Source organism: Heterodontus francisci, chromosome 2, assembly GCF_036365525.1.
Source record: "Heterodontus francisci isolate sHetFra1 chromosome 2, sHetFra1.hap1, whole genome shotgun sequence".
NCBI lineage: Eukaryota > Metazoa > Chordata > Chondrichthyes > Heterodontiformes > Heterodontidae > Heterodontus > Heterodontus francisci.
This window is the reverse complement of record NC_090372.1, coordinates 3,921,494-4,209,851: the sequence shown is the minus strand read 5'-3', so window position 1 is coordinate 4,209,851 and position 288,358 is coordinate 3,921,494. Positions and strand designations below refer to the sequence as shown.

At 42.4% G+C, this 288,358-nt stretch overlaps 1 protein-coding gene across 3 annotated transcripts; it reads left to right on the top strand.

The window, feature by feature from the left end:
* Window positions 1–71,751: 71,751 nt before the first annotated feature.
* On the top strand, window positions 71,752–271,522 carry LOC137381317 (cadherin-12-like). Of its 3 annotated transcripts, none has more exons than XM_068053715.1 (12): window positions 71,752–71,835; window positions 99,753–100,174; window positions 116,724–117,018; window positions 125,778–125,897; window positions 129,456–129,623; window positions 170,027–170,214; window positions 176,994–177,247; window positions 197,116–197,252; window positions 250,645–250,766; window positions 258,920–259,037; window positions 266,585–266,836; window positions 270,566–271,522. In XM_068053715.1, exons 2-12 carry the CDS (start codon window positions 99,941–99,943, stop codon window positions 271,072–271,074), a joined length of 2,397 nt encoding a protein of 798 aa, XP_067909816.1. In that variant the 5' UTR covers window positions 71,752–71,835; window positions 99,753–99,940; the 3' UTR covers window positions 271,075–271,522. The 3 variants fall into 3 exon arrangements, with proteins under 3 accessions (XP_067909816.1, XP_067909807.1, XP_067909825.1); XM_068053706.1 differs by lacking the exon at window positions 71,752–71,835 and adding an exon at window positions 94,008–94,327; XM_068053724.1 differs by lacking the exons at window positions 71,752–71,835; window positions 99,753–100,174 and adding an exon at window positions 113,396–113,681.
* Window positions 271,523–288,358: the final 16,836 nt, after the last annotated feature.

Sequence of the window (288,358 nt, the reverse complement as noted above, 5' to 3'; positions counted from 1 at the left end):
CCGTGAATTTCCACTTGATTCCAGACTCGTGCTGGCACATTCTGGGCTGTAAAAATGTACATAATTTAACTCCACAGCACCTTAAGAGACAGAGTATATTTTCGCAAAGTTATTTTTTCATAAATGTATAATATTCACAGGAGCTGTTAACATATCCCCACTGTAAGCATGAATGATTGAATATTGCATCAGCTAAGTTTACAATTATCAGAATAGCTGTAATTCAGCAGTTGCCAGTGCTGAATCCTCTGTTTGATGATTTGAATTTCCAGCTGCTGCTGCCAAAATAAGATGGGAAAGAATGAGATGCACATGGATGTGTGACTAAAGGCAAGGCTGGATGGGAAAGATTTATAAAAAACACAAGCACCAGTCAAGAACAGAAAACTTGTTACTCTTCCTTTAAATGATGGCATGCGAACTCACGGATAAAATATGGTGCATTTTGGTTTAGACCTCTGGCCTTTCTCCTGCCGCATTTCCGACATTACAACAGTGTGATGGAAATCACACCTGCCAAATGGAAATATATTAATTTCATCATATGGGACACTGCTTGAAACGTTTTTACTGGACATTGCAAATAACTTGTTTAAAAAAGCAGAGCTGAGCGGCTGAAAACATGGTTGCACATTTGCATTCTGAGAGGACAGGGGCTGGCTGAGATTCATGAATGGAGAGACAATAGGGGTGCTCCTTGATTCAATTTGCAAGATTTGTCTGAGCAATAGTGGTGATTAACATCTTTTGACTGTGTAAGAGCCAAAACTTCACCTCTCACCGAGTGTATCTGGAAAACTTTTAAATCAACAACCCTCCAAGAAGCTGCTGTCACATGACCTATCTGCTGGCCAGACTGTGGCTTTTTGAATTGAGTCTCGCAGAAAGGAAATAGTCTGCAACTGGACTGGCAGAAGAAAAGTCTCTGTCTCTGTCTCTCTCTATCCAGTAAAATCCTATGGAACCCACAAAGGCAGCTTAAACTTCAAGACTACAGATAAAACATCTTTTTGGTGCACCTGTCCCCAACGAGAACTCCAAGCCCTTCACCTCAATCAAGGACACTACTGCAAGGACACTAAGAAACGTAACTGTATTCCATTTATTACAAATTCTACTTCAACTCCCCCCCCCGCCCCACCCACCACAATTCTTTCTTCCCCTCTGTATCTATGGGCTGAATTTTACACCGTCCCAGCAGGTCGGATGGTGGTGTGGGGGAGAATGGGGGCGGTGTAAAATTGAGCGGGAGGCTCCAGGAGGCCTACCTGCCCCGGTCCCACCTCTAGTCAACTTTACGGCAGCTGGGCAGAGGGGGAGGGGGTGAAATGGTCTTCCGGCCTGAGGCCAATCAAGGCCCTTAAGGGCCCTCACCCGCCTGCACGGATATTTTACCCGTGGCAAGTGGGTGTGCTGGGGACGTGAAAGGCCACCCAGCGATAGCTGCCAGCCTTTCCGCGCGCCAAGGAAGGGGAGCCATGGCAGTCGGGCACAGAGTGCCCGATTGAGGGCTGTTCCCCACCTCCCAACCCACCCCCGGGCTCCAAGACACCACCCCCTCCCCCCAAATGACCACTCTAGCCTCACCAGAGCATGACCAATCTCACTGGTGAGGCATGCCTAACTTACCCTCCCTCCTGGCTCCATGGCGTCGGCTGGGCTGCAGTCCCAGCTGTGGCCACCACTCCCGGTGGTGCTGCTAGGACTAAGAGCTGCCAGCCCAATGATTGGCCGGCAGCTCACTGAGGTGGAACTTCCTCTCTCAAGCGGGTGGAAGTCCCGCCTCGGGACAGTTAAAGCCCATAAAATGCGGGATGGATCCCCGGGCTAGGCGGAAGCGGGTTCACCACCAACTTTTACGTTGGTGGAGAATTCCCGTCCGCCTAAGGTAAAATCCAGCCCTATTTGTGTGTGTGTGTCTCTCGTATGCATGTGAGCGTGGTTGCGTCGCATATTTTGGTAACCGGGTTAGAGTGATAAGGCTAATAAACTTACGTCATTCTCGTTTGAACATGAGAAAATCTGTCCTATTGGTTCTTTTGCAATTGTAAAGAGAGTGCAGTGAGCAAGGGCTCACTGAGATGGTAAACTAAAATCATTATGTTTTCAAAAATAAACCCTGTTACGGCAAATCAGAGAAGGGGCAAGAGAGGAGCCTGAGATCCCTTCCTCACCCAGTCGTAACAACAGTAAGTACACTTCACAAAGTGCTTCATTTGAGACATCCAGTGGTTGTGAAAAGTGCTTTATCAATGCAAGCCCGCTTTCCTTTCTGGTTTACCAACCAACTTGAGGTGAACGGAGTTGGAAATATTCTCCAGGACACACTATACCTCATCACTGCCTCTGCCTCTGAATCTAGAGGGCAATCCTGGCAGCACAATGTTTAATAATCTCCATTTGGGGGAAGCAGATCATATCCATATTTCACTAACATAATGAATGGGAAAGGTAAATCATCAGTGTCATAAACATCACCATCATTATCACATAAACGTTGGCTCAGCATATACCAAAAAAACTACCTTAAAGGTCCTGCATAATTGATTTATTTCAGATACTCACAAGCCCTAAATAAGTGAATATTTTTTGTTCAAATTAATTACCTAAAATTATTGTGAGAGCTTATTTAGCTCCTGTTATTATATTTGTGTGTCAGTTCCTTGCAACAAATGCCGAGGAGTAACAATGGCAGCAGAGCAAATGAAGCCAGAGAGAATTATAATTCTGAATATAACTAATCACATGGTGACACTGGAAGCTTTACTTATTTCGTGGCTCAGCTTAAACAAGCTACTGAGTGGAGTAAGAAACTGCATCACAGACAAAATTGTCGGGATTTTAACTGTAAGTGAATGAGTTTTGAGTGAGTTAAAGTCAGACCCTTGTCAGGCAAACCCCCCACCTGCCAAGACTGAGGCACACATAATTTCACCACATGAACATTAAAACTTAAAATTGCAAGCCCCTGACTGTAACAATGGGGACCCAGTCATTGCTTCCCTAATACACAGAAGAAGTGATCAGACCAGTTTTGGCTACATGATTGACTGACAGTTGGAGGCTTTGAATTTGAACTTTCAACAGAAGAGTTGAACTCAGAAAGCTCCTGGCTCTTGGTTTGAGAACATCTCTCTCTTGTCTGCTCTCATCTCACTCACACCAGCATCGGACACCTTGTAAAAACACATGAACCTCAAAGAGAGAAAAGTCTCCTACATGAACAAGGTTTAAGAAGAACACTGTCCCCAACGAACAGTAAGACTACCTTCAATCAAGTGAGCTTGAAACACAGTAAACAAGAAACTCTTCTGATATTGCCTCAAACCCCTCTCCACTATATTTTCCTCTCCTCTTTTCTGTCTCTACTTGCATGTGTGTGTTGCATGTGCATGTAAGCATGGGCGCATCGTATATCCGTAGGCATTAACCATATTAGAGTTTAAGTCTAAGTTTTAATAAATTTCACTTTTCTCCTTGAAACCTGAGAAAACCTGATGTGTTGGTTTCTTTGCCTTATAATTGGAAAGCTGTTAACAAGGATTCACAAAAGGGGGAGCTCAAAACACAGTGTGTTTAAAAATAAAACCCTGTTACAGTAAGACCAGGTGAAGATAGTAACAGACCCCGAGACACCTTTCGAACCTGGTTGTAACACCCTAAAGAGTAGTTCCCTTTTGGCTCATTTTCGTAAAGCAAAATAGATAATACACAATTTCAATTTTTATTACAGAGTTTAACAAGACTTAGTCACTAAGTTTACGAAAAATTCAGTAGTCAAATACGTGCAACCTTGGCTAAGGCCATCCTATACCCAGAATCAAGAAGCAATTAGCTCCTTCGATCTCTGTAGTTTCCCCTAAGCACATCTGCATTCTTCTTCCTTGTCTCTACTGTCAGCTAGCTATCTACGTAGGACCAAAGAGTCTCCTTTAATCTACTGTCACTGCTTGTTTCTTGGTTTCCCTCTGTTGTTGAATGTGCCAATCCAATCTGTCTCTGGTTTTGTGTTCTCTTGTAATTGGTGACACAGCTATGCGCATCCAATGAGTTCAATACTTTCTTTCGATACTTTCTTTCAATACTTAACATCCTTTAAGTCTATTCCTTTCTTCAACACATTTTTCCTTATCAGTCTATCTTGCTGGTTCAGCACTTCACACCTTTGCAGCATCATTGTCTTTAACACATTACATAGTTTATTCCTTTGCTTTTCTGTCTGATATTAAGCTTCCTCAGGATATCTCAAAGATAAGGTTACTGTTGAATTTACAAACAATGTCTCTTGCTCAACATGGGTGAGTACAACATGGTCAAGTGATGCACCAACACACCGTCTGTCAAGACAGTCAACACGCCTATTTGCCTCTCTGTAACACCACCTGACTCAGCTCATCTGTTGCCGAAACTTTCATCCATGTCTTCGTCACCTCCAGACTTGAATATTCCAATGCACTCTTGACTGGCCTCCCGCATTCTACCCTCCGTAAACTTGAGTTCATCCAAAACTCTGGTGCCCTTGACCTTACTCACGCAAGTCCAATTCACCTACGACTGCTGTGCTCACTGATCTGCATTGGCTCCCAGTGAATCAACATCTTGATTTAAAAATGTCATTCTTGTTTTCAAATCCCTCCATTGCCTTGGCCCTCCCTATCTCTGTAATCTCCTCCGGCCCTACAACCGGCACAGTGGCGCAGTGGTTAGCACTGCAGCCTTACAGCTCCAGGGACCCGGGTTCGATTCTGGGTACTGCCTGTGTGGAGTTTGCAAGTTCTCCCTGTGTCTGCGTGGGTTTTCCCCGGGTGCTCCGGTTTCCTCCCACAAGCCAAAAGACTTGCAGGTTGGTAGGTAAATTGGCCATTATAAATTGTCACTAGTATAGGTAGGTGGTAGGGAAATATAGGGACAGGTGGGGATGTTTGGTAGGAATATGGGATTAGTGTAGGATTAGTATAAATGGGTGGTTGATGGTCGGCACAGACTCGGTGGGCCGAAGGGCCTGTTTCAGTGCTGTATCTCTAATCTAAAAACCCTCTCCTCTAATTCTGGTCTCTTGTGCACCCCCAATTTTAATTGCCACCATTAACGGCCATGTCTCAGCTGCCAGTGCTCTAAGCTCTAGAAGTCCCTCTCTAAACATCTCCGCCTCTCAACCTCCCTTTCCTTCTTTAAGACACTCCTTGAAACCTACCTCTTTGAACAAGCTTTTGACCATCTGTCCCAATATTACCTTATGTGGCTTGGTGTAAAATGTTGCTTTATAATGCTCCTGTGAAGTGCCTTGGGATGTTTTATTACATTAAAGGTGCTATATAAATACAAGTTGTTGTTGCTGGTTATTTTTGATCATGGTTTTATTTCATTCATTAAAGACTAATTTATGCCCTGAACTCAAACAGTTGCTTTTAGCCAATACAAACTACACTTCAGTACTGGGATCAGTGCAGATTGCCAATTGAAAAGCGTAGGATCTTGCACAGCGTGCAAATAAGATTGGGCTGGGTGAACTCAAGCAATCAGCATGAATTGAGGTCTCTAAAGCAAGTGAAGTTCTTCAGCATTTTGTTTGACGGTGATATTTAATAGCTTTTAATAAGGCTTGTTGTGGTGAGAGATTTACCATTCTCTTTGGCCTCCTTGTCTTGAGACACAATGGGTAAGCTCCTGGTGGTGGTCAGTGGTTTGTGAAGCAGCGTCTGGAGTAGCTATAAAGGCCAATTCTAGAGTGACAGACTCTTCCACAGGTGCTGCAGATAAAATTGGTTGTCGGGGCTGTTACACAGTTGGCTCTCCCCTTGCGCTTCTGTCTTTTTTCCTGCCAACTGCTAAGTCTCTTCGACTCGCCACACTTCAGCCCTGCCTTTATGGCTGCCTGCCGGCTCTGGCGATTACGGGCAACTGACTCCCACGACTTGTGGTCAATGTCACAGGGCTTCATGTCGCATTTGCAGAAGTCTTTAAAGTGGAGACAAGGACGGCCGATGGGTCTGATAACAGTGACGAGCTCGCTGTATAATGTGTCTTTGGGGATCCTGCCATCTTCCATGCAGCTCACATGGCCAAGCCATCTCAAGCGCCGCTGGCTCAGTAGTGTGTATATGCTGGAGATGTTGGCCGCCTCGAGGACTTCTGTGTTGGAGATACGGTCCTGCCACCTGATGCCAAGGATTCTCCGGAGGCAGCGAAGATGGAATGAATTGAGACGTCACTCTTGGCTGACATACGTTGTCCAGGCTTCGCTGCCGTAGAGCAAGGTACTGAGGACACAGGCTTGATACACTCGGACTTTTGTATTCCGTGTCAGTGCGTCATTTTCCCACACTCTCTTGGCCAGTCTGGACATAGCAGTGGAAGCCTTTCCCATGCGCTTGTTGATTTCTGCATCGAGAGACAGGTTACTGGTGATAGTTGAGCCTAGGTAGGTGAACTCTTGAACCACTTCCAGAGCGTGGTCGCCGATATTGACGGATTGAGCATTTCTGACATCCTGTCCCATGATGTTCATTTTCTTGAGGCTGATGGTTAGGCCAAATTCGTTGCAGGCAGCCGCAACCCTGTTGATGAGTCTCTGCAGACACTCTTCAGTGTGAGATGTTAATGCAGCATCGTCAGCAAAGAGGACCATTACAGACTGGCAATATAATGGAAATACCATTGGCGGTGGAGCACACAGTACTGTTGCCATTAACAACTATTTCTAGAAAGCACTTAAGAAACCCAAAACCAATTGAAACTTGAGGCGCTTTGGTTTAGTTTAGTTTAGTTTAGAGATACAGCACTGAAACAGGCCCTTCGGCCCACCGAGTCTGTGCCGACCATCAACCACCCATTTATACTAATCCTACACTAATCCCATGTTCCCTACCACATCCCCACCTGTCCCTATATTTCCTAACCACCTACCTATACTAGGGGCAATTTATAATGGCCAATTTACCTATCAACCTGCAAGTCTTTTGGCTTGGTATTATAAATTAAACCAGTTAAGCTTCATTTACTTATGTAAATTAGCATAAATTAAAATAATAATATCCTCAACTGATTTGTCATTATATTGTGAGCAACCCGTGATGTACTGTTGTATGGAAATTAAAAGCACACACAGCTGGGCTTTGCTCCAGAGCCCATTGAGCTGTGAACCTAGCATTCACATGTACCACCAGATAAATATTCCTAATATTAGTTAATTAACACACAGCACATTTAAACATTCATTTAGAAAGAATTACCCACTCATCTCATCAAATAACTGTGCTTGAAATTTTACACTTTGGTATCATTGACTTTGAATACTAAATAATGGGTGGCACAGTGGTTAGCACTGCAGCCTCACAGCTCCAGTGACCCAGGTTCAGTTCTGGGTGCTGTCTGTGTAGAGTTTGCAAGTTCTCCCTGTGACTGTGTGGGTTTCTGCCGGGTGCTCTGGTTTCCTCCCACAGCCAAAGACTTGCAGGTTGATAGGTAAATTGGCCATTGTAAATTGCCCCTAGTGTAGATAGGTGATAGGAGAATTGTAGGGGACATGGGATTAATGTCGGATTAGTATATAGTTGATGGTTGACACAGACTCAGTGGGCCAAAGGGGCCTGTTTCAGTGCTGCATCACTCTATGACTCTAATGTCCTTCTTGAGTGACTGTAGTATCCTTCACTGTTGCACAGCCACACTCATTACTCAGTACAGACCAAGATCAGGCTTCCTAACTTGGATAGCTTGGTCCAAGAATTGCACTGCACTCAACTGCAAAGATATTAAGTGAATATTATTTTGACAACTTTAATCCATTAAGTCAGTAGCATTTCAGAGAATTATGTAAGAATTTACAGCACAGAAACAGTCCATTCGGCCCAACAAATGTATGTCAGCATTTGTGCTCCATTCAATCCTTCCTCACCTAACTCCATCAGCATAATTCTCTATTTAATTCTCCCTCATATGCATCTAGCTTCCCCTTAAATGCATCTATACGATTTGCCTCAACTACTCCCTGTGGCAGTGAGTTCCACATTCACATCACTCTGGGTGAAGACGTTTCTCCTGAATTCAATTTGATTTCTTAGTGATGATCTTTCATTGATGGCCTCTAATTTTGCTCTTCCCCACAAGTAGAAACACTCCCTCTGTGTGTACTCTGCCAAAATCTTTCATAATTTTAAAGACTGCTATTAGGTCACCCCTCAGCCTTTTATTTCAAGAGAAAAGAGGTCCAGCCTGCTCATCCTTTCCTGATAAGTCTAACCTCATAGTTCTGGTATTATCCTTGAAAGTTTTTTTGCACCCTCTCCAGTGCCTCCATATCCTTTTTTAAAATATGACAACCATAACCATACACAGTTAAGGAAAAAGACCAGCTCTGTCTACATTACTTAGCAGAAAAAGCCTACTCCTGTCAACTATATATAAATTACTTGTGAAGCTCAGTCCCAAGCACCATGATCTCCTGACTAAAGCTGAAAGGTTTGATGTAGAGTGACTGCAAAAAGAGGAAATGGAACAAAATCAAGAAATTAAGAAGGACAATGCTTTATTTGAAAAAAAAAAAGAACATTTAGCTTTCAAATATAATTCATAGAGCTGGATGCACTGAGTGGGCGCATCAGTTTTAGGTTCAGAAACATGCCTAACACAGACACTATTATGTTCCGAAGAAGTGTCACTGACCCGAAACGTTAACTCTTCTTCTCTTTCCACAGATGCTGCCAGACCTGCTGAGTGATTCCAGCATTTCTTGTTTTTGTGTCACTATTATGTCACAATCGGCCTAAGCTACTATAATTCACTTTGCTCAGAGCAGCTGAAATATTCTCCCCCTGCTTAGTGAAAATAGTAATAAGATATATTATTTACTAATCTATATCTTTCAATTAGTTATGCCTGTTAAATAGATGGAAAGGAGATATGACTGATAATTAAAATGGGCAGAAAAAAGAAAGACTTGCATTTCTAGAGCACTTTTCACAACCACTGGACGTCTCATAGGGCTTTACAGACAATGAAGTACTTTTGAAGTGTAGTCACTGTTGTAACGTAGAAAACTCAGAAGCCAATTTGCACACAGCAAGATCCCACAAACAGCAATGTGATACTGACCAGACAATCTGTCAGTTTGTGATGTTGATTGAAGAATAGATATTGGTCAGGACAATATTTCTTCTTCAAAATTATGCCACGGGAACTTTTGCATCCCAAGCAGGCAGATGAGGCCTCTGTTTAACCTCTCATCTCAAAGATAGCACCTCTAACAGTGCAGCACTCCCTCAGTGCTCACTGGAGTGCCAGCCTTGATTTTTGTGCTCAAATACTGAAGTTGTACTTGAACACAAAACCTTGCAATTCAGAGACAATAGTGCTATCACATGAGCCACAGCTGACCCTATGCATTATGTCAGGTGGCTCATTTAACAAGTCACACAATTCTTTGGTCAGGTTCTGTTCTGGCATCAGAAGTGTCCACCAGTTTGCTGTCGATAATAGGCCCAATTACATCATTTTCACGCTCAGACAACTTGCACTTACTCATCTATTTGTCCTAATAAAATGGGTGTCCAGTGGTGCTAAAGTGTACTACTTGTCTTTTGCAAGGAGAATGGAACATAAAAGTAGTGAAGTTTAACTGCAGTTGTATAGGGCCATGGTGAGACCACATCTGGAGTACTGTGTACAGTTTTGGTCTCCTTATTTGAAAAAGGATATAATTGCATTGGAGGCAGTTCAGAGAAGGTTCACTTGACTCATTCCTGGGATGAAGGACTTAGCATATGAAGGAAGGTTGAACAGGTTGGGCCTTTACCAAATGGAGTTTAGCAGCATGAGAGGTGATCTTATTGAATCATACAAGATACTGAGGGGACCTGATAAGGTGGATACCGGGAAGATGTTTCCTCTTGTGGGGAAGACTAGAATGAGGGGTCACAGTTTAAGAATAAGAGGTCTCCCTTTTAAGACAGAGATTAGGAGAAATTTTTATCTCTCAGAGAGTCGTTAGTCTGTGGATGTCTCTTCCCCAGAAAACAGTGGAGGCCAGCTCTTGAACTTATTCAAGGCTTGTAATGAGTGCTTTTTGTTGTCTGATGCAACATAAGTGAGATGTATGGAGTCCAGTTGGTTGAAGATCTCAAACAGGTTTATTACAGCTAAATATTATATACAGTACAGGGATAACTATTTACAGGACCTGCCTCTAGGTTTTACAGTTACAGAGTGACTCAGGCTTGCAGTCACATGACTGCATCCTGGTACTTACGACTTGCCGTAGCTGCACTACATTGTTAATATGCCACTGCAAGTGATGGGTGACCCATTGCATGCAGATAACTTGTCAGTTGTCAATTGTATCATTGATTTCCAGTGACTCCGGTATATATCCTTCAGGATTTGGACTGGTAGGATATTTGTACTAGCGGTGGTGTCAATATTAACCCTGAGTGTATGTCTGCCAGCTTTCTTTGGGCACATGATGTTTATAGTGGCGAAAGCTTCCAGTTGTTTGACTGCATCAACATAATGTGTCAGGTATACAATGTGGAACGCTTGCTTGTCTCCTTGCTGAGAATTACTTCTCTCTGAGTCTTGTCTCAGGTCTGTTTCATCATGGATTTTGTGTATCGGCTTGCATTTATGCCGGTCTTTGGAGCTCTCTTTGCTGCTGTTGCTCTGTGTCTGCGCCCTACTGTGACTCTGGCTGTGCCTTCAGAGCCAGATTTCATGCTAGGCAGGCCAGTATCCTTTTGCACCACATGCCTTGCACAGGTCTTGAAATGCAGAACATCGTCGTGGTGAGTTGGACCAACCACACATACCACACAGCTTGCTTTCTCTTTTCGTTATGGTTATGGTACCGATATTGTTGGTTGCACCTAGTGCTTGCAGGTGCTGTTGTCCAGCTACAATGGCTTCATATTTCCTGCCATCTTCCAGCAGTGCATCAATGTTGTGACCTTTCTTTTTCCCCAAGAGGTCCTTCTGAAATGCTTCAATGGCTGTTGATGCAATCACTAGCTCCATTATACGGTCTGACAGCTCAGCTTATGAAAAATCACATTTGTTGCCCTTGCTACCGCATCTATTGACAAACTGGTCTATTGGTTCCTGTGGCTGTTGCCTGCAGGATATCAATTCCAGGCGGTGAATTCTAAACTTCACTTTTAATTTGAGCTGATCTTGTAGCACTTTCCATATCTTTGTGAGATCTTTCTGGTCCTCTTTGGAGAAGCCGGAGATATTGGTTCTGTGCAGTACCTCATTTCCAACTGTTATTAGTATTTTTACAGCCTGTTTTTCTGTTCGGCAATAACTTGGTCTCTAAAGCATAACTGCATTCTCTGTTTGAAAAGTTAGAACTCAGATAGGATATCCATGGCCTTCCAGTTCACGCTGGGAAATTTGGTATCCATATTTCTGTTGTTCCTTTGCTTTAAAGCTTGTTTTAAAACTTTTTCTATGACTCTGTACTGCTTTCACTTAAAAAAAAAATCTCTCTTGGCTGCTTTGATTGATCAGAGCAGGTGTTTAGCAGTGTTTGTCTGTTTATCTAGCTTCCAGCACTCTAGTGTGACTGTTTACACAGTTGTGCAATAGACATTTTAAGTATTTTTTTCTTTCTGCTAGAGTTTGCTTATACAACCATTCAATAGGCAATTCTTCACACTTGAGTGGTTTTATGGGTTTTTAAAACTTTAGCTGCGAGCTGCATGAATGGAGGTTTCCCGTGCTTTTTGCTGTTGGATGCCTCCTGTAATGGCACCGACTTCGATCAGCCTGGGAGGGCAGCCTTTGAAAACAATCATTCAGCCTGATATAAGGATTGGTTTTCCTTGTTTTTTTCTTTTACTAAGCCTTTAAAAAAAATCGACTTTGCAAGCGCCTCAAAGCTTTTTTTCAAAGGGGATTCCTGGACCATTGGGATACTGACTCACCCGATCGTAGTGATTGATTTGCAGCCTGTCATTCAGCGTTCCATCTTCCACAGCTGGAGGTAAATGTTTTCTTTCTTTCCCTGCTTGGGCCGGTATTTTTTTCTAACTTTCTCTCTTTTAGCTGTAGGTAGGTAGTTTTTAAAGCTGTTTTCCCTGTGGTCTTCAATCTTAGATTCTGTCTTCTCACCACAGCTGCCACCATATAATGAGTTATTTTTATGTTGTTTGATGCATCATAAATGAGATGCATGGAGTCCAGTTGTTGAAGATCACAAACAGGTTTATTACAGCTAAGTATTATATACAGTACAGAGTTAACTAGTTACAGGGCCTGCTTCTAGGTGTTACAGTTACGGAGTGACTGAGGCTTGTAGTCACATGACTGCATCCTGGTATTTAGCTCATTAGCATATTAAGATCTTAAAGGGACATCACTTTTAAAGGCAATCATACAACAATTGAATTTATTCAAGGCTGAGTTAGGTAGATTTTGGATAGATAAATGAGTTAAGGGTTATGCGGGGCTGACAGGAAAGTGGAGTTGAGACCACAATCAGATTACCCATGATTTTATCAAATGGTGGAGCAGGTTTGATTGGCCGAATGGCCTACTCCTGTTTCTAGATTCCTATGTTCCTATGATGTATTGGTTTTAAGGAATTTTAAGGATTTGCAACATTATTTTGACAGTATTTCTGAGTGTTTCTTCATGCTTTTAATGATTTGTTTCCTGTTTTCACTTGGTTGATCAGGAGGCTTTGAATTTATGAAATATCAGAAGAAGAACTTGTATCTATAAAGGGACTTGACAATCTTGGGATGTATCAAAAGCACTTTACTGCCAGGGTGTTATGTTACTCCATCACTTGAACCAGATTGAATTTCGTGCCTCCATATTTATTGTGGCAGAGATTTGCTGTAAATATTTGTTGCCTTAGCAGCTTTGTAAAGTTTAGTAACATAGAATTTTTATTCATTCTTGGGATATGGCCCTCACTGGCAAGATCAGCATATATTGCCCATCCCTAGTTGCCTTGTGCGTTCTTCTTGAACTGCTGCAGGCCACGTGGTGAAGGTACTCCTACAGTCCTGTTAGGTAGGGAGCTCTGGGATTTGGCACATCCATGCTGAAAGAATGGGGATGTATGTAGATCTCAGGATGGTGTGTGACTTGGAGGGGAACTTGGGGATAATGAAGTTGTTGTGTGTTTGCTGCCCTTATCCTTCGAGATGGTGGAGATCATGGGTTTGGAAGCAATGCTCCCTCTAAGCTGCATGTGTGCACAGCCGCGCAGCAATGGTGAAGATACCGCGCAGGCCGCTCACAAGCTTTCCCCTTTAAGATGTCACACATGCACAGTGCACAAAAAAATAAAGCATCACACATTGAAATAAACAGGCTACGCCCAACAAAGAAAATTCAGAGGGATCATTGTTTGGAAGGTGCTGTCAGAGAAGCCTTGGTGAGTAGCTGCAGTGCATCTTGAATATGGTACACACTGCTGCCATTATGCATCAGTGGTGGAGGGAGTGAACGTTTAAGATACTGGATGGGGTGCCAATCAAGTGTCTGCTTTGTCCTGGATAGTGTCGAGCTTCCTGAGTGTTGTTAGAGCTGCTCCCATCCAGGCAAGTGGAGAGTATTCCGTCACACTCCTGACTTGTGCCTGGTAGATGATGGACAGGCTTTGGGGTGTCGGGAGGTGAATTTCTCACCACAGAATTCCCAGACTCTGTCCTGCTGTTGTAGCCATTGTGCATATGTTCAGTTTCTGGTCAATGATAACCCCCAGGATGTTGATGATGAGAGATTCAGCAATATTAATGCCATCGAAAATCAAGATGCAATCCTATAGGGCCAAATTTTAAAGTTCTACCCATTGATTCCAAAATCTTTGTCCTCATTTACAAATCCTTGCATGGCCTCACCTCCACCCTCCATCTATAAAACTTTCTCCAAACCTACTATTCAGCACACATCCCCCACTCTTCTAACTCTGGTCTTCCTCTTCCTCTGTTCAGTGCTGAAACACGTAACCCTTCACATCCCCGCCCTCAAGAAGTTTTTTGCTAAATCTGCACATATCAACCTCCATTTTCACATCCCTCCTCAAAACCTAGATCTTCAATCTCTCCTCCAGTCATCTTCTCTACCTCTTCTCAGGTCCTGCATGGTGTCGATATTTACATCTCTTATTCCCGACCTTTGTGAAACAGCTGAGCTGTTTTACTATATTCAAGCTACTATACTAATGCAATTGTTGCCGACAATAAATATTAAAAGTCAGCATTCAGTGGCAATACACCACAGGAAACAACATGAATTTGCCTCTGGTCAATTGAATGCATCACAACGTGTGTAATGCTTGAGAAATATGGTGAAGTACATAGAATACAGTACAAGCAAAGATCAAAAATAAAGCTGAAATTGCATTAATTGAGACATTTCACCACATTTCCAAGTGACTGATTACATGAAAATGCCAATCCTATCCTTCCAGTCAAGGGATGGTGACAGGAGTACCTACAAGGAGAAAGAGAATAAAAATGTGTCTAGTTATTCTGTAGGTAAATATGCCAGGTTATTACCCAGAGACCAGGAAGACACAAGATTTGTCTGACTTCACAGTGCTAGTGGGAAGTTCTGACAAAGGTGCATAATGGGTGTGGGAGCATAGAGATTATGTTACTGTGCTAGTAATCCAGAGGCCTGGACCAATAATTGGGAAATGTGAGTTCAAATCCCACCATAGTTGTTTGCAAATTGAATGCAATTAATTAAATAAATTTGGAATTAAAAACCATGGCAGTAATGGTGACCATGAAACTACTGGATTGTTGTAAAAATCCTGTCTACTAATACCCCTTTAAGGAAGGAAATACTGCTGTCCTTATATGGTCTGTCCTATATGGGACTCAGACCCACATCAATGTGGTTGACTCTTAACTGCCCTCTGAAATGGCCTAGCAAGTCACTAAAATAGCTCGCCATTACCATCTCAAGGGCAATTAGAGATGGGCAATAAATGCTGGCCTTGCCAGTGATGCCCACATCCTGTGAATTAATAAATTAAGTTTGAGTGTGCTCAAAATTTCTATAGCTCTCTGGTGAATAAGGATGCCTGCTAAGTATTCGAAATCAGAAATGCACTCATGTTTAATCTCTTGTCTTCATCGAGCTACCTGATCTTGATTAAGATTGCAATGGGGATTGTAATTGGACTAAATATCTCTGGGCTAAAGAGGGAAAAGTTAACCAATGTTTCCAATTGATATCGATTACATGCTAATGGAAAGACCACATGTGGTTGCTAAGTGGGGTCAGGGTTGAGCTTAGCTGAGATATCCTCAATGAAAAAAAGAATTGTCTTTCTGTAGCACCTTTCATAATCTCAGGTGATCCCAAACTGCTTTACAGCCAATGATGAACTTTTGAAGTATAGGGTCTGATTTTAACACACTCAAAAGCTCCCGGTGGTGCTGCGGATACTACTGAGCTGCCAGCCCTCTGATTGGCTGGCAGCTCTTGGAGGCATGATCCCCATCCTTAAAGGGACAGGGATCCCGGCGCCAGGCTGTTAATTGCCCGAGCGCCATTAAATAGAGACGGGGGGCTCCGAAAGGCTATGACGGTGTTTCCACCGCCTCTTCTGCCTGGCACTGGGAGCCCAGCCGGTTCCACTAAATCCAGCCCCAAGTGTGCACAGCAAGCTTCCACAAGCAGCAATGAGATAATGAATCTGTTTTAATAATGCTGGTGGAGGGATCAATATTGGCCAGGGCACTGGGGAGAACTCCCCTGCTCTTCTTTGAAGTGGAACCACAGAATCTTTTCTGTCCACCTAGGAGTGCAGATGCAGATGGTTGGTGAGTGGCAGGACTGGGGGGGAGAATGCCTCAGTTTAATGTCTCATCAGAAAAGGGGGAGAAAATTGGCAAAAGAGCAAGCTCAGTCTTTCCATCTTTCCATTACATGGATGTCCTTGAACAGAAAGATAAGAACATAAATAATAGGAGCAGGAGTCGGCCATTTGGCCCCTTGAGCCTGGTCTGCCATTCAATAAGATCATGGCTGATCTGATCATTATTCTCTGTGTCCTTGTCCTATCAGCACTTTCTCTTTTGTTATCTCTTGCCCCAACCCCGCTTTACTTGCTTAAAACCTTTTTACGTTTCTAATACTTGTCAGTTCTGATGAAGGGTCACTGACCTGAAACGTTAACTCTGCTTCTGTCTGCACAGATGCTGCCAGACCTGCTGAGTATTTCCAGCATTTCTTGTTTTTTTTTCAGATTTCCAGCTTCTGCAGTATTTTGCTTTTATTTTAGCGAAAGGTAATGTTTGGGCTTATATCAGGAAATTCTTCCTGACACAAAAGGATGATCAACATGTGGAATAAACATCCTCATTCAGTACTGAAGGAAAAGGTCTTGGAGTTTTTTAAGGAACAGTTGGATGCCGCAATGGAGGGGGTCATTAGGATCTTTCCTGATGGTTGAATTAAGAATGGTCCAAGTGATCCTCGACAATGTTTGTGGCAAGGGTTGAAAATGATGGACAAGAAGATTGTTCGACCAGATAGTGTAGGTTTAGAGAGAGACCCCTCCCTATTTCTGGAATAACTTTACACAAACTGAGGACTGAGCAAGAGAATGGGGCTAATTGGACAGCTGTTTCAAAGAGTCAGAAGAGGCACAATGGATCAAGTGGCCTCCTTCTGTGATTCTATGATTCTATTGCCAGTGCATATCAACTAATGGGGCTCATACAGCCTGCTGCCTCACTCTGTCCAGACTACAATAGGTGGAAAGAGGTGAGTGGCACATCCATGATTTTCTGACTGTATGTGAGACCCTGACACCATTGTAGGTCTTTGTAAAATTTACCATTGGAGAATAAATACAGGAAGAGACTGATACAAGCAGTGGTATGACAGTCAAGGTTTGGACAAGTATGTCAATGTGCTCAAGATAAAGTCGAGAGTGGTATGATGACTCCTGTGCAAGAGATAGGATACCAGAAGCACAAAGCCAGCCTTTTGGGAGGATTGACTTGCAGTCAATGGTCATAGCCAGTGTGAATTGGAACAGTGTATAAATAGCTAGAAAAAAAAACTAAAAAGCAAGAGATCAAGGTTTCCTTGGGAAACCTACTTGTGTCACATGTGAAGCTGAACAGGAAAGATCTAGCAGCAGAAAAATAAATGAGATTGCAGTCATATAAAGGGAAGTTTTAATCAATGGCGGAGCTCAGTTGAAGTCTGTCAAAGATTGAATTAATCGCTTGCATTTTGCTTCATCATTTTCTATGTACCATAATTAGGCGTCATAGGTATCACTGGCAAATTTGAATACCATTATTCTTGTACTTACCCTCAAAATCATGCTTATATATGAAAAAAAAGTTAGCAAACATGTAGTACAGTCATATGACACTTCTTTCTCTGCTATTTTAATCTATTAATGTACTTCCACTATTATCATCAACAATACTTTCTACTATCATGCATTAGTCTAGTAAAGTGTTAGTAATATGCTGAGCAAAGCCCATGTATTCAAGATGTTGTGATTCTGTGAATGACAAGACTTCACTCGAGTGAAATAGCAGGCATTTAAATGGTTTAAAAACTTGGGACAATGCCAGGCAGTAAGCTTTAACCATTCATTTTTAGGTAAACGTCATCCAATGCCCTAAGGAACACTATATGCTTTCCAGAACACATGTTAGTGGTGTAAATGCATCCTAAATTAACCATTAAGATCAGTGAATATTGCATCAACACAATTTATCTAGCTGATTATATTGTGAGAGGGCAGCTTCATCAAGCAACATGTTGCGGACATGAGGCTAACCAAAGTGTAATTTAAAATTAAAGCAAAGCTCATCTGGATGTAACTAAAAAGGATATAGGATCAAACAGTATCTTGTGTCGTCTCAGAACAGTCCAAAAATGGTGTCTAATTGTCACACTAGCTTATGTGAAGTCAAATAATCAGAGAAGCAGTTGTTTAGAAGGCAGCTTGTTAGCACTTACTTTTCCACAGTAGATCCTATGATGTAAATATACGTTTGAAAGAGTGCTGTCATTACTGGATTACCAGAGAGTGCAGTTAATTAATAAAAGTCGGTAGCTGCACCTCTGGGTAGCCTTTTACAAAGTACAAATGACAGAACTCTTTCCAGCTGTTCTGTACAAGTCTGAAGAATGGAATAGAATGAATGAAAATCCAGCAGCGAGTAGCACTCTATCAGTGCCTTTCATTTCTATTGTCTGTTGAATCAGTGAATTGGGCAAAATTGGCATAAAGGCTGAGAGAAGCCTAACACAGTAAATCTCCTCAAGGGTTTGGTGGCAATTTGTATAAAATCAGTTATTTTTTTTCCCCTCTGCAATATTTACAATATGGATGATTTTGAAGCTCAAAAGACCTTCTCAACAGCAAGCTGTCTGTTACATTAGAAGTCCTACGGGTATAGCATTTCAAAACAAGAGATATAAAAATAACACCATTTCTGGTATCATGGTCAATCATGCATGTCTCTCAATGTTGATACAAAGGCTACACTCACATAATAACAAGACCTTTGCTAGAAAAAGTTCAACTACAAGATAGCAAACCAATGAGCCAAGTTTTTTTTAAATTTGCAAGCAAATTTCTAGAGCAAATAGGTAAGATAAATGTATGGTTAAATTACATAATGAGTCAATATCTTATATTGATTCATCCTTAATAAGTCTGATACTACGATTTTCAAAAAAGATTGATCTATATTCATCTATATATTCCCTGAACTTCATCCATTGTGGTGAGCTATAATGGCAAAGCATTCACAATTGCAGACAGAGGCAGACAGGGCAATTATTATAGTCTTTTCAAACATCAGTAAAACTAATTTTAAATTATTCACAGTAATAAAGAGTAATAGTGTTAGTTAAACATAGTTTAACAGAAAAATAATTAATGGAAACTGTGATCTTATTACCAATGTGTGCTGTCAATCTGGTGTATAAAGGCATAAAGTAAGCCTTTCATAGCCAATCTACTCTATCACAGACATTGTTACTCTGTTGAATTTAAGCCACAGTGCAAGACTTGAGCACATAATCTAGGCTGACAGTTCAGTTCAGTACTGAGGAAGTGCTGCATTGCTGGAGGTGCCCTCCTTTGGTTGAAATGTTAAACAAAGGTTCCATCTACCTGGTGATTTGAAGAGTGGTGAGGGGTAAAGATCACATAGCAGTATGTGTTCCAGATACAATTAAGTGTGCACCCTTGCCTTGAGGGAGTGAAGGTGGAGTAGGTGGTGCAGAAATATTGTGGTGAATGAAAGGCCAAAGACTAATCTGATGGGAGTTTGAAAATTCATTTGTTATAAGTAAACTTTTTACAAGGATTGATGCAGAAGGATGGGAGGTTGGGAGGAGGTAAGGAGATTCAGGTGGGGAAGGATATAAGCGAGTGGTTGGAGATGGGCTTTACCTAAGAACATAAGAAATAGGAGCAGGAATAGGCCATTCGGCCCCTTAAACCTGCTCCACCATTCAATACAATCATGGCTAATCTTCTGCCTCAAGTACATTTACCTGCCCCATCCCCATATCTCTTAATTCCCCTAGTGCGCAAAAGTCTATTGATCTTTGACTTGAATATACTCAACAACTGAGCATCCACAGCCCTCTGTGGTGGTGAATTCCAAAGATTCACAACCCTCCCAGTGAAGAAATTTCTCTTCATTTCAGCGCTAAATGGCTGACCCCCTTACCTTGAGACTGTCACCCCATGTTCTAGACTCACCGACCAAGGAAAAGAGCCTCTCAGCATTAACCCTGTCTAGTCTTTTAGGAATTTTTATACATTTCAGTGAGATCACCTCTCATTCTTCTAAACTCCAGGCCCTTCTAGTCAATCTTTCATCGTATGATAACCCACTCATCCCTGCAATCAATCTAGTGAACCTTTGTGGCACTCCCTCCAAGGTAAATATATCATTCCTTATGTAGAGAGCCGAAAGCTGTACAATATTCCAAATCTCACCAAAACCCTATGTAATTGCAGCAAGACTTTCTTATACTCCAATCCCTTACAATAAAGGCTAACAATATGAAGATTGTGTGAATATAGAGACAAGGGAGATGGCATGGTGGGATCGGTTTAGGGTGGAGAGGAGGACAGTGTTACGACCTGGTGAGAAAGGTGTCTCGGGTTCACTTTCAGCCTTCACCTGGTCTGACCGTAACAGGGTTTAATTTTAAACACACCGTGTTTTTAGCTCCCCCTTGGTGAATCCTTGTTCACCGCTTTCCAATTATAAGGCAAAGAAACCAGCACAAACAGGCTTTCTTAGGTTTAAGGAAGAAAAGTTGAAATTTATTAAACTTAAACTCAAACTCTAATTCGGTTGATGCCTACGGATACACGACACGCCCATATTAGCATGCTTACGTGATACACACAAGCAAATAGACATAAAAGAGCGGAAGGAAAATAAAGTGGAAAAGTTTGAGGCAATCTCTGAAGAGGATCTTTTGTTACTGTGCTTCGAACTCGCTGTAGAGTCCTTGATTGTAGGTAGATCTTGCTTTTCTTTGGGGCCCAGTATTCTTCTTAAACCTTGTTCATTGTAGGAGACTTTTCTCTCTTGGGGTTCATGTGTCCCCAGCGGGTTTTGGAGTTCAGTGAGAAAGAGATGGGAGCAGACAGACAGGAGAGGCTGTTGCGAGCCAGCCAGGAGAGGTGTTTTCAATCCTGGGGCAAACAGCTTTCTCCCCAAACTGTACAAATTCAAAAAACTCAGGTTGCCCAGCAGGTTAGTCATGTGACTAGCTGGTTTGACCATGTCCGTTTGAGTATTCGGCCATCTTAGTAGTCAACCTGGAATGTGAGCTCCCCCACCTTCAACGTCTGGTGATCAAAAGTCCATTGCGGGTTGAATGTGTCAGGGAATGGTCCTTTGACCTTCCAATCACCGTCTGGAAGTGACAAAGATGATTGATGAAGGAAGGGCAGTAGATGTTATCTATATGGACTTCAGTAAAGCCTTTGACAAGGTCCCTCAAGGCAGACTGGTGCAAAAGCTGAAGTCACACGGGATCAGAAGTGAGCTGGCAAGATGGATACAGAACTGGTTCTGTCATAGAAGACAGAGGGTAGCAGTAGAAGGGTGCTTTTCTGAATGGAGGGATGTGACTAGTGGTGTTCCGCAGGGATCAGTGCTGGGACCTTTGCTCTTTGTAGAATATATAAATGATTTGGAGGAAAATGTAGCTGGTCTGATTAGTAAGTTTGCGGACGACACAAAGGTTGGTGGAGTTGCGGATAGTGATGAGGATTGTCAGAGGATACAGCAGGATATAGATCGGTTGGAGACTTGGGCGGAAAAATGGCAGATGGAGTTTAATCCGAACAAATGTGAGGTAATGCATTTTGGAAGATCAGGTGGGAAGTATACAGTAAATGGCAGAACCCTTAGGAGTATTGACAGGCAGAGAGATCTGGGCGTACAGGTCCACAGGTCACTGAAAGTGGCAACGCAGGTGGATAAGGTAGTCAAGAAGGCATATGGCATGCTTGCCTTCATCGGTCGGGGCATAGAGTATAAAAATTGGCATGTCATGCTGCAGCTGTACAGAACTTTAGTCAGGCCACACTTAGAATATTGCGTGCAATTCTGGTCGCCACACTACCAGAAGGATGTGGAGGCTTTGGAGAGGGTACAGAAGCGGTTTACCAGGATGTTGCCTGGTCTGGAGGGCATTAGCTATGAGGAGAGGTTGGATAAACTCAGATTGTTTTCACTGGAACGACGGAGGTGGAAGGGTGACATGATAGAGGTTTACAAAGTTATGAGTGGCATGGACAGAGTGGATAGTCAGAAGCTTTTTCCCAGGGTGGAAGAGTCAGTTACTAGGGGACATAGGTTTAAGAAGGTGAGAGGGGCAAAGTTTAGAGGGGATGTGCGAGGCAAGTTCTTTACACAGAAGGTGGTGAGTGCCTGAAACTTGCTGCCAGGGGAGGTGGTGGAAGCAGGTACGATAGCGACGTTTAAGAGGCATCTTGACAAATACATAAATAGGATGGGAATAGAGGGATACGGTCCCCGGAAGTGCAGAAGGTGTTAGTTTAGACAGACATCAAGATTGGCGCAGGCTTGGAGGGCCGAATGGCCTGTTCCTGTGCTGTACTGTTCTTTGTTCTTGTTAATATGCAAATGCTTTTCCAGCCACGGCTGATCTGTTTAACAAGTCCTTTCTTCACTCCAGTAACAGTTTAAAATCAATGTTCAGGACAAAATGAATGTGCCTCATTCTTGGCAGGTGGGGGCCTAGCATGAAATGGCGAGAACCTTGAGATGGATTTTAAAGGATTTTAAATTTTTGAGAGGAGGGGAAGGGAGGGGATCGGGGTGGGGGAGGGGGGCATGGTAAAGCGCCAGGCATCAGCAGCTCACAACTGTCTTGTGGAGCCAAGAGGAACTCTCCAGTTTGTCCCAACCACTTGGTACCTTTAATTTAACCACATAAGAAACAGGAGCAGGAGTAGGCCATTCAGCCCCTTGAGCCTGTTCCACCATTCAATGAGAGCATGATTGAGCTCCTATTTCAACTCCAGTTTCTGCAATATCCCCGTATCCCTTGATTCCCTTAATTTAAGTTGCAAGAAAATATTACAATAATGAAATTATGCAATGGAGAAAAATATCAAAGTAGCAAATTGTAATGAAAATTTGAACTCTTGGAGTCTGATCAGCCGGAATACTGATCTCAGAATTTTTGAGTTCCCAACCATCAGATGTGGTTTGAAGTAGCATATTTTAAGTGTCTGCCTGAACTATCGCATGTGATATTTGCTTAATAAAAAAATGAACTCTTGACTTCAATGTTTCAACAATCTTATTTTTGACGAAAAGATTAAAACATTCTCTAATAATCTGATTAACCAATTATCAGCCTAGAGATGCAAAACGTTAGTAGTTAACAACCTCGACAAACACTAAAGCATCCACTATTCAAGGCTTGCAAATTCAGCAGAAGTTATCTTTTATTGAGCAAGTCTCCCTCTGCAGGTTTAATGCATAATTGCAGCAATCATGGTCCATCCTGACTCCTTGGGTGGTTGGCTGCCAAAGGCACTGATTTCTGCTCTGTGCTGTTTCCAAAGGTTTAATGGGTAATGGTACAAATCCCTGATGTGCTGAGTCTGGCTCAGCAGCATTAGTAAAGTTTCACATGCTGCTTTGCTTGTGGGAATCTCTCTTGGGCAGTGTAGCTACAAGGAAGTCAGTCCTTTCATTTGCAGCAAATTCACTTGCAAAGTTAACCATCACTTGTTGATCCAGAGTAAATCATCTGTTGCTGAGCTGAAGTTAACCATTCCTGCCTAATATATGTTTAAGTCAGTTCACGGGCTCCAGGCTGCCTGTTACCTTTGTTGTTTGGTGAGTCCTCGTTCCATATGTACACACAGAGTATGTATGAAAGGTTGCAACCACTGTTTCACTATCTGAACAGGTTACTCCACAACTTCTGGCTCCACTTCAGCCCCACGCTCCTGATCTTTGACCACCCGGTTGGTGTAGAGGGGAGTGGGGAAGTTGGAGAATCTCCTTGTGGATCTGCTCCTAGATCTGCCAAGTGGACATTAAACAGAATATTCTGGTTACCTGCCTTTCTTCCACAGTTATGTCTGTGCTTAGATATCTCTGGAGATGGAGCAGCTGGTGTCCATTTGAAGCCTTCTATGACTGGTGGGCACCTGGGATGCTCATGGATACAGGAAACAAAATCATAATTTATAAGTTTTTTGTTAGTTTTATTATAATTTAGAACTTATTTATTTGTGCTTTTCTGAAAAGGGTGCACTTATGGTTTAAATGATTCTGATTGATGATTTAATCATCCTAATTGACAACCAAAATGTGTAGAACCAGAATTAACCTCACTATTGACCAGCGTTGCTGGAATATGCATCAAACTGTTTTAAATCTATTAGTATTCCAATACAAGTTCCCATTTTGCTATGCTCCCTACTGCAACCAATAGGATCAATAGGGTCAATTTACTGAGACATTCCTCTTCTGTTGTTGCTGTCTCTTGGTGCCTCCTCTAATACACTTAATTTGAACTAGTTTGAATCAAAGATTGCAAAGTTTAAATTTATTAGATTCCACATTCTTGAAAACACGATAGTGATGAATCCACTTCAGTGAGATTTGAAAACAGAGGTTGGACATGAAACAATTAACATTCTTGCTAACAAATGCTTTTAATGCTCAGTTTGCAATACTACACTTGGTGTATCTATGTAATAGACAAAAATAGAAACATCATAGAACATATTTCACTCCTTTTACTGATGGTAATGGAAATTTCAAAGTAAGAATCCAGCTGTCCACTCTTTTTCTTCACAACTTTTCATGAATATTTACAAAGGAAATATGTCCCATGTACCTGGGCGGGAAACTGGTTGAAGCCAGAAGCACCAAACAGGCTGATATTAAATTGGCAGCTTGTTGTACATCACAAGCAATGGAAAAGGAAACTAGGGCAGTGTAAAAGAGACTGTCAATCCCCTCTGCACATTTTGCGTTATTGGTGTAGGGGTTAATTTCAGCTTCATTTATGATTACTTTCCTAAGAGTGTAAATCTGTTGGAGAAATTGAAATCCCAGGCATCTTTCCATTCTTCAGCTTTCTTCTGCTAGGGCCATCTTTTTTTTTTAATTTCCAAAATATACTTTATTCATAAAAATCTGTAAAAATTACATGCCCAAACAGTTTAAAACAGCATCAAGTCAAAAAATACGAACAGTGCAAGGATGATCAGTTTCCTTCAATACAATCATGAGTTGTCTCACAACCCTTCCATTTCATTGTCATGCCATATACATTTTTACATTTACAGCACACAAAATTTCTCCGATACAGTTCGAGGAGTTTCCCATGGATCCAGCCCCTCAGTTCAGCTTGGTGGGGGGAGCTTACACTGTGGTCTTTCCCCATTGAGCCTTTGCTGCGGCTGCCCCAAGCTTTAGTGCGTCCCTCAGCACGTAGTCCTGGACCTTGGAATGTGCCAGTCTGCAACATTCGGTCGTGGACAACTCTTTGCGCTGGAAGACCAGCAAGTTTCGGGCAGACCAAAGGGCGTCTTTCATCGAATTGATAGTCCTCCAGCAGCAGTTGATGTCTGCTAGGGCCATCTAGTACACTCACCATGACTTGGCCCCTCACTGACTTTCAATGACTTGCAACACCTCAAATTTAAACAACTTGTGTTTAAATGCTTCCATTATATCACCACTCCCAATCTTTGTAGCCTCTTCCAGGATTAAAAGTTCTTTGTCCCAATCTCTGTTATTCTAATTCCTCCCTCAGCTACACCCCACCATTGGCAGTGGTGCCTTCAGCTGCCTTGGCTCCACACTTTAAAATTCCCTCTCTAAATCCCTCTATCTCTCCAATACCCTTTGTTCCTTGAAAGACACCTTTTAAAACCGATCACATTGATCAAGCTTCTGGTCACCCCTGCTAACATCTTAGATTCAGTGCCTAAGTTCTTTCCTTACACCTGTGTCTTATACCTTGGTGCATTTTTCTATATTAAAAGTGCTATCTTAATGCAAACTGTTGTTATTAAATGAGTCAGTGAAAGAAATAACTTGCATTAATACAGTGCCTTATCATACCTTCAACCATAAGGACAGCAGAAGCTCAAGAAGATGGCTCGCTACCACCTTCTCAAGGATAATTAAAGTTGGGCAATAAATGCTGGCCTTGCCAGTGATGCCAACAGCCCGTGAATGAATAAAAATAAAGCAACACATACTTTGAATCCAATGAATTGCTTCTGAAATGTTGTTATGTAGAAGAATATGGCAGTAAATTTCAGCCTTTGCAGATTTTGGTTTTTTAACTTGTATTGCTGACTGTAAGTATTCCAGTTGTTGAATTCAGCAAGGTAAAATAAATCTGTGAAGAGTAACGGTAAGAGTAAACAAAATGAAGTCACATCATTAGATAAAGCCTATTGCATCTTATTTGAGCTAGCAATCAGTTATATGTTTTTCTGAGTCTGGCATTTGAAGATCAGCTGATTCAAATGTCAAAATGATATCTCTAAACAGAGAATGCTGGAAATACTCAGCAGGTCAGACAGCATCAGTGGAGACAGAAATAGAGTTAACGTTTCAGATCAATGAGTTTTCATCAGAAATCTGATTGATCTTTGCTTCGGGGGGTACTTTTTCAGTGGCTTTGGATTCTGTCTAAACTAATCATGGACACAGCCATTGGTAATGCACACATGAAAACATTCACCACTACCAATTAGAAACTCTCTTTTACAGTGGAATCATTGCATTCTAGTTCTTTAGCCGTTGCTAATACTGCAGACTACTGTGATCTTAATGAAATGAGAAATGACTGCTGTGAGACGTAATAATTACTGCGTTAACAGCATATCTCTTCAGGAGCTTTCATTCACCTCTTCATCTCTTTGTTCACCAACCCAGTGACAGGGAATTCAGATGTTAATTAAACCATATGGTGGCTGTTGCTGTAGCTTGGTAAGGATTGCTCCAAACCTCTATCCCATCCATTCCTAAGAGCTACCTCATTAACCATGTTGTGGACCTGCAAATCAGTCAGATATTCAGATACCAGGAATGAATTTAAAAGGATTGTTATCTGCATGTTTGCTGAATAATTCTTTTTTTTAGGTCAAGTTTTTGAGAGCGTTAACATTCTGGTTCTCAACTTTATAGTTTTTTTGATCAAGTGGTGCGTTTCTCGAGTAAAGAGTTCTCTTGGGATCTGACTTGGGCTTTTTCCTCTGTGGGCTATATTTCAGAAAATTCAATTACTTATGGAGGCTTTGTAATTACTGCTATAAGTCATGGGAATCCTGAGTGCAGCTTCTGTCGCATGCATCCATGGTAAAATGTAACAAATATTGATCTCTTACAAAACACCAAACCAATGATTTTAATGTCTACACTTAATTTTACTTTAGTAAAATACATTAATGGATCTATTAAAGTTCCCCAAAGAACTTTGTTAGAACACATAATCAGCATTGTAACTATATGCTGTACTGGATAAGATAGTATTAACAAGTTATTAGTTACATTACTGTAATATTGGACCATAATTTGCTGCCGCAGGGCATTTAACAGTGTCTGTCAATAATTAGAATTTCGCACATTTAGATTTTTTACATTTTTACTGACAAGTTGCTGAAGTGGTGAGCTGATAACAATGCAATGAGGGAAATGGGGCACCTGGGACCTGAGTGCACAACTGGGTATCTCCTGAACCAATCAAATTGAAGAATTGTGGATTTAACAGTGCCATGACTAAGAAGGAAGACAAACAGCCATGGCAAAGCCCACTTCCCTCACAAATGGCTTCCCGACCGCTGCCACACCCTCCCCCGCACCCCCCCACGCCCCGCCCCAGCTGAGTAAGTCAGTTTGTTAAAAATTCTGTCCCAAGAGAGAGAAAGAAAGATTGGATTAAGAGAGAGAAAATACAGACAGAACATTTAAATAAAAGTTTAAATTTAAAATTTTACAATTTTTGAAACTCCAACAACAATTAAAACCTGAAGGAATGAGACTCCTCCCTAGTAATAGGTAATTTTCAGTGTGTGAGAGGTTTACTGGCAGTTATTAAAAATTATCACATCATTAAAAGAGGATTTAGACTGAAATGTACAAATCCTAACTTTCTGTGCTGAGTTTAGTTTGTCTCTACCATGTAAATACAGCAATTTCATGCCTTTAAATCACAAGGCCCACAGCAAGATGTCACTTTTGCGAAGCAACTTTTGGAATTCTACTCCTTGCCTGAAGTTGCTGTAACATTTGAGCATAAATAATGGTGATCACTATTAGCCTCCCCATTACATTAAGAGCAAATTATGGACCAATGGAGTTATATAACTGAAATTCAGTTAATTTTAAATTTGAGACTGTATTTGGTCATTTCTTATAAGTTGATTTGTTGGGATACGGACTGGACATTTACAATAAATTTGCATTCAGGATTATGCAATTTGTGTCTTTCTGCATTTCTTATTTGAAAGATCGCTGCATGTGGCCAGAAACAACATTTTATATAGGGATTACAAGATTCATAAAATAAGCATTTATCACTGTTATTCTTTATATGTTGACAGAATTACAAGCAGGTCTTTTGACAAATACAATCAATCTTCAAATCTTCTCGCAGTTGCCTTAAGTTCTAAAAATTGAGAGACTGTTGTTATTATCTTTCTGCTACTAAACGTGGCTAATATTAATGGATTATAAGAAATAGCTGATTTGATACGGCAATTGATTGTTGATTATTAAGCAATTGCGACTGAGGAATTGTTCAACAGAATTTACTTCTAAAAAAAGCCAGTCCAAGAATATTTAACTTAAAATCGATATTAAATAGGAATTAATTCAGAGACTCATGTCAACTGTAAAGATTCGGCAGATCCAATTTCTGCTATTGGTTCTGCATTGTTTTCCAGCTACAACTTGTATTTATATAGCATCTTTAACATAATAAAACACCCCAAGGCACTTCACAGGAGCATTATAAAATAAATTTTGCCACCAAGCCATGCAGCAAGATATTAGGGCAGGTGACCAAAAGCTTGGTCAAAGAGGCAGGTTTTAAGGAACATCTTAAAGGAGGAGAGAGGGGTAGAGAGATGAAGAGGATTAGGGAGGGAATTCCAGAGCTTAGGGCCCAAGCAGCTGAAGGTATGGCAACCAATGATGGAAAGATTAAAATCGGGGAGGCTCAAGAGGTCAGAATTGGAGGAACTTAGCTATTTCAGAGGGTTGTGGGGCTGGAGGAGATTACTGAGATAGGGAGGGCTGAGGCCATGGAGGGATTTGGAAACAAGGATGATAATTTTAAAATCATAGTATTACTTGACCAGGCACCAATGTAAGTCAGCGAGTGCAAGGGTGAACGGGACTTGGTGCGAGTCAGGACATGGGCAGTAGAGATTTGGATGATCTCAAGTTTATGGAGGGTAGAATGTGGGAGGCCAGCCAGAATTGTGTTGGAATAGTGAAGACTAGAGGTAACAAAGGCATGAATGAGAGTTTCAGCAACAGATGAACAGAGGCAAGGGCAGAGTCAGGCAATGTTACGGAGGTGGAAATAGGTGGTCTTAGTGATGGTACAGATATGTGGCCAGAAGCTGTTCTTGGGTTCAAATATGACATAAGGCTGTGAATGTCTGATTCAGATTCAGATAGGGAGAGGGATGGAGTCATTGGCTAGGGAACTGAGTTTGTGGTGGGGACAAATGGCTTTGGTCTTCCCAATATTTAGTTAGAGTAAATTACTGGCCATCCAGTACTGGATGTTGGACAAGTAGTCTGACAGTTTAGAGACAGTAGAGGGGTTGAGAGAGGTAGTGGTGGGGTAGAGCTGGGCGTCATCAATGTACGTGTGAAAACTGCTCATATGTTTTTGGACGATGCCACTGAGGGGCAGCATGTAGATGAGAAATAGGAAGGGGCCAAGGGATAGATCTTTCAGCAACACCAGGGATAATGGTGTGTGAGTGGGAAGAGAAGCCTTTGCAGGAGATCGTCTAGCTACAATGAAATAAATAATAATGGAGCCAGGCGATTGCAGAACCACCCCGCTACACAATGGTGGAAAGTCATTGGCGGAGAATGGTGTGGTTTATTGTGTAAAAGGCTGTAAACAGGTCGAGAAAAATGAGCAGAGAAAGTTTACCTATGTCACAGTCACATAGGATGTCACTTTTGATTTTGATAGGAGTCATTTCAGTACAGTGGTAGAGATGAAATCTGATGGAATAAAAGTGATCTGTATATTTAGGAACAATTCAATTAGATCATGGCTGATCTGTATTGTAATTCCATCTTTTCACCTTGGTTCCAAAACCTTTAATACCCTTTGCCTAAAAGTATTGCAGTTTTAAATTGACTCCCGACCTCAACACATTTTTAGGGGAGAGAGTTCCAGAATTCCACTACCCTTTGTGTGAAGAAGTGCTTCCTGACATCACTCCTGAAAGGCCTAGCTCTAATTTTAAGGTTATGCCGCTTTATTCTGGACAGTGAGTATACACAAACATTCTGCTTTCTGGCATCCACGTGTTGGTTAAACTCTCATGCCAACAGAGATTCAACCAATCTGGTGGCTCATTGTTAGCATTAACATAAAGTTTCCAAACTTCCTTGATCACCTGGAAACTTTCAAAACTTTGCCTTGCATTGGTTCATGTATATTTCAGCCAGTGTGAAGCCAATACACAACCGTACTATGCTCACTTTAACTCACAGTATCAGTGCCCAATCATTACATTTTCTGGTGCCAGAATCATTTTTCCCAGCAACTTTATAAATTATAATTTTGATTGAAGATTGGGGATTCTGGTAGTGTTGTGGAAATATTAAATCACCTCAGTCATTTTTTCAAACAAAAGTACTGCTGAAATTAAAACAGAAAGCATCTTTAGTTGATTAGGTCAGATTCGGACATAAAATTTCTAAATTTTGAGTGATTTTTAAGTTCAACATGTGTTTAAGGGCCCTTGATGCAACGACACATCTCGGTACAACAATCCATTAGTCGTTAATTGACCTTTTCAGAAAACTATAACAGTTTTCATCAAATTCTCTGAGATTTCCAGAAGGCATAGTGGCATCTAATTAAAATGAAGCAAGATCTGCATCTAACATCTTTACAATTCATCAGTTAAACTACTGTTTCAGGAAAGCAATATTTAATCACATGGTATCCCATTAAACATTCAAAGTCTAATCTAATCAAAAAGCTACGAGTCTTTTGAATATTGAAAAACACAAATTAATGTGTAGCATGCTGAGACAGATGAAATGGTTAAAAGGTTCAACAAGATACTTAAGCATTTGTTTGCTGATGATGTCAACCAGCAGAGAGGAAATAAAACACTATTCGTGGTCTAGTATGGCTGCTTTATAATTGAAGTGCTCGTTACCAAATGTGCTCCATTATTCTCAGTCCACGAACTTGCACTCCATCTGGGAGCAGATATTTGTTGTGTTGTCAAATGGATATACCTAATGCTATGCCTCGTACTTCAGTAGGATACACTTAGACACTGAAAAATATTTTAGATCTAACCTCACCAGTACATTGGAGCAGAGTAATAAACCACAACTAAAGGGGAAAATGTATTCTGATATAAGAGGTGCTTTCAGATGTATAAAGTTGGCTTTCTGTTGATGGGGCATAAAATCAATGTAATATAGGCTTGCTCATTCACTCACATGCTGCTTTGAACGGAACACGATAATGTCCTTTTATGAATCACGTGCACACATATTGCCAAAGGTAATTAGACCATTTTAATGATATCTATCGGCATTACTTTTAACTGTAGTGGTGTCAATCAGTGAGTTGATTGTGGCATAAAATCTACAGCTGTCGACAATAAAGTAAGTCAATATTGTATGCAGTTGATGGTAAATCTTACTTCAGTGCCTATTGTCAAGACAACATAGCACAGAAGGGCTTTTGTAATCGAGTCTTGGTTCTGCTGATATTGCTCATGATTTGCCACAAGGAATCTTGGAATGAATTGCAGGCTCCTTCATGTAAAAGACTTTACCAGTGCGGCTTGGAAGTAGAGGTCAGTCAAGCATAACCTACCTTGTAATGGATCCAACATATCTCTGTTCACACAAATGTCATCCACTACCAGGGGAATGACAGACAATAGACTATTAGTTTTGGTGAAAAAGCAGGACAAACATTCACTAATGCAATAAAACACAATTGATTTGTTTATCTATTGTTTATGAGATGATTTACTGAACATTCTGATATGAAAACTAAATGCATCATATTTATGTCTATCTTGAATATCCTGCTCCTTCAGGCATAACCACAGAGCAGCTAAAATGAAACCACACACTACTGTATATCCTGAAGATAGAGCGTACATGCAACACAGAGGAAAATGGAGATTGTTGAGTCTAGTTTATAGCTTTTTGCCCCAGCACTGAACCTGTGTATGATGTGGACAGGCACAAAAATGGAATTAACTGATGAGTCACAAGTGGAATCATATCTTTCAAATGTTTTTATGCTTTTTCCAAATGTTTTCATCTCAAATGTACACTGCATGAATTAAAAGAACCACATCAAGGTGATTTAAGGCAATTGATATCAGATTCACACCCTGTGAAAAATAAAAGCAAAATACTGCAGATGATGGAAATCTGAAATAAAAACAGAAAGTGGTGGAAATACTTGGCAGGTCTGACAGCATTTGTGGAGAGAGAAATAGAGTTAATGCTTCAGGTTGATGACCCTTCATTTCGATCAGAACTCATCGACCTGAAACGTTGGGCTGAATTTTGAAAGCCCGCCCCCAATGACGTAGAGGGAAAATTTATATTTATAACTTTAATAATAGATCGAAGCCCTTCTCCCCCCCACCCCGGTCCAGAAATTACCATTTAATGTCTTTTCCACACAGAAAATCTTTTCTTCCCATCATCAACTTGGCCCCTCGAACCTTGTTACCTTTGCCCTTCAACCCCTTCCCACCATCCCCTTGGAAAATAGCAGGAGTTATCCCCGCTCCCTCCCCATCCCTGAAAATTTCACTCCTGTCCTCTCCCCACCAGTGTTAGACCTCGGATCTCCGAAGGCATAAGACTTCCAGCCACTGGCCGGAATATCAGCATGGGTCGGCTGTTGTTGAAAGGTGGGTTATTATGCATTCATTAAAATGTTTTGACATATACAGATTAGGTTTTGGTTGCTGAATGGCGAGGGGGCCGCTCTGAGGCCCCGCCGCTACCGGTAAAATGGGGTGAGGCCTTCCCGGCGTCAGGGAGCGTGGCGGGCCTCTCCTGCAAGGATTTTCCGGGCCCCCCTGCCATGACCCCCGCCTCGGGGGCCTTATCAAATTCAGCCAGTTAACTCTGTTTCTCTCTCCAAAGTTGCTGCCAGACCTGCAGAGTATTTCCAGCATTTTCTGTTTTTATTCCTGAGAAATATAAGGCAGTTTAAATTTGCAGTTAGAAGGAAAATTCTAACCATGAGATGGGGCTGGCACAGTTAATAATACTGGACAATGAGAGAAATGAACGTTTCAAACATAGAAGCGACAGAGACAGTTCAGAAATTAAATAGATTAGGAACACAAAGGAAAAAACATAAGATAATAAAATTATTGGACCTTCATGCCTCCTTCTAATTCCAGGCAGTTATTGTGAGTAATGCACTTTCTTTTTTGATCTGTAGTTTGGAAGTCAAAATGGTGCAGACTTTTCACCATGCCCCTCAGTATAGTTGAAATCACTATAAACTTACACACTTGGAGATTAATGCTAGTCATTTTAGCTGACAAATGCTTAATGCATTTCTCTACCATTTGTCTGGCAGTTATTTCAGCAGAGGCAATCACCATTTTAAAACAGCCAGTGGACAGAAGAATGCTACGCAGGCACTTTGCACACATGTCTCCTGGTTTCTAGGTTATATATCAGTCCCAGTGATGTGAAGCTGTTGGTCGAGTGCAAGCATTATTATTTGTGGTGAAAATTAAAAGACACAGACTTTGGTTCATAAAATCAGAAGACTCAGCTCAGTTTCACCAGTAATCCATTGCTAGCAGTAATTGCAGCTGCTAATAAAATATCACAAACTGTATCGTAAGATCTACAAACTGGGTTTGTGGCAAAGCATTTCCTCAGCCATATTCCCTTTGACAACAGCTTCCCTTGACTGTGAGATGAGATTTTATGGCATTTGCCATTTGTTCTTCTATAACAATCTTAAAGGATCAGAAGAAATCTTTCTAAAGTTGTTTTGAATTGCCTTGCATCCACTTTTACCACCTCAGCCATGTCTCCATGCAAAGGATCAATGATTAACCTAATGATGGCTACCTGCTAGGAATCAGGCTTACTTCATTAACGTATGATTAAGATAGGGAGTCAAGATTACTCAAGAATAAACGGCCCACTGATGTCAAAAAATAAGATGCCCATGAGTTGAAAGGGCTGTGAATTACTTTCATTACATTGGTTTATTTTTCAGTGCTCACTGCTAATTATTATTCTGATCTAGGAACACAACTACTCAAAGCAAATTCAATTTCAATGTGAGGCAGCAATCTGTTGCTTCAATTACTCAGTACATGAATGCACAGTACAGTGTGATGCTGAATTACAGAGCTGACGAAGTCACTGGTTTAATCTATGGGCTGTACCAAGTTAACTAAACTGGGTAAAATGCACCACCTGAAGCTGGGGAGGGAGAAAAATAAATGGTCAGCATTCCTACCCTTATTCAATGTTCAGTGACGTCAGCTGGAAAGCAAACATCTGGAAATGTCAGCTGAAGCTAAGATTAGATTTGGCTATAATGGCTTCCTTCCTCAATGGTTGGATAGACCACTTTCTAGAATTGCACATGAAGAATCACCATTGATGAGTTAGCAGTGAGAGGTCGATAGGTGCCTCTGAACCTGTTGGTGCCTATAGAAGTGGGGGTGCCTCTGAACCTGTTGGTGCCTATAGAAGTGGGGGTGCCTCTGAACCTGTTGGTGCACATAGACCTGTTGCTGCCTATAGAATTTCTGATGTCGATTGACCTGTTGGTACCTATTGAACTATTGGTGCTTGTTAACCTGCTTTTCCTTATAGAACTGCTGTTGCCTATAGATCTGCACAGTTTCATGTACCAGGATCTTCATGCAAGGAAGAGCGACAACTGAAACTTTTTTCTAAAATTCCAGTGATGCTTCTAAACCTAAGCACTATGAAATCGCACAATAAAATAAAAATCAGCAGGAAATAACCAACTGTAAAGAAGATACTAATTGCTCCACATGTTAAAACAGCATTTTAATGATTTCATTGTGTGGAGAGTGAATCTCTTGATTCTCACATTGACATTCAAAATCTGCTCATGACTGATTGAGCCATTCTACTAATAGAGGTCCTTCATGTCAATGGTTGAGAGGCAGGCAGGCAGCTGTCACAATTTTGAGAAACTATCAGTGGGCTGGCATTATCAGTCCCTGACTGTAATTGAAGAAATGGAAATGCCACATTGACAAGCAAGATCTTCCCGTTATCCCATTGTTCCTACGGAGAATAGCTTTCAAGTAAATATTTGGACACATTGACAGCCATATTGAGATGTACAGCTGTGCTATTAGTAATGTAGACATATAGAATAACCCCATTCAGTGGGTTGTGCGTTTCCCAATATCACAAGTTGGAGTATGTTCCTGTATTTTCCTCTCAAGTGAGTTATTCCACTATTTTATTTATGGCACAGATTTGTGTAGCTCATTTATATAGAAATGAATGATTTTGGTCAGAGATAGATGCATAATGTCCAAATGTTTCGAAGTAAGCACTTGAAAAAAAACTGACATTGTCAACTACATCTGTTACCCACAGCTTGTGTGTCATTATCAGTGCTAGTTTCAAGTGATGAAGTAAGCATTACAATGAGCCTTGATAGACCATGGTGCCAGAAATGATTTAAAATCCTGAGACAGGGGCACTAATATTGTAATAATAAATTGACAGCGTAATGTTGGTTGGCTTTGCTTACTATCAATAAATATAGCTTTAGATTTGTCACTGTCAGCTACAGTGGATTTCCCCAGTATTGTGGGAACAGTTTTGCCAATAGCATCCCTCATGTCCCAGTATGTGGAGTGAGCATAAGAGAATTTTCATATTAGACTATTTAACTTTTAAAAAACAAACACAGATACAAAAGTAAGAGCTAAGAAATAAATTGATGTCTGATAAATATTGAGATTAAGACCCTGATTTTCTGAGCTGCACTTCCAGTGACGTTACAACACTGGAGTGAGGTCCAGATTTCTTTCTCTATAGAATGGAATTTGTTGTGTTATTTTCCAGCTGCAGCAGATGATTTGGGATTCTAGTCTGTAGCCCTTCACCAGGAGTGTTATTAAGTAATAGTCTACTCTTTGAATCGATCCTTCAGCAACTAAAGCACACTGGTCAAAGTCACCAATCACATTCTGTGTGTTTGCTACCACAGTACGTTATCTCCCCTCGTCCACCTTGGCCTCTCTGTGGTCTTAACTCCACCTTCCTCCATCGTTTCTGCTTTGAGGTTCATCTCCATGGCAGTGATCTTTTAGAGTTTCATTCCTGTCTCTGCTAAAGTAGCAAGCATATTTCCTGCAATGGCTTCACTTATAATAGTCACATGATCATCCTTGGCACATCCCAAGCTCCTTTCCTTGGCCCCTCCAATCCTTAATCTACATTCTACGTGAGATGTCCTTCCATATGTCTTACAAAAACACGCCTCAGCTCCATTATTGTTGCTGTGCAGAGTAATTGCTTTTCTAGCACTAGTGGATGGGCCAGAACTTCCTCCAGCTACACAAGCAATACCAGAACCCTCCTGGTGAATTTTCAGCAGAAAAGTTGCACCTTCATCATTTGTTCCATCCCCTTCCTCAGATACTTCCAGAGGTGGAACTCAATGGTACGCAATCTTAGTGTTCTGATTAACCATTAGATCAACTTAGCTCCAAACTTCACATCCAGCCCATGTCTCAGATTGCTGGCTTATCTGAAACACTGCTTGCCTCTGTCCTTACCTCAGTTCTATCACTGCTGAAATCTTTATCTGTATCTTTGCACCTTTAATGCCTCCCTTGTCCCAATGCTTATCATTAATCATATTAATTATGTGATTCATACAAACATATGTGATATGACATATAACCTAAGCACAAGTTTCAACTTCATCAGCCACATCCTTACTCATACAAGATCCCATTCACTAGAGTCATAGAGTCATAGAGTTATATAGCACAGAAACAGGCCCTTCAGCCCATTCTGTCTGTGCTGGCCATCAAGCACCTAACTATTCTAATCCTATTTTCCATTTATATACAGCAAAACAGCAGTGGTCCTAGCACTGACCCTTGGGACACCATTGTCTACCATCCTCCAGTCTGAAAAACAACCATTTACGTAGACTCACTGTTTTCTGTCCTTACGACAATTTTTTATCCAATTTGACACTGATCCTCCTATTCCATGAGCCTCATTGTTGTTAACAAGCCTTTTATGTGGCACTTTATCCAAGGCTTTCTTAAAACCCATATAAACAACATCCACTGCATTCCCTTCATCAACCTTCTCTATTACTTCATCAAAAAAATCAATTGGATTTGTCAAGCAGGCTCTCCTTAATTAACTCAAACCTCTCCAAGTGTCTGTTGATTTCTTCCCTGATTATTGTTTCTAAAACCTTACCCACCACTGATGTTAAACTAACTGTCCTTTAGTTGCTCGGAATCTCCTTACACCCTTTCTTGAATAAGAGTGTCAGATTTGACACTCTCAAATCCTCTGGCACCTCCCCCATATCCAAGGAAGATTGGAAGATTACAGCAAGCCCTTCCACTATCTACATTTCCCACTTCCTTTAGCAACCTGGGATGCAAGCCATCCAGACAAGGTGACTTATTTACCCCAAGTAGAACCAACCTTTTTAGTACTTCCCCCTCTCAATTTTTACCCTATCCATTGCCTCTACCCGCTCCTCTTCTACCAATATTTTGTCAGATTCCACTTCCTTAGTAAATACAGATACAAAGTACTCACTAAGTATATTAACCTTGCATTGTGCCTCTGAGCATATATTACCCTCTCCTAATAGGCCCCACTCCACCTCTTACTACCCGATCACTATCTATACACCAGATATATGGGTTTGCTTTTATGTTAACTGCCATTCTATTCTCATATTCTCTCTTTGCCAGTCTTATTTCCCTCTTCACCTCCCCTCTCAACTTATTGTGTATAGTCTCGTTCTGACTAAAAGAATTCATCTGACGTGCATCATACACCCTCTTTTTTGTTTCATCATCATCTCTACCTCCCTCATCATCCAAGGAGCCCTCTTTTGGTTCCCTTACCTTTTGCCCTTGTTGGAATGGTCCTAACTTGTACCTGAAGCATCTCTGCCTTAAAGATAACCCATTGTTCTGATACAACTCTTCCTGATAGTCTTTAATTCCATTTTACCCTGACTAGAACCCTTCTCATCGCATTGAAATTAGCCCTTTTCCAATCTAGATGTTCGATGTTATTCCGTTCCTTGCTTTTCTGCATTACTAGTCTAAACCTCTTGATACGATGATCACTCTTACCCAAGTGCTCCCCAAAGACACTTGGTCCACTTGGCCCACCTCATTTCACAGCACCAGATCCAGCAATGCTTCCTTTCTAGTTGTGCTGAGAACATACTGATCAAGGAAGTTCTCCTAATCTCCCAAAGAAAACCTCACATGTCAGAAATTCCTCACCCTCCTTTCCCTTTACTCTAGAATTACCTCAATCGCTATTGGGGTAATTAAAGTCGCTTAATATCCCCACTCTACAGTTTGTGCTCCTTTCTGTGATTTCCCTGCAGATTTGCTCCTCTATCTCTCTCTCACTATTTGGAGGCTTATAGAATACCCCTAGAAGCATGATCATACCATTTTTGCTTCTCAGTTGGAACAAAATGGATTCTCTCCTTCGCCCCCTCAAGGACATCCTCTCTTTCCAACACGATTATGTCTTCCTTAATCAGTACTGCCACCCCACCTCTCTTTTTCCCTCTCTATCTTTTCCGAACACATTATATCCTTGTATATTAAGTGTCCAGTCCTTGCCATTTTTAAGCCACGTTTCCATTATTGCCACTACATCATATTATCATTGTGCTATTTCAGCTTGTAGCTCACCAACATTATTCACCACATTTTGTGCATTTACGTACATGCATTGTAATCCTGTCTTTGCATTCCTCTTAGTCCTTCTCAGTCCACTCCCATCTAATATGGAACTACTCCCTTCTCTAGTACTGTCTAACACTCTCACATTATGCACCTTATTCCTCTTTTCTACTTTTATATGCTGGTGTCCATCCCATTGCCAATTTTTAAACCCTGACAACCACACTAGTGAACCTCCCCGCAAGGATATTGGTCTCAGTCCTGTTGAGGTGCAACCAGTGCCTTTTGAATAGGTGCCTTCTGCCCCAGAGCTGGTCCTAATGCCCCAACAATCTGAAGCCCTCCCTCCTGCACCATGCTTCAAGCCATGAATTGATCCTCCCTATCTTCCTATTTCTACTCTTGCTCGCACGTGGCACTGGGAGTAATCCTGAGATTACTACCTTTGAGGTCCTACTCTTAAATTTCCTTCCAGTTCCTGAAAATTTGACCATAAGAGCTCAATACCTGCACTATGTCATTGGTACCAGTGTGTACCTGCGTAATATCCTGCACTCTCTCTCTGATGTTCTTTACCCTGGCACCAGAGAGGCAACACACCATTCACGATGATGGTTACAGAAATGTCTGTCAGTGTCTCTAACTATGTAATCTCCTATAACAACTGCATTTCAACACTTTGCTGCTCCCTCCTGTACAGTCCCATGCCCATTGGTGCCATGGTTTGGACTGCACTCCTTCAAGGTATCGTTACTCCCAGCAGTCTCCAAAGCTGAGTGCTGGTTTGAGAGTGGCACACACCCTGAAGACTCCTGCACTTCCAGCCTCTTCCTACTTTTAAAAAAACGGAATTGTAGATTTCCTCTGTGAGGCCAGGAGGAACAGTGGTGAATGAAGCCTTGGGTTTCCCTTGCCCTGGGCTACCCCTCCCCCATTTTGGACAGAAGTCTCCCCACTCTCCCTGATCGTCTTCAGAGGCCCCTCCTCCCTCAACTAACAGCCACAGACTGTACCCATGCTCCCAACCCTCTCAAACCAACTCCCTCCCTCCCCCAGGAGTCTGGAAACATCTATTCAAATGCTGTTCCGATTGGCAGAGCCTCCACATCCCAGGAGGCCATGGGTTCAGCATCCGTTTTCGGGATTGCACGTCCCATTTCCCATCCCCACATTAAAATCAGGGCCAGTGTTCAGTAGCACCCTTTTTGAAGCACCTCAGGACATTTTGCTATATAAAAGCTGTTACATAAATGTAAATTCTAATCATACAATAAAAACAATGATTATACTTTCTTGGATATGTGAGAATAACATAATTCAGGTTTACTGGTTGAAGCAGAAACTATGTCACCATTTAATATTAAGTTGAATAGGTGGATGAAGGAAAAAAGGTTGAAGGGATATCGGAACAAGTTGGGTAAATGTGATTAGAAACAACCGCTTGCATGTCCGGTAAATATTGACTGACTGGTTGGGACAAATATTTTGGTTCCATGTTGTAACTTTAACATATTTCTGTTGTCCAATCAAAACTAAACATTGCTATTTTCCATCCTGTTAATTAAATTAAATCTGTGGTTAGGAATCGGAGAGAAAAAAAGACGTAATTATTTTTACAGGAGTTGTTTGCCTTTCAGATTAGATCAAGGAAAATAATTCGACGTAAACTGGTATGTAACTGAATCCTATCTAAATACCTTCCTCAAAATAATTTTCCTGGAAAGTACTGTTGTCGTCAATATGAGCAGTCGAATGTTTAATGGCTTCACGTGCCATTCCTCTTTCTGCTATTTTAGTGGAGGCATTAACTCGTTTAAAATAAACAGGTTAATGTCTGTGTTAAAACAGTGGACAAAAGAATGGCATTCAAGCACGTTAATTTCTCATCTGTTAATATTACCAACAGTTCACTTCTAAGCTTTAGAGTTCTCTCTTGTGGAGGTTAATCTCCATTGCACAAGAACCTGGTGCAGTGGTTTGGTTTTACTGTGCGCTCTCATTTTACTTTCATCTATTTTTAAATAAAAATTTTATGACTTTAAAAAAAAGTAGCATAAATGCAATTTAAAATATTATATAAATGCAAAAAGCACTCTCTGAAACAAATCAGAATGTCACAAATTTAAACATTGGCAAGGTATATGAATTCATAGATAGCTTTTTCAAAGCACCAGCACAGTGGGCCAAATGTCTTCCTTCTGTGCAGTAAAATGCTATGATTCATCATAGTTAAGTTATAGACAGTAGGGAGTAATTCTGGATCCATAATTTAATCGAGGAGGCTCTGATTATATCATAGCTCATAGGCTGAACTCAAGATTTTAAACCAATCATGTAAAACCGAGATTAGATTAGAGTCTTAAAACATTCCCAGCTACCCAATAATAATCCGAATGATATACAGAATGTTTTACTGTGCCGGGAAGTGGTGGACACGTCTCCTGTTGTCAGTTGCTTCTCTGCAGCACACTAATAGCTAAAGTTACTTTCTCTTCATTGAACTACTGCTGATAAAAAGAGGATTGACAGAAGCAGAAGTATACTTTTGTATAGATTTAGCTGCTGTGGTCTTTGATAAACTGGCAGCTGCTGGTGGTAAAGTGTGATGTTCACAGAAGGGTGTGAAAGTTGCCTGTGATGTCATTCCAGCATGTTATCTAAATTGACTCCTGGAAAACTGTGTGTCCAGAATGTGTTACAGCAAAATAAGAAATTGCTGGTAAACCTTCTTAGATGGCAGTTGCGGAGCTAGCAGCAGATTTTGTTGAATAAATTGAGCTTGACTTATCTTTTAACTATCTTCATTGAACAACTGTGTGTGTAGCGTAATATCAGTGGTCAGAGAAATGGCTTTTCTTTGCTTTTCCAGTCTGTAAGTATATATACTTTATTTGTCTATTTAATTATTATGACGCTGCAAGGCAGAATTTTTATTTACTTCTCGTTTGCTCTTTCGATGTTTTCTATTCTCACAGTCTCCAATAAATTTTTAAGACCACAAAGTGGGTGCAGTATGCCTGTTTGCAGCTGCACTGAAAGCTTTATTAATACATAAATTCTTTGGTGTATCTCTGAACCAAGAAAGATTCAAATCCCGAGCACAGCTATAATCACAGCCAATGGCTCCAAAATCTTGCTAGTTATATCACAGTATATCAGGAGCGTGCAATGTATTAAGACAAATCCTTTATGATTAGTGCTCACTTTAACTAAACATCTTCTCTGCACACCCGCTGCGACATTTGCAAAGCCATCAGCCTGGAACAGACAGGATTCCCAAATGACCCAGCCTTTCCACAGAAATATCCACAATGACCAGAAAGCTTTCTGCACTAGGGACGTTTTTTTAATTTATTAATCAGGTCAATGAACATTCCACAGCTCAGGGGAACAAACAGGAGCGCTTCGGAGCAGTCATCGGTTTCTGAGTGTGCTAAATGTACATGCAAACATCTGAATGAACATGGTGCATGCAATCTGCCGTGAGATCTCAAAGGAATTTGCTTCTGTTTTTCTACTTTAAACACAGTGAAGTTTATGTGAAGACCAGAGCCGATAGTGAGCGATTCGACTGACATAAACACTACTGATTGTATTCGAGTGTGTAGCTCCATCAAGAGAGAGTTTCAATTAAGGTAAGTGCCTCTCATCTGGACGCCTGCATTTCAGAGGTTCAGTGTAAAAGTCCTGTTAGACAATAAAGGCTTGAATTGACATTTTACTCTGTTGTATTTCACCCTGATGTTTTGCATTTGTTCTGCAGTGGCCCACCACTATTTTGTCCTTGTAAATCAGATACTGTGTAAAGGTATATAGAGGAGGTGATCATTTTCTGCTTTAGTGAACAGGGTATCATTTGATGTTCTGTAGAGAAACAAAGCAATAATGTTTCTTCTGTTGACCAAACAATTTATCCACTTCTGTGTGGCTGCTGGTTTCTATGTGCTCTTTGAACACAGCAGTCTGTCAGTACATGGCTGTTGTTTCCTGTTGAATAAGGGTTAGCACTTAGAAAACAGTTAAAGAAATATTTGCATACAGTCCTATGTGTCATAATTAGGATTATGTTATACGTCTGTTTATACCTGACCTGCAAAGATTTTGCGTCACACTACTGGTACATATCTATGTAAACTGGTGTGACAAAAGCATGGCACTGCATTGCCATTAATATGGATGGTTCACAACTTGCTGATATGTTTGCCTTTTTAAAGTGACAATTTTGAAATTAAAACTTTCACAAAAACTTTTAGCTTTTTTTTATTAGTCTTTACAAAAAATAAAGAGGTTGTACTGCCTTAGTGATCTTTGATTTGATGGTCTGTTCAACCTTTCTCAGGTTGGCTGTATCACCACTCAGATATTTTATCTCTGGTGAATTATTTTGGCTAATTCTCAGAGTGTGTATAACCGCTAAGAAAATAGCCATAAGCAATAAGGAACAATTTGGAAGGGATTTGAAAGGCTGTTACTCAATTGAGGAGTTCAAATGATCTAACAAAAGTTTTTTCAGACTTCTAAATAGGGAGTTTGAGTTATAGCATTTAGTAACTTTAATTAGGTTGTTTCAGCTTCCCAAATCAGCTGCATGTTATTTTATCCCCTCCATAATACTGATGATTTCCTGTGACTTTTATTGATGTGTATTAAAGTAGAATGGGAAAAATCCACCAAACCTAAGGAATAATCTTGAAATAAACCCACCTGTGAATTAAAAAAACAGAAAATATCTAATATATTATTTAGTTGTAGAATGCCAATTTGGCCCACAAAGAGTTAAACAGTAGGCCAGCACAATTATAGATCAACCAGCTTTTTTTTTGTTAAAGAATAAAAAATGATCCTTACTTGCAGCCCTTCCATTTGATGGTCTTGTAGCCGACAAAAACATTTATTATAACATATACACACCGTTGAAATAAGCAGGTGCCACCAGCCTCTGTGCTCACCCAGGTGCAATGGCAGATGTGCCAGTGAACCTACTTAACGTCTGGTGCCACGTGAGTAGGATAATTCTGTAAGGGAAGATAATACAGCTGGCTTACTTCCGAGATGATGGCACTGGTATGGGGTAAGCAGCACTCCATTGCTTTTCAGTGATTGTCCTTCCTAAGGTGAGCTTACATTCTAAAAAATTTAAAAGACAATGTTAACAGATGAATTGCTAATATAGAAATTCTGCTGGTAACAGCTCAATCTTGACAGGATAGCCCCTTTGACTCTCTCTCCCAAGTACTTTTTATTATTTATAATTCAGCAAACTCTCACTTTAACAATGTTTGGGACACAGCCAAGTACTGCATTATGACAAAGGAAGCATTGTAAGTGATTTATCATTAAATTCCTTCCCTTTACAGTACAAATCACTATTCCCACCTAGACAAAAGCAAAAGTTTCATATATAGTCTGATATATTCTCTCCAATCAAAGTGGCGAACTTGTTGTTGCTTTTCCCCTATGAAGGCTGCTCTTGGTTTTTATTTTTTTTTAAATGAAGCCTTTGGACATCACAGAGACATAAAGAGACAGAATGTTGTGCTTCTTGCTGCCATTCTCACCTTTACTGCCCTGCAACTCCCATTTCTTAACAAAGCAATAAAGCCTAAAAAAAAAATCACAGTCCAAATCTTGAACTTGTTTTGTGGATAGTTTTCTCACAGGACAGTAATCCACAGACAATGAAAAAGCCAAAAATCAAAACAGACCCATCTGTAATTTTTCCAGCTGTGTTTAAGCCAATGAGGATGGATACAATCTACAGAACAGTAACCTTAAACTCAATATTCAATGAGATGTTCATTTGAGACTGATAGACCAGTCAAACTACTGTTTGTAGAGGAAAATACTTCAGAGGATTATATGGGGACAATCAATGCCTACCTACAGCGTGCAGGGGCTGTTAAACAGTGCTCAGCAACCACTCAGATCAAATTTTAAAAAAAAAATGTTACTCTAGAAATCAGACAGAAACTGTTAGGAATACATAGCAGTTCAGTCAGCATCTATGAGAGAAAAGACAAGTTAATATTTTGTTCTATGCCCAATATTAACATGCTTTAGAAGCAACTGATAATGCCTTAGAAAACAACTGGACATTTTTCAGTCAGCAACTAAAGGAGTAGATTGAATTGTAGAATCATACAATGGTTACAGCACAGAAGGAGGCCATTTGGCCTGTCTTGTCTGTGCTGGTTCTCTGCAAGTGCAACTCACCTAGTTCCACTTCCCCAGCCTTTCTCCATAGCCCTACAAATCTTTTCTCTTCAGATAATTATCTAATTCTCTTTTGAAAGCCTTGATTGAAACTGTCTCCACACACTCACAGGCAGTGCATTCAGATCCTAACCACTTGCTGCAAAAAAAGGTTTTTCCTCATGTCACCATTGCTTCTTTTGCCAATCACCTTAAGTTGGTGTCCTAAGGAAGTGCAAAGTGATTCATTTCGGTAGGAAGAATGAGGAGAGGCAATATAAAATAAAGCATATGATTCTAAAGGGGGTGCAGGAGCAGAGGAACCTGGGGGTATATGTGCACAAATTATTGAAGGTGGTTGTCATGCAGGCCCTGACCTGCCAAGCATGAGGCATATTAATTTTGCCACATGGACATTAAATTTCAAACTGTTGTTGAAGTGAAGAAAGGACTTGCTTTAAGAAATTGTCAGATCTTAGCTGGAAAGGCATTTGCATATTAGCAGACAGTGCTTGGAAAGACAAAGGACCATTCCCTGACATATTCAACCCACAGTGGGACTTTTGATCACCAGACGTTGAAGGTGGGGGAGCTCGCATTCCAGGTTGACTGTTAAGATGGCCGAATACACAAATGGACATGGTCAAACCAGCTAGTCACATGACTAACCTGCTGGGCAACCTGAGTTTTTTGAATTTGTACAAACAGTTTGGGCAGAAAGCAGAATGCTCCTGGACTGAGAAGATCTCTCCTGTCTGGCTCACCACAGCCTCTCCTGTCTGACTGAAGACACAATGAACCCCCAAGAGAGAAATGTCTCCTACAGCGAACAAGGTTTAAGAAGAATACTGGGCCCCAATGAAAAGCAAGACCAGCTACAATCAAAGCCTCTACAGTGAGCTCGAAGAACCATAACAAAAGCTCTTCAGATATTGCCTCAAACTTTCCCACTTTATTTTTCTGCCTCTATTTGCATGTATGTATCACGTATGCATGCTAGCATGGGTGCGTCGTGTATCCCTGGGCGTCAACCAAATTAGAGTTTAAGTTCAAGTTTAATAAATTTCAACTTTTCTTCTTTAAACCTAAGAAAGCCTGTTTGTACTGGTTTCTATGTCTTATAATTAGAAAGCAGTGAACAAGGATTCACCAAGGGGGAGATAAAAACACGGTGTGTTTAAAATTAAACCCTGTTATGGGAGGACCAGGTAAAGGCTGAAAGGGACCCCTAGACACCTTTCTCACCTGGTTGTAACAGTGGCAATGGGAACAGTTTCTCCCTGTCTCACTCTGTCCAGACACCTCATGATTTTGAACACTTCTATCAGATCTCTTCTCTAAGGAGAACAGCCCTCCAATCTATCCACATAACTGAAGTTTCACATCCCTGAAACCATTCTTGTATATCTTTTCTGCACCTTATCTAAGGCTTCACATGCTTCCTAAAGTGTGGTGCCCAGAACTGGGCACAATACTCCAGTTGAGGCCGAACTAGTGTTTTATAAAGGTTCATCTTAACTTCCTTGCTTTTGTACTCTATGCCCCTATTTATAAAGCCAGGATCCCGGATGCTTTATTAACCACTTTCTCAACCTGCCCTGCCACCTTCAATGATTTGTGCACATATCTAAACCCCATAGTCTAAAAACCCCCAGGTCCCTCTGCTGCTGCAGCCCGTTTAGAATTGTACCCCTTCTTTTTATATTGCCTTTCCTCATTCTTTCTACAAAAATGTATCACTTCAATTCTCTGCATTAAATTTCATCTGTCACTTGTTCACCTATTCCACCAGCCTGTCTATGTCCTCTTGAATTAATTGCTATCCTCCTCACAGTTCATTATACAAGCTTTGTGCCATCTGCAGATTTTGAAATTGTGCCCTGCACACCCAAGACTAGGTTGTTAATACATATCAAGAAAAGCAGTGGTCCTAACACCAACTCCTGGGGAACTCTGTTCTATACCTTCCTCCAGTCTAAAAAACAACCGTTAACCTCTACGCTCTGCTGTCTCTCAGCCAACTTCGTATCCATGCTGCTACTGTCCATTTTATTCCATGGGCTTCAGCTTTGCTGACAAGCCTGTTATGTGTTACTTTATCAAACGCCTTTTGGAAGTCCATGTACACCACATCAACCACATTACCCTTATCAACCCTCTCTGTTACCTCATCAGAAAACTCAATCAAATTAGTTACATGATTTGCCCTCAACAAATCTGTGCTGGCTTTCCTTAACTAATCCACATTTGTCCAAGTGGCTGCTAATTCTGTCCCGAATCATCAATTTAAAGCTTTCCCAACAGCAAGCTTAAACTGACCTGTCGTTGCGGGGTTTAGCTTTAAATGCTCTTTTGAACAATTGTGTAACTTTTGTAATTTTCCAGTCCTCTGGCACCACCCCGGTACCTATGGAGGATTGGAAGATTATGGATAGTGCCTCCGCAATTTTCTCCTTTATTTCTCTGAGTATCGTCGAATGCATCAATCCAGTCCTGGTGACTTATCAACTTTAAATACAGTCAGTTTAATACCTCCTCTTTATCATTTCTTAGCCCATCAAGTGTCTCAACTCCCTCCTCTTTCACTATAACTTGAGCAGCATCTTCTTCCTTGGTAAGTATTCATTTAGAACCTCAACTTTGCCCTCTTCTTCCATGTGTAAATCACTGTTTTGGTATCTAATCGGCCCCACTCCTCATTTATCACCCTTTTACTATTTATATGCCTATAGAAGACTTTACGATTCCCTTTTATGTTGGCTGCCAGTCTCTTCTCATACTCTCACTTTGCTTCTCTTATTTCCTTTTTCACTTCCTCTCTGAACTTTCTATATTCAGCCTGGCTCGCAATTGTATTATCCACCTGACATCTGTCATAGTCACACTTTTTCTGCTTCATCTTACTTTCGATATCTTCCATCATCCTGGGAGATCTGGATTTGCTTGTCCTACTTTTCCCCTTGTGGGAATGTACTTCAACTGTACCTGAAGTATCTCCTCTTTAAAGGCAGCCCATTTTTCTGCTACAGCTTTGCCAATCTTTGGCCAGAGTTTAAATTGTGGCAGTGGCCCTGCCCATCGGCTAAGAAGTCAGGTGACAGTCCGCCTCTGCCAGGCCTGGAAGCCACGCTGAAACTTTGCATGGCCCAGGCCCTTAATTGACCTCAATCAGGAAGTCCCACCTCCAACAGCTGCCAGCTAATCAGAGGGCTCGCAGATCTTCTATCCCAGCAGCTCCAGCAGGAGCAGTGGCCACTGCTGGGACTGCACCAAACAAGAAGAGGAGATAAACGTTTCCCTTCCAAAAGTTAAGTGGAGTTTGGGTCTCACCGGGGACAATCGGCAAGGCCCTGGCAAAAATGTTGGGAGTCGGCGAGCAGGGCGTGGGGTAGTTTTTGAGAGGGTGGCCCATGCTGCTGGGGGCCCTCTGTGGGACAGAGGGTGCCTGATCAGGAAGGCCCTTCCCTCAGCCAGCAAGGAGGCTGCCAGGTTGTACTGGGCAGCCTCCTCAGGTGCTGAAGTGCCCATCTGTCACTGGTAAGATACTAGCAGTGGTGGGAGGAGGCCCTTAAGTGGCAATTAATTGGCCACTAGAGGGCCTCAATTGGCCTGGAGTAGGCAGGCTGTTTGCTACTTCCCCGACCACTGTAAAATAGCAGTGGGGGCTGGTAGGCGACAAGCACGGCACTCCCTGCCTCCCGCTTGATTTTACGCCTCCCTCACCTCCCAGCCCACTCCCAAGGGCTGGGCATAAAATTTTGGCACCAGATTCCAATTTACCTAGGCCAGATCCATTCTCACCCAATTCGAGGTAGCCTTCCCCAATTAATTATTGTTATGACCAGGTGAAAAAGAGGTCTAGGGGTTCCCTTTCAGCCTTCACCTGGTTTTACAGTAACAGGGTTTTGTTTTTAAACACACTGTGTTTTAGTTCCCCTTGGTGAATCCTTGTTCACCACTTTCCAATTATAAGGCAAAGAAATGAGCACAAACAGGCTTTCTTAGGTTTAAAGAAGAAAAGTGAAATTTATTAAAACTTAAACTTAAACTCTAATTCAGTTAACACCTACAGATGCACACCACGCCCCATGCTAGCATGCATAAGCGATATGCACATGCAAATAGAGACAGAAAAGAGCAGAAGAAAAATAGAGAGGTTTGAGGCAATCTTCGAAGAGGGTTTTTTGTTACTGTGCTTCGAGCTCACTGCAGTCCTTGCTTGTAGGTAGATCTTGCTTTTCGTTGGGGCCCAGTATTCTTCTTAAAGCTTGTTCACCATAGGAGACTTTTCTCTTTTGGGGTTCATATGTCTTCAATGGATTCCAAAGCTGGTAAGAGAGATGAGAGCAGACAGGAGAGGCTCTTTTCAATCCAGGAGCAAACAGCTTTCTGCCTGTTTAAAACTCTATGGAAAGTTCAGATTCAAAAAACTCCAACAGCCAGTTAGTCATGTGACTAAACTGGTCTGACCACGTCTGTTTGTGTATTCGGTCATCTTAGCAGTTAACCTGGAATGCGAGCTCCTCCATCTTCAACGTCTGGTAATCAAAAGTCCATTGTGGATTAAATTGGAGCAGGGAATGGTCCTTTGTCCCCTTTAAGCACTGTCTGTAAATATGCAAATGTCCTTCTGGTCAAGGGTCTGGTGTTGCTTTCTTTTAAAAAGCAAGCTCTTTCTTTACTCCAATAACAATTTAAAAATCAATGTTCATGTGGCGACATTAATGTGCCTCATTCTTGGCAGGTGGGGCCCTGCATGACATTATTTTTACTCTGGGTTGCTCCTTGTCTTTTTCCATAGCCAACCTAAACTTTATGATATTATGATCACTGTTCCCTAAATGTTCCCCTACTGAGACTTGATTCATTTGACCTACCATTTCCCCAGAACCAGATCCAGCAATGCCACCTTCCTCATTGGGCCAGAAACATACTGTTTTAGAAAATTCTCCCACACTCTTTCCCCTCTCTGCCCTTTGCACTATTACTATCCCAGTCTATTTTAGGATAATTAAAGCTCTCCATTGTAACTGCACTATAATTCTCCCTAATTTCCTTGCAAATGTGTTCCTCTGTATCTTTTCCACTTATTGTAATGGTACCTCTATTGTTTCTTAGCTCTAACCAAATAGATTTGTTCCTTGACCATTCTAGGACATCCTCTTTCTCCAGCATTTCAATGTTCTCTTTAATCAATACTGCTACCCCTCCTTTCTTTCCTTCCTTATCTTTCCTGAACTCCTTTTATCCAGGAATATTTAGTGCCCAGTGTTGCTCTTTTTTGAGCCAGTTCTCCATTATCTCCACATCATATTTCTACATGGCTATCTGCGCCTGCAGCTCATCAATCTTATTTATCACACTTCACATGTTTACATACATGCACAGTAAACCTAATTTAAACCTCATTACATTCCCTCTTACTCTGTCCCCACCTAATACCTTACTATTTCCTACTCCAGTGCTATCTGTCTCCCAATTTTTTGTGCACCTTGTTTTTTACTCTCTAATATTACCTCCTGGTTTCCAAATCCCTTCCAAGTTAGTTTAAACCCTCCCCAATAGCACTAGCAAATCGCCCTGCAGGGACATTGGTTCCTGCTCTGTTCAGATCCAACCTGTACAGATGCTATCTATCCTAGTCCTAGGAATCTAAAGCCCTCCCTCCTGCACCATCTCTCCAGGCACACATTTATCCGCTTGTTCCCCCTATTTCTATATTCATTAGCACATGATACTGGGAGCAGTCTGGAGATTACTACTTTTGAGGTTCTTGCTAGTTCCTTTTCTAGCTCCCTAAAATCTGCCTGCAGGGCCTCATCCCTCTTTCTACCTATGTCATTGGTACCAATATTTACAATAACCACTGGCTGTTCAACCTCATAGTGCTCTGCAGCCACTTAGTGACAACTTTGATGCTAGCACCAGGAAGGCAACATACCATCCTGAATTCACATTTGCGGCCACAGAAACACCTGTCTGCTCTCCTAACTATTGAATCCCCTATCACTATTGCATTCTCAATCTTCCGCCTATGCCCCTGTGCAGCTGAGCCAGTGAAATATTTAATATTTTCAAAAAGGTATTTTATAAGTTTCTCAAGTAAAGCTTATAAGGAGAGCTAAGACCCATGGAAATAATGATAGATTTACCAGCTGAATTGTAAATTGATTTTAAGGGCTAGAATTTGATGATCAATACATATTCTACAGGCTAGGGTTAGGTGTAAACTAAGACCTACAGAGCTCTGTCTAGGAGCATTGCTGTTTACTTTATTTGGGAGTGATTTAGAGGGAAATATTCCTGATCGCCTGACCTTGTGTGGCCAGGTGATGACTATAAAGGAGGTTGTTAGAATTTTATAGGGTTCTGAACTAATTAAGTGTGTAGGTTAAGGAATAGCAGATGGATTTTAATGTCAATAGTGTTCCATAATGCATATTGGACTAGAAAACATGGAATGTATGCACTTGCTGAGAGGGTTTCCATTAGCAAAGGTGCAAAATGAAAGGTATTGATTGTGATGGCTGATCAATCACAGCATGTTTCCATGTGTTACTAACAAGACTAATCAAGTATGAGGAGGGATCTCAAGGAGTTTTGATTGCAAATCAAAACAAGTCATTCTAATTTCTTACAGATCTTTGTAGAAGTTATATTTGGGATACTTTGTGCCGATTTGGCTGCCCTACTATCCAAAGGAATATTGATGAAGGAGTTGAGAGCAAAATAAACAGGGAGAGATGAGAGTTTACTGCCCCAGGTTTTGCAGATAAACTTACAGAACTAAACTGTTTGATTGGAGAAAAGAGAACCAAAAAGGTTCGTAATTCAGATCCTTAAAATGCTGAGAGCTACAGACTGTATAGACATAACATGGCGACTTAACCCTTAGAGTCCAGCAGCTGTAGTGAATTCTATCCAATTCTTTGCATGTTTCATATCACATACTAGGTGGAGGTTTTTTTCGGGTGCAAGGAGAGGGTATAGAGGAGGAGGGGACAGAGGGGAGAGAACACAGAGGTTTGGAAGGGGAAGAAGGGAATGGGGAGGGTGTGCAGAGGGAAGGAGAGGGTGTTGAGGTGGGGCAGGGGGACAGAGGGGGAGAGGAGTATGGGGAGAGGAGAGAGTGGAAGGGGGAGGGGAGAATGGGGAAGGGAATGGAGAAGGAGAAGGGGTGGGGTGAAGGGATGGCAGGGTGAGGGAGTGGGGAGAGGGAGGAGCTGGAGGCTTCCACTGTCCAGCTGCTTGAACACCACTGGGGGAAAAGATCTGCTTTTCTAACCAATGCTCCTTGCAAACTACGCATGGTTGTACAGAAACACGGAAGGTACCGTGCGGGCTGCTCACTGGTTGTTCCATGAGTGTGGCCATACATAAAAGATTTAAAGGTATCATGTATTCAAATGAACAGGTCATGCAAAACAATAAAAAAATCAGAGGGGACACAACTTATAACCCTGACAAATAGTAAATAATTCAGTAAGATTGCTATTCAGATGTCAGATGTAGCTTTATCAATAAAGTATTTATATAGTTATATTAAAAGACAGAGGCGCAAGGGGAGAGCCAACTGTGCAACAGCCCCAACAAACAAATTTCTCTGCAGCACCTGTGGAAGAGCCTGTCACTCCAGAATTGGCCTTTATAGCCACTGCAGGCGCTGCTTCACAAACCACTGACCACCTCCAGGCGCGTATCCATTGTCTCTCGAGATAAGGAGGCCCAAAAGAAAGAATTTATATAGTACTATTAAAATATACTCCTTACAAAATTCCTGGCTTACTGCTTATTTCTCTTTCCCTTCCCAGTTTGCTTTTTTTAGAATCATCACAGCACAGAAGGAGACCATTCAGCCCATGTTGTGCATGCCTGCTCTTTGAGAGAGCTTTGTAACTAGTTCGACTTCCCAACTATTTCCCCATAGCTCTGTAAATATATTCATTATTTTAACTTTAATTAATTTGACCTGGTGATATCTACTTGAACTCTAGTTTTACATTTTTCTTACTCAATTTGCTTTTAAATGAATATCTTGCTTTTTCCCCCCCTATATCCGCATCAACTCACGTTGTGTTCTGAAGTGCTGTCATATTTAGTCCCGAATTATCTCAAAACCTATCTGAGGACTGATTTTTAAGCTAATGTGTTGAGTGAATATCACAGTTCAACAATAGTTATGTTACTGGAGCAAACAATTGAAATGCTGATATTTCTTAAAGTATTGTGAGCGACAAAAGAAAAAAAAAAGAAAAAAAACTTACATTTCTATAGCGTCTTTCACAACCTCAGAATCATCCAAAATACTTTAAAGCCAATGATGTACAAACAAGAAGTACTCAGTAAATTACCTCATTTTTGACTAAATGGAGGGGATACTATTTTGGGGTAGGCACCATAAAGGTTAACTGTTGGCATAGAACAAAAGAACCCACGGTCAAAATTAAGGCTGGGAGTTTGCGATGATTATGGTGAAAGTGTCAGCATTTTCTGTCATTATTCTGCTGAAACTGATAGGGACTTCTGGCATCCGCACATGCAAAATTAAACACAGAAATCATAAGTTGCTGTCAGTGATCCTCAGAGGGTGCGCTGTTGAAGTCCCCCCAGACTGCAATCAATTAAAAATCATTGAACCGATCTCTGTTAATCATGCTGTAAAAATCCTTGTGAAAGTTACACCTTGTTGAATGAGGTGTAACTGAGGTTTTAACAGTGCACTAAGTTCATAATCACTGCTCAACACTCTCACTGACCCTGAAAACTATTTTTATATTTGTAATGTCAAATGTCTCCATTATGATAAAAAAAAATTCACATTTTAAAAATATATATTTTTAAATTTGTTTATGATATTTGAGCTTTTACCTTAATCTCATGTATAGCCCAATCATTTATTTCATCATCTGTAAAACATTAATTAAAAGTGAAAAATTTAGAGATTTTAACTTCCTGGTTTGCTGTCTGTGAGAATACTTCAATGTGATTGGCTACTTTCCTTGTTTGCTGACACCACTGTTTCTGGATGCCTGGAGATCCCCTTGACTTTGAGTCAAATTTGAAAATGGACATTGGGAAAGGAGACATCTACTCCATAGAAATGGCTAGATCTTTGCGGGCAGCTTTCTTTGAGGTCCATAGAGAGCACTGATAACAAAAATGAATACTTGTGGAACACAATGGTTTCTGCACTCCTGGGATAAAGGAATGGTCATCTGTCAAAAGTAAGAAGTCGAGTGGAGAGTTCAGAGACAATATATATTCTGGTATTTCACGAGATTAGGGATGAATTATGCAGAGTTTTCTCTCAGATGAATAAGTGAAGCAAAAACTATGGTAGAGTAAGTTATATATGGTTTGTCGAAGGAAGAGAAAGATTGGCTTGTTAGACCCAATATTGCTTTTGTTCCAATTTCTTTTTAAATTCAGATATATTTTAATTATTTTGTTCTTTGGCCTCCTTGTCTCGAGAGACAATGGGTAAGCGCCTAGAGGCGGTCAGTGGTTTGTGGAGCAGTGCCTGGAGTGGCTATAAAGGCCAATTCTAGAGTGACAGACTCTTCCACAGGCGCTGCAGATAAAATTGGTTGTCGGGGCTGTTACACAGTTGGCTCTCTCTTTGCGCTTCTGTCTTTTTTCTTGCCAACTGCTAAGTCTCTTCGACTCGCCACTCTTTAGCCCCGCCTTTATGGTTGCCCACCAGCTCTGGCGATCGCTGGCAACTGACTCCCACGACTTGTGGTCAATGTCACAGGACTTCATGTCGCGTTTACAAACGTCTTTAAAGCGGAGACATGGACGGCCGGTGGGTCTGATACCAGTGACGAGCTCGCTGTACAATGTGTCCTTGGGGATCCTGCCATCTTCCATGTGGCTCACATGGCCAAGGCCATATATTGAGTATCTTAATTTAGATATATTGGAGTAATTTATCAAATACGTCGGGCAGAACACATTTTGAGATTTATTGCTGATCAGTGGGTGTTACGCGGCAACTTGTTTTAACTCTTGCCCTAAATTCCTAGGTTTAGGGAGGGCATTTGGAAGTTCGAAAGATGTTTTTAATGAGATTTCAGCTCTTCCTTTTGAGCACTTGTAATAACCATCTAGTTCCCTGGGATTCCTTGTGGACTTCGAGTATTTATTGATGCTGTTGCCTGTTTCTGCCAATTGGAAAATACAAGTTAGTGTTCCGAGTCTTGCAACTAAAATCATTTCAGTCTCCAGGCATATCAAGGCTGTTCCACTAAAAGTGACTCTTGTGTCTTGACTGATTTTTCCATTTTATAAGTAAATATTCTAGCTGCATTTTGTGTCTAATAAGAAGAAAGATGCCAGTGCTCAGGCCTGAGACTTTGCTTTCACCCACCTATCGTTCCATTTGCTCTTCTTGTACCATCCTCATTGAGATACCTCTCAACTCATTATGAAGCTAGGCTAAATATGCTTTTACCTGTGACAGTGAAGAAAAAATGTTCGGGGTGAAACTGGCCCTTGTTGTGACCATTTTCCAACCAGAAAAAGGGGAATAGTGGTTCAATCCTGTGTGAAAACAGTGTCACAAAGACATCGGACATTGTAGAGGGGAATCTGGCATCAACCTAAAGCAGGCGTAAGCCCCTTGAATTTTAAATAAGGAAGCTCATATTCGCTTTAGGATCCCTTTCCTAAATTGGTCAAAAACAAAGCAAACTACGGGATGCGTCTGTAACTCACCAAATTGATCAGGCCTGACGCCTACTTATTCTTGGCCTTGGGATCGTTCCTTGGGCCACAAACAAATTTCTACAAATGTTGTGTTGCCCATATTGCTTCACTGCCTGTGGCTAAGACAACGACTGAGTCCCCTTTCAACCAACCTGGTGAAAACCATCAAAGGGAAGAAAATTAAGGGAGAATATGTCTTGCTAATTACCCTTGGAAAGAAATTCATTAAATTTAATATCAACCACACAAGAGCACTGCTAAATGTGAAATGGAATAAAAACCACACTGCTACCATTTCTGCTTTGGTAACCTATTGATAGACATCAGCTTGTAATACGATAGTAAGCACCATTTGTTGCAGGGTACTTTCAGGTTGAATGTCACAGTCAGCTTTATTACCCTTCCATCTGTGTTGGACTTTCTTCATCTCAGAACTGTGCTCACTGTAGGATAATAAACAGAGGGAAAATTCAAAATTCTTTTAGAATAATAAGCAGCTAGCAGGAAATAAATTTTCTTATTCAATATTAGATATTCCGATATTTAGAAATTATTCCATCTTAATTCTTGTGGTTTCACAATGTTATCAGAATCCTCTGGTTGAACTGATGGTTTGTTCTTTTGCTGTTCCATATTGTACTATTTCTTTATGAGTGTTATCTATCTAATCAGAGCCAGAGTATCACTTACAATGGTTTTTCTTCCTGCTCCTACATCAAGTAACACCTTGATTTCAAAATTTTCATTCTCGTTTTCAAATCCCTCGATGGCCCTCTCTATCTCTGCAATCTCCTCCAGCCAATCTCCTCAACCTTCTGAGATATCTGCATTCTTCTAATTCTGACTTCTTGTACACTCTGATTTTAATTGATCTACCATTAATCACTGTGTGTTCAGCTACCTAGGTCCTAAGCTCTGCAATTCCCTCCCTAAGCCTCTCCAACTCCTTATCTCTCTTTCCTCCTTTAAGACACTCCCTAAAACCAACCTCTTTGACCAACCATCTGCCCTAATATTGCTTAATATGCCTCAGTGTCTAATGTTGCTTTACAATTCTCCTGTTAAGTGCCTTGGGACATTTTATTATGTTAAAGGTGCTATATAAATATAAGATATTATTCTTAGAATATATCACCCATAGAAAGGTGGCTTTGCATCCCACCATTCAGAGAGCTGCCATCATCGCCAGATGATAACTAACTTCAAGACTGAGAAACTTTAACAGTTCAATCACAATCCAAGCAATCTTAACTCCATGTTAAGAGATATCAGCACCTTTTAATAGAAAAATAGCAACACAATGCACAAAAGATCACTACATCCTTCTTCATACACGTATCTCACACTAATAGTGACACCATTCACAGAGGGACAATATTATCCTTCTGTGTTGTCATCACTACTGTCCTGAGCATGGCAATGACTAATGGTTTCAGCTGTAGCCATCATACTGGAGATAAATGTACCTACATTTAACTCCAAAATGCGGCTGATCAGATCTACAAGTCGGGAGTGGGCTGCTGGTGCTGGAGTTAGTTAAATTCTGGCAGTCTAGAGTTGCAGTGTTTGCCAACTCTGGGGACCTGCATTGTTGTGAGCCAACAGACAGAATATTTAGACAAGTGAGCAGGTGCACGTAATTCTGCCAAGGGTACAATGACACACACAAACAGGAGCCTAATGTGCCACAAAACAGTCAATCATTGTGCATGGAGGTTCCTGATTTCTGACACATACTTAAAATATCAGCCAGGAGTTGCAATGCTCTTGGGAACACAGCAATCAAGGCTATTAATTGCTGAATAGCTCTAATTACATTTAGCAAAGTAGATTTTCCTCTGCTTTGTGTTTAGGGAATCCATGTTCTCCAGGTGCAAGGACAAAGGAAAAAGGAGCAAAGGTCTGTTCTGTCAGGTTACTGTTCTAAGGTTCGCATGTAGAATGCAACTATGTCTGTAGTAGGTGAAGGTCTAGTCTATAGTTATTGTATTAAGAGGGGATCGGGTGGTGTTCCCAGCCTCATTCCTCATTTTCTCTCACAAAGCTCACTTGATAGCCCAGCACTGAGCTACCTAATGAAATCTGGTGCTATGACCTGGTCGTGGATCTCCCCTGACTGAACAGTCGGAGAGATTCTGGGGTATGGCAAAGGCATGTCAATTGTTGCTCTTTTGAAAATCACTCCCACAGAATGTTTGCAATGCAGCTGCATCAACAGGGGGAAGGCCTTAATGTTAAATACCTAACTTACCTGCTCTCATATCTGTGCCTGCCCTGAAGATGCAAGGCCTGATGGGGCAGCAGGGATAGGGGAGGGGAGGGGTGGCTATGCCAGGTGATCCCCAGAATATGAATCTGACTTATGGGTGAGGAATGTGTGCAGCTGCCTCTCCCCGGGTGTGCTCTGCCTGTCGAGTGCCTGCTGTGAGTCCAGAGATGCAGATTGGCCCCGGTGATTTTATAGCTTCAACACCAATACTGACACGCACTTATATAACATTGAGATGCCAAGGCACTTCACAAGATTGTCATCAGACACAAATCAATATCGAGCCAAAAGAGGAGATTTTAGACGAGGCAACTAAAAGCTTGGTTAAAGAGGTGGATTGCAAAAGCACTTAAAGAAGGAGGGGGGAAATGGAGAGGTGGAGAGGTTTAGAGAGGTAATTCCATGAAGTTTATAAGGCTGTCAATGATGGGGTGAAGTGAGTGGTGATGTACAAAAGATGAGAATTGGAGGAACACCGAACTCTCAGAGGGTTGTATAATATTACTTGATCCGTTGGTGTGTGATTTATTGTAAGACTCACAGGACAACAAGTAATATCCAAAGAATGAGTGAGTTTTTATTATAACCTAACTATCATCATTCTGGGGGCTACCATTGACCAGAAACTGAACTGGACCAGCCACATAAATGCTATGGCTACAAGAACAGATCAGAGGCTAGGAATTCTGTGGCGAGTAACTCACCTCCTGACTCTCCAATGCCTGTCAAGTTAGGAATGTGATGGAATGCTCTCCACTTGCCTGGATGGGAGCAGCTCCAACAACACTCAAGAAGTTCAACACCATCCAGCACAAAGCAGCCCACTTGATCGGCACCCTTTCTACCACCTTTAACATTCACTCCCTCCACCACTGATGCACAGTGGCAACAGTGTGTACCATCTACAAGATACGCTGCAGCAACTCACCAAGGCTCCTTCAACAGCACCTTCCAAACCCACGACCTCCACCACCTAGAAGGACAAGGGCAGCAGGTGCATAGGAATACCATCACCTACAAGTACCCATCCAAGCCACACACCACCTGACTTGGAACTATATCGCCGTTCCTTCATTGTCGTTGGGTCAAGATCCTGAAACTCTCCTCCTAACAGTACTGTGGGTGTACCTACCCCACATGGACTGCAGCGGTTCAAGAAGGCAGCTCACCACCACCTTCTCAAGGGCAATTAGGCATGGGCAATAAATGCTGGCCTAGCCAGCGATGCACACATCCCCCAAAATGAATTTTAAAAATACATATACAGTTACTGCATGAGCACATCTAAACACATCTCAATCTGTCGGGCTACACCCATAACTCCCTGGTCACGTGTGATGCAACATCATTTCCTCCGGTGACCTTCATCACATCTTCTTAAGGTGGTCCTCTCTTCAGGTCATCCCACAACATCCCCCTTTATTCCAAAGATATAAACATATATGCAATAAAAAATGATGTGGTTCGGACTAACTATGTGATTAAAACAAAATCTTATTTGCAGGTAAGCAAGTTTAACACTTTCTAAAACGTAAAAGAGGTTTACTTACACATCCCGATCTTGTTATCATAAACCTCTTGATGGCTCCTCTGAGACTTTGGTGACTCAGAACTCTGATTAGCATGTTCTTCCTCTGTGCTTGTAGCCTCTGTACTTTCATCTTGAGACTTTGTCTATGAACAGGTCCGTGATGCCACAGGGTTGTCACATGTAATATGTTACAGCTCTCTGAGTTGACTTTGGTTCCATCTGAGAATCACACCATTGGGTGTCTGGGCCTTGAGCGATCTGGGCTGGTTGCATATCCTAGCAACCTCTGCAGGATACCAAGTTCCCGACGTATGATTGAGAACGCTGTCTGACTCGAAATCAAGTTAATTCTGGTCCCGCTTGCCTGTCATACAATGCCTTCATCGTCCCTTGTTTAGAAAGCTTAGAAAAATGATGACTGGCAACATCGCCAATCACTGGCAATCCCTCTGGCCTCCGGGTACTTGCTGCAATGAATCGAAGCCCAAGGAGAGACTCTCGGTCATATCACCCCTCTGTGTCAAAACTTCCAGTCTTTGTGTCTTTCTTTACATGGATCAACCCGATACACTCAGACTTGGGTATTTCCTACCATCTTCGGTGCGTTACTGAATCCATGTATTGCAACAATTCATAAATCTCAACATACTGGAAGTCCTGCGACAGCTGGTCCAGTTGTGTCTACAATATAAAACATTTGTGGTAGCCATTTGGAGCTTCCATAGCTGCAATGTAAGGTTATCGTTCCAATGCACTTGATTGGAGAACCATTGTAGGCAGTCAGCCTAGCCGTGGTGGGTCGTACCAGAGATTCCCATTTCTTTAGATGCATGTCCTTCAGTCTATGGATGGGCAGAATATTTGCACTTGCTCCGGTGTCAATTTTTACTCTGAGATTATGTTTGCCACTCTGCTGTGGATATATAATTCCGATTATGGCAAATGCCTCAGATTGCGTGATAGCATTGACATGTTGATCCAAATTAACTATGTGAAATGTTTGCTCGCTGTTCACACAAGTACATTATTCACCCATGTCCTCCTGGCAATCTGTCTTTCTGGAGACCTGATGTACCTGCTTGGGCTTTTGGTGTATGTTGGCATACCTTTTTTTGCGTTTGTCATCATGTCTTGCGGACGTTCTCTCTGCATGTGATCTGCTTCCATTCCTTTGTGCAGTATCTGAGCTCAGCCTTCTGCACTGCCTTGCCCAATGTCTTCGTATGCTACAAGCTTTGCACTGGTCTTGGCACGCCAGACAACTGTGATTAGGTGAGTCAGGCGACACTTGCCACAAGGGCTAGCAGACTTCTGAGTCTTTGTGATCATAACAATTGTCGTAGCCGCCCCCAATGCTTGTAACTCTTGGTGCCCAGTCATAATGGCTTCGAATTTCCTTCCATTATTAAGTAGTGCATCTATGGTGTGTGCTTTCTTCTTTTCTAGCAGGTCTTTTTGAAAGGCCTTTATTGGGGTAGGTGTGATTACTAGCTCTGTAACCTGTTCTGACAATTCAGTATCTGCAAACTCACATTCTTGAGCTTTGTCTCAGCACCTTGCAACAAACTGTCAAGGGACTCATCTTGCCTTTGCTGGTAGGTCTTAAATTCAAACCTATGTACTTGGAAATTTACCTTCACCTTCACTTGGTGGTCCAGGAATGTCCATAGCTTTCTAGGGTCCTTCTGATCCTCAGCTGACAACCCTGATGTATTGATCCATTGTAGGTCCTCGTTGCCCAGTGCCATCCTAATTTTGATAGCTTGTTTCTCTTTCTCGCTCATTTCTTGATCCAGGAAACACATTTTCATTCGCTGTGGAAACAATTTATATTCAGACACTAAGTCCGACACCTTCCAATCTGTAACTCGGTATCTGAAAGCCAATGTCTTAATGATCCTGCTTTTTTTTTCAATAAATATAATAAATATAAATACAGGTTTTCTTTTTCACAGGCACACTTTTTTCTTGTTTAAACTGATTAGTTTTCTGCAGACCTGCCCCTTTAAATTTAAGACACCACAGTTGCTTTCTGTTTGCACAGCTCAGTTTTTTTTTTACTGTGAGACAGCTTTTTTACACAGGCTTGTCTGTTTTTTTTAAAACTCTGAACTGTTTTTTTTTAAACTGAGCAGTTTTTTTGGAGGGTTGCAGTACCGGCAGCTGCCACAAACAGGCTTTCTCACTGTGCTGTGGCCCTCCAGTAGTGCTGTTGGGTTCTTCCCACTCCTTTTGGCTTAGGTCCCACCCATGAAGCAAATAAAAAGGAAAACAGTCACGGCTCCAGCTACTGCCCATCAAATTTTTCAACCCACTGCCAGATTAGTTGAAAGCTCCGATCTCCTAGCAAATTGCCTACTGTACTCACAGAGTATCAACACTTCCCTGGGTCCTGTTTGTAACCTAACCCATTGCGCTGTTGTGGGGCCTCCTGCCAGCTACTCTCCAGGATCTCCAGCCACTCCAGGTAGAGAACCTGCTGTTCCTTGTTCTCTCTTAAGTGCGTTCTTCAGAAAAAGCAAACCTTGCCACAATGTAATGTTTGGTGTTCTTCAGAAAAATAAATCCCAAACGTTGCCACCGTGTAATATTACTTGTTCCTTTGGTGTGTGATCTATTGTAAGGACTACAGTAATATCCAAAGAATAAGTGGGTTTTTATTATAATCTAACTATAAAATATGTAAATATATATATACATATACGAACAGTTACTGCATGAGCCTCATCGAAACACATCTCGCTCTTTCAGTCTACACCCACAATTCTTTGGTCGTGTGTGATGCGACATCACTTTCTCCAGTGACCTTCACTTACATCTTCTTAAGGTGGTTCTCTCCTAACGTCGTCCCACAGCATGTTGTAGAGCTGGAGAAGGCTACTGAGATAGGGAGGAGTGAGACCATGGAGGGATTTAAACACGAGGATAGGAATTTTAAATTTGAGGTGGTGGGGGAGAGGAAGTCAATGTAGTTCATTTAGGACAGCGGGTGATGGGGTAAGTGGGACTTGGTACAGGATAGGAGACTGCCTGCAGGGTTTTGGATGAGCTGAAGCTCATGAAAGGTACAGGATATGATTCTGATCAGAAGAGCATTGGAATAATCAAATCTGTAGATGGCAAAGGCGTGGGTGAGGATTTCAGCAGCAAATGAGCTGAGGCATGTGAAGTTACGTTGGTGGAATTAAGCAGTGATGGAGATATAATTAAGTGACTTCCACAGCTGATTACCTTCGGTCATGCTCAGAATTGTTGCTAATGGGCCAGATACTTTAGCAAACTCACCAAAAAGAAACCTTGATGACATTTACTCCTACATAACTTCAATCATCCTTACCATGGAGGATAAAGTAAGCTATACAACAAGATGATGAAACAATCACAAGGTAAATTTTCCTCTGTACATTTAAGGTAAAAGGGCCTTGGACAAGTGTCAAAATTGACTATTCAAGAGACTCTACCGCTGACCCTACTTTCTCCCAGAAATTCCGTATCCTCCCGCCCACCCCAACCTGGCACAAGTGACATATTTTAGGATTTACAGGATGCTGCCTTAAACATGTATTTAGATGAGCACTTGAAATGCCATAGCATACAAGTCTATGGGCCAATTGCTGGAAAATGGGATTAGAATTGATAGGTACTTGATGACTGGCATAAACACGATGGGCCGAAGGGCCTGTTTCTGAGCTGTATAACTCTATGACTCTATAACAAAGCCCAGTGGAACATGCCAGAGGATATCAGGCCCTTCCTCTACTCTTTTGGTGGGAAGCTGCCAGAAGTTGCTATGGATTTTTGGCTGCATATTGTTTGCTAAACTTATGATAACATTTTCATAAATTAACTGCTCTTTAATTGTAGCCATATAGGAAAATATATCTGCGAGACAATGTTTACAGGGAGACAATGACATGCCTTGCACCAACAGAGGAGAAGTTGCTCAGGAAGTTACAGCTCTTCAGGGAAGTTAATTACTGAAGCGAGTCAAATAGGAGCAAATGCCTTGAAAATGTCCCTTCTAACTAGAACTGCTGTCTGTGAAGGTGATTGAACCCTGGCATTTATTTTATCAATGGAGCATATTAATCACATGGAGAGGGAAAGTTATTGGTCAGCAGCAAAAGAAAAGTACCAATAATTGTGAGGTGCCCACTGTACAGTTCCAGAAACACTTCAGGCTCATTTTTATATCTGTGTAGATCACCAAGTGAAAAGAAAACTACAATATTGCTGGTCATCTCCAGGACTTGAGTAAGATTGACAAAGATCATTTGTAGTTTCAGTCACTAACTGATGCCAGACATCAATTATCAAGGTTTCTATTCAAAATTTGTCCAACCATCTATAGAACACAATTAAATATCGTGCATGTGAACACACAACACCTACAACATGTCCCTCCTTCATCCTCAGTAATTTCTGACTGTGGCCTTTAAATATGCTGACTAAGGACAAGGCTTCTTGTTGAAGACTAAAAGTGTGGTACATAACTCACTGCAGAATCTTAGATGTCAACAAAATGTAGATACATTGTGGCACACAAGACAGTGTGGCCCTGTCTTAAAGCAAATATTCAATTTCCTCAAGCAGAAATGTTGTTGATTTAATTTCTTGCGGTGTTCTGTCATGTGGCATACACTATCACTTAGAGGCATCTCCACATAATTAATAACGAGGGGTGCTCCCATACATCCATAACAGATACCAAAGTACCATTGCTCCAGCGGAATGGTAGAAGCATTGGCACAGGAGGTTGGGGTTGGGGCGATTTGTGGAATCTCTTGTATCAAGGAAAGAAACTCAATACACCAGTCTGATATAGTTTGTTCATTCATATGCAGTGCATCATCCTTTATAGAATTCATCTGCTCTGACATAGAGTATAATGCACAGAAACAGGCCATTTAGCCCAACAGGTGTTTATGCTCCACCCAATCCACCTCCCACCCTTCTTCATCCCACACCATCCACATATCCTTCTATTCCTTTCTCCCTCATGTGTTTATCCAGCTTCCCCTGAAATGCATCGATACTATTCACCTCAACCACTCCCTGTGGTAGCGAATTCCACATTCTCACCACTCTCTGAGGAAAGAGGTTTCTCCTGAATTCCCGAATGGATTTTAATGTTGGCTATCTTAGATGTCTAGCCCCAAGTTCTGTTCTCACCCACAAGTGGAAATATCTTCATCCAGCTGAAGCCAATAAGGTCTGTAATAGGTGGATAATTTGTTCCGTCACTTCCAAAGAAATCCAAATTGTCCCACTGACTTATCATCGGAACATAGAAGCAGGAGGAGGCCAATTAGCCCCTCGAGTGTGTTCCACCATTCAATGAGATTATAGCTCACCTGTGACCTAACTCCATAGACCCATCTTTGCCCCATGTCCCCTAATACCTTTGGATAATAAAAATCAATTAGTCTCGGATTTAAAATTAACAAGTGATCAAGCATCGATTGCCATTTATGGAAGAGAGTTCTAAACTTCTACTGTGCTTTCTGTGTAGAAGTGTTTCCTAACTTCATTCCTGAAGGTCTTTGTCTAATTTTTAGACTATCCCCCTAATCCTAGACTCCCCAACTAGTAGAAGTTGTTTCTCTCTACCTAACCAATCTGTTCCCTTCAAATCTTGAAAACTTCGATCAAATTACCTCTTAACCTTCTAAATTCAAAGCAATGCGACCCTAGGTTGTGTCATTGCTGCTGATAACTTAACCCTTGTAGTCCAGGTATCATTCTGGTAATCCAGGGTTGTTCAACATACGGCCCGCAGGCCAAAATCCAGCCCACTAAAGGTTTCGATTCAACCCGCCAATCCCTGTGTGACTGGCAGTGGATTTCTAAGGCGGGATGAGCACTGATTGGTGGTTCCTGGCGTAGGCGTGCTGGGATCGGCTGCCCTTGCCGTCTTTGGGGGATTCAGGGAGTGAGTGAGTGAAAGGAAATGGCTGCTGCAGGACAGAGGGAGAGGCCAAGGGGAGAGCAGGAAGTGGGCCAGCACATAGCCAGAGGTGCGGGATGGAGCGGCGATGAGGGAGCACAGAGAGAGTGAGGCAGCCCTTTAAACCAGCACTGACCCGAAGAGCAGAGAGAGAGAGAGACAGACAGAAAGGGGCTAGAGAGATAGACACAGAGAATGGAGAGAGAGTAGGGAGAAAGGCAGACACAGAAAGGGCGAATGAGAGGGGAGAGAACAAAATCACTCCTAACAGATGGACACCTATCCTGAATTCTCCGCATCATTACATCAAGTGTGTGGGCTGACATTGATTTTGCTTGCACAAGTAGTCAATGCCAGTCTACTCACTAAATCATAGTGTCATGCTTTCAAGAAGTGCGACAATAAAAAAAGACTAAAACTGACGAGTTATAAAAATTGACTTTGCCTTTTCAAGAAAATGGTCAAAGCTGAAAAAGATGGCCGCATACATATTTGAATATGGCCACACTTTCTTTTTAGTGAAAAGGATGCCTAACTCAGTTGAAAGGACAATTAAACACATGAAGTGACACTTTTGATTTTAATGGGTTCTTCTGAAATAAAGGAGATAGGAACACAGGAGCAGGAGTAGGCCATTCAGCTGATCGAGCCTGCTCTGCCATTCAATACAAGCATGGCTGATCTTCCATGTCAATGCCTTTTTCCCACACTATCCCAATATCCATTTATGTCATTGGTCTTTAGAAATCTGCCAATCTCTGCTTCAAACATACTCAATGACTGAACTTCCAAAGCCCTCTGGGGTAGAGAATTCCAAAGATTCACAACCCTCTGAGTAATTAAATTTCTCCTCATCTCGGTCCGAAGTTGGTATAAATTGAAAACATCATAACCGGATTATTCGCATCCTGAACCCATCAAGACACACTTCTAAATGAATGGGTTCTTCTGAAACAAAGAAGTGAGAAGTAGCCAAATCCTCGGATATCATTATTCACCACAGGGAGGGAGATCCATGTCTCCTATCAAAGACTAAGATGTAAAACTATTTTTGACCTTAAAGGTAGCAGTCCTCGAGGAGAGAGAGAGAGGCACCTAGAAAGAAGCATCACCAAACAGCTTTTCCAGCTCAGAGGCTGAGACAAAATCCAGCAAGCTAGAAGGGGTGTGCCCTGCTGTAGAATTCTACATCTACACTTACCCCGCAGTGAATTAGAAGTGATCCACTGTCTTCAGCTGAACTTTCAACTAAGAGAGAAACCTGCGAACACCTCAGGCTTGCAACCAACGAGACCTTGACCTCTGAGAGAATTCAATAGGTTTACCAATTGCCCCAAAATCTACCCCCCACTTACAATTGCTTACCCCTTTTCCTCTCTATCTGTGTGCGTGTGTGTCCGTACGTGAGCAAATGTGAGTGGATGCAGTTGCGACAATTTCAGGTTAAGGCATATTGATCAATAAATAATTAATTTTTTGTTTTAAACCTGCAAGAAAACCTGTCAATGTCTGTTTATTTGACAAATAAAACACAAGGGCATTAATCCCTAGTAACAAAACACATTTTCTGTGGTCAGGTTGGAGTTGAACAGTGGGAAGCGCCCAAACCCCTCACCACGTGACTGTAACAAATGTGACGAGTAAGTAAGTTAATAAATTAGTTTTCTCATTTAAAGCTTGTTCACAAAAGTGCACATTTTTTTGCTGTTTTGATTAATAGTAAGATAAATTTCTAACGCCTTTATCTTTCTGAAATTGTCTCACCGGCCCCCTATATAGGACAAAAATTGTAATGTGGCCCCTCACGCAAAAAAGTTGGACACCCGTGTGGCAAACTTACACTGCACTCTCTGTAAGATGTCTTTGTATTCACAAAAGCATTCTGGCAGGAGTAGCTAAATGGCCTATCCACTTCCTATGTTCCTATTATATGTATTTTTTGTGTACCATTTGAAGGATAAATATTTATATTGAGGCAAATTTTCCTGTTTTGCGCTTGTGCATTGATCATTTCCTGGGTGGAGTATATAGAGGAGAAAACATCTGTCAGTATCACATAACAGACTCCACCCAGCTTTCCATTGCTTCATTTAAATAGACAAAGAATAGAATGATTTCTGTTCTGGGAATCTAGTACTCCCTGCCTCATTTTACTCTGTATTCGAATGTACAACTGCCCTTTTATCTGCCATTGGTCAGCTTGCCATTTTCACTGCAACAAAATTATTAATTCTATGAGTGATCATAATGCTGTATCTATGCCTGGGCTCAAAGTTCTAATCAGATCATTGAGATTAGCAGATGGCATCATTTCTACAGGGTTCAAGAGGTTGATGGGCTATTTAGTAAGGTGCTAAAATATAATTATTACAGCTGAGCTTCGGGTGAATGGCTTAGGTTGCTGAATGCTTGGTATCACAGTGTTGTCGACACAAAACTACGGCATTCTTAAAGATTTGTAAATCAGGCAGCTGACACAAACAGTTCATTTGTTAAAAGCACTGATAGGTGACACCTGAGAACCTGCCCCTATGGAGAACTTAGATTCCATGGCATTATTATAGTAAGCATGTATCTGATGCCTGACAGTCTAGTAGTGAATGTACTTCTGGTTTCCAATGATTAATACGAACATATGAATTAGGAGCAGGAGTAGGCCACTCAGCCCCTCGAGCCTGCTCTGCCATTCAATAAGATCATGGTTGATCTGATTGTAACCTCAACTCCACGTTCCCACCTACCCCCGATAACCTTTCACCCCCTTGCCTTTCACGAATCTATCCACCTCTGCTTTAACAATATTTAAAGATTCTTCTTCCACCACCTTTTGAGGAAGAGAATTCCAAAGACTCACGATCCCCTGAGAGAAAATAATTCTCCTCATCTCTGTCTTAAATGGGCGACCCCTTATTTTTAAATAGTGACACCTAGTTCTAGATTCTCCCACAAGAGAAAACATCCTTTCCACATCCACCCTGTCAAGACCCCTCAGGATCTTATATGTTTCAATCAAGTCACCTCTTACTCTTCTAAACTCCAGCAGATACAAGCCTAGCCTGTCCAACCTTTCCTCATAAGACTCATTTCAGGTATAAGTCTAGTTAATAAAAACCAGAAATTCTGGAAATACTCAGCAGGTCTGGCAGCATCTGTGGAGAGAGAAACAGTTAACGTTTCAGGTCAGTGACCCTTCATCAGAACTCAGTCTAGGAAACCTTCTCTGAGGCGCTTTCAATGCATTTACATCCTTCCTTAAATAAGGAGACCAATACTGCACACAGTACTCACCAATGCCCTGTATAACTGAAGCATAACCCCCCTACTTTTGTATTCAATTCCCCTCGCGATAAACACTAACATTCTCTTAGCTTTCCTAATTACTTGCTGAACCTGCATACTAACTTTTTGAGATTCATGCACTAGGGCACCCAGATCCCTCTGCATCTCAGAGCTTTGCAATCTCTCACCATTTAGATAATATGCTTCTTGTTTATTCTTCCTGCCAAAATGGACAATTTCACATTTTCCCACATCATACTCCATTTGCCAGATCTTTGCCCACTTACTTAACCTATCTATATCCCTTTGTAGCCTCCTTATGTCCTCTTTACAACTTAATTTCCTACCTATCTTTGTGTCATCAGCAAATTTAGCAACCATACCTTCGGTCCCTTCATCCAAGTCATTTATATAAATTGTAAAAATTTGAGGTCCTAGCCCCAGCAGATCCCTGTGGCACACCACTCGTTACATCTTGCTAACCAGAAAATGACCCATTTCTGCCGACTCTCTGTTTCCTGTTAGCGAGCCAATCTTCTATCCATGCCAATATGTTACCCCCTACACCATGAGCTTTTATTTTCCACAATAACCTTTGATGTGGAAAATGTATCAAATGTCTTCTGGAAATCTAAGTACAGTACATCCACCAGTTCTCCTTTATCCACAACACATGTAACTCCCTCAAAGAACTCCAATAAATTGGTGAAACATGATTTCCCTTTCACAAAACCATGTTGACTCTGCCTGATTACTTTGAATTTTTCTAAGTGCCCTGCTATAACATCTTTAATTATAGCTTCTAACATGTTCCCTAAGAGAGAGGCTAAGCTTGCTGGCTTGTAGTTTCCTGTTTTCTGTCTCTTTCCTTTTTTGAATAAAGGAGTTACATTCGCTATTTTCCAATCTAATGGAACCTTCCCCAAATCTAGGAAATTTTGGAAAATTAAAACCAACGCATCAACTATCTCACTAGCCACTTCTTTTAGGACCCAAGGATGAAGTCTATCAGGACCTGGGGACTTGTTAGCCCGCAGCTCCAACAATTTGCTCAGTACCACTTCCCTGGTGATTGTAATTTTCTTGAGTTCCACCCTCTCTTCCATTTCCTGACTTACCGCTAATACTGGGATGTTACTTGTATCCTCTATGGTGAAGACCGATGCAAAATACCTGCTCACTTTGTCAACTCATCTTTTTAAAATATCTATAGAAACTCTTACTATCTGTCTTTAAATTTCTACCCAGCTTTCTCTCGTACTCTAATTTTTCTCTCCTTATCAATCGTTTAGTCATTCTTTGCTGTTTTTTTATATTCTGTCCAATCTTCTGACCTGCCATCCATCTTTGCACAATTATATGCATTTTCTTTAAGGTTGATACAATTTTTAACTTTTTTAGTTCAACACAGATAGTGAGTCCTCCCCTTGGAATTTTTCTTTCTCATTGGAATGTATCCATTCTGTATATTCTGAAATATCTCCTTAAATGTCTGCCACTGCATCTCTACTGACCTATCTCTTAAACTAATTTGCTAGTCTCATAAATGCCCTTATTTAAGTTTAAAATACTGGTCTTGGACCCAATCTTCTCTCCCTCAAAATGAATGTAAAATTCAATCATATTATGATCGCTGCTGCCTAGGGGCGCCTTCACTATGAGGTTATTTATTAATCCTATCTCATTGCACAATACCAGATCTAATAGAGCCTGCTCTCCGTTTGGCTCCAGAATGTTTTGCTCTGAGAAACTATCCCGTAAACATCTATGAACTCCTCATCGAGGCTACCTTTGCCCATCTGATTCTCCCTGTCTATATGTAGATTAAAATCCTCCATGATTATCGCCATACCTTTCTGACAAGCTCCCATTATTTCTTCCTTTATACTCTGTCCTACTGTGTGGTTACTGTTCGGGGGCCTGTACACCACTCTCATGAGTGACTTCTTGCCTTTATTATTTCTCATCTCTAACCAAAGCGCTTCTATATCCTGGTTTCCTGAACTTAGGTCATCCCTCTCTAATGTGCTCATACCATCATTAATTAACAGAGCAACCCTTAATTCTAATTTCAGGCAGTCAAATAATACACACACATATATATAACTAAATTGTGCAGCATCCTAAAATTCCCCACTCAGGCTGCATACATGTCGGCCCCTTTAAATTATCACATGCGTGCAGCCACACAAAAAAATGTAAGCAGCCTGTGCAATTAAACAAATCAGTCAAACACTACAAAATCAAATTAGAGGGTATGTTGGTTATAATGCTCGAGGAATCGGAAAAGCCTGCAGCCTGCACAGGGTGTGCAAAGCTTATTAAGCCTTATAACGAATGTAAAGTAGTGGACCTCTCTGTCATGTGACCTGTAGCATCTGACCAGCACTCCAGCTGTACAGTGCCCTTTTGGAACTGACACTGAAAGAAAAGCCACAGTTTTTTAAAATTGCCGTTTCCGCCTTGCAGCTCCTCCCACCCTTTCCCCTATGACAGTTCCTCCTGATTACCTGAGTCCCTCCCCACAGCAGACAAAATTCCTGGCTGCACTCCAAAGCCAACCAGCAACCCTTGACTGAACGGAGCTGACGATTGTCCTTTCTGTCCAGGATCACCCTAACGTAGTAGAAAACATTTAGCTGTGGAGAAAGAGGCATTACTTGAGCTCATCAAACTTGATCTGCATGGCCAAGCCCATCTAGAATATTCAGCCCTCAGAATTGAGAGTGTAGGAACTCTACCTGGTAAAATAAGAGAAGTGGGAGACCATGAGTGACTTAATAGGGACAAAGGTAGAATCAAGGAGCTGTTGAGCTATTCAATAGTGGCTGCAACAATTAAAGCTAGAGAACCAGAGGCCCTGCCCTGGTGGCAGTGGACACCCCCACGGCAACAGCACCGCTTGTGCAACACGACCACCTCCCCCCCCCACCTTGATCGCCAGGGCCTCCCTGCCTGACCCGAGCTTCCCTCAACCCAATTCACCAGCCTTCAAAGACACTCTGCCATTGAGGCACCCTGTCCCTGGAGCTGAAGCCTCAGCACTGTCCATCTCTGATTGGTCTAGCAGCTGTTGGGGGAGGTCCGCCTTCTTTAATTGGACAGCGGCCCTGGCGGTGGCCTCTTAATTGGCTGGTGCCGACAATATGCTGACCCAGGATTCCGCTGGTGACCAAAGTGTGGACACCTCCTGCTTTCAGCCCTGGCAGTGGGTCTTCCAGGTAAGCAGAAGAATTCAGCCCTTGGTGTTTGAGTTAGACGTGTATAGGTACACACATCACATGATGGCAGGGGCGAGGGGGTGGGGTGGTGGTTGGCCATGAGATGAGGTTAAATAAAGAAAAGGAGAGCAGAGAAGTTAGAAGAAAACAGGTAAGGGGAAATTAGGTGAAGGTGGGGATGAGGAGTCACTCAGTGCTTCGGCTAAGGGAAGAGAAAAGGGAGGAAATCTTGGAGAAAGGATCACCATTGAGATTGGGAGGAATAAAAGAAGAACTGGGAATGATATGAGACCATGAGGAAACTGTACCAAAAGTGTAAGGGGAGAGGCTGGTGCCAATACTGTTAGGGTGGGGAAATGTGATGGATGATATAGCCTGTTAAGGGCAGCTTGAATAAAGGAGGAAGATTCATCTCCTTTTGTCCAGGTTTCTCAGGTATACAAAGCCAATAAAATTGTCTGGGATAAGACCTCGCTGCTGTTGTGGGACGGCCTTAAGAGCGGACCACCTTAAGAACTGTAAGTGAAGATCATCAGAGGAAGTGATGTCGGGTCACACATGATCAGGGAATTGTGGGTGGACCCTGGCAGAGTGAGAGGTGTTCAAATCTAGCTTGTGCAGTAACTATTTGTATATATAAGATCCAGTTCAGTTATAATAAAACCCACATTTATTTTGCATATTACTTGTAGTCCTATGAGTCTTAGCAACAGATCATACACCAAAGGGGCATGTAATATTACAGCTACCAAAGGAGCAAACATTCTGGAGATTGATAACTAGCAAGCCACTGGATGAAATCCAGCTTGGGGAGAGGCAGGGGGAAGGGGGAGGGGAGGTGGTCAGAAAGGGGGGCAGTGGAAGACGGATGAGGTTGGACAAATTCACATATTGGGAATGAATGGTTGGAATGTTCAATGGGAGACAGAGTATAGAGCTGCTGTTGTGATTAAAACAGGGACTAGGTATACAGTTGATGCAGTGAACAATATCTTGGGTGGGACCGAAGGAAACCTTTGCAGACTTTAGCTCGAGACAGTGGCAGAAGCTGAGGTTATTTGAGGAACGTTTAGCCGAGAACATGTCTAGTAATGAATGTACAAGTAATTCTTGTCAGTCTAGTGGTCTGATATTTTAGTATTTTAGAACCAGCTTGAACATCTACATTCCCATTATAGAAAGGAAAGGTGTCTCGTGCTTAATGAGGCAGCATTGGAAGGGGTGGAATGTGTCTACATTTCAGTGTTCCAATGACGAGATATTAAAAATCTAAAGTGTTTTCTGCTGATACAATGTTTGTTTGAAGTTTCAAAGTTTGGACATTTCAAAATTGAGGAAAATACTGCACATGTTTCCCAAGTGCCTATTTGGTTTACTCTATTGCATTGTATCTATCATCCACACTTAGGCAAGAACCCACTGTGAAGCTTTGAAATGTAACTATAATATTGTGTTTCAATATCTTTAACAAGTAAAGTGTTACATTTCCTGGTATAGATTACTGAGCAGCATGTGGATATTATCAAAAGTCACAGGCTAAATATTTATACATCCCAATACCGCATTCACAATCATAGTGGTTGAGGAATGGAAAATATCACAGAAGAGGTGATTTTAGTCGAGTAAAATCTGTTAGGTGACCAATGATTATGAAAAAACAGTTTAATTTCAACATATTAAATAACTTTGAGAGGTAAGGAGTGAAATTCTGAGGGAGGATGGAGAGCAGGCAGACTGTCCACTCGGGGAGGGGGGGGGTGGCTGCTGAAAGTTTGGGGCAGAAACTGTATCTGTTGGGTTTCTGTTCTTTACGGAGTCTAGCCTGAATTCCGGTCAGGAGGAAGCGCAGAAGTCTTCTTCCCAACCCCCTCGAAACCCTATATATCGGGGCTGAATTTCTGGTCTAACCTAGGAATTCTGCCCAATTATTTATATATTGAGCCCATCAAAACTCTTGTTAGATGTACATTGCACCGTGGGCTCAGTGAAGGTCCCAAATTTACTCTGGAAAGAAATAGTGATCATAAACTAGGTTGGGATATCTCTCCAGTGAAAGCTATTTGTTGCTTGAGTAACATTTAAAGTGTTTATTGCAAACGTCACTTCCTGCCCCTGTCCCACCTTCTGTGACACTGATAGCCTTTTAATGGCAGATGGAGGTTCTGTTCCACAAGGTCATACAGGAAACATCATTGCCAGTTGAGGACCTCTCATAGGTAAATCCCAGCTGAGCTCATAGTCATAGAGTCATAGAGTTATACAGCACAGAAACAGGCCCTTCAGCCCATCGTGTCTGTGCTGGCCATCCAGCACCCACCTACTCTAATCCTATATTCCTGCACTTGGTCCATAGTATAAGGCTGTTTTGGTGGACTCCCAGCAGACTTAGGTTGAGTATCCTCCAAAATGGCTATGGGCAGCATTGAGAATGCAGCTTTGGTGTCAGTTGGCATTGTATGGACTTGAATGTATGTAAAATGATCAGTGCCATTTGGGTCCCTTGATACCTAGTCTAAGATATGTGCCTGAGTACCAGAACTGGCATCAGGAATAAAATGAAAGGGCAAAGAGTGCAGATGCTGGAAATCTGAAATAAAAACAGAGAGAAACAGTGTTAACATTTCAGGTCGATGACCTTTCATCGGAACTAGAAGAAGTTAGAGATATAACAGCTTTTAAGCAAATACAAAGGCAAGGAAAGGGTGAAGCGAAGGAAAGAACAAAAGGGAAGGTCTCCGATAGGGTGGAAGGCAGGAGCGATTATATGACTAAAGGGATGATGGTGAAAGGAAAAGGTGTATGGGAAAAGGACAAGAAAAGGAACAAAAGGTGGGTGGTAAGGAGATGTGAATGGGAATAGCGAAATCATCACCAACATGGGGCAGAGGTTATCATCTGAACTTCTTGTATCAGGAAGGCTGTAAAATGCTTAATTGAAAGATGAGGAGCTGTTCCTTGAGCTTCTGTTAAGCTTCATTGGAACAGTGTAGGAGGTCAAAGACAGAGAGGTCAGAGTAGAAATAGGGTGAAGACTTAACATGACAAGCAACCAGAAGATCAGGGTCATGCTTGTGAACTGAATGGTGGAGTTCCGCAAATCTGGGTTTTGTCTGTTCAATGTAGCGGAGACCACATAGTGAGCAGTGAATATTGCATACCAAATACATAGAAGTACACGTAAATCACTGTTTCACCTTGAAGGAGTGTTTTGGGCCTTGGAGAGTGAGAAGGGAGGAGGTAACAGGGCAGGTGTAGAATCTCCTGCGCTTGCATGGAAAGGTGCCATGTGAAGAGGAGGGGTGTTGGGGGTGATTGAGGAGTGGACCAGGGTATCGCAGAGGGAATGATCCCTTCAGCATGCTGAATGGGGAGAGGACAGGAAGTTGTGTTTGGTGGTGGCATCAGGCTGGAGATGGCAGAAATGACGGAGGATGATCTGTTGAATATGGAGGCTTGTGGAGTGAAAGGTGAGGACAAGGGGAAACCTATCATGGTTCTGGGAGGGAGGGGAAGGGGTGAGAGTGGAAATGCAGGAAATGGGGCGAACATGGTCAAGGGCCCTGTCAACCATGGTGGGGGGAATCCTTGGTTGAGGAAAAAGGGAGCATATTGGAAATTTTGGTATGGAAGATGGCATTGTCAGAGCAGATGCATCAGAGACAGAGAAACTGGGAGAATGGTGTGGTGTTCTGACAGAAAGCAGGGTGGAAAGATCTGTAATCAAGGTAGCTGTGCGAATCAGTGGGTTATTATGGAAATAAAATGTTTGCTATGGAGGAGCAGTACTATTAGTTTCATTCAAGTCTGATTTTAGCAGTCAGGGATGCAGTGTTAAGAACTCTCCCATGCCTTTGCAATATTCATATGTAGTTGTTTTCTGTCAAGGATCCTGTATTAAGAAAAGAGCTTTGTGCAAAAGAACTTGACCCATATGTATTTCTGCAGCCATTCACTGCAACACTTGTGATGGAATTTATTGCTAAATCAATTATTTTCGCTCATGAGATTGTGGTGGAAAATGGAAGGTTTTTGCTTTTCATCTGTTGCCAGCAGTCAGCAGCTGAAATGCGAGCTAGAATGCAGGCATGTTCAGTGCAAGTGATGCCACCGATACGCTGTAGACACAGAACAATTCCAGTTGTGTTAGAGATAGGAAGCATTGCGAGGAAATGCCTAGATGCACAATAATGCTAATTACAGCATCAATACATGACAATGCTAACTGTGGCCTGACAAATATCAGCTGTAACATTTTTACATGTACCATTGCCTGTGAGGGATCATTCCACAATTTAGCAATCTCAGTGGAGAGCAGTGCTGATCGGGAGTATCTTTGAAAATCTCAGACACAAACTGTGATTTTCTGTCCACTTCCTATCGGATTTTAAATTTTAATGAACAGAAAATAATGTGTTGCATACTCACTATTTACCATGGTCTGGTCTCAGGGAGTATCAGGTCAAAAAAGCAGCTCTATAAATCATGCCATCATGTATGTATTCTTTATTTGCATCACTGTAATTTTATCTAAAATAGCATGCACTCATGGGTAACGACTGTCGATTTATGCCTGGATTCAGACAGTGCCTTGTGGGAGGGGCAGGATTGAAATGGACAGGAATAATGTTGCTGTGTGTGGAATGCAACACGTCTGCAACCTCCTGCCATCCTCATTCAGTGACTGCACAAGTGACAGAAAGTAAGCATGCCCAGGCTAGTCCCACATCCCCCAAAATAGCGCAGCCTCCAGCCAGTCCCTGCTCACAAAAATTGAGGGTGATCATCAATTGCAAGAACCGTTTATGAAAACGTGGCAGTCATCCAACACCTATGTTAATATTATTGATGAGGCAGGTAGTAGAAGCACTGAATTAGACAATATTACATTGCAGCCTGCCAACAAGGGGTAATTTCAAACAGCATCAAGACACAGATCACTTGTGGAGAAATATATTTTCGTGGCACTACATATGCACTATGTGCAGAGAGTGTTTTATTTTTATTTTCTTATTTTTATGTATGCATTCATGGAATGTGGGCATCACTGGCGAGGTCCAGCATCTACTGCCCATCCCTAATTGCCCTTGAGAAGATGGCGGTGAGCTGCCATCTTGGACCACTGCAGTCCATATGGTGTAGGTACACCCACAGTTCTATTAGGGAGGGAGTTCCAGGATTTTAACCCAGTGATGTTGAAGGAATGGTGATATTTCCAAGTCAGGATGGTGCGTGACTTGGAAAGGAATTTACAGGTGATATTGTTCACATGCGTCTGCTGCCCTTGTTCCTCGATGTTGCAGATGGTAGAGGCCGCAGGTAAGGGTGGTGCTGGTGAAGGAGCCTTGGCGAGTTGCTGTATATTATAACATCTGATGAGAAAAATGCTAATCATCAGCAGTTGGGGTACAGTCGTCAGATCTGCAGGTGAGGGTACTTTTGTTGAGGGAATGGTGAAGATGCAGGGAGGGTGGCTAATGCAAGGGTGCTATGATATAATTATGTGAAGGACTTCTGAATCAGACCCTCATGAGATGCTCTGATGGCTGTAAATGGGCCACCCATGGCATCCTCAATCTCATGTGTCTTCACCATCAGAACACTGAGGGACCTCCTCCTGACAACTCCACATTGATTCTATGTTGCACACTGAATTTGAGTCGTGTACTGCAAACTACAATGATGCATTGGCTGGTCTACAGTATCAGAAGCCCCCAGACCTGGCAGGACACTTGAATCCCTAAAGTAGGTTACATGTTGTTGATTCATATATCTCATTATAGTTGTGCTCGGCAGGTGTACATGGATGCTGCACAGGGATCATAAACCAGGGCTGCACTGGTTAGATAACTGCTTTATTGACATGCAGACTGGCTGATGTTGCTCATGTCCTCTTTGACAGTCACATAAAAGCCCAAGGAAAAAGTGTTCAAGACCTTTACAACACCAAGCACTGCTATACTTGCCTTGGAGGCTTGCTGAAGTTCATCTTGCAGCATCTGACACAATTCTGCCACTTTTCTGTGGCAAAGTGTAGCCTCTATACATACCGTTGTTCTGACAAGTCACAAAATGTGTGCATTTATTAATAGACTGAGTTGGAAGGGAAGCCTGCATGGGAACAGTGAGTCTGGTATATGACGTTCTTTTACCAGTATCCTAGCTCTCTTTCTCCTCTCATTAAAGGAAATAGTGAGGGATTCCTGGAGAGACAAATATAGCCCATAGAGGAAACTTGTGGAAGTAAAGCCACCAAAATCCCTCCCACAAATCCCCTTCACACACAAAGTACAGAGCAGGAAGCAAAATTCATCAAGAACAAAATAGTAGGTTCAAATACAGCTGTTAATATCTTTTGAACATTTAAGCACTTATACAAATGTTGTGGATCAGCGAATCCAAGTTCTTGCTGAACTTGTATGGGCACCATGAGAAACAAATATGATCACATCACAGTTGATATCATAGTGGTATTACTTTCACGGAGTATTATTATTATTTTTACAAAAGTTCCATCTACATTGGGCACTCCCTCCTCCAGGCTCTGTTGGAATTATATAGTATTCGAAGTGGATGGTGATCAGTCAGGACTGATTTTCAATGCTATTTATAATTCATCTGCTCTCTCAGGTGGAGGTAAAACATCCTGTGGCATTATTCAAAGAATAGCAGAGGAGTTCTCCCCAGTATTCTGAACAATAATTGTTCTTAACTATCATCACCAAAAAAGAAGTTATCTGGTCATTGCTATTTGTGGGAGCTTGCTGTGCACAAATTGGCTGCAGCAACAACAAACTTCTGCATTACAACAGTGACTACATTTCAAAAGCCACTTCTTTGGCTGCAAGGTACTTTGAAAAGTCCTGAGGATAGGGAAGGTGCTATAGAAATGCAAGTCTTGCTTCCTTTCTTAATGCACACCATCCATGTCCATTTTCAGGGTGTAATGGATACTAACATTGATTCCACCTGCAGCCTCCCCCATCCCCGCCACTGGTACTGAGCTACAGCTGGAGCTTCCATAGCACCTAGAATACATACAAAAGCAAAATACTGCGGATGCTCGAAATCTGAAATAAAAACAGAAAATGCTGGAAATACTCAGCAGGTCCAGCAGCATCTGTGGAGAGCGAGACAGAAACAGAAAACGGTCATAACCTCACTGACAAAAGGTCATTGACCTGAAACATTAACTCTGCATCACATTCCACAGATGTTGCCTGACCTACAGAGTATTTCCAGCATTTTCCATTTACCTAGAATATATACATGGGTGCTTAAAGAAATGAAAAAAAAAAGTAACGTTGGAATTAAAAGGATTATTTATGTCTTTGTGCCCCTGTCTGCAGTGCATGCTCAAAATTTAGGCTTGCATTGTGTATGATTTTCAGACAAGACCTAAAGTTTGGACATGCACTCCTGATGGACAAGACTCCCCACTGACAGTGTAAAGTAAGGTGTAAAGTAAAAAAATAACTCCTTAAGTCCAAGTGAATTTCACTCTATTTTTATTTGGTAACATGAATATAAGTTTCCTCAACTGTTTTAGCACCAACCGAGTTAGCCAACAGGAGTTCAAGAATGGAGGGGTGTGATGATAGAGGCTCTCAGTTATCCATCAATCTCCATCAAATGCAGAGCCGCAGGGAGAAGGTCAGACGAGAAAGCAGGGAAGAGTTCCTTCACTCTCATATAAGGTAAAATCAAGGTTCCACCATTTAAGCTAAAAGACCTTAAGAAAGAGGTCCATACACTGAAGGGGTGCCTAGACCTGAGCTATTTCATACTGCAAGTTCAATAGAAAAAATGAAATCCAGTTGGTGAGGGGGTTTATGGAGAATTTAGTTTTCTTTTTCCTTCGAGAATAGTTTTAATTGCTAAATGACATTTAAATGAACATAAAAGGATCTCCTCCCTTCCAAAAGTCAAACTCTCCAATGACAGCACCAATCACATTTGAAATAAAGCCCCTTGGGAAGAAATTTCTGCCTGGGAGCAAGCATTAAAATGCACTCAAAAGGCACTTGAATTTCGATTGGTTACAATTCAAGTTTCTGCTAAAATTCCATAATCACAAATGGACAATCTTCCATGAGCCAATACAATCAGATTGAGGAATAGAATGAAATTGTTTCTATTTTTCCATTGAAACGTATTCCTTGATGTACTCAAGAGTGGTAACCAGGTGCAGTTTTATTAATGCAGCTGAAAATGGCTTTATAAGTAAAATGCGCATTTTTAATATGAGCGTCCAATCCACCATCTGTGAGTAACCTGATTTAAAATCACTGAAAATGACTTTAGAAATCTATACTGAACCATTTATTACTTTTATTGGTGTACATTAATCAGTTTCTTAGTAAATTAACTATTTTCTGGTATGAACATCTTATAAATGTGCTGACTTGTGCCTGAGCGCCAGATGCTTCCAACTCTGCCAGAGTAGGCGGGTTCATAGAGGTTTCTCACTTTAGCAGCCACCTGTGCCCTACTAACACCATGTCTTTAGCCACTGATTTCCACTCCCTGTCCCTGCCATTGCGAAGGGGCTGCAAATGGAGTCAATGCAAAGTTTCTCCTAGGGTATGGTAATGCTACCAACACAGAAGAGTAGAAATCTTAGCCCATTGTTCATCAATCTCCAAATCATAAAGAGACGATCATTTGTTCAGCTGGCTGACCTGCAATATGCCTCCTGTCATGTCGCTTACCGTGCCTGCCAGCAGGTTGCCAAAGCAGAAACCGAGGAAACTTTAATCCTGACAGCCCTCACACCTGGCTGACCTTGTTTGTGATGGGCAGTTCCATTTTGACATATTTCCATCCAAGCTATCGTGGCTTTGGATCAGAACACCAATGGATTGTCATAGCCACCTTGTGCATAATTGTATTTTACTTCTCTTTTTATCTGTGTGACTAAACACAATGCAAATCCTCTTTTCCGCCATAAAACCTAATGTGATCAACTTCAAAAGGTGTGTACAAGCCAGCAAAGTGATCTCAGAACAGTCCTGAAATTCAAGTTAATGCAGATTTAAACTGGCAGTTCTGCAACATCATTGTTGTATTTTGTGAGACCACAATACTGGCCTGGTTCTTCCTCTGAAGATCCCTACATAGAGCTAGTGTTACAATATATGTTAAGAACTGTGTCTGTAATTATTAAATAAGATGTAACGAGGCTCCTGTTCCAGCCAGGAGTGTTGCTGAGAATGGTGTTGTTACGGACAGGCGGAAAGGGGTCTGGGTAATTCCCACTATTCACCTCTCAGCTGAACACAATCCTGTTTTGTTCAAATGATGCTTTAGCCCCTGAGTCCCTTTAAGGTCAAATAAACAGACAAATGACAGGTTTTCTTGTATGTAAAAAAAGACATAATTTTAAACAAATCCCAAAATGATTGCAACCTCTCTCACATGACCATTCACCCACTCATACATACACAAGAACAGATATATTGAGGAAAAAGGATAAGAGGTAGTTTAAAGTCCCAAGTGTTCATGGTTTACAGAAGATTATTGAGTCTTCTCGGGAGGAAATTTTTTTTTTTAATGTTGCAGGCTTGATTATTCGCAGTTGTGAACTTGCAGAGGTATTGTAGAGCTCTAGTGGTTGTAAGACTGGTGGTGTGTAGTTTGTTACCTTCTCAGATGGTTAGTCTCAAAGTCACTTTGTGATGTCTCTGTTGTGGTGGCTGTGCTTGGTCAGCAGGGTTCTTGCTTTCTGGATCCTTCTCACTGGCTTTCTGTGATGTCATCTTGATCTCCTCCCTCCCTCTCCAGAGAGCTACCTTTCAAGGTAAAAATCTCTCACATTGGCTTCTGTTAGGAGACACATGGCCGCCTCCCTTGTTGTGACCACACAATGGGCCAAGTTATGATAACCACGCCTATCGTTTGATGTTTGAATGGGAATCATTCTGTTATGATGTTGCTGCTTCACACTTTATTCATCTTGGTTTAGCTATGAGCCAGACTGTCTCCAGAATCCTCTGTTAATCCATTCATGTCGCTCAGAATCATTAATATACAACAGCTCCTTTCAATTTCAAAGGGGTTCTCTCCAGGACTATTTCAGATGAGGTTGACAAGCCTCGTCCTTACAGACAAGTGTGTGTATTTCCAGTACAGGACATGTCACATGGCCGCTACTCCATTTTTACTGTGTATAAATGTCCATGTTCTTGTGATTTTGTTTAGCAATTGACTTTTTAAAATTCATTATTCTTCCATTTCCGTGTTTATTTCATCTTGGCCCCTTCTGTGCAAGACAGTGTGAAGAAGCAGTCAGGTTGTACTGTATGCTCAGAATGCTCTGGAGTTTGGAAAATCAAAAGAGAAAAAGGAGAAAGTTTTTTTTGCCTTTGCATAGTACATTTCACAACATCAGGATGCCCCCAAAGCGCTTTGCAAACAATGAAGTACTTCTTGAAGTGTAGTCACTGTTATAAGGTAGAAATATGGCAGCAATTTGCACCACAATCCCACAATCATCAATGAGAAGGTTGTGAATCTTTGGAATTTCCTACCCACATCATTGAGTATATTTAAAGCTGAGATTATACAGATTTTTGTTCTCTCAGAGAATCAAGGGATATGGGGAGAGGGTGGGAAAGTGGAATTGAAGCCCAAGATCAGCCATGATCGTATTGAATGGCGGAGGAGACTCAAGGGGCTGTATGGTCTACTCCTGCTCCTATTTCTTATGTTCTTATAATGACCAGATAATCTTCTTACAAGTAATGTTGGTTAAAGGATAAATATTGGACCCAGGACACCGCGGAGGACTCCCATGCTCTTTTTTCAAAATAGTGCCATGGGATCTTTTACGTTAACCTGAGAGGGCAGTCAGGGCCCTAGGTTTAATGTCTCATCCAAAATACTGGAACCTCTGACAGTGCAGCACTCCCTCAGTGCAGCACTCCCACTGGAATGACAGCCTAGATTCTGCTGATGTGCATATTTAAATATCTACACAAAGCTCTACTTAGTAACCTCTGCTGGTGACATTTCTAAAATTAGAACAGGCTGACAGGATAGTTAGCTTTTACTGTCATTAAACTATTTACACTTGGAAGAAGATGTAGTCTTGAGTACTTTTTGAACATTATTTTTTATTCAAAAAGCTAGCTATGCACTAGCTGCAGATACATTACAGCTCATCTGCAAACCTACTGCACTTCCTTCACTCGCAATTCCCTTACAAATTGCATGATTTGCAAAGGCTTTTTAATGCTGTGATTCGCCCAGGAAAGATAAAACTAGGTTTCCGTATATTTAAATTTCCCACATGAAATGAATGTATTAAAAAACCCTCTGAAAGTTTTAGGGATCCATGTTGATGATGTCAGACTGCCTCTGCCCGTCTTGTGACCAATCCCAAGGTGCCAGATTTTGAGGAAATGCACATTATCAGATTCCTTGATGGTTCAGTGAATAGCTGAGCCACACAGAGTTGAGGAGCATTAGGCTTGATCTGTGTCTTGTGTTAGCTGATGTCAGCTGGGTTGGTGTTCGGGAAGGCTGCAGTTTCTCTTGCCAATGCTAGGGACAGAAATGGGGTAAATCGGCTTCTGTTCACTGTTCAACAACTCTTGTTAAATATCTGTATGTGGCCATTGGGTGAAGTCAAATACCCTCCCCCTAAAGCAGGTTAAGTTGATGGCGCAAAATGGGCTTAAGCAAAGCGGCCGCTCTTTTTCTTTTTGAAAATCGGGCAGGCTGTAAAATAAAGTGATGATTCGCTATGTTCTGTTTCATCCCTACACTGTCAAGGCTGATTGATGGAGAATGGTGACAGAGTAAAGTCCTGGAAGGTATCACTGCTCATGTACACCAGCAAAGTGTCAGTGCTTCAGCAGCAAGGGGAAAAAATTAACAGAGAAAACAAATAACTGGACTTCAGATTGAGATTAATGTATTGGAAAAGATCAAGTTTCACAATGCCAATTAAGCACCACAATAAGGGAATACAATGATCATGGCTGGGCTTAGCTTTATAAAGAACTAACTGAAAAACATTGCAAGATTTTTAACGCTCAGGTTGGTTAATATTACAGCAGAAATGCTCAACAAGAATAGCGCCTTTAACGTAATAACACATCCCAAGGCACTTCACAGGGGTATTCTTAAACAAAATATGACTCCGACCCACATAAGGAGATATTAGGGCAGATGACCAAAAGCTTGGTCAAAGAGGTACGTTTTAAGGAGGATTTTAAAATTTTAAACCCTGTCTCAGAAAGGGGGAAACTATCTGACCCTATTCACGCTATCAAAACATGTCATCATTTTAAAAAATCCTTAAATAAATGTCCTTAGTTTTCTATGTTCCAGTAGAAATAGTCTCAGTGCAGGGTGAAATTCAACTTTGGAATGGACATCTGTTAGACACCCTGGTCGATTCTTCATTCAATTTACACACAAAGGGAAGTGGAAACCTAGAACCCACTCCTCTCAAAGGCTATGCATTCTGGCAGGGGTGGTCAACTGAAACTTTTCAAGACTGAGATTGCTAGATTTTGTTCGCAAAGGAATGTGGAGCAAAGTTGCGTAAATATTGAGGTACACATGATGTAATCGAATGGCAGGACAAACTCGAGGGGCCGATGTTCTTATCTGTCTGAAGTCATGTTTTCAAGGAGGTTCGGTCTGCTTATGGAAAATGTGTTTTCCTGCAATAATTTCTGAGCTCAAAGTATTGCCTACTTAATGGTGCATTGAGGTGAAGGACCAAGTAAGACTGGAGTTGACAAAGCCAAGTCAAATATTGATTCGAGAACAAAGGCAATCTCTGGAATCAAGGTTCTCCTCTGTTCACAGCCAATCCCCTCATTAGAGTCATAGAATCATCGCAGCACAGAAGGAGGCCATTCAGCCCATCGAGTCCATGCAGGCTCTCCACAGAGCTATTCAGTCAGTCACACTCCCCGGCTTGATCCCTGTAGCCCTGCAAGTCTATTTCTCTCAGGTGGCCATCCACCTGAAGTCATTGATCGTCCCCACTTCCACCACCCTTGTGGGTAGAGAGTTCCAGGTCATTACCACCCGCTGCGTAAAAAAGTGCTTCCTCATATTCCCCCTGCATATTTTGCCCAAAACATTCTAAATGTGTCCCCTAGTCCTTATACCATTTGTTAATGGAAACAGTTTTTCTTAGTCTGACGTATCTCAGCCTGTCATAATCTTGTACAATTCTATTAGATCTCCCCTCAATCTCCTTTGTTCTAAGGAGAACAAACCCAGCTTTTCCAACTTAACCTTGTAACTAAAATCCTCCATCCCTGGAACCATTCTGGTAAATTGCCTTTGCACCTTTTCAAGGACCCTCAAATACTTCCTGAATTGTGGTTACCAGAACTGGATGCAGTACTTCAGTTGAGGCCTAATCAGAGCTTTATAAAGGTTCAGCATAACATTCCTGCTTTTGTACTTTATGCCTCTATTTATGAAGCCCAAGATCTCACATGCTTCATTAACCATTCTCTCAATATGTCTTGCCATCTTCAAAGATCTATGGACATGCATCCCCAGGTCCCTCTGTTCCTGCACACTCTTTAGAACTGTGCCACTAAGTCTATATTTCCTCTCCCTATCCCTTCTCCCAAAATGCATCTCCTCAAGCTTGTCAGTATTAAATTCCATCTGCCACCTCTCTGCCCACTCTGCTTGCCTATCTATGTCCTGTTGCAGGTGGTTCATATCATCCTCACTGTTTGCCACACTTCCAAGTTTGTGTCATCGGCAAATTTTGAGATTCTACTCTGTATTCCAAGATGCAATTAATTTATATACAACAAAAAAAGCAGTGGTCCCAGCACTGACCCTTGGGGAATACCACTGTCTACCATCCTCCAGTCTGAAAAGCAACCATTTACTCTGACTCGCTGTTTTATGTCCTTAAGCCAATTTTTTTATCCAATTGGACACTGACTCTCCTAATCCATGAGCCTCAATTTTCTTAACCAGCCTTTTATGTGGCACCTTATTAAACGCTTTCTTAAAATCCATATAAACAACATCCACTGCATTCCCTTCATCAACCTTCTCTGTTACTTCATCAAAGAATTCAATTAGATTAGTCAAGCATCATCTCCCTTTTACAAATCTATGCTGGCTATCCACAGAGAGAGAGAGAGAAAACACAGTGGGAGCAGAGCTTTAAAAAGTGCACCAAAAGGAACAGAGTCGGAGACCACAGAGAGAGTATTTTAAGGGAGTAAAAACAGAGAGAAAAAAAACAAAGAGTGATGTCACAGGAAAACCGTAAGTTCATTGGTTGGTAAGTAACTGCGAGTTGAATTACCTATTCTAAGTTGATTTTAGATTAAAGGTAAATAGGAGAAATATTTTATAGATTAAAAACTAAAGACCAGTCAGAAATGTAAAAAAACAAATTAAAATCTAATTAAATAAAATAGAGATACAGGGCCAGGCGATGTGTTGTACTTGCATGATGTGGGAGCTGGTGGACCCCATTGTGGTTCCTAGTGAGCACATCTGTAGCAAGTGTTGGCTGCTCGAGGAACTCCGGCTCAGAGTTGATGAGCTGGAGTCTGAGCTTCGGACACTGCGATACGTCAGGGAGGGGGAGAGTTACCTGGACGCTGTGTTTCAGGAGGCAGTCACACCCCTTAGATTAACTACCTTGAATTCGGCCAGTGGTCAGGGACAGGAGGGTGTGACTATAAGCGAGGCAGGTAGAGGGATCCAGGAGGTAGTGCTGCAGGAGCCTCAGCCCTTGTCCTTGTCCAATGGGTTCGAGATTCTTGCTCCCTGTGTGGACGAGAGCAGGGACTGTAGGGAGGATGAGCAAACTGACCATAGCACCGTGGGGGAAGAAAAGAGAAATGTAGTCGTAATCGGGGATAATATAATTAGGGGCATAGTCAGTGTTCTCTGTGGCCAGGATCAAGAGTCGTGAAGGCTGTGTTGCCTACCTGGTGCCAGGGTTCAGGATATCTCATCTGGGCTGCAGAGGAACTTGGAGTGGGAGGGGAAACATCCAGTTGTCGTGGTCCACGTAGGTACCAACAATATCGGTAGAACGAGGATAGAGGTTCTGCTGAGGGAATACGAGCAGCTCGGGGCTAAATTAAAAAGCAGAACCAAAAAGGTAATAATCTCTGGATTACTACCTGAGCCACGAGCAAATTGGCACAGGGTCAATAGGATTAAAGAGGTAAATGCATGGCTCAAAGATTGGTGTGGGAGAAATGGGTTTGAATTCATGGGACATTGGCACCAATACTGGGGAAGGAGGGAGTTGTTCCGATGGGACGGACTCCATCTGAATCATGCTGGGACCAGAGTCCTGGTGAATCGCATAACTAGGGCTGTAGATAGGGCTTTAATAGATAGGGGGGAGGGTTCAGTTGCATGGAAAAACAGGAAGTTAAAGGAGAAGGTAGGAGTGCAGGTTAGTGATGAGGCTGATTGTTTACAGAATATAAACAGTAGGGACAGAACATGTGACCGTCATATTGCACCAAGGAATCGTACAAGAGTAAGGAAATTTGATAGCAGAACAAACTTAAACGCTTTGTAGCTGAATGCACTTTTGGAATAAAATTAATGAGTTAACAGAACAAATAAAGACAAATGGGTATGATTTAGTGGGGATTACTGAGACGTGGTTGCAGGGAAACCAGGTTTGGGAATTGAATATCCAAGGGTACTCAGTATTTCGGAAGGATAGGCAGGAAGGAAAAGGAGGTGATGTAGCTTTGTTAGTAAAGGAAGAGATCAGTGCTATAGTGAGAAATGATATAGGCACTGGAGATCAAGGGGTAGAATCAGTCTGGGTAGAAATAAGAAATAGCAAGGGAGTGAAGTCCTTGGTGGGAGCAATCTATAGATTCCCAAACAGTAGTTCCGCAGTGGGGCACAGTATAAACCATGAAATACTGGGGGCTTGTAAGAAAGGTATGGCAATAATCATGGGTGATTTTAATATGCATAAAGGGATTAATCAAATTGGCAAGGGTAGCCTCGAGGGAGAGTTCATTGAATATATTAGAGATTGTTTTTTTGGAGCAATATGCTGTGGAACCAACCAGGGAGCAGGCTATTCTAGATTTGGCACTATGTAATGAGATGGGATTAATTAATGATCTCATAGTTAAGTTATCTTTGTATCCTCATTGGCTACAGGTGAGGTCCCAGAGGACTGGAGAATAGCCAATGTTGTTCTTTTGTGTAAGAAGGATAGCAAGGATAATCCAGGAATTTCAGGCTGGTGAGCCTTACATCAGTGGTAGGGAAATTATTAGAGAGGATTCTTCGGGACAGGATTTATTCCCATTTGGAAACAAATGAACTTATTAGCGAGAGGCAGCATGGTTTTGTGAAGGGGAGGTCGTGTCTCACTAACTTGATCGTGTGTTTTGAGGAAGTGACGAAGATGATTGATAAAGGAAGGGCAGTGGATGTTGTCTACATGGACTTCAGTAAAGCCTTTGACAAGGTCCCTCATGGCAGACTGGTACAAAAGGTGAAGTCACACGGGATCAGAGGTGAGCTGGCAAGATGGATACAGAACTGGCTCAGTCATAGAAGACAGAGGGTAGCAGTGGAAGGGTGCTTTTCTGAATGGAGGGCTGTGACTAATGGTGTTCCGCAGGTATTAAGGTTGGGACCTTTGCTGTTTGTAGTATATATAAATGATTTGGAGGAAAATGTAGCTGGTCTGATTAGTAAGTTTGCAGACGACACAAAGGTTAGTGGAGTTGCAGATAGTGATGAGGATTGTCAGAGGATACAGCAGGAAATAGATCGGTTGGAGACTTGGGTGGAGAAATGGCAGATGGAGTTTAATCCGGACAAATGTGAGGTAATGCATTATGGAAGATCTAATACAGGTGGGAAGTATACAGTAAATGGCAGAAACCTTAGGAGTATTGACAGGCAGCGAGATCTGGGTGTACAGGTCCACAGGTCACTGAAAGTGGCAATGCAGGTGGATAAGGTAGTCAAGAAGGCATACGGCATGCTTGCCTTCATCGGTCAGGGCATAGAATATAAAAATTGGCAAGTCATGCTGCAGATGTACAGAACCTTAGTTAGGCCACACTTGGAATATTGCGTGCAATTCTGGTCACCACACTACCAGAAGGCTGTGGAGGCTTTAGAGAGGGTACAGAAGAGGTTTACCAGGATGTTGCCTGGTCTGAAGGGTATTAGCTATGAGGACAGGTTGGATAAACTCGGATTGTTTTCACTGGAATGACGGAGGTGGAGGGGCGACATGATAGAGGTTTACAAAGTAATGAGTGGCGTGGACAGAGTGGATAGTCAGAAGCTTTTTCCCAGGGTGGAAGAGTCAGTTACTAGGGGACATAGGTTTAAGGTGAGAGGGGCAAAGTTTAGGGGGGATGTACGAGGCAAGTTTTTTACACAGAGGGTGGTGAGTGCCTGGAACTTGCTGCCGGGGGAGGTGGTGGAAGCAAGTATGATCGTGACGTTTTAGAGGCATCTTGACAAATACATGAATAGGATGGGAATAGAGGGATACGGACCCCGGAAGTGCAGAAGGTTTTAGTTTAGACAGGCATCAAGATCGGCGCAGGCTTGGAAGGCCAAATGGCCTGTTCCTGTGCTGTAATGTTCTTTGTTCTTTGATCCTCTAGGGAAGAGTGATCATAGCATGCTAGAATTTCAAATTCAGTTTGAGGGCGAGAAACTGGAGTCCCACCCTAGCGTTCTGGAGTTAAACAAAGGTAATTACATAGGCATGAGGACATATTTGGCCCTAGTGGACTGGGCAGGAAGACTAAAAGGTAGGACAGTTGATGAGCAGTGACAGATATTTAAGGAGATATTCAATTCCTCCCAACTAAAATATATTCCAGAGAGGATGAAAGATTGTAAGAGGAGGAGAAAACATCCATGGCTAATCAAGGAAGTTAAGGATAACATAAAGACAAAAACTAAGGCATACCATATTGCAAAGGCCAGTGGCAGGTTGGAAGATTGGGAAACTTTTAAAGATCAACAAAGGGTTACTAAAAAGTAATAAAAAGAGCAAAGGTAAATTATGAAAGAAAACCAGCGCAAAATATAAAAATGGATAGCAAAAGCTTCTATAAGTATATAAAAGGGAAAAGTGAATGTTGGTCCCTTGGAGGATGAGACTGGGGAGTTAATAGTGGGGAACACAGAAATGGCGGAGACACTAAATCAGTATTTTGCCTCACTTTTCACGGTGGAGGACACTAGTACCGTCCCAATTGTAACTGGTAATGCAGAGGTTGTAGAAAGAGAGGAACTTAGAACAATCATCATCACTAGGGAAAAAGTACTGAGTAAACTATTGGGATTGAAGGCAGACAAGTCCCCAGGGCCTGATGGCCTACATTCTAGGGTCTTAACAGAAGTGGAAGCGGAGTTAGTGGATCCATTGGTTATAATATTCAAAAATTCCCTGGATGCGTGGAAGGTTCCTGTGGATTGGAAAAATGCTAATATAACGCCCTGATTCAAAAAGGGAGGGAGGCAGAAAATAGGAAATTATGGACCAGTTAGTTTAACATCTGTCGTTGGGAAATTGTTAGAATCTATTATTAGGGAAGTAATAACAGGACATTTAGAAAGTCAAAATGAAATCCAGCGGTGTCAGCATGGTTTTATGAAGGGTAAATCGTGTTTGACTAATTTACTAGAATTCCAGAAGGCATTTGATAAGATGCCACACAAAAGGTTAATACACAAGGTAAGATCACATGGGGTTAGGGGCAATTTATCAGCTTGGATAGAGGATTGGCTAACCAACAGAAAACAGAGAGTCAGGATAAATGGGTCCTTTTCTGGTTGGCAAGATGTAACTAGTGGGCTGCCAGAGGGTTCGGTCCTTGGGCCCCAAATATTTACAATATATATTAATGACTTGGATGCAGGGATAGAAGGTACTTTCGCCAAATTTGCAGATTACACTAAAATAGATGGGATAGTAAGTTGCAATAAAGAAATAAGAAATTTGCAAATGGATATGGAAAGGTTAGGTGAATGGGCCAAAATTTGGCAGATGGAATTTAATGTGGATAAGTGTGAGGTTATCCATTTTGGTCGGAAGAATAGAAAGGCAAATTATTATCTAAATGGAGAGAAACTTCAGAGTGCTCAGGTGCAGAGGGATCTGGGTGTCCTCGTGCATGAATCGCAGAAAACTAGTTTGCAGGTGCAGCTCGTAATAAGGAAGGCAAATGGAATTTTGGCATTTATTGCAATGGGAATAGAATATAAAAGTAGGGAAGTGTAGCTGCAACTGTACAAGGCATTAGTGAGACCGCAACTGGAGTATTGCATACAGTTTTCGTCCCGTTACTTGAGGAGGGATGTAGTTGCATTGGAGGCAGTTAAGAGGAGGTTCACTAGATTGATTCCAGAGATGAGGGGTTTGTCTTATGAAGAGAGATTGAGCAGTTTAGCCCTTGACTCTCTAGAGTTTAGAAGAATGAGAGCAGATCTAATTGAGGTGTATAAGATAATTAAGGGGATTGACAAAGTAGACGTAGAGAGGATGTTTCCTCTGGTGGGGCAATCTAGAATGAGAGGTCATAGTTTTAGGATAAGGGGTAGCAGATTTAAAACAGAGATAAGGAGAAATTACTTCTCTCAAAGAGTCGTGCGTCTGTGGAATTCACTACCCCAGAGTGCAGTGGATGCCGGGACATGGAGTAAATTTAAGGAGGAGATAGGTTTAATTAGTAATGGGTTGAAGGGTTATGGAGAACGGGCAAGAAAGTGGAGTTGAGACCAAGATGAGATCAGCCATGATCGTATTGAATGGCGGAGCAGGCTCGTGGGGCTGAATTGCCTACTCCTGCTCTGAGTTCTTTTATGTTCTTAACTTGAACCTCTCTACGTGTCAATTGGTATTTTCCATGAGTATCGTTTCTAAAACTTTACCCACCACTGATGTTAAATTAACTGTCATGTAGTTGTTAGGACTGTCCTAACACACTTCCTTGAATAAGGGTGTCACATTTGTAGTCTCCAATCCTCTGGCACCTTGCCTGTATCCAGGGAAGATTGGAAGATTAAGGCAAGGTCTGCTGTTATCTCCATCCCACTTCCTTTAGCTACCTGGGATGCAAGCCATCCGGACCAGGTGACTTATCAATCCTTAGCATAGCCAACCTACTTAGTCCTGCCCCCCCCTCTCAATTTTTATCTATCCATTGTCTCGACTCTCTCTGTTTCTATTGATATTTTGTCAGCCTCTATTTCCTTAGTGAACACTGACACAAAGTACTCATTAAGAATCTTAACCTTGCCTTGTACCTCTAAGCATATATTACCCTCTTTGTCCCTCATAGGCCCCACACCACCTCTTGCTACCCAATCACTAATTACACACCAGCAGAAAATCTTTGGGTTCCCTTTTATGTTGACTCATTCTACTTGCATATTATCTGTTTGCCAGTCTTATTTTCCTCTTCACCTCCCCTCTCATCTTATTGTATATGGCCTAGTTCTCACTTGATGAGTTCTCCTGACACGCATCATACACCATCTTTTTTTGTTTCATCATCATCTCTATCTCCCTCATCAACCAAGGAGCCCTGCTCTTGGTTCTCCTACCTTTCACCCTTGTTGGAATGTTCTTAGCCTATACCTGAAGCATCTCTTACTTAAAGATAACCCATTGTTCTGATACAGCGCTTCCTGCCAGTTGTTGGTTCCATTCTACCCTGGCTAGATCCCTTCTCATTGCATTGAAATTAGCCCTCTTCCAATCTAGACATTCTACCTTATTTCGTTCTTTGCTTTTCTGCATTACTAGTCTAAGCCTTTTGATACGATGATCACTCTTACCCAATTGCTCCGCTACAGGCACTTGATCCACTTGGTCCACCTCATTTTCCAGCACCAGATCCAGCAATGCCTCTTTTCTAGTTGGGCTGAGAATATTCTAATCAGGGAGGTTCTCCTGAACACATTTTAGGAATTCCTCCCCCTCCTTACCCTTTATTCTATCTCCCATTATCACCACTCTACAGTTCTCGTACATCTCTGTGATTTCCCTGCAGATATGCTCCTCTATCTCTCTCTCTCACTATTTGGAGGTCTATAGAATGCCACTTGTAGAATATCCCGAGTAAATAAGGAGATATCAGGACAGATGCCTAAAAGCTTGGCCAAAGACATATGTTTTAAGGAGCCTCTTAAAGGAGGAGAGACAAATAGAGAAACTGAGAGGTTTAGTGAGAGAATTGCAGCGCTTCGGGCCTTGGCAACTGAAGGCATGGCACCAATGTTGTGACAACTAAAATCAGGAAGACGCAAAAGGCCAGAACTAGTTAAACACTGAGATCTTGGAGAATTGTGAGGCTGGAGAGGGTTACAGAGATAAGGAGGGGCGAGTAATTTGAAAACAAAGACAAGAATTTTTTTAATTGAGGCACTGCTGGACTGGGAGCTAAAGAAGGTCAGTGAGAACAGGGTTAATGAGTGAAAAGGAATTGGTGCGAATTAGGACACGGGCAGCAGAACTTTGGATAAGCACAAGTTTATGAAAGGTGGAAGGTGGAAAGCCAGTGTGGGATGCATTGAAATAGTCAAGGCTAGAGGTAACAAAAGCATGGATGAGGGTTTCAGCAACAGATAAGCTAAGGCAGCGGCAGAGACGGACAATATTACCTAATACGCTTGCCCTTCTTTTCAAGTGCTATGTTAAATGCATAGATATAAAGGACAACATCTAATAAAGTCATCTCCAGTCAAATGTAGATGATCCCCAAAGTAGTTCAGTGCATTGGAGCACGTTTTTGCTGTTTTTAATATTGATCATATGTACATATGATTCATATAATGACTGGCAACAGTGGGAATCAAATAGGTTTGACTCTTAAATTTATTGTCTGAAATTTTGTGTGATAAACTAGGTTGTTGTCTTAGTAAAACAGGACAAGAAATAATTTTGACAGAGTTTAGATCTTGGTTTGGCAGCTGAACAGCTGTTCTCAAGGTCATTGAAGCTGGATGATGTACATTCTTTATGTTAGTGTAGTAAAACACTGTCTGGACTGGGTTAATGAATTCTAGTCTGTGGTCTGATATAAAGATTAACGCAAATGTCTGTATTCTCCTCGGTGAATTAAACATCCGATTGTGAGAGCTTCCGTCGTCTCAGCATGACATGCCAAGGCAGTTCCTTTTCTCTGAGGGATTGTTTAATGAATTGGAGCTTTTGACTCATCTGGGAAATTTCCACTCAGATGAGTTAATTCCATTATCCCTTAGTCATACTTAGAGACAAGTGACAGATAATAACTCACCGGTTACTCTTCACCAATTTGCTACCTCGCTTCTCCTTCAGTTAGGAGTTACATATAATGTGATCAAAACTGATGATGTGCACGTGCCCATCAGAGGAGGGGTGTTTCAGTCAGTGGAACAATTGCCATGGTTGGGGGTTGTCGAGTGATGCTTGCTTATCAGTGATATATAAAACAGGCTGATCTTTGGATGCAAAAGCAGTGCTTGTGTTACAAAGGTAAGCTCTTAGAATCTGAGATTCAAATATTATTCATTTTCAGAAAGACTGTTTATGTATATTGCATCTAAGTGTTTATTAATGTGTCTGATTACTTGCATTCATGTCTAATTCTATATGCATGTATTGTATCACATTGCACTATCAGTGCAGTCCATACATTTAGATACTGTGTGGCCAAAATCCAATTCTTATTGTTGGTGTATATATTAATAATTACATGAATCTCCACTTTTATACGGAAGGTGTGAGTTATTTTTCAAAACCTATTGAGAGTGGCTGCTGCAGGATTCTTTTGTTAAGATAACTTAATTTCTGTAAGTGGCTCTCTAAGGTTTAATCCCAATCAAACAGTGGGGCGAAATTCGATGCCCCGAAAATGGGAGCAGGAGTCACGATGCACAATAATTCTCACCCGCTGATTGCAATGCAGGCAGCACACCAACTTCAGGTAGCATGCTGATTTTTAAATGATTTCACCAACCAGCCAGCACTAACTGTGCTGTTGATTGGCTGGGTATCTAAGCAGGCGGTCAATATCATGAGTGGCTAGCACCAGTTAAAGCTAGCCTGCACTGCTTAAAGCTAAGGTGCACCTCTTAAAGGGGAGGTGCGTAGTGGCTGGAGCAGGTGCTGGCAGTTGTGCAGCAAGTGAATCTTACCTGTAAAATATTGAATAATGATACAACATGGGAGAGGGTGTCCTTTAAGGCTTTCAGGTGCTGCACTGGAGGCCTTGCTGGAAGAGGTGGAAAGGAGGAGAGATGTCTTTTATCCCCACAGGGCCAAGAGGCCTGAAAGGGCATGCTTTGAAGGCAGTGGGTGCAGATAACCATGGAAGTTAATGTCAAGAGTGAAGCCCCAAGGACCTGGATGCAGTACCATAAGATGTTCAATGATTTTACGCAAGTTGTCAAGGTTAGTGAATGCATCTTCAAATGCCACATCCTACCAACTGCACCACTTTCCTCAGCAACTGCTCAGTGCATCATAGCCTATCCCTCACCTACCAACAATCTTTATTCATCATAACTCAAACCTAACATTTATAGCTTTACTGCACCCTTAGCACTGCTGCAAGCTTCACTCCCTCATCTCACAGCTTGCACACACAGCCAGTTATTCAACCATCACTACCGCATCACCCAAACATATTGCAGCACAGTCACTGACACACTTCCCTCTCTTTTGCAAACAAAGGTGGTACACAACCGGAGACAGCAGGAGCTAACCGTAGGGGAGCAGGCACACCTGCATGTCCTGACCCCTGTGGAGGAGACAGTACTGGCCATTATTGAGATGGCCATTGATGCAGCCATGATTGGCAGAAGGGCTGAAACATCAAAGATGACACTATCCTCATGCCTAATCCTCCTTCTCTCATCCCACCTCCCCCACATTTGCACACTCTTCTGATTTACAAGCTGCAGATGGTGTAAACATGCACCTCTCACATTATTCCCCCTCCCCACACCACAGCCTTACCCTTCTGCCTTTCTCCTTTCAAATACCCAAGAACTGCAAGCTGCCCAGGCAGTGGAGGAACAGCAAGAAGACAGTGATAATGAGGATGCACTGCCACTCGATTTCACATTTGCAGCCACCAGCTCAGAAACCGACAGTGTGTGTGATTTAGAGGCTAGCATAGGGGCGGGCTCTCCATGTGGTGAGACACCAGCCAGAAGTTACTAATTTCACAATAACCAAGTTGCTGGAAGCACTGCGCAAAAGCACCAGAAACAAAGGCAAAGGGAAGACAGGCAATCAAGGAATGTACAAAGGTGATTACTAGACTTTTGTATGCAATATGGAATGCTTTGAGTTATAAATGTGGCTCGGAATGTTTATTGATTCATTTTTGTATTGTGGCCAAGCAGACACTGTGATAGTCAATGACAGAGGGAAGGTATGTGTGGGAATGTTGGTGAATTGGGAATGCAGGTTGTGGTTCCTGCTAATCCACTCTCATGAGTTCTTCACGGACAACCCAAGCAGAAAATGGACTGTGTAGGTTGCACGCCTCTTCCTCCTCTTCCTCCTCCTCCTCATGCTCCTACTTTTCAGCTGCTGTAATACAGTTGGTGGCAAGGCCTGTGCCCACATGATGGTGAGGTTATACAGCATGCAGCAAACCTTGACGAATCCAGAGCAGTCAAAGAATCCACTGGAAGTGTTGTTTCAGCATCCCAGTGACTTTCTTTATCACATTTCATGTGGCAGATTGGCTTTCATTGTTTGTATGCTGCGTATGTGTGCGTGGGTTGCACACTGGAGTCATCAGTGGGTAGCTCTTAGCTCCCAGGCGCAATACTTTGTTTTGTTGTGGAAGATATGGTCTCCTGCTGAGTGCTCTGCTGCCCCTCCTCCTCTTCGTCCAGCAGTTTTTCCTGCTCTGTTTGACCTCTGTTCATTCTGCATCTCATGCTGTATTACAAGGGGAATGACTACTCGTGCATCCATGTCTGGGAGTAACTAGTTTGCACAACAGCCTTGAAGTCAGCAAAAAACTCCTTGAGCATCTGCTACACCACTCCCTATAGACATTTGCAAATTGAAATAACTGTAGAAAGCACCAAACATTTGTAGAATCAAAGTAATAGCTAGAAGAAAGTAACCAACAACTAACCTGTTAGTCGCAAATTGCTTTAAAAAGCACCAGTTGAGGGTGCTTCCTGCCAATGAATGTGTGTTCAGCTGTGTGAGGTTAAAAGACAACATCAATTGGAGCTTTGAGCTCCAAAATGGCATTGCTGGCATTAAATCAGTGTTGCACCCTGATTAAAGTAATGATCTGCCTGCTCTGCATACTTCTGACGACCATTCACTGTGCACAAACTAACGCCTTCACCAACATGGCGTAATGCATGACTTGTTGTTTCAGAACTTGTTTCAGAAAATTACTCTACTGTTTGGGAGGTTTCTTGAGTCTTTCTATAACAGAGCAACAAAAAAAAAATTTCCAATTGGCCTCCAATCGAATATAACTCAGGCGGTATGATATCAGCAACTACCCAACCATTAGTGTGTAGAGCAGCCTGATTGTACACAGTCAGCTCCATTTAGATAGTGTTGGCAGCGAGCTCCTGTTCCAAATTGTGACTGGGATTGGGAACATGCCAGAGTAGGGCAGGAAATCATATTTAAGTTGCTAACAGCAAGGGGTTTTGGTGATAGGTAAATACAAAGGGGTATAGCTACCTGAAAGTGAATGGTTGCATATAAAGACAAAAATGTAGTGAAAAATTACAATGACTGGTAATATTTGATAGCTAGTAAGATGGAGATTGTTGCGTGAATTGGTAGTGGAGAGGCTGGCCCTACTTTCCATTTGTTCCTCTTAGGACAGCATTGCAATTTTGCTAAAAGGAGATGGAAGACAAGGATCTGAGGGCACAGGATATCATTATAGCCACATTTAATGCCATTCATATGGGACATGACCGCTGTAGGTGTACTGCCTTAGATAGCAAACATCTGCATCTGGCTGTCCACTGACTTGCAGCCTGTGTAGCCAGTCTTTACCAGGCAGATATACCTTTGCCAGCAATTATGTGTGAAATATTAATTACAGACGGGCGCAGTCAGTTTCTGGTGCCATCCCTCCATTACTCTTCCCTCCTCATCCAAGCAGAAAAAACATATAACTATCGAAGGATTCTCAGCAGTAAAGATATTATCCAATTTTTAAAAAAATACTTGCATTTATATAGCGCCTTTCATGACCACTGGATGTTTCAAAGTGCTTTACAGCCAACAAAGTACTTTTAAAGTGTAGTCACTGCTGTAATGTAGGAAATGCAACAGCAAATTTGCACACAGCAAGCTCCCATGAACAGCAATGTAATAATGATCAGATAATCTATTTTTGTGATGTTGATTGAGGGATAAATACCATGGACATGGCAATAAATATCATTGCCAGAGCATTTGGCACAAAGTTTTCTGGCAAACTAAATGGATGAAGGAAAGAAATGGAAAATTAAACAAGAAAGAATGGCCTGGATATTTACTGGGGTAGGTTATGTAGGTGATGGGGTTAGGTGGGGGGGAGTGGAGTTTCAGACAGGAAACACGGATGTCCAGGTTTCCCCGCAAGTTGTGGGGTTTTACCTCTTTTGTCCCTGATAGGTTCGCTGCCTGGACATCAGCCTGATTGACAGGCTTGGCTTCTAGTCGGGGTTAGGGTGGGGGCGGTGTGGTTGGGGGTGGAGGACTCCAGAGGAACAGGTAGGTCCAATCCACAACCCCAGGGATCTTTGTATTGGGGGATGGGGTGGGGTTCTGATGGGGGACGTTGGGGAGAAGGTGGGAAGCATTCCTGTTTCTCTGGGTCCATGAACGAAAAGTGCTGTAAAGGGACTTACCTTCTCCCTAAAGCTGTCTTCACCTCCCTTCTGGTGCCAGTATAGAACCTAACTGAAAAACTGGGGCATTAAACAGGTAGAAAAGTGATTTCCAACCAATTTTTACAGCCATTTACACCTACTTTACCCATGGTCATGTAGTGACCATTGCAAAATCTAACTCTAATAGAGCCACAGTAATTATCAATAGCTTTGGATGCAAAAGCAGATTTAACATTGAATTCCGGTTCTACTCCTTCAATGTTTTCTTGGTTTATGCTCATAAAGTTGAAGGTTGCACAATAGAACAGGCTGCTCCATTGGAATAAGGTAAAATCAAATTTGGCTAGGTGCAATTTCACTCCCTGAATATACTCTTACCTATCTAAGCAAACTGCTTCTTTTATAAGGCAGTTGACAAATCTTTGGGAACAATGTACCAATGCATTAAGGTGATCCTGCATATGTTATGTCCTCAGTGTCAAGGAGATAACATCTAAAACTGTTAAACTATGTCCTACGCTGAAAGTAAATGACTAAAGAGAGTGATTTTTTTTGCCTTTTAAAATGCTTTGGATCACAGTTAATGAAAATTCCTGATAAGAGAAAGGGTCTTGTTGTAATATTTGAATTGCACTCCAAAGCTGATGTGACAGTAATATACACTTGTAACCCATATAAGGTACAGCCCAACTGCAATGCTGGCTATCTTTTTAATATTGGCACCTTGACCAAACTAATCAATCTGATCTAGAGGCATTCAACCCAAGCAGGACTGCTGAACTGCATGTCCAGTCTAGAGTAAGATTGTGCTGTAGGTTGGATCACTGTGAGCTAAATTGAAACTGACAGAACAGAGAGGCAGACTAACAGACAGATTAATTACCCGTGTGTTTCTAGAGCTGCAACTCCAGAAGAGGTAGAAACAAATGCTTTTGAATGTTTTTTTTTGTGCATTGTACCACCTGTCCTCTGAGCAACGATAGTTCTATTTTTAATCCTTGATCTCAAAATATCTGCAAGCTACAAATCCAGTGCTTATCACTGTGTCAATATGTAACTGTATAAATTCTTCTTAACAGGGCCAGAAGTGGAATTAAAAGTATTGGATGGCACTTCATGTCAGCATACTTACAAAATATAGAAGATCACTTGCATCTGAGGTGTGAAGACAAGAGACTTGGAGAGATCTGGTTGTCTACATGAATCCAGAAGCATTCTTTTAGTTCTGTTTTCTTGTCTATGCTGAGCTCTACTCTGCCAGACACAAATGCTGACTGTGAATTGTTTATCGCTATTTCTTTGGATCCTGTTTGATGAGGGTCTTTTAACACCTCTGGAATCATTGTCACCAAGAAGTTCAGCACGCACAGGTAGTGACAACATAATTGAGCTGTCTGGAGATGGAGCTCCTAAACTCCAACGGGTTAGACGTGGCTGGATCTGGAACCAATTCTTTGTACTGGAAGAATATATGGGGTCAGAACCTCAGTATGTGGGAAAGGTAAAATATTTTACTGCTGTTAAACTCCATATGCTTTGCTTTATTAAAATAATTATACTTGCTTGACAAACATCTTTATGTTTCTTGGTATTTGATAAAATATTCTACCATGCAGTAGATTTTATTTCTCATTAGATAAACATAAATTATGACTTAGATCTTTAATTGCTAGTTATTGTACACAAAATACAAAACTTACTAATTGCATCAAGTAACATTTATTAACATTGCATGAGAAAATAATTTTTAGATCTATTTTGTGCTTGAATGTTTTATTTGGATATTAATTTGTAGTTATTGCTTTAATATTTCTGTCCATCTGTTATGTCAGTGTTTTATCCACCGTTATCCGACTGCCTGAACCATATCTTCGCTGCACATTTCTTGACTGTCAGGAAGTGTCACAGTACATTAACATCGGGAGCAAACCTGAGAATGTAGATTTTAAATGCTGCCTTTTGCTTTCATTTATTTTCTTTCATTTCTGCGGTTTAATTGACAGCACAAAGTAAGAAGCTTGACATTGAAACAAACATTTATTCTGAATCAGAATCAGAATCTGACCCTGAAGCAGAAATTTGTAAATTCCATCGTACTGTCAAATGCAGTTCTGTGCTGAAGAATGTCCTGCTTGTTATTGTAACATTACATCCGGCTGATTTCCTTCAACTTATTCTATTATTTAGTTGGGCTGGTACAGTGCCATAAAGGGCAGAAAATGTTGCTTCTTCAGAGCAGGTCAGCCATATCTGGAAGAGAAAGGTAGTTTAATTACACGTCATCAGATGAACAGTCCCACCCACCACATTGACTTACCTTTCTCTCATGACATATGGGACTGAGCAGCTGGACTCTGGCAGAATTTCCTGTTTTAATTTCACATCTCCAGCCAGGGATGTAACAGATGGCAAACTCAGGTATATCACATACACCCACGTTTTAATTTTTGGAGGAAAGGGTTTGCTCAATTTTGGCAGCATGCAAATGAGGTTATGCTAAGGTATAATAGAGTGTACTCACCTTTCATTCACAGAGGTTAGCTATTACTGAGAATGGAACATGATTGCTTCACCCTCATCAACATTGCTTCCACATACTGATACAAGCTGGAGGTAATATTTTGAATATGTATTGCCAGTAGAGAAATCTTGGCCATCATCAGAACATATTCAGGAAAATTATCCCTGCTATGTTTAATCCATCTTTTGAAGAGTTATCTGTAAATGAAGGCCTTGCGTAATGACATGGTGAAGGATAAAGAGAATTAACAGCAAAACAGCACTCCTTGGGGGCTCATTTTATTCTTCACCATTTGATTTCCATAGAAATTGAACTCGGGCAGTTTCTATGACAGGCTGAGTTACTACCCAGGCAAAAATGTGGCCGATCCTAGCACCAGAAACACAAGAAGGTACCAGGTCACGTATTGGAGGAGGCCACCTTCTGATGAAAATCAGCAGGTTTTGGGGCAGTTGCCAAAAACAAACATTTTCCTTCTTCCACTTTACAAGTTTGTTAATGCTTCCATTAAGACAGGGAAAGAGGCTGACACAAACATGTCGGCATTCACATGTCATGTTTTAAATCCAAGGCCTTCACCTTCTTCAGTTATCACTGCTGAGAGTCGGGAATCAGTGTTGTAATTTTCATAGCATAATGAAAGCAAACTGTATCTTGTAGATTTATTTTTACAGCAGTTCCAATGACAATAACACTGGTGGGGAATACCTGCCAATGCTTTTTGGATCTATTTTCTGACCTTTACAAAATGTAGGTTCGGTTTTATGAAATCACACTCCCAGCATGTTGCTTTGCCTGTCAGGAGCAGAGACTATGAATTCAGGCACAGAGTCAGTCAGAAATCCCACAGTCACAGCTGATCTCCTTGCCTGAATTCCTGGCAGATGCAACTGAGTTCAAAGAATCAAACATAACAACAACTTGCATTTATATAGCATCTTTAATCGAATAAAATGTCCCAAGCGCTTCCCAGGAGCGTTATCAAACAAAATTTGACTGCAGGTCGCATAAGGAGATATTAGCTCAAATGACCAAAAACTTGGTCAAAGAGGGAGGTTTTAAGGAGTGTCTTAAAGGAGGAGAGTGAGGTAGAGAGGTTTAGGGAGGGAATTCCAGTGGTTAGGGCCTTGGCAGCTGAAGGCACGGACATCAAAAGTGGATCAATTAAAATCGGGGATGTTCAAGAAACCAGAGATAGAGGAGCACAGATATCTCAGAGGGTTGTGGGGCTGGAGGAGATTACAGAGATAGGAAGGGGTGAGGCCATGGAGGGATTTGAAAACAAGGATAAGAATTTTAAAATCATGGCAGTACAGATGCAAATACAGGGCTTCATGCCTTTTTTAGTTTCGCCTGCCAAAAGCAATTGGTAATCAGCAGCTGATGCTGGGCATGGATAAGTCAAAGATAACATCTTGCACTCACAATATTATTTCTCTTTCCACCTCACCTGAAGTAGCTCACTCCTCATTTTCCTAAGGCCTGCCCGGTCCAATCTGACGCCTTTGTTTCTGTACTCAACCTTTTCTCTACCAGCTAGACTTTAAACCTGATGGTCACATAATCCTGAGCTGCTCACCCACATTGATCTCACTGACCTGATCTATTTCATTACTCATGGCTTGCTGTTCGTTTCATTAAAATAGAAATAACATAAGAGAAAAGAAAAAAAATCCATCCAGATAATTGCCTAGTCTGCTTTATTTACAGGAAAGATACTTACCCTAAAATGAATTGTTATTTACCTCAACAGCAATACCATGGGAGCATTCCTGGTATGTAGCAATTTTTCCCTCAACCAACCCCAGCACAGAACTGGCTTCAGCATCCAGTGTGCTGTGTGCAAAGTGTTCGCTGTATTTATAACAAGAGCAACTTGCATTTATATAGCACCTTTAATGTAATAAAACATGTCGGTCGGGATTTTATGTTGGCAACTGGGGTCTTGACATGAGGAAAAAGTGACGCGGAGAACCCAGTGTCACCTCTTCTCCGGAAAACCTGTCGAATCGAGTGCTAATAAGGCATTTAAGTGGACAGCAGAGGGCCTTCCATGGGATCAAGGACCCCGGTGATGTAAGTCCCGCCCTTGGAGAGCTTCCGGCCAATTACAGGTTAGCAGCTCTTCCACTGAGCAGCGCCAGCGCGGAGGGTGCCAGAGCAGCACCCCACTGAGGCCCAGGAGCATCGCTGGACTCAGGTCACAGGTAGGTCAGGGCAGGAGGGGTCACACAGGGTGGGGGTCATGGGGCAGGGAGGTGTAGGGGGGTCGGTAGGAAGGGCAGGATGGTGGCTCTCAGTGGGCACCCCCCTTCCCAACTTTGGGTCCCTCATTGAGGCACTAATTGCCTTTTACTGAGGACCCCCCACCCCCCCCCCGCAAACCCTGAAGCCAAAAAGCAGCCTGCAGTTTCTCGTGCCCTGCTTCTCATTCACCAACCGGGTTGCCCGCTGCACGGCTAGTTGGCATGGCGGTGGGATGAGGCCATTAATTGGGCTTTAATTTCCCAGTTAATAACCTCAATTGACAGCGGGGTGGGAAGGCCATTCACAAGCCTTCCTGCCCCAGATTTAATTTTGGCAGAGGCCGGATGCTGGCAGGTCCCTCCCACCCCCCCTCCACCCCCTGCCACCTTCTCAACCGATTTTATGCCACAGGGGAGAGCATAAAATTACCCCTCTCATGTTTAATAGGGGCATTTAAAACAAAATACAGCACTGAGCCGCATAAGGAGCTATTCGGGCAGATGGCCAAAAGCTTGCTCAAAGTTGTAGGTTTTAAGTATTATCAAAGGAGGAGCAGGAGGTAGAGATGCAGAGAGGTTGAGGGAGGGAATTCCAGAGCTTAGGGCCTTGGCAGCTGAAGGCACACCCGCCAATGGTGGAGCAATTAAAATCGGGGATGCTCAAGAGGTGAGAATTGGAGGAGTGTAGATATCTTGGAGGATTATAGGGCTGGAGGAGATTACAATGATAGGGAGGTGGGGGGGGGGGGGGGTTACTGGGGGGGGGGGGGGGTAGGGCGGGGGGGTAGGGCTGAGGCCAATATAGGGATTTGATGAGAATTTAAAAATTGAAGTGTTGCTGAACCATTTGCCAGTAGCATTCTAGAGAGCACTAAAATGCTGTTTCTGTTGTCGTGACCGGTAGCTGTTTCATTCTGCGTAGTGCCAGCATTAAACATGCTTTCTTGCCAAGATTATTTTATTCTCCCCTCATTAGTAAAGAAAAATAGTTTAATATCCACTGGGGGTAATTTTAACATGAATAACATTGATTAGCCACCCATTATATACCCTGTTCAATGTTACTTTCTATTAACTTCAATGGATAGAAAATTCAGGCAGTGCTTAGAATGGGCAGTTAATTTAACATCATCCATGTTACACTTTCACCAAAAGTTAAAATTGCCCCCATTGGGTGAACCTTATCCACTTCGATGGCAACCTTTCAGCTCCAAAGTTTAACACAGGGAATAGCAGTAATCGTGTTACCCAGCGCAGTATGTACATGGCTTATTTTATTGCAAAATTTCTTGTAAAGACGAAAACTCTTGTCATTCATTGCTTAGGTGAAGATTAGGGGTTGTGATTACAACTGTCCCGATTTAGGAGGCTAAAGCATTTTTTCTAAATAGAGGAAGGGGTCATACCAGCTTCCTACAGGCTGCCCCTGCCATTAATTGTTTGGAAATGGGAAATCTTGGCAAATATCTTCGATAACTTTTTATTGTAACTATCAGCAATCAAAATGAAGAATAATTTGATGGGATAACTGCTGATAGTAAATATATACAGGACCTTTGTTTAAGGTGGGAAAGCTTTTTCTGATTAGTACTACTGGTGAGATCAGAGATTTATTCAAAAAGAACTGGTTTATGATTTTGTTCGAAATAGAGACCAAAGGAAATTTGCCCATACATGATACGATTTGGTTACTCATGGCAACAAGAGAGAATTGTGCTTGCAGAGTATTGGTGGTGACAGAGACTTATGACAACTCTTAATGGGAAAATTAGGCAAAGATAATAACAGCAAATTTACTGACAACCCAGAGATTCTTGGAGTTCAAGCAATGAACATTTAGTTTCTGCTCAGTATTGTTGTGGGTTTGAGTTCGATACAGCCTGTTGTTTGAATCAGACCTAGATTGTTAGCTGACTAAAAGGAAGACTACGTCTTGATGGATGAACAAGGGATACTTTCTTGACTCACTCTGCACAGACTATTAGTTAGAGACCAGAGAAAAAGAATCAGTTTAATCTACCAAATTTGGCATTAATGGAGCAGAAACAGTCTCATAATGGGTGCAATAGATTTCTCATCCCTTTTTAAACTTGAACTCATCCAAAACGCTGCTGCCCGTATCCTAACTCACACCAAGATCCATTCACCTATCACCCTTGAACTCGCTGGCCTACGTTGGCTTCTGGTCTGGAAACACCTTGATTATAAAATTCTCATTTTTGTCTTCAGATCCATCCATGGCCTCATCCTCCCTACCTCTGAAATCTCCTCCAGTCTACAACACTGAGAACTCTGCACTCTTCCAAGTCAAGACACTCCTTAAAACCTACCTCTTTGACCAAGCCTTTGGTCATCAGTTCTAATGTCTCCTTATGCCTCTTGGTGTCAAATTTTGTCTGATGAATGCTCCTGTGAAGCTTTTTGGGAAAGTGTACTATACTAAAGGAACTATATAAATGCAAGTTATTGTTGTCCCATGAAGCTTGATAATTGACCCACTGCCAATTGAACAGAGTCTGAAGCAGCCACCTTTTTCATGTAGGAGCCTCCTTTTAACATGCAAATTGGGGTTCTAAGAGAGGTGCATGGAGTTCCAAATGACATTTTAGGAATTAAATGGTTGGAACATGTGTCATGTGCTCTCCAAACAATTTCAGTGGCGATAGTGATGAGGAGTCCCTGGAATGGTAAGGCTAAAATTAATTGTGGGGCAGAAGGAGAGCAGGAGTGCACCTCCGAGCCCCACGATAATACTGGGGGCTGCTTACAACCCAGGTCACCACCACCAGGTCACCATTCACTGCTCCCAGGACCTGTCAGGAGCTACTGCCGGCTTCAAAACAGACCAACGTTCCTGAGGTGCTTAAATTACGAGCTGCTTCAGGCCATAAAATTGCAGCAACTTCTTGGAGAAAAGTGCCTGGCTGGAGCTCAGTGCTGGCCGGCTGTTCTGATGTTAAAATCAAGCTGAAAATAGAAGTATCAATAATTTGGGATAATTCCCACTGTGACTGCAAATCAAGGTTTAGACATTCCTCTTTGACTTTCGCTCGCCAATATTTGTTAGAAATGCACAGCGCAACTCTGCAAACTTCAAACACTGCTGAAGCATTAAAAATGCAACATTTTATTCATATTGTATTTTACAAATGTGGGAAAATAAATTTTCAGCTTTCTTGGATTTTACATCTTCTTTCTGGTAGTACAATCCTATAAATGTGCAATCAATTTTAGAGACTGCGGTTTTAGCAGTATAATAATGTGCACCTATTCAAAAGCAATTACTCCAGCAACCGATGTGACATCAACTGTTCTCAGCCCTCACCCTAAAGTCTTGCTAAATAATTCAAAGCTCATGATACGTGCGGTGGATATATATCATGTGTCCTATATTCTGGAAAAGCATTAACGTGCACATTAAAGATAAGAGCAAAATTTATCAAATTCAGTGCCAAGATCAAATGGTACATCAGCGACAGAATACATTTCTAGAAAGTTAATGTTCCCAGCACCGTTTTATTGTTCCATGTTAGGATGTTGGTATCTGAATTCATTTTGCATTTTGCTGGTATAAGATTCCAATTAATTATGTATAACTGAACCATAATTGAACAACAGAACCCTCCGTCATAATCTTATCAAACCAATGAGAAAAGCATAAGATCTTACCCCTAAAACAATGAGAATTCAGCAAATAAAAAACTTAAGCATTCAGAATTCACTTCTGATTGTAAAGAAAGATGTTTTCCATCAGATCACTGCAAGAATCACCCACTCAAAGACTGAGTGTGCTACATGCTTTTGGTGTGCGATGAAAGTTTGTACTCAGGAATTTGCTCACTATGAACTCTATGCTAACATTCAAAGGCACTTCTCTCAGGCAGGGCAAGAGTGAACTCAAAGGGCCAATCCCTTCAACTTGTCAAACATCTCCTGGCGGCTGACAATCGAGCAACTTTCCAAGAACAAAGAACAGTACAGCACAGGAACAGGCCATTCGGCCCTCCAAGCCTGCGCTGATCTTGATGCCTGCCGAAACTAAAACCTTCTGCACTTCCGGGGACCGTATCCCTCTATTCCTATCCTATTCATGTATTTGTCAAGACGCCTCTTAAATGTCGTTATCGTACCTGCTTCCACCACCTCCCCCGGCAGCAAGTTCCAGGCACTCACCACCCTCTGTGTAAAAAAACTTGCCTTGCACATCCTCTCTAAACTTTGCCCCTCATACCTTAAACCTATGCCCCCTAGTAACTGACTCTTCCACCCTGGTAAAAAGCGTCTGACTATCCACTCTGTCCATGCTGCTCATAACTTTGTAAACCTCTATCATGTCACCCCTCCACCTCCGTCGTTCCAGTGAAAACAATCCGAGTTTATCCAACCTCTCCTCATAGCTAATGCCCTCCAGACAAGGCAACATCCTGGTAAACCTCTTCTGTACCCTCTCTAAAGCCTCCACGTCCTTCTGGTAGTGTGGCGACCAGAATTGCACGCAATATTCTAAGTGTGGCCTAATTAAAGTTCTGTACAGCTGCAGCATGACTTGCCAATTTTTATACTCTATGCCCCGACCGATGAAGGCAAGCATGCTGTATGCCTTCTTGACTACCTTATCCACCTGCGTTGCCACTTTCAGTGACCTGTGGACCTGTACGCCCAGATCTCTCTGCCTGTCAATACTCCTAAGGGTTCTGCCATTTACTGTATACCTCCCACCTGCATTAGACCTTCCAAAATGCATTACCTCCCATTTGTAATGTATTACCTAACATTTGTAATGCATTACCTCACATTTCGCAGATCATTGGCCTCAGATCTCGAGCCTGAGTTTTATATCCCAGATGTGGGATATGCAGGAGGAAGCTTTCGTGAATTTATGAGATAAATTTGAGGTGGTACATCTTGGTAGGAAAAATAAGAAGGCCACAAAGTTCCTGTAAATTAAGTTTCTAAATGGGGTGGATGAACAGAGGGTTCTGGTACAGAAATCATAAATAGTAGCAATGCAAGTTAGTAAGTCCATGAAAAAGCAAACAATGCACTGGGGTTAATTTCTAAAGGACTAGAATTGAAAAGTATAGAAGTTGTGTTAAAGTTGTATAGAACCTTGCTTAGACCCCACTTGGAGTACTGTGTCCATCTCTGGTTTGCATATTATTAATAGGATATAGAGGCATTGGAGAAGGTGCAAAAGGGATTTACTAGAATTATACCAGAACAGAGAGGTTATACCTATCAGGAAAGATTAACAGGTTGGGGTTCTTTATTTTAGAAAAGAGAAGACTGAGGGGTGACCTGAGAAAGGTCTTCAAGATTATAAAAGGATAGATGTAGAGAAGATATCTCAACTTTTGGATGAGACCAGAACTGGGAGCCATAAATATAAGATAGTCACTAATAAAAAAAGCAACAATCCAACAGGGTATTCAAGAGAAACTTCTTTACCCAGAGAGTGGTGAGAATGTGGAACTCACTACCACAGGGAATAGTTGAAGTGAATAATATAGCTGCATTTAAGAGGAAGCTAGATAAGCACTTGAGGGAGAAAGGCATGGAAAGATATATTGATGGGGCGGGAGGAGGCTCATGTGGAGCATTAACACCAGCATGGATCTGTTGGGCCGAATGGCCTGTGTCTGCACTGTAAATGCTTTGTACGTGAAAAAGAAAATCAAATAAATGATCAAAAAATGTTTCAGAAAGACAATGAGAATAGTAGTATGTATATATCTTACCTATGCTTTAAATGAACAATTTAGCCATTTGTTTCAGTGTTGAAGCCCGGATTTTCCTGCAAAGTTTCAGTGTGATTGCAGTGTAAGATTGGAATTGCACTTTCTCTTTCAAATAAATCTGCAGGTAACTGACTGATGCCGGATCTACACTGAAACATTGCTACATGCAGATTTCCTCAAACGTTTGCGCTGCCTCTGAGATACAACCGCCAAACCCTCTGCTGCTTATCTACATAGGTCTGCACCCCACCCCGCATAAGACCTGCATACGTGAGTTTCCTGGGTGTGTGTAGATTTACAGCTACATTATACTAGTGCAAATCGGTCTCTGGAGTTGATAGTCGCTTTCTTCATGATTTTTTAAAACATAATTTCTCACTCCTTCAATACTCTCATGAGTTTCTTCCCAACCCTTCCGTTTCACAATTGTCATGTCAATTACAGTTTTACATTTACAGCAATTCAGAATATTAACGATACAGTTCGAGGGGTTTCCCATGGATCCAGCCCCTCAGTCCAGCTTGGTGGGGGAACCTTACACTGTGGTCTTTCCCCATTGAGCCTTTGCTGCGGCTGCCCCAAGCTTTAGTGCGTCCCTCAGCACGTAGTCCTGGACCTTGGAATGTGCCAGTCTGCAACATTCGGCGGTGGACAACTCTTTGCGCTGGAAGACCAGCAAGTTTCGGGCAGACCAAAGGGCGTCTTTCACCGAATTGATAGTCCTCCAGCAGCAGTTGATGTTTGTCTCGGTGTGCGTCCCTGGGAACAGCCCGTAGAGCACAGACTCCTGTGTTACATAGCTGCTTGGGATGAACCTTGACAAAAACCACTGCATCTCTTTCCACACCTGCTTTGCAAAGGCACATTCCAGGAGGAGGTGGGCGACCGTCTCTTCCCCACCACAGCCAACGCGGGGGCACTGTGCGGAGGGGGCGAGACTTCGGGTGTGCATGAAGGATCTGACGGGGAGGGCCCTTCTCACCACCAGCCAAGCTACGTCTTGGTGCTTGTTTGAAAGTTCTGGTGATGAGGCATTCCGCCAAATGACTTTGACGGTCTGCTCGGGGAACCATCCGACAGGATCCACCGTTTCCTTTTCCCGTAGGGCCTTGAGGACATTCCGTGCAGACCACTGCCTGATGGACCGGTGGTCAAAGGTGTTTTTCCGCAGAAACTGCTCCACGAAGGATAGGTGGTCCGGCGCCGCCCAACTGCATGGTGCGTTGTGTTTGGAAACTGTTTGGCAATGTCATTTTTACAGATTTTTATGAATAAAGTATATTTTGGAAAAAAAAAATTAATCCTTGGTAAGGCTAAGGTAGATCTGTTGTAAGCAATAAGCACACTGCCTGGTGTCAGTGTGCATACTGATGGTTCTGCTCCTATGGTCATGGGTTTCCCTGATTCCACTCCTCCAAGGTGTCCAGTATGGTAAGGCTTGCTAATACACTCATGGATTGAAGCAGTTTAAATTGCTCCTCACAGTGATCTCAGCCAAATCTCTCTGTTGCCAATCTTCTATCTTTACAGTAGTGGTCATTAACACAATGTAGACTCGGGAGAGACCAAGGCTAAGGGAGTAAACCCTAACAGAAAATCCGGAGCGGAACCCCGTAGGCGGTCATGTGTCACCTTTGGCATGTTTCCGGCAGTTCCTGCAGCCATACTGGTGCCAAACGTCGTGTCCTGCACTCCTTTGGACCCCACCAGAAAGGCCGAGAGGGGGGTTTTGACGACTGGGCAACTCTCAACCTCCATAAATTTGCCCAGGCATGCGCCATGGAGAGGTCACTCCATAGTTGCCTCACAGCGACTGAAACAACACGGAAGGCACCACTGACCACCTCCAGGCGCATATCCATTGTCTCTCGAGATAAGGAGGCCCAAAAGAAAGAAAGAAATTTCTCACTGAAAGCTGCACTATACTCAAAGAGCTGGGAGTCGCAGTGCACCAGAATTATCCAAACCCAAACCCATCCCACCCATCCCCCCATCTCCTCCCCCCCCCCATATCCCACACATTCAGAACGACTCAGCAGTTGGAATTCCTTCCCAATAAACATCCCCCCATTCTACATAATAACTGAAGAGGAAGAGAAGCAACAGGCGAGAGATAAGAGGCAGTGAGAGTGGATAAACCAGAGCAGCAAACACCAGACCACTTGCTCCTAACCTTATATGTACTCATTTTACATTGGTTTTTACATTCCACTAAAGGCAAATGAGCTCCACAGGAAATTTTGGCCTAAGTACCTGCCAGCGAGATTGCCGCAGAAACCAGCGTAAATTTGGGAACAATTTCTGTGTAGGCGCAAGCCTGGAAATTTGGGGACCATCATTGCCTTTCTCACAGTCTAGAATGTAAAGAGGGAAGACGCAAAAAGCTGAGAAACAGTTGTGAAGATCTGATGCCACATTTTGAATTGTGTTGATAATGTACTCTTGCATTATGTTAGAAACCATGTAATGTGAGACTTGGAAATCTCTGCAGGACAGACAGATCTGCTTTATTAACTTATTTGTGCTAATCTTTCATGCATGAATATCTGTTGCTGTTGTTAGTAGTAGCTGACAAGGACACAATCTGGTTATTAAAATCCCAGAATTTTTTTTTATTTCATTGTTTCTTCTATCAGATCTCATTAATAATCATAAGCATGCATTTTGTTTATCAAGTTGACTGGACATTGTGCATTCAATTCTTATTTAGCTGCACAGTTTTGTCTTGTGATATATGTAAATGCAGTCAGCTTCACGGCATTCCAAGGTTTGATTTAAAGTAGTCAGAACCTAGCTTTTAGATTTTGTAAATAAATTGCTTCAGCTGCAAGTTGAGAAGCAATGACAGGCAATTTGAGGACAATGTGTTCTTGCTTAAGCAGGAAACAAATCATATATCAGCACAGGCAGAATGTTGTGATGGGTTAGGACATGGTGGTTTCTACCTTGGGACCTCAGTTTCTATCTCTTCAAGATTATTGTCATGAAAGTTTTCTTTCTGCCTGATGTCTGTAGGGTGTCTAAATTAGATTAATTTGGACAGATTTGATCCAGTTCCTGGTAGATGGAAGTTGACAGTACAAGCTGCGCTCCAAACATAAATTAGAAAGCTCTTTGCAGATAAGAGCGTGTCTGAGGCTGTGCTAGACTTTTTAACAAAGTAAACTTGGGAAACTGAGTTTCGGGTTAATCAATGTTTGTGTAAAGTTGGTAACAGAAGGATTGTTGCTTGATTGAGTTTAAGTAAGAAGCTACTGTTATGAATGATGGACTTTGTCGTATGGTTATGTTTCAAACACTGTGATTTTTATTGCAATGTAAAATAGACATCTGGAGGGAACATGTGACCTCACACAAACTTTGCCCAGTGTCAAGTCCGGGATCTTGGTTACCATGAGAACAAGGAACTTGGATCAAAGACCCTTTTGAAAGCAGGTTACACAACCGTAACGCTTATGGGATAATGTGTTTCCCTCTCCCAGGCTCACAGGACTGGATTTTACAGCAACATCGAGGGTCATGGCGGGGGGTAACGGTGGGGTGGCGCAGTGGGGGTAGAAAATGTCTGCAGGAGAGGCCCTCCACAGGCCTCAACACCAGGAAGACCCTGCCCGATATTACCGGTGACAGTGAGACCTCGAGGCGGCCCCTCCGTCGTTCAGCGATGGGATCAGAATTTACATAGGCAACTTTATTATAATTAATTAATTAGCCACTCCCACTGTCCATCCCGGGGCGATATTACTGCCACTTGCCAGCACTCCGGTGCCTTCAGATACCCGTTCAGAGATCTGGTGGGGGACACTGGTGGGGAGGGGGGAGCAGGTTGATATTTCAGTGCAGTCGGGGTGGGGGGGAGTGCAGGGTCAAACTAATCGGATTAGTGTAGGGGATGATGGGAAAGGGTGATGTTAAAAGTTTCTGAACTTTGGGAAGGGGGGGAGAGGTTAGGTACACAAGGTAAATATTTTGCTGGGGAGAGCGCAAGGAATGAGTGTATCGTTATTGGGATGGAAGAAGGGCTAGAAACATGTATTTAATTTTTTAATAAATTTTAATGCATCATCGCTTTAAAACTTTAAATTGTAATTTCGGGCTTGAAGCCCTTTAAAAATGGCACCATGCCTGTGCAATGGCGCCTAACGTCGTTGCCGGGGACAGACCGTCCGCCCCCCTCCACGTCATGGGGGCGGGGGATGGGGCAGTCCGTCCCGGCCTTTTAAACGAGCTGCCGTGCTGAATAGTACAGCAGCTTCACAACGTCTGGTCCGGTTGCTAAGATTTGAACCCAGTTCAAAGGTTCAATGTTTGCAGAGGGGAAGAGACCAACAGGGTCACCAGAGATTGCTTTATTAACGGAAGTCCAGTCAAATCTGCTCAGAAGAAGGGAGCAAAGAGGATGTTGGCTTTGAGAAGGACATTGGGAGATCCAACCCATTACAGCTGGAGGAGTTTGGAACTTTTAACTGAAAGGATACCTTTACGATGAGAACACTGTGTAACGTATAAAAGTGATTGGGGTTTTCGAGTGTGTTCCTAAGTTAATGGGGAATACCTTTCTCTGTAATTTAGGGTTTAAGCTACCTGCTAAGTACTGTTTAGTTAATGTTGATTTTTAGTTTAGTGGTTAGAGTAAAAGTCTTAAAACGTGAAATCTTGTTGTGTGATTCTTTAATCAGTCTGGGAATTTCATGTCTCTTGTTTTAGTTACTGAGGCCGTAACAGTACAAACAAGGAGATTTCTGAACTGCAAGATGTCGACAGAGTGAGAAAGCAGCAGAGTGAACAGAGAGAATTTGGCCTGGATTGGAGTTAACCGCTCTAACTATTGGTTACCGTTGTAGTGTTGAGTCCATTTGGCTAGGCTGGTCACTATAGACCAGCTGTTGTGGAAATTTCTGAAAACCATCAATGTCCAGAACAAGGTCTCCGGTTAAACTTGCTTGAGCTCCAAGTCACTGAGCTTGAGAAACAGTTGGAGATATTCTGTATTACATGGGCAGGCAAAGACTTTGCAGTGGTGAACCTGTAATTAAAGAAAAATGAGTGACATTCTGATGAGTTGGATCAGATATGGGCAGTGCAAGAAACACTTGGGAGTCTAAAGTTGTCAGGTAGGAAAACTATGATGCAGACAAGGATGGCAGCACATGGAGAGTGAAATCACCACCCAATTCATGGTAGCACAGAGCAAGTGGTTACTTGTGATGGGGAGGAGGTTAAGTACTGATAAGGAAAAGGTAGTGGTAGCTATGGAGGCTTATGTTATCAGATCGATAGATACCCTTTTTTGGAGGTGTGACTTGGAGTCCTGATAATGTCTGTTGGAGGTTACTAGCTAGGCAGAGGATCTCAATGTTATGCTTAGATCAGGGAAAAGTGTTTGGAAGATAATGCAATTGTGATTATAGATTTTCATTTGCCAGAAATTAATTAAGTTGATCAAATTAGGGAATACGATAAGCAAATTGCTATTTCTGATATGGATCGTTATAAGAGTCAAATGCTGATGGAAGGTACAACAGAAGGAGTGTCATGCAGGCCCCCACCTGCCAAGAATGAGTCATATTAATTTTGTCATATGAGCATTGATTTTAAACTGTTGCTGGAGTGAAGAAAGGACTTGTTAAAAAATTGCCAGACACTTAGCTGAAAAACAATTGCATACTAACAGACAGTGCTTTTGGAGACAAAGGACCATTCCCTGACCCATTCAACCCACAATGGATTTTGATCACCAGACATTGAAGGTGTAAGGAAGAGCATTCCAAAGAATGCTAAGATGATATAATCCACAAAAGCCAGGACTGGTTAAACCAGCTGGTCACATGACTAACTGGCTGGTCCGGTGTTTTCTGAACTAGCCACAGAGTTTTTGAACTCAGAGAAAGACTTTTTGTTCCTGGAATGAGAGGACCTTTCCTGTCTGCTCCCACCTCTTTCTCACAAGCCTCTGGGCCCACTGAAGACACATGGACTTCAAGAGAGAAAAGTCTCCTACATCGAACAAGGTTTAAGAAGAATACCGGGCTCCAATAAAAGCAAGACCTACCTACAATCAAGGACCTTACAGCGAGCTCAAAGAACAGTAACCAAAACCATCTTCAGATATTGCCTCAAACTTTTCCGCTTTATTTCTTCTGCTCTTTTCTGTCTCTATCTGCATGTGTGTATTGCGTATGCATGCTAGCGTGGGTGCATCACGTATCCATAGGCGTTAACCGAATTAGAGTTTACGTTTAATAAAGTTCAACCTTTTTTCTTTAAACCTAAGAAAACTTGTTTGGCTAGTTCCTTTGCCGTATAATTGGAAGTTAGTGAATAAGGATTCACTAAGGGGGAGATAAAAAAACAGTGTGTTAAAAATTAAACCCTGTTACAGTAAGACCAGGTGAAGGCTGAGAGGGAACCCTAGACCCCTTTCTCACCTGGTCATAACAGGAGCAATGGTATAATTGTTATTATGCAATAGTTAAGGAATAGTAAATACTATTAAAGTCCAGGACTAGCTAGCTAGCATAACTCATAATGTAGTACAACATAAAGTAAGAGTTGTAACTGTATACGTGTGGAGAACCAAGGAAAGAAGTTCAGACAAATGCATTCTACATCTAAACATAGGAACATGAGAAATAGGAGCAGCAGTAGGCCATTCGGCCCCTCGAGCCTGCTCTGCCATTCAGTAAGATCATGGCTGATCTGATTGTGGCACAACTTCACTTTCCTGCCTGCTCTGCATTACCCTTTACTCCCTGGTAGATCAAACATCTGTGCAGCTCAGCCTCGAATATATTGAGTGACACAGCATTAGTATCCTATTGTGTAACTGAACATTCTGTGTATTGTTAACACAGTCATCTTCCTCTGGGCACAAATGGCCATCTGGACAGAGCACATGGGGAAAAACAGGCACCCGCTCGGAATGGAGCCTGTCCCATTTTCTTGATTGGTACTATAGCTGCAGTATAACAGTCACAGTCCTGCAAAAAACAATTATTTTAAAATGCAGAAAATTGTGTGACTGGCTGTCAGACAAAGTTTCTCACTAATATAAAAACATAAAATGCTGGAAATACTCAGCAGGTCTGGCAGCATCTGTAGAGAGAGAAGCAGAGTTAACGTTTCTGGTCTGTGACCCTTCATCAGAACTGTTTCACTAATATCTTGCTCCAACACAATGCTAAGACTTGAAAATGGGTCAGTTCACCTCATAAGGAAATCTTAATACTGTGAATCACCTTTTTTGTTGGAAGTTGAGCTCATTATATTTTTAAATTGTTATTATAGTTTGTGATGCTTGCTTTAGAACATGTCAATCATGGAAATTCTCCTTAGAAATTGTTAATTTCAGATACAACAAGCAAAGAGAATTTGCGAATAACCACACATTCATAGTCATTAGGCAGGAAATCTCCTTTTGATCTCAATTTAGGAATGTCTAAACTATTAAACTGCATGTTTTTCAGGAAGATGCACTTCTCAGAGTTTATGTTTGATTTTACCAGTTCCCTTTCGATAATCTTTGATTTCTGTGTGTTGGCCTAGCTACATTCTGACCTGGACAACGGTGATGGTTCTGTAACGTATACTCTCTTAGGCCAAGGAGCTGGCTCAATCTTCACTATCGATGAGATAACGGGGGACATTCATGCGATAAAGAGCCTGGATCGTGAAGAAAAATCTTATTACGTTTTGCGTGCACAGGCTGTAGATACAGAAACTAGAAGACCCGTGGAGCCTGAATCTGAGTTTATCATTAAGGTTCAGGATATTAACGACAATGAGCCAAAGTTTCTGGATGGACCTTATGTTGCTAATGTCCCGGAAATGTCTCCTGCTGGTAAGTAGAACAGAACACAATCATGGGCACCAGATTCAGCTATTGTCTCAACTTGCTACTTTTTCTTTATTCTCTTCTCCATATTATTGCCTCCAATCGTCCATTCCTTAGCTGTGAGGGAAGTGAATACATTCCAAACAGGACTTGATTCCCAAAAAAAAAAGAACAATGCAATCCAATTCTTCACAGTTGTTCCTGTTTGGTTACTTTTCTGGCCAAAATCTTCAATGCACAGGAATAAATAAAAATTACCAAGACTTAATATTTCCCCAGTGGTGTACCCTGACTGACTGTCATAATGGGACTGACTTCAGTTACAGAAGCAGCATTGGCCCAGATTCTTCCACCATCTCATATCAAGGAGGGAAACATATAAGGCAGAAAACAGCAAATAGAACACTTTCAGCCAATGGAAGTCAGAAGCATTAAAACAATAGTTTCTTATGAAGCTTCCTGTGTTACTTTCAGTGAGTAGTTGGGTTGAGTCGTCTGCACATAGCGGGAGTGAAATTTGAGAAGACCCCCAGCCTCTTTTATCCATCCTTTCTGATTTTCCGTTTCAATAACAAATTCATTAGCCAGCTGAGGATTCCTAAAACTACACTTTAATGAAAGTTTTAATCTCATATTTAATGTTGCATTTTAATTTTAGCCAGTATGGAAAATTTAATTTTGTTGATTGAATTGCAATGGGGGTCTTTGCCAATTGTGTGGCAGGCCCTCATAGTGAATCTGCAGCCCGTTCCAAACTGTGTTCCATTTCTTTTCCCATTGACAGCACTCGGGCAGCATGAAGAGCGAGCATTGTGCGTCATTGGCAAAGTCCAATTTCACCCTCAATCATTTTTAGCCAAGTTTTTTTTCATTAAGGTTAAAGGTGAAACAATTTGTAGAAGTTGGATGTTCTTGTCAAGGAAGAAAGAGGAGCAGATTGCACTTTTTCAGTTATTGCTCCTATTTTATTGCTTATGGACAATTTTCTACCAATTGTGGTGTTTTGACAGTCAGTAAACTCCCAAGAAAACCAACTGCTGATACCTAGATTTGAGCAACAGTCATCAAGACGTCTTGTAAGCAATGTGACTGCCATCTGATAAGAATATCATTAATACTTAATGAAGTAAAACTTTAGTGCGTGATTGGATTTCAGAGCAATTGAGATACACCAGTATACATTATGGGTGCAGAATGATTGGGTGGTACAGTAGGTTGACAATATCCTTTGATCTCTGAAGCTTGGGTTCAATTTTGTTCAGGATTAATAAAAGTCTCCTCTTCTTCTGCTGGCTCAATCTGCCCTCAGCAAGATTAGATTCGGGCAGTCTCAATCCAATTCTACTCATTGTAAATTCACAGTATAAAAACTATTTCAGCTGTGAATTGGCATGCCATGGAACAGGATGTGCTTTTCAGTTACACAATAAATATTGCGCAGCAGGAGTGCTGCCCTGGTGTTAAATTTGAAGCACATTCTTCAACTAGAGGCAGTTTCTCTTTCAATCTATTTTATGCCAAAGCTCACCGGGATCTGAAAAGCAAAAACATTCTTTATTTAAACGCCAGCAGTCCTCACCTTCCGAGTTACCCGGTCAACCCAGAAAACTAACTGGCACAGGAGTGCAGCTCAGTGTATAACATTCTGTGCCCAGAAATTAACTAATCCCCTAACATTTATTGTTTCAGATAATTTATGCAGGTAAATGACTTTTTAAACTCTAAGATTTGTAAAAGCTGAGTTAACTCAGCCAAATCCATCGCACTCTTGCTAGGATTCACCACTGGGTCCAGGAAGGGGTAGAGCCTTCGTCTATGCATCACAGGGCCAGTGACATAGAAAGGGCGGGGTCTGAGGCTGGCACTCCCTATGCCTCGTGATTTTGCTCGCCTGCTTTATGTGAGATCTCGCGTAAGGTAGGAGGCCAATATATTTAATCAGGTGAAGCATTTTGGCCTTCAGCAGGATGTAAGTGGGCCCCACTGGAAGAGGGTGGTTGGGTTTAGTCCAGGGAAATAGACACACAGAGGAGGAGTGAAAATCTTTTGTACTGGTCACTGTTCCTTGGTGTCTTGGTGGAGGGATGGGCCGAGGCACCTCCTCCTCCCAGGATGGAAGGCAGATGTTGGTGTCTGTGACTGTGTGAGGCAGGTGAGCACTCAAAATGTGCCTGTTTTGGCACAGTTAGCCAGCCAGACCCATTGCAAAACAGGTGCCCACTCATTGATCCTACATCAGCCGATGAGATCATTTTTGGAGAGCATTGGCGCACTACTCAGAGTGTGGCCTGCACATTGCAGAGTATTCGCAAAGATAAGAGTGTATTGTGATGAAAGCAAGTTACAATTATTTATTTAATCAATTATTAGTCAATATCCACACAACAGGTTTCACAATATTACTCCTTTAGGAATAGACCATTCACTAACAATATTCCAGCATTATGTATAAGACCAAAGTCCTCTTATATAGACTAGGTCAGGATGTGCAAAGTTCACTTGACAGATATTGATGTACTTGTACAGATTTGGTCAGAAAAACATTGGATGCGATAAAGATTTGTTGGTTTTACTTCTAAAAAGAAAGAAAATAAAGACTTGCATTTCGATAGCATCTTTCATAACTATAGGATGCCCTAAACTTCCTTACAGCCAGTGAAGTACTTTTGAAGTGTAGTCACTGTTGTAGGAAATGCGGCAGCCAATTTGCGCACAGCAAGCTCCCAAAGGCAGCAATGTGATAATGACCAGATAACCTGTTATTGATTGAGAGATGAATATTGGCCAGGACACTAGGGTTAACTCCCCTGCTCTTCTTTGAAATATGCCATGGGATCTTTTCTGTTCACCTGAGAGAGTAGACACAGCCTCGCTTTAACATCTCATCCAAAAGATAGCACCTTCAACTGCGCAGCACTCCCTTAGTACTGCACTAGAGTATCAGTTTTGATGTTTGGGATCAAATCCAAATGGAATGGGATGTAAACCTTTTACCTCAGCGGCAAGAATGTTACATACTGAGCCACCACTGACCACACTGCTTGGAAATGGATTTGATTCTGTTCTCATGTAGCAAGTCAAAACCCTAACTTATATTGTACATGGTTAAATTTAATATTTAAAGATGATTTGATAGTGATGGCACTTAGATTTGCAAACTCCAGTGAAAATATAGTTATGCATAATAAGCTGGTGATCCAATAACTGTTTTATTCCAATTAGACCAATTGCAACACTTCCACAAAGCTGTGATGTGGTGAATATTGACAAAAATGGAACAATTAAATTATTACTGCAGTTTAGGGAAGGTTGCTCTTGATTAAAACTGATGTTGTTTGAAACATTTTGCTATTGATACTATACAACACTGATATGTCTATTTTTGTTTTATATAATTGAATATTTAGTCTGCATTTTAGATAGTCCCTTGGCTTCATTAAAGACAGGCTTATGAGCAAAAATAAGTTCTGATGAAATATGTTCTCAAGGGTAATGGGTTGAAAAATATTGCTGCAATCAGATATTTCAAATCAGATGTTTATCTGGTACTATTTATATTGCAAATTCTGTCAGGCAGAAAGAAAGAGGAATCACCTGAAGTTGTTGGTATTCAAACCACTTTTCATATGTTCCACCATAATTTTATTCAGTCCAATTGCCTCTATACTAACTTGTATCACCCAGTTACACTGGAGAGGATTTTCACTGTCTGTCCAGTTGGTGGTAAAATGACATTGCGAATTGCTTGCCTGGTTTCCATTTCCATAGAAAACTGCACTTCCAGTTTAATGTTCAAAACGGTGAAGCTGGACATTTACCCAGCTATCTCCTCTATAAAGAAAAGGGAAGACTTGCATTTCTATAATGCCTTTCACAAGCTCAGCACATTCCAAAGCACTTCACAGCCAATGGAATACTTTTGAAGTTGCTTTTGTAATGGATGGAACAGGAAACAATTTTCACACAGCAAATTTCCACAAACGGCAATGCCCGATCCACCCGTTGTGGAAATGGGTAACTGGAATGTCACTTTCATCAGGCAGGCAACAGCTTGTAATTGTGTCACTCAAGGTTCTCGATCCTCTGTGGGATGCAGATGCAATATTTGGATACCGAGCGTATTCCACCTGCAACTACTAGGCAAAGAGCAGCCTAACTAGTGGTCCTTAAAGGGATTGTTACAGTGCCTCCGAAAAAGCAACAAAACAACTGTGACACTTATTTTTAAAAATTCTTTCATGGGATGTGGGCATTGCTGGCAAGGTCAGCATTTGTTGCCCATCCCTAATTGCCCTTGAATTGAGTGGCTTGCTAGGCCATTTCCGAGGGCAGTTAAGAGTCAATCACATTGCTGTGGAGCCACATGTAGACGAAACCAGTTAAGGATGCCCGATTTCCTTCCCTAAAGGACATTAGTGAATTAGATGGGTTTTTACAACAATTGACAATGGTTTCATTGTTCCATTAAGCTAGCTTTATTAATTCCATGTTTATTAATTGAATTCAAATTTCACCATCTTCTGTGGTGGGATTCGAAACCATGTCTTAAGAGCTTTTAGCCTAGGCCTCTGGATTACTAGTCCAGTGACATTACCACTATGCCACTGCCTCCACTAATAAATAAATGTTTGCCTTGGCCCAGAAAATACCTTCCTGCATTTGTGCCCACTCCACGATCACTTACTGCCATCTTTAACTGCAAACCTCTGGCTTGGCTGCACTAAGGAGTTGCTGGATTTCCTGCCCCCTCCCCTGATCAGCGAGATGCCAGTGAGCATTGCTTCAATGATCATAGTTCACCAATGGTGCAATGATGACTTGCAACCATTAAAATGGTCCCAGAATTTTGCTGAGAACATCAAACAGCCAGCAGAATCACACCTGCCACCCAGCTGATGTACAGCAAAAATAAAAATTGCCCACAGTATCGCTTTCTTTGGATCTGTCACCTGTCTCTCGATTCCATTGTTCCAATGTCATCTTTGCCATCCATGTTTCAGGTCTTACTGAAGTGTTAATAGCGTAACTTCACCACACAATTTCATACTTACCCCAATGAACATCCTCCTTGACTCCAGGGACACAACACCCTATTGGTCTTGGAGGGAGTGCTGAATATGGAGGCCAGTGGGCGCGAAAATGTGCACCGCTGGCCAGCATGCCAGTTTGCAGTCACCATCCCGCTCCCGGACATTTTCCTGGAGGCGGGTTGGGAGTCGGAAAGGCTGGAATCTTGCAATTTGCAGGTAGCCAATTAAGGTGAGTTAATTGGCTTTAATTGACCATTTACAGAGGCAAACTGGCACTTTCCAGTAGGCCTGCAGGCCCTCCGCGGCATCAGGGACTACGTCAGTTTTGGGGTGGGCATGGTCAGGGGAAAGGGGCCAGCGCTCCAGGCAGGATTTGAAGCTCTTGATGTCTGCCTGGCCACAGTTGGGGCAGCAGGCTTCCCTGTGGAAGGGACTCCTCTGGTGGCCCAGCTGCTGAAGCTATTTTTTTTTATTTAAAAGTTTTAAAAGTTGCCTCAGGGTGGAGTTGCAGCCTTCATCTCCTTCTGAACTGGAGAGCCATCCTTAAGGATGGCAAACCTGCCCTCTGTCCATTAATTGACCAATTCAGGAGAAATGACTGCCAGGTCTTGACTCCCATTTGACCCCACGTCAGGATCCCAACCCAAAACCCAAAATCCTGTCCCTGGACTCCAAGGCTGAAGCTATGAGGAGAGAATTTAAAAAAATAGGGTTGCATTCCCTGGAATTTAGATGGTTAAGGGGTGATTTGATCAAAGTTTTCAAGATATTAAAGGGAACAGATAGAGTAGATAGAGAGAAATTACTTCCGCTAGTTGGGCAGTCTTAGACTTGGGAGCATTGTCAAAAAAATAGAGCCAGACCTTGCAGATCTGAAATTAGGAAACACTTCTACTTGAAAGTTCCGCTCCAAGCCACACATCATCCTGACTTGGAACTATATTGTTGTTCATTCATTGTCACTGGGCCAAAATTCTTGAACTCCCTTCTTAACAGCACTGTTGGTGTACATACACCACATGGACAGCAGCGGTTCAAGAAGGCAGCTCGCCACCACCTTCTCAAGGGCAGTTAGGGATGGGCGATAAATGCTTGTCTTGCCAGTGACACTCACATCCCAAGAATGAAAATGAAAGAAGAGGGTGGTAGCAGTTTGCAACTCTCTTTCGCAAACAGCAGTTGGTATTAGATCAAATGTCAATTTTAAAACTGAGAATGATGGATTTTTGTTAGCCAGAGGTATTAAGGGATATGGAGCTATTTAACAGATCAGCCACATTCTTATTAAATGGTGGAATAGGCTTGAGGAGCTGAATGGCCTCCTTCTGTTCCTATTGACTCTAGTGTCTCCATCATCAATTGAATTCCTTTCCCACTTTGTACAATTTGGGAATTAATTTTTCTGTCAACTATTCAGTCTTTTGCAATCATACTTCACAGATCTGTGAACATATGATTCTGCTCTAATGGATGAGTAGTCTTCAAGTACTACTCACATTTTTCATTCGCATGAACCATATCTCATTATCTCAATTTTATTCTCATTTAACTTCAGTCCAATAATCCTGCCATTTAAATTATAGATATTAGTAGTTTAGAACTACATTTGATATAAGTGGTACTACATCATACTTTGCATGATCTATTCTGTAGTGCATGTTGGAGCTGAATGCTTAAAAACAAATTATAGAACTGTGTAGCACTCGAATAGAATGCTATGTGTGGCATTAGGTTAAATTAATAGACTGTCATCTGTACAACATGAGATTCCATTTTTAAAAAATTTATGCTTACTTACAACCATTTTTTTCGGTTGCGCCAAATCCAGATTTAATTGCTGCTTTCCATTTTTCATTCTTTAAAATCGGTAGTCAAATCAGGTACACAATGTGGAACACCCCTGACTAGACGACTTCAGGCACATTTATATTAGTATTTTGGCATTGCAGTTCATTGATAGTGATGTTGCAGTATATCCTGAATCACGTCCCAACATGACCACTGAAGAGAAATGTGAGATTCCCTGGAGCAGGCAGTTTCCCATCAAGTGGGTCTAGCATTACATGGAATACAAGTACAATTAAATATTCACTTTTGAGATATTGGTTAAAGAGCTGTGTGCTCCTGGACTGAAGAATTATAATTGTAGCTGAGCAGCATTAAAGGGAATATTAACTGGAACACACACTGCAGTATTAAAAATCTGGAAACCAAGTGTGGAGTAATCTGAAATTGAGGTGGAAAACTTGGCTGGACCTCACTTGAATTGGATGGGGAATTTAAAAAAACCTTTTCCCACAATAAAGAAGCAATTTGATCATGAAGTGTAGTTATGTGTTAGGCTGGTATGTGCATGGATGCCGTGCAAACCAGTTTAAGAGTGTATGATCATCCATTGTTCAGTAATCATATCCATGTGTTTTTATCAATTCATAGTTATTTTCACTGTATCAAAAGCCTTACCCACTCATATCAAATTCCTTTCACTGTTCCATCAACAGAGGGTTAATACTTCCATTAAATAATGCGGCAGTTATATAAAGCCCTGGTTAGACCATATCTGAACAGTTCTGTCCCTGCACCTTAGAAAGGATATATTGGCCTTGGATGGAGCGCAGCACAGATTCACCAGAATGTAAACCAGGGCTGTAAGGGTTAGATTTTGAGGAGAGATAACATAAACTAGCCTCGTATTCTCTTAGATATAAAAGGTAAAGGGATGATTTGATTGAGGTTTTAGGATTTTGAAAGGAATTGATAGAGTCGATAGAGAGAATCATTTACCACTCCCGTGGAGAGTCTAACACAAGAGGACAGAACCTTGAAACCAGAGTCAGACCATTCAGGAGAGAAGTTAGAAAACACTTCTTCATGCAAAGGGTGGCAGAAGTAAGAAACTGTCTTCCACAAAAAGCTGTAATTGCTAGCTCTCTTCATTTTAAATGTAACCTTGATAGATTTTTGCGAGAAAAGTGTATGAAAGGATATGGAGCCAAGGCAGGTGGATGGAGTTCAGATATAGATTAACCATGATCTCATTGAATGGCAGAACAGGCTCGAAGGGCTGAATGGCCTCCTCCATTCCTGATGTATAGCAGAATTTGATACTAGGGAGCCCAATGTTCATTTGACAGTGGCGATTTCACAATAATTTCTGGACAGCTGTCTAAATCTGGGTTTGCCTTTAGGATCTCCAGTTGCTGCTTCTCACCACAAACAACACCAGGAGCTCTCCTCCAGCTTAAGGGGGAAACGGGGTGGGTCATTGGCATCTTCTGTAGAAGTTGTCAATACTGTTCTACTAACGCCTAACTAGTCTTAAGCTTCTGCTAGAGAGGATGTCTTCTGATCATCATTCCCCTCCCTTGAGAGAGCCGCCTGCTTCTGCACTCTTGCATCTATCTCACTATATAAACAACCCATGAAACAGTCCTTCATTGAAGGCAGCTCTCTTTGATAGTCTACTGAGTTTTAAATTAGTATTCACCAGTCACTGTATGGGTCCCCAGTGCTTCATCCTGAAGAGCGACTTCCTCGCCACATTCTTCATAATATAACATGATGAAGAAAAGAAACCTTTAATTGGGATTTGTTGTGAAGCCGCTCCTATCTCTAGGTTTTAGAATGATTCTGTTTAAAAGCAGTGAGGAATTGTTCTGTATTCCTCCAAACTTTGCAAACGTGTTGGGAGAATATAAGGGACTAATCTTTCGGAATATTTATTGTTTTGTTTAGGTTCCTTTGTACTTCAGATAACAGCGACAGATGCTGATGATCCTACATATGGAAACAGCGCCAGGGTGGTGTACAGTATCCTGCAAGGACAACCATACTTTTCTGTGGATCCCAAAACAGGTAATTAGTTCCATCTAAAACATAGAATTTAATTTTTATATTTAAACAACAACTTGGAATTTTGCACAGCCATGGCTCAATGGGTAACACTCTCTCATCCGTCAGTCAGAAAGTTGTTGGTGCAAGTCTCGCTCCAGGAACTTGAGTACAAAATCCATGCTGATACATTGATACACCAGTGCAGTACTGAGGGAGTACTCGAGTGTCGAAGCTGCCATTTTTTGGAAGAAGCCCCATTTCCTCCTTCAGGTCAACATAAAAGATCCCACAGCAGTATTTTGTGGAAGAGCAGAGGCGTTACCCTTGGTGTCCTGGCCAATATTTATCCTTCAACCAAGATCACTAAAACAGTATATCTGATCATTATCACATTACTGCTTGTGAGAGCTTTCTGTGCGCAAATTGGCTGCCACATGTTATACATTAAAGTAGTGACTACCAATGTTTTCTCTAAACTGCGGTGTGTGTGGCCACGCAAAAGAAATTGAAGGGTCTGCGCACTAAAATGAATAGGCTGTGTACAAAATAAATTAAAGGGGACATTGGTGACTACACTTCAAAAAGTACTTCATTGGCAGTAAAATGGTTTGGGATAACTGAGGTCATGAAAGGCGCTCTAGAAATGCAATCTATTTCTTTATTCTTAATTTCCAAGGCACATTGCTAACTGATTGAGTTAAAACAGTGAGTGTGCAGCAGTAGGGCCAGAAAATAGACTGGGATTCAATACACTAGCTCCCATTTTTGTGCACAGTTCTGGGGAGCCGTATCCTCGGTCTCAAACATACCCCCACATACCAGAAGGTGCAGGGACTTTCTATACTGGGAGTTCCCATTCCCTCGGTATCATACCCATAAAGATTGGAAGTACAATTTTTTATTTTGTAACGGTGGCCCGACAAAAAATTGTTGCTGTTAGGAATTAAGGAACATAGGAACAGGAGGCGATCATTTAGCTCCTCAAACCTGTTCCACCATTTGATGATATCATGGCTGATCTGTGACCGAACTCCATATACCCACAATTGTCCCATATCTCTCTGTTCTAAAATTAACAATTCATCTAACATCAATTGCCATTTGAGGAAGAGAATTCTAAACTTCTACCACCCTCTGCATGAAGAAGTGTTTCCTAATTTCACTCCTGAAAGGTCTGGCTCTAATTTTTAGACTCTGCCCCCAAACAGCAGAAATGGTTTCTATCTACCCTATCTGTTCCCCTTCATATTTTGAAAACTTCGATCAGATCACCCCGTAACCTTCTAGATTCCAAGGAATACAATCCTAATTGGATGAGAAAATGCTGGAGCAAAGAGGAAGCTTTATCAATGGCAGTTGTTACACTACAGACTCATTGATGGCCAAAGGGATCCTTGATTCTCGAAGCAAATCTGTAACCCCATTCTAAATGTCATTGTCCTGGATTGATTCATTTAATAATAGTTGTCGTATGGGGTGAACAGTAAAACAGATGTGCTTTTGCTCTATAGCTTGTCTATATAAGCAGACCATTTGATAAGAGATCCATCAGTAATTAATGTGTTCAGCTAAAGCTGTCACTAATTTATACACATCATTTTAGAAATTATGTGAACACTTACTTCTCAATAGTAAAGTCAGTTTGTTTCCAAATTAGATTTTTAAGTTCAACAGATAAACAAATGAGCAGGACAATTTATTGAGGCTACCTGTTATAGATTTAGTTTTAAAAATTCAGTCACACGCAACAATAACTCATAGAAATAGTTTTCATATTTCTGTAGCGATCACAGACAGACAGCAATAACTTCTTTGCCAGTCCCTCAGCACCAATTTTACTTATATTCCATCAACAACTTGAAATCTTTGCACAGCTGTGGCTCAGTGGGTACACTTTCTTGTCTCTAAGTCAAAAGGTTGTGCGTTCCAGTTCAAACTCTTTTTGGAGACTCGTTTCCTAGTCTGACTGTTCCATTCACTTGGTTTGAAATTAAACATTTTGGGAAAATTTTCCAAGTCAATGGGGAATAGAAACTGGTGCAGTGTATAACAGACTACCAGTTTACTACGGGCCCATTTTGCACTGCTGGCGTAGACCAGTTTCACCCCATAATCTTTATGAGTTCATAACCTGACTTGTCATGGAAATATTTTTCACATCATTGTCCCTCTCCTCCATCACTTCCTGTGCCAAGCAATCGGTTCCAACTAGCCACATCAGTTCCTCGTTTAGCAAGATGGAAAAACCTGAAAAACAAGTTAAACCGAGGAATGAAGCAGTAACTACTCTCTTCCTTTGGGGATGTTTAAAAAAGATAAATAAATATGGTATTTGCAATAATTACAATGTCAATGAGTCATTGAGCAAGAAATTGAAGCTAGGTTTGTGGCTTATTGATGTAATACCATGTTTTCAGAGGTATGCTTCAGGTATTTTATGGACAGAATGGGAAATTAGTAAGCCTACAGCTAAATATATTATGCAAGTAAGAGATCCCAACTCACAAGGATGACATTTATTGCATTTTTCTATCGATCGGGATATATCCTCTATTTCGCAGATGTATTTGAGCTGTCACCAGTTTAGGCAGAGAATTGTGTTGCAGTATCTGACAGTATTTTGTCTTAGATGCTTATTTTCTCCTCGTGTGTTTATTTCTGATCTTAATGAACAACTCTGTGGGAGTAAATTGAGTCACTATGGTGAAATGACCATTGCTGTTAGTCATCATAAGGTAGAGCTCAGCCTATACTCAACAACTTATTGGTTAGCCAAAATAAGTTGTTAAATGAAAAATAGGTAGTAAATGGAAAGACTTGAGTAAAATATGAGCAATCGACCTGATCTAGTGAGTAGCCTTAAATCACATGATATATATATCATTTTAAAATTCACATCCTTGTTTTCAAATACCTCCATGGCCACATGCCCCTTCCTGTCTCTGCAATCTCCTCCAGTCCTACAACCCTCGGAGATCTCTGCGCTCATCCAATTCTGGCCTCTTGAGCATCCCCAATTGTAATCACTCCACCATGGTGGTCATGCCTTCAGCTGACTGGGTCCTAAACTCTGGAATTCTCTTCCTAAACCTTTCCGCCTCTCTACCTCTTTGTCCTCCTTTGGCCTGTCCTAATATCTTCTTATGTGGCTCGGTGTCCAATTTTATTTGATAGCTCTCTTGTGAAGCACCTTGTGACATGTTACTACACACTACTACAGGTACATGTGACTATAGGTACCACAAGGTGCTATATAAGTACAAATTGTTGTTGTTGTTTTCAATGTCAGCAAGGCAAAACCAAAGCAACACACAAGTGCAGCACTGAACTCAGAACCTCCTTGCAATTTGCAAATGATGACTGATTGTCTATTGCCCTAGTATCAATTTAACACCAGCCACCCCATTATCTGAATAGTTTGGAATTGAATATCCGTTGCATGGTGTAGGTGGTATCTTGCACTGGAAGGCAAGTCTGAGAGACCATCCTGTGTGTATTGACTGTATCATTAGTTATAAAAGAAAAATTCCTTGATGATGATGATAAATACTTTATTTCCTCTCTGTATTTCATGTTTAGGTGTCATCAGAACAGCTTTATCAAACATGGATAGAGAAGTTAAAGAAGAATACCAAGTTATCATTCAGGCCAAAGACATGGGTGGACAAATGGGAGGCTTAGCTGGGACAACAACAATCAATATCACACTCACTGATGTCAATGACAATCCGCCAAGGTTTGCCAAAAGTAAGGTCTCCTTATGCTTTCTTCTCTTACTTCACACTAAGCACACTAAGCTGTTTGATTTGTGATGTACACTTTTGTGACATAGAACATAGAATTAAATCATCAAACAGTTAAACAGTTGCCACAGGAAGATTTTCCAAATATGTGTAAGTTTTAGAATAATGTGTGAGCAGTTTGTTTATCTGTGAAGCTTGTCATCAGGTCATTTTTAGGCGCCATTATCATTCATTTTATTGACACAGGCTCATTAGTTGGGGTTTGTTCTCCAAGGTGAAAGTGACACCACTTTTGAGTTAAACAAGTATTTCTGTTAAAGAGGACTTTCCTGGGTCACACTTCTCTGAAAATACTGGAAATGTTTAGGCGGTGATTTGTATATTTTTCAAATGCACTTGTCATGGGATGTTCATTGCTCACACAGGTACAAGTGGGGACAAAACGCTAGCATGTTGCATGTCTATGAACATGTCTAAAAATACTTTCTATATCATTTTATTAGATATTTGCATTGTTCACTTCTGTAAACTCAATAGTTTTTCTTTACTAATGAAACTGGTTAAATGAATGCTTTATTTTCGGGTGATGGTCTTGCAGTTTATCTGCGGCGGCACAGCATATTGCACCTTTCACTGCTGAACAAAATAGGCCAAGACTTCTGGAGGGGAGGCAAACTGGGCTGTTTTTGAGGTTTTACAAGACTGATTAAGGTGTCAAATTTCGCGCGCGCAGTTCGGTGAAGTGTACCATAAGCCATATTTGTCAAGGGTTTAGCGCATGTGCACGTAACATCCGCCAGAAGTATGCGGAGAAGGCAAGTCATGATATTAACCAGTGTGTGACACTGATTTGACACCAGCGCTGCCATTTTGGAGCTCCATGCTCCAGTCTATGCCCTCTCTTAACCTCCTGCAGCTGAACACATGTTCAACACCATAAAGGATGTGGTCTGGCTGGTGTTCAAGTACCTTTTGTTGGCTTCAAGGTTTGTGCTTGAACCAGTAGCTACCAGACATGGGTGACCCAGTAGGGCTTCCTCTTGGCATTGAGCATGACTGGGAAAATGAGCAGAGGAAATGTAGAGCAGGACAAGCTGCTAGAAGAGGGAGGAGGAGGTGGGGGGAGGGCGGTGAAAGGTTCCCAACAGGAGGCCAGATCCACAGAGGGTCTTTACAGAGTAGATCTCTGTACGGCACAGTGGCACAGTGCTTAGCACTGAAGCCTCACAGCTCCAGCGACCCGGGTTCAATTCTGGGTACTGCCTGTGTGGAGTTTGCAAGTTCTCCCTGTGTCTGCGTGGGTTTCCTCCGAGTGCTCCGGTTTCCTCCCACCGCCAAAGACTTGCAGGTGATAGGTAAATTGGCTGTCATGAATTGGCCCTAGTGTTGGTTGGTGGTAGGGCATATGGGATTACTGTGGGGTTAGTATAGATGGGTGGTTGTTGGTCGGCACAGACTCGGTGGGCCGAAGGGCCTGTTTCAGTGCTGTATCTCTAAATAAAAAAAAACTAAATAAAAAATCTGTTAGAGAACAGATTGCAGGATTTCTGCAATACCCTGGAGGCCCCTTTGCACACTGGTATCCACAGCCTGATGGCAGCAGCCTGATCTTCCATGGCATCAGCTGATATTGCATGACAACACTCTGAGCTGCCACTGCAACACTCAGATGTTGGGTAGCTGCTGCTTGTGCTGCAATGGAAGCGGAGACATTGGCCATCAGAAGCTGCATTATGTTTGGCTCTACAGATATGTTGATGGAGTTGGCCACCTGTTGCATATTGGAAAGGATGGGCTCCAAGTTCTACTCAAAGCCCTATTCCAAGTTGGAGCTGGACTCCGCCAGGCTCCTCGACATTGACAGCAGGCTTTCTGGTGCACCAAACATTTGGGTGTGTACCCCCATCATCCTTCTTCTGTTGCCTGACTCATCAGAGTCCTCATCTGAGTCCTCTGCAACAGAACTAGTGTGTAGTCTTAACCTCCGGTGAACTGGCACCAACCCTGACTGCAACACACTTGTGCCCAGTGTGTCAACATATGCAGATCCCCCGCCTCTATCCTAGCATCTAAATTACATGCTGTATCAGTATCTGAGCTGGGTACTGCAACTGTGAAATTGAGTGATGGTGCGTCTTCATCTTCACTCTCTTCTTGCTCTACCTCCAGTGCCTGGGCAGGCCGTAGTTCCTGGGTATCTGAAATGAAAATGGGGCAAGGATTGGGTTGTGGTGAGAGCAGAGGAGACATTAAGAAGTGTGTGCTTACACCATCTGCAGCTTGTAAGTCAGAAGAGACTGCGGAATGAGAGAGAACTAGGACAAGAGGAGAAGATTAGGTATATGAATACCGTCATCTTCAATGACTTCAGCCTTGCTGTTAGCCATAGTCTCAGCAATGGCCCTTCCTATAATGGCCAGTACAGTCTTCTCCATGGGGGTTAGAACATGCAAGTGAGCCTCTTTCCCACCACCTTGGATCCCTCCCACTCCCCCACCCTGTTAATTCCTGCTGCCTCCGGTTGTGTGCCACCTTCTCCTGCAAGAGAAAGGGAAGAGTGGTATTGAGTGACATATAATCTGTTTGGGTGATGTAGCTGTCATGCTTAAATAGCTGGCAGTGTGCGCAGGCTGTGAGATGTGGGCTTGAGGCTTGCAGCAATACTAAGTGTGTGAGGGTGAAATGAAGCATATGAATGTTGCATATGAGGCTTTATTGCTAAACATTGTTGGTAGGTGAGTTGGGGGGGCGGGTGGTGGAGGGTGGAGTGGGGCGGTGAATTGAGCAGTGTGTGAAGCTAATGGCACAGTTAGTAGGATACGGCATTTGAAGATGTATTCACTGACCTTGACCACTCGTGAGGTCATTAAGCTTCTTCCAACACTGGATCCAGGTCCTTGGGCTGCATTGCTGGCATTGACCCCCACAGCTACCTGTTCCCATTGCTTCTCACTGTGTGCATTTGTGCCTCTTGCTCCCCTGTGGATATGGGACATCACTCCTCCTTTCCATCTCCTCCACCAAGACTTCCAGTGCAGTGCCCAAAATCCTGGGGGCCAACTCTCTCCCACAGTCAGCCATCAGTGTCTCTTTCCCAGGTCAGATTCAATTGCAGATTGACTGCCAGCACCTGCTACAGTCATAATACACCTCTCCTTTAAGCAGGGTAGCTTTAAGAAGTGCAAGCTAGCTTTAAGAAGTGCAACTTACTGACAATATTGGCTCTCCCTGCTAATGCATGCAGCTAATGAACTGTGCAGGGAGTGCTGGCTGCACACAGAGACCAATATAATTAGTGAGCAGCAGGAAGTTGGCAAGCTGCCTGCTTTCTACTCAACAGGCATGGGTTAATCGCACATTGCAATCCCTGTGCCAATTTTTAGTGACTAACAAATGTCTGGCCCTTATAGGAGTTTAGATTTTGTCTTTGTACTATCGATAGGAAGCTGCAAGTAAGTTAAAAGACATGGAGGCAACCTTTTAGTGCCTCCACTGCTTTCCCTAATGCGCTGAGTTAAATAATGGACCACACGTGGAATCTTCCTGATCTAAATAAACTACATGCATTAACTCAGCCATGGAGGAGCACTACAAACGTTCCACCATTTGGAGACACAAAGACTCCTTGGACAATAACTTTGCATTATTTATACTACTAGTTTACATTGATTCCTTAAAGTTTTGTTTTAATGCCTGGCCTGCCCTTCCCACCTGAAAATAAGAATTGAGATTTTAATAAATGTCAGACACAGGGCTGATTACCCATCACGCAATTTGACCTTTTTTTTGTCAAATACTGCTGACCTTGGAAATGTTTGATAGAAGCTGATCCCAAAACATGTCTGTTGCCATTATCAAAGTCTGGACTCTTATTTTCAGACAGGAGGGCAGGTGCATCATTAATGAGAAACCTTTTAAAGAATCAAGGTAAATTAGTAAAATAAATAATGCAGACAACGTTATCATCCAAGGAGCCTTTGAGTCTCCAAATGATGGAACATTTTCACACTGGCTATCATCAAAGCTTCCCCCATGGTTGAGTTAGTACATGTAATATTACTGATCTTGACAGATCTAGAAGATTCCAAATGTGTTCCATTATTTTTGCTGATTTCACTCAGCACACTAGGGAAAGCAGTGGAAACACTACAGCTGGCTTGGGGTCAGGGGGGAAATGGCCACCAAGGCACCAGCTCCCGATCAACAAATTGCATTCATTTTTTTTTTCAATTATTCATTCACAGGACGTGGGCATCATTGGCAAGCCCAGCATTTACCCATCTCTAATTGCCTTTGAGAAGGTTGTGGTGAGACACCTTCTTGGCAACTGATTGGTTTGCTAAACAATTTTACAGGACAGTTAAGAGTCAATCACATTGCTGTGAGTCTGGAGTCACATAGAAGCCAAACTGGGTAAAGATAGCAGATTTCATTCCCTAAGCAGACATTAGTGAACCAGACAGGCTTTTATAACAATCCAATAGCTTCATGGTCGTTATTGCGGATCTTAATGTTTGATTTGAGGTTTATTTAATTAACTGTATTTAAATTCCCCAGCTATGGTGGGATTTGAACTCATCTCTCTAGGCCTCTATATTACCAGTATTGTAAAATAAACACAATGCTACTGTTCCCACTACATTCATATAGTGTCTTTAATATGGATAAAACATCCCAAGGGCTTCGCAGAAGTATAAGAATCTAACCAGAGAAGGAGGGATCAGGAGGGGATGATCAACACTTAGCTAAAGGGATTGGTTTTAAACAGGGTTATAAAAGAGAAGAGGGAGGTGAAGAAGAAGGGCCTGAAGAATGGAGTGTGGGGGTCGAGGAGGTGGAAGGGTTACAGAGATAGAGAGGGGGAAAAGCCATGGAATGGTTTTTAAAAAATCATCTAAACATTTCATATTTGAGGTGTTTGTAGTCAGGAGCCTATGTATGTCAGCGAGAACATGGCTGATGAGCAAATGTGACTTTTTTTTTAATTCATTCATGGGATGTAGGTGTCGCTGGCCAGGCCAGCATTTATTGCCCATCCCTAATTGCCCTTGAGAAGGTGGTGGTGAGCTGCCTTCTTGAACCGCTGCAGTCCATGTGGGGTAGGTACACCCACAATGCTGTTAGGAAGGGAGTTCCAGGATTTTGACCCAGCGACAGTGAAGGAACGGCGATATAGTTCCAAATCAGGATGGTGTGTGACTTGGAGGGGAACTTGCAGGTGGTGGTGTTCCCATGTATTTGCTGCCCTTGTTCTTCTAGGTGGTAGAGGTCGCGGGTTTGGAAGGTGCTGTTTGGAGTTTGCAAGTTCTCCCTGTGTCTGCGTGGGTTTCCTCCGGGTGCTCCGGTTTCCTCCCACAAGCCAAAAGACTTGCAGGTTGGTAGGTAAATTGGCCATTATAAATTGCTCCTAGTATAGGTAGGTGGTAGGGAAATATAGGGACAGGTGGGGATGTGGTAGGAATATGGGATTAGTGTAGGATTAGTATAAATGGGTGGTTGATGGTCGGCACAGACTCGGTGGGCCGAAGGGCCTGTTTCAGTGCTGTATCTCTAAACCTAAGGAGCCTTGTTGCATTGCTGCAGTGCATCTTGTAGATGGTACACACTGCTGCCACTGTGCGTCGGTGGTGGAGGAAGTGAATGTTTGTAGATGGGGTGCCAATCAAGCGGGCTGCTTTATCCTGGATGATGTTGAGCTTCTTGAGTGTTTTTGGAGCTTCACCCATCCAGGCAAGTTGACTGTATTCCATCACACTCCTGACTTGTGCCTTGTAGATGGTGGACAGGCTTTGGGGAGTCAGGAGGTGAGTTACTCGCCTCAGGATTCCTAGCCTCTGACCTGCTCTTGTAGCCACGGTATTTATATGGCTACTCCAGTTCAGTTTCTGGTCAATGGTAGCCCCTATGATGTTGATAGTGGGGGATTCAGCAATGGTAATGCCGCTGAATGTCAAGGGGAGATGGTTAGATTCTCTCTTGTTGGAGATGGGCATTGCCTGGCACTTGTGTGGCACGAATGTTACTTTGCACTTATCAGCCCAAGCCTGGATATTATCCAGGTCTTGCTGCATTTCCACACGGACTGCTTCAGTATCTTTGGAGTCATGAATGGTGCTGAACATTGTGCAATTATCAGGAAGCATCCCCACTTCTGACTTTATGATTGAAGGAAGGTCATTGATGAAGCTGAAGATGGTTGGGCCTAGGACACTACCCTGAGGAACTCCTGCAGTGATGTCCTGGAGCTCAGAGGATTGACCTCCAACAACCACAACCATCTTCTTTTGCACTAGGTATGACTCCAGCCAGTGGAGGGTTTTCCCCCTGATTCCCATTGACCTCAGTTTTGCTAGGGCTCTTTGATGCCATACTCGGTCAAATGCTGCCTTGATGTTAAGGGCAGTCACTCTCACCTCACCTCTTGAGTACAGCTCTTTTGTCCATGTTTGAACCAAGGCTGTAATGAGGTCAGGAGCTGAGTGGCCCTGGCAGAACCCAAACTGAGCGTCACTGAGCCGGTTATTGCTGAGCTAGTGCCGCTTGATGGCACTGTTGATGACACCTTCCATCACAGATTGAGAGTAGACTAATGGGGCGGTAATTGGCCGGGTTGGATTTGTCCTGCTTTTTGTGTACAAGGACATCCATGGGAAATTTTCCACATTGCAGGGTAGATGCCAGTTTTGTAGCTGTAGTGGAACAGCTTGGCTCGGGGCGCGGCAAGTTCTAGAGCACAGGTCTTCAGTACTATTGCCGGAATATTGTCAGGGCCCATAGCTTTTGCAGGATCCAGTGTCTTCAGTCATTTCTTGATATCATGCAGAGTGAATCGAATTGGCTGAAATCCAGCATCTGTGATGCTGGGGACTTCAGGAGGAGGCCGAGATGGATCATCAACTCGGCACTTCTGGCTGAAGATTGTTGCAAATGCTTCAGCCTTATCTTTCGCACTGATGTGCTGGGCTCCCTCATCATTGAGGATGGGGATATTTGTGTAGCCACCTCCTCCAGTTAGTTGTTTAATTGTCACCACCATTCATGGCTGGATGTGACAGGACTGCAGAGCTTAGATCTGATCCGTTGGTTATGGGATCGCTTAGCTCTGTCTATCGCATGCTGCTTATGCAGTTTGGCATGCAAGTAGTCCTGGGTCGTAGCTTCACCAGGTTGACACCTCATTTTGAGGTATGCCTGGTGCTGCTCCTGGCATGCCCTCCTGCACTCTTCATTGAACCAGGGTTGGTCTCCTGGCTTGATGGTAATGGTAGAGTGGGGGATATGCCGGGCCATGAGGTTACAGATTGTGGTTGAGTCCAATTCTGCTGCTGCTGATGGCCCACAGCGCCTCATGGATGCCCAGCTTTGCATTGCTAGATCTGTTTGAAATCTATCCCATTTAGCACGGTGATAGTGCCACACAACACGACGGATGGTATCCTTAATGTGAAGGCGGGACTTCGTCTCCACAAGGACTGTGCGGTGGTCACTCCTACCAATACTTTCATGGACAGAAGCATCTGCGGCAGGCAGATTGGTGAGGATGAGGTCAATTATGTTCTTCCCTAGTGTTGGTTCCCCCACCACCTGCCGCAGACCCAGTCTAGCAGCCATGTCCTTTAGGACTCGGCCAGCTCGGTCAGTAATGGTGCTACCGAGCCACTCTTGGTGATGGACATTGAAGTTCCCCACCCAGAGTACATTTTGTGCCCTTGCCACCCTCAGTGCTTCCTCCAAGTGGTGTTCAACATGGAGGAGTACTGAGTCATCAGCTGAGGGAGGGCGGTAGGTGGTAATCAGTAGGAGATTACCTTGCCCATGTTTGACCTGATGCCATGAGACTTCATGGGGTCCGGAGTCGATGTTGAGGACTCCCAGGACAACACCCTCCTGACTGTATACCACTGTGCCACCACCTCTGGTGGGTCTGTCCTGCTGGTGGGACAGGATATACCTGGGGTTGGTGATTGCAGTGTCTGGGACATTGTCTGTTAGGTATGATTCCGTGAGTATGACTATGTCAGGCTGTTGCTTGACTAGTCTGTGGGACAGCTCTCCCAACTTTGGCACAAGCCCCCAGATGTTAGTAAGAAGGACTTTGCAGGGTCGACAGGGCTGGTTTTGCCGTTGTCATTTCTGGTGCCTAGGTCGATGCCGGGTGGTCCGTTCGGTTTCATTCCTTTTTGTTGACTTTGTAGCGGTTAGGTACAACTGAGTGGCTTGCTAGGCCATTTCAGAGGGCATGTAAGAGTCAACCACATTGCTGTGGGTCTGGAATCACATGTAGGCCAGACCAGGTAAGGACAGCAGATTTCCTTCCTTGAAGGACATTAGTGAACCAGATGGGTTTTTACAACAATCGACAATGGTTTCATGGCCATCATTAGACTAGCTTTTAATTCCAGATTTGGTGTGGGCTAGGGGAACAGGGCAGCTGAATTGTGGATGAGCTGCAGTTTATGGAGGATGGATGATGGGAGACTGGTCAGGAGAGTATTGGAATAGTTGAATCTGGAGGCAATAAAGGCAAGAGAGGATTTCAGTGGAAGACAAGATGAAATTGTGACAGAGAGGACATCAGGTTGGAAGTTTAACTCAGGGTAAAGTAGCATGTTGAAATTATAAGTATTCTGGTTTGGCTTGCGGGCATGAGTGGTGAATGAATTGGAATTTGTGGTAAATGGACAGAGAATGTGGTGGGGAGCCAGAGCTGTTGGCTTCACCATCAAGTGGGCCCTGCTTAAAATGTATGTCACCAAATAAGGACTGGAGCAAGTTTGACAATGAAAGTCCAAGGTCCAGTGAACCACTTATAATTAGCATCCACCCTCAAACACGAGGGGAATGGCTGTGTGAACAATATAGCGGGTGGCCAACATCTGAGCAACCACACATGAGTGAGTGCCTTAAGGAGAGGAAAGAGAAAAAGGAAAGAAAATTGGGGGTAAAAAGGTCTTCTGCTTTGGGAACGATTAGATGTGGAAGTGAAGTTACAGTCTGTGAGATCACCAATAAATCTAATAATTGTGCAGCCGGAGGAAACTGCACTGTGTGAAATTTTAAAAATCTACCCAAATTGCAACAAATAAAAAAAGTAATAATGGGAAGGTCAGATATCAGAAAATCTTCCACTACAATTAAACGAATGTGAGAAATTGCTCAATAGAATATTTTCAGCAATATGTCAAGATGGATTCCTCGTATATAAATTCTCCAGATATGTAAATGGCTGCAAAGGAAACAGGTTTTTCCCCTAACATGAAGGGACATCACACAGAAGCTGCAGTTAATGCGATCCCTTTCATCCATCTATCGAATCACTGATTTATTTCTCCATGATTGGACTGGCTTGTAATTACATTTAGCCTCTGGTGCATAGCACAAGATTTTCAGAAAGCCTTGGGTTTTACAAGGGAATTATTAAAAAAATGCAATAATGATTTCCCACATCCTAACACCCACCAAGTTAGAATAACATTAAGGCTGAATTGTTTTATCCTCAGTACAAGTATATCTCACTTCAGGAGCATGTTCACATGGATGACTAACTGCAACAAAAGGAGAGGAAATATTTCTCTCTGACCAGTGACAATTCAAAGGAATTACTGGGCCAAAATTTGCTGTCAAATTAATGGTGAGGCTAATGGAGCTCACTGTTATATACATGGTACAGCAACTTCTGACCTGCTTTAGCATCCATGGCATTTATATGGCTGGTCCTGTTGCATTTCTGGTCAATAGTGACCCCCAGGATGTTAATGATTGTGGATTCAGTCATGGAAATGCTGTTGAATGTCAAAGAGAAGTGGTTAGACTCTCTCTTGTTGGGAATGGTCATTGTCTGGTGCTTGTGTGGCCTGGATGTTACTTACTGTTTATCAGCCCAAGCCTGACTGTTGTCCAGGTCCTGCTGTATGTTGGCACAAACGGCTGCAGTATCTGAGGAGTTGCAAGTGATACTGAACACTGTGCAATCATCACAAATATCTCTACTTCTGACCTTATGATGGATGCAAGGTCATTGATGAAGCAGCTGAAGATGGTTGGGACTAGGACACTACCTTGAGGAACTCCTGCAGCAATGTCCTGGGTTGAGGTGATTGACGTCCAACAACCACAACCATCTTCCTTTGTGCTAGCTATGACTCCGACCAGCGGAGAGCTTTCCTTGTAATCCTCATTTACTTCAGGTTGCTGGAACCCCTTGGTACCACACTTGGTCAAATGTTGCCTTGATGACGACTCTCACCTCACCTCTGGAATTCAGCTCTTATGTCCATGTTTGGACCAAGGCTATAATGAGGTCTGGAGCTGCAGTGGTCCTGGCGGAACCCAAACTGAGCATCGGTGAGCAGGATATTGGTGAGCAAGCGAAAACTTAAAGCACTGTTAATGACTCCTTCCATCATTTTTCTGATGATTGGGAGTAGGCTGATGGGTCCACAACTGGCTGGGTTGGAATTGGACTGTTTTATGTGGACAGCTATTAAAAATGTTATATCAAGAAGAGGATATCTTATTTAATAAAGCATTTGCACCCAATCTCTCACTGGCATGAATACCAAGTGGCTAAGAATGTGAAGCAATATCTCTAGTTCTGTTTAAAATATTATTACAAATAATGAACATTGCTGAGATAAGAAATCCAGTATTTTCTCCCTACATAAACCCTTGGTTTAATTCAGGTCCACATTTTTAACCTTTATTCAACACATGCACTGCTACTTATTAAAATATGGTGCTATCTTCCCTCAATAAAGCCAATCACTAAAATTACTTTTACTATTGAATCTTTCAAATGTCAAGTTGATTAATTCATGACAACGCCTCTCTTCACTTGCAGTTTGATTGTGATGATTGCAGTTTGATTCAGAAGAGTCGTCTGCCAGGAATCTCCAGCTGTGTAGCATAAACTTTCTTTCACTGGTATTTCTGTTGCATTACAGATCTGAAGGCATCACAAGTCAACTGTTTTCTAAAAAAAAAACTCACAGTTCGCTCAGTAACTATGTCTAATGTATCACAGAATGAAACTTCAATAACAGATGCTTTCTGCAATAGAATGACAGATTTGACTCGGAACTAATGCGATGCACATTAAAATACTTTTGACTCAGTTTGATGTTTTTAACTTCTTAGCTACTATTAATTTGAAATTGAACAATTTTGTTTTAATTAATTCTCAGTTTAATTGATTGATTGCATTGATTTATTAACTGATTCATTTTGGATCATCTGATCTTGATCTTTTCTCTGGATGATCTGGGGGACGAGGGTGGCCAATTGATGGATCATTTATATCTTGTGCAGACTTCTTAGATTTAATGCATTTCTACTCAGTACTTTTGTCCAGTCCATTAGACATCGCTGTTCTATTGCAAAGTTGTAAGCCATTTGGTGGTATGAGACTGCTCTGGTGCTTTGGATTTATACATCCCCTTTAATTTCTCCATCTTACGCTCTTAACTTGAAATCATTACGTGAGAAGACGAATTTTGAACATTTTACTTAGGATTCTGACTTATAGAGATGTGTGGAGGTAACGTTGGACTTCAAGTTATTAGATTTCACTTCAGATAGCTTGAATTGAGAGGCCGCAAATCTGGATCAGAAGTTTTTCTGGTCATGTTGAACTCTAGTTGGAAACAGATTGGTGCTGGTGTAAATAAAGCCAAAGTGCAGTGAGCTTACTCCATACATTTCTTTAGGCAAGGCTTATTTGCATACTTATTCATAGCTCCCTGTGCAACTTCATCCTTGTGAGGGAACTAGCTTAATGTGGTAAAGGAACAAGAAAATTGTACTTTAGATGAAGTTTGAAGGGATACAGCCACTTAATGGTAAGTGTTTGCATAGAAAGGTAAACATTTTCAAAGCCTTAGAAAAGGATATCAAATTATTAGCAAATTTTATTGAGGCTAATGGGAGAAAGAGGGAAAAGAAGTGCCAGGCAAAATTGAAATGAATGGAAGCCCAATGTGGAAACTTGTGTGGAATCTGTAAGTGCTTGATCCTATCATAATGATGGATAGGATATGGGGCTAAAGCTCAAAACCAAACAAGGCAGCAGGATTGTGGATCAGCCTGGATCAGCCTGAAGGAACAGTTCTGTCGGGGAATGGAGACAATGGCAAGGAAGTTCAGTTAGTTGGTGACAGCTGAAGAGAATGACTTCAGCCTTCACTGCATTGTCATGCGCTTGAGATTGTCATGAGGCTTCTCCTGGTCTGCCTTAGTAGAAATCATGGAGAAACTCTATAGTTGGCCAATTATACTATTCCTGTAGGTTTCCTTCAAAGTTATAATCAGAGATTGGGAAATCTGTATGGTCTCAAAAACTTACTCATTTCACTGAAGAATTTAATTAGAGTTAAGCAAAACCTGTCCTTTACAAATGCATGTGATCTTGATTAACCCACATCTTTCTCAGTGTATATTATTATCCTTTATTACAATCTTGAGCAATTTTCCTACTTGTTTGTAGTTACCTGGATTATCCATTTTTCCTTTTGCCACCCTCCAATCTTTTGGTGCAATTATTGTTTCCAAAGTATCTCCTGAATTTCAATGCAAACCTTATACAGCATTTTAGGGTATAATTACCCATGCCTTATGACTGATAAATCTCATGTATCCTTTTAATATTTGGTGATGCTGGACTTGTACTGAAACTGTAAGGAGTAATAGCTCAATGATCACAGAATGTTTTAGAAACATAAAAACATAGAAAATAGGAGCAGGAGTAGGCCATTCAGCCCTTCGAGCCTGCTCCGCCATTCATTATGATCATGGCTGATCATCCAACTCAGTAACCTGTTCCTGCTTTCGCCCCATACCCTTTGATCCCTTTGGACCCAAGAGCTATATCTAACTCCTTTTTGAAAACATTCAATGTTTTGGCCTCAACTGCTTTCTGTGGCAGCGAATTCCACAGGCTCACCATTCTCTGGGTGAAGAAATTTCTCTTCATCTCAGTCCTGAGAGGTTTACCCCGTATCCTTAGACTATGACCCATGGTTCTGGACTCCCCCACCATCAGGAACATCCTTCCTGCATCTACCCTGTCAAGTCCTGTTAGAATTTCTATGAGATCCCCCCCTCATGTTTTAGAACGCATTCCCTTGTCCTCAACCCATCTATCGTTAACTAATGGACAAGAAATAATGCTTCAGAACAGCATGGAATACCACTCATCTTGGGTCTGCCATTTTAGTTCTGTGATTAATGCTTTAGCTGCAATCCTATGTTGTCTCTGATACTCTGTGATAGGTCTGACTCAGCCAGCAAGGGCAACTCCAAGTGTTCTACAACATAATCTTTCAAATGATGTTAGCAGTAACTTCTCATGCTGGACACATGGTGTTTCCCTGTCCCAGATCTGTCCACAACAACTTACAACAAGATCCATACCATTTCTCAAAGGGAAGGCACTCAAATGTCTTCCATCATTTGCAAACCTCAATATAACAATTGCACCACAGATTGCTGTGTTAATACAAAATGACAGTGGAAATTATATCAATCTTGATCATTTTTAGGTTATCTATTAGGCTTTTTCTAGCGAGGTTATGATGTAAATTCCATAGTGTCAGCTCATGGGCATTGGGATATCACAGAATCACAGAATTGTTACAGCGCAGAAGGAGGTCATCAGCCTATCCTGTCCACACCCGCTATCCGAAAGAGCAATTCACCTAATGCTATTCCCTCGTAACCCTGCACATTCTTTCTGTTCAGATAACAGTTTATTTCCCATTTGAAAGCCTCGATAGAATCTGCCTCCACCACACTCTCAGGCAATGCATTCCAGCTCCTAACCACTCGCTGTGTGAAAAACTGTTTCCTCATGACGCTTTTGCTTCTTCTGCTAATTACATTAAATCTGTGCCCTCTCGTTCTCAATCCTTTCACAAGTGGGAACAGTTTTCCCCATCCACTCTGTTCAGATCACTCATGATTTTGAACAGCTCTATCAAATCTCCTCTCGGCCTTCTCTTTTCCAAGGGATAATAGTTCTTGTTGACAGGGGGCACAAAGTCTGTGGGCTCAGATGTTAGGAACCCTTCCAATCAACAGAATCAGTGTTTTAAACTATTAGTCTTCTGAAAATGAGCTTATTTATGCCTGTAACTAAAATGTTACAGACATGCATGACCACTAAATTAGTACAGAAATTTATAACTATGATCCCTGCTAATGCATATTTTATTCAATATGTGGTAATGCAAGTCCAGTATCAATAACTGGATAGAACAGTAAAATGAGAATTGGTGTATTTCAGATTGCTCCTACAATTAATGAGTAAAAGGTTTGAATTTCAGACTTGAATTAATATTGCTTTTTGTTCACGAACCCCCTAGAGTTTCAAACACCCAATATTGTAAGGTTATTGTTTTTATTCAAAATTAGAATTTTATTTGGTCTAAAATACAGTTTTACATAAGTGTGTACTTTAATATTAAGTTCCAAAAGAAAATGTTAAGTGCCTGAATTTTAAAATCCCCAAAATGTTGGAAGCACAATGTCATCTATGATTTCCTGTATGCTCGGAGACATGACCAGTGTTATAAAGTGATTCAAAGGACAGTCTGAGGTCAAATAATTCTCAACAGAGCAAAGACAGCAGGATCAATTTTCATCCTGAGTTAATAGGAGCCATATCAGCCTTGAAGCTTACAGCATAGACGGAGGCCATTCAGCCCATCATGCCTGTGTTGGCTCTTTGAAAGAGCCATCCTGCTTACTCCTAAATCGTTGCCTTTTCTCAAGAACCTGTAAGTTCCTCATCCTCAAGAACCTGTCCAATACCTTTTCAAAATTATTTATGGATTCAGTTTCCACCACCTTTTGAAGTCGAGCGTCCCAAATCCCAATAACTCTGAGTGAAAAAAAATTCTCCTCAGCTCCAATTTCAATCCTTTCCCAATGATTTTGATTCTCTGATCTCTGATTATTGACCCACTCGCCAGGGGGAAGAGTTTTTCCCTCTCTACTAGGTCAAACGCTCTCATCGTTATTACGGCCATGTGGTGTGACATGGGTGGTTCCCACTGTTCAACTCTCCACCTGATGCAGCAAGTGTTTTGTTATTAAGGTTTAATCCCTTGATGTTCTAATTTTTCAAATAAACTGACAGCAACAGGTTTTCTTGTAGGGTTTATAGAACAGAAAATCAATTGTCTATTGATCAATACGCTTTATCCTGAAATTGTCACAACCACATCCACTCACACATTCGCTCGCACACACACAGACAAGAGAAAGATAGAGAGGGAAAAAAAGGAAGATGACTTTTAGATGGGGGTGCAACCTGTTGCATTCTCTTGGAAATCGAGTTCACAATGGGTGCAGACCTGAGATGTTTGTAGATTTTTCTCTTGATTGACGGTTCAGTTGAAGACGGTGGGACTCTTCCAGCTCACTGCTGTCTAATGTGGATGTCGGATTCTGCAGCAGGGTAAGTGCCTTCTGGCTTGCTGGATTACCAGCTGTTAGATGTTGCTTCTCTCTCTGGCTTTAGGCTGTATTCTTTTTTAATGCAAAGCAGAATTGCATTTCCCTTCCTGGTAGGAGATGTTCTCCTCTCTTCCCCATGGTGATTGCACAATGGCCCAGGACATGGTGACTACACACCTTCTTTGTTCCAGAAGAAGCCATTCAGCTCTGGAATGTTTTTGGATGGGGTGCCAATGACACCTCTTAGCTTTTAAGATTTGTCCTTTGTCTTTGTCAGACAGTTTGAATACAAAAAGGCCAGTCCCTTTCCATCGGCAGCCATTTTGGGACCAATGTTCACTTTTTAAAATAAAGATTCATTTTTCAAAAGACAAAGTCAGTTTTTCATAACTCTTTAGAGTTAGTCCATAGTTTGTATCATCGGACTTACAGCGTGCGTGACACCATCTTGAAATCCTCTATTAGGTCACGTCTTAACGTTCTCTGTTCCAAGGAGAACCTCTTCAACCTCTTCAACCTCGCGAGATAACTGAAATCTCTTGCCCCTGATAACATCCTGGTAAACCTCCTCTGTACCCTTTCTAAAGCCTTTTCATCTTTCCTGAACTGTGGCATCCAGAATTGTCCACAATCCTCCAGTTGAGGCTGAACCAGTGATTTATAAAGTTCTTGCATGTTCTCTTTGGGCAGGATTTTTAGGTCCTGCAGGGGCAGGAATGGAGGAGGGCCAGTGTTAAAATAGTGCTGCCGACCGGCGCACAGGTTTCCCATCGCTGTTCCTACCCTGGTGATTTTCCTCAGAGCAGGAGAAGGCAAGACCCGAAAACCCGCCTGATTTGGGAATGAGGCCAATTAATGCAGTTAACAAGCTCATTGTTAGCTTGTTAAGGGGCAGTTTGGAATTTCAGTGGGGGAACACTGTCAGGGACAGACCTGGTGCATGGAGGTGGCAACACAGTGGGAAACTCGTCATGGCCACACTATTAGCCTAAGTGGCACATAAAAGGGAGCACAGCTGAGAGGGGCACTCAGCCATTGGCACACAAATGCCATCGGGTGTGTGGAGGTTGTGAGGAGAGTAGTCTGTACGTGCTCGGACAGTGCAGGGGACCATCACCCTCTTGGCATCATGGGGGTATAAAAGGAGGGAGCTTAGTCTACCAGATATTATTGGGAGTCCAATTGAGTGCAAAGAAATCAGCTGCTGGTAATAGGAGCAGGATTCTCAGATTTTGGGTCGAGTGGCGATGAGGATCAACATCGTTAGCAGCAGAGGCAGAACCCTGGGCATGAGGAAGGCAGCAGAGAGGAAGGAGGGGCAGGAAGGCAACAGAGGCCATACCCACAGCATACAATCTACCACCAAAGATGCAGTTACCTGGACATGTTGGAGAACCAGTGCCGCAGGAGACTGGACCTATCCAGGCAGATGGTCACTGAGATGTCTGCCCTCGTGGTCGAAGACCTCACACCTCGCAGCACTGCTCGTTGCTGTCTCCTTACAAAGATCAGCTGCAGACCTTGGTGGCATCTCACAATCAGCTGCACACCACTGCATCTTGCAGGTCACTGATGCCCTATTTGTGAGAGCTAAACAGTACATCCTATTTCAGACAGATGGGGCCTCACAGGTACAAAGGGCAGTGGGATTCACCTCTCTCACTGGATTCCCCAGGTGCAGAGCATCATTGATTGCACCCATGTGGCCACCAAGGCACCGAGTGACCAGCCAGTGAGATTCATCAGCAGGAAGGGTTTCCACTGGTTCAGCGACTAGTTGGTCTTTGACCACAACAGGAACTTTCTGCATGTGTGGCTTGCTTTCCTGGCAGCAGCCATGACTCCTTCATCCTCCGCCAGTCCAGGCTGATGCAACTGCTTATTCCACCCCCCAAACTCTGTGGATGGTTTCTAGGGGACAAGGGTTATCCAATAAAGAGATGGCTACTCTCCTTTACGTGACTCCGAGATAGAGTCACAGAGTTGCTACAACCAAAGACATCTGCTCACAAGGACCACAATCGAGCAGACAATCGGATTTCCGACGATGCAGTTCTGGTGCATGGACCGGTCAGGTAGTACCCTGTGGTACACTCCTGCAAGGGTCTCTCTCATTGTGGTGGTTTGCTGTGCTCTCCATTACATGGCACTCCAGAGAGGGTGAGGCCCTGGAATGACAGAGCTCATCGGAGGAAGATGCAGAACGCAGAGGTTCCCCGGCTGCCCAGGGAGGTGCCCGGGCCTGGCTCATGATTCAAGGGCCTCATCAGGATGCCATCAACTTCAGGAACCATCTGATCCAGACACGTTTCAGCTGAGCCCTTCGAACACAAGGGGAACGTCATACTCAGAAACTCACTTTGAGCTGCCTGTGAGACAACATCCATTGAAGATGTAGCCTTGAATGGATCCACTCTTTCCACTGCACCAATGAATGATGCAGATATGTCCAGAGATCTCACTGTCCCCTTGCCTTGCTTCCCTTCATCATCTCTTCCCTCTTTTCCTGTTCATCATTAAGAATGAAAACTCACACTTCTGTTGTCATATGTCTAAATTTACATTGTTTTCAAAAACAGAAAAAGTGCACATTTACAGGTGAGGCAAACCTCAGTGACCCACTCAGTGCTCGGTCCGGCCCAATGGCCTCTGCTCTTGGCAGCTTCTACCCGGTGCTCCCCTTGTAGCCTTGGATGAGATGGAGGCAGCCTGCTCGTGTGTCTCTGTTTGTGGCTGAGATGCCCGTGGTGATCGTCCTCATTGTGGAAGTGCCAGTAGGGGCCACCTCCAGAGGATGCTGCACCTGCACCAATGCAGGAGCTGCCTCCATGACTGGGCCCTGCTGCACAGATATTCCCGTAGTCAGAGGGGCCAAGAAGGCTGATGATGATGGCACCCCATGAGGGGTGGAACCTTCATCCTCCTCCGTGAGTGCCTCAGCCCTAGCCTGGTGCTCCAGATGGCTGGAGGGGACCACCAGCTGATGCATAACTGGTGTCCACTCCAAACATCTCTGTGCCATCAGCACCACTGACTGGGCCATGCTACATGCATTCTGTGCATGGCAATGTGGTGTTCTTGCATCCACTCCATGACTTTGGCAACTTTCACATTAGGGGAGCTCATGCATTCAAAACCCTGAGCCATGGTAGTGAACATGAGCTGAATAGAAGACTCCTCCATTCTCAGCCCATGACCCACACTGCTAGGGAACTCTGACATGTGGGGCCACTTCTAGTGCTGGGCCGAAAAGGCGGAGCAAACTCCCAACGCGATTATACATGCCTGGGCAATTAACACGGGGATCCTGCCTCAAGAGCTGCCATCCAATCAGAGGGCCGGCAGCTTAGTAGCATCAGCAGTGTCATGAGGAGTGGTGACCACTAATGGTACTCCAGAGGCCTTGGACCCAGGCTCAGCGCTAGAGACCCAGATCAGAGCTAAGTGAGGCGGGGTCATTGGGGCCAGTCTGGCAGGCCCCAGCGAGGGGTGGGGGAAGGGTGGGCATTTAGTACAGGGGAGGGGGGTGTCCATGGAGGTTATTTGATTGCGGGTGGGTGCCCTCCATGCGCCACAGGCCCCCCCACAAAGTCAGCAGAGAGGTCGCCTCATTTTACGAGGTGACCTCCCCATGTGTTGGAGGCCCCCCACCTTTGCTGCTGGCTTAATGCCAGCAGTGGAGGGAAGAGGCCCGTAAGTGGCTGTTAATAGGCTGTACGACCTGTGAGAAAGGGGTCTAGGGTACCCTCTCAGCCTTCATGTGGTCTTACCGTAACAGTGTTTAATTTTAAACACACTGTGTTTTTAGCTCCCCCTTAGTGAATCCTTGTTCACTAACTTTCAATTATAATGCAAAGAAACTAGGCAAAAAGGTTTTTTTTAGGTTTAAAGAAAAAAAGGTTGAACTTTATTAAACTTAAACTCTAATTTGGTTAACCCCTACCGATACACAATGCGCCCACGCTAGCATGTATACGTGATACACACATGCAAATAGAGACAAAAACGAGCAGAAGAAATTAAGTGGAAAAGTTTGAGGCAATATCTGAAGATAGTTTTAGTTACTGTTCTTTGAGCTTTCTGTAAAGTCCTTGATTGTAGGTAGGTCTTGCTTTTCATTGGGGCCCAGTATTCTTCTTAAACCTTGTTCAACATAGGAGACTTCTCTCTCTTGAAGTTCATATGTCCTCAGTAGTTCCAGAGGCTTGTGAGAAAGAAATGGGAGCAGACAGGGGAGGTCGTCAGTCCAGGAGCATACTGCAATCTCTCTGTTCAAAACTCTTTGTACAATTCAGAAAAAACAGGTTGCCAAGCAGGCTAGTCACCTGACCAGCTGGTCTGACCATGTCTGTTTGTGGATTCAGCCATCCCAGCAGTCATCCTGAAATTTGAGTTCCCTCACTTTCAATGTCTGGTGCTCAAAGTCCATTGTGGGTTAAATTGGATAAGGGAAGTAACCCCTTTGTCTCCACAAGCACTGTCTGTTAATGTGCAAATGTCTTTCCAGCCAAGTGCTTGGTGATTTTTTGTTTAAACAAGTCCTTTCTACACTTCAGCAACAGTTTACAAATCAATCTTCATATAATAAAATTAATGTGCCTCATTCTTGGCAGGTGGAGGGTCTGCATGAAGGCCTATACCGCCTTCCGTCTCAATTCTATAGGGTCCCCCACCTCTTAGCCTGTTTCAGGGGAAACATTCGTGCCACAAAAGTGCCAGGCAATGACCATCTCAAATAAGAGACAATCTAACCATCTCCCCTTGACATTCAATGGCATTACCATTGCTGAAACCTCCATTATCAACATCCTGGGGGGTTATCATTGATTAGAAACTGAATTGGACCAACCGCATAATTGCTGTGGCTGCAAGAGCAGGTCAGAAGCTGAGAATTCTGCTGTGAGTAACCCACTTCCTGTCCCCACAAAGCCTGTTCACCATCTACAAGGCACAAGTCAGGAGTGTGATGGAATACACTCCACTTACCTGAATGGGTGCAGCTCCAACGTCAGTCAGGAAGCTCAACACCATCCAGGACAAAGCAGCCCATTTGATTGCCACCCCATCCACAACCTTCAACATTCACTTCCTTTACCACTGATGCACAGTGGCAGCAGTGTGTACCATCTACAAGATGCACTGCAGCAACGCACCAAGGCTCCCTCGACAGCACCTTCCAAACCCACCTTGAAGGACAAGAGCAGCAGATGCATGGGAACACCACACCTGCAAGTTCCCCTCCAAGTCACACACCATCCTGACTTGGAACTATATCGCCGTTCCTTCACTGTCACTGGGTCAAAATCCTGGAACTTCCTTCCTAACAGCACTGTGGATGTACCTACACCACAGGGGCTGCAGTGGTTCAAGAAGGCAGTTCACCACCACCTTCTCAAGGGCAATTAGGGATGGGCAATAAATGTTGACCTTGCCAGTGACGCCCACATCCCATGAAAGAATATATAAAAAAAAAAAAAATTTTCATCTGCCGGCAGTCTCCTCGACCTGCAGCCATGCCAGCTTGGTTTGGGAGCAGGGCCTTCTCCTGCCACCCTCCAAAAAGAAAACGTCCCTCCTCTCCCACACTGGCTCCAGAAGGACCTTCAGGTTGGTGTTGGAGAATTGAGGGGCAGCCCTACTCCAGGTGCCAGCCCTCTGCCTCACTTCCTGAAGCCCTGGTGCATACATTCTTTCGGTCAAACGGCAGCCACTGTAATGGCTGCCGTGATGTGTTTAAATGGGGCCTGCACTTCAGTCCCGCCTCCATTTCTGTGCCCAAGGCTGCTAATTAGCTGCCCAACCCACCCTCTATCCAATCAGCAGCCTACCTCTGCAAAAATTGCAGGCTGTAACTACTTCCCCCGTCCCCTCCCCTCACTCCCCACCAACCTCCCACTAACCCCCTCCCACTCCCTCCCCCAGGGTGTGGTCAGGACCTGGAAACAGTTCTGGCGTCGGTTTCCTACCCCCGGAAGGAAAATCCAGCCCTTTGCTTTTATATTCGATGCCTCTGTTTATAAACCCATCTACACTTTGCAATATTGTGCCACTTATAATATATTGTCTTTCCATATTAGTGCTCCCAAAGTGCAACTATCTTCCATGCATCTCCCCATCTTATCCCAATAACATTGACAATGCAGTTGCCTCACCAACTCCGTGCAGGCTGGACACTGAAGCCGGGGTCTTCTGATCTGTTAGTACGTCACGACGAGGTATCTTTACCCAGTGAGCTCTTAAGGAGTTTTATAGCTTTTTTATTATTTAAGTCATGGCTTCCTAACTTGTTATTATTGATCCACATTGCTGCCAAAATGCAGATGATGAATTTGATCCCTGATAATAGCCAATGCTCAGGGGAAACAGAAATAAGAGCCCATGTCATCTCACACTCTGGCAAATACAAGTGCCTGCTTTTAACATATTGACTAGAGTCAAATGTTATATTCTCACTTGCCTGCAAGACATTTTATGGATAATTGACTTAAATAATAAAAAAGCTATAAAACTCCTTCAGAGCTCACTGGGTAAAGGTACCTCGTCGTGACGTACACACAGATCAGAAGACCCATTTAGGTAAGGGAAGCAGGAGATTTGTAAAGATAGAGGAGGTGACACTAAGGAATAAGGGGTAAAAGTTTCGCTTTGGACATAAGTGGGAAAGAACAAAGACTTCTGGGGCTAAAGGCAAGTTAAAGAAGACCAATGACAATTAATAAAAGTGACTAAGCACCTTTTGGATGAGACTTTAAACGGTGGCCGTATCTGCCCTCTCGGTTGGGCATAAAAGATCCAATTGTACTATTTGAAGAAGAGCAGGGGAGTTCTCCCCAGTGTCCTGGCCAATATATATCAATCAATCAACATCACAAACACAGATTAACTGGTTACTATCATATCGCAGTTTGGCAGGAGCTTGCTGTGTGTAAGTTTGCTGCCACATTTCCTACATTGCAACAGTGATTATACTTCAGAAGTATTTTATTGGCTGTAAAGCACTTTGGAATGCCCTGAAGTCATGAAAGGCGCTATATAAATGCAAGTCCGTTTTTCTAAACGGGAAGAAAGCAACACTGACTGTAAAGTATCAAGCAAAGATGAGAAAGAGGAAATAAGAATAACATGAATGAGCTTTGACCGTAAAATCAAAGTCAGTGAAAAAGAGAAGTAAGGAAATGAAAGTTAGCATTTAGCAGTGGATAGAGATGAATGAATGTATGTAAGATACCACCAGCAGGGACTAGTATTCTCAGGAAGCACACTGCAGGAAATCACAGGCACACAGCTGGTAATCTTTCACCCATTAACTTTAATGGACAGCAAATCATGGCTGTTTGCCCAGGATTTCTTGAGATGTGTTTATTGCAACACCACTCCCTCCTGCAGTTGTCGAATCGTAGAATCACTGCATAAGGAAAAAAAGAAGCTGTGGTGAGGGAGTGTGCTGACATTAATTGACATTTTGTATCAGTCGTGTAGTGCGTGAAATTTCCTCTGACTTAGAAGGTGTTTGATGTCAGAATGTGAAGCTAATATAGCTGAACGGCAGAACAGCTTGTGTTGTTCGCTCTGCAGTCTTTGTTATTTGTTGCCAACAGACATGGTATTAGCAGTAGGTCACGCGACCATAATGAAATTGGGCAAATATGGCTCAGTGGGTTACAGTCTTGCTGCGTCTTTGTCAGAAAGTTGTGGCTTCAAATCCCACTCCTGACACTTGAGCACAAAATCTAGACCGACACTTCAGTGAAATACTGAGGGTGTGCTGTACTTTTGAATGGGATGTTAACCAATGCCTGTCAGCTGTCTCAGGTTAGCTGTCTCTGCTGGACCACGAGCCTCTTGGGATTGGGTGGCCTTGACTCACCATTGGAAGGTCCTGTTTGAAACCTATCTCTTTGACCTCTTGAGCATCCCCAATTTTAATCCTGGGCAATTTTAATCACTCCTCCATTGGTGGTCATGCCTTCAGCTGCCTTATCCCCAAGCTTTGGAATTCCCTCCCTAAACTTCTCTGCCTCTCCACCTCTCTCTCCTCCTTTAAGATGCTCCTTGAAACCTACCTCTTTGGCCAAGCTTTTGGTTATCTCTCCTAATATCTCATTATATGGCTCAGTGAAGTGCCTTTGAAAATTGTAAAAGTGCTATACAAATTCAGGTTGTTGTTGGTGGCTGCACCCGTATATGCATCTGTCTGGGTATCTTTTCCCTGCTTCCTGTGTTCAACTTGAGGGACTTGATGGAAGGGCCAGCATGTCCACTGCCCTGAAAGTGAACAGCATCATGTCAGGGATCTCCTACTGGTACTAGGTCCAGGGTCCAGTGACCACTGACCAGCTGGCATTGTTCTAATGGTTCCCACAAGATCCTGAAGGCTCTTAAAGAGGGCACCATGTAACTCAGGCCCAAGCGTCTGAAAGCAAGAAAACAGTGCTCTTTCAAGTCTGCCTCCAGGACATCAAGGGTAGCTGTCCTTGTCTCTAATAAGGAGATATCAACCTATCCTGAAGTGACTGTGAAGGAACTGGAATGAGGTTTCCCCACACTCTGTTGATGTCTGCAGTGAGGAAAAGGCATCAATGATGTTGATGCTTCTCTTAAATTACTTAACAAAATTACCATGAATCAGAGAAAATTACAGGACAGAAGGAGGACATTTGACCCATCAAGTCTGTGCTGGTTCTTTGTAAGTGCAGTCACGCTTACTCCCACACCCCTACATTTTGCCCATAACTCTGTAAATACCTCATCCTCAAGTATGGGTAATTATTCATGGAATCAGCTTTCAACACTTTTTCAGGTAGAACATTCCAGATCCTGACCACACTCTGAGTGAAAAATGATTTTAAATCTATGACCTCTGATTATTGACACGCTCGCCAGACGGAATAGTTTTTCTCTATGTACGCTATCAAAATCTCTCGTCATCTTGAAAACCTCTATTCAGTCACATCTTAGCCGTCTCTGTCCAAGGAGAACAGGCCTGACTTTTCCAACCTCTCCTCATGATTCAAGTCCCTCATCCCTGGTAACATCCTGGTTACTCTCCTCTGTAGCCTTTCGAAGATATCTTTCCTGAACAGTGGTATCAGGCCTACAAAAGTTTGCCAGCAGGATCAAAAAAAAGGCTTTGAAAGTGAGGCCAGGCCGAGGGACCATGGGGAGTGGGAATTTGGTTGGGAGCGCATTTGTGGGATTCTATCAAACAGGTCAAGCATGCTGGTTAAAGCGTGTCAGCCTGGGTTATAGGTTGCCTAGTTCCTCCCTACAGAAAAGGAAAAAGGCAGCCCCACCCCCCCCACCCCAACATTGTGTATGCGGGCCCACATTTAATGGTTTAAAAACAAAGACCCTTCTGGTCTTTAGTGTCCAGTCCTGATCGTGGCTTTGACTCCAAGCCAAGCCACGCTTTTCCAGATGTAAATTAGTTAGACCTGGTCTTAACAGGTGTACCTGTGCCAACACTACACCAGGTCCTGATTGAGAGCCAAGCTGCAGGGATTCTGGACTTAGGGAGTTTGCATCCCCTTCCCTGGAACCTTCTAGATATCAGTTGTTTTGTCTAGGGGAGGCGGTGGCATAGTGGTAGCGTCACTGGACTAGTAATCCAGAGCCCAGGCGAATGCTCTGGGGATATGGGTTTGAATCCCACCACAGCAGAGGGTAAAAGAATTCAATTACTAAATATGGAATTAAAATCTCGTGACTAATGACAACCATGAAACCCATTGTCGATTGTAAAAACCCAAGTGGTTCACTCATGTCCTTTAGGGAAGGAAATCTGCTGTCCTTACCTGGTCTGGCCTACATTTGACTCCAGACCCACAGCAGTGAGGTTGACTTTTAAAAATGCCTTCTGAAGTGGCTGAGCAAGGCATTTCAAGGGCAATTAGGGATGGGCAATAAATGCTGGCCTAGCCAGTGATGCCCACATCCCACAAACAAATTTTAAAAAACCCACCAAAGTATGGAATTGCCAAAGTGGCCACAGACCTTTGACCGCACCCACCCCCCCCCCCCCCCCCCCATGACTCTAAGTAAGAAATCCAAGAGGTTGAAAGATCCTGAAATAGATTGTAAGCATTGTGGAATACATCATGACAGAAAGAAAGCAATCTGTTCCTCTTGGGAGCAGAATGGTAATGTAGATAAAGAGCAAAACTTTTTCCCTGCCAAATGGCCAAAATCCAGAAATCACAACAACATTGCAAACTGTAGATGAAGCTATTGGTGACTTAAACCTATATTATGTTCCCTTAGGTAAAGTCCCAGTGTGCCAGCAAACAATATGCCAGTGTGCTCATAAACAACAAGAAAATTACATTTCAGCCAGACTGCAGTCCATAGTCAGTGAGAAGAAATATACAAATATTATAGGCTGTAAGATGATCTAAATGGCAGAGAGCTTCAGAATTCTAGTACTTCGATGTTCCTGTTCAACAAAACAGAAATGAAATTATTGGGGATAACCCAATGTTTAAAATCCCTGACATTGCTCAGTTTCAAATACTGCCAAATGGATCCGGACCTGTTCTCGGTACTAGTCAGTCAACATATGCTAACTGTGATGAAAAATCACAGAAACAATATGATGATAGATGGTTCATCCAAGCTCCCACAACGAGCTGTATTGGCAAATGACCAGAGGATCTTCAAAGGAGAAGGCATTTTAAGAGGTACCCTGCATATTTGAAGCCGATCCCAAAATCCCAACTACACCATTATCAACCTGAAAACCACCTCTCGCCAAGAAATGGGTTGTCACAAAGAACGATAACAAGCTTCTTGATCAATCTGAAAATTCATATGAAAATATCTTCACAGACTGGGTCTCTTTAGTAATGATGATTAAAAGACATAAGAACGTGTACCAATGAAGCTACTTAACAAAGCCTTCATTTAGAGCAGAGAAGTGTGGGATCACGATGTGCAATTACCACTGTCCCAGTCCCACTGAGGCAGACAATACACAAACAATGTGCTGCCTCCTCATCTAAATGATTTTAGCATGCAGCCCAGCATGGAGTGTGGTGCTAACTAGCTGCACGCTCAACGGAGGCTCCAGCAGCGTGTGTGGCTAACACGATGCACAGCTTGCCTGGACTCATTAAAGGCAGCCTGCTCCTCTTTAAGGGGAGCTGCACATATGTACAAAAGCTTCTGAAAGTGTATGAAAGACTTGGATAGAAGGAAAAGTACAGTAAATGGAGCAACAAGTGAAAGAGGGGCTCCCAGGTTTTCTGATGTGGTGCTGGAGGCATTAGTGCAGGAGTAGGCCATTTGGCCCTTTGAGCCTGGTCCACCATTCAAAAAATCATAGTTGAATTTCTATCTTAGCTCCACCTTCCCACACTATCCCTATATCCCTTAATTCCTTTAGTACCCAAAAATGTATTGATCTCTGTCTTGAATATACTCAACAAATGAAAATCCTCAGCTCTCTGGGGTAGAGAATTCTGAAGATTCACACCCATTGAGTGAAGAAATTTCTCCTCATCTGAGTCCTAAATGGTCAACCCTTATCCTGAGATGATGACCCCTTGTTCTAGACTCCCCAGCCAGGGAAGCATTCTCTCAGTATCTACCATGTCAAGCCCCTTAAGAATTTTATCTTTCAATTAGATCATCTCTTATTCTTCTAAATTCTAGGGAATATAGTCTACTCAATCTCATAGGACAACCCCTCACCCCAGAAACCAGTCCAGTGAACCTCTGTTACACTCCTTTGAGGGCAAGTATGTCCTTCCTTCTGTAAGGAGAACAAAACTGCACCAGGTGTGGCCTCATTAACGCCCTGTGTAATTGTAATAAAAATGATCTGACCTTCATTCTCAGAAAACAAGGATGTTATCATGCAAAGACATTAATGTCTATTTGCAATCTGGCCCCACCCCATTCCCTGTATCTTGAAAAAAAACTGATTCGGTACATTGTGATGAAAGCAGACATTTTAAACTTAATGCTCACAAGTTTTGCTGTTCAATTTATCTTTATTTAAATGAAATCAAGGGGAAATTAATTTCCTTTTCTTCTCTGTAATAATTTACGCTGTAAAAAGCATTCTTTCATTGTTCCACACTCACCCATGTCAGGTGCTTTCAGTGGCATTCTGTAAAATTTACTGGATTTAAAAACACTACTGCACCAATTAACAAATTAAACTTAGTGTGTGCAGCTGCCAGTTGTAAACGTTAACCATACTGCTGGAATATGAAGTTATTGCTTGGTGTTCAGTCTTGCAACCACAGATAAATGAGCTGTTCAGCTAGCAACAAAGTATGAACTTTAATTCCAAGGATGATGCCAGGCATGAGAAATTATAGTATTGAAGAGAAGTCTGAGATATTGGAATTATTTCCCCTGGGACACAGAAGGCCACCAAATAGTATTTTTTGAAAAATGATGATAGAGTGAATAAGGAAGGAAAGATTATTTCCTCTCGTTGAGTCAGTTAATAAGACCAATAGAATTATGACTAAAAATGTGAGGAGATGGGTCAAGAGTAATTTGTTGTTTGAGCATGGAAAAGTTTGCCACAGAGAGCAGTTGAGGCAGTAATGATTCATTTCATTTTTTGAAGGGAAATGTTGAGAACTATTTGGAACAGAGGGCAAACAGGCAACAAGAATAAAGTAGGCTTGTGGGATTGGTTTTAGATTGCTCTACCAAAGAACTGGCACAGATTCAATGGACAAAATGGACTCTCTGTGCTGTAAATCTCTGTGGTTCAATGGTCGGTTAATAGAATTCTTGATGTGTGTTCAAACAAATTCTCAGTTTTTGGAAATAAGGGTGTTAATCTCTCCATTTTTAAAATTTAACAGCTACAAATTGGAATGCTGCTGTCCTCCATTTTCTGCTGCACAACCTTATTTAATAGTGTTTCACTATCCTCAAAGCCAGAAATAGATCTAATCAGGACTTGTAATCAGCCTGTTTTCACCTCTGAAATGTCTATGCCGGCATCCTAACTAGTCAAAAAATAGAACATAAGAAATCGGAGCAGGAGTTGACCATATGGTCCTTCGAGCCTGCTCTACCATTCAATAAGATTGTGGCTGATCTTCTATCTCAACTCCACTTCCCAAACTATCCCATTTTCCCTTGATTCCCTTCGTGCCCAAATGTCAATAGATCTCAGTCTTGAATATTCTCAGTAGCAGACAGCAGGAAACTAAGAAATTGAGTGTGGCCACAAACATAGAGTCACAGAGTCGTACAGCATAGAAACAGGCCCTTCGGCCCACCGCGTCCATGCCGACCATAATGCCTATCTATACTAATCCCACCTGCCTGCATTAATTCCATAAATTCCATAATTCCATTGTAAAGATTGTTTCACAGTTGGGTTGACGGAAATTCATAAAGGTTCAGCCCGACAGCATTTGGTGCACTGTTGCAGTTAATGGTCTTTTCCTGGCGGAAATGGCTTTACTTTTGAGATTTACCTCAAATAAATTAGAAGAAATAGTGCATAGGCTCTCATCCATATTCAGGAATTTAGCAGAGATTATATAACATCCCAGAGAATCCGACCAATTAAACAAACTGTGACATGGGTCTCCAAACTGAAACCTTCTTAGTCATGATTTTAAAACTCAGTCCAGCAAGCATATGAGTCAAAGCATTTTTTTTTAGGAACTGGGCATGTGAGACAGAATAGCTGAGTGGGCTTCGAATGAGGTGGGCAATTGGCTCTCACTGTCAGCATTTTCTCGCAAACAAAAGCATTACCATCACAGAGATACTGATTGTAAAAACAATAGAAGAAGCTTAATTATAGGGTCTTTAACATACCAATGTCCCAAAACACATCACTAAAATGGAGTGGGGAACAGCCACCAAGCAGATAGAGTCACAGAGTCATAGAGAGATACAGCACCGAAACAGGCCCTTCGGCCCAACGAGTCCACGCTGACCATCAACCACCCATTTATACTAATCCTGCACTAACCCCATTTCCCAGATGTAGCAGAAGAGTTAGTAGCGATAACCAAAGGCAAAGCTCCAAAGTGAGATTTTGAAGTCGCTTCTGAAGACTGGAAGGGGTGTAACAAGGCAGAAGAGTTTAGTGAGAAAGTGTCAAAGTACAGAGTAATAATTTTTAAATGCTCTGTCACTAATGGAGGAGTGGAGCGTACACATTTGGGCTAGATTTTCTTCTCCTGGCGGCGGGCGAAAAAAATGGCAGCTACTGTGCCGCCAAACTGATTAAAGTGCAGAGGTTCTCCCCTTCCCACCCTCCCCTACACTAGTAATTTGCATTAGAGCCTGTACCCCACCCCCCCCCTCCTCCCGCACTGCACTAAAAATTATAAGTTCCCGCTTCCCCACCACAGTGGCGCCTGCTTTCCCGAGACAGAAAAGTGAAGGTGTGTGTGTGCCAGCCGCCATTCGGAAGATCGCGGCCCGAAAGTAAGGTCGTTGTTGATTTTATTTAAATGGATTCATTTCATTCATTTAGATGTTAATCCCAGTCCCATTGCCCAGCAGCAGGGGGGCTGTCACGGAGCCTTGCCACCATCGGGAAGATCGGGCCCAGCACTCCCAGCATTGAGCTTCGTGTCCGGCCATTACCGGAATGATCTTCCGGCTCTCCCCCGTCATGGAGCCCAAAGTCGGGAGTTCAGTAAAATTCCAGCCTTACTGTTTCCCTATTTGGCTAGTTTCCTTCCTCCCTCATTTATTCCAATTCCTTATCAAATTTATGACATAGGAAATAGGAGCAGCAGTATCCATATAGCCAGTTAAGCCTGCTCTACCATCTGATAAGATCATGGCTGATCTTCAAGCTCAACTTTACCTTCCCTCTGTTACAACCAAGTGAGCAATGCGTCTGGGGGTCTCTTGCTGTCTTCACCTGGCCTTATTGTAACAGGGTTTAATTCTAAACACACTGTGTTTTGAGCTCCCCTTTTGAATTCATGTTCACAGTTTCCAATTATAAGGCAAATAACTGAGCACAAACAGGCTTTCTTTGGTTTAAAGCAGAAAGAGGAAATTTATTAAACCTTAAACTTAAAACTCTAATACGGTTCATGCCTACGGATATACGACACGCTCTCGCTAGCAAGCACACGCGATATAAACATGCAGATGGGCGGCACAGCGGCGCAGTGGTTAGCACCGCAGCCTCACAGCTCCAGCGACCCAGTTTCAATTCCGGGTACTGCCTGTGTGGAGTTTGCAAGTTCTCCCTGTGTCTGCGTGGGTTTCCTCCGGGTGCTCCGGTTTCCTCCCACAACCAGAAGACTTGCAGGTTGATAGGTGAATTGGCCATTATAAATTGTCACTAGTATAGGTAGATGGTGGGGGAACATAGGGACAGGTGAGGATGTGGTAGGAATATGGGATTAGTGTAGGATTAGTATAAATGGGTGGTTAATGGTTGGCACAGACTCGGTGGGCCGAAGGACCTGTTTCAGTGCTGTATCTCTAAATCTAAAATCTAAATCAGATAGGAATAGAAAAGAGCAGAAGAAAAGATAAATGGAATAGTTTGAGGCAATATCTTGTTACTGTTTCTCGAGCTTGCTGTAGTCCTTGATTGAAGATATGGTCTTGCGATTCATTGGGGCCCAGTTATCTTCTTAAAAGTTTGTTCACGTGGAAAATCCTTCTCTCTTTTGAGTTTCCTGTGTCCTCAATGGTTTCAGTTCCCTGAGAGATGAGCAAGCAGGCAGGCAGGAGAGGCGATGCTCTCAATCCATGAGCACATGGCTTTCTCTGCCTGGCAATTCCTTTGTTTGGGAGTTCAAACGCTGTAACAGCCAGTCAGACATGTGACCAAAACTGGTCTGACCACCTCTGGGTCTTGGAGAAGCACTGCTGAGTCCCCATTGTTTCAACATTGTCTGTTACTATGTAAATGTCTTTCCAGTCGGGGTTTGCAATTTTTAAGTTTTAATGTTCGTGTGGTGAGACAATGTGTGCCTCAGTCTTGGCAGGTGAAGTTTGCCTGACACTGCCCAATCCCCATATCCCTTGATTCCCCTAGAGTCCAGAAATCTAATGATCTCAGATGTGAATATACTCAAAGCACTGAACATTCACAGCTCTCTGGGGCAGAGAATTCCACAGATTCACAACCCTCTGAGTGAAGAAATTTCTCTTTATCTTGGTCTTAAATGATCAGCCCCTTATCCTGAGACGATGCTCCTGAGCTCCGAAGAATAATTACAGTCTGATGAATAATCTTTGACATCCACCATTTGCAGTATTTTGCTTTTGTAATCTTTGACATTAACCCTACTAGGAACTGGAACACTTCCTTCTCGAAGTCTTTGTATCCTTCAAATAGGCAACTGGCCCGATGGTACCAATCGCACATCAATTACCCAGGCTGAAAAGCTGCTTCATAGTCTGCTAATGGATTCTGTTCCATCACTGTCAATCAGTAAAGATACCTCCTGCAATAGACCAACTGCAATAATGTACTTGTAACTATCCCAGAGCAGATGGTGAGAATGTTATAAGACATTAGGTTGGATTTTCCAAAGACCGAGTCTCCTGGGAAGCACAAATATGAAAGGAAGAAAGACTTACATTTCTGTAGCATCCTTTCACAACAACAGGACATCTCAAAGTGTTTTACAGCCAATGAAGTTCTTTTGAAGTGTAGTCACTGTTGTAATGCAGAAAATACAACAGTCAATTTCTGCACAGCAAGCTCCCACAAACAGCAATGTGATAATGACCAGATATCGGTTTTAGTGGCGTTGTGTGAGAAATAAATATTGGCCAGGACATTGAGGATAACTCCTCTGCTTTTCTTCAAAATAATGTCATGGGATAGTTTACACCCACCTGAGGGGGCAGATGAGGCCTCGGTTTAACATCTCATCCAAAAGACAGCACCTCCAACAGTGCAACACTCCCTCAATACTGCACTGGAGTGTTAGCCATAATTTTTGTGCATCCCCACTTCTGACCTTATGATGGCGGGAAGGTCATTGATGAAGCAGCTGAAGATGGTTGGGCCTAGGACACTGCCCTGAGGAATTCCTGCAGTGATATCCTGGAGCTCAGATGATTGACCTCCAACAACCACAACTATCTTCTTTTGCGCTAGGTATGACTCCAACCAGCAGAGAGTTTTCCACTGATTCCCATTGACTCCAGTTTTGCTAGGGCTCCTTGATGCCGCACTCAGTCAAATGCTGCCTTGATGTCAAGGGCAATCACTCTCACCTCACCTCTGGAGTTCAGCTCTTTTGTCAATGTTTGGACCAAGGCTGTAGTGAGGTCAAGAGCTGAGTGGCTCTGACGGAACTCAAACTGCGCATCAGTGAGCAGGTTATTGCTGAACAAGTGCCCCTTGATAGGACTGTCGACGACCCCTTCCATCACTTTGCCGATGATCAGGAGTAGACTGATAGGGCGGTAATTGACAGAGTTGGATTTGTCCTGCTTTTTGTGTACAAGACATACCTGGGCAATTTTCCACATTGCTGAGTACACACCAGTGTTGTAGCTATATTGGAACAGCTTGGTTTGGGGCGTGGCTAGTTCTGGAGCACAAGACTTCAGTACTATAGCCGGAATGTTGTCGGGGGCCTATAGCCTTTGTGGTATTTAGTGCCTTCAGCCATTTCTTGATATCGGACTAACTGAAGACCGGCATCTGTGATGCTGGGGACCTCAGGAGGAAGCCGAGATGGATCATCCACTCGGCACTTTCTGGCTGAAGATGGATGCAAATGCTTCAGCCTGGTCTTTTGCACTGATGTGCTGGGCTCCCCCATCATTGAGGATGGGGATGCTTGTGAAGCCTCCTGCTCCTGTCAGTTGTTTAATTGTCCATCACCATTCACGACTGGATGTGGCAGGACTGCAGAGTTTAGATCTGGTCTGTTGGTCGTGGGATCATTTAGGCCTGTCTAATGCATGCTGCTTCTGCTGTTTGGCATGCAAGTAGTCCTGAGTTGTAGCTTCACCAGGCTGACACCTAATTTTTAGTTATGCCTGGGGCTGCTCCTGACATGCCCTCCTGCACTCTTCATTGAACCAGGGTTGGTCCCCCGGCTTGATGGTAATGATAGATTGGGGGATATGTCGGGCCACGAGGTTGCAGATTGTGGTTGAGTCCAATTCTGCTGCCGCTGATGACCCACAGCGCCTCCTCGATGCCCAGTTTGGAGTAGCTAGATCTGTTCAAAATCTATCCCATTTAGCAGTGTCACACAACACAATGGTGGATACGCTCAGTGTGAAGACGGAACTTCACTGTGCGGTGGTCAATCCTACCAATACTGTCATGGACAGATGCATCTGTGACAGGTAGATTGGTGAGGACAAGGTCACGTAGGTTTTTCCCTCTTGTTGGTTCCCTCACCACCTGCCACAGGCCCAGTCTAGCAGTTATGTCCTTTAGGACCTGGCCAGCTTGGCCAGTAATGATGCTACCGAGCCACTCTTGGTGATGGACATTGTAGCCCCCCACCCAGAGTACATTTTGTGTCCTTGCTACCCTCAGTGCTTCTTCCAATTGGTGTTCAACATGGAGAAGCACTGATTCATCAGCCGAGGTGGTAATCAGCAGGAGGTTTCCTTGCCCATGTTTGATCTGATGCCATGAGACTTCATGGGATTCGGAGTCAATGTTGAGGACTCCCAGGGCAACACCCTCCTGACTGTATACCACTGTGCCACCACCTCTGGTGGGTCTGTCCTGCCGGTTGGACAGGACATACTCAGGGATGGTGATAGCGGTATCTGGGACATTGTCTACAAGGTATGATTCTGTGAGTATGACTATGTCAGGCTGTTGCTTGACGAGTCTGTGGGACAGCTCTCCAAACTTTGTCACAAGCCCCCAGATGTTAGTAAGGAGGACTTTGCAGGGTCGGGTTTGCCGTTGTCGTTTCCGGTGCCTAGGTCAATGCCAGGAGGTACATCCGGTTTCATTCTTTTTCGTTAGGCTTTGGAGTGGTTAGATGCAGCTGAGTGGTTTGCTCGGCCATTTCAGAGGACATGTAAGAGTCAACCACATTGCTGTAGATCTGGAGTCACATGTAGGCCAGCAGGTTTCCTTCCCTGCAGGACATCAGTGAACCAAATGGGTTTTTACAACAATCAACAATGGTTTCATGGTCACCATTAATTCCAGATTTATTAAGTAAATTCAAATACAACGATCTGCCGTGGTGTGAATCGAACCCATGTCCACAGCGCATAGGCCTGGGGCTCTGGGTTATTAGTTTAGTGACATTATCGCTACACCACCGTCTCCTCTCTTGACAATGTGTGGAAGACATTGCTGACCACTTTTCCAATTCACATTTATGGAGCTGGATTTTATCCCGGCGGCGGGTGATAAAACTGGCGGCCCACATGCACACCGCCATGTCACTGCGATCTTCCTTGTGGCAGCCCATACTAATGACTTGGTCGGGCCTCCCTCCCCAATCATGTGGAGGGGGTGGGCTCTCCAACGCTGGCAATGGCGTCAGCTGCCTGTGCGCCATTTTTAAAGGGCAGCCAGCTAATTTACATTTTTAAGGTTATACCCCCCCCCCCACTCTTCTGATCTGTTATGGTGCCCCTTTTCACCCCCGAATAACAATAACGTTCATTATTTTCCCTTCCCCCTCCCCAAAACACTTACCTTCCACACTTGACCTTTCCTCCCAAACTGATCAAAGTACAGAGGTCACCCCCTCCCACCATCCCCTACACTAATGATGTAAATTTGACCCTTTTTCCCCCTCACCCGCACTAAAAATCTCAGTTACCCTGGCCTTCCCCATCACTGTGACGCCTGCTTTCCCCAGACAGCAAAGTGAAGGCACGTGAGTACCGGCTGCTGCTCAGAAGATCATGGCCCGACTGTAAGATTGGAGTCAATTTTATTCAAATGAATGCAGTGGGGGTGGGGGGTGGGGGGCTGCCCTGCCATGGAGCCTTGCTGCCACTGGGAAGATCAGGCCCAACCCTCCCGGGCTGCTGCCGGAATGATCTCCCAGCCCACAATCCCCCCACGGATCCCCACATGGGAGCTCTAAAACCCCGGCCATGGTGTGCAACACATCTCAACATATACGAGGACTTAAATAATTGAGCCTAATGTCTCCACGTGCAGATGGTACGATTCCAATCTACCTTTCAAGGATGAAACTCCAGCCATTTACCATCCCTCAAGCTTGCCATTTTTTTCACAAATTTCTCTAATTGTTATTAAGTGCTGCTTAGAGTTTGCTTGTGATTTAAATTGGAAGCAGGTGGTAATTGTTGCTGACTCATCTCTGATTTACATAGAATGCTCACAGGAACATTCAACCCTCCGGGTGTATTGTGAGAATTGGCGCTTGTCTGGCAGTTAGTTACTGATTGGTTCTGATTAAAGTAGTAAAGTTGCTCATGCAAAAAATAGATCCCTAAAATCTAATTGTGAACATCTTTTAATATAATGCCTATGACTCAAAATGTTTCTATTAATGTTTTACAATTTGCCAATTTTGATTGTTCCATTTAAACATCTATAAAAGTTGGTTATGTTCCTTTATCCCGAACTCACTGGGGGAGTTTGCATCTTGATCGTATTTCTTTATTTGCCACAGGCATCTTTTCTCCTCCATTCACTCCCCAGTAGATGGAGGCACACCCTCCTTTCATATATTGCTGTATATTGTTTTGATGGAGTCATTGTTTTTATTGGGCTGGTGCTACCTGGTCTTCTCATTCAGGCCTCTCTTCCATCCCATCCTCCATTTTCTTCACCTTGGTGACAGAACCGTCAGAGCTCTATTTTCTGGAACCCTCATGGAAACCTCTCCAACTTGACCCACCCCTTCCCACTTTCAAAAGCTTCCTCCAAAACTATTGCAAAGAAATGCGGGAGGGATGATATGTAAGTCATAGGATGTTGACAGCTCTGTATCCCAGATAGGGCTATGACTTTAAGAGGTGATATAAAAGGTGGTATAGCTTTAAGAAATTGTGGAGCTTGAAAGCAATTAATCAGGAACAACTGCCAGCCTGTAAGAATAAAAGGTAGGGAAATGGCTCAATTGAGAGAGCAGGGGCACCAATCATAGTCTTGTTCATTACTGCAAGTAAAGGTACAACATGAGTGAATAATCCTCAGTTGCTTCAAGATCGAGTCTGTGTCAACTTGTTACACTATTTTCTTTAATGGTCCTTCCAGCATGTTCTCTACCTCTTCTGTCACTGCTTGAGACTCATTTCTGCTCTGTGAAGAGCCTTTGTTAAAGGCACTATGCAATTGCAAGCTACTGTCCATTTTTCTCAAGTGCTCCATACATAAGCGTATACCTTTTGCAGGCAAGGCCTAAATCCAACATTTATCATTCCTTAATAGGTTGATTCACAATCATATCTAAAATGAATTTTATTCATCTGTAATTCTATGGTTGACTATTTCAAGTTCAAAATAAAGTTGTCAGCAGTTAATTGAGTTTGTGTGAGGATTGTGTCTGACTGGTGGCTATGCAAGGCCCTTAAGTAGTAAAAGGCTCTAATTATCCTGATTCATATTCCAAAGAGCTTCTGTCATTCGCAGGTTATAAAGATTATAGAGGCAGCTACCGTTGAGATATATCTGTGTCATAACATGCTATAGTGAGATTTATTATGCAGTTTGATAATATTGCACCTGATGCCCTTCAGTTGATTCATGCTGTAATGTGTCATATTCAGGAGTTTTACTGCAGAAGAGTGGTTTGCAGCTTTTGGTACAAGTTTGAAGCAATAAGACCAACATCTCTTTCCAGACAGCAGCTCACACAACTTTTAACTGTAGATTTCTATTTCTGGAAATCATGGAAGAAAGAAAGATTTGCATTTCTATAGCACCATTCAAGACCTCAGGAAGTTCCAAAGTGCTTTGTAGCCAATGAAGAAATTACTGTTAAAATGTAGGAAACACAGTAGTCAGTGTGTGCACAGCAAGATCCCACAAACAGCAATGTAGTAATGGCCAGATAATTTGTTTTAGTGATGTTGATTGAGGAATAACTAGTGGCTAGGACGACTCACCTACTCATTTTTGAAATAGCGCCATGGGATCTTTTATGTCCACCTGAGAGGACAGACAGGGCTTTGGTTTCTTTTTTTTTCTTTCGAGGGGGCCTTTATTCCTCAGGCCCCTAGGGCTTTGGTTTCATGTTGCATTCAAAAAATGGCACCTCTGACAGTGCAGCACTCCTTCAGGACTACACTGGAGTGTCAGCCTAGGTTATTGCACTCAAGTCCTGAAGTGGGACTTGAACCCTTAACCTTCTGACTCAGTGGTGAGAGTGTTACCAACAGAGTGAGAGCTGGCACATAGGCAGCAAATCGTTACTACACTTGGTTCATGATTCATCCATCAGTAGTGTTTGGAATGATGCCCACCAGTTAGTTTTCTGCTACTTTTATGTTATAATAGTTTAGTGGACAACAAAACAAATGCTGTGTGTGTGCTCCCTGCTACACCTGTGCTGATTTCCCTTGTGGCAGCTGTAGCAAAGACATAAATTTTTGGTGCCTTGTGGGCCAGCCATCAGGTTTGGCAGATCCTTGTCTGCCCAGTGTCTGATGGATTATAATATCAGGTGAGATTGTATACGAGCTCGAACAGCAGCAACTGCAGACTGGTATAAAGCTGCTCTCCTAAAATCACATTTGCAACGTAAAAGCACCCGAATGCTTCCACCCTACTTCGAGGATTTTGACGATAAGACGGATAGAGTCTTGAAAATCCCCCAAGTAGTTTATCTCATTTTACAGTGTTTATTGAGGATGCCAAAATTAAACTTTAGATTTGAACTCCATTTTGGACAGCATAAGTTTCAGATCTTCCCAACATGAATTGCAATTTCTTTTTTAACTGTGCTGTGTAATGTCACAGAGCAGTTTCGACTTTGCAAAGGAGCATGATAAGAGCTTAGGAATACATCGAGTATCCAGTCTTGGGTGTTGGAAAACTAGTTCAGCTCTGTTATGGAAATTGAATAAGGATTTACCTGAATGGTTCCAGGGCTGAGGTACAAGGTTAGGTTGGAGAAGCTGGGGTTAATCTTCTTGGAGCAAATGAGATTGAGGGGAGATTTGAAAGAGGTGTACAAGATTATGTTAGGCTTAGATAAGGTAGACAAAGAAAAGCGGTTCCCGTTAGCTGATGGTACAAAAACTAGGGGACACAGATTTCAGGTTTTGGGCAAGAGATACAGGGGGGGATGTGAGAAAGAACCTTTTTTTTTTTACACAGAGAGTGGTAATGGCCTGGAACTTGCTGCCCACGAGGGTGCGAAAGCAGAGACAATCAATTATTTCAAAATGAAATTGGATGGGCACTTGAGGGAAATAAACTTTCAGTGCTATGGGGATAAAGCAAGGGAATAGGGGAATTGGACTGACTGGATTACCTCACAGAGAGCTGGCATGGACGCAATGAGCTGAATGGCCTCTTTCTGTTCCATAATGATTATATATATATATATATATATATATATAATCATTATAAGAGCACATACCTCTCTCCCATCAGATTAAAAGGAACAAGGTGAAACCTTAGCCATCAGAAAGTTGCATAACCACTTTGCCTCAACAAAAACAGCTTGTATTTATATATTGCCTTTAATGTTGTAAAATGTCCCAAAATACTTCACAGGAGCATTATCAAATGTGATTGACACTGAACCACAAAAGGAGATACTAGGACAGATGACCAAAGCTTGGTCAAAGAGGAGGATTTTAAGGAGTTTCCTAAAGGAGGAGAGAGAGGTGGAGACATTTAGGGAGTTAATTGCCGAGCTTTGGGCCCAGGCATCTGAAGGCACAGCTGCCAATGGTGGAGCAATTAAAATCAGGTATACATCAAAAGGCCAGAACTGGAGGAACGCAGAGACCTCCAAGGGCTGTAGCGCTGGCAGTGGTTACAGAGATAGGGAGAGGTGAGGCCATGGAGAGATTTGAAAACAGGAAAGAGAATTTCAAAATCGAGGCTTTGCCAGACCAGGAGCTAATGTAGGTCAGCAAACGCTGAGCTGGTGAGTGAACAGAGTATCAAAGATCAGACTTGTGTTTTAGTAAGTTGGTCTCCATTTTTTTTGTTGTATTCTGTTAAGGTGCTCTGAGATTTATTTTCTCTTTATGTAATGAGCATTATCGAAATGTAAGTTGTTATTTTCAAGTACGTGTGCAAAATAGATCTGGCACATGCTTTACTGAAACTGCAGGTCATTTAAGCTGAAAACATTTAACCCATCAGAATAAGTGAGAAAGATGAAGCGTTAGGTTTGTCCAGAGAGGGAGAATGGAGAAAAATAGCATATATGCATCTTACTTCATGATAAAGGGAAATCTAATAGCTTTCCGGTGATGAACTCAATCTGCTTCTAATATATTCTGTATCCATAATCAGAATAGGGATGCTTTTGTGCAGAATAAGATTGTTCAATTAATTTGTTATTTAGAATAAATAAGGATTATTACACATGTTGACAGTTTATTCATATTACCCATTATGTCATGCGAGTTGTTCATTGCAGTCAATGCAAACAAATGTCCCTATCGTGTTATGATTGTAATGCTATATGTCTTCATTAAATATTTATGGAAATAACGAGGAACAAATGGTTTTGCTCCAAGTTGCTGACTTAGAAGATGCAAATATTGTTGGCAAAAGCCTGGATTTCTTTTCAAATGCCTTTCCTAGAGAGCAGTGAATGGAGATACAGTTCGAGGAGACATAAAGGTTTCAACTGTTAAAATCCACAATAGATGATGAAAAACTTCATTTGATTTAGTCTCTAAGAATAAAATGTAACTTTTCCAAGCAACATTAAATCCTCATTTGCAACATTTACAGGCTTCTGCAGGATCACACTTTGTCGATGGTCCTGAAGTTCTTCAGCACTGTTAGTATATCTGGGAATTTGCAAGAAGAAAATCACTTTTACCTCTTAACCTTGACCTTTGACCTCATCTTATATGTTTGAATCCTTCTTCCAGACGTCTTTCATCTGAAGGTTTCTGAATCAACCAGAGTTGCTTCTCTAATTGGTAGAATAAAGGCCAATGATGCTGATATTGGCGAGAATGCTGATATAGACTACAGCATCGTTCCTGGAGATGGGCTGAATGTGTTTGACATCACCTCTGATAAGACCACACAAGAAGGAGTTATAAACCTGAAAAAGGTTAGGATTGTAAGAGTGTTTCAAACAATATAAAACAAACAAAGGTTAAGCAAGTCAGTATAATCATGTGAATAAAAGCAAAATACTGCGGATGCTGGAAATCTGAAATAAAAACAAGAAATGCTGGAACCACTCAGCAGGTCTGACAGCATCAGCGATGAAGGGTCGCTGACCCGAAACGTTAACTCTGCTTCTCTTTCCACAGATGCTGCCAGACCTGCTGAGTAGTTCCAGCATTTCTTGTTTTTATTTTAGTATAATCATGTGGCCTCAGTTGCAGTTTATACCACAATAAATGACTCCTGTTTGGATCATGGTGCTGAGAATTCCTTTCAGAAACTGCAAAAAACATCTTGCCTGCTAAATATCAAGATTTTGATCTACCTCCTATGTTGCTATTATCTTTATTTTCTCTTTATTTTTTCTCACAATCACTATTTTGTCTCTCACATTTCTCTCCCTTCCCCAAAGCTGTCCATCTTCACATTGCTGTTCCACACTCCTGTTTGTCCTTCTGACGTACAGGTCCACAGGTCACTGAAAGTGGCAATGCAGGTGGATAAGATAGTCAAGAAGGCATACGGCATGCTTGCCTTCATCGGTCGGGGCATAGAGTATAAAAATTGGCAAGTCATGCTGCAGCTGTACAGAACCTTAGTTAGGCCACACTTAGAATATTGCGTGCAATTCTGGTCGCCATACTACCAGAAGGATGTGGAGGCTTTGGAGAGGGTACAGAAGTGGTTTACCAGGATGTTGCCTGGTCTGGAGGGCATTAGCTATGAGGAGAGGTTGGATAAACTCGGATTATTTTCACTGGAACGACGGAGTTGGAGGGGCGACATGATAGAGGTTTACAAAATTATAAGCGGCATGGACAGAGTGGATAGTCAGAAGCTTTTTCCCAGGGTGGAAGAGTCAGTTACTAGGGGACATAGGTTTAAGGTGAGAGGGGCAAAGTTTAGAGGGGATGTGCGAGGCAAGTTCTTTACACAGAGGGTGGTGAGTGCCTGGAACTTGCTGTCAGGGGAGGTGGTGGAAGCAGGTACGATAGCGACGTTTAAGAGGCATCATGACAAATACATGAATAGGATGGGAATAGAGGGATACGGTCCCCGGAAGTGCAGAAGGTTTTAGTTTAGGCAGGCATCAAGATCGGCGCAGGCTTGGAGGGCCGAATGGCCTGTTCCTGTGCTGTACTGTTCTTTGTTCTTTGACTATCACTGCTCTCTTTTCCACTTTCGGGATGATGTTCTCCTAGTTGCAATCTGAATTTACTTCCCAATCTCAGTTCCACAAATGCCCTGAACTAACTGAAGTTTGACATGAAGCGCAATATGAACAAGTTGTTAACTGCTGTCAATTCTCTATTCTTCTTCTGCCATTACAATTGTGTCTAAAATCCACAAAACTTTTAGACAAAATATATTTGATTCATGTTTTAAGAAATTATTTTGATGGGGAAATTTTATGCTTTCCTCTACATCGAGTTTGGAGATGGGGAGAGCATATAACTCGATGGGATGGGGGTGGGGTAACCCCACCATCTTCCTGCCTCCACCCAAATTAAGTCTGGGGCAGGAAAGCCTGTGAACTGCCTTCTACCCCACTGCCAATTGAGGCCCTTAAGTGGGCAATTAGTGCCTAATTAAGGGCCTCATCCCGCCACAGCCGAATTAGCCCAGCAAGCCCATGCAGGTTATTTTCCGGTTCCGGGGCGGTGGGCAGGTCTCTTGTTTAAAGGCACTTAGTGCATGATCAAGGGACCGGCATAAGGAGAACCACTCCCTGCCCTTGCTGCCGATCACCACCCTCCCACAATCTCTCCACTATTGCCCCGACCCCGCAAAACTCCTCCCACTGTGACTTAGCAGTGGCCTGGTTCCAGGGCCTCAGGTGAGTCCAGTACCAGATGCACTGGCTCTGCGGTGGCGCTGCTCAGTTAAAGAGTTGCCAGCCTCTGATTGGTGGGCACCTCTCATCAGACGGGACTTCCGTCACCGGGGTCCTTGATTCCACCGAAGGCCCGCCACTGTCCGCTTTAGTGCCTAATTGGCACTTGATTTGGCAGCCCTTCCCCAGGGGTGGCGACGCCAGGCTCTCACTGGCACTTTTGCCACTGGTCGAGAACCCTATTACCGAGACAAAATCCTGGCCAATGTGTGCCATACTGATAAACAATTAAACTGGAGTATAACTTCCTCCCCTTTATATTCCACCTCCCAGCCTCCCATAAGATAAAGTCAAACATTCCATTCGTTTTTTTGATTACGTTTTGTACCTGTGCACCAGCTTTTAGTGATTTGTGTACATGGACTCCTAAATTCCTTTGCTTGTGCACAGTTTTAAGTCTCTCGACATTAATAACATATTCTGATGTGTTTTTCCTAGATCCAAAGTGGATGGCTTCGCACTTCTAAACATTGAACTCCATCTGCCAGTTTTGTCCACTCACTTAATTTGTCTATATCCCTTTGAAACATTCTGCTGTCTGCACAACATACTGTGCCTCCTAACTTAGTGTCATCTGCTAACTTGGATGTATAAATCTCAATATCTTCATCCAAGTCATTGATTCATGTGATGAAAAGTTAATCCTGTACAGATCCCTGAGGAAGATTACATTTCACCGGAGTATTTTCCCATCATCCCTATCTTTATCTCCTACCTCTCAACGATTACTAACCCATATCACAAGGTTAACTCCAATTCTGTGGGCTTTTATTTATGATAGCCTGTTATGCAAACTTTTATCAAATACCTTCTGGAAGTTAAGAAAGGACAACATCCATAATGGCACTAAAATAAAAGCAAAATACTGCGGATGCTGGAAATCTGAAATAAAAACAAGAAATGCTGGAACCACTCAGCAGTTCTGGCAGCATCTGTGGAAAGAGAAGCAGAGTTAACGTTTCGGGTCAGTGACCCTTCTTCGGAACTGACATATTAAAAATGTCACAGGTTATAAGCAAGTGAGGTGGGGGTGGGGCAAGAGATAACAAAGGAGAAGGTGCAGATTGGACAAGGCCACATAGCTGACCAAAAGGTCATGGAGCAAAGGCAAACAATAAGTTAATGGTGTGTTGAAAGACAAAGCATTAGTACAGAATAGGTGTTAACGGACTGAATATTGAACAGCAGCAAGTGCAAACATGAAAAAAACAGTGGGTAAGCAAACTGAACAAACTAAGATGAAATGAAATAAATGCAACAAAAAAAAGGTTGTAAAAAATGTAAAAAAGAAAAAAAGAAGAAAGAAGAAAAAACAACTAAAAATGAAAGTAAAATGGGGGGCTGTCATGCTCTGAAATTATTGAACTCAATGTTCAGTCCGGCAGGCTGTAGTGTGCCTAATCGGTAGATGAGATGCTGTTCCTCGAGCTTGCGTTGATGTTCACTGGAACACTGCAGCAATCCCAGGACAGAGATGTGAGCATGAGAACAGGGGGGAGTATTGAAATGGCAAGCAACCGGAAGCTCAGGGTCCTGCTTGCGGACCGAGCCATCCATAATTGCACGGTTGGCCACCAATGTCAGTGACCTCCTCAAAAGAATTCACCTCGAATAGTCAGGTGTGGCCGAACCTTCACACATCAATGCTGAGTCTCTCTGATCAGCACATATCTGTCCAAGTATTCGGTCACTCTGACCTTGTTGTTAGATTCCAGTAACCTCCCCACAACTGCTGTTAAACTGATAGGTCTGTAGTTTCCTGTTTTTTCCCTCCCTTAAATAATGGAGTGACGTTCACAATTTTCCAATCCAAAGACACAGTTCCTAAATCTAGACAGCTTTGAAAAGTTATGACCAACACAAATGCAATTTCCTCACCTATTTCTTTCATTACCCTTGACTGGAATCCATCAGAGCCTCAAAATTTACCCATCTTAAGTCACATTATTTCATCCATTACCTGTTTTTAGACTATTTTCAATTCAATAAGTTCCTTCTCTTGACTTTTTTTTTGTTTTCCCTTGCACCACTTACATGATGTCCTCCTCTTCTACTGTGAAGACAGGTAGAGCGTACTCATTGAACAGTTTGCCAATCCCTCCTTGTCCTTTATGGTCTTACCTGCAGCTCTCTTTAATGGGTTCATATTTCTCTTTACAACTTTTTTTTTATTAATATATGTATATAAAAGCTTTCACTGTTGGATTTAATGTTCTATCCAAATTTTTTTTTCATATTCCAGTTTTGCATGTTTTATTATTTTTATAGCTCTCTCAGTCCACTGGATTTGCACCATCCATTGCTTTTGTATGTTTTTTCTTTCAGCTTGATACTATTTCTTACCTCATTGATCAAAGTCAGTTAACTTTCATGCGGAGCTTTTGCTTTTCAGACCCATGTACCAGTTCGGTATTGTACAAGAATTTTTTGAATGCCTCCCAGAGTTTGTCTGTAGCTTTATCCGTTACCAGTTCAGCCCCATTTAATGTGGTTAATTTATTTCTCATCCCTTTAAAGTACAATGCATTTCATTCATCTGATAATACCTGGGATGCGAGGGTTGACCTATGATGAGAGGCTGAGTAAATTGGGCCTATGCTCTGGTGTTTAGAAGAATGAGAGGTGATTTTATTGCAACATACAAGATTCTTAAGGGGCATGATAGGGTAGACACTGCATCCACTAAAAAATCATAAAGCAGAGATATTAGGTAGGCTGGCTGTAGTTACAGCTGATAAGTCACCAAGGCTGCCTAAGGTACATCCAAGGAACCTGAGTGAAGTGTGGAAATTACAGAGGCACTGGTCGTAATCTTCCGATCCTCCTTAAATACAAGGGTGGTGCCAGAGAGCCAGAAAATTCCAAATGTTACACCCTTGTCCAAAAAAAGAGTGTAAGGATAAGCCCAGCAACTACAGGCCAGTCAATTTAACCTCAGTGGTGGGAAAGATTTTAGAAATGATAATCCGGGACAACATTAACAGTCACTTGGACAAATGTGGATTAATTAAGGAAAGTCAGCATGGATTTGTTCAGGGAAAATTGTGTTTAAGTAAATTGATTGAGTTTTTCAATGAGGTACCAAAGAGGGTTGATGAAGGTAATACGGTTGATGTGGTGTATATGGGCTTCCAAAAGGTGTTTAATAAAGTGCCACGTAACAGACCTGTCAGCAAAGTTGAAGCCCATGGAGTAAAAGGGGTAGGTGGCAGCATGGATAGGAATTTGGCTGAATGACTGGCAACAGAGCAGTGGTGAAAGGTTGTTTTTCAGTCTGGAGGAAGGTATATAGTGGGGTTCCCCGGGGGTCACTATTGGGACCACTGCTTTACTCGATCAATATTAATGATTTAGACTTGGGTGTACAGGGTACAATTTCAAAGTTTGCAGATGAGACAAAACTTGGAAGTATTGTCAGCTGTGAGGAGGGTAATGATAAACTTCAAGAGGACATAAACAGGCTGGTGGAAAGGGCTGATACGGAACAGATCAAATTTATTGTAGAGAAATGTGAAGTGATACATTTTGGTAGGAAGAATGAGGAGAGGCAATATAAAATAAAGGATACAATTCTAAAGGGAGTGCAGGAGTAAAGGGACCTGGGGGTACATGTGCATACATTGTTGAAGGTGGCAGGGCAGGTTGAGAAAGCGGTTCATAAGACATACAGGCTCCTGGACTTTATAAATAGAGGCAGAGTATAAAAGCAAGGAAGTTATGGTGAACATGTATAAAACACTGGCTCAACCTCAACTGGAGTCTTGTGTTCAATTCTGGGCACCACACTTTGGGAAGGATATGAAGATACTGGAGAGGGTTCAGAAAAGATTTGAGAATGGTTCCAGGGATGTGAGGTTTCAGTTACATGGAGAGATTGGTGAAGCTGGGGATGTTCTCCTTAGAGAAGAGAAGGTTGAGAGGAGATTTGATAGAGGTGTTCATAATCATGAGGTTCTGGGCAGAGCAGATAGAGAGAAACTGTTCCCATTGGTGGAAAGGTCAAGAACAAGAGGAGACTGATAGATGGTAATTGGCAAAAGAAGCAGAGGTGAAATGAAGAAAAACCTTTTCAATACAGTGAGAGGTTTGGATCCAGACTTCACTGCCTGAGAGTCAGGCGGAGGCAGATTCAAAAGTGTATTGGATAATTATCTGAAAAGGAAAACATATATAGGGCTATGGGGAAAAGACCAGCGAGTGGGACTAGTGGAGTTGCTCTTACAGACAATTGACATGGACATGATGGGTCGAATGGCCTCCTTCTGCGTTGTAACTATTCTATGATTCTGTGAGCGGTTATTTCCCCTGGATGGAGAATTTAGAAGATGGGAGTGCCTTCTCAAGATAAGGAATTGATCATTTAGAACTGAGATAAAAAGAATTTTTTTTCACTCAGAGGGTTCTGAATCTTTGGAATTGTCTACCCTGGAGGGTTGTGAATACTCTATCGTTGAATAAATTCAAGGCTGGGATAGATAGATTTTTGGTGTCTCATGGAACCAAGGGATATGGCGAGTGGGCAGGAAAGTGGAGTTTGAGGCAGAAGATCAGCCATGATATTGTTGAATGGCGGAGCAGGCTTGACAGGCCATGTGGTCTACTCCTGCTCCTATTTCTTAGGTTCATATGTTATTTGGTATTTGATAGAAGTTTGAAAAATAAATAATAATAGTTTTTAAAAATTTTAAGATACTCCAAACCTTAGCAATGTCTTTGTATGATCTTATTTTCAATATTGATGGCCTTATAAGTTTTTTTTTACATATATTATTTTTAATACCTGTTCATTATTGTTTAAGTGACATTGTGTATCTTCTTTTCCAAAGCCATTGGACTATGAAAATAAAAAATCATACATCTTCAAAGTAGATGCCATAGATCCCCATCCAGATGATCGCTTCCAATCAATGGGTCCTTTCAAAGACACAGCTACTGTGAAGATCACCATTCTCGATGTGGATGAACCTCCCATATTCAGCAGACCCTTTTATGTAATGGATGTTTATGAAGATACCAATGTGGGCAGTATTATAGGTGCAGTGACAGCACAGGATTCTGATATTAGTGACAGTCCTGTCAGGTAGGCCAAAAACATTTCAACAAATTTTGAAAGAAAGAAATACTTGCATTTATATAGCATCTCTCACACCCCCACGCCCCAAAGCAATTTACAGCCAATGAAGTACTTTCGAAATGTAGTCACTGTTGTAATGTAGGAAATATTTGGAAAAATTTTGTTCTACTTCCAACTGTGCACAGATTGAAAACTCTGCCTACACAATACTTTAAGAATCATGTTGAAATACCAGCTGAGTCATTAATGATAGATTGGAGTTGCAGTGACAGAATAACTAATTATCAATTGACTACAGTGGGATAGCTTCAGGGCTGATTATCCACCCGCTAAAGGTTTAGTGTGCGACCATGTGTGAGATGGCTGTTTGACAAGCTTCTTAAGCAGCTTGGGAAGAGCTTTATTGAGATTTAAAACCTCTGGATTTGCTTTTATGATCAGCTGCATGGCCACAAATTGCACCCTTCGTGATAGTTTGGTCACAGGCTAGTCTCTATAGTCTTATTCTTAAAGTGCTCAGATACCCTGTCACTTAGTGAACATTGTCCACTTTCACTTGAAATAACTCCCAAAGGCTGACACTCCAGTGCAGTACTGAGGGAGCACTGCACTGTGGCAGGTGCCATCTTTCGGATGAGATGTTAAACTGAGGCCCCATCTGCCTGCTAGGGTGGATGTAAAAGATCCCCTGTCTTGCCTTCTTTCTTGTTCTCGAAGGGATAAGGGGACAGTGTTTCAAGGTGAACAATTAATTAATTCAAAAGCAAAATACTGCAGATGCAGAAATCTGAAATAAAAACAGAAAATGCTAGAAATACTCAACAGGTCAGGCAGCAGCTGTGGAGACAGAAACAGAGTTAGTGTTTTGGGTTGATGACATTTCATCAGACTTGAATTAACTCATTTGAATCAATGCAAATGTAGGCTCTCAGTTCAATTCAGCGGTCTATATTATCAGTAAAACTAATGTCCCACAGATCCAGCAAGTGGCACATGTTATTGTTTGTGGAAGTGTAAAATGTTGCATTGTCTAAATATGGACAGAATTAGGATTGTACATAATATGCAATTTTTCAACAATCATGTTTCTCCAATAGAGATCTTACAGAACATTACATTGATTCTTTTAGACAAATCTGGCTTCCTGATAACATGCTAAACCAAGGCCCCATCTACCTGCCCTGGCCGTTATGATGGAGATACAAGATCCCATGGAAATAGTTGAAGAAGGGCAGGGATTTCTCCCAGAGTCATAACCAACACTCCTTCCACAACTAACACCTTCAATAACAATAGAATTGGATGGTCATTTCATTTGCTATTTCTGGGACATTGCTGAACACAAATTTGCTGTGACATTTATTTACATAACAGTGACTACACTTCAGAAGTAATTCATTGGTTGTGAAGCACCTTAGAGCATCTTAAGCAGTGACAAGGGCCCCAAGTTCTTTTCTCTTTTCTATATTTTCAGACTACAGCAGCATTCCTCAAGTATATCAAGGGTAGTTGAAAATTACAGAATGGATTACCCTCAGTATGAAAATGCCAAGAAAATTATTTAAGAAATTCAAACAATCTCAGGCCATTTGATTGACTAAGTACACTTCTTAAACAATCACAAAATGTGCACATTGTTGCCAAACTCAGATGAATAATGGCCAAATGAGTGAGAGCAAAGCGCTCCTGGTGTCAGTGGAACTATACCTCAGTAATAAATCACTGACTTCGGGGAAAAGGGGGAAAGAGGTAAAAACTTTTTTTTTAAAGAAATCTTTGACTACAGACGAAAAGTTTGAGATGAAATCCCTCTTTTCTTGCGATGGACGCTGACTGTTTTATTTCACATTAAATGAGCTGCTGATCATCACTGAATAAAGTGCAGTTATTATGTTTCAGTTGCTAATTCTTGACAGAAGTGAATATTCTAAAGTGATTTTGCTGCTGGTGGGAATCTTTGTTGGTAATGCAGATTGGTAATATTACTGCTCAGCAGTCAGTCAATTTGTACCAGTTATATTTAGCACACTGGTTGAAAGTGTCCATCATCGTGACAGCCCCTAGAAGGAAATAATTGCATTTATATATTTTGTTTTATCAAATTCTCAGACCGTCCCAAAGTCCTTCACATCTTTTTTGAAATTGAGTCACTATATTATGTAGGTAAATCTTGCAGCCAAATTATGCAAAGCCATCTCCCACAAATAGTAAATGTAATCAACTGCCAGCAAAGAACTGACTCAAAATAGAACAAGCTTCAACAAAAATATATGTATGAATCAGTGTTTATTAAAATTTGTAATATATACAATAGCTATTTAAAAGTGTAATCTTATTTTGGATTTAGAGCAAGGTTGTAATCCAAGAGCAAATGTATCAAATTGGATAATTTGGGATAAGAGCATCATAAAACATCAGGAAGAATTGATCCTTTTGGTTATCTATTCTGCTCTTTGAACAGACCACAGACAGACAGTCACTTTTGTACCAATTTAATCCCCTAAAAGAAGCATTTGCTTAAATTCTTTTTGATTCCCGAGGGTAACTAAACAAAACTCGAGAATGTTTATGGAAATATCTATAAAGGCATTGTTTCTCTCTAGTCTAATACTCACAGAATTATTGCAGCACAGAAGGAGGCCAGTCAGCCCAACGTGTCTGCACCAGATCTCTGAATAAGCAATTCACCTCGTGTCATTCCCCTGCCTTCTCCCATTCTTCCTTTTCAGATAACAGTCTAATTCCCTTTTGAATGCCTTGATTGAATCTGCCTGCACCACACTCTCAGGCAGTGCATTCCAGAGCTCTGCTTGAAAAAGTATTTTCCTCATGTCACTTTTGCTTCTTTTGCCAATTACTTTAAATCTGAACCTTCTTGTTCACGATCCCTTCAAGAGTTGGAACAGTTTCTCCTCATCTATCCAGACCCCTCACGATTTTGAAAACCTCAATCAAATCACCTCTCAGCCTTCTCCTCAAAGAAAAACAGTCCCAACTTCTCTAATCTATCTTCATAACTGAAGTTTGTTATCCCTGGAACCATTCTCGTGAATCTTTTCTGTACTCTCTCCAATGCTTTCACTTTCTAAAGTGTGGCGCCCAGAACTGGACACAATACTCCAGCTGAGCCCGCACTAGTGTCGTATACAAGTTCAACACAACTTCCTTGCTCTTGTACGCTATACCCCTATTAATAGAGCCGAAGGTATTCTCCACTATTAACAAAATCTCCCCCAACTCCACGTCTCAATCTCTTCAAATGTTGCAGAATTAATCTATGATGACCATTTTGGGATTATAGTGACAGACTAATCAAACTGATCTAGTCATTTGTATTGCATTTTAATGGGACCTTGATCACGGTTTAATGTGTGAGATTTTTCACTATTGATTTTGAGTTCTAAGGCAAAACATATTTTACGTTCCATTTATATTCTACCAGCAATTCTGAAAACAGCAAGCTTGGGCAGACACAGTTACACTCAGCACTGGCATCTTTATTGATCAATACAGGAATGACACGGAATAGTCAACCTGATTTTTTTTTTGAAGTGACATCATGAAAGGCTCTTTGAACACTACAGTAATTTGGAAACAAATTCAGAAGATCTCATTTTTGATAAACTGCTGCGAATGGTTCATGGTGTAATAAATAAACAAGCATGCCGATGTTCAGTCACACGCAAAATGAAAACTAATGTTATGCATACTTGGTGCTTGTCCAGAAGATTTATGTTACTGATATGGCAGACATGCTGACCAGAAATGGTGGGTGAATGAATATTGACTCTACATCACATACATAATTTGTTCTGATCTCAAATAATGGCATCTTTGTTTTGAAAGCTCATGGGCCTGGACTTTGCAGACAACACTGAAGGAACGGCCCTCTCCATTCACTGGTTGACAACTGCCCACAAAACTGTTCTGGGCTTCTGAGTGGAAGCTTGCTGTCATCGGGTGTCTGATTCAACCCCCTAGAGGGGATCTGTGGCATGTGTGAGCAGGGAAAGCAACAGTTGGCTCTTCAACCAATCAGATTGAGGAATACAGGGGGAAATTTTATTCTAACTCACTGGAAACCCAAGGGATCCGGTTTTACACTCAACCAATGGGAGCGATTTTAACCCAACCCGCCAGTCGGGAAAATGACAGGATTGGGTCAATGCTGGTTTTGCATCTGCCCAATTTTACTCTCCATTAAAGTCATTGAGTAATACTACATGGATGTAAAATCAGCGTTCCACCTAATCCTATGGGTTAACCAGAGAGTGGCTAAACTTGCCCCACAGAGTCAAACCAGAAAGTATGAAACAAGAATTTTAAATTAGATTTAAATCATGTACAGAAAGTGAGATAAAAGGGAGAAATTTTAAGGGACCATTTGAGATGAGAATGGAGACAGGGGGTTCATAAAATAGGGACAGAAAACATCGGACAGGAAATCCGACATCATGACGTCCCTTCCGAATTTTACTGTCAGTGGCTGACACGGAGAGCAGACTTTGCACATCCACGAGGAGGGAAAGTAGTTAAGGTATTTATGAGCCTAATAGACAGAAACCTCATTCTCCATTTTGCATTTAACTGATGACACACAGGAGCCAAGGGGCTTCAGGGCCTCGCCTGATTAAAAGGAGGGGACAAGGAGGTGGGAGCTGAGTGTTGGCTTCACTGGGAAGCCATCAGTTGAGGCAGCATTGCTTGACAGTGAGGCTGGAGGAGGGAGGGCATCAGGAAACACTGTCAGGGATGGCGGACAAGGTGCCAGCACTGTGGGGGAACCAAACCAGGGTGCTATTGGGGCTATGCCACCTCACTGATTTATGGGAATCTCTTGCCCGAGACCACCCAAAATGGCGAAGAAGCATCCACGATGGTGCCATACAGTTCAAACAACATCAACCTGCCCAGGCAGTGACCAAGTGCAAACAGCAGAAGGAGCGTTCAGAATTTCGAGCATCCCACTCGACTCACCAAACACCACCTGCCCCACCTGTGACAGAGTGTACGGATCCAGAATTGGACTATTCAGTCACCAAAGGACCCACAACCCTGGAGTGGAAGAAAGTCATCCTCGTTCCCGAGGGACTGCTAAGAAGAAGAAAAAGCATTGTCACATCATCGGAAGTCAAAAGTGAGGGGAAGGGAGCGGGGGTCTGTTTGTCTTGAAGGTGTTGGTCAGGGAGAGGCAACCTGTCATGTACTTCATTTTCGTTGAGGCCCCCGTTGAGGAGGAGGAGGAGCAGCAGAGAGGGATGGAGGTGCTTGAATCATCAGGGGCACCACTGCCATTTGAGGGCACACAGGACGGCCAGCCTTGGGAACAAGATGCTGGAGAAGTACACAGAGAGGAATGCCAGCTGCCTCCTACTCACAGTAGAAGCTACGCTCCAGAGAGGATCTACTGGCCAAGGCTCAACTACTTGCAGATGTCTGAGAGGCAGTGTTTCCAAAGACTGTGTCTCTCCATGGACGCTGTCAATGATCTAGGTGCCATGATGCAAAATGAGCTGAGCCCATGGGACTTGGTGTGTACCTGATGTCAGTGTCACTGAAGATCACCGTGACACTTAGCGTCTATGCCACCGGATTGTGCCAGGGATCCACTGGAGATATGTGTGGAATTTCCCAGTCTGCAGCTCATTGCTGCATTAAGGAAGTTCAGCAGGGTCAGCAACTATGGGCTGGTGTTACCGGGCTGCATGGCGGGGGGTGGCTGGAAGATCATTCTGGCAGAGGCCTGCTCCAGAGCCCGATGCCAGGAGGGTCCAGTCCAATCTTCCCGGGAGAGGTGAGGTTCCATGGCCCTTGGTGCATTTATAAAAGCGAGGGTCACAGGGAATGGAAAGGCCCTGGTAATGGTGATGGACAGTAGTTATCAAACCTGGAAATCAAACAGTTAAGTTTCATTCCTCATGATTAATCAGGACTGATTACAAATTGTCAGAATCTGAGCAGCTGATGGAAGGAAACGAGGTGCCTTGTACCTCAAATGATCATGTGTTTTGTGATGAAGGTCCTGAGGAAGAGAGTACAGTAGATCAAGGGCTGGATAGTGGTAATGTGAGAGATCACGACACGCTGGACAGAGCTATCACATCCTAAAGCCAATTGCCCTGAGTGCATACTCGGGTGTTATATATTCCAAAGGGGTCGAGTGAGTGTAGGGGTGAAACAATTGTGGGACGTGCAGGAAAATATTCAGGACGATGGCCAAGAAGCAAGGTCCATGGACTGGCAGAATTGGGTGAAAGAGTGAAGAGTAAGAAAGCACAGAGCACATTCTAATAGTGTCTGAAAGTGACTCTTCCATCAGGAAATAATCAGATACTGGAGAAAGGGTTAGTGTAAGAGGGAGATCTAACAGTAGTAATCCCGAAAGACATCAATTGCTGGTAGAGGCCGTAGTTTGAACAGATTACACAATGGAATGAAGGCTGGAGAACAGTCTTACAATCGAACTAGAAGCAGCCGTCTTCATGACCGTGACGTTTTGGTAGCTGCCATTAATTTTGTCCGTTCTATGGACCATTGTAGAAAGACTAAATCTGGTTGTCAGCTTTATAAAATGTAGAATGAAAATATTTGTCTTTATCCCATACCTTTAAATCCATGGCAACTACCTCGTTAAAGTCACGTGCCAATGGGAGGCTGACAATAGGACATGATGGCGTCCTCTGATACTTTTTACAGATTTCGCAAGTTTCACCAATCTCTTCTATTATCCTTGTATACTCTTCATCAATCACACCTGCAACCTTTAGCAGGGATTTATAGTCTTTGATAAGAAGATTGATCAAATTGTCTCTATAACTTTAAGACAATTTGCTTTTTTCTTTGGTTCCTATCACCTGATGTCTCTGACTAGAAATATCAGGTTTTGTTCAGTGGATACAACAATTCCCTGATTGGGTAAACTGCAAATTCACTGACTTTCCAAAAACAATTGCCTTATCATTCTCCATATCAAGTTTCATTTGCGCCTTTTTCTGGGAAGGTTTCTTCTTTGGCCTCCTTGTCTCGCGAGACAATGGGTAAGCGCCTGGAGGTGGTCAGTGGTTTGTGAAGCAGCGCCTGGATTGGCTATAAAGGCGAATTCTAGAGTGACAGACTCTTCCACAGATGCTACAGATAAAATTGGTTGTCGGGGCTGTTACACAGTTGGCTCTACCCTTGTGCTTCTGTCTTTTTTCCTGCCAACTGCTAAGTCTCTTCGACTCGGCACACTTTAGCCCCGCCTTTATGGCTGCCCGCCAGCTCTGGCGATCGCTGGCAACTGACTCCCACAACTTGTGATCAATGTCACAGGACTTCATGTCGAGTTTGCAGACGTCTTTAAAGCGGAAACATGGACGGCCGGTGGGTCTGATACCAGTGACGAGCTCGCTGTACAATGCGTCCTTGGGGATCCTGCCATCTTCCATGTGGCTCACATGGCCAAGCCATCTCAAGCGCCGCTGGCTCAGTAGGGTGTATATGCTGGGGATGTTGGCCACCTCGAGGACTTCTGTGTTGGAGATGTGGTCCTGCCATCTGATGCCAAGGATTCTCTGGAGGCAGCGAAGATGGAATGAATTGAGACGTCGCTCTTGGCTGACATACGTTGTCCAGGCCTCGCTGCCATAGAGCAAGGTACTGAGGACACAGTCTTGATACACTCGGACTTTTGCGTTCCGTGTCAGTCTGCCATTTTCCCACATTCTCTTGGCCAGTCTGGACATAGCAGTGGAAGCCTTTCCCATGCGCTTGTTGATTTCTGCATCGAGACACAGGTTACTGGTGATAGTTGAGCCCAGGTAGGTGAACTCAAGAACCACTTCCAGAGCGTGGTTGCAGATATTGATGGATGGAGCAATTCTGACATCCTGTCCCATGATATTCATTTTCTTGAGGCTGATGGTTCGGCCAAATTCGTTGCAGGCAGCCGCAATCCTGTCGATGAGACTCTGCAGACACTCTTCAGTGTGGGATGTTAATGCAGCATCGTCAGCAAAGAGGAGTTCCCTGATGAGGACTTTCCGTGCTTTGGTCTTCGCTCTTAGATGGGCAAGGTTGAACAACCTACCACCTGATCTTGTGTGGAGGAAAATTTCTTCTTCTGAAGACTTGAACGCATGTGAGAGCAGCAGGGAGAAGAAGATCCCAAACAGTGTGGGTGCGAGAACACAGCCCTGTTTCACACCACTCAGGATAGGAAAGGGGTCTGATGAGGTGCCGCTATGTTGAATTGTGCCTTTCATATTGTCGTGGAATGAGGTGATGATACTTAGTAGCTTTGGTGGACATCCAATTTTCTCGTAGTCTGAAGAGACCACGTCTGCTGACGAGGTCAAAGACTTTGGTGAGATCAATGAAAGCAACGGAGAGGGGCATCTGTCATTCACGGCATTTCTCCTATAGCTGCCGAAGGGAGAACAGCATGTCAATGGTGGATCTCTCTGCTCGAAAGCCACACTGTGCCTGTGGGTAGACACGCTCAGCCAACTTCTGGAGGCTGTTTAAAGCGACTCGAGCGAAGACTTTCCCCACTATGCTGAGCAGGGAGATTCCACGGTAGTTGTTGCAGTCACCGCGGTCACCCTTGTTCTCAGAGGGTGATGATATTGGCATCACGCATGTCCTGTGGTACTGCTCCCTCATCCCAGCACAGGCAAAAGCAGTTCGTAGAGTGCCGAAAGTATAGCAGGCTTGGCACTCTTGATGATTTCAGGGGTAATGCCGTCCTTCCCAGGGGCTTTTCTGCTGGCTAGAGAATCAATGGCATCACTGAGTTCCGATTTTGTTGACTGTACGTCCAGCTCATCCATGACTGGCAGAGATTGGGCTGCATTAAGGGCGGTCTCAGTGACAACATTTTCCCTGGAGTACAGTTCTAGGTAGTGCTCCACCCAGCGGTCCATTTGCTTGTGTTGGTCAATGATTGTGTCCCCTGATTTAGACTTGAGGGGGGAGGGGGTGCGATCTTCCTGATGGTTGGTCCAAAAGCTCTCTTAATGCCATCATACATTCCTCTGATGTTTACTCAACAGTAAAAGGTATCTCACTAGACATTACCTCAGTACCAATAAAGTGGCTTACTCCAGTTATTTTACATGAATTACAACTCTCTTCAGTAACTTCAATGTGTTGTCATCACCAAACCTAAAGCAAGTAGTACTTTTATATTCCGTAACATTACATTGATCCTCATGACTGAGTAAATCCAGATACCATTTTAACCAATCTGCTCCACATACTGTCGATGAGCAAGCACTAACACAGCACAGTTGAATGAATCTGCAACTAATGTTCATCACAGGACTATAACACCTTGAGACTAGTACAATTCATTCAGGGTCATCATTATCTTCCTGTTCTGCCTCAGAATTCTGTCATGTCATTTTGAGGACCCTGCCTCTCTGCTTTTGGCAGTTTGTTGTATAATGATACTGCAAGTCAGACCTGAAACACCTGTTAACTGTTACTTGGGCATTCCTGGGATTCACATAGAAAATAGGAGCAGGAGTAGGCCATTTGGCCCTTCGAGCCTGCTCTGCCATTCATTATGATCATGGCTGATCATCCAACTCAGTAGCCTGTTCCGGCTTTCGCCCCATACCCTTTGATCCCTTTCGACCCAAGAGCCGTATCTAACTCCTTTATCGTTACATAGAAAATCCTCATTCACTCACCTATTATTGCTGTTCTAAATCTGTCTTCTGCTTTAATAGTCAGACCTGCTAAAGGTGCTTTCATCCACATTTGTCCTGTCTTTAACCCCTGCGTCTCGTATCTGGACCATTTTGAAATCCGGCATTCATTGAGTCCTCCATTCTTTGTGTCACTGCAGAATGCCCCACTTGTTCTACCAGGGCTGCAGGAAATGACTGTTTCCCTAGAAATCCTTAAGGCAGCAGACATCTGATCTAACAGGGAATCTTTTTTCTGAGAACCAAACCCAATTAGAACCAGGAGCCTGTCCATATACAATACCCGAGCACAATTTAGCAATTTAAATGCTAGCACTGAACCAAAGATCTCCAAATTGAATTTCTTCAATCTTCTACACAGTCAGTTAAAGTCCATGGTATATTCCTCCATCGAATAACCATCTGTTTTGCAGAATCTATCAAAGTCTGACCATGCCTCATAGGCATTTAATAGATCATCTCTCTTGTAAATCTCATTCAAGCATTCTAACGGAAGATCCAAACCTTCATCAGTATCCAACTGACAAGCATCCAGTTCAGAAAATACTTCTGATTTTACTTTTGGTAGGATTTGACAAAACCAAGGCCATACCTTGTTTCCTCTTTGGTAGAGATGTAACCTGTGTCCACATATCCGCTTCATTCTTCCACTGGTCATATGCTTCATACTCAGAAAACATCGGAAGGAAAACATACCCTAAAAATTTACACTTGCTTTCTGCCATTTTCCAGAATAGCCACTTGGATTTTCATTTTCTATTAGAAATAAATTCTTACTTTCCAGCCTTCACCTTTAGGCAACCATCCTCTGCTACCATTTTATACTCCAGGAAGCTTATTGAAGGATTAGGCTGGAGCCAATCTTTACTCAGTCTTGCATTTATTTTAAAAAGTACAATGATTATAAACTGCATCTGCTCACTCAAACCTTCACACAGTTTCAGTAAGTGTCTCCTTATATATATTCAAGTAAGACCCTAATTAACACTCTCCACCTGCATACGATTAAACACAATTAACAGCCAATACTAATTCAATTCTGAAGAAATGAAACTCCAAACTTGTAAAATTAACTTTTCAGGGCCAAAGAGGTTGTTTGGCAGTGACCATTATATCACACTGTTAAAACACTTCTGCCTGAATGTACCAGACTTAAATGTTTCTGCCAGGTTTAGAGGATATTTTGTTTTTTATTTGTTCATAGAATGTGAGCACCGGTGACATTTATTGCCCATCCCTAATTGTTCTTGAGAAGGTGGTGGTGAGCTGCCTTCTTGAACTGCTGCAGTCCATGTGGTGTAAGTACACCCACAGTGCTGTTCAGGAGGGAGTTCCAGGATCTTGACCCAGCAACAGTGAAGGAATGGCGATATATTTCCAAGTCAGGATGGTGTGTGGCTTGGAGATAAACTTGCAGGTGGTGGTGTTCCCATGCATCTGCTGCCTTTGTTCTTCTAGGTGGTAGTGGTCATGGGTTTGGAAGGTTCTGTTGTAGGAGGCTTGACAAGTTGCTGCAGTGCTTCATGTAGACAGTACACACTGCTGCAACTTTGTGCCCGAGGTGGAGGGTGTGAATGTTTAAGATCTGTTCATGAAAAAAATAACTAATGTTTGAAAATAATTTATAAAATGCCATGTGTTATCATAAAATTTTGAAATGAACAGAAGTTTTGTTCAGTTAACTGGTGTGTTGACTTGTTTGTGCATAATTCTGCACCCTGTGAGTTATATAAGGTAATTTTACAATTCCACACTGCCTTGTATTGTGGTGTTATGAATCAGAAATCCAGGGTTGTGCTGCCCACAATTTTCTGACCATTTATGTTACTGTTCGGAAAGCCATGGGCAGCATGCATCTAAGTTTATGATCATGCTGTTGCTGGCAAGGCTCATCACCAACAGTGTGATCAACATCAAATTACCCCAATAATGGAATTTTCATTCTCCCTTAAAATTAAGGTCTACAGAGGAGCCATCTTGGAATTGGAGATGTAATTGACTACTGCAAAATGACACTAAGTTTGAAAGCCTTGATTGGCAGGATTCAAGTGAGACTTTCTAATTCCCATTGGGAGTACAAAGAACATTCAATATTCAAAGATTTCAAATTTGGATCTCAGGTTATTGTGAACTGAATAACATAGTCGACACAATGTAGCATTAGGAATTAACTGCACAGTAGTCACCTGGCTTGGGGTTGAATTATACAATCGGATTACGTTTTCACTTACACGCTGCATGTCAAGTTGTTCTGGAAGCGGATTACATTCTAAGGCAAATTGACAGGTTGTGATTATGAGAATTAGTTAACATCAGTTTAAGCAATGCTTTGATAACAGTGGCAAATAGAATAATTAAGTGAATCATTTAATTTAGTTGACCAGAGCTGATCAAGTCAACAGCTTTGGCAATTATTGCTTCTTTTTGTCTATTGAGCCAATGTGTATTGTTTTTTTGATTCAGTTATTACTGGTGTTGAATTACCCTGAAACTCCTGAAAGATTTACATGCCTATAGTGTTTTCCTAAATTACATTTTGGAATATTAACACCAATCTTTATTTTTGTCACTTCAAGTTGGTTCAAGTATTTTAAAATCATGAAACATTTAATAATGTGTAAAATATATAAAACTATACTATAGCCTGCTACCTTGACATATTGCCATTTCCACTATATAGAATCTTCTTCTTAAAATTTCTTCCTTCATAATCTCTAAGCATCCGTTTTAATTTCACAAACAAATCCCTGGTGTGCTTTTCTTGTGTATAACTTTTCCAGTTCCCACCCTAGTTTCCATATGCTCTTGTTCTAATTATTGTTTCATTTTTGGCCTCTATTGCTCTATGTTGGTCTTTTCACTTGAGCTGTATCCAAAAGTGAATTAATCCAATGCTGGATGCTCAGAAAGCTCCTGGATTTTGAAGCCCTTCACTGTTGTCCTATTCTGTATGAAAAAAAATCTGCATAATTATCCATCTGTTCATTACCAATTAAAGCAACCTTGGGGAACAGTTGTAAACATTTGTGTGTTGTTGATACGTCTGAATAATCAATATTAATTTCAGGATTCTGACTACTTCTTTCAATAATAGTGGAATCACCATAGCTTATGAATTATCTTCATTCTGCATTGTACATCCAGTAGCCAATGTTCTTTAAACCTGATGTTTGCTGGTGGCTTGGAGTTAAGTATGTTCAATCCAGCACCTTAAACTCCAGCAAACTAAGTCAGACACAGGGCTTAAGTGCCTATATCAAATAGTGTCGCCTAGATATCAGTTAATCACTTCTGTAGGTTCTACATTTCAAAAGAAATAATCTAAGCCTAAATAAGTGATGACAATCCATGATCGTTGAAAGTCAGGATCAGTGTCAGACAAAGGTATTTTATATGGGGGAATCCTCTCCAGGGATAACTCAGATAAAAAGGATAAGAGAAGGTGCATGGAAATTATCCTTTCATCTCTTGTAACACCGTAACAGGATGTGCAGGAAGGCAGAGGTTATATACACTTGTGAACATTATCCAATATGGGGTCAATTACATACAGAAAGACTTAAGCACATTTATTCTGCAATATCACAGAGCCCAGTCATCGCAGAATATCATCAGCCTTATCAAAGAATCACCTGCAGTGTCATCTCTTACCATTCTTGCATTGCTACCTCTGGTGTCCCTCAAGGATCTATCCTTGGCCCCTACTATTTCTCATCTATGTGCTGCCCCTCGGCGACATCATCCAAAAGGCACAGCTCCAGTTTTCACATGTACGCTGACAACAGCTGGCTGTTCCTCACCATCACTTCTCTCAACTCCTCCACTGCTTCCAAATTGTCAGACTGCCTATCTGACAACCAGTACTGGATGAGCAGAAATTTCCTCCAATAAAATATTGGGAAGATTGAAACTATTGTCTTCGGACACCACCACAAACTCCGTTCTGCTCCCTAGCAACTCTCTGAACCAGACTGTTTGAAATTTTGGTGCCATATTTGACCCCGAGATGAGCTTCCGACAACATTTCCATGTCTATTTCCACCTCTGTAACATTGTCTGACTTCGCCTCTGCCTCAACTGAAACGCTCATCTATGTCTTTGTACCTCTAGACTTGACTATTCCAATACATTCCTGGCTGGCCTCCAAAATTCCACCCTCCATAAACTTGAAGTCATCCAAAATTCTGCTTCCCATGTCCTAATTTGCACCAAGTTCCATTAACCTATCACCCCTGTGCTCATTGATCTACATTAACTCCTGGTTAAGCAATGCCTCGATTTTAAAATTCCCATCCTTGTTTCCAAATCTCTCCTTGGCTTTGCCCCTCACTTTCTCTGTAATTTCCTCCAGCCCCACAACCCTCCGAGATCTCTGTGCTTCTCTAATTCTGGCCTCTTGAGCATACCCGATTTTAATTACTTCCCCATTGGTAGACATGCCATCAGCTGCAAAGGCCCTAAGCTCTGGAATTCTCTCCCTAAACCTCTCTGCCCTTTACCTCACTTTCCTCCTTTAAGACACTCCTTAAAACCTACCTCTTTGACCAAGCTTTTGGCCATCTGCACTAATATCTCTTTATGAGACTGTGTTAAATTTTTCTTTATAACACTCTTGCAAACAACCTGGGACATTTTAATACATTAAAGGTGTTATATAAATACATTTTTTTGCTGTTGTTATTGATGCAGTGTTCCTCTAATCGTCTCTTCATCTCAACTTGCCCACTGAAAGTCACCTTTAGGATAAGATTAGGGTATTATTCAGTGGCATTCTGGTTGGGATGAATTCTGTGCTACGGACAACTTGTCAATCCACTAAGGATTTCACATGATCACAAGATAAGTTTGAATAAGGAAAGCTATTAAGTCTGTTCTTCTTTTGATATGTACTGGATATTGTGGTCACGTACATGCCACTGCATTATCTTGTCTTTATGGAAGCTGAACTGCAAACCATTCCAGTGAGATGAGGCACAATTATAAAGCAGTAAACTGGTTACTTTACACAGACCTACATGAATGAACAGAAAGTTTCCAGTGACATATATCCATTTTTATTTGTCATTTCAATATAAAAATATAAGGTTTTATCACCACTGTAAGCATAGTGCACTGCCATGCTACCTGTCCTTAAGCTATCTCTATTATAAACTGTAATCATTTGTATCTTGCCCTGGAGTCTCTCTGTCTCTCGAACGAACTTATTCTGGCTCTGTAGGTAAAGGGAGAATTACATGGAATCACACAGTCATTACAGAAACAGGTTCTTCAGCCGAACCAGTCCGTGTTGGGAGTTTGTCTTCCATCTCAGCAGTACTCTACTCCCATGTGCATACTTCATTCCAATAACCCCTCATTCCCCCATCTTAAATCATTATGCCACATCACCTTTGCTTCAATCACCTTGTCAAGTCACGTATTCCATAGTCTTACAACCCTGTATGTAAAAAAAAAACATTCTGCTGTCTGTCCTAAATCTCTGACACTTAATTTTATGTCTATAATCTCTTGTTCCAGACTCCATTATCACTGTAAATGCTCTGTTTCTACCTAGTCTTGCCAATTAATTATTTATTTTAAATCTTTCTATAAAACTATTCTTTAATATCTTCTATTCTAACAAAAAGCTGCCCCAATTTCTTAAGCCTTTCGTGCTATCTGTATCTCCTCATACCAGGCAACATCTTAATGAATCTAAGCTGTATATTTTCTGTTACCTCAGCCTTCTTTCGATGAAGTGGAGATCAACACTGCATGCAGCACTCCAATGGTGATCTTTCTAAGGTTTAACATAGACTCACCATAATATCATGGCCTTACATTCTCGGCCTCTTGCAATAAAACCCGGTATTTTATTAGTTTTTTGTGGCCTGATTCAATTGAGGTATTGCTTTTAGTGTCTTGCACCCCCAGTCTCCCTGCTTTTCAACATCATTGAGTCTTCTTCCATTCCAAGAATAATTATTACTTCTTTAAAACTGAAATGTGCCCATCTTATTGACAAGGAATTCCATCTGCCACTATTGTTAGCCATTCCACAATCTTATCAATGATCCTCTGTTTCCTCACTCCTAATCAATTTTTAATCAATGTATTATACTTATTCCATATTCCTTAATCATCCTTGATAGTCTCCTAAGCAATACCAGTCAAGGGCTTTCTAAAAGTCCATGTGCACCACATCCACTGCATTTCCCCCATCCACATGTCTGCTTCTAATTATTTTCTCTTATTCTGAATGTTAGTAATTTCATGTTGCATTAAAAATTCCAATACATCTCCTACCTAGTTCTAAAACAAGCCTTTTGCAGTTACCTAGGTTAACACTGTCTCTCTTCTTGAAAATAGGAGATGGATGGAGAGAAACAAAAACAGTGGATCATTGGGATACCTTCTGGGGAAGGTGGGACCTGTACAAGAAGGACGGGTTGCATCTGAACTGGAGGGGCACCAATATCCTGGGCAGGAGGTTTGCTAGCGCTCTTCGGGAGGGTTTAAACTAGTTTGGCAGGGGGACGGGAACCGGAGTTACGGATCAGTGGATGGGGTAGCTGTTGAACAGGCAGATACAGAGTGCAGAGAGTCTGTGAGGAAGGTTAGACAGCTGACAGGGCAAAGTTGCAGCCAGTATGATGGGTTGAAGTGTGTCTATTTTAATGCAAGAAGTGTCAGGAATAAGGGTGATGAACTTAGAGCATGGATCAGTACTTGGAGCTACGATGTTGTGGCCATTACAGAGACTTGGATATCACAGGGGCAGGAATGGATGTTGGATGTTCCGGGGTTTAGATGTTTCAAAAGGAATAGGGAGGGAGGTAAAAGAGGTGGGGGAGTGGCATTGCTAAGCAGGGATATTATCACAGCTGCAGAAAGGGAGGTCGTCGAGGAGGGTTTGTCTACTGAGTCAGTATGGGTGGAAGTCAGAAACAGGAAAGGAGCAGTCACTTTATTGGGAGTTTTCTATAGACCCCCCAATAGCAACAGAGACACGGAAAGAACAGATTGGGAGGCAGAGTTTGGAAAGGTGCAGAAGTAACAGGGTTGTTGTCATGGGTGACTTCAACTTCTCTAATATTGATTGGAACCTCCTTAGTGCAAATAGTTTGGATGGAGCAGTTTTTGTCAGGTGTGTCCAGGAAGGTTTCCTGACTCAATATGTAGATAGGCCAACTAGAGGGGAGGCTATGTTGGATTTGGTGCTTGGCAACGAACCAGGCCAGGTGGCAGATCTCTCGGTGGGAGAGCATTTCGGTGATAGTGACCACAACTCCCTGACCTTTACTATAGTCATGGAGAGGGACAGGAGCAGACGGGATGGGAAAATATTTAATTGGGGGAGGGGGAATTACAATGCTATTAGGCAGGAACTGGGGAGCATAAATTGGGAACAGATGTTCTCAGGGAAATGCATGACTTTTTCCCAGGGTGGAAAAGGGCTATCACCAGGGGGCATAATTTTAAGGTGATTGGAGGAAGGTTTCGGGGAGATGTCAGAGGTAGGTTCTTTACACAGAGAGTGGTGGGTGCGTGGCATGCACTGCCAGCGGTGGTAGTAGAAGCAGATACATTAGGGGCATTTAAGCGACTCTTGGATAGGTACATGGATGATAGTAGTATGAAGGGTATGTAGGTAGTTTGATCCTAGAGTAGGTTAAAGGTTCGGCACAACATCGTGGGCCGAAGGGCCTGTACTGTGCTTTACAGTTCTATGTTCTATGTTCTATGTAGTCCTCTGACCCATTCCTTAACTCTGTGAGCCAGGGATTGGCTCAACAAGGTGCCAGTCAAAGTTATCACTATTAATAAAATGCAGCCCCCTCCAGGTAGGGAGTTGTGGTACCATTATGCTTTGCTCAGCCAAGTTCTCTGCTGGGAATATTGAATGAAAACAATTGTACCACGATAGCAAGAAATACCCTGGAGCGTTCAGCGAACAGTCTGATGGTTGACCTATCTGGTATCCCCTATGAAGAAGCTTTCTATTGTGAAGTTATGAATTGCTGTGGAATCCATAGAATTACTTCTCACTGTTTCTGAACTAAAATCCTAAATAGTTCTGAAAGTGAAAAATTGTTGTAGCTTTGGGAGTTAATCCTTTATAACCAGAACCTAACTAACCTCTATAGAAATGTCAGAACATAAATGAAAGCAAAATCCCTTCCAAGCCAAAAAGGTAAAAGTCCCAAAATGTTTCGCCCAGTGTGTAACACCTTACAATTATTCTCCTGAAGCTGCTTAAATAAATACTATTATTAAAGATTATTGTTGCAATCTAATATTCTGTAATTTATCATTTGTTTATCTCAAATTCACATTGCATCGTTATATACTCAGTCATATTTACAACTTTGACATTGCCATAATTGTGTTGAAGGAATAGACTTTCAAAAGGACTGTATTAACTCATCTGATTAATATTCATGAGGTGGAATCTGCCTTGAACAGCAGCACAGCAGGCAATAGTGAATCAGTGTTCCCCACTCCGGCTTGTTTTCCTTATTCCTTGGGTAGGCCTCACTTCAGTTCTCTGAGAGGCTGGCTGTCCTTTGGCAATGCTCGATCATTACCCCTACTGCCTTAATAGAAATTAAGACTGGGACCCCGAACAGGTTAACACTCTTGAGTATTGAATGCCTTTAGAAACTTGCATATTTGTTAATTGTCTTTGTTAACTCTGTTGACAGTGTGTCAATATCTGCAGGGGTCTCAATGTCACTTTTTTTTTTAGAATTCCCTCAGTTATAAAGTGTGAAAGTTCTTAAAAATAATCACAATGAATCATTTTAATGTAAGAATGTTAAATTGTCTGTATAAAATGCTAATTAGGCCACAGCTGGAGTACTGTGTACTGTTCTGGTCGCCACACTTTCGGAAGGATGTGATTGCACTGGAGAGGGTGCAGAGGAGATTCACCAAGACGTTGCCTGGGCTGGAGCATTTCAGCTATGAAGAGAGACTGAAAAGGCTAGGTTTGTTTTCCTTAGAGCAGAGAAGGCTGAGGGGAGACCTGATTGAGGTATACAAAATTATGAGGGGCATTGATAGGATAGATAGGAAGAAACTTTTTCCCTTCATGGAGGTGTCAATAACCAGGGGGCATAGATTTAAGGTAAGAGGCAGGAGGTTTAGGGGGGATTTGAGGAAAGGTTTTCTCACCCAGAGGGTGGTTGGAATCTGGAACTACCTGAAGAGGTGGTAGAGGCAGGAAACCTCACAACATTTAAGAAGTATTTAGATGTGCACTTGAAATGCCATAGCATACAAGGCTACGGGCCAAGTGCTGGAAAATGGGATTAGAATAGATAGGTGCTTGATGGCTGGCACAGACACGATGGGCCGAAGGGCCTGTTTCTGTGCTGTATAACTCTATGACTCTATGAGAAGTTTTTCCCAGTCCCTTCAGGTATGAACAACCAATTTTATCCATTCAAGATTTCTATTTCCTCCGCCAGGCTTTCATTTACCAAAGTGTTTATTCTTTAAATTTATTTTCACATGATATTGGCTTACAATGAGCACCATTCTTGTGCTGTAATGCGTTTTTTTGAAGCTGTTGCTCAGTTTTTACTTATTTTCTAGATTGGCGTTTATGTAAATAGTGATATATTTGCACTTGGCAAATTAGTGCAGCAGCCGTTTCTATTGCTGTCATTGAATGCATCAAATTAAAGGCTGGTTGTTTTTCAATGACAAGGGCTGAAGCCATTAGGTGGTTACTCATGAGTCTTTTTTCATCTTTAACCCTGCTGGTTGATTTCCATTAGTATTTATGTACAGAGTGAAAAATAAAACTAAGCATTCTGTAATTATTTTGTGTAGCAGAGAGAAGAACATACATAAAAAATAGGAGCAGGCGTAGGTCTTCGGCCCCTCGAGCCTGCACCACCATTCAATAAGATCATGGCTGAACTTCTTTCTGGATGCTCTCGTCCTGCCCTATCCCCATATCCCTTTGATTTCCATAGTGCCCAAAAATCAATAAATCTGAGTTGAATATACTTAATAACTGAGTATCCACAGCCATAAGAAAATTGAACTATTTTCCTCTGTCCATTCATTTGAATAAAATCATTGGATTAACCTGAGACAAGGTTATATTAATACAGCCTACCTAAATTATATCTAACTTCATCATGTATACAAAAATGTTTATGCAAACCTCTTATTTTGTTGACAAACCAGGTACTCAATTGATGAGAACACTGATCAGAAGAGATACTTCACCATCGATGAAGTTGATGGAACAGTTGCTACCAATGAGGTTCTGGACAGAGAAGATATTTCCCAGTACAACATTTCTGTTCTAGCAAGGAAAGTCAGTAAGTACTACATACAGTCAGAAACAAGTGAGTGAACAAGCTGACAACAAATTCAAGGGAAATGCGAGCCCTGTGGAAGTAGTATATATCGTACACTGTGACTCCAGTTTCAGAATAAAACAACATTTCAAGGATGACTGCCTCCATTGAATTAAATTTAGTTAAATAAACATGGACCAGAGTTTCCACACTGGGCAATCAGACACGAATTGCTCTCAAAATTGCATTAGTTTTCAGAATTGAATTTCTAGCTCAAGTTACTGCTTGAACCCATTTGCATAGCATCAAATGTAAAATCTTCCTTGAACCAATGCAATGGGGCAGTGTTTTCGGAAATAAATTTTAAAAAACATTTCTAATTTGATGTAGAGGAATATTATTGGGTATTTGTATGTCATCCAACATGATGCTAAGGCTGTTGATAAAGGAGAACATTTCGTAGGAAGAAGAGTGTCACCAACTGCCCATTAATGCTTTTATTTGAATGATAATCAAATGTTCTCCTTTATCAACAGCCTTAGCATCATGTTGGCTGATTTAAGCCATGTTTTTATTTTGTAAGTTTATTTTAAATGAGTTAAATATTGAGTAGCTTAATCACATCTCTTATCAAGCTCTTGGGTCCCATTTAGATATGGATTAATATAGCCATACAACAGAAACTTGTCTATGTAGAACACATCCAATATAAGAACATTGTAGAATAGTCTACAAAGGAATGAGGTGGACACTGAGTGTGAAGGGGTAGGGAGGCAGCAGATAATTAGTGTGTATTGGAAGGAAGAGGATTTTTTGGAGGCTTATGAAGTCGGGGAAAAAGAAGAAAGACTTGCATTTATATAACGCTTTTCACGCCCACCAGATGTCCCAAAATGCTTTATAGTCAATGAAGTACTTCTGAAGTGTAGTGTCACGGAACTGTATTTATTTTCTTCTCTGTTTGAAACAGTGTGCCTTTCAGAGTCTGTTAAAACCAGTGTACCTTTAAGACAGAGAGAGAAGTTTTAGATTTCTGAGAACAGTGTGCCATAGCTGCACTTTTTATCTAGGCAACAGCAGGAGAGTGGAGAGGTCACATGGTATAATGTTTCAATTTGACTGTGTGAAAAGCCAGCTAAAGCCAGTTTTGAGAAACACCAGCAAAGCGTGCTTACTGAAGGAAAAAACTGCCTATTTCTCTCAGCAGAAATTCTACAATGAGCTACAGGCCATGTTAATTGTCTAAGGAGGAATAAATCCTTTGAAGAGACCATTTATATTGCTGGAGGTAGCAAAATTCCTTTTCTTTACTTACAAGCCAAGAAATCTTTGCTTCAAAATTAAATTTCTCTTGATTGATTGTATTTTCTGGAAGTTACAGTAAAGTTTCAACTGAGAGACTGTTGGTTTTTAGACCCATTGCTTTACTCCTTGTTTAAAGAACTGTTTGATGCCTGCTGCAGTCGAAGTGCTTTTAATGCCTATCTACTAAAGGACTGTTTCATCAAATCCGTGTGGAAACTTTGAGTAGCATTTGATTATTTTTCACATTAGAATACCTCACCCATCAGGAATGTAACCCACAAAGAGTAACAACCCAGTTATTTATTTATTCTTAAGAAACGGCTAATTTTTAAAACATTTTTTTTTAAATGGTTAACCGTTGATTTTTGAGTGTGTGTGTGAATGGGGGAGTTAGGCTAAAATAAGAATTTATAAGGTCTTTAGACATAGGTTTATCTTAATAATGTTTAAGATTTAGTTTTAATAAATAGGTCATTTGTTGTTGTCTAAAGATACCTGGTTTGGTCTGTTTTATTCTGGGGGTTACTAGAATGTTTAATTTAGCTGTTTTCTGGTTGGGTGGGAAAACTTTAATAATATGCTGTGACCTGTGGAGTGATGGGACTGAATTGACAGTGCATTGCTCCCGCCTTGGTCCTAACAGTTGTCACTGTCAAAAGGCGGCAGCCAATTTGCTCACAGCAATCTCTCACAAACAGCAATGTGACCAGATAATCTGTTCTTGTGATGTTCATTGAGGGATGAATGTTAGCCAGGAGACTGGGGATAACTCCCCCGCTCTTCTTCAAAATAGTGCTGAGATTTTTTTACATCCACCTGAGAAGGCAGGTGGGGCCTTGGTTTAACATCTCATCTGAAAGACGGCACCTCCGGTTGTGCAGCTTTCCCTCAGTACTGCACCTGAGTGTCAGACTTGACTTTTGTGTTCAAGTCCTGGACTTGACAGATATAGTAAGATGAAGTGCTTTTGTAAGAGAATTTCAGGGAGAGGGGAATCGTTACTTGGTAAGAGTGGACGTGGGAGGGAACAAGCACTAATCCACAGTTGGAGAAACAGAGGATGTGGACTGGGATACATAACTGGAGAATATTTTGCAAACAGGGTAGAGTGAAGCCATGAGGAGATGTTGAATCAGGGACAAGTATCAGCAGCTCTACCTATTGCACAGTTCAGCAAGTAATCTAGAAAGAAGCAAGTAATTGCATTTATATGGTCCCTTAACATATCTCTCAGGACATCCCCATGAGCTTTACTGTTATAAATTGCTTGATCAAGTACAGTTAATGTGTTTTTGTGGGTGAATGCAGAATCCAAATTTATAAAGTGCAAATTAGAAGAAGGAAGGCAATTAATTCCTTTTGATCTCTATAATCTAAATATGGATGGGTGGCACATAATTGTTGGGTATTGGTGCTGACGACTGATGATACAGTACACATCGCATCCGTGCTTGCCATACATCATTTGAAAACATTTAAAGTATCAATATAAGGATGGCATTCAAAGAGATTCTGAAAGAGATCCCCATTGGGGAAACAAGAGTGGGGGGGAAGAAATTGTTTCAGGCATTTCTTGGCACAAGATTGGTGATGTGTTTGCACCAGGCAGACCAAAATCTTGAAGCCCGAGGCTCATCCTAAATTGGGGCATGGGCCTCATCACCACAATTCTGGCAAGCTGCCAATTCCAATCGGGCGTCTAGAGACGCTTTGCCAGTGTGCACCATTGTGATGCCAGCAGTAGCCCTCAGATAGGTCCTGAGAGGTGGCGGGCTGGCAGCATACTGAGATAAGTTTAAAAAGAACAAAAGTAGGCCACAAAATTCGGCTCCGTAGCATTGCTGGTGCCAGCTCTAGGGAATCCCAAAACTTCAAAAATGTTGGCCAGACTGCTTTCAGCACGACCTGTGTGGCTGACACGGCATATCCTGACTGTAAGGGTGCGAGTGCGAACATGCCAGAGGAGCACCAGAAGCATGCAGTGTTGTCAAATCATGATGTCAAACAGCATCTACCACTGATTTGGAGCAGAAACTGGCACGTTAGACCTCATGAGTTCTGCTAACACCCTATCTTAAGCATTCCCAGCTGAACATGCATTGAGTTGCATGTGGGACCTGCTATGAATGCTTTTAAAGGCATTACCATGGGCTTTCCAGGAAAGGTGTTTTTGAATGTCTTTTGTTGCTGCAGAGTTAGTGTAAGGACTATGTTGAGTGTTATTGAAGAAGTTGAAACAACTTAAGGATTCAGAATGGAGTGGTATTGGACTTTCACAAGGAGGTTAAAGGTGTTGAAAGGTCTGTCAGGAGAAAGGCTAATTTCAGTAATCAGTGCTATAGTTGCAGTTTTTCTTGGGCTGCAGCATTACTTGGAGATGAAGCAGAGGCCGCAGAGAGGGGAAGCTGTGCACAGAGGGAGCAGGACAGTTTGCAATAGAAGGCCCTATCCACCTAGGGTTTTCAGAGAGTTTCCTCCCACAAGCCAAAAGACTTGCAGGTTGATAGGTAAATTGGCCATTATAAATTGTCACTAGTATAGGTAGGTGGTAGGGAAATATAGGGACAGGTGGGGATGTTTGGTAGGAATATGGGATTAGTGTAGGATTAGTATAAATGGGTGGTTGATGTTCGGCACAGACTTGGTGGGCCGAAGGGCCTGTTTCAGGGCTGTATCTCTAATCTAATCTAATTATAATCTAATCTAATTAATCTAATTTCTACCTTCACCTCAACCAAGAGTCAGAGGCAGCTATGATTCACCAAAGAAATGGTGACTGAACCACACAGCAGGGTGAGGACGGTGTTCTCAATAGCTGTGAAGAAAACCATGGCCCTCAATTTCTACACCAGTGAATCTTTCCAAGAGGGTGCCAGTGACGTTTCCAACTTTTCACATTTCTTCGTGCATTGCTGTATCAGGAAGGTAACAGAGACCTTGTACAGAAGTAAAGGGAACTTTATCATTTCCTCCCTTACCAAGGAGAGGCAGGAGGAGCAGGCATGTGGTTTTGCGAGGGGAGTGGGTTTCCCAATGGTGCAAAGAGCCATCGACCGCACACTCATGACTCTGCGGGCCCCACTTATTACCAGGGAGATGATCCACAACTGCAAGGGCTACCACTCCATGAACATCCAATTGGTGCACAGAAGATCCTCTCAGTAACTGTTCACCAACCTGACAGCAGTAACGACGCATTCATCCTGTGCCAGTCAGCCATAACATCATCTTTGATCCATCACAATGAATCAGAGGGTGGCTGCTGGATGACAATGGTTACCTGCTCCACACCTGACTCAGGATTCCCCTCTGCCACCCAACCATGCATGGACAGCATGCCTACAATGAGAGCCATGCTGGCACTAGGAATATTGTGGTGCAAATGATCAGCATCCTGAAAGAATGGTTCAGCTGTCTGGAGCTCTCCAGTGTTCGCCAGATACTACCTTCAAGTTTTTGCTGGTCTGCTGCATCTTCCAGAATCTCACTCTCATGAGGGTTCAGCCCTTGCCACTAGGTCTTCTGAGGCCACCTCAGGAAGAGGAGGAAGAGGAGGAGGAATGGAGGAGGAATCCACTATCCTTCTGGAGCAGTTACTCAGATTCTTGCTCCTCTGAATCTCACCACTCCCCAACACTTTACCACAATTTCTTCTGAGTTCTCTACAGCATAACCCATCTGCAGCCTCACCCTCTGGTGAGCTGGTACAGGCACAATCCTTTCTCCCCTGGAGTTGCTGCAGCTCACTTATGCCCAGTGACTCATCACATGCTGATCCTGACTCTACGCTACCGTCTAAGGTACACACAGTGACAGTATCTGAGCTGGTGAGAGCGAGTGTCAGACTAAGTGATGGTGCCTCCTCATCAGAGGTCTGCTTTTGTTCTCCCCCTTCACTGATGAAGCTGCACTGACTGGCCAAAGGGCAGTCCTTGGATGTCTGAAAGCATAAATACAGAGGGGAGGGTTGGGAGTAAGGGAAGCTGTATGGAATGGAAATCAAGAGGTCCATGGTCATGTTATCTGCAGCTTGCACTTCATGCCTGATAGCAGGATGAGGATGAGATAGGATTTGTCTCAGTCATAGTTGGTCCCATGATATGGAGCACCATTTCCTCCAGAGGACTCAGGAGATTCAGGGTGCTTGTCCTTCGCCGGTTCTCTGCTGCTACTTGCGGTTATGGTGTGCCCTAGTCATGCAAGAGAAAAAGAAGAATGTCAGTGAGTGTGTTACAATGTGTTTGGGCAATGTGCCTGTTATAGCTGAATAGCTGGAAGTATGTGGAAGCAGCAGGAGGTGGGTGTGAGTTGGAGCTTTGGTAAGGGTGTGGGGATGAGATGGAGTCTCTAAATGTTCGGCATGAGGCCTGGTTGCTGCTGGGTGAGTGATCGAGGTGTGGTGCATTGAACAGCATGTGAGGCTGGTGGTGCGGTGGGTGTAAATTGTCATTTGAAGATACATTCCCAGACCTTGGCCGCCCGTGTGAGGTCATTGAACTTTTTCTGGCATCGCAGCAGTGGCCAAACTCTGGGAAATCCCCTCCCTGGCCACCTGCTCCCATTCCCTTTGCCATAAAGTGATTCTGACCTCCTGTGGAAACATAGTCTCTCTTCTCTTCTTGATTTCTTAGACTCAGGCTTCCAGCGCTGCATCCAAAAACATGGAAGTCCTCTTTCTGACTTGCTGCTCCATTTATAGTCCTCCTCCTTCTATCAAAGCCTTCCTAAGACTGTTCAAACAGCTGCTGGACCTGAGTATGCATCCCCTTTAAGAGGGGCACTGTGCCTTTAAGGGGTGCAGGCTGGCTGTAAGTCGTGCTAGCCATGCACGTACATGGGCCCCTTGCTGAGCGTGCAGCCAGTCAGCAGCACATTTTGCACTGGGCTGCATGCTACAATCATGCTGATGAGCAGGCAGCATGAAGTTTGTGTGCTGCCTGCCCTAATACAACCGGGATTGGGGTAATCGCGCATCACAGTCCTCGCACCCAATAATGGGCTTAATTGAATTTTTCCCACTCACTGTTCTATTGGTAGCCTCTGGTAGTACCTTTAAGAACCAATGTTCAGGCTGTAGAAGAACCCAAGAAACTGAGTGATGCTTTCCCAGTTCATGGTCAGTGCTGCCGAATTTCACAATGGGGTCGTAAAAGAGGCAATTGGTGCCTCATTGACATACGCAAGAGGCTTAAAGTCTGTTTGAGACAATCGCCAGGATGCCTGCATATCACCTACCCCAATATAGCATTGGACAGATATCTGGGTGTCAGGCATAGCAACGCAAAATTGTTGCCTTTCGTCTCAGTACTTTTTGCCTAGAAAACAGACACAAAGGGGCCCAATTTCACCTGTAAAAAGCTCATAACCTCTCTCGTGTCTTTGCAAATTGAATGAATGTGAGTTCTCGATAGTATCTGCAGGGTTAATTAGCTTGAGGTTGAGTCTTGCACATAGCCTGTATGTTCCATTTGTAAATAGATTTGCAGAAGGTTGTTTTAAGAATTGATATATTACTGCTTTGATATTTAAATGAGGATCTTGGAATTCAAGACTCTGCCAGACATTTGGGTCACTTAATTTTGATTAATTATATCCTCGAAGCATTAATCAGAGCATTTGTTGTGCTAACTGAATAGCATTCCCATTTAATCAGAGCACGAGGCAATAAAACGAAACATATAGCTCAGCTAAATTAAATAAAATTGCTAATTCCATTAAAAATAAAATAATTTATGTAAATTCTTCTTAGTTTATATATATATTTTAATCAACCAATTGTGAGTTATTGCAAAAAATATTCCATGTGTTTAAATGTGGAGGATGTGGAGGTAGGAACAAGGAGAGAAATGTGGATATAAAAAAAGAACAAACTGATTCATGGAAGACTGGTCTAATCATCCTTTCATGTTGATAATTGATTAAGGAATTTAAAAATAAATAACTTGCAAGCATGTAGTCCCTTATCACACTTCTGAGGACATCTGAAACCACCTCCCAAAGTATGCATTAATTATTAAAGAAGTTAACTGTGTATTCTGACGACACCCAGCTCTACCTCACCACCACCTCTATCGACCCCTCCGTTGTCTCTAAATTGTCAGACTGTTTGTCTGACATCTGGCTAAGCAGAAATTTCTTACAATTAAATATTGGGAAGATCAAAGCAACCTTGGTGTGATACTTGATCCTGAGATGAAGACCTGACCACATATCCGTGCCATCACTAAGACCGCCTATTTCCACCTCTGTAACATTGCCCGATCTGTCCCTGCCTCAGCTCATCTGCTGCTGAAACCCTCATCCATGCCATTATTACCTCTAGACTTGACTGTTTCAATGGGCTCCTGGCAGTTTCCCATCGTCTGCCCTCTGTAAACTTGAGATAATCCAAAACTCTGCTGCCCATGTCCTTTCTTGTATCTTGTTCATCCATCACCCCTGTGCTCGCTGACCTACAATGGGCCTCGGTTAAGCAATGCCTAAATTTTAAAATTCTCATTCCTGTTTTTAAATCCTTCCATGGCCTCACCCCTGTTTATCTCTGTAATCTCCTCCAGCTCCACAAACCTCTGAGATCTCTGCGTTCCTCTAATTCTGGCTTCTTGAGCATCTCTGATTTTAATCACTTCACCATTGGCGGCAGCGCCTTCAGTTGCCTGGGCCCTAAACTCTGGAATTTGCTCCCTAAACCTCTCCAACTCTCTACCTCTCTTTCCTCCTTTTAAGACACTCCTTAAAGGCTGCCTCTTTAACCAAGCTTTTGCCCATCTGCCCTAATATCTCCTCATGTGGCTCAATGTCAAATTTTGTTTTATAATGATCCTGTGAAACGTGCTGAGATGTTTCATTAAATTAAAGGCATTATAGAAAACCGAGTGCTGTTGTTGTAAACACAGCAGACAGTTTGCAGACTGCACACTGGGTGCTGAAACCAGGGTTTTGCTGGGGTTGGTTGAGGGAAAAAATGCTCAGCAGAACCAGCGAACGTGCATTTAAAGGACGCCACAGTAGCAACAGAGTAATGAGCCTCTGAAATACATTGCCGGTTAGTGTGGTGGGTGCTGACACTCTGTATACCTTCAAGAGGAAGCTGCAAGAGTACTTGACTGGGGCAGAGACTGCATCACGTAGAAGGTAAGTGGATTAACAGTAAACGTGCGCACAGTCAAATTGATCACCTGGATTGGTTTCAATTGCCTGAGGGGCTCAAAGATAAGTTTTCCAGAGCTTTTTCTTTCATTATTGGTCCTGTTTTTCTTTTGCCTCTCCCAGGAGATTACATTGCTGAGGGGTGGGGTTTAGGGAAGGATTGGGGTAGGAAGTGTCTCGTCATGATGCTCCAGCTGTCATGGGTGTGGGACAGCCTTGATGAATCAGCTGGTCTTTTCCAGTCCATCCTTTTGGTATGTTTGTACAACACCAGGAGAATTTCTTTGAATTTTGCCACTGGACTTGTAACATCCATCTCAAAGCAGTGGAAAGGGTAAGCAGAGTCTTGGCTGAATATATAATCTGAATAGCAGTGCCATCGACCATACAGCAATCCCACAGAAATGCATTAAAGTGTCAGCTTATATGTATACAAATGCCTGGACTGGGCTGAAACTCATAACATTCTGACTCGTAAGGTCAGCATTCAAGATGATACAGGGGAGTCATTTGTCAATATTATTGCAGTCTGGACCAGTGCAGAAGCACGATTGTGAAATTGGTCTTTAGTGGAAGGGCAAATCAGGTGATAATGAATCAACAGGCTGTTTAAACCCCACCCGCTTAACTTTCATTATGCCAATTCATTATCATCCAATTTCCCCTGCCATCGAGGGACAGTTTGAGGGTCAGTCAGCCCAGACTGCTTTTGTTCACCTAATGTAGAGTCGAGGTTCAACTTATTTGACAGCCCTTATGGCCAAAGAATGATTAAAACAATCATTTGAACATGAGGGAGGAAAGCAGCAAAGTTGGGTCTGACTGCATCGTTGCAGTCAGTGAACATAATGAGTAGGTCATTGATGCGGGCCTGAGTCTGGTCCTGTTGAGGTCTTGCTCCTAATATTCATCTGGGTCTCTGGCCATATTTCACACATTAGCAGTTTCCTTATGCCCTGTATTGTCGTAATTGACATTTCAACTATTGATCTAATGACATGTTCATTTTCTATGATTCTGAGAAGTGGCATATATGGTATGCTATCATATTAGTACCTTTTAATTTCATAACTTAGCTAGATAAGCACATGAGGGAGAAAGGAATAGAAGAATATGCTGGTGGGGTGAGATGAAAAGGGCTGGGAGGCGGCTTGTGTGGAACATACATGCCAGCATTGTCAAATTGGGCCAAATGGCCTCTTTCTGTACCACAACCAGCTATGTCTTCCCTGTCATGATGTGGAATCATCTCTCACTCTTCTCAATGCATTTGAAAACATAAGTGAGTAGAAAATACTTTTTATGTTTTCAATGGGTCCTGCAAAGTGAAAGATTTGCAACAGTGACAGGACAATGAACACGTGATAAGATGAAGGGAAAATTCCAAAGATGATTTATCATTCAAATAAAAGTTAATTTGTAGCTCCCTTTAAAATATGACAAAATTAAATGAGGATATCATTAAATCCTTGACTTACCAGGCCTTCTAAAGGTCCCTGATTAAGAAGTGACAGGAGTTCAACATTAATCTGTATTTCTGCCAACACCACTGTAAAACTATTCTATATGTGAAGGTTACTTCAAGAGCATTTTCTGGCTCCTCAATCTGTATCAACTGAGAAGGACAAAAGCAGGAATTGTGAGAACACCATCCCCTCCAAGTTCCCCTCAAGCCACACGCCATCTCATATTTGACTACAATCACCATTGCTTCATCACCACTGGATCAAAACCTGGGAATTCTTTACTTAACACCATTGTGGGATCACCACTGTAACAATTCAAGGAGGAAGTCCGTCAACACCTTCTCAGAGCAGTTAGGCATGGGTAATAAATGCAGCATCATGCACATCCTGGGAACAAATTAATTATCTGAATTGCACCCCCAAGAGCAATCAAACAAAGTTCCAGAGTAATAATTGAGATTTATTTGCAAGTAAACATACAAATCTGACCACTTTCAGTCAAGCAAGTAGGAGCCATTGTACGAAGAGTGCTTGCTTATCCATTCCTTTCCAACGCCTGTTTGACACAGACTCTGGATGTCTGACAGAGTTGGTTCCAGACACGTCAGTGCAGCACTGAGGGAGTTCTATATTGTCAAACGTTCGGTCTTTAGGATGGTAAACCAAGACCCAGTTGAGATGGATATCAAAGATCCTGTGGCAAATTCATAGGAGAGCAGTGAGTTCTGCTGTGGCTTTGTCCAGTACTTTTTTCCTTAACCAACACCATTAGATAGATTGACTGGCTACTTATCTCATTTGTTTTTAATGAGAACTTATTGTTGTCTTTTGGCTGTTGTGTTTGCCTACATAACAACAGTAATTACACTTCAAAAAGTAACTCATTTGTTGTGAAATGCTTTGGGGCCATTTTGTGTCTGCAAACAACTCCATATAAATGAAACTTCTATTTTCAATTTAACAAGAGAGCAGCATCTCCAGAAAGATAATTAATGAAGCGTGTAAAATGTTTTTAGATAACTTAATGAGGTTGGAAGTACAAAAGGGTCACTCATTGTGTTGGAACATATCAGATGTCAGTTTTCTGTGCTATTGGATGCAGTGCTTGATACCCCTTACATATTCCATAGCAGCCGGCTTACTGGGAGCCTGTGCATCAACAGAGCACTAGGTTCATTTTGCTACCCAAACGTCTTCCAATTAGGGCTTCCTCCACCCTCCCCATACTGTGGTTGGAGCACCTAAAGTAGTCTTGTAGCTGGTGCTAAAGGAAAATGGTAATTTATTTTCCTGAATTGCCCTCACTAATGCTCAGCTTCGGACCTTAAAAGTTGCTTTTCCTCTAGTACCACAGCTGTAGCTGCCTTTGCATATCATTAGTGTCCAAAAATCCCATCCCTCTCCTCCACGCACTTAACACTTTATTGGTTGTGCCCTGGGAACAACATTTCCAATGTTATTATAAGCTGATCTCACACAACAGGATGAATTCACTACAGTCGAGTGCAGGCACGTGAAGCACCTCTGAAGCAGTCGTCACATTGCTGTGTTCAGAGATCGCATATTGGCCTTGATGGCTTTTGTGAGTAGAACTGCCGTGCCTACCATGACTCTCAAATATCACAGCAGTGTGATGTGTTTGCTACTTTGATAATTGATCATTCCAATTACCTGAGGAGATTTCTGGCATACTGGCCAATCAACTATGTCCACCTGCTTTCAAAAAGTGCCAGATGTATTAGTCAAGACTGTTATTGGCTTCTGCATTGTCCATAGAAAAGAGGAGGGTCAACTATAAAGACGACAACAATTCAATTTCCATTCCTGTCTTCCCCAAAGTCTCGGGTATGATTGACTCCACTCAAGAGAAAGCAAGATTTCTTACAGTCTATCCAGTAATGTAGGTTAACTCCAAGCACTTCAATTCATCCATCTTCAGGCTTACAATCACCCACAAAGGATCTTGCACGCTTAATAGGCAGGATCACCTTATGGCTCACTTCTTCTCAACCAGTCTTTGCTTGAATGCAACAATTAACTGCAAAGCTGGTTGTTGGAGGATTGGGCTCCAGCCTGAAAGTGTAGTTCATGCCCTCAATACTCAATCTGTAGGTGGTAACTGAACATAGACACAAGCTAACCAACAATATTGGGTGTTTCTGTGCATTCATAAAGCAAGTGATTGAGGTTCTCAGTGATGTTGCTGCTTTGATCACTTATTGTCAGGGGGAATTGGAAAGGACTTTACAGTATGAGGCAGATAAAATAGGTGGAATTATCATATAACCTCATCGATCAAAAGGGTCCTCACTTTAGTATTATTGAAGAATGCATGTGCTGAGGCTATGTTCGCAAAAATACTCTAATCATCCGCACCAGCAGAAGGTTAGATCGCATTTTTTGAAAAATCTGACTGCCACCCATTTCAATTAAAACAATTGACTGTATTCAGATAAGGAGATCATATACCAGTCTGGCTGGTGTAAGAAATATATACAGATCTAACATGCAGCCACAAGAAACATCAGACGCACTTTGATGTGGTCATGGAAGGATAAAATAAATTATCTCCAATAAGGCAGCTTGTTTCTCTGCTATAGTTACGCCAAAAAAAATTCCCATTCCTGGCTCATTGCTGCTTCAGTATCTGCTCAGAAATGTTTGTGACAAAGCAAACTAGGGCCAAAATGGTCTACTGCATCCTTTAAATGTACAAAGATGTGCATTCAGCTGCTTAGCTCTAAGATCTGGAATTCCATCCCTAAACCTCCCTGCCTCTCTCTCTCTTTCTTCCTTTAATATGCTCATTAAAAGCAACTTCTTTGGTCAAGCTTTTGGTTCTAATATTTCCTCATATGGTTTGATGTCAAATTTTGCGTGATTATGCTCCTGTGGGGTGTTTAACTATTTTACATGCATTTTTTAAAAATTCATTAATGGGATGTGGGCATCACTGGCTAGGCCAGCATTTATTGCCCAGCCCTAATTGCCCTTGAGAAGGTGGTGGTGAGCTGCCTTCTTGAACCGCTGCAGTCCTTGTGAGGTAGGTACACCCACAGTGCTGTTAGGAAGGGAGTTCCAGGAATTTGTCCCAGCGACAGTGAAGGAACGGCGATATAGTTCCAAGTCAGGATGGTGTGTGACTTGGAGGGGAACCAGGTGGTGGTGTTCCCAGGCATTTGCTGCCCTTGTCCTTCTAGTTGGTAGAGGTCGCAGGTTTGGAAGGTGCTGTCTAAGGAGTCTTGGTGCGTTGCCGCAGTGCATCTTGTAGATGGTACATATATATCTATGCTAGTTGTTATTGTTTATTATAACATTGCCAAGACTGTGAGGGAAAAATTCATAAATGTAGCACTGCTTCAGGTAACGCTATGCAGACTACATTGATTCCCTGGGGACAGACAGCGCCGCTGGCTGCTACTTGCATGACCCGCATGGCATTCCTCATTGCTATCATTGAAGAAAGCAGTGCAGGTCGTGCAGATAGTGGTCGGTAGTGCTGTCTGTCCCCAGGTAATTACCACTTGAAGCGGTGCTACACGAATAATATATTTCCCCTGATTAGTTTTACCCTGTCTGAGACTATATACATGTGGAGGTTCGTCCTTTGGGTCTCATCTGGCACAAGTGCCGCTTGTGGAAACTGCCTTGTCCAGCTGGAAACTGTATTTTGTTCAAAGGAAATGATGGGGGTAGCACTCACCTGGCTGTTTTTTCCCCCTTTGAGTTTAAATTGTGGCTTTATGACCTCAGTTGATAAATGATAGCCCTCCTGGTCTAGACTTCCTGCATAATCAAGGATGTCTCAATATTTTTGAATTCGAACAAACTTTGTGCCTTGCTCTGTGGGTTGTAACTCACAAATTACCCATCAGTACATATTGCTTATTGAGGGATCTATTTTTATTGGTCATTTAGTCTTATTTCCTTACTTTTTAAGTTGTTGACCTATGAGTATTGTGGTCCAACTCGAAATCAGTAATTCAAATTCCCAACTGACAGGCTGTTCCCAACAGGAAACTGTGATTTTGGATAAATGATTTGCAAGAACCATTCTTTTGTTAAGAATTTTAATGATAGTGTTGAAACCTCATCTAATTCCACCAGTAACTTAATCTAACCTAAGTGAGGTTTTTCTCTAGCTTATTCAGAGATTGGTTTTGCATGTATTTTAAATTTTTTGAGCTCACGGTTTTAACAGTGTTACTGAGTTTGCTCGAGGTTTCAGAAACTTTTGATAGGCCCTAAATCATTCTGTCCATAATATAGGAAAAGTTTTTCATTGAGCGCAAACTCTCATGACCACAGGATGTCCCAAAGCACTTTACAGCCAATGAGGTACTTTTCAAGAGTAGTAACTGTTGCAATGTAGGAAATGCAGCAGTCAATTTGCACACGGCAAAATCCTACAAACTGCAATGTAAAAATAACTAGATAATCTGCTTTTGTGATGGTGATTGAAGGATAAATATTAGCCAGGACATCAAGGAAAATTCCCCCTCTCTTAGATATAGTGCCATGAGATCTTTTACATCCGCCAAAGAGAGCAGACAGGACCTCAGTTTGACATCTCATCCGAAAGCTTGTCCTTTTATTAAATTCTTACTTCACACTAAGTTTATAATTAGAACTTACCTTTTTCCCCCAGAACAGATGAAGGAAACACTTGCATTTCTATAAACCTTTCAGGATGTCCCAAAGCACTTTACAACTGATGAAGCAACGATCAGATGGTACTGTTTTTAGATGTTGATTAAGGAATGAACATTGTCCAAGACACCAGGGAGAACTCCCCTACTCTTCTTCAAATCATGCCACGGGATCTTTTATATCCACATGAGAGGGCAAACAGGGCCTTAGTTTAATGACTCGTCTGAAAGACAACACCTTCAACAATGCAGCACTCCCTCAGGACTTCAGCACATGACCTTCTGTCTGAAAGGCAAGAGTGCTACCCACTGAGCCACAACAGACTGTGTGTTATTAGCCACATCTATGGATTCTGAGCATGTGCGTTTGCAGGATCTCCCAGCAGTTTATTTGAGTTGAAGCATGAAAACACATCTCCACATCCTGTCAGCATTTTTGAGTTTAGTCTCTTTTTCCAAAAGACGCCTCTTTCTTTTTTCTCAAATTTCTCAAAGGATTATTCAACGTGGTTCATATTTAAAATATTGGTCACTGCTCCATTGTCCACTAGTGTCAGCCCTAGCTCAGTGCGTAGCACTCTTGTCTCTGAGTTAGAAAGTTGTGAGTTCAAGTCCTAGTCTGCTGACCTAAGCACAAAATCTAGGCTGATGCTCCACTGCAGTACTGAGGGAGAGCTGCCTTTTTGGATGTGATATAAAACCAAAGCCCTGACTGCTCTCTCAAATGGATGTAAAAGATCCCATGCCACTATGTTGAAGAAGAGCAGGGAAGTTCTACGCAGTGTCCTGGCCAATATTATTCCCTCGACCAGCATTTTTCTGGTCATTATCATAGAGGCATAGAGTTATACAGCACAGAAACATGCTCTTTGCCCCATCGTGTCTGTGCCGGCCATCAAGCACCTATCTATTCTAATCCCATTTTCCAGCACTTGGACCGTAGCCTTGTATGCTATGGTGTTTCAAGTGCTCATCTAAATACTTCTTAAATGTTGTGAGGGTTCCTGCCTCTACCACACCTTCAGGCAGTGTGTTCCAGATTCCAACCACCCTCTGGGTGAAAAAATTATTCTTTAAATCCCCTCTAAACCTCCTGCACCTTACCTTAAATCTATGCCCCCTGGTTATTGACCCCTCCGCTAAGGGAAAAAGTTTCTTCTTATCTATCCTGTCAATGCCCCTCAATTTTGTATACCTCAATCAAGTCCCCCCTCAGCCTTCTCCGCTCTAAGGAAAACAACCCTAGCCTATCCAGTCTCTCTTCATAGCTGAAATGCTCCAGCCCAGGCAACATCCTGGTGAACATCTCCTCTGCACCCTCTCCAGTGCAATCACATCCTTCCCATAGGGTGGCACAGTGGTGCAATGGTTAACACCGCAGCCTCACAGTTCCAGGGACCCGGGTTCGATTCTGGGTACTGCCTGTGCGGAGTTTGCAAGTTCTCCCTGTGACCGTGTGGGTTTTCACCGGGTGCTCCGGTTTCCTCCCACAGTAAAAGACTTGCAGGTGATAGGTAAATTGGCTGTTGTAAATTGCCCCTAGTGTAGGTAGGTGGTAGGGAATATGGGATTACTGTAGGGTTAGTATAAATGGGTGGTTGTTGGTCGGCACAGAATCGGTGGGCCGAAGGGCCTGTTTCAGTGCTGTATCGCTAAATAAAAAATAAATAGTGTGGTGCCCAGAACTGTACACAGTACATCCAGCTGTGGCCTAACTTGTGTTTTATCCAGTTCCAGCATAACCTCCCTGCTCTTATATTCTATGCCTCGGCTGATAAAGGCAAGTATCCCATATGCCTTCCTAACCACCTTATCTACCTGTGCTGCTGCCTTCAGTGATGTATGGACAAGTACACCAAGGTCCCTCTGACCCTCTGTACTTCCTAGGGTCCTACCATCCATTGTATATTCCCTTGCTTGTTAGTCATATTGATGTGTGTGGGAGCTTGCTATGCATAAATTGGCTGCTGTGTTTCCTACATTAAAGCAATGACTATGCTTCAAAAAGACTTCATTGGCTGTAAAGTGCTTTGGGAGGGCGTGAAAAAGTGCCATGGAAATGTAAGTCTTTCTTCTTTTCTATCATGAGATGCTCAGAGACAGGCGACCCTTGCGATTAACAACAACATTGCTAGTTGGGCTGTCAGAAAACAGGAGGCCCAGAAATTCCTCAAGGGTTCCCCCATTTGCTGATGTAACACCAGCAGAAGATTGGAGGAATCCTGAGGAAAATGGCATTTCCATTCGTCACTTACCAGGCAAATTGAAAGTCAGGGACATAGCCAGGGCAGGGCCTCCCTTCACTGCGAGTACTTCATTTGATGGTGTTACGACCAGGCTCCCCTCTTGCTGCATCCTCTTATTTGACCGTAACAGGGTTTATTCCTTTTTTTAAACAGTAGTTGTGCTCAACAACTGAGTGAGTGTTTCACCTTTTTCCTTTAATGTGATCATGAAAGAACCAATCAGACAGGTTTTCTTGAGTTTAAATAAGAAAGAGGTAAATTTATTCTCCTTAACACTCTAACCCGATTTAAATATGGTACACATTCATGCACACATTCACACAAGAATCACACACACATACAAGTAGATTACAGGAGGGAAAATAGATTTGGTGGTTAATGTCCAGAATAAATGGAACTTATATACTGTCTTTAAAGTGGGTGATCCGGTAGTCCTCGGCTGAAGCTGTATTCTTGAAGTTCTTGGTTGGTCAAAGTGTATTTTGGCTGGCTTGCTTTGCTCAGAGTTTTCCTGAAAGGCAGAATCTGTAGTTGGCTCTCTTCCCCTGGTTGCTGGCTGTAGCAGTCTGTCGGCTTGGAGGATCCCCCAGTCGCAGATGATTTTCACTTGATGTTTTCTGGGGAGAGAGAGAGAGAGAGACAGGGGAGCAGCAGCCTTCAGTGCTGCTGTGCCCCCAGTTACTGTCCGTCTCCTTGTCTGTGTGTTCAACATTTCCAGTTACTTCAGAGATGAACAGTCACATGGTTCTTCTCAATCCCCTTTGTTTCTAATGAGGTTTATCTGGAATCTTGTAATGAAATTCAAGGTTCCACATGACCCAGGATGTCCATTCACAGTTGGAAAGTGTTGTCTCTTTCAAAGTCAATGGGTGAGGATGGTCTTGACTGTCATGCTAATGAAGCCACTCTAGGTAATTCAATCATTTAGAGCAAGTCATTGTCCTGGCTGGGCTTCTTGTTACACTTTTTGTCTCTAGTCTAATCTCCTGGTATTTCAGATGTAAATAGCAGTGGCCAACATGGCTGCTGGTTTTTTAAAAGTTACTTGAAGGGCTTTTTTCCATTAAAGGTCTAAGGTAAGTTTCTAACCAATGAAATTAATATTTCCCATTTGGCATATAGGGTTTTCCTGACAATGGGAAGTGCTTTGGAACATGTCATGGGGACATGTAAGGCACTATGTAAATGTAAATATGTTTGTTCATTCGCTCCTGCTTCTCAGTCATTTGGGAACCAATGTTTCAGTGAAGGACTGTAAGCCAACTGAGATGAGGCATTTTACGTGATAATTTTTTAAAAATAAAAATTTATGAATATTAAAGACTTATATTGGCTTCCTCACTAATAATGTGCGACAAGGAATTCAAATAAAGGAGGGAACTGGCTGATGTGACGACAAGACAATTTAGGTTTGTTTTTTATCAGTGATTTTTTTTTTCTGCTTGGCTGCTACACACCAAAACCCACTTTTACTTCTCACTCTAAATTCTGTTTAAAAAAAAATCTTTCTCTTCTGAGAAACCATTAAGTTAGTTTTTTTCTGTATAAAAGTGAGGATGCGAAAAGTAATGGGGTTGCTTGACACCCCAGAGGGCAATGGATTGGTTGGCAGGAGCATAATGGGAGAAGATACTGGTAAAAGTAGCAGGAACCTCAAATTTTCATCTCATTAATCAAAGTTCAACTCAAGATTAAATTTCACATGGCTGCTGGAACCTGATGCTGCCAACACCCACCGAAGAGCCGCGAGGTTATGCTGCAGCTCTATAAAGCCCTGGTTAGACCACAATTGGAATATTGTGTTCAGTTCTGGTCGCCTCATTATAGGAAGGATGTGGAAGCTTTAGAGAGGGTGCAGAGGAAATTTACCAGGATGCTGCCTGGACTGGAGGGCATGTCTTATGAAGAAAGGTTGAGGGAGCTAGGGCTTTTCTCATTGGAGCAAAGAAGGATGAGAGGTGACTTGATAGAGGTGTACAAGATGATGAGAGGCATAGATAGAGTGGATAGCCAGAGACTTTTTTCCAGGGTGGAAAGGGCTATCACCAGGGGGCATAATTTTAAGGTGATTGGAAGAAGGTTTTGGGGAGATGTCAGAGGTAGGTTCTTTACACAGAGAGTGGTGGGTGCGTGGAATGCACTGCCAGCAGTGGTAGTAGAAGCAGATACATTAGGGACATTTAAGCGACTCTTGGATAGGTACATGGATGATAGTAGAATGAAGGGTATGTCGGTAGTTTGATCCTAGAGTCGGTTAAAGGGTCGGCACAACATCGTGGGCCGAAGGGCCTGTACTGTGCTGTACTGTTCTATGTTCTATGTTCTATGTTGAACCCCCAGAAACTTAATGCCCACCAATTCTCCCACAACAATTTCATCTGTCCACTTCCATGATGTGACTCCCTTCCCCAACAGTTGCCTCAGTGCTGTCTGACTCGACCACCACGCCCCCCAATCAGAGGGCTGCCAGCTCGAGAGCCTCAGCAGCTCCACCAACAGAAATTGGCACTGCTGAGGCAACATGGAGAGTGCAACTCTGCTTCTCTCTCAACAGATGCTGCCAGACCTGCTGAGTATTTCCAGCATTTCTCGTTTTTATTTCAGAATTCCAGCATCCGCAGTATTTTGCTTTTATATTATATTGGAGAGTGCAAGGATGGGGAGATAAGTTAAAAATTTAAAACTAAAGAGGCCAGGTTAGCAGGCCATTCCATTCGATCTGCAGGAGTGCCTTCCCTGCCCACGCCACACAACCCCCCCCCCCACCCACCCCCCCCAGCCCCCTCTTTGGACCATGGAGCCTCAAACTCCAATGACCACCCGAGCTGTTGCAGGGAGGTTGCTTCCATGAAGGGAGTGGCCTCCTTACACGACTTTGGGGATGGGGGATGGGTACGGGCCATTCCATCACAGGCAAAATGCTGGTGGGCCCGAGGAATCGAAGCTAAGTGGAGGTTAAATATTTAAATGGGCTGTCCACCTCCATTCACCAAGCAGCCACTCTGCATCCAGTCCCATCCCTGGGAAACTCTCCAGGCAGCAGGACTGCTCCCATCACAGCTCCCCGTATTTCCCCCCACCCCCACACCCATCACCTCCCAACCTGCCACCCCGGGGCCGGGAAAATTGTGCCCAACATTTCAGATCAAGGACCTTTCATCAGAACTGGAAAAAGTTAGAGTTGTAACAGTGTTTGAGAAAATACAAAGGCAGAGGAAGGGGAGGAAAGTACAAGAGGAAAGGTCTGTGATAGGGTGGAAGGCAGGAGAGATTAAATGACAAAAGGGATGATGGTGCAAGGCAAGAGGGAGGGATAATGGGACAAGCAAAAGAAACAAAAGATGGGTGTAGAAGTCTTATAAATGGCATCAACATCCTTGATAATACCACTTGAAATAATAGTCTTGTCATTAAAAATCCTCTGAATCACCATGCACAACATCGCAGGGCATCAGATAGTATTAATTAAATAGGCAGAATCTTGTGTAGCTATTGCTGATAAATAATGCTAGAGGCATAAAATTCACTGCATCTTGTCAGGAGTGTAAGTTTGCCAGGTTTAGTTATTAACTGCCCTCAACTCTTGGCACAAGAAGTGCATTGACTCTCAGATGATTGAAAAATAAAGCTGACAGAATGTTGTTTGCATACAAGGGGAAAAGTTTAGCATCCACCGAGTTCCCAGATGTGCCGTGTGCCATTATTGGATGTAATTAGGAGCAACTGGAAGAGGCCACTTAAGACATAATGTGGAACATTGCAATCTCAGAGGTACCATCCCTATATTATAATTATGATCCTAAAAACTCCTTTTTATCAGGAGATTTCCTGACAGACATTCTATTTCCAATCCTGGTAGGCTAACACAACCACTAAAATGGTCTCTCTGTACCTTAGCCTGGTTTCTGTGATTGAGTCCGATTTTACAACTGGGAACATTTGCAATTACTGCGGGGCAATTTGCTCTCCCTGTGCTTGGTTTCTGTGTTTGCTAGATATCTGTAGCTTACAATATCACTTACTTCTCATTTGTATAGCAGATGGTGAGACACTACCGTTGTTTTCCTGAATTCAAACCATTTTATCTGTGTATTCTGTCAATCAAAGAACCACATACTGCAGAATGGAGCAGATGGTATATTAATCAACCTTTCTTCCATCCAGTTAATCATGTGTTCTTTTGTGCGGTTAATCAATTTATAGTGTGTCTGGAGACAATTCTTAATAAGGTGGTCAGCGTAATGACTTCTTGCAAGAACCCGCCATAAACTACCTCATTCAAAATGGCATTTCCAATGAGGTAGTGTAGTTTAGGATGTGTGTTTGAAAAGACAACTTCAAAACAAAATCCGTCGCCATTTTATTGAGTAATTAGTTTCAAATGATTACAGTTGTTCTAAGTGCCTACCTTAGTTTGAGAACAGAATGCATCTTTACAAGAATTCCCCTCAGTTAAAACAAATTTATTTTTCTGCTTATTGGGCTGGATTTTGCTGTCAGCGTGGAGGCAACAGCACTGGCCGCCATCCTCAAAGAAGACTGCCCGCAAATATCTAGCAATCCCTGTGGCATGGATTTCCCCTTTCCCGACAGCATTTTGAATCTGGTGCCAAGTCAAGGGGATCTCCTGGCGTGCAGAAGCAGTGATGTCAGCAAGGAGGGTAAGCAGCCAATCACATTGAAGTATTCTCATAGATGGCAAAACAGGAAGTTAAAACCAGTGAATCCCTCCACTTAAAAAAAAATTCAGATAGCAAAATAAATGAATATGATTGAATTAAGTTAAAAGCTAAAATATTATAAACAAACTTCTAAAATGGACAAATGCGGGTTAATTAAGGAAAGCCAGCATGGATTTCTTAAGGGAAAATCATGTTTAACTAACTTGCTGGAGTTTTTTGAGGAGGTAACAGAGAGGGTTGATGAGGGCAATGCTGTTGATGTGGTGTACATGGACTTTCAAAACGCATTTGATACAGTGCCACACAACAGAATTGTGAGCAATTGTGAGGCTTAAAAGGGACGGCAGCAACATGGATATGGAATTGGCTGTGTGACAGGAAACAAAGAGCAGTGGTTAATGGATGTTTTTCGGGATGGAGGAATTGTTTGTGATAGAGTTGCCCAGGGGTCAGTGTTGGGACCCTTGCTTTTCCTGATATTTATTAATAACCTAGACCTTTGTGTACAGAGAATACTTTCAAAGTTTGCAGCTGATACGAAATTTGGAAGCATTGAGAACTGTGAGGAGGATAGTGTAGAACTTCAAAGGACATAGACAAGTTGGTGGAATGGGCAGACATGAAGTTCAATGCAGAGAAAGGTGAAGTAATTCATTTTGATAGGAAGAACAAGGAGAGACAATATACAATAAAGGGTACAATTCTAAAGGGGGTGCAGGAGCAAAGGGACCTGGGTGTATATGTGCATAAGTCATTGACGGTGGCAGGACAGGTTGAGAGAGTGTTTAAATAAAGCATACAGTATCCTGGGCTTTATTAATAGGGGCATAGAGTATAAGAGCAAGGAAGTTATATTGAACTTGTATAAAACACTAGTTTGGCGTCAGCTGGACTATTGCGTCCAGTTCTGGGCACCACACTTTAGGAAAGACATGAGGACATTGGAGAGAGGACAGAAAAGATTCATGAGAATGGTTCCAGGGATGAGGAATTTCAGTTATGAAGATAGATTGGAGAAGTTAGGACTGTTTTCCTTGGCGAAGAGAAGGCTGAGAGGAGATTTGATAGAGGTATTCAAAATTATAAGGGGCCTTGACAGAGTAGATAGAGAGAAACTTTTCCCATTCGTGAAAGGATCGAAAACAAGAGAGCACAGATTTAAAGTATTTGGTAAGAGAAGCAAAAGTGACATGAGGAAAAACTTTTTCATGCAGAGAGTGGTTAAGGTCTGGAATGCACTGCCTGAGAGTGTGGTGGAGGCAGGTTCAATTGAAGCATTCAAGAGGGAATTAGACAGTTATATGAAAAGGAAGAATGTGCAGTGTTACGAGGAGAAGGCGGGGGAATGGAACTGAGTAAATTGCTCTTTCGGAGAGCTGGTACAGACACGATGGGCTGACTGGCCTCCTTCTGCACTGTAACAATTCTGTGAAATATTTTTAAAATATATGGAATTTCTTTAGCCTACTGGAGAACTTTGACATTCTACAAATATAAAATTGGGCTTTTCAGGGCTGGTGAGGGTGTTTAGCAGTAATGATGAACGTATTACACTGTTAAAATCTCAATTACCCCTCATTAAACAAGGTGTAATGTTCTCAAGGGTTTTTGCAGTCAGACTGATAGTGTAAGAGTGGGGGTTTTCATGTGTTCAATGATTTTCCATTAATTGCAGTCTGTGGGTGGGTGCCTGAACAGCCCACCCTCTAGAGAAGTGTAGAATCACTGACAGCCACTTCTGGGTTTCTGTGTTATTCTGCGCATGTGTGGACTCCAGGAGTTGCTGTCAGTTTCAGTGAAATAATAACGGCGAACGATGGTAGTTTCATCGTCATTACTCCCTCAAAGTCTGGACCAATATCTTTTTTTGATATCTTTTATTAACATGTGATCATTTTTCTTTAAGCTGCATTCAGACATATGAATCAAATGTTGATGGCATCTTCTGCAGTGAAGTTAAGCAACAGAATGGGCAGAGAAGGAAAGGACTGAGATGTAGAGGAAAGAATAATATCTTACTGATCCAGGAAACAAAGGGCCTGATTTCATTACACAAAAAATGTAAAGCTTTACAGTTGTTGCCTGCAGCCATGAAGAGCTTTTGTTGAAGATTCCTCTCCCAATAAAACACAATTCCTCCTTTGAATGTTTCTCTTAATTTTCAGACTGAAGCTTAACTAAAGGATGCAGCAATGCACACACAAATCACGAGTTCTTTTAAAGAGTCAAGCCAGCATTCCACAGTGACAGTATCTGATTCAAGCAAGGCAGCATTATTTTATCTGCTATTATTTATCACTGGACTCAATGGTCTATTTTAGGGATCACGGAAAGGTTTCAGGAGTGAGTTTTATTGTTATGCAGCCTGATTAAAACTCTCAGTGCAGACTTAGTAGACTTTAAATCTAATGAATGGTTTACCGGTAGTAAACAGGTAGGGAGCAGGGGGAGTCATCAATCTTTCCACCAAAGCTCTACATAATTCATTGTCCAAGTGTATGTACATTCAAGGGGTCTATTCAAGGGGTCTGTTTTGTGCATACAGGTGGTATATTTTCGACAGCCTGGAATTTCAGAGAGTACTAAACATTTCCTCCTGTGCATTTGTTGCTGTAATCTGTGTTTCACAGGAGGTTTAGTCATACAGAAAAGAACAGGGCTGGTTTGGAAAGCAGAACAGCTGGGACCTCTGCTGTTAGTCTAAGAGCTTTGCAATCAACATGAGTGATAGAAATTGCGAGAGCATTCAATAAAAACAGCATCAATATTTGTGTAGAATCTCATTTTATAACTTGGACTGATTCATATTTTAAATGATTGTGCAGTATATTGGGTGAGAAGGTTTTCTCTTGCTGAACTTTAACTTTGAATTGAGCTTTGATTGATGAAAGTCTGATCGTGAGAGTCATAGAATCATCACATGATACAGCAAGGAAGTAAGCCATTCTGCCCTGCTGGCTCATTCAAAGAGATATCAGTTAGTCCCACTACCCCCTATTCTTTCTCCAAAGCCATGCAAATGTTTCCCCTTCAAGTGTTCAATCAATTCTTTTTGGAAAGTTATCTTTGAATACCCCAGGATTTCTGCCCCCGAACTCCAGTACAGGATAATGCCAGACTAACCTGTGCCTATTGCACACTGAGGTCATGGTAACTACCTGAATCTTGGAATACAGGAATATTGGGATCACTGCAAAGGGGATGTACTTTACGAGTACCCTCTCTGCCTAGCTGGAGGTGGAGGAAAACTGGTCCCATCCATTGTTGACTAAATTACTTACCCTTCCTGTTCTAATTTTTTTGTTGTTTTTCGTATCTTCAAACTCTTTCCCCTGGAGGTTAGTATGGAGTATTGAAAGGACTCACAGGCAGTGGGACGAGAACCCAGAGGAGCCACCAACTGAACCACAAGGCCCCTTTCCTGTTCTAAATGTCAATGGAAGAAATGATAGGCACTGTTAATCCAGATGCTGTTAATCCAGGTGTGTTAACCCAGTTGTTTCTAATCCAGGTGATGTTAATCCAATTGCTGTTAATCCAGCTGTTTATAATCCAGGTACTGTTAATCCAATTGCTGTTAATCCAGCTGTTTATAATCGTGGTGTTGTTTATCCAGATGTTGTTTATCCAGGTGTTTATTATCCAGGTGCTGCTAATCCAGATGCAGATGAACTGTGCATGAGGTAAAAATTAGGCAAGTTTGTAATTGAAGAGCAGTTGTTAATATTTCAGATGTTCAGTTTGCTTGGAATAGGTGTTTGAAAATTCAATATCTAATTTGTTTTTGGAAAAAGCAAACAGTCTCACAGAAGTGGAGTCTTAACGCAGAGATTTCACTCAGACTTAACTCACTGCTTTCTGCACATGCTCACAAGTCACAGATGTGCTTGGTAATTCCCTTCAACTGGGGAAAAATATCCTTGGGACATTTTACTACATTCGAACATATGAATTAGGAGCAGGAGTAGGCCACTCGGCCCTTCAGGCCTGCTCCGTCCTTCAATAAGTTCATGGCTGAACCGATTACTCCACATTCCCACCTACCCCTGATAACCTTTCACCCCTTTGCTTATCAAGAATCTATCTACCTCTGACTTAAAAATATTCAGACTCTGCTTCCACTGCCTTTTGAGGAAGAGAATTCCAAAGACTCACAACCTTCTGTGAGAAAACATTTCTCCTCATCTGTCTTATTTTTAAATAGTGACCCCTAGTTCTAGATTCTCCCACAAGGGGAAACATCCTTTCCACATCCACCCTGTCAAGACCCCTCAGGATCTGATATGTGTCAATCAAGTCGCCTCTTACTCATCTAAATTTCAGCGGATACAAGCCGAGCCTGTCCAACCTTTCCTCATATGACAACCTGCCTATTCCAGGTATTAGTCTAGTAAACCTTCTTTGAACTGCTTCCAACACATTTACATCCTCCCTTAAATAAGGAGACCAATACTGTACACAGTACTCCAGATGTAGTCTCACCAATGCCCTGTATGACTGAAGCATAACCTCCCTACCTCCCTAATATTTGTACTCAAGTCCCCTCGCAATAAACGATAACATTCTATTAGCTTTCCTAATTACTTGCTGTACCTGCATACTAACCTTTTGTGCTCCATGCACTAGGACACCCAGATCCCTCTGCATCTCAGAAATCTGAAATCTCTCACCATTTAGATAATATGCTTTTTTTATTCTTCCTGCCAAAATGGGCAATTTCACATTTTCCCACATTATGCTCCATTTGCTAGATCTTTGCCCAGTCACTTAACTTATCTATATTCCTTTGTAGCCTCCTTATGTCCTCTTCACAATTTACTTTTCTACCTATCATTGTGTCATCAGCAAATTTAGTAACCATACCTTCGGTCCCTTCATCTAAGTCAATTATATAAATTGTAAAAAGTTGAGGCCTCAGCACTGATCCTTGTGGCACACCACTCATTACATCTTGCTAATCAGAAAATGATCCATTTATGCCTATTCTCTGTTTCCTGTTAGCTAACCAATCTTCTACCCATGCCAATATGTTACCCCTATACCATGAGCTTTTATTTTCCGCAATAACCTTTAATGTGGCACTTTTTAAAATGCCTTCTGGAAATTTAAGTACAATACATCCACCAGTTCCCTTTTATTCACAGCACATGTAACTCCCTCAAAGAACTCCAATAAATTGGTTAAACATGATTCTCCTTTCACAAAACCATGCTGACGCTGCCTGATTACCTTGAATTTTTCTAACTGCCCTGCTATAACGTCTTTAATAATAGCTTCTAACATTTTCCCTATGACTAATGTTAAGCTAACTGGCCTGTAGTTTCTTGCTTTCTATCTCCTTCCCTTTTTGAATAAAGGAGTTACATTTGCTATTTTCCAATCTAATGGAACCTTCACCGAATCTAAGGAATTTTGGAAAATTAAAACCGACGCATCAACTATCTCACTAGCCACTTTTTTTAATACCCTAGGATGAAGTCCATCAGGACCCGGGGACTCAGGCCCAGGCCCGCAGCTCCAACAATTTATTCAGCATCATTTCCCTGGTGATTGTAATTTTCTCGAGTTCCTCCCTCCCTTCCATATCCTGACTTACAGCTAATTCAGGGATGTTACTTGCATCCTCTATGGTGAAGACTGATGCAAAATACCTGTTCAATTCATCTGCCATCTCCTTATTATCCATTATTAGTTCCCCAGACTCACTTTCTATAGGACCAACGCTCTTTGTTAACTTTTCTTTTGTAAATATGTATAGAACTTTTACTATCTGTCTTTATATTCCTAGCTAGCTTTCTCTTGTACTCTAAATTTTCCCTCCTTATTAATCTTTTAGTCATTCTTTACTGTTTTTTATATTCTGTCCAATTTTCTGACTTGCTACCAATCTTTGCATAATGATATGTTTTTTCTTTAAGATGTTATATAAATCAAGTTGATGCTATTTATAGAATGATACAGGACAGAATGAGGCTATTCATTCCATCGTACCTATGCTAGCTCTATGAATGAGCTCTCCATTTTATTCAATTGCCTAAATTTCCCTGTTTTCTGTAGCCAGGGTGCACATCCCCTTTAAGAGGTGCAGCCTGTCTTTAAGTGGTGTCAGAGATGCCCATTTTCAGGACTCACTCCCCTCCCAGCACAAACAGGCCTGCAGCAAACAAACAGTATGGGTAGCATTGACTGCATGGCTGAATCATTTTAACAACATCTCAACACCATTTTTACATATAATCCGGGATTTTGTTAACAGACAGATGTAACAAGCGCCCCACTCCTTGTACACCTGTTTTTTTGGGTGTAACTGAAATTCTAGATCAAGATTTTTAATGAGATATTGTATATAATATTAATCTTTCAGAAGTAACGTTAAGCCGAGGCGCCCTCTGCCCTCGCAGGTGGGCATAAAAGATCTTATAACACTATTTCGAAGAGCAGCAGGGGAGTTATCTGTGGTGTTCTGGCCAATATTCATCCCTCAATCAACATCACTAACACTGATTATCTGTTCATTATCATATTGCTGTTTGTGGGATCTTGCTGTGCACAAATTGGCTGCTGCGTTTCCTACATTACAACAGTGACTGCACTTCAAATGTACTTCATTGGCAGTGAAGTGCTTTGTGACATCATGATGTCATGAAAGTTGCTATAGAAATACAAGTTCTTACTTTTTCTTGTCTTTTATGTGTAAGGCATGTTAATAGGAAGAGATTGCATGATTTGACCAATAGAGGATGATATTGAGCAAATGCAAAAATATTTGTTCCAACATAATATCCTGATAACATAACATTTTCTCAATCTTCCTTTGTTCAGACCCTGAGCATAATGATCCCTATGAAGATGAAGCAAATGTTTGCTGCTGTTGTATTTTTAATATCTACCCAGCAACATTTATCCTTGAGCATGAGGAAGTGTAGATGAACAAGACTGTTTATCAATTCCTTGAGAGTTTAATGCATGTTGGTTTATCCCTTGGTTGCTTATAACAATATACAATATTCTCAACCCATCAGCTAGAGGTAATGTTCTGGGAATCATAAAGCTTCTAATTTCGCCAGAGATAATCTGCTCATATTTATTGTCCCTGAGCTGTTGTGCTACTGCCAGTGTGGAGCAGAATTTACTATTATGCATCAGGCTTGTCAGGAGCAGTGAGATAGAAGTGGCTTGTGCAGTTGTTTAGCCACAGAAGTATGAAGTTAATCTATCTCTGTTATGCAGAATAGTCTGCATTGTGCTGCTACATCACTTGCAGTTACCCCAAGCTTAATCTTCAAGCTAGCTCAAAGGGAAACAACATCCTATTAGATTTTCCTATACACCTCTCCATTAGCTTCTCTCCTGAGCCATGGCTTGCACCCATTTTCCATGCCCAAGGGAATTTGCTTGTCAGTCATTGGAAATAAGTCAGAACGGCTTAGGATAAGTGATTGAGAAATTTCTTTTCTTCCCAACATGGGAAAGCACAGTGATGAGGTGATGAGGTGAGGCCATTTGTTTCCTTATGAGGAGCAAGAGAAGATCAGGAGGATGGCTATCCCAGGGAAAACCTCTACCTTGTGCCCCTTTCCCTCGTGCTCCCTTAAACAGATGAAGATCAAAAGCTTTATTACAAGTCATCCTTCCATCCTCAAGGTCAGGAAATGTTGCATAGCGCAGGAAGACTAAATAAGAGAGATTTTAAAGTACCAAAAAAGAGATTATCAGCAGCGGTGACTGCTGACTATCCAACCCTGCATACCGTTATATCTCTACAGTATTGCAGTTAGAAAACGTAGCCTAAAGGCCTAAATGTGATACCAGCTACAATATACAGTCATTTCAATTTTTGAATTATATTATGGTGGATCCCATACATTACTAGTGGTCACAGCAAAGCTGGTATAAGGCTTCAGTTCCTCATGTTGAGATTCTCAGTCCCTCATGGCAGAAGGTGTCTTCTATTTGACAGAGTGAATGCTGGGTGTATGTTTTCCATGGCTGGAAAGTCTAGAACTAGGGGTCACAGTCTCAGGATAAGGGGTCAACCATTTTGGACTGAGATGAGGAGAAATTTCTTCGCTCAGAGGGTTGTGAATCATTTGGAATTCTCTACCCCAGAGGACTGTGGATGCTACATCATTGAGCATTTTCAAGACTAGATCGATAGATTTTTGGACACTAAGACAATCAGACTATATACGGATACAGTGGAAAGTGGAGTTGAGTTAGAAGATCAGCCATAATCTTATTGAATGGCAGAGCAGGCTCGAGGGGTGCTATGGCCTACTCCTTCTCCTATTTCTTATGTTCTTGGTACTTGAGGCTGCAAAGGCTCGGCTGTCTTGCTGACTCTATGGTGGGTATTGGCTGAGGGGTTGGTGAAGAGAGACATATTCAGACATCTTGAGACAGCCAGCACACACTGCTCCTCTTGACCACTGCCGCTCCTGTGTAGCTGGAACCTCTGCACTTCCACTGATCTGTGAGAGAGCAGACTTGAGAAGGTTACCAACCTGGTTCGAACCCCCTCTCCATTTCATCCACAAATCTGCCCCATTGAGTATTCCAGATTCTGCACAGCAGTCGTTTAACCTTCCACCCAAGCTGCAAAATGTGCCAACATGGACTCCTGGTGTAAGGGCCGTGCTACAGTATCTCTGGAGGTGACCACACTCTCCAGGTTAGACTGTGCAGTGGGGATGCCATGTGAGATAGCAACATGCATGTTGAAAGCAGATTCCTCCACATGCTAAGCAAGAGTCCTGAAACTCCATGACAGGCCTTCCAATGCCTCGGATAACTGCATAACTGAGGCCAGTAGTTTCCTTCTCATAGCTGGACTCCTGAAGTCCTCATCTCTGTTGCTCAGCAGAGCTGGGAGAGGGCCTTTGCTTTCCAGTAAGGTCTTCCCTGTGCTATCTAAGCCACCAGTACCTGCTGCTGCCCACTGTTGCTGGGTGTTTCATCACGTTCAAACACCTTTCACTCTCTATGTACATGTGATCTGAGCTGGTGCCTAGGTGGAGTCAATAGGATGGTTGGCGGGGGGCAATGCAGCGCTTGACGTTGCATCCTCAGGAAAATTGCCTTCCTCTGAGGCACCTTCTTGTGTATGAGTTTCCTGTTGCCAAGAAGGAACTATAAGAAAGAGGAAAGGGAGAAGAGTTCGGATGGCAAATAGAAACTGGACATTGGCAGTCTTAACAATGCAGCTTCAAGTTGTGAAGGTTGCTGCATCTTTGTTGAGTTGCCTCCCTGCTTGAAATAAGCCTCTGCAGTGGAGCTGAAATTTTCATGTGATGTGAGTGGAATGTCCGATTTGTGATGTGATCTAGACGGCAGACCATCAATCAGTATAAAATAAGGCCCAGGAATTAAAATAGTGGTGTGCCTCATGACAAAGAGGCCATGTGAAGCTTGCCACACACACCCCGCTCTCTGCCTTCTCAACTCCGTCTACACTTTAAAATTAATGCTGCCGACAATAATCAGTTTTCAAAGTATATTTCAGTGTGTACCAAAGCTGAATCTTTCAGCCATTTCCTGTGTTTCTCTCCTCTTATCACAGTTGGGGATGTGATGCTTCAGCAGACACAAGAGACCATCTGAGACTATGATAAGTGCAGACTGTGCCACACTTGGAACAGAAATGAAGCTGTGATATTCATGTTCTGGCTGCATTTAATGAGCTGACAAGTTACGTGTGAGATCGGGGGATTAGGGCTTGACAAATGCATTGAATATAATTAGCCTTGGCAAGTTATCAGTCATTTGTGAAAAAGATAGTAAAAATAAGAAGAACAACACTACTGTTTAAAATCTAGGAGCTTATTAAACCATTTAGGACAGAAATTCTTGAGATATGTTTATTCTGCTCCGGCAACATCTTGATAACAATGACCCAAAAGAAATTGATATTTGAGAGCATTTATTTATAAAACAAGCAAATTTTTGAATGAATTTTGAATTTTAGAACTTTTGAATGAATAAATGTTTTAATGAGCGTATTGAATTTTTATAATCTAGATCAATCTCACCTTTTTCAAGAAAAATTAACATTTTTTAACCTGATATATTTTCTGATGTGATTATCTCTAGGAAGACATGTATGCATTTTGAAGTCACTAACATCTGCTTAACTTCCTTTAAATGCACACCATAAAAGTGGGAAAAACATTTGGCAAAAATGAGATGAATTCTGTTGGAAAAGTTAACAATTCCAGTTCACATTGGGATCCCTTAGGGGATAACAATGAATAATTTCTTTGCCATCCTGCAAGACCCATAGCTGTTCCTTGGCTAAAAACAAATTGACCAACCAAGCCGAATATTGAGAGTGTTTCAAACTGGGCTGTGTTACTGAATGAGAGGGTATATCAAAAGATAAAGTGCTGGAATGAAAGGAATCATGAAACAAGGATTTGTGGTCAAATAAAGATGGAGATGAGAGGATGATGTAACAGAATAAGAGGGATATGAATATTAATTTTGTAGCTACAGATTAATATATTAATAAGGATGAAATGTTGGGACTGGGTAACTCTGTTATTTTGCTTTTTCAATCCAATATTAACTGTTGGCTGATCTGATTGGTGGCAATTTTCTATGCCAATAATGATAAGGCTCTTACCTGAAATGAGTTTAGGCAATGTCAAACCAGTTCTGCTGGACAAGGACCAAAACAATAACAGCAGCAGCACTTGCTTAACTGTGGTACCTCGAATATAAAAGAAGCCCAAGGCAAAAGCATAAACAAAAACAAAATGAATCCCATGCCAAAGAAAGATCTTTTGGGGGGAAGTGACTAAAAGCTTAGTCAATGAGCAGGAATTGTTCAGGAGGGTCTTAAACAAGGAAATGAAGTGGAGAAGGCAAAATTAGCCATAATTTGACACTAATTTTGAAATCTTGCTGAGACAGGCCAAAAAAAAAAGCTACCGTGGGGAGTAGAAGCAATCATATTCTTGCAATAAAACATTACTGACATCCTGAACATAGCTAATGAGATAAGGGAGATAAAGTAGGAGGTGGAATTCTAAGTCAGAGTTCTCGAGCCCTAGGCCTACTCAAAGATTTGGCCCCTGGTGATTCCTTAACATTTCGTGAGAATACTCAGCTCTTGCAGGGGAAGAAGGTTCTATTTTTATACTGCAATACAACTTTGGGCTTTGCCTACATAATACATGATTGCACATTTTGCTGAGGCCGCGTTTTCAGGTGCTTATAATTTTTTTGGCCTTATCCTTTATTTTACAAACTGTGTTTATAATATAGCAAGTGCGCAAGCCAATCTTTAACTTTTACTGTGGCATGTGGTGTCTTGACAACTTGTCTTTTTATCAGGGTATGAGCCTTTTCTTAACCTGGGTGTTTACCATTCTCTTGGCCTTGCTGTTCCAAACTGTCTATTGTTCATACATAGAGACATCATGAAGATTTCCTTTCTTTCACTATGGTTCTAATACTAATAAATGCTAAGAGAAACCTTAAAAAGGCATACCTTGACCATTTAAATCATCTTAAAATATTCTAACACCATTTAATGATTAACTGTCAGCCAGGATGTTATGAGTTAGAATTTCTGGCTGGGGTTTTGGTTGGTGGTGCTATACATTTCTGGAGCATTTCTAAAGGTAGTCTATGTTCTAAAGTGTTTGATAATTGCTAAAATGGGGATCTAGAATAATGATAGCATGGATCTCAGACAGGAAACAGAAGGAGGAAACACATATATTACCTTCAATCACAGAATAATATTGACAGTAGTTTTGAAGAATGTCAGTTGACGCTGTCTAATAACTCATAATCAAGTTTGAGCTTGTTATAGGTTAATTGTGATAATGTGTGTTTTTTTGGCTATTACCAGCTCTAAGTATGTGCTTTCTACATACTAAAGATTATAGCAGGGCACTTAGAAAAATTCGAGTTAATCAGCCAGAGTCAACATGATTTTGTGAAAGGGAAATCATGTTTAACCAATTTATTGGAGTTCTTTGAAGAAGTGTCATGTACTGTGGATTAAGGGGAACTGGTGGATGTACTGTACTTAGATTTCCAGAAGGCATTTGATAAGGTGCCACATCAAAGGCTTTTGTAGAAAATAAAAGCTCATTGTGTAGGGGTTAACATATTGGCATTGTTACGACCGGGTGAGGCAGGGTCTAGGGCTCCCCTCTCAGCCTTTTCCTAGTATGGCCGTAAAAGGGTTTAATTTTTAAAACACCATGTTTTCAACTTCCCCTCATTGAGTCCTTATTCACTGCTCTCTAATTGTAATTGCAAAGAAATCAACCAGACAGGTTTTCTCAGATTTAAACAAGAAAGGTGTAAGTTTATTAACCTTAAAACTCTAATTCAGTTAAAACTACTAAGAGTACGTGGCATGACCACACCAGCATGCATATGCGATAAACACACACGCAAATAGAGAGAGAAAAGGAGAAAGAATCAAAGGAGAAAAGATTTGAAGCAATAGCTGGAGTTCAGTTACTGGCTTTGGGTTTGATGTAAAGTCTTTGATTGCAGTTAGGTCTTGCAACTCCCATTGGGACGCAGTGCATATTTTCAAACTTGTTTCGATGGTCTTCTGTCTTGAGGCTTGAGTTACTTCCATGGGGCCCTAGAACTCTGCATGAGAGAGAGAGACATGGAGAGACCTTCCTTCTTTTTTGTCTTCACATTACAGTTTCTCACTTTCTGTGTGGCACAATTCAAACAACTCCAAGTTGGCCAGCAGGTTAGTCATGTGATTAGCTCCTTATTTCGAACATTCTCTCCTGTGGGATTTTGTAGATTCCTTCAAGCTTAGCAGACATTCTCAGTGGAGGTGTGGAATGCTGGCTTAATGACATTCAATGTCTCTTGATCAAAATCCATCAGGCCAGTTGAATCAGGGAGGCACTCCCATTGTCTTCTCCAGGTAACTGTCCTTTAGAATGCAAATGTGCAGCCATGTTTTCAGCCATTGTCCTTTAGAATGCAAATGTGCAGCCATGTTTCAGTCACTGATGTAGTCTTTTTAAACAAATTATTTTAAGTCGAGTGACAGTTCAAAAATAATGTTCCATATGCCAAAATTAATATGTCTCATTTTGGCAGGTGTGGTTTCCGTCACAGCATGGATGGAAGATTGACTAACAGGAAACAGAGAGTATCCATAAATGGGTCATTTAATGGTTGGCAAGATATAATGAGTGGTGTGCCACAGGGATCAGTGCTGGGGCCTCAACTTTTTACAATTTATATAAATGACTCAGATGAAGGGACTGAAGGTATGGTTGCCAAATTTGCTGATGACGCAAAGATAGGTAGGAAAGTAAGATGTGAAGAGGACATAAGGAGGCTACAAAGGGATATAGATAGGTTAAGTGAGTGGACAAAGATCTGGCAAATTGAGTATAATGTGGGAAAAATGTGAAATTGTCCATTTTGGCAGGAAGAATAAAAAAGAAGTATATTATCTAAATGGTGAGAGATTGCAGAGTTCTGTGATGCAGAGGGATCTGGGTGTCCTAGTGCATGAATCTCAAAAGGTTAGTATGCCGGTAAAGCAAGTAATTATGAAAGCTAATAGAATGTTACTGTTTATTGCAATGGAATTGAATACAAAGGTAGGGAATTTATGCTTCAGTTACACATGGCATTGGTGAGACCACATCTGGAGACTTCTTCTTCTTTGGCCTCCTTGTCTCGGGAGACAATGCCTGGAGGTGGTCAGTGTTTGTGGAGCAGCGCCTGGAGTGGCTATAAAGGCCAATACTAGAGTGACAGACTCTTCCACAGGTGCTGCAGGTAAAATTGGTTGTCAGTGCTGTTTCGCAGTTGGCTCTCCCCTTGCGCTTCTGTCTTTTTTCCTGCCAACTGCTAAGTCTCTTCGACTCGCCACACATTAGCCCTGTCTTTATGGCTGTCCGCCAGCTCTGGCGATCGCTGGCAACTAACTCCCACGACTTGTGATCAATGTCACAGGACTTCATGTCGCATTTGCAGACGTCTTTAAAGTGGAGACTCAAACGGCCGGTGGGTCTGATACCAGTGACGAGCTCGCTGTACAATGTGTTCTTGGGGATCCTGCCATCTTCCATGCGGCTCACATGGCCAAGCCATCTCAGGCGCCGCTGACTCAGGAGGGTGTATAAGCTGGGGATGTTGGCCACCTCGAGGACTTCTGTGTTGGAGATACGGTCCTGCCACCTGATGCCAAAGATTCTCCGGAGGCAGCAAAGATGGAATGAATTGAGACGTCGCTCTTGGCTGACATATGTTGTCCAGGCCTCGCTGCCGTAGAGCAAGGTACTGAGGACACAGGCTTGATACACGCGGACTTTTGTGTTCCGTGTCAGTGCACCATTTTCCCACACTCTCTTGGCCAGTCTGGACATAGCAGTGGAAGCCTTTCCCATGCGCTTGTTGATTTCTGCATCGAGAGACAGGTTACTGGTGATAGTTGAGCCTAGGTAGGTGAACTCTTGAACCACTTCCAGAGCGTGGTCGCTGATATTGATGGATGGAGCATTTCTGACATCCTGACCCATGATGTTCGTTTTCTTGAGGCTGATGGTTAGGCCAAATTCGTTGCAGGCAGCCGCAAACCTGTCGATGAGATTCTACAGACACTCTTCTGTGTGGGATGTTAATGCAGCATCGTCAGCAAAGAGAAGTTCCCTGATGAGGACTTTCCGTACTTTGGTCTTTGCTCTTAGACAGGCAAGGTTGAACAACCTGCCACCTGATCTTGCGTGGAGGAAAATTCCTTCTTCTGAAGACTTGAACGCATGTGAGAGCAGCAGGGAGAAGAAAATCCCAAACAGTGTAGGTGCGAGAATACAGCCCTGTTTCACACCACTCAGGATAGGAAAGGGGTCTGATGAGGCACTGCTATGCTGAATTGTGCCTTTCATATTGTCATGGAATGAGGTGATGATACTTAGTAGCTTTGGTGGAGATCCGATTTTTTCTAGTAGCCTGAAGAGACCACGTCTGATGACGAGGTCAAAGGCTTTGGTGAAATCAATGAAAGCAACGTAGAGGGGCATCTGTTTTTCACGGCATTTCTACCGGAAGCTGACGAAGGGAGAGCAGCATGTCAATGGTCGATCTCTCTGCTCGAAAGCCACACTGTGCCTCTGGGTAGACACGCTCGGCCAGCTTCTGGAGCCTGTTTAAAGCGACTCGAGCAAAGACTTTCCCCACTATGCTGAGCAGGGAGATTCCACGGTAGTTGTTGCAGTCACCACGGTCACCTTTGTTTTTATAGAGGGTGATGATATTGGCATCGCGCATGTCCTGTGCTACTGCTCCCTCATTCTAGTACATGCAAAGCAGTTTGTGGAGTGCTGAGAGTATAGCAGGCTTAGCACTCTTAATTATTTCAGGGTTAATGCCGTCCTTCCCAGGGGCTTTTCCGCTGGCTAGAGAATTAGTGGCATTACTGAGTTCCGATTTTGTTGGCTGTACGTCCAGCTCATCCATGACTGGCAGAGACTGGGCTGCATTGAGGGCGGTCTCAGTGACAACATTCTCCCTGGAGTACAGTTCTAGGTAGTGCTCAACCCAGCGGTCCATTTGCTTGCGTTGGTCAGTGATTGTGTCCCCTGATTTAGATTTGAGGGGGGGCGATCTTCTTGATGGTTGGCCCAAAAGCTCTCTTAATGCCATCATACATTCCTCTGATGTTTCCGGTGTCTGAGGCCAGCTGAATATGACTGCATAGGTGTTGCCAGTAGTCATTTGCGCAGCGCCTGACTGTTCTTTGTGCAGCGCTTCTGGCTGCTTTAAGTGCTACGGATATTAACTCGCTGGGGGCTTTCTTGTAGTTCAGCAGTGCAATACGCTTAGCAGCTATGACAGGTTCCAGCTCTTCAAAGTGAGATTGAAACCAGTCTGCATTTCGCTTCACACGTTTGCCATCGGTGGTCATATCTGACTCATAGATGGCGTCTCTGATGTGGGCCCACTTGGTCTCTGCATCCCCTGTGGGAGTGTTTTGAAGGGCTTTTTCAAGTGAATTTAGAAATTTTTGTCATAGCTGTGGATAAGAAATTCTGCTCGTGTTGATGCGCGGGCGGCCCTTCTGCTTGGAGTGATGCAGCTTCTTTGGTTTGAGTCTAACCTTGCTGCACACCAGGGAGTGGTCAGTGTCGCAGTCCGCACTGTGGAAGCTGCGTGTGATGCGAACACAGTTTAAGGAGGCTCGCCTTGTGACGATGAGGTCCTGCTGGTGCCAACGACGCGATCTTGGGTGCCTCCAAGAAACTTGGTGACAGGGTTTATTGTGAAAGAACGAGTTGGTGATGCAGAGGTTATGATAGGTGCACAACTCAAGCAGTCTCTGTCCATTCTCATTCATCCTTCCAATGCCATAGCACCCAAGGCAGGAGGGCCATGAGTCATGGTCGGCCCCAACCCTGGCATTAAAGTTCCCCAGCAGGAACAGATGTTAGGTATTGGGGATGCTACTAATGATATTATGGAGTTCCTCGTAGAACTGGTCTTTAGCTTCAGAAGGGGAGCAGAGTGTTGGAGCATAGATGCTGAGTAGGTGTACTGGACCAGAGGCAATGAGCAGTCGGATGGACAGTATGCATTCCGAGTCATTTGAAGGTGGCTCTATCATACTGAGCAAGGGGTTTCTGATGGCGAAGCCCACTCCATGCTGTCTTGGTTCTTCAGGATCCCTACCCTGCCAGAAGAAGGTGTAGTCTTGCTCTCTTAGAGATCCGCTCGCAGGGAGGCGCGTCTCCTGAAGTGCTGCAATGTCCACATTGAGTCTACTGAGCTCGTTGTTAATGATGGCGGTCTTCCGAGAATCGTTGATTTGTGTAAGGTCTTCCGACAGGCCAGGACACATAGTTCTGACGTTCCAGCTTGCAAAACGAAGGGCTGGTACCTTCTTTTCTTTTTTTATCGTGCTGTTTGGTGCGGTGTTGCAGTCCACTTTTCGGGCAATGATCCTGAGCTCCAAGCACCCATTGAAGCAGGTGGACAGTGGTGGGGCAGAACATTATCGACCGGGGGCTGCCTGGTTTGAGTCACTGTGAGGCGACTATGGAGTGACCTCTCCATGGCGCATGCCTGGGCGAATGCATGGAGGTTGTGAGTTGCCCAAGCGCCAAAACTGCCCTCTCGGCCTTTATGGTGGGGTCCAAAGGAGTGCAGAGCATGACATTTGGCACCGGTATGGCTGCAGGAACTGCCGGAAACATGCCAAAGGTGACACATGACCACCTACGGGGTTCCGCTCCGAATTTTCTGTTCGGGTTTACTGTGTACAGTATTGATCTCCTTATTAAAGGAAAGATGTAAATTCGTTGGAAGCAGTTCAGAGAAGGTTTACTCGACTAATACCTGGAATAGGCAGGTTGTCTTATGAGGAAAGGATGGACTGGCTAGGCTTGTATCTGCTGGAGTTTAGTTTAGTTTAGTTTAGAGATACAGCACTGAAACAGGCCCTTCAGCCCACAGAGTCTGTGCCGATCATCAAGTACCCATTTATAATAATCCTACACTAATCCCATATTCCTACAACATCTCCATCTTTAGATGAGTAAGAGGCAACTTGACTGAAACATATAAGGTCCTGAGGAGTCTTGACAGGGTGGATGTGGAAAGGATGTTTCCTCTTGTGGGAGAATCTAGAATTAGGGGTCACTATTTAAAAATACAGGGTCACCCGTTTAAGACAGAGATGAGGAGAATTCTTTTCACTCAAGGGTCGCAAGTCTTTGGAATTCTCTTCCTCAAAACACAGTGGAAGCCGAGTCTTTAAATATTTTTAAGGCTGAGGTAGATAGATTCTTGATAAGCAAGGGGCTGAAAGGTTATCAGGGTAGGCCCAATGTGGAGTCGAGGTTACAATCAAATCAGCTATGATCTGATTGAATGGCGGAGCAGGCTCGAGGGACCGAGTGGCCTACTCCTGCTCCTAATTCATATGTTCATATGAATGTATGCTCGTAAGATTTAACTTAAAAACGCAACTAATTAAAATACACTGGATGGAGTGGCTAATGAGCACTGGAGACTGAGGGGAAACTTTAACATGAATGAAAGGATGGAAACTTGTTGGTGAACAATGTTAATGGTTGAATGGGTAGATGAAGTTGAGGTATTAAGTCCTCATGAATTGAGGTGACCCTCATGTCTGTCAAAGTGCATTCTGGAGGGTGAAGAATGTAGAGAAAAATGAATGAAACGTTGCCTGGGTTTAAAGGCAGAGGGCAGGGTGAGAAATATAAACACAGAGCAAAATGTTAGTATGCAGATTCAGCAAGTAATTAGGAAAGCTAATAGTATGTTACTGTTTATTGCAATGGAATTGAATACAAAGGTATGGAGTTTATGCTTCAGTTATACATGGCATTGGTGAGACCACATCTGGAGTACTGTGCACGGTATTAGTCTCCTTATTTAAGGAAGGATGTAAATGTTTGAAGCAGGTCAGAGTAGGTTTACTAGACTAATACCTGGAACGGGTGGGTTGTCTTATGAGGAAAGGTTGGGCAGGCTAGGCTTGTAGCTGCTGGAGTTTAGTAGATAAAGAGGAACACAAATCAGCCATGATCTCATTGGATGGTGGAACAGACTCAAAGGGCTAAATGGCTCCTCCTATTCCTATGTTTCTGCTAGTAAATGGGTTATTTGGGTAATTTTTTTAAACACCAAAGGTGAGCAATTTCTTCCTGTGACAGTACGTATTGGAAATGTACACACCAGCCATGGCTCAGTTGGAGTGTCAATCTCTGAGGAAGAAGGTTGTGGGTTCAAGTCCCACTCCAGGAGTTCAGCACAAAAATCAAGGCAGACACTCCAGTGCAGGACTGAGGGAGAGCTGCACTGTCAGAGCTCCCATCTTTCAGATGAGAAGTTAAATCAAGGCTCCATCTATCCTCTCAGGTGGGCATAAAACATCTCATGATTTGAAGAAAAGCAGCAGAGTTCTCCCTGGTGTCCTTAATCAATGTCACAAAGAAACAGATTTTCTGGTCGTTATCACACTGCTGTTTGCGGGAGCTTTCTGTGTGCAAATTGGCCTCTGCATTTCCTATATTACAACAGTGACTACACTTCAAAAAAATACTTCATTGGCTGTAAGGCACTTGGGACGTCTGGTGGTCGTGAAAGGTGCTATATGGTTGCTAGTCTCTTTTAAATCATGGACAACATGAGTGTTCAGAACATTTACCCTAGTATTTTTAATCTACATCTCGACTTGTTTTTTCATTGTAGATGATAGTGGAGCTATTGTGTTTCCCCTGCATTTTCTGCTTTTTGTTTAAGGAACAAGTTCATTTGCTTGATATTCTCCGATATTCAGTCCGTTAACACCTTATCGGTACTAATGCTTTGTCTTTCAACACACCATTAACATATTGTTTGCCTTTGCTCCATGACCTTTTGGTCAGCTATGTGGCCTTGTCCAATCTACACCTTCTCCTTTGTTATCTCTTGCCCCACCCCCACCTCACTTGCTTATAACCTGTGACATTTCTAATATTTGTCAGTTCCGAAGAAGGGCCACTGACCCGAAACGTTAACTCTGCTTCTCTTTCCACAGATGCTGCCAGACCTGCTGAGTGGTTCCAGCATTTCTTGTTTTTATTTCAGATTTCCAGCATCCACAGTATTTTGCTTTTATTATTATGCTTGATACTCTCACCTTTTTAGTGGCACTGGTTCAAAGAGTGGCTTACACATTCTAATACAGAGAAGCTAATGCTCTTATTTAGGCTGTTAGCATGACCCAAATCTAGTGCATGCACTTTAGAAAATAAAAGAATTGTGATTCTTGGGTTGTCTCCACTGGGTGGAATGTTACTCTTGAAAAGTAAACCAATGATCCTGTTGTTTAATGGCACAATGTGCTACTGATGGACTGCAAAGCATTTCTCAGTAAACCTGCAGTAAATATGTCACAATCATGAATCTGAGTCTGAATTCATGAGTCAATGCTACACAGTACACTGGGAGTCAGTACACAGTGCTTCTCTCGAATAATCCAAGAGAATTCAGAAAACAAGCGTGTCACGCACCCTTGGAGTAATGGAGATTTCCTGTGCTGCTGAACTGAATACCAAATAAATCTGGAGGGGTAGTACACTAATGGGAAACTCTGAGGTATCAGTAGAAATGAAATGGGGATTCACCATCCAGTGTAGGTAGGAGGTGTCCTCAAGTTCGAACAGTAGTTACTGACAGTATCAGCTGCAGTGTTGTCATTCCCAAGGCACTGTCGCAATTCTTTTCCTAAACTGTCCCCTTTGTTTCAATATTTAATATTACTCATTGAATTCTATGGAGAGTAAAAGCTAGAGGTCTCAAACCAACATTGCACCCAATTCCATCTGGTTCCAGCTTGGCAGGATGAGTTAAAATTGCTCCCATTGAGCAGAGTGTAAAATTAGTGTTCCACTTGATCCCATGGGTTTTCTACCCGGTGGCAGGGCTGGTGGCGGGGGGAGCTGTAAAATCGAGTGGGAGACCAGGGGTTGGGCGGAGGGTAGCGGGGGGGTTGGGGTGCTCTTCCCAATGCTGTCCCACCCCTGCTGCAATTTTACCGGGGGTGGCAGTGGTGAGAAATGGCCCACCTGCCCCAGGCTAATCAAGGCCCTTAAGTGGCCAATCAACTGCCAGTTAAGGGCCTCCTCCCACCGCTGCTGGTATTTTGCCAGTGGCGGGCAGCAAAGGCCCCCAGAAAGCTGCCAGGTAAAATCTGGCAGCCTTCTTGTGAGCTGCGGGGGTTGCGGGGGGGGGGGGGGCGGGGGGGGTGCCCTCATGATCCGGCACCCTGTGACCCACAGAGGGCCCCTGTGACCCATAGAGGGCTCTCGAAGCCCCAACTGCCCCGACTAAAATAAAGACCTGCCTCCCCCCCTTCCAACCGATCCCCCTTGCCTCACCGGGACCTGCCCAATTGTGCCGGTGAGGCCCAAAACGTACTTTGTTTCCAGGCCATTGTCCCTCTTGTTTCTGTTGGCTGTGTGTAGTTCCAGCAGTGGCCACTGCTCCCGGTGGCGCTGCTGGTGCTAAGAGCTGCCCGCCCGCTGATTGGCCAACAGCTCCATTAGGCGGGACTTGCTGCCTCAAGGAAGTGGAAGTTCCGCTCAAGGCCAATTAAGGGCCTGGGGAGCAAAACCCCCCAGCGTGGCTCCCCAGGCCTGGCGGAGGCGGGCTCGCCACTGACTTTGTGGCCGGCGGGTGAGGCCTCCCGCCGAACGTAAAATTCCAGCCGGTGAGTTTAGTTAAAATTATACCCATGGTGTCAACTCCAGATGATGTCAGCTTTGAATTTCGTATAAAGTATGCAGTTTATGCCCCTTCATTTAAAGTCAAATCAGTACATGATTTTTAATAATTCAAAAATAATGTAATGTCTGCATTCCCTCTTTGCTATGTTATTTACATTCCACATTTCACCTTAGTGGATAATTTAATTTTTCTTAGTGTAACTTGTCAGTGGACACTATCAACTTGCACCACATTAGTATGGATGATAATATAGCATATTAGTATAGAAGATAATATAGCATATTAGTATAGATGATAATATAGCATATTAGTATAGAAGATAATATAGCATATTAGTATAGATGATAATATAGCACATTAGTATAGAAGATAATATAGCATATTAGTATAGAAGATAATATAGTATATTAGTTGCGTACAACGTTAGTCGGGAATGAACCACACGTTTTGTAAAGGTGATATATTACACAAAGTTGAAAGTAAGTCATTGGTTGCTTATTTATTCCAGTGTTTCAAGTATGATCACAAATTACCAGAACGCAGCTCATGCACACCCTAAGAATAAATTCCTCTTTTAAATGCCCTCCCTACTGTCTGTAATTTGTGAAGATATAATCTCAGTAAAACGATGTTAATGATATTTAAGATTGTGCTGAAATTACATAAAATGAAGATTGAGAGGCTGTTGCAAAGTCATAACCACAGAATATTACAACATAATAACAAATGAATCACAGGGGAGTTTATTAAAGGAATTGACTCTATTTCCAAAAAGGAATTATAAGGGAAATAAGAAATAATGTGTTTGGGGGAGAGATTGAGTGAGAAATTGAGAGAGAATGATGTGAGTGTTACTAGGTTGGAACACAATTAAATGGCATGACTGATTTTCCAATCAGTTCACCCCTGAAATTGTGGCATTGTTGTGTAACTCTATCCTCGCCAGATGTTATTACTTAAATAATGGCCCAGAAATTTCTGGTGGGGGGCATGATCCTGGGAAGTATCCAGGATTGTGCCTGTTAGTGACCTCTGCCACTTATCCTGCCACAATATTGGGCCAAATATGAGCTACAGAAACTAATTTCCTTCAGGCAAATCCAGCATTGTTGCCCCTCCCCATTCAAAAGAAAACCAGATTCAGCCCTGAGTGAACTCCTTCCAGAGAAAATAATTCACCAATTTGGAATCTAAGGGTCCATGCCCTGGTTCTGACCCAGGTCCCCAGGTGGGCCCTGCATGCACCATCGAAGAATCAAGACTTAATCTCCCTTCTTGGTTTACTAGCCTCTTAGAACCTATCAGGCCTTAGCAACTGCAAGTTTGGGGATTTCCTGTTTAGGCAGCCCTAATCCCTGCCCTCGTCCCACCCCAAATTTATATAGCATAGTGGTTATGCTACGGGATTTGTAATCTAGAGGCTTGGACTAATGATCCGGACACATGAGTTCAGATCATCATGGCAGCTGGAAATTTAAAATTCAAATCATTAAATCAATCTGCCATAAAAAGCCACTCTCAGTAATGGTGACCATGTAACAACTGGATTGTTGTAAAAACCCAACTGGTTCACTAATGTCCTTTAGGGAAGGTAATCTGTTGTCCTTACCCAGTCTAGTCTACATGTGACTCCAGACCCACAGCTATGTGGTTAACTCTGAACTGGCCTAGTAAGCCATTCAGTTCTCTTCAAGAAGGTGGCTCACCATCGCCTCCTCATGGGCAATAAATCCTAACCTGACCAACAATGCCTACATCCTGTAAATGACTTAGGAAAAAGTTTCAGTACAGGCTGGGAATTGGTGTCTCCCAGTCCTGGCATATTTCCTGACTCTTCAGCTGAGCTCTTGGCTGAGGAAGCTGAGGAATTTCAGCCCCAGTCTGTACAGTCTGATTTGTACGAGAGAGTGTAAAGCGAGCAGCTGACATCCTCATTTGTCATCTTTGGCATGGTGGTGTTTCCCATGCAAGTAATGTATTGACATTTTTGCAGTGCAATATTGGCTCATAATTTACTGTCAAATTAACGGTAAGACTATTAGCGTTTACCATTACTTATGTCCAAATACGACAGTAACTTCAGGCAAGGGGCAGATGCATGGAAAAATGCAGAAATCCAAATGTTGCTGTCTGACTTGTGATGGTCCACTGTTAGCGTCACAAAAATGGCATCTCACTATCTGGCTTACCATTGAAATGCATTGAATGGAGTAAAGTTGCTGTATGTGTGCAGTAGATACAAACTAAACTCACCCCAGAAAGTTTTCAATCTAGGTATCCTTTTAGTGACTGATAATTATTAATTACTGCCAATCAACCTCTCTGTCATTGAAAACTAACTATTACGAGTGTGGAGTCTCATTTTTTCCAAGATCTAATTCTCTATCTCTGAATCCAATCCTTTCCCCCCTCTTTTTATTTTTCTTTCTGTACCTGATTTGGCATTGAATTCACCCACTCTAATTTACACTTCCTGCTCACTGCTTGCACTGTTGGTTTCGCAAACCTTCAATCTGATTGGTTAAGGAGATACCCAATTGCTTGCCCTGTTCACTCAGTTTCCAGATGCTCTGTAATGGGCATTCACCGTTTCCATCTCCCACTAGCAGGGTAACATATCTTCAACATGTAACAGAAACTACATCTGCCAAAATGAGACATATTAATTTTGTCATATGGAACATTATTTTTGAACTGTTACTGGACTTGAAATAACTTGTTTAAAAAGACAACAACAGTGGCTGAAAACATGGCTGCACATTTTCATTCTAAAAGACAGTTGCATGAAGAAGCCAATGGGAGTACTCCCTGATTCAATTAGCCAAATGGGTTTTATCCATAGTGATGATCAAGAGACATTGAGAGTCATTGAACCCCCTCGCCCCCCCCCCCCCCCCCCACTCCCCACACTGAGAGTGTCTAGTGAGCTTGAAGGAATCCACAAATCTCACATGTGAGGAGCTAATCACATGACTAACCTGCTGGCCAGCCTGGGATGTTTTGAATTGTGCGTGACACGGAACAGTTTTGGAGAAGACTACAAGTAAACTTCAAGAAGAGAGCATCTCTCTCTCTCTCTCGCTCGCTCTCACGCAAAGTTCCAGGGACCCACGGAAGTAACTTAAGCCTCAAGACAGAAGACCAGTGAAACAAGTTTGAAAGTGTGCACTGGGCCCCAACGAGAACTGCAAGACTTAACTTCAATTAAAGACTTTACATCCAATCCAAAACCAGTAACTGAACTCCAGCTATTACTTCAAACCTTTTCCCTTCTTTGTCCTCCTCTGTCTCTATTCGCATGTGTGTTTATCGCGTATGCATGCTACCGTGGTTGCATCACGTATTTTTAGTAGTTTTAACTGAATTAGAGTTTTAAGGTTAATAAACTTGCACCTTTCTTGTTTAAATCTGAGAAAACCTGTCTGGTTGATTTCTTTGCAATCACAATTGGAGAGCAGTGAGCAAGGACTCACTGAGGGGAAGCTAAAAACACGGTGTTTTAAAAATTAAACCCTGTTACAGCCAAACCAGGAAAAGGCTGAGAGGGGAGCCTAGACCCCTGCCTCACCTGGTTGTAACTGGTCGTGATAAACATCAAATAGACAAAGGACAAGTCTAAATAGCAACAGGTGCTGTTCATTGACTGGTTCCAGTAAATTTTCAATATGAATTGCATTATTTAGCAAATGCTGACCTGAGGCTTGTCAAACATTTTCCAACAAAATTAGTGCCTCTGTAACACAGACCATCGTCGAGTATCTGTGATTTGTGACAATTACATTGGCATGATATGAGGAAATGGCAATGAAGATTGCTGCATGTTGTAATTACCTGATATTTGCATCAATGGTCACACCTTTAAGGTGCAAGTTGCGTACACAGAGGAAGAGAGCATTACATGATAATTAAAAGCAAAGCTAATGACTGCATCACTTTGATGGAGGGTGAATGTTTTACTATTTAAAAAATAGGTACATATACCCAAAAAGGTCCTATAATGAGAGACAGTAAATTGGGCCTGAATTCTCTGGAGTTTAGAAGAATGAGAGGTGATCTCATTGAAACATGTAAGATTCTAAAGGGGCTGGATAGGGTAGACACTTAGAGATTATTTCCGCTGGTCGGGGAATCGAAAACATGGGAGCATAGTCTCAGGATAAGGGGCCGATCATTTAGGACTGAGATGAGGAGAAATTACTTCACTCAAAGGGTTATGAATCATTGGAATTCTCTACCCCAGAGGATTGTGGCTGCTTCATTATTGAATACATTTAAGGCTGGGATAGACAGATTTTTGGTCTCTCAGGGAATCGAGCGACATAGCGAGCGGGCGAGAAAGTGGCGTTGAATCCTAAGATCAGCCATGTTCCTATTGAATGGCAGAGCAGGCTCGATGGGCCATCTGGTCTACTCCTGCTCCTATTTCTTGTGTTCTTATGCTTTGTTATGTCCATAGATGGTGCTTGATGCTGCAGACTGCAGCATTATCTCGTTGTGTTCAGTGAACATATTTTGACAGCAATGTGCAGTCCTCCATCTAGTGGTCGATGTGAAAATTGATTGAACTCAGGCCCGGCCCTCGCAGGTTATCTATTGTGTGTGAGGCAGTTACAAGCTGTTCTGTGGCTTTTCCTTGGAAAATGTGAGATTATGACAACATTTTCAAACCAGCAAAATATGTTTATTTTAATTCATTAATGGATATCTTTTAACAGCACAAAATTATTTTCCCCTCACTTGAAGTGGCTTTTGTAATGCACAGCGCCACACATACTTACTCCTAACTGCCTGAACATTGCTCCATGTTTGATTTTTCTCCTCCTCACAATGTTGCATATCAGTACTGCTGCTCACATGTTAAGCAAGGTTTTATCAGAGGCATAAATTAGAAACCAACTTTATTTGGTAAACTCTTCTTTTAGATGACAGGCTAAACAACTGCATTTTGCCCTTCAGGCCAATGAATAGGAACAATTATAGCCTTTAAGATGGCCAAAGTTGCCATCATTACCCTCCAGCTCTTTCAATTAATCAACTTTACATGATACCGTCCTTGAAAAATCTCATAAAGTTTAGATTTTACAGCAAATCCACACACTCGTAAACCTGAGTTGAAAGCACGTTCCTCAGCGGTTCAAACTTATAACAACCTTCTGTTTTTTTAGTCGTCTGCCCCCTTGCTGTTCTCACACTGTATGCTGCAATATTTATTGAAGCTATTTCAGTTAAGCTTGAAAGCTTTTTCACAGTGGGGTCTCTCCCAGAGTGGCAATACAGACAAAAGCAAGCGAAGAAATAAGGCAGATCATCAGGGCACAATCATTAACATCTGTGGTTCCTCACTTCTGTACTGTTCCGTTGTGTTTCTAATAGATTCTCCAAGGCCATCACTGCTTCAGGTTTTTAAAAATAAATTCCGTAAGATTGATGCTGGTGCACATTGGCACGGTGAAAATCGTGCAAAGCTGTCGATAGATGGAGAAAAGCGTTGTCATGTTTTTTCAATTAATCAGTGAAAAACAGGTTATGCCCACTACTGCTCTGTTTTTGTAAGCATGAATGTATTTAACAGCCCCTTATATTAAAGAAACAATTCAAGTAGAAACACTTCTGTAATATATTGCTGCAGTGAAATCTGTCCCATTTATATTGTGAGACACTTTCCACAGCACCAGTGGCAAAAGTCCAACAATTTTATCTGCATGGCTGTTGAGAAGTTCCAAATCCCGAATTTTACTCCTTCTTGCCAGAAACTTTGAGATCGTCACCGTGAGGTGTGAAAAGGCCGACATTGTGAAAATGCATATCGCACAAAGGCCCAAAACAAAAATGCAGTTTGGTGTCAGTGTGTTTTATTAATAAATTCTGAAACCAAGTTAAAGAGTCATATGAAAAGAGACAAATGAAGAATGAGGTGAATCAGAAATGGCTGGATTTTGTGGTGCCAGTGGGGAACCCGGCGCCAGGGCAAAAAGGCGAGGGAGGGCCCCGCCTCGGCCTTTTTGAGCACCCCCGGCACGATCCTACATTGTTCCGGAACCCAAGTACCCGATGCCAGGACCCCCATCCCTTTAAAGACGGGGATCCTGCCTCCAAGAGATACCGGCCAATAAGCAATATTGGCAGTGCCACTGGGTGTGGTGGCCACTGCCGGTACTGCAGTGGCATTGGGCCCAGGCCCAGCACTGGAATCCCAGACCTCGGGTAAGTGAGGCGGGGTCACCGGGGCCAGTCCAGGAGGCCCAAGCAAGGGGGGGCTGGTGGAGAATGGGATGGTGGGTATAAAGTCCAGGGGAGCAGGGTCCGTAGAGGTGGAGGTTGCCCAAGGAGGAGGGACAACTCCCAAGCCCGCAGGGAGGGTGCCTCATATTATCAAGTGCCCTCCCTGCGTGGCAGAGGCAACATCCCCACCCCGCCACCCCGGTTAAATTCCAGCGGTGGGGGGGGGTGGGTGAAGAGGCACTTAAGTGGCCTATTAATGGCCACTTAAGGGCCTCATTTGACCTCTCGGTGGGAATGCTGGTGTCGGCCTATCCCGCCCGGGCAATATCGCCTGATGACGGACCCTCTGCACCCCCTGCCTCCCATCGCGATTCCCGCCTCGGGGGACCCATGAAATTCAGCCCATCAATTTGGGGACGTTGAAGCATTTTTTTTAAAATTGAAACTTGTATGAAGAAAGATTGAGGAATATAAGGAGCTTTAAAGAGAATGGAGACTCTACAGTATTAAGAGGATTCCCGCACTTTTGCTATCGGACACCTCCTATAATGGTGCCAACCTCAATCAACCTAGGAGAGGAGTTGGTCTTCCCCTTATTTTTAATGGAGCCTTTGAAAAAAAAATTTTTTAAGCACTTCAGAGCTTTTTTTTAAAACGGGTATACCTCGACTGTCGCACAATGACTCACCCGATTGCAGGAATTTACTTGCAGCTTGTCGTTCTGAGCTCTGTCTTCTATAGCTAGAGGTAAGTTCTTTCTTCTTTCCACTGTTTGGGTCAGTATTTCTTTTGAACTTTCCTCTCTTTTAGCTGTAGGACAGGTAGTTTTACCCATGGTCTTTGAATTAGACTTTGTCTTTTCACCACCGCTGTCACCATATAATGAGTTCTTTGTTTTATTATGCAACATGAATGAGATGCATGGAGTCCAGTTTGTTGAAGATCTTTAACAGGTTTATTAACAGCTAAACTAGTATGTACAGTGCAGAGCAAACTATTTACAAAACCTTCATCTGGGTGTTACAGTTGCAGAGTGACCGTGGCTTGCAGTCACATGACTATATCCTGGTACTCAACTCATTAACATACTGAGATCTTAAAGGGTCATCACTCTTTAGAAGATCATACAACATCCCCTTTCTTTCCAAAGATAAGTCTCGTATGCTACAAGAAAAAACACATAAAATTAGATAACATCAAAACTATTTACACAGGTATAGAGATTATGAACTTCACATGTGCAGAAGCTTAACAGTCCAGAAATCGTTTTGGTGGTTTGAAATGTCTTCCAGATCTGGTTATGGTATAACTTTCTGGGGCTGTGGATTTCACCCTTGGCTGTTTTTGGTTTGCAGGCATGTTGTCAATGTGTTGGTTGTTGTCCTGTATTTCCATCACACCCTCATCGTCGGAGTGTTGTCCTTTCGAGTACGCTGTGTGCAATTGGAGTATTGTACACTTCTCTGAATTGGTTTCAGTTCTTTCTCATCACCGCTCTGCTAGATGTTGTAATCTCGTAGGACCTAGGCTCATTGCCTACTTTAGATACCTCTGTGGGAAACAAGTTCTCAGGGTGTATGACCCTGACCTTTTGTTCTACGTGTAGTTGAGGTAGTTCCGCCCCTGCGTGTCAGTCATGCACCATCTTCATTCTCCCTTCTTTTTCGAGCAGAGTCTCCTGCATCTCAGAGAATTTGGACAGATGATGGCTTGGCAGAGTTGTTCGCACTTGTCTGCCAAACATGATCTCTGTTGGTGACGGTAAGCCCATATCCATAGGTGTAACTTTGAGGTGTAGCATGGCAACAGGAAAATCTTTTTTTTTCGTTGTCCTACACTTCAGGATAAGTGATCTAACTGTGTGAACCATTCGCTTGGCAAGTCCATTAGATCTAGGGTAACGTGGTGAGAACATCACATAGTTTACACTCCATTTGGCGCACATGTCCCTGAATGGTTTGCCTATATACTGTGGCCCATTGTCAGAAATGATTTTGTCAGGTGCACCGAATAGACTGAATGTGGCTCTCAATGTGTCTGCGACGACTACGCTTAAAGTATCTTTTCCTTGTCTGACAATTGGAAATTTGGAGAAATAATCAGTGACTAAGATAAAGTTGTCTCCATTAACGGAAAATAGATCAGTGGCAATTTCAGAGCCAGGGACTGAAAGAATCTCGTGAGGGTGTAGACGTTCTTTGCGTTGTTGTGGTTGGTGGCTCTTGCATGCCTCTTTGGAGCCACATTTCCTGCATAGGCAGGCCCAGAGTCCTTTTGCACCGTACGCCTTGCACAGGTCTTGAAATGCAGGACTACTTTGCGGTGAGTGAGACCAACCACACAGTTTGCTTGCAGTTTTCGACCTGGTTATCGTGCCAATACTGACAGCTGCATCTAGTACATGCAGATGCTGTTGTCGAGCTACAGTGGCTTCATGTTTCCTGCTATCTTCAAGCAGTGCATCAATGTTGTGACCTTTCTTTTCCCCCAAGAGGTCTTTCTGAAATGCTGAGTGTTGAGGCAATTATCAGCTCTATTAGTTGCTCCAACAGCTCAGTTTCTGAACAATCACTTTTGTTGCCTTTACTACTGCATCTACTAACGAACTGGTCTATTGATTCCTGTGGCTGCTGCCTGTAGGACATCAATTCCAGGCAGTGAATTCTCAAATTCACTCTAAATCGGAGCTGATCTACTAGCAGTTTCCATATCTTTCTGGTCCTCTGCAGATAAGCCAGAGGTATTGATTCTGTGTAATCTCTCATTTCCAACTGCTATCAGTATTTTTACAGCCTGCTTCTCTGGTTCTACAATCACTTGGTCTGTGAAGCATAACTGCATTCTTTCTTTAAAAAGTTTGAACTCGGATAGGATATCAATGGCCTTCTAGTTCATGCTGGGAAATTTGATATCCATCTTCCTGCTGTTCATTTGTTTTCTGCTCGAAATTTAACTTTGTTCTATTCACTTTGTGCTGCTTCCCCTTTAAGAAATTCTCTGTTATTTAGACTAGCTGCTTTGATGGAGAGGAACAGGTGTTTGACAGTGTTCTTTGTTCATCTTGCTTGCAGCACCTACGTTTATCTGTTTATACAACTGTTCAATAGGCTGTTCAATTGTTTTAATTTTACTGAGTTTGTTTATGTTCTTCACACTCAAGTGTTTTTTTTTTTTGAGCTGTGGCTGTGAGAATAGGGACACTTCTTCACACTCAAGTGGTTTAGTGACTTTTGAAAATTTTCGCTGCGAGAATGGAGACTCAACAGTATTAAGAGGTTTCCCGCACTTTTGCTATCGGACACCTCCTCTAATGGTGTCAACCTCAACCAGCCTAGGAGAGGAGTTGGTCTACCCCTTTTTTCTTTTACAGAGCCTTTGAAAAAAAATCAATTTTTAAGCACTTCAGAGCTTTTTTTTTAAACGGGTATACCTCGACTGTCGCACAATGACTCACCCGATTGTAGGAATTTACTTGCAGCTTTTCGTTCTGAGCTCTGTCTTCTATAGCTAGAGGTAAGTTCTTTCTTCTTTCCACTGTTTGGGTCAGTATTTCTTTTGAACTTTCCTCTCTTTTGGCTGTAGGACAGGTAGTTTTACCCGTGATCTTCAAATTAGACTTTGTCTTTTCACCACCACTGTCACCATATAATGAGTTCTTTGTTTTATTATGCAACATCAGTGAGATGCATGGAGTCCAGTTTGTTGAAGATCTTTAACAGGTTTATTAACAGCTAAACTAGTATGTACAGTGCAGAGCAAACTATTTACAGAACCTTCATCTGGGTGTTACAGTTGCAGAGTGACTGTGGCTTGCAGTCACATGACTATATCCTGGTACTTAGCTCATTAGCATACTGAGATCCTGAAGGGAAATCACTCTTTAGAAGATCATACAACAATAGTCAGATTGTAAGACACTTTGCTGAGGCATTGAAGAGGACACTTTACTCTGCATTTTCTTCACATGAGGCCCAATCTTCCCAATATTTACAACGAGTCCCAAATGTGGAAATTTCCCGCATTGCCATCTCTGACCTTGTTCAACACAAAAATTTACCCCAAAAAATATAATTTTGAAAAAGCAAATGAATAAAATCACTCATGATTGTCAGATAAGTCAATTCTAATGCATTGAACTTGGTTCAGTTCAAGGAACTAGTTGTGGAGTTTCATACCCCTGGTGTCTTAGATAATGGGAGCAGTGTGTCGAGGCAATATTGCCCAAAGCATTGAAGTACAAAACCAGGAAAATATGTTTTTAGTGCTACATCTGATTGTGAAATCAAATAACGCAGGGAAATGGAAATTCTGATCTGGAATCCTAACTGACAACTAATTAATTTATAGCAGTCGGTAATCTCAGAGTTTCCTCTCCCTCTCATTATTGATGTGCGTTTGGTTGTTGTTATTGATGTCACTGTCTTTCTATGAAAATATATATCCTTGTTTGTTTACAGGCAACCCTGACCTAGTTAGCAAAGTCCCTGTGACCATTCAGGTTTTAGATGTTAATGAGTATGCACCAGAATTCTCAGTGCCTTATGAGACCATGATGTGTGAAAATGCCAAGACTGGCCAGGTACAGTATCAAATGTATTTTTTAAATGTTCAAAGAAAAGACCATGCACTGTTATTGTTATTTTGCTTAGATGTACCAATTATAAATGAGACATGGCTGGGAGTTTCCTGGGAGCTGCTGTAGCTCAGTCATCGTAACTTCACTGCAAGTGTGGTGGAAACCCTGCTTATATGCATAAGCGTGATTTCTGGTGTACTTATGGTGATGTTACAATGGCTGATCAGTCAACAGCTCCAAGGAAACTCCTGGCAATTATGTTAATGAGTAACAAAAATAAGGATGGGTCCATTTGTAATATGGTAAAATTCTGCCTTGTGCAGTGACTGAGTTGGAATGCGAGGGTTCGGGGTGCGGGGAGGGTGAGTAATTGGCAGAGGGAAAGGAAAGAACAGCATTAAGGGTCATATTGTCCTGGAAATTCTCCTCCCACCCACCTCCCAAATGCAGCCTGCAGCTGCTGGTATCTCCTCTTCCCACCACACCATTCCATCTCTCTGATCCAAAAGGAGATAAGGCAGAGGGGGAAACAAGATGAACTCTTAATAGAAAAGATGAGAAATAGAGCAATAGAAACAGAGGAGAAGTGAACGATCAGCATGAACGTGAATAGAGGCAGATAAGAAAGAGACACTCTTTCTCTGTGATTCCACTAGCGACTCCTTCCCTGCACAATGCATGTGAATGACAATGGGCTTGGGGGGGGGGTACGTTTCCGATGGAGGGACAGGACTTTGTCTGCGTTGGGACGACGATGGATATGAAGTGATAGACAGAGGTCATGCCTGCTCAAATTCTGCTCCCAAGATAATTTCTTCTTATATTTCCAATTGACCATGTGATTGGTCAAATGAAATCAGCTCCTTAGAATGCTTTATTCATTGAACAATTCTGGATGTCTTTTTCCACTATCCCTATATTTATTTAGAGAGACAGCACTGAAACAGGCCCTTCGGCCCACCGAGTCTGTGCTGACCATCAACCACCCATTTATACTAATCCTACATTAATCCCATATTCATACAACATCCCCTCAATTCCCCTACCACCTACCTACACTAGGGGCAATTTACAATGGCCAATTTACCTATCAACCTGCAAGTCTTTGGCTCTGGGAGGAAACCAGAGCACCCAGCGGAAACCCATGCGGACACAGGGAGAACTTGCAAACTCCACACAGGCAGTACCCAGAATCAAACCTGGGTCACTGGAGCTGTGAGGCTGCGGTGCTAACCACTGCACCACTCAAATACATATATATTTTATGACGTTTTGCTTTTCTGTGACTTTTCTACCATTTGGTGAGAGTGGTCATGACAATACATTGCAATTTCCACAAAAGTATCAATTAAAATCCTGATGTGACACACGGTTAAGTTGTACTGCATAAAAGTATCATGCAAATTGTTACATCTGATCAGGAAAGTTTGATAAACAGTCTGTGATGGGTAGGCATTCAAGGCAATTCGTCTGCAGCAGGCATCACACAGTTCTTTCAGTAACAGGTTGTAGCAACAGGTCTACTTAAAATTAAAGTAGCCGTCTTATAGTAGAAGCTTTCTTGAGATTTCAAGAACTTCCAAAAATACAAAAATAGAAATCACTCTTAAGGCAGAGAATTTTGAGCGACTGGAGACAATAGGAATTTGTTACCTTCAACAATGCAGGCTTCCTCTCAGCAAAACAGTGTTTCTCCACAGAATGTAGCAACTCCTCTTTTCCTGGGTCTTTTCCTCTCTTCAAACATAAAGAGCAACAAGGGTTGTAGATCCCATGCATTAGATTTGCAACTCCTTCAAAGATCTTTTAACTTCATGAAGAAAATAGAATTTTACTTGACATAGGAATTATTTTTCAAGAGAAAGAGTTTTCTGGGCTGTGTTCCTGGCCAGTCTCCAGCAGTAACCGACCAACCCAAAAGTGAAACGAATTTTTCAACAACAGCTGAATCACAAGATAGTCTTAAAGCTTTCTGGTTGCTTGGATACAAGTTGCTTTGCAGCCTGCACTTCAAATACCAGGTCTCAGCAGTCACTGTTCATAGAAAGTCTTTTTTCTCAACCTTAAAGGCACACTAACCTCTTAGTTTTTTTTTAAAAAAAGCAAAACCCTCATGACAAAATATTGCACTGAGTATGTTTGAAGTTCCTTGGCCTGATATTTGGAAAATATATCACTCAATTTAAAAGAAATTGTTTAAAATCTTCATTACAGCATGGCGTTTCACACAAATGTTTTAACACGTTTGTATGCTAATATCATGCAGCTCAATTACACTTTAAAATTCTTCAATGCAATCTGTTTTAGGTCACTTAGATATTTCTTCACACAAATATTTACTATTAATGTTAGACAGCACTAACATATGTTCTGATACAAGGTTGCAACACCAATTGATCACATTAGACTCTATTTATCATACTTCTGTCAAGCTAAGAGTCTACAATCATTATAGACCCTCACTATAACTACTATGTGGTGCGACTACTGGATTCAAATTCCTGACTTTATTATATTTCATATTGTGAAATGCAGCTCACTATTATTGACAAAAGAGGATAGTTTCCAAGTATTGAGTAACAACAAGCATGAAGTGCATACTGTAGGGATAATTTTATCCTAACTTGCTGAGTGGGAAACACACCAGATCAGGTGGAGTGCTGATTTTACACTCCGTCCAACGCGGGCAATTTCAATCTATCTCACCAATTGGGAAACTCACAGGATTGGGTACATTTTTGGTTTTACATCCATCTGATTTTACGCTCCATTGAACTTAACGAGCAATAATGGTCGGGTGTAAAATCAGTGTTCCCCCTAATCCTGTGGGTTTCCCAGTTACATTCCCACATTCTACTCTCTGTAAACTTGAGGTCATCCAAAACTCTGCTGCTCTGGTCTTAACTCACACCAAGTCCCGTTCCCCTATCACCCCTGTGCTCACTGACCTATATTGGCTCCCGGTCAAACAACATTTTGATTTTAGAATTTTCATCCATATTTTCAAATCCCTCCATGGCCTTGCCCCTCCCTATCTCTGTAATCTCCTCAAACCCCACAACCCTCCAAGATAGCTGCACTCCTTTAATTATCACCTCTTGTGCAGCCCTGATTTTAATTGCTTCACTATTGGTGGCCCTGCCTTCAGTTGCCTAGGTCTCAAGCTGTTGAATTCCCTCACTATATCGCTCCACCTCTCCACCTTGCTTTCTTCCTTTAAGACAGACACTCCTTAAAAATGACCAAGCTTTTGGTCATTTGACCGAATATCACCTTTAGTGGCTCAGTGTCTTACTTTGTTTTATAATGCTCCCGTAAAGTGTCTTGGGACTTTTTATTATTTTAAAGGCGCTACATAGATATAAGTTGCTTTTGTTGTTGTTGAGAGTTAGCTTAAACATTCCCCCCAATGTCTACAGTACAGTATGTCAAACTGTTCATGGATGTGGAAACTCATTAGAAATGCATCTTAAAATTAAATATGCAGTTTTGGAAAAACTAGACCAGAAACTGCCAATCACTGTTATATAACAAGTGAGAACCAAAAAGAGGATTTATAAACAGATTGTATATGCTGACACTAGATGGTGCTCCAGGCTGTTAAGGACTTGTTTTTTGGAGGAATTATGTCCACCCTTACACAAGGGCATTGTTCTCTTGAGGTTATAAATTGTGTGACAACTGTGATGTCTGAGGCTGGGGATAATCAGTCATTAACTAAACTAAGTCAGGTTGCTGCCTAAAGCACAGTAGATGTGCAGTGACTCCAAATTATAATTTTTATTATGCAGCCTAAATGGTAACTCCATGCTACTTGTGGGATTTGCCAATGGTTTTGATGCCAGTACATCACCTATACATCAAAACAGTGTGTAATAAATATAGCTCATTTCATTTTTATAGTCTTCAATGTTTAGCGACTGTTTTTCCTTGTCTAAGGAAAACCTAACCTTGATGATGGTTTTCCCTAATATTTGCTAAAGTGCTTTTTTGATGATGTCATGCAGAGCTTAATTTTTTTAGCTGTCCTTTAATTTGCAGTCAACAGATACAATTGGTTTCAGAAAATCCATTATAAAGAGTAAAAACTTTTGAATATTTATAGGGAAGCCTGCAAAATAATTAATAGAAGGAATATGATATCTTGAATGTTCCTGACTCATGTCACTTTAGTCAATAGCAAATTACATTATCCCATAGAAACAAAAGATTGACTAGAATATTCAGACACCACCTAGTAGTGTCAACAGTGAAATTCCTCCTGTCTGTAATTCTAGTGAACAAATTGGTATGAGCATAATGCAGACATTCCTATTTTCTGCCCAAGCTCACTTTTTCAGTGAAGTTATTGACAGGACGAATTTCACCTCCTTAGTTCTTCAATATATATTTTGCAAGTCAGCTTTAAATAACAGATAATAACTAGTTTTAAGAGGTCAATCACTCACACATTTGCAGTGAGTTCAGTGACATTTGCCTTTACAAATGTCTTTCTTTCAGGCTTGAGGGAGCCTCTGAATGATAGAATAATACAATTGTCATTTTTGGGAGAGGGAGATTAACCTATGAAGATTAAAAGTATAAGGATAAGAAACGAATTAGGATAATAAAGAAATGAGGCATTTACACTGAAAGAAATATCAAAAACTTAGTTCAACGCCTTGGTTAATGTTGTCGTCCAAACTTGTGAAAGTTATCTGGTCATTTTGAAACTTAAAGGTTGGATGCTGTGTAAGAGGTATTAATTTTGAATGATGGACAAGTGAGAAAAGGTTGAGAAATTGTGATGCAGGTCTATATCAATTTTATTGGTAGATTCAGAATATTCTTGAAAAACTACAGTAGACAGAACTTTTTCATCAGAAGGGCTTCTATCGGAGTGACTCTCACTTAACAGTACACATCTGGAGATTTTGTGTGGCTTTTCTTGATCTTCTGCTGTAATTAGAGTGGGAGATTAGCAGCAAGAGAAACAGACATTAATGTTCATTTACATTAATGTGAATCCAGGAGGATAATAACTATTTGTTTTTTGGGCAACTGACATGTGTGCGAGTGAGTCCTCGCTAATGCACAGTAGGTCACATGGATTAGATTAGATTAGAGATACAGCACTGAAACAGGCCCTTCGGCCCTCCGAGTCTGTGCCGAACATCAACCACCCATTTATACTAATCCTACACTAATCCCATATTCCTACCAAACATCCCCACCTGTCTCTATATTTCCCTACCACCTACCTATACTAGTGACAATTTATAATGGCCAATTTACCTACTATCCTGCAAGTCTTTTGGCTTGTGGGAGGAAACCGGAGCACCCGGAGAAAACCCACGCAGACACAGGGAGAACTTGCAAACTCCACACAGGCAGTACCCAGAATCGAACCCGGGTCCCTGGAGCTGTGAGGCTGCGGTGCTAACCACTGCGCCACTGCTCTGGAGCTCATCCAGAGCAGCATAGTGTACAGCACAACTCACTATGAGATATACTGGTATGTTGCTACCTTCACCATTATTGATTGATAGACAACATATCACTTTGATCAGTTGGAGGTGAAGTGCCTCAGAAGTAGTTGTTTGTAGGCATTGAACCATGAATATATGACTGGACATTCTCATATCTGGGGCCCAGGTATGCCATCAGGCAGCTGTTATCCTTGGTTCAGAATTTTGTCATTGGCACCTGCTTTCAGCATTATGGACATCCCTGAATAGGGCACCTTGTGCTCTACCAGCTTGGTGTTCTCAATGCCCAAGGTCGGTGCCACATACCGAGCTCACTCATCATCAATTACCTAATCCAGGTTCTTATATCAGCTTAAGGACATAAGAAATAGGAACAAGAGTCAGCCATATGGCTGCTCGATCCTGCTCTTCCATTCAATAAGATCATCTACAGCAACTCCACTTCCCTGCCCTATCCCCATATCCCTCAATTTCAAAAATCTATCAATCTCAGTCTTGAATATACTCAATGACTGAACATCCACAACTCTCTGGGGTAGAGAATTCCAAAGATTTACAACTCTCTGACTGAAGAGATTTCTCCTGATCTCACTCCTAAATGGCCATCCCATTATCATTACACAAAAACAGAAAATGCTGGAAATACTCAGCAGGTCAGGCAGCATATGCAGAGAGGAAAACAGAGTTTGTTTCAGGTCTGTGTGACCTTTCACCATCTCACCTGCACTAAAATTTAGTCCGGGGCAGAGAGGCCTCTGAACAGCCTTCCCGCTCCACCATTAATTGAGGCCCTTAACTGGGCAGAAATGCCCAATTAAAGGCCTCTTCCTGCCACAGTGACAATTAGCCATGTGGTGGGCAGCCTGTTGCCGCACGGGAAGCATGGCACAAGAAACTGTGCGGGCGGCTTCCCGGATCCGGGGGTGGGGTGGGAGGGGGTCATCGTTAAAAGGCTTTTAGTGCCTGAACCAGGGACCCGACATTGGGAAGGGGGGGTCCACTGAAAGCCACCCCCCTGCCCTTGCTGCTGACTCCCCTCCTACCCTCCCCTGTGACCCCCACCCTGCAAGAGCCCTCCCGTCCTGACCTACCTGTGACCTGGGTCCAGCGACACTCCTCAGCCTCCGGTAGGTGCTCCTCCAGCAGCAGCCACTGCCTCTGAGGTGATTGGCCGGCAGCTGTCCTAGGGCGGGACTTCCGGCAATGGGGTCCTTGATCCTGTGGAAGGCCCGCCACTGTCTACCTATGCTGCACTAGATTCGGCAGGCCTTCCGGGGAAGAGGCGACGTGAGGATCTCGGTGTCGCTTTTCCGGACGTCGAGACCCCCGCCACCAAAATAAAATCCTGGCCATTAACTCTGTTTTTCTCTCCACTGATGCTGTCAGATCTGCTGAGTATTTCCAGAATTTTCTGTTTTCGTTTCAGATTTCCCGCATCCGCAGTATTTTGCTTTTGTATTAGCCCTTCTCCTGAGGCTATGCCCTCTAGTTCTATATTCCCCAACCAGGGGAAACAGCCTTTCTGCATCTATCCTGTCAAGGTATACACTTCAATGAAGTCACCTCTCAACGTTCGAAGCTTAATATGTGGGTGGTACCTGCCATGAGGCTGTCTGAATAACCCTCTCGGGCACTCAGTGACAGATTTAGGCAAATCAGAGTCCTCCTGCCCTGCAAGTTTTTCATTATCAATTCTCCTCAATGCTTGGTCCTGAATCTTGTCCGTGAGCCAGAGGAAGCGCCCTCTTGCTACTTGTCTAAGACCACAACCATGAAGCAGAATTGTTTTACAGGCCACAAATTTAAACTGCATTGGTTTCTGTGATCACTAAATAAAGATGAGAAAAGCAAAATTACATTTGTCTCTCTCTCGCTAAGTAACTGTCTCACAGTATGCAATCCAAATTGAGTTAGCAACCTCCGGTATTCTTATGAAATAATATAAGTCGCCAAGTGTAACAGTGACCAAAACTTCAAGGTATCCTCGTAAACAAAAAAAATGGCCATATAGTAATAGACTGGGGCATCCACTTCTGGATAACCCATTGTTAAAGATGGAAAGTGGTGTGCACTCGATTCCTTCTGCCAGAAACACATACGAAAAAGAGTTCTAAAGTATTCTCAGGAATGTGTTGCAAGCAGAGCTGAGCATTTACTGGGCTCAGGAAGACAAGAAAAATCAAGAGCAATAAAAATGGCCCCCAGTCTTACAAGATTTTGCAGCAAGTTTAGCTTGTGTTTGTTACCAGCTGGGGAGACACCCATGCATCAGGACTCAGTCAGCAACACAGCAAGATGAAAAAAGACTCAGGGTTAACACCATCCCTATGATTAGTTCAAATCTTACAAAATGCAATGTAACAAAGCAGGCTGTTAAGGTTTGTATAAATATCATATCACATCTACATTTTATTACATTATAGCACTTAAATATTCAGGTGGTTTCTTTATTTCAGCTTCCTTTGTGTCAAAACCCTTCATAAGTTTTCTGACAGATGAACCTTCAAAACTCTGACAATGCTCCCAAGCATTGTGATTATTCAATCATGGGCCTGTTATTTTGTGCACAGAAACAGGAGGGCGCAGCTTCTGTTTGTTGCTCAGGATTGAAAGACGTTTTTTTTAAAATTGATACAGAATTACCATAATGTGTGAATAGTCATTTCCCCATGCTGTGGATCCTTTCAGATCATTATGACGATCAGCGCTGAGGATAAAGACATGCCACCTACTACCCCGCAATTTCACTTCAGACTGACACCCGAGGCTGCCACCAACCCAAACTTCACTATTCATGACAATGGAAGTAAGAACTGCTGCTTTTTATTTTTTCTCTCTTTAGAAGAATGACAGGCTATTTCCCACAGAATTCTCTTCAAACTAATTACTCTTTTTTTAATACACGTCCAATCTTTGTTGCAGATATTTTTTAAAGCCATTGTGTGTCATGTGGTTGACTGGTGAAAACAACATTAATAACCACGCTTCAAAACTGACAACCTTTATTTAAGTAATCAGCAACATAGAAACTTGATCCCTGTGTTGTATTCTTTTGAAGATTAAGATCCATGCAAAAATTTCCAATTTATCAGTTTCCTTCACTTTTAAGCTGACATCTAGATAGAAAATATTGTCTTCCTGTCATTTTCATTTCACTCACACCATTATATCCACATATTTGAAGCAATTTGGGACTCCATTTCCCATGGCTATGTAGTACACATTACACTGGTTGTTTATTATCAAAAAGATATTCTTTAAAGTTGCATTTTAAAAGCTGAGAATATATTACTGATTTGTCTTCCTATTGTAAGAACATAACAGGGTAGGCTTTTCCCCAGTGAGGATTGTGGGCAGTCAAACAGTTGGATTGTCCTGGTATGAAGGAGGGGTCATTTCAAAAGCCTGTTTTTCTGCTACTCCCCTTGGTGTGGCAAAACCAGACTGTGCCAGACTGCCCCAACTGCAGCTGGGGTGCCACGATCTTCAGCTAGGCCCCTCTCAAGCCCCAGCTCCCCAAGGTTGCCGATTGCAAGCATCGCAAGTGACCATGTTGGGGGCACAACAGTCTTCTACTTCCCATGGCTGCAGTCACTTGGGAAATGCATTGCAGGAGCAGGAAAGCAGATAAAAGAGCACTGAAGACAGGCATGGGGGGTGGTGGTGGGGGTGGGGTTTGCGAGGGGTGATGGCAGTATGGGGATCACCACAGGAAAAGTTTAAAGGTTATTGTAAATTACAGTCTTTTACAGAATTATTAATGTGCTGAGGTTGCTTGGTGAGTATGTGTTGGCCAGGCAAACAGCCTTGTTGGTGATGACATTGAATGAAGTCCTAAGAGAGAGTATTGGTGCAAAGAGAATAGGTTATTATTGACCAAAGTCATAGAGTTATACAGCACAGAGTGTTCCGGGATAACTGAGATTGATAAATTTTATTCGGTGAAAGCTTTGAAAAATATGGAACTAAGGCAGGAAATGGAGTTGAGATATGGATAAGCTATGATCTCGGAATGTAGGACCAGGGACAGGCCATTCAACCCCTTGGGTTTGTTCCAGCATCGATTAGATCAGAATTAGACAGAATTTTGCTTGAAACCCCAGTCAGAAATCCTCTGTAGATTTAGCCTCAATACTTACTGAAATGGTTAATGTCAGTTCCCGCAGCCAAAACTCCCATAAAGGAAAAATGGCACGCCAGCAACTGAAATAAATTAACGAGCAATTTACCTGAGAACAGATGGTGATCCCTTTAAATGTCATGAAATAATGCCATCCAGGCTGTGCCCATCTGTGATTTGTGTGACAATTGTGGATTTGATCTATAGAGTGTACAATGGCGATTGGGTCCTTAAACAAGCACAGGACCCTAGTTTCCTTGCTTAAATAGGTGTCTGCTGATCCAGGCAGGTGCATTAGAAAGCTAAAAGATGACCCAGTTCAAAATGGCATCAGGTGGATTTTTAGTGGAAAATCGTGACCCATTTACCATACTACTCATTTTTTTGTATAAATTGAACATTCCTTTTTGTATTCTGTAGATTTTAAAAGCTACCAATTAAAGTGGCAAAATATTCCTCCAACTCATTTTGTGAAACACAAATGTAATAATAAAAATACACAGATCCAGGTAATCATAATGCATTTGTAATAATGCTGCTTTACACTTCTCGAGGAGCTAAGTTGCCGCTTAACTTGAAAAACTGATGACAAATTTGGTAACTCAAATGGAATGTGTATAGAAATTGCATGTAATGGCTCCATGAAAATGTTCTCCTGAGAAGAAAATCCAATTTATAAAAAAGGATTGTGGTATTCCATTTAAAGAGTATTGCTGCACAGGCGGTAAGATATTTTTCTTGTCAATCACAAAAAGCTCAGTGGACTTGAGAATACATGTGTTCTGATTGTTTAATAATTTCAAATCAACAGCAGTAATTGTGATAAGTTTAATAACTGTCAGCCATGACTCAATTGGTAGCACTCTCATCTGTGAGCCAGAGGGTTGTGAGTTGAAGTCCCGCTCCAGATCCTTGAGCCTATAATCTTGGCTGACACTGAAGTGTAGTACTGAGGGAGTGCTGCACGTTCGGAGGTGTCGTCTTTCAGATGCGATGTTAAACTGAGGCCCTGTCTGCACTCTCAAGTGGATGTAAAAGATCTCATGGCAAAATGTGGAAAAAGCAATGGAGCAGGTGACCTGGTCTACATTTATCCTTCAGCCACAATTTAAACAATTTAATTGGTCATTTATCACATTGCTATTTGTGAATCTTACTGTGCACAAACTGGCTGCCACATTACTGCATTGACTCCATTTCAAAAAAGTTCTTCATTGGCTGTGAACCAGTGACCCCTGAGTTAAATTAACCAGGCCTGATTTCTCCAGATGTGGGACAGTTTCCAAATCACCTCATCACCCACCCGGTCGGAGTTCAAATCAGGAACAATGTTCTTTCTGAGTGGAAAGAGCATAAAAGAACCCCACAGTAAAAAGCGTACCCTTCAACAGAGAGTCAATTGTTAGCAAAGAGCAGTGGACCTACTTTGGATGGTGATGGGAAACCTTAATTCTCTTCCATGGGAATCAACCAACAACAACAACAAAATCTTGTGTTATTATAGTGCCTTTAACATAGTAAAACATCCCAAGGTGCTTCAGAGGAGCGATTATCAAAATAATTTGACACCGAGCCACATAAGGTGATATCAGGAGAGGTGACCAAAATCTTGGTTAAAGCGGTTGGTTTTAAGGAGCATTTTAAAGGAGGAGGAGAGAGAGGTTTAGAGAGGGAATTCCAGAGCTTCGGCCTTTGGCAGCTAGAAGCATTGCCACCAATGGAGGAGCGACTAAAATCAGGGATGCTGAAGAGGCCAGAGTTAGAGGAGCGCAGAGATTTTGGAGGGTTGTAGGGCTGGAGGAGATTACAAAGATAGGGAGAGACGAGACCATGGAGGGATTTGAGAACAAGGATGAAAATTTTAATTGGTCAATAGATCAGGAACCCATGTAGGTCAGCGAGCACAGGGGATGATGGGTGAACAAGACTTGGGCCAGGATTTTGTGTGGCTCCCTGAGGCAGGGTCGGAGGCAGGGGGGGGACACGGAACATCACGAAAGGTGGTGGGGGCTGGAGTCCCTCGCCCATTGCCTCCCTGTCACCCAGCGATCTTCCCAAGGTGGGATCGGCCCACACTGGCCTTTCCACCCACAAGCCAATTGAGACCCTTAAGTGGCCTATTAACAGCCAATTCAGGCCCTCTTTCCACCGCCGCTGGAATCTGGGGCTTACCTCCGCCACGTGGGGAGGACGCCTTGTAACATGAGGCCTGTGGGCTTGGGCGGGGTCCTTCCTTTGTGGGCCATTGTGGCCCACGGAAGACCCCCACTGGAAACCAGGTTACCCCCCCACTCCGGGTCTCCCCACCTCTAGATTGCACAACCACCCCTCCTGTCTCCCCTTGCTGGGGCCTTCCAGACTGGCCCTGGTGACCTCATCTCACTTACTTCTGTTCTGGGGTTTCAGCACTGGGCTTGGGTCTGAGTCCTCTGCAGTACCGGCAAAGTCCACCCCTACCAGTGGCGCTGCTGATACTTCTGAGATCATTGGCCGGCAGCTCTTGGAGGTGGGATCCCCGTCTTTAAAGGGACAGGGATCCTGGCGCCGGAAACGTTGATTTAAAAAGACCAAAAGATCACGCCGGGGAGGCACAAAAAGGCAGAGACGGGGTTCCCCTTGCTTTTTCAGCCTGGTGCCGAAAGGCTCACATCCAGCACAAAATCTAGCCTTTGGTGTTAGTTACAATACAGAGTTTCGGATGAGTTTAATTTTATGGGGCATGAAAGATGGGAGATCGGCCAGGAGAGCATTGAAATAGTCAAGACTAGTGGTATCAAACCTTAAGACAAAAGGCGCTTTCCCCTTTTTGAAAAAAACAGCGATGATTCCCTAATTATTCTTTCCCAGCTAGATATCTTTAAATCCCCACCCTAAGCACCTGGACCGGAGTCTCTGATTGTGGACTCAGCCCGTCCATTGTACATTCTTTCTCCATCATGTGTTAAAGGATACTGGCTGGATGTCACAACACATGGAATCTGTGCTGCTAGACATTTGCTCTGTTACTTATTACTTGCATGGACTGTATGTTCCATTCAGTGGATTCCAGCTAAATATTTATTGATCATTTGTCTTTCATCGTTGGTTCTGTGTACCAGTTATTAATATTCTGTTAAAATGCTTAAGAGATCAAACTGTATTGTGCAAAAGTAGGAATTTTAAAATTGTCATTAACTTCATAAAATAACTGACAGAAGAATTTCACACAATGCATTAGCAAGTTTATTGTATCAAAGAGTGTGATTAGAACCCTTGAATTGAAGGGAGGACTGCTCAGGTTTATTTAAAGTCAGAAGCAGCCTTTCATGACCCTAGGACCTGTTAGTGTTTCCAAATCAATGAGGTACTTTTTGAAATGTAGTCACTGTTGTACAATAGGCGAAACACTGTAGCCAGTTTGTGCACAGCAAGATCACACAGACACCAGCGTGCTGATAATGGCCGAAAAATTGGAATGGTGCTAGGGACAGGTACAAAACAGGTGTCACCAAGAGAATGCTTTTTGGAAGACATGGTCCCGGGTCTTGCTGGGCCTTGAGCCTCGGGCCTTATCTGCCTGAGGCACCAAGTTGCAGATGCCTATCAGGCATCCTGTAGCAGTTCACCAGACAGGTCCGAGGAAAATCAGCAGCTCCGAGGCAGAGCTGGCCTGTAGGTCTTGGGGTGGGTGTGGGGAGGTGAACCGGAGGGATGGGGGAATGTGAACTAGAGGTGAGGGACTAGGAGCAGCGGGAGAGTAAGTCCAGACTGGCAGCGGCCCATGGTATTGTTGTGGAGCCAGGAGGAGTGGTCCTGCTCTTCATAACCTCACAGTAACAATAAAAGTTAACTGATCATTTCATCGGCAGTCTCTGGTGTCCCTTTAAAGACTGCTGGTTGGCTGACACGTGTGTCAGCCAGTTTATGTTGAATTTGGTGAGAGGTTCTAAAACAGTCTTTAAGTCACTGATTAGCAGTCGCAAAAGCTTATTGAAGGCAGGTGAGACGTTAAATTGAGGCTCCCCCTACTCTTTCTAAGGTGCTCTTCCTATCGGAACAGAGAGATCACAGTTTGAAATTGCTCGCTTGATGACCCAGTTAATTGTTTTTTCATGGCCATGATCAATATCTTTCCAAAAATCTTTCAGTGATGTTGATTGAAGGATAGATGATTAACAGGACATTACCACTCCATTTCTTAGAGTAGTGAATGGAATCTTGTAGATTCACCTGAGAAAGATTTGGAAGAGCCTCAGTTTAACATCCAACCTGAAAGGCAGCAGCACAGCACTCCCTCAGTGCTACATTCAAATATCAGCCTAGGTTATGTTTTTCTCATTTCTGGATTGGGTCTCGAACCCATGATCTTCTTCTGACTCATAAGTGAGAATGGTACCACTGAGCCATGGTCAACATCAATAAGTATATTCATACAATATTAACAGCATGTTTTTATAGATCTCCTTAGGTTGTCTTTTGGGAGAATTTTATCTTAGTATAATAACTACTTTTTAATTTCAGGATTTGCTTATCATTTAGATCTTTGCCCTTCCCACTCCCCAGGACAGTTCTGTACTAATGTATCTGGATAGACTATTTACAAGGTCTTAGTCCTCAAAAGACAAAATGTTGCACCTCTATTAAGCTGTGAGCAGGTCTTAAAGAACTGTTACTAATGGATGGAAATTTGTTACAACTTTTAAGTGACTTTCTACTGCTCCCCTCCCTACTCACATCTACTTTATTGAATTCACAACAAGGGTGAAATTCATCCCATGACTTTCAGCTTGTGGATCAGCAGTGACAAGCGATTATTATTAATGTTATCAAATGTCATGTGTTTCATAAATAGTTCAGTTGAATTCAAAGAGGTTTTGTGGAACATGAAAGCTGCACGATAAAAGTGCAAAGCGATACAGTATATGGCCTTGGACAGCGCAGCCAGAATCAGCCAATTTCCTCTCCCAAAATGATCACAGTGGAATAGTGACTTGTATTTTTCCTGACCTTTCCACTGTTGCATCTCTTTACAGAAATTAATTTGTTAATGGTAAATATATTCAGATTTAAAATCTTAAAAGGAAAAAGTATTCAAAGCTGCAAATTTATCAGTTTTGCATTTGTTATGCAAATTCATTTCACTGCAGTTGAAATGAAGTCTATTTCTGCTTCCGTTTGTTCGAGCACATTTCTTCTGCAGTGTACCATGAAGGAAAGGCAAATTTTAAGTGTGCAGTACCTGTGCAGCCATGACCAATAATTTTATAATACCTTCTTAAATGTTGCACTGTCTGTAGCCACCATGTCGCCCAGTACCTCTGGAGTTAAGGATTCAACATAGATAAGATCAAAACATTTATTTTAACCTGAAAAGAAATGATTTTCTTATGTCATAAGTTGCTAGTTTCTTTCCAACCTTTCTGTAAAAACTAAAAATCACACTTAAGTATAACCGTTAACATTTACTGAGCAATGCAAAATAATACTTCTTGTTTTCTAATAAAAGTAAACAACATAACTCCATGCAGACAGCAGTGCACTTCAATAGAGTAAAAATGTGCTTCAGTAAAATATAATTGCACCCGGTCTCTTTCTTAACTGGTTTGTACTTGTGAAAGGTTTAATGTATCACAAAAAACTCAGCTAAGGTTGTTTTACTGTAATTACAAGAAATAAATGGCCATATTTAACTGCATTCATGCTTTGCTAATCTTTTGCTGCTTTACAGAGTGAATATTTGAAACCATTACATTTAAAGTACCAAGAGATGGATAATAAAGGGAGATTCCTTGCAGCGGACTAACATGTAATAGTGGACTTAAAAACCATGTAATGCTTTATCTGTGCCTACATGCCATTTCTCATTTCACTACTCAACAGTTATCTTGAGCTCATATAAAAATACCTTACATAGACCTATTGCAGACTCCTAATGCTCAGTAATTACTTGAAGCATAAAGTAGTACAATAGGCCTGCCTTACTTCTGCTGGAGAAGTCTATAAAGCCTCTGCACAACATTGCACTATTCTGGTTACATAAGTAGTTCAAGGAGGCTGTTCTCCAGCTCACCACCACCTTCTCAGGGACAAATAGGGATGGCAGCCTTGCTCATGATGCCCTTACCCCATGAATGAATCAATAAAAAACATGTTGCTAAGTTATTTTCCATGCTGTTTTGTCTCAATAGTTCCACTATACATTCTTTTCCTTTGTTTCATGTTTTTAACAACACTCTTTTATGTGTGTATCACAGACAACACAGCTGGAATCTTACCCAAGAGAAATGGCTTTAGTCGCAGGCAGCTGGAGCTCTATTTTCTTCCTGTTGTGATCTCAGACAGTGATTACCCTATACAAAGCAGCACAAATACATTAACTATTCGAGTCTGTGGATGTGATGTGGACGGCACTATCTTGTCTTGCAATGTGGAAGCAATCTTTCTGCCGGTGGGTTTGAGCACAGAGGCATTGATAGCAATCCTGCTTTGCATCATTATACTTCTTGGTGAGTCTAACCCTATGCCTTGTTACTATATTAAATGCCCAATAATTTATCAATATAGAAAATATAAAGTGGCATTCAATTACCAATAAAATTTAGTGCGTTAACACTATAATGCCGTTGAACATTAGGATTCATAGATTTAATTAGCTATATCTTTATAAGGATCCTATCTGCAGTTTGGTCACATTAGATGGTTATTAAATCAAGCCAGGGCCACAACAATTTAACAGTTTTGCTCGGCTTTGACATCTCAAACTTAATGTAAGCCAAATTTCAAACGTTACAATCTTCCTTGTCTCTGTAGTCTCCACCAGCCCCACAACCCTCCAAAATATCTGCACTCTTCTAATTCTGGCCTCTTGAGCATCTTCAAATTTAATTGCTGCGCCATTGGTGAACGTGCCTTTAGCTACCTGGACCCTAAGCTTGCGAGGTCCCTGCCTAAATCTTTCTGCCTCTCCACCTCGCTCTCCTCCTTTAAGATGGTCCTTAAAACCTACCTCTTTGACCAAGTTTTGGTCATCTGCCCTAACATCTCCTTATATGGCTAGTGCCAAATTTTGCTTTATAACACTCCTGTGAAGCACCTTGGAACAATTTATTATGTTAATGGTGCTATATAAATACAAGTTGTTGTTGTTATCTCCTAAATCTAATCTGAAAGCTATGTGACAGATGTGCTTTAATGCGAACACCTGTATTTGCTGATATTTGACCTATGAATGAGTGGAAACTCAGTTATAACTTCAAATAATAAACTAGAAAAACAGAAAAACCTATTGGGCTTGGTTTTATAGAGCCCTCAATGTCGGGATCTGTAACGGGGGGGTCCAGAAGATGGCCCTGGATAAGGCCCACCACGGACCTCAACGCTGGCAGGGTCCGGCCTGATATTACCAGCAGCAGCGAGGCCTCGTGGCGGCTAGCCCATCCCCCTCCACTGCTCAGCGACGGGAATGCAATTTAAATATTTAAATAAATTAAAATACCTGCATTAATTACTCTCCCATCACCTCCTGAAGTCCCGCTGTGATCTTCACCTCAGCGGTTGGCACTGCCACGCCTTCGGATCCCCGTCCGGGGAAATGGGGCACAATACTGGTGGGGAGGGGGGAGGAGGTACGTTTCTCAGTGCGGGAGGGTGGGGAACGGGGTCAAAGTAACATCATGGGTGCAGGGGATGGTGGGAAGGGTTGTAGTTTAATGTTTGTGCAGTTGCGGGACGGTAGGTCAGATTGTAAAGGTAAGTGTTTTGCGGGGGGAAATGGCAAATAATTAATTTAGTTGTTATTGGGAGGGGGTGGGAGAGGGACAAAAGAGATGTTTTTAATGCCACTTAAATTTAAATATGTCAGTAGGGCTAACAGCCCTTTAAAAATGGCGTCAGCGCCTGCGCACAGGCAGTTGATGCCATTGCCAGGGATGGACAGCCGCCCCCTCCACGTGATCTGTTGGGGCGGGGGGAAGGCCCACCCTGCCCCGGCTATTTAAAAGATGCGGCTGCTCTTTGGTGTGTGGCCGTCCTTTGGCAGACTTACAGAATTCAGCCCATTGGGTGAGAAATTGATCTTTGTTACTGTGTGAAATGCCCTGTGCCCAATGGTGGACACCCAATGCCATATTGAATTAGATGATTTTTCAGGCAGCCCCAGCAGATACCCAGTTAGGCACCTTACATATTGAAATGGGAGGCCGACTGCCTGTTTTACTCCCTTTCTGTTAAGTTAGGCTCTAGGCCTGCTCTGCTCAATAATCTTCAGCAGCTGCTTCCCACCAACAAAATACATTTTTTAAAAAGTGCTTCACTGCTCTTTTGAGAGCTGCTGCCGGGCCATGATCACCCCTCCTCCCTCCTCCCTCATTATCTTTCTCTTCCATTCCTGGACTTACCTTGGGGCTGCTGCCAGTGATGCCTGAAATTCCTCCTTTGGAAATGGACAAACTTCCTCTAGAGATGCAAAAAGCAACAGGGACTCACCCAAATTATTGAAATGAAGCAGAATTCCCAATTACAAATGAATCTCGAGCCTCCTTGCATTGGTTACACTCCCAAAAATGGGCCATAATTAATTTCTACTGCATTAACTATTTTAGTGATTAGATAGACTGCAGGCTGCAAGTATAGCAATCACAATTTTCATTCAGTTAGCAATTTGCTGTAAAATTAAAATTAATGTTCTTTTTGTGTTACAAAGAATATCTCATGAGTTGCATAAGTCCTTTAAAATACAAGAAATGTTGCAATAATAAAAGCCCTGGCATCTGTGGGTTCATTTTATCAATGAATCCCAACTGAGGTGGAAAATGAGAATGCCAACCAGCCTTTCTGCAAGAGCCTTCTGAGTCTTACCGAGGAGTAACGTGAGTGCTCATCTTGGAGCATTTTGTAAACTTCTTTCTTCACTTTTCATCCTGAAGTTCCTTAGAAATAAATAGTCATAGGGAAAGGGTATAACACTGGCCAGTTCAAAGAATTGACCCATGCAATGGAACTAGGAGACTGCAGCAACTTTTATTGTACAAACATTTTAGATCATTTAAAAGGTGCCAATTTTATATCAATGATCTTTAGTAGAAATTTCATCTTTGAAACCAACCATTAATATTCCGATTGTAAAAACAATAACAGGGAATTTGCCACAGCCTTTGATACTCTAAGTATAGTTTTGCAATTCAGAAAACCCCAGTAAGATTGCTCTTTAAGAAAAATAATCACTGGGAGAATTCTTAAGGCTTCTACCATTCTGCCTCTGTAAGCTCAGTGGAAACTCCAGGGATAACTAAAAGAAATCAACAGGACAATAATGGGCTGATCTGATCCCAGCAGTTCTCCGCTTCTGCCCAATTTCACCGTTACTCCCAGGGTTTCTGATGAACTTGCAGTGGTGAAATGGAAGAAGCCCTGAAGCAATACACTCCCAATATTTTATTAAGGACATAAACTGTAGATAAGGGTCTCACAATAATGATTTGTAGAGCATGTGTATTATATTGAAATGTTCCAAGATGCATCACATTTGAAACATCCGAAAATGATGATAAGCTATGGGGAAACTGAAGAGATCGGAATGATTCTACAGAGAGTGATCCACCTTAAATCATCGGAAGCATATTACCAAAGTTTGTTGGTGAATTGCGAGGATTGAAATTCTTGACAAGAACATAGGAAATTTCCTCTATGGGAATTCTCCAAATTGATCAGACTTACAGGGTAGATATCCCTGTTAGTGGACTCAGACATATTGGATTACTTTGGTACAACACATTGTGGAAAATTGGTTGGAGACAATTGAACATCCAGAAGGGTCCCCAACCAATTTTCTGTCCAGTTCAATGAAGGACAAGAGGTTGCTCGAGCTCTGTGATGGATGTGCTGTCCTCTCCAACTGATTTTCCTCTATGCTCTGTGCCCAGATGATCTCATGTGACCAAATGCACTTCCAGGAATACCTGCCGAATACTCGAGTAAATAGACACTGTTTAGCAACTTCAGCTTTTCTGTGTGTTTCAATCTCAGTGAAATCCTATTTCATATCAACCCTAGCTCCTTCAATTTTTTAATGTGGATTTAAAATTTAATTCTACTCTGTTAAGTGTTCAGGAACGCTGGGCTATAAACACATACACTAGTTAGAACAATTGGCACTTCTTTGCCATAAAGGCAGGACTTTTTTTTAATGTTTACTGTTAAGTGGAAATGTATTTTTAAACTTGCTCCAATTTTCATAGTGATTGTGGTGCTGTTTGTGGCATTAAGAAGGCAAAGGAAGAAAGAAATCTGTATGACCTCTAAAGAAGATATCAGAGATAACGTAATCAGTTACGATGATGAAGGAGGTGGAGAGGAAGACACCCAGGCTTTTGACATTAGCACACTGAGGAAACCTGACTTGATAGAAGACGTGCAGTTACGCAGAGATGTAAAGCCAGAGACCCACCATCCACAGCGACAGACCATAATAATACAAAACAACACTGATATCAGAGACTTCATTGATCAGAGATTGCAGGAGAATGATGCAGATCCCAATGCACCTCCTTATGATTCCCTGGTGACCTACGCTTATGAAGGAAATTGCTCCATAGCTGAATCACTCAGTTCCTTAGAATCAGTCACCGCAGATACAGATCAGGATTATGATTACCTCACTAACTGGGGACCTCGGTTCAAAAAATTAGCAGACCTTTATTCACTGGAGAAAACTAACAGCCAACAAAATATTACCGAGCGACAGTAAATTTGAAGTTTGGTAGATTTAAGGACAAGATCAGTTTTGTCTTTTTTCTAATGGCTGCCATTGTTACTTGCTATGTCAACTATTGTTTTACTGTGAGATAGTTTTATTAGGTACCACAAAGGTATGACTTGTAAGATTCTTGTGAAATTGGAGAGAGGCAGGCTCAAGCAGTGTCTTTGAAATGTATTGGCCATACAATTGTAAGTGATAAGGAAAAAAAAGCTGCAGGTTTTTCTGTAATCTTAACTGAAGTGCCTCAAAGAACTTTGAACACTGCAGATGTTTTTGCTCTCCAGTAAGAGTGTCAGTTTTTATTATACAACTAAAAGGTGTTCTTAACTTGAATTAAATGACATTTACTTCAATAAAAGAAGCAATGGCATAGTCATAGGTGTTTGTGTTAATCATATTGATTGTTGATTTGGAAACAACCACTGCAGCTAAAGAAATACATTGATGATTAACGAGTGTACAATTTCCCCCTGCCATCCACATCTTGGTCCCCAATGTGTCTCCCACTGTCAATCATACACATGCAGTTGGAAGTGTATGACAGTTAGCATATCGGATTTCACCACAACTTCTGCCAATTCTGCTATGTGATTAACTGACAAGGAATTTGTTATAATGGATTGGAATTGAATCTGACAGTTTTTTCTCCATCAAGCTGAGCATCTGAGAGCAAACTATGCTTGCAATCGTGAGTAGTGTCAGTTAAAAAGGGAGTCCTTTGATGAGTTATGCAATGTTTTTATTTTTTATTTATTTAGAGATACAGCACTGAAACAGGCCCTTCGGCCACTGAATCTGTGCCGACCAACAACCACCCATTAATACTAATCCTACATTAACCCCATATTTCCTACCACATCCCCACCATTCTCCTACCACATACCTATACTAGGGGCAATTTATAATGGCCAATTTACCTATCAATCTGCAAGTTCTTTGGAGGTGGGAGGAAACCGGAGCACCCGGCGGAAACCCACGCAGACACAGGGAGAACTTGCAAACTCCGCACAGGCAGTACCCAGAACTGAACCCAGGTCACTGGAGCTGTGAGGCTGCTGTGCTAACCACTGTGCCATGTGCCGCCCATGCTCTGTGCTATTGCTAAAACTATTTTGGTGCCAATGAAGATTTAAACAAAATATTGTATATTGTTCCTCAATTATTTTGTCTCTTTGCAAAACTTTTTTCACTTCAACACCATCTCCTGCAGCTGAGGGTTTAGTCAGTCAGGTACTGGAGGTTGAGAAATTAACCCACAACACAGCAATGAAACAATTTGAAGATTATCTGTTTTAGTGATATTGGCCCCAAGACACTGGGGAGAACTCTGCAGCTCTTCTTCAAATGGTGCCATTGGAGCTGAGAGGATAGGTGGGGCCTCAGTTTCATGCCTCATTCGAATGGCAGCACCTTGGACAATGCAGCATTCCCACTCCGATGTGGGAGTGCTACTGAGCCAAGGTTGATAGCTGAAATGTGTTTGTATTATAAAAATCAGATGAGGTAAGTGACCTGATTACTTGTCATGAATATGTCACTTTGGCCAACTACTGCAAATTTCAAAAAGCAAGACTAATATGAATGTCTGTTTCTAATTAATGGAGCTGTAGAGAGTTCTACTCCAGTGCCTTGATTGACAGGTAGAGTAGTTTGAGTGTTCACATAGGGGAGGGGGAGTTAATTTTAACGATTGGTGACATTGTAAAGCACATGATCGACCGCCCATTAAACACCTCTCCCAATGGAACAGAAAGCAGGAGAGGTGTTTAATGGAATAAAAGCAAAATACTGCGGATGCTGGAAATCTGAAATAAAAACAAGAAATGCTGGAACCACTCAGCAGGTCTGGCAGCATCTGTGGAAAGAGAAGCAGAGTTAACGTTTCGGGTCAGTGACCCTTCTTCGGAACTGACAAATATTAGAAATGTCACAGGTTAAGCAAGTGAGGTGGGGGTGGGGCAAGAGATAATAAAGGAGAAGATTGGACAAGGCCACATAGCTGACCAAAAGGTAATGGAGCAAAGGCAAACAATATGTTAACGGTGTGTTGAAAGACAAAGCATTAGTACAGATAAGGTGTTTACGGACTGAATATTGAACAGCAGCAAGTGCAAAAATGAAAAAAAAAAACTGTGGGTAGTCAAACTGAACAAACTAAGATGAAATGAAATAAATGCAAAAAAAGATTGTTAAAAATGTAAAAAAGCAAAAAATAAAATATACCTAAAAATGAAAGTAAAATGAGGGGCTGTCATGCTCTGAAATTATTGAACTCAATGTTCAGTCCGGCAGGCTGTAGTGTGCCTAATCGGTAGATGAGATGCTGTTCCTCGAGCTTGCGTTGATGTTCACTGGAACACTGCAGCAATCCCAGGACAGAGATGTGAGCATGAGAGCAGGGGGGAGTGTTTAATGGGTGGTTGCACCGATAGAGCATATTTCACTCAGTTGTATTAATAATGTTTGCCTTGCTGTTAAGCCTGTTGTTATGGTGTGAGAATGAGTCATCCATGAGTATATTGTGTATGATTGCATCAAAAACATTGTCTTGATGGAAAGCTGGCTGACGGTGATAAGATTTTCCCCTTAAATGAAGCTTCCCTCCTGGCTATACTTTTCACCACTTGCCCTGCTCAAACCATAATGATAGCAGTGCAGCTCTTATCACCAAATTACAACTTGGTCTGACCCCCTACTCCTCTGGCACCTACTCTTTTGACAATCTCACCTTGTTCTACGCCTCTCATCTCTCATTTAAAATCCTTATTTACTCTGCCCACCCAAGTACCATGCCAATTTTCTTCCCAAGATATCTGCTTTCCGCCCTTAGCCTTTGTACTGAGTGACTTCTCATCCTCGGTGATTTCAACCTCCATCTCAACTCATCATGCTCTCTCCCCTCCGAGTTCACTGCCCTCTCCTTCCATTTATAAACTCCCCAACAGCCACCCTTTTGACCTTGCCATCTCACATGGCCTCGCTAACTCCCATCGTGACAATCACAGATAAAATTACTTCTGATCACTTCCTTGTGTCATTCTCTATCCACATCCCCCTTTTCCCTCCCAATCTTACATTCCTCTGTGTCCGTCCCTAGGGAAATGCTCTCTCCCAATTCACTTACAATGACACATTCAAAATCCCAAATCCTTTGGCCACCCCCATTGACCAAACATTTCTGCAGCTACCGATCTGCTTAACCATACATTCACATCAACCCTTGATGCATTAGTCCCCATTAAAACCACCCTGGCCATTCCCCTGGCCCTCCTCCACTTACTTGAGTCCAAGGGATGGAGACGTGAATGCATGTGTTGGACATCATGTAGCCATTCATTGCCAGTTCTGAGTGGACGACTTAAAGCAAGCACGTGGTGCAGTGGTTAACACTGCAGCCTCACAGCTTGCCTTCCTGAACCCCATGTTAGCCAATATTGTTAGCAGTTCTCTCTCCTCAGGTACTGTTCCCTTCCCTTCAAATCTGGTGTTATCACCCCTCCTGCAAAAAATAATCAGTAACCCCTTGGTTCTTGAAAACGACCACCCTATCTCCAACCTCCCTTTGCTCTCCAAAGTCTTTGAACGTGTTGTCACCTTCCAAATTTGTATCTTTCCTGGAACTCCATATTTGAATCCCTCTAATCAGGTTTCTGCCCCTGTCAAAATACCTTACAGCTCTTATCAAAGTCACAAATGATATTCTACGTGACTGTGACCATTGATAAACTATCCCTCCACGGCTTTCTCGACCTGTCTTCAGCCTTTGACACGGTTGTCAACACCATCCTCCATCAATGCCTCTCCACTGTCGTCCAGCTGTGTGGGACCTGGTTCCATTCTTATCTATCCAGTTGGAGCCAGAGAGACACCTGCAATGGCTTTTCTTCCTACTCACGCACCATCACCTCCGGTGTCCCCAGAGGATCTATCTTTAGTTCCCTCCTATTGCTCATCTACATGCTGCCCCGCAGCGACATCATCTTAAAGCACATCAGGTTTCACATGTCTGCTGACCATACCCAGTTCTATCTCATTACCACCTTTTTCAACCCCTCCACTGTCTCTAAATTATCAGACTGCTTATCTGACATCCTTTACTGGATAAGCAGCAATTTCTCTAATTAAACATTGGGAAGACTGAAGCCAATGTCGATCTCTACCAGAAAACTCCAATCTCTAGCCCCCATCTCCATCCCTCTTCCTGGCACCTGTCTGAGACTGAACCAGACTGTTTGCAACCTTGGTGTCATAAAGTCATTACGGCACAAAAGGAGTCCATTCAGCCCATTGAGTCCATGCCTGCTCTCTGTAGAGTAATCCAGTCAGTCCCATTCCCCCACTCTATCCTCCTAGCCCTGCAAGTTTAGTTCCCTCAAGTCCCCATCAATTTCCTTTTGAAATCATTGATCATCTCCGCTTCCACCACCCTCATAGACAGCAAATTCCAAGTTATTACCAATTGCTGCATAAAAAGTTCTTCCTTACATACCCACTGTATCTCTTGCCCAAAACCTTAAACCTGTGTCCCCCAGTCCTTGCACCAGGAGCTAATGGGAACCGCTTTTCCTTCTCTACCTTATCTAAACCTGTCCACCTCTATCAAATCTCTTCTCAATCTCCTTTTCTTCAAGGAGAACAACCCCAGCTTTTCCAACCTAACCTTGTAGATAAAATCCCTCATCCCTGGAACAATTCTGGTAAGACTCCTCTGCACCCTCTCAACGACCCTCACACCATTCCTAAAGTGTGATGACTAGAACTGGATGCAATATTCTAGTTGTGGCCTAACCAAATACTTCACCGTGAGATGAGCTTCCAACCACATATCCACGCCATCACTAAGACTGCCTATTTCCACCTCCACAACATCGCCCTTGCCTCAGCTCATTTGCTGCTGAAACTCTTATCCATGTAATTGTTACCTCTGGACTTGATTATTCCAATTCAATTCTGGCTGGCCTCCCATCTTCCACCCTCTATAAATATCCAAAACTCAGCTACCTGTATCCTAACTTTCGCCAAGTCCAATTCACCCATCAGCTCTGTGCTCGATGAATTACATTGGCTCCTGATCTAGCAATGCTGTGATTTTAAAACTCTCATCCTTGTTTTCAAAGTCCTCCATGGTCTCACCTTTCCCTATCTCCATATCCTCCTCCAACCCTACAAACCTCCGAGCTCTCTGCACTTCTTCAATTCTGACCTTCTTAGCATCCCCGAATATAATAGCTCCACCACTGGTGACCATACCTTCAAGCTGCCTAAGCCCTAAGCTCTGGAATTCCCTCCCTAAACCTCTCCAACTCTCTACCTCTCTTTCCCCTTTTAGTACAACCCTTAAAACCTATCTTTTTGACCAAGCTTTTGGTCATCTGCCTTAGTATCGCCTTATATGGCTCACTGTGAAATTTTGTTTGATAATGCTCCTGTGATGTGCCTTGGATGTTTTACTACTAAATGTGCTATATGAAGTTGTTGTTTTTGTCATTAACTTAGTTATTTTGATGTCTCAGGCTCTCGTAGATAGTTTTGGTAGTTAGCCATCAGGTAGATATATGACAAGAATTTCAGAATTGCGCTGAATTTGTGCAACAAAAATGACATTGGAACACAGCTCAACACCAGCACACAAACTCACACACTAAAGCACAATGGTGATAAAGTGAAAATATAACTCCTTCATAAAAGGGGCATAAAAATACTATAAGCAACAAAGACAAAGATCCAGTAAGATTTCTGGAAATTGAGTTCAATGGTCACTTAGAGATCCAAAAAAATGAATGATAGATCAAACAAATATTATTTCACCATGTTCAGTAGATGAACTTTTGAGTTTTGCATTTTGAATGTTGCATCGAATCTTCTGATGAATCCAAAATATTCTGTTTGTAGGTAATGAAGAAATAGTAAGTTATATTTTCATCTTCACTGCAGAATTACATAGGATATACAGCACAGAAACAGGCCATTCAGCCCAACCTGTCCATGCCAGTTACCATGCTCTATTTGAGCCTCTTCCCATCCTTTATCATCTATCAATGTAACCTTCTATTCCCTTGCCCGCATGTGCTTATCTAGATTCTCCTTAAATGTATCGATACTATTTGTCTCACCCATTCCTTGTGGTAATGAGTTCCACATTCTCACCATTCTCTGGGTAAAGAAGTATCTTCTGATTTCCCTATTTGATTTATTAGTGACTGTCTTATATTGATGACCTCTAGTTGCTCTTCCCCCTAAGTGGAAACGTTCTCTCGGTAATCACTCTATCAAAACCTTACATAATTTTAAAGACTTCTATTATATTACCCCTCAGCCTTAGAGTCATAGAGTCATTTGCAGCACAGAAGGAGGCCATTTAGCCAATCAAATCCATGCCAGCAAGAGAAAAAGATCCGGGCTGATCAAACACAAAAGCAAAATACTGCAGATGCTGGAATTCCGAAACAAAAACAGAAAATGCTGGAAATACTCAGCAGGTCAGTCAGCATCAGTGGGGAGAAAAACAGAGTTAATGTTTCAGGTTCATGTCACCTTTCATCAGCATTGGCAAAAATTAGAAATGTACTAGGTTTTTGAGCAAGTGAAAGGCGGAGGAGGAAGATGAACAAAAGGGAAGGTCTGAGATAGGGTGGAGGGCAGGAGAGATTAAATGACAAAAGCTTTCATGGTGCAAGGGGAGTTATAATGGGACAAGTCAAGAAACAAAAGATGTATCTGGATGAGGTGTAAATAGCAGGATAGCAGCCAGCCAAACACAAAGTAAAGGAAATAAGAGGAATGGACAGGTGGGGGTGGGAATGAACCAGCAAAAAAAGTGCAAATAAGAAAAAAATGTGGGCAGAGGTTATGATCTAAAATTATTGAAGTCAATGTTGAGTCCGGAAGGCTATAAAGTGCCCAGTTGAAAGAAGAGGTGCTGTTCCTCGAGCTTGCGTTGAGCTTCATTGGCAGACAGTAACAGCAAAGGACAGAAAGGTCAGAGTGGGAGCAAGGAAGAGAATTGAAATGTCAAGTGACAGGAAGCTCAGGGTCGCGACTGCTGACTGAGCAGAGGTGTTCTGCAAAGCCGTCATACAATTTGTGTTTAGTCTCCCCTATGTGGAGGAGACCACATTGTGAGCAGCAAATACACTATGCTAAATTAAAAGAGGTACGTGTAAATCGCTATTTCACTTGGAAGGAATATCTGGGGTCCTGAGAAGGGAGGAGGTAAAAGGGCAGGTATTTTATCTCCAGGGCTTGCATTGAACCAGAGGAAAGAGGGGAGGTGTGAGGGGTGATGGAGGCATGAACCGGGGTGTTGCGGAGGGAACGATCCCTTCAGAATGCTGAGTGGGGAGGGGAAGATGTGTTTAGTGGTGGCATCACGCTGGACAAGATGGAAATGACGGAGGATGATCCATTGAATATGGAGGCTGGTGGAGTGGAAGGTGAGGACAAGGGGAACCCTGTCATGGTTCTAGGTTGACAGGGAAGGGGTGAGAGCAGAAGTACATGAAACAGATCGGACACGGTTGAGGGCCCTGTCACCCATGGTGGGGGGAGTCCTTGGTTGAAGAAGAAAAAAGACATATTGGAAGCGCTAGTATGGAAGGTTGTGTCGTCTGAACAGCTGCAATGGAGATGGAGCAATTGGGAGAGCAGAATCGAATCCTTGCAGGAAGTGGGGTGTGAGGAAGTGTAGTCCAGATAGTTGTGGGAATCTGTGGGCTTATAGTGAATATTTGTTGATAGCCTATCCCTAGAAATGGAGACAGAGAAATCGAGGAAGGGAATGGAAGAGTCAGAGATGGAAACTGGAATCAAAGTCAAAGAAATGTTCCAATTCAGGGTGAGAGCAGGAAGTGGCACTGATACAGTCATCAATGTACCAGAAGAAGAGGTAAGGGAGGGGGTTTAGGTAAGACTGGAACAAGCAATGTTCCACATATCCCACGAAAAGACAGGCATAGCTAGGACCCAGGCGGGTAACCGTAGCAACACCTTTGATTTGGAGGATGTGAGTGGAATTGAAGGAGACGTTGTTCAATATGAGAACAAATTCAGCCAGGCGGAGGAGGGTGGTGATGGATAGGGACTGGTTGGGCATCCATTCAAGAAGAAGTGGAGAGCCCCGCGATCATCCTGGTGGGAGATGGAGGTGTAAAGGGATTGGACGTCCATGGTGAATAAGAGACGGTGAGGGCCAGGAAACGGGAAACTGTTAAAGTGACGGAGGGCATCGTAAGAGTCACAGATGTAGATGAGAAGAGACTGGATAAAGGGAGAAAAAATTGAGTCAAGATAGGAAGAAATCAGTTCAGTGGGCCAGGGACAGGCTGAAACAATGAGTCAACTAGGGCAATCCTGTTTGTGGATTTTGGGAATGAGGTAGAAGCGGGCTGTCCATGGTTGGGGAATTATGAGATGGGAGGCAGTGGAGGGAAGATCTCCAGAGGAGATGATGTCCGAGACAGTCGTGGAAACAATGGCTTGATGCTTGGCAGTGGGGTCATGGTCCGGGGGATGTGGGAGGAAGTGTCAGAGAGTTGGCATTCAGTCTCTGCTAGGTAGAGCGCGGTACGCCAGACAACAACAGCACCACCCTTGACAGCAGGCTTGATGATGATGTTTGGGTTGGTCCTGCGAGAACGAAGTGCAGCAAATTCAGACAGAGACAGGATGATCATCCTTTCCTGATAGGTGTAACCTCTGACTACAGATATCATCCTTGTGAATATTTTTTGCATCCTCTCCACTGCCTCGATATTTTAAGCCCAGAGGAGCCTGCATGGTTACTTTTAATGTTTTGTGTATGTGCCAGTCAAGCCAGTTGCTTTGTCCTAATGGTGTCGAGCTTGTTGAGTGTTATTGGAACTGCACCCATCCAGGCATGTTGACAGTATTCCATCACACTCCTGACTTGTGCCTTGTAGATGGTGGGCAGGCTTTGGAGCGTCAGGAGGTGAGTTACCCGCTGCAGAATTCCCAGTTTCTGACCTGCTCCTGTAGCCACAGTATTTATATGGATGGTCCAGTTAAATTTCCGGTCAATGGTAACTCCCAGGATGTTGATGGTGGGGTATTCAGTGATGGTAATGCCAATGAACATCAAGGGGAGATGGTTGGACTCTCTTATTTTGGAAATGGTCATTGCCTGGCACTTTTGTGGCACAAATGTTAGGTGCCAATTATCAGCCCAAGCCTGAATGTTGTCCAGGTTTTGCTGCGTGTGGGTATGGACTGCTTCAGTAATTCAGGAGTTGCAAATGGTACTGAACATCATACAATCGTCTGTGAATATACCTGTAATGAGTTCATTATGTTATCTGATGCAACATAAATGATATGCGTGGAGTCCAGATTGCTGAAGATCTCAAACAGGTTTATTAATAGCAAAAGTGTTATATACACTGCAGAGCAAATTATTTACAGAACCTTCATCTGGGTGTGACAGTTGCAGAGTGACTCTGGCTTTGAGTCACATGACTACATCCTGGTATTTAGCTCATTAGCATACTGAGATCTTAAAGGGACATCACTCTTAAGGCGATCATATAATATACTCTTTCTTTCCAAAGATAAGTCTCGTATGCTACAAGTAAAAACACATAAAATTAGACAACATCAAAATTAGTTATCAGGTATAGAGATTATAAAATTTACAGGTATAGAAGCTGAAGAGTCCACATATCGTTTCGGTGGTTTGACAACTCTTCCAGATCTGGTTATGGTATAACCTTCTGGGGCTGTGGATTTCACCCTTGGCTGTTTTTGGTTTGCAGGCATGTTGTCAATGTGCTGGTTGTTGTCCTGTTGTTCCATCACACCCTCATCGTCGGAGTGTGTTCTTTCGAGTCCGCTGTGCGCAATTCGAGCATTGCACACTTCTCTGAATTGGTTTCAGTTCTTTCTCATCACCGCTCTTTTAGATGTTGTAATCTCATAGGACATAGGCTCACTGCACACTTTAGATACCTGTGTGGGTAACCCTGTTCTCATTGTGGGGTGTATGACCCTGACCTTTTGTCCTACGTGTAGTTGAGGTAGTTCCGCCCCTGCGTGTCGGGCATGCATCCATCTTCATTCTCCTTTGTTTATCGAGCAGAATTTGGACAGATGATGGCTTGGCAAAGTCGTTCACACTTGTCTGTCAAACATGAGCTCTGCTGGTGGCAGTAAGCCCATATCCATAGGTGTAGCTCTGAGATGGAGCACGGCAACAGGAAAATCTTGTTTCGTTATCCTACACTTCAGGATAAGTGATTTAACTGTGTGAACCATTCACTTGGCAAGACCATTAGAACAAAGACCAAAGAACAAAGAAAATTACAGCACAGGCACAGGCCCTTCGGCCCTCCAAGCCTGCGCCGATCCTGATCCTCTATCTAAACATGTCGCCTATTTTCTAAGGGTCTGTATCTCTTTGCTTCCTGCCCATTCATGTATCTGTCTAGATACATCTTAAAAGACGCTATCGTGCCCGCATCTACCACCTCCGCTGGCAACGCGTTCCAGGCACCCACCACCCTCTGCGTAAAGAACTTTCCACGCATATCCCCCCTAAACTTTTCCCCTCTCACTTTGAACTCGTGACCCCTAGTAATTGAATCCCCCACTCTGGGAAAAAGCTTCTTGCTATCCACCCTGTCTATACCTCTCATGATTTTGTACACCTCAATCAGGTCCCCCCTCAACCTCCGTCTTTCTAATGAAAATAATCCTAATCTGCTCAACCTCTCTTCATAGCTAGCGCCCTCCATACCAGGCAACATCCTGGTGAACCTCCTCTGCACCCTCTCCAAAGCATCTACATCCTTTTGGTAATGTGGCGACCAGAACTGCACGCAGTATTCCAAATGTGGCCGAACCAAAGTCTTATACAACTGTGACATGACCTGCCAACTCTTGTACTCAATACCCCGTCCGCTGAAGGAAAGCATGCCATATGCCTTCTTGACCACTCCATTGACCTGCGTTTCCACCTTCAGGGAACAATGGACCTGAACACCCAAATCTCTCTGTACAGGACTTTTCCATTTACTGTATAGTTCACTCTTGAATTGGATCTTCCAAAATGCATCACCTCGCATTTGCCCTGATTGAACTCCATCTGCCATTTCTCTGCCCAACTCTCCAATCTATTTATATTCTGCTGCATTCTCTGACAGTCCCCTTCACTATCTGCTACTCCACCAATCTTAGTGTCGTCTGCAAACTTGCTAATCAGACCACCTATACCTTCCGCCAAATCATTTATGGATATCACAAACAACAGTGGTCCCAGCACGGATCCCTGTGGAACACCACTGGTCACACGTCTCCATTTTGAGAAACTCCCTTCCACTGCTACTCTCTGTCTCCTGTTGCCCAGCCAGTTCTTTATCCATCTAGCTAGTACACCTTAGACCCCATGAGCCTTCACTTTCTCCATCAGTCTACCATGGGGAACCTTATCAAACTCCTTACTGAAGTCCATGTATATGACATCTACAGCCCTTCCCTCATCAATCAACTTTGTCACTTCCTCAAAGAATTCTATTATGTTGGTAAGACATGACCTTCCCTGCACAAAACCATGTTGCCTATCACTGATAAGCCCATTTTCTTCCAAATGGGAATAGATCCTATCCCTCAGTATCTTCTCCAGCAGCTTCCCTACCACTGACGTCAGGCTCACCGGTCTATAATTACCTGGATTTTCCCTGCTACCCTTCTTAAACAAGGGGACAACATTAGCAATTCTCCAGTCCTCCGGGACCTCACCCGTGTTTAAGGATGCTGCAAAAATATCTGTTAAGGCCCCAGCTATTTCCTCTCTCGCTTCCCTCAGTAACCTGGGATAGATCCCATCCGGACCTGGGGACTCGTCCACCTTAATGCCTTTTAGAATACCCAACACTTCCTCCCTCTTTATGCCGACTTGACCTAGAGTAATCAAACATCTGTCCCTAACCTCAACATCCGTCATGTCCCTCTCCTCGGTGAATACCGATGCAAAGTACTCGTTTAGAATCTCACCCATTTTCTCTGACTCCACGCATAACTTTCCTCCTTTGTCCTTGAGTGGGCCAATCCTTTCTCTAGTTACCCTCTTGCTCCTTATATATGAATAAAAGGCTTTGGGATTTTCCTTAACCCTGTTTGCTAAAGATATTTCATGACCCCTTTTAGCCCTCTTAGTTCCTCGTTTCAGATTGGTCCTACATTCCCGATATTCTTTCAAAGCTTCGTCTTTCTTCAGCCTCCTAGACCTTACGTATGCTTCCTTTTTCCTCTTAGCTAGTCTCACAATTTCACCTGTCATCCATGGTTCCCTAATCTTGCCATTTCTATCCCTCATTTTCACAGGAACATGTCTCTTCTGCACGCTAATCAACCTCTCTTTAAAAGCCTCCCACATATCAAATGTGGATTTACCTTCAAAGAGCTGCTCCCAATCTACATTCCCCAGCTCCTGCCGAATTTTGGTATAGTTGGCCTTCCCCCAATTTAACACTCTTCCTTTGGGACCACTCTCGTCTTTGTCCATGAGTATTCTAAAACTTATGGAATTGTGATCACTATTCCCAAAGTAGTCCCCTACTGAAACTTCAACCACCTGGCCGGGCTCATTCCCCAACACCAGGTCCAGTATGGCCCCTTCCCGAGTTGGACTATTTACATACTGCTCTAGAAAACCCTCCTGGATGCTCCTTACACATTCTGCTCCATCTAGACCTCTAACACTAAGTGAATCCCAGTCAATGTTGGGAAAATTAAAATCTCCTATCATCACCACCCTGTTGCTCCTACATCTTTCCATAATCTGTTTACATATTTGTACCTCTATCTCACGCTCGCTGTTGGGAGGCCTGTAGTACAGCCCCAACATTGTTACCGCACCCTTCCTATTTCTGAGTTCTGCCCATATTGCCTCACTGCTCGAGTCCTCCATAGTGCCCTCCTTCAGCACAGCTGTGATATCCTCTTTGACCAGTACTGCAACTCCTCCACCCCTATTACCTCCCTCTCTATCCTGCCGGAAGCATCGATATCCTGGGATATTTAGTTGCCAATCATGCCCTTCCCTCAACCAAGTCTCAGTAATATCAATAACATCATACTCCCAGGTACTAATCCAGGCCCTAAGTTCATCTGCCTTACCTACTACACTTCTTGCATTAAAACAAATGCACCTCAGACCACCAGTCCCTTTGCGTTTATCATCTGCTCCCTGTCTACTCTTTCCCTTAGTCACGCTGACTTCATTATCTAGTTCATTACAGGCTTTAGTTACTACCTCCTTACTGTCCACTGACCTCATTTGGTTCCCATCCCCCTGCCACATTAGTTTAAACCCTCCCCAACAGCGTTAGCAAAAGCACCCCCAAGGACATTGGTTCCAGTCCGGCCCAGGTGTTGACCGTCCAATTTGTAATAGTCCCACCTCCCCCAGAACTGGTCCCAATGTCCCAAAAATCTGAACCCCTCCCTCCTGCACCATCTCTCAAGCCACGCATTCATCCTGACTATTCTTTCATTTCTACTCTAACTATCACGTGGCACTGGTAGCAATCCTGAGATTACTACCTCAGGTCCTACTTTTTAACTTGGCTCCTAACTCCCTAAATTCTGCTTGTCGGACCTCATCCCGCTTTTTACCTATATCATTGGTGCCTATGTGCACAACGACAACTGGCTGTTCACCCTCCCCTTTCAGAATGTTCTGCAGCCGATCTGAGACATCCCTGACCCGTGCACCTGGGAGGCAACATACCATTCGGGAGTCTCGTTTTCGACCACAGAACCGCCTATCTACTCCCCTTACAATCGAATCCCCGATGACTATAGCCCTTCCACTCTTTTTCCCGCCCATCTGAACAGCAGAGCCAGCCACGGTGCCATGAACCTGGCTGCCTTCCCCTGGTGTGCCATCTCCCTCAACAGTATCCAAAACGGTATACCTGTTTTGGAGGGAGATGACCGCAGGGGACACCTGCGCTGCCTTCCTGCTCTTTCTCTGCCTTTTGGTCACCCATTCCCTTTCTCCCTCAGCAATCCTAATCTGCGGTGTGACCAATTCGCTAAACGTGCTACCAACGACCTCCTCAGCATCGCGGATGCTCCAAAGTGGTTTTGCCATTACCACAATATCATCAGCAATGTATATACATCCAGGCACGTTTTCTATAATTCTGTCCATAAGCTGCTGAAACAGAACTTAACTGACAGATAAGCCGAAGGGTAGTCTCTGGAAGCAATATCTTCCAAGTGGTGTTCTAAAGTGGGTGTCTTCCTGAGATTCCTTAGCTAGGTGTACTGACCAATATCCATGTTTAGCATCCAACTTGGAGAAGAATTTGTCTCCTGTGAACTTGGGATTCAATTCCTCTTGTGTTGGAATCTTGTGGGGCATCTTTTTAGGGAGAGGTTTAGACGCCTTGGATCTAGACATACACTGATTGCTCTATCCTTCTTCAGTGCACACGTAATTGAGCTGCACCAGTCTGTGAGATGATGCACATGACGGATGATGCCATTGTATTCCATGTCATCCAGCTCGCATTTAAGCTTTTCTTGTACATACACGCTACACTTTCTGGGAGGGTCGATTGGTGGAATTGCATCCTCTCTGAGGTGCAGTACAGCATCGCCTTTGAAATCTTCTTTGGCGTCAAACCGGTACGGGTGCATTTGTTTTAGTCATTGTCATGCAGACCCCCACCTGTCAAGAATGAGGCATATTAATTTTGTCATTTGAACATTGATTTTAAACTGTTACTAGAGTGAAGAAAGGACTTGTTAAAAAAATCACCAGACATTTGGCTGGAGAAACATTTGCATACTAACAGACAGGGCTTGTGGAGACAAAGGACTATTCCCTGCTCCAATTAACACAAATTAATTTTGTTCACCAGACATTGAAGGCAAGGAAGCGTATTCCAGGCCCTGCTAACATGATGCAATCCACAGAGCCAGGACTGGTTAAACCAGCTGGTCATGTGACCAACTGGCTGGCCCAGGTTTTTGAACTAGCCACAGGACAGTTTGAATTGAGAAGGCAGTTTGAAGCTGAAGCTGAAACAAGCAAGTTTCTTTCCTGGCTGTCTCTCTCTCTTGCTTCCTCCCAAGCCACTGGACCCATAGAAAATACATAAACCTCAAGAGAGAAAAGACTGCTACATCGGGACAAGTTGAAGCGTGAAAAGGGCCCCAACGATTTGCAAGACTTACCGGCAACCAAACACTCCACATTGAACTTAAAGGACAGTAAAATAGAAATCCACCTATTGCCTCAAACTTTTTCCCTTTATTTTCTACTTAGCTGTCTCTATCTGAGTGTGTGTTTATCGCGTATGCATGCTAGTGTAGTGTCGTATACTCTTAGTCGTTAACTGGATTAGAGTTTAAGATTAAGAAACTTCCACCTTTCTTGTTTAAAATCAAAGAAAACCTGTCTGATTGATTTTTTTGCTTACATTTGGAATTGGTGAACAAGGATTTACTGAGGGGGAGTGAAAACAGGGTGTTTTAAAAAAAATTAAATCCTGTTATGGTTAAACCAGGTGAAGGCTGAGAGGGAACTCCTAGACCCCTCTCACCTAGTCGAAACAGAAATTTGGGGGCGAGCATCCGAGATTTTATCCACAGAAAATGAGGAAATTGGAAGTGGGAAATCAAATTGTTCCAAAGCAAAAAAGAAAAAAGATTTCAATACAGGTTTTCTTGTGGTTGTGTGTGCTTGAATACTAACACATCTGTGACCGAAGCTAGTAGCTCCCTAAGCCAGGATGAAGTAACTTGGGATAAGTTAAATCACTGTCTATGGAGGAGTTGAGGAAAATGGCTGAGCAGTGTGGGATCACTGTATGTGGCAAAGCTAGGAAGTCTAAGACTAGAGGCCAACCATTTTTCCCTTGAATCTGAAGAAGCAGAAACAGGGTTAGAAGTAGACTCTGACAGGGTATTGCTCGCAAAGATACAATTGGAACAGAGGAAACTTGAATTTGAGGAGAGGGAGAAAGAGAAAGAGAGAGAAATGAGAAAGAAAGAGATACAGGAGAGAGAAAGACACAGAATGCGAAGGGAGAGATCTAAGATGTCTTGAGTTAACTAGGGGGTGACAGAGTAACCCCAGTGAAAGCATGGCCAATATGGAGAAGCGTTAATCAGGGCTGGGTACAGAATTGTTAAAACTATCCTAACTGATCCCAAAATTCAATTAGAGAGATGTGGAAGCATATTTTGTGACTTTTGAAAAACTGGCAAGGCAGTTAAAGTGGCCAGCTGAGGCTTGGACTCTCTTGCTACAAAGTAACCTAACCAGAAAAGCCCATGAGGTTTATTCCATATTGCCAGATGAGAGTCCATCAAATTATGGACCGACAAAAAATGCTATCCTCGGGGCATATGAGTTAGTACCAGAAGCCTATCACCAAAAGTTTAGAGCCCTCAAGAAGCAAGCTAAGCAAACTTACTTGGAGTTGAGAGCAGCTGGCTTTTGACCGGTGGCTGGGGGCTCTTAAAGTACAGCTCAGCTCTGAAAATCTCAGAGAAGTAATTTTGCTAGAGGAATTTAAAAACTCCCACTCTCCATTAAGACCTATACGGGGGAACAAAAGACTCATAAAACCCGGCAGGCAGCAGTCCTGGCCGATGAATTTGCTTTAATTTATAAGTCAGTTTCCCAGGGGAAAATCTTTCCTAATCACCCCCACAAATCCGAAAAAGACAAAGGGTGGAAAGGTGATAGAAGCCCAAGCAGTCCTGGGAGAGAAAGGAAAGCAGGAGACACCAAAAACAAAGGTGCTGTAAGCAGGAGTGAGACCTGGAGACCTGTGTGCTTCCATTGTAATAAAGCAGGGCATTTAAGAGCTGACTGCTGGAAGCTAAAGAGAAAAATTAGGGCACACCAGCTCAGTGAAGAAGGGACTCTGATAGAAAGTACAGCAGAACAAACTGTAACTGCAGTTAGAGTAAAAACCAGGAAGCTTATGGTGGCAAGTGCAGGAAAATTTAATAGGATTCCTGAGGGTTATCAGGGTTTTGTATTTTCTTCTTCTTCTTCTTTGGCCTCCTTGTCTCGAGAGACAATGGGTAAGCGCCTGGAGGTGGTCAGTGGTTTGTGAAGCAGCGCCTGGAGTGGCTATAAAGTCCAATTCTAGAGTGACTGACTCTTCCACAGGTGCTGCAGATAAAATTGATTGCCGGGGCTGTTACACAGTTGGCTCTCCCCTTGCGCTTCTGTCTTTTTTCCTGCCAACTGCTAAGTCTCTTCAACTCGCCACACTTTAGCCCTGCCTTTATG

Coding starts and splice junctions, on each gene's coding strand:
- LOC137381317 (XM_068053715.1), top strand. CDS start 99,941: ATGCTGACTGTGAATTGTTTATCGCTATTTCTTTGGATCCTGTTTGAT. Junction 197,253..250,644: donor TGTTCTAGCAAGGAAAGTCA/GTAAGTACTACA, acceptor GTTTGTTTACAG/GCAACCCTGACCTAGTTAGC. Junction 250,767..258,919: donor AAAATGCCAAGACTGGCCAG/GTACAGTATCAA, acceptor GGATCCTTTCAG/ATCATTATGACGATCAGCGC.